This window comes from Scyliorhinus torazame, chromosome 1 (assembly GCF_047496885.1).
Source record: "Scyliorhinus torazame isolate Kashiwa2021f chromosome 1, sScyTor2.1, whole genome shotgun sequence".
Classification (NCBI taxonomy): Eukaryota; Metazoa; Chordata; class Chondrichthyes; order Carcharhiniformes; family Scyliorhinidae; genus Scyliorhinus; species Scyliorhinus torazame.
This window is the reverse complement of record NC_092707.1, coordinates 375,908,532-376,150,244: the sequence shown is the minus strand read 5'-3', so window position 1 is coordinate 376,150,244 and position 241,713 is coordinate 375,908,532. Positions and strand designations below refer to the sequence as shown.

Below are 241,713 nucleotides of genomic sequence, written 5' to 3'. Positions count from 1 at the left end.
GACTTAACTATCCTGGAAGAAGTCACTGAATGGTTTCCATCTCCAGGCAAACCCCTCCACAGTCCCTCTCAAGGTGAACTTGATTTTTTCCAACCTATGGAATTCCGCGAGATCACTCACCCACACCCCCGGGTTCGGTGCCCTAAGTCCATCCCAACAAGATCCATCTCCGGGCTACCAAAGAGGCAAAGGCCAAAATGTTACCCTCTCTCACCTCCTGGACTACCGGGTCTTCCGACAATCTAGAAATTGCCACTTCTGGACTCGGGACCACCTTCACCCTCAGCACCTCAGACATCACGTCAGCGAACCCCTGCCAAATCCTCCAGCTTCGGACAGACCCAAAACATGTGGGTCTGATCAGGGACCTGGCACCAGCTGGTTCCACACATGCACACCCCTCCGACCCATCGCCACCCTCCCCTTCCCCGGCGCACCCCACCGCAGCCCCCGCCCCAGGACAGTCCGTCCTCCCCCTGCCCACGCCCGAGGATGACGAGGATTTCGGCATGCTCCCGGAGTCACCGAGGACCAGACCGACACCGGAATCGCCACCACCACTGCGGCGCTCCCAAAGGCAGATCAAGACTCTGGACTGACTGAATCTGTAACTTGATCGGGACTCCATTTTTTCTCTGTAGTTAAAACATGTACATAGAACATAGAACATAGAACATTACAGCACAGTACAGGCCCTTCGGCCCTCGATATTGCGCCGACCTGAGAAACCACTCTAAAGCCCATCTACACTATTCCCTTATCGTCCATATGTCTATCCAATGACCATTTGAATGCCCTTAGTGTTGGCGAGTCCACTACTGTTGCAGGCAGGGCATTCCACACCCTTACTACTCTCGGAGTAAAGAACCTACCTCTCACATCTGTACTTGTATATAGTTCTCCACCATCCCCGCCGGACTCAATTTTAACAGGGGGTGAATGTGGTCGTCACCACTGATGTATATATTAGGTGATTTATCGTAAGGCCCTGTACTACAGGTATGGGGGTAGTTCCCTGCCTGCTGGCTCCGCCCAGTAGGCAGAGTATAAATATGTGTGCTCCCCATACAGCAGCCATTTCACCAGCTGCTGTAGGAGGCCACACATGTTAGTGTAATAAAGCCTCAGTTGCATTCAACTCTCATCTTTGTGTAATTGATCATGCATCAGAGGACAGAACGGAAGGAATTACATTTGTGATATGCTGGGCGACATAGTGGTTAGCACCGCTGCTTCACAGCAACAGGGACCCCGGGTTCAATTGCAACCTTGGGTGACTGTGGAGTTTGCACTTTCTCCCTGTGTCTGCATGGGTTTCCTCTGGGTGCTCTGGTTTCCTCCCACAGTCCAAAGAGGTTCAGGTTTGGCCATTCTTTTGAGGTCAACCAAATAAAAGAAAGGAAACAAATTGAGGGGCAAAGCAAAAAGGGGCCACTCCTGTTAGGGGCACTGACCGAACGCAAGAAAGATCAACGGAAACTTAAAAACATCAAATGAGAGTGCAAATAAAGGGTTGATGAAACATCCCAACTCCTGCGGTGTACATTGAGCACGGAAGGCCTCAAGCGTGCCCATTGACACCGCATGCCCCTTTTCGAAGGACACCTGCCCGTGACTGTAGTTGCGGAAGAGGGGCAAACAGTCTGGTCAGACGACCACCTCGGTCGCCCGCTGCCTGGACCTTTCAAAAGCACACTTCTCCAGGCCCAGGAGCAGGCTCACAAAGAGGTCCTCTGCCTTCCTCGCCCTTCTCCCCACCGGGTGCCCAGAGATCTGGAGTGTGGGGTGAAGTTCAACAAAAGGACTTCCGGTGGCGGCCATGGCGGAGTAGGTCGCACATATCAGGGCATGGGATGGTGAAGGGGAATCTGGAGTACTCATCGACCACACTGAGGAAGTACGTGTTACGGTCGGTGGAGGTGAGGGGCCCTTTGAAGTCCACGCTGAGGCGTTCAAAGGGGCGGGAGGCCTTCACCAGGCGCGCACGGTCTGGTTGGTAGAAGTACGGTTTGCACTCCGCACAGACCTGGCACAGACCTCTGCACAGACCTCTGGTGATTGCCCTGACTTCCTCGACGGAGTAGGGCAGATTGGGGGCCTTGATGAAGTGGTACAAACGTGTGACTCCCGGGTGACAAAGGTTGTCGTGCAGAGTCCAGAGTCGGTCCACCTGTGTGCTGGCACATGTACCTCGGGATAGGGCATCGGGGGGCTCGTTGAGCTTACCGGGGCGATACAAAATCTCGTAGTTGTAGGTGGAGAGTTCGATCCTCCACCTCAAGATCTTATCGTTTTTGAACTTGCCCCGCTGTGTGTTGTTAAACATGAAAGCGACCGACCATTGGTCAGTGAGGAGAGTGAATCTCCTGCCGGCCAGGTAATGCCTCCAATGCCGCACAGCTTCAACGATGGCTTGGGCCTCTTTTTCGACAGAGGAGAGCCGAATTTCAGAGGCATGAAGGTTCGTGAAAAGAATGCCACGGGCCTGCCTGCCTGGTTGAGGGTGGCGGCCAGAGCAACGTCTGATGCAGCGCTCTCGACTTGGAAGGGGGGCGTCTCGTCGACTGCGTGCATCGCGGCCTTGGCGATGTCGGCCTTAATACGGTTGAAGGCCTGGTGAACCCCGGCCATTAGAGGAAAAAGAGTGGATTGGATGAGTGGGCCTTGTCCGCATAATTTGGGACCCACTGGGCAAAGTAAGAAAAGAGCCCCAGGCAACGTTTGAGGGCCTTGGGGCAGTGGGAGCTCCATGAGGGGGCGCATGCGGTCGGGATCGGGCCCCTGAACTCCGTTCTGGACCACATAGCCGAGGATGGCTAAGCTGTTCGTGCTGAACACACACTTCTCCTGGTTGTAAGTGAGGTTGAGGAGAGTGGCGGTGCGGAGAAATTTGGCAAGGTTGGCGTCATGGTCCTGCTGATCGTGGTCGCAGATGGTGACATTGTCTGTTAGACATTTTAGTTGCTGTGATATGAAGAATCTAAAGTTCTGTTCCTTTTTCACCAACACACATTTATTTCATTCCAACAGACTTTGCACAAAATTCTAACTACACATCACCTGCCAGAAGCCCCTTTACATATCAGTGTCAATTAATGGATACTTAACAGAAATGAGACAACTATTTGCAATGTCTCTTAACCCATTACTTAACAGTCTCCCCTTCCTTGGAGAAAAAAAAATAACGAGGTGAAAACAGAATTTCAAGAAACTCAAAAACACACTCATGATCTCCCCCCCCCCCCCCCACTTTTTTCCAGTTTTTTTTGTTTGGACGAGAAAGAAAAACAAAAGTCACAGAAACAAGCGCTCTTCATTAACAATATCCAAACGTTTCTGTGAACTCGCCCCTTTTTGTAAAACAGTCTGACAGTTGATAGCTACTGTCGACCCATTTAATTTTTGTTATTTCCCCTCTGTCCAACATCTGCTTCAGACTTGCGATGTCTATCCGTAACCTCTTTTCATTGACACTTTTTGTAGAGTGCACATTTTCCCACAGGGATTTATTGTCAATGTGACAGTCAATAGGTATATTACCCAAATCCCCTAATCCCAAAATTCCTGTCAATATCTGACTTATATAAAAGGCCATATCCACCGCCTCTACAAGGCTTAATGTCTCAGCAGCCAACGTGCTTTTTACCACTGTCCTTATTTTCTTTGTTTCCCACACAAGCGGGCAACATTTCCCCTCTGTTATTTCCCCTCTTAGGGCAGCATGGTAGCATTGTGGATAGCACAATTGCTTCACAGCTCCAGGGTCCCAGGTTCGATTCCGGCTTGGGTCACTGTCTGTGCGGAGTCTGCACATCCTCCCCGTGTGTGTGTGGGTTTCCTCCGGGTGCTCCGGTTTCCTCCCACAGTCCAAAGATGTGCAGGTTAGGTGGATTGGCCATGATAAATTGCCCTTAGTGTCCAAAATTGACCTTAGTGTTGGGTGGGGTTACTGGGTTATGGGGATAGGGTGGAGGTGTTGACCTTGGGTAGGGTGCTCTTTCCAAGAGCCGGTAGCAGACTTGATGGGCCGAGTGGCCTCCTTCTGCACTGTAAATTCTATGATTCTATGATTTACCATTGTTCCCCAAAAGGAAAATTATAAAACGTCCTGCACTTGAAACCCCATCACATAAATTTGCGTAGGATGCATCACTATAAACTATAATTCACCTAAGGTCACCTAAGTGCTTAAGGTCACCTAAAACCGGGAACTTCAAAACACACTCCTGCATTTTTAGTTTGGCCAACACTTTATTTGCTCTTATTATGTCTTCCACTTTGGGATCATTCATTTTTGTACTCAACTCTAAGACATCAAAACTCACGTCCGGTCTAGTCTGTCTACCTAACCAGTTCAGTTGCCCAATTAAACTTCGCAGTTGCTCTTTTTCTATCTTTGAAACCAATGCGTCTTTTTGTGAAACTCGGCAACGACTAATTGTTATTGGGCTGATACTTTCCAAATAAGATTGCTGACGTAAAGTTGCCGCTAACTTAGTCTGTCCAATTTCCAGTCCAATATATTTAACTGCACCGGAAGCCTGACTTCCAACCCTGAATTCTATCCTCAAACCAGAGGTTACAATAGCTTCAAAATCACTAGTCCCACCCCACAAAAAATCATCAACATGCATCATAAAAATGCCAGAAAGATTTCCTTTATAGTGCCAGTAAAACATTGCAGGATCTGCTTTCAACTGGCAACAGCCTAACTTTAACAAAATTGACCTTACCGAAAAATACCAGACTCTAGATGCATCATTTAATCCATATACACATTTGTTCAACTTCCAGAGTACCCCTTCTGTGTTAGCTGCTTCTTTAGGAGGACGGAGAAAAATGTCTCTCTGGAGCTGATGCCCCTGCAAAAAGGCAGCATTTATATCTATAGATTTGCATTCCCATGCCTTTGTGGCTAATAGAGCCAAGATCTTTAAAATAACCTTTCTTGCTGTAGGTGAATCTACCCTTAAATCCTGATCTTCTAGGTTTTCTTCAAATCCCCTTGCCACAAGCCTGGCCTTTGCCTTATAAGTTCCATCCGGAAGAACCTTTTCCGTGCAAATCCATCTGTGGGATAGAGCTGTTTGTCCCCTACCCGGTACTTCCGTGTATACCCCAAATTCACTCCAACTATGCAATTCTTGCGGTTTAGCTTCTTTTAAAAAATATATATATATTTTTATTCTCCTCTTTTTTCACATTTTCTCCCACATTTACACCCATCAACAATAAACAATAATCAGCAAGATATGTCAATCCCCATAATAACAACGATCCCATCCGCCCACCAAACCCCAAACCTCAGCCCACATGTTTACATAAACAAATGACAAAAAGGAATCAGGGATTACCCATAGTCACCCTTAATCTACACAGCCCCCCCCCCCAACTAATGTTCGATGTTATCCAGTTCTTGAAAGTGCATAATAAATAGTGCCCATGACTTGTAGAACCCCTCCGAGCTTCCCCTCAGTTCGAACTTAACCTTCTCAAGGGTCAAGTATTCCAACAGGTCCCCCCTCCACGCCAGGGCACTGGGTGGAGAGGCTGCTCTCCATCCCAGCAGGATCCGCCTTCGGGCGATCAACGAGGCGAAGGCTATGATATCTGCCTCCGCTCCCGGTTCCAACCCTGGCTGGTCCGACACCCCGAATATGGCCTCCTGGGGACCGGGGTCCAGTTTCACACGCACCACCTTGGAAATTACCCGAAACACCTCCTTCCAGTACTCCCCTGGCTTTGGACAGGACCAAAACATATGAACATGATTCGCAGGCCCCCCCCCCCCACAACGCTCACACACATCCTCTACTTCAAAAAATCGGCTCATCCTCGTCCTCGTGAGGTGCGCTCTATATACCACCTTCAGCTGCATCAGCCCCAACCTCGCACGAGGTGGAGGCATTCACTCTCCGGAGCACCTCACACCAGACCCCCTCCTCTATAACCTCTCCCAGCTCTTCCTCCCATTTTGCTTTGATCCCTTCCAGTGGTGCCTTATCCTCTTCCAGAATAGCTCCGTACACCGCTGACACTGCACCCTTCTCCAGTCCCCTTGTCGTCAACACCTCCTCCAGCATTGTGGAGGCCGGTTCCTCTGGGAAGCTCTGTATCTCCTTCCTGGCAAAATCCCGAACCTGCATGTACCTGAACCCTTTTCCCTGCTCTAGCCCATACTTCGCTTCCAGCTCCCTCAATCCTGCAAACCGACCCCGAAGAAACAAATCTTTTAGCGTCTTAATCCCCTTCTCTTCCCATTTCTGAAAACTTCCATCTCACCTCCCTGGCTCAAATCTGTGGTTCCCCCGAATCGGCATTTCCCTTGACCCTAAACCCAACCCGAAGTGTTGGCGAAACTGCCTCCAGATTTTCAATGAAGCTATTATTACCGGACTCCCTGAATATTTCCCCGGAGCTATCGGGAGCGGCGCTGTTGCAAGTGCGTTCAGCCCCGACCCCCTGCACAAACTCTCCTCCATTCTGACCCACTGAGAATCCACCCCTCTGACCCAGCTCCGTACTTTCTCCACATTCGCCGCCCAGTAGTAGTACAACAAGTTCGGGAGACCCAAACCCCCTGCCTGCCTTCCCCTCTGTAGCAGCACCTTTCTCACTCTGGCCACCTTCCCTCCCCATATGAATGAGGTAATCCTTCCCTCAATCTCCCTGAAAAAAGTCTTTGGCGGGAAAATCGGTAGGAATCGCGGCAACACATTCATTTTAACCGCCTGTACCCGACCTGCCAGTGACAGAGGAAGGCCGTCCCACCTTGCCAGATCGGCTTTCACTCTCCCCACAAAACTAGTGATGTTGTACCTACGAAGCCTCCCCATTCCCGGGCAACCTGCACCCCCAGATACCTAAAATGAGTCCCTGCTCTACGGAATGGCAGCCCCCCCACCCCTGCCCCACCCCCGGCCGAGACACCACAAAGAGACACTCACTCTTGTCCAGGTTCAACTTGTACCCCGAGAAAGACCCAAATACCCGCAGTAGCTCCAATATTCCTCCGATCGACGCACTCGGCTCCGACACATACAGCAGCAAGTCGTCGGCATATAAGGACACCCTATGCTCTATCCCCCCCCCCGCACTATTCCTTTCCATGCTCCCGAACTTCTCAATGCGATGGCCAACGGCTCAATCGCAAGTGCGAACAGCAGGGGGAGACATAGGACATCCCTGTCTAATCCCACGGTGGAGAGAGAAATATCTCGAACTGATATTATTTGTGAGGACACTCGCCTTCGGTTCCTTATATAATAGCTTTACCCAGTTCACAAACCTTGGTCCAATCCCAAAACGCTCCAGCACTGCCATCAGGTACCCCCATTCTACCCGATCAAACGCCTTCTCGGCGTCAAATGCCACAACTACCTCTGTTTCCTTTCTTTCCGCCGGTGCCATAACAACGTTCAAAACCCTCCTAATGTTCGAAAACAGCTGCCTCCCTTTCACGAACCCCGTCTGATCCTCCCCTATTACCTTCGGAAGGCACTCCTCCAGCCTACCCACCAGTACCTTCGCCAACACTTTTACGTCCACATTCAGAAGTGATATGGGCCGATACGACCCACACTCCGTCGGATCCTTATCTTTTTTTAGTAACAGGAAAATCGATGCCTGCCCCAAGGTTTGCGGCAACACTCCCTTCCCTATCGCCTCCTCAAACATCCCCACCGTCAGGGGTGCCAACCTATCCTTAAATTTTTTATAATATTCCACCGGAAACCCATCCGGCCCTGCCACCTTCCCCGACTGCATCCTCCCAATCGCATCCTTTATCTCCTGCTCCACTATTGCTCCTTCTAATGTAGCCCTGTCCCCCTCCCCTAGCCTCGGGTACTCCAACCCATCGAGAAATTCCTGCATCTCACGGTCTCCTCCGAGTGGCTCTGACTTGTACAACCTCTCATAAAACTCCTCAAAAACCTTGTTAATCAGCACTGGGGCCACCACCAACTTCCCTGCCCTATCCTTCACCTGAAGAAATGGCTGTTTAGCTTCTTTGATAACTTTTTCATCTAATTTATTTGAAGCCACCAAAATCTCACGTGCATGTGGGCTTCTACTCCTATTAGTATTCGTAGTCTTACTCATGTTCCGAGATCTTGATAAACTACGTCCCCTCTCCCGCCTGGTATATCGTTCTGTACTGCTACTGCTTAATCTTTCCCTTCTGCTGTGGGATGTCCTTTCAATAGTTCTCGACCTTTTCCTGCAGACCTGTTCACTATCTGATGTACTACCTGAACTGGCACTGCGTTTCTGTGCCTTCCTTTTTGAACTTCGTTTTCCCAATCCATTGTCTTGACTCCTTCCCCTGAATGCTGTACATTCAACCAATGTTTATACTTTCCAGTGGCCTTCCCTGCTCTACAAATAACAGTTGCATCCTTCCATTGACTAGACCCTTCAGGCAAGTATGTCACTTTTGTACCAACTTTTGGCAGTTGCCCTTTTGGAAAAATGGCCTGTTCTAATTCATCAGAAGTGTTGTGTTCCTCTGTCTATATCAGTTAACTGGTCCTCATAGTTCCGTAACACATGCGTACCAGATGACTCTGGTTCCTCGTCATGTCTATCTGCTCTGTCTAAATTTGAAAATTTGTAATCTGTACCCATTATCCTTGATGAATGGACCCTAACAGTTTGATTATCATGTTGCAAAATAATTGTTTTGCCATCTATGCCTATGATCTTTCCTGGGCCTTTCCGTTCATTCGAATTGTCTCTCTTATAGTGTACCATGTCTCCTTGCTGAAAAATGGCATCTGATGGCCGTACGTTATGTCTTAAAGCTCTGCGAATTCTTTCAGAGACTTCTGCTTCCAAAAAAGCTTTTCCACTGCTATGTAATGCATTTAAATGTTCAGCAAAACCAGAGCTAATTGTAGTCCCCTCCCAAGCTGGAGGCTGGTCATCCAAAATGGACCGAATTTTAGGATTTCTACCAAACACTAATTGATAAGGACTATAGCCCCCAACCATCTGCAATGAATTCTTTGCATGTACCGCCCATGCTAAAGCTGAATTTAGCCTGCAATTTGGTCGATCTGCCAAAATCTTCCGAAGCATGTCATCGATGACAACATGATTTATTTCACAGACACCATTATTAAATGGCTTCCTGCAGCCGTATTCATAACTCTGATATTCACATTTTCACACATATCCCTAAGCTCATCATCAGCAAATTCTCCGTAAGGAATTTTGCCTATGGACCCATTCCTGTCCCTATCCATTTTTCCATGATTTGGTACAATCGTTGATTGACTAAATCTGGTTGCTAAATCTACAAAATGCAAAATAAATATATTATTTGCTTTATCCCAGATCTTAAGGTCCATGGCCACAATGTCGTTACAATCCCTGGCCAAAGGTAGGGTTACTATCGGTCATGCTGCTGTCCTTCTGTACTTCCTACAAACTTCACAGCGGTCACTAACCTGTTCTATCAGTTTAGATTAGTCGTCATCCCTTACCCCTGCATCCTTCAATACATTTTTCAGCCTCCGAGGAGATGGATGTGCAAATTGCCTATGCAATTTTAATACCACAAGCTTTTTATCAGCTAAAGTCCCATTTTCAACTGCCATTAACACATCCTTAACCACTCTACTTGAAATATTATTTGCCAGTAATGGAATACAATAGTGTCCCGACTGTGTAAATTGTAAGTCCATCGTCTTTCCAAAAACTGTTGCCTTATCCTGTTCCATATCCAGTTTCATGTGTGCTTTCTTCATCGACGGTCTGCTCAGAAGCAAAGGTATCTCACTTGATACAACATCCGTGCTAATGAAATGATTCACTCCGGCAATATTGCAAGGGATCACCACTCTTTTCAGCGACTTCAGAGTATTATCATCCCCAAACCTGAAACTTGTGGGACTTTCAAATTCCTTAACCTTGTTACGATTTTCAGCATTCAAGGAGTCCAGATAACATTTTAACCAGTCAATTCCAAACACAGTAGATGTGCAGCCACTGTCCAATACAGCACAGTTGAAGGATTCTGCAACCAACACCCTCAATACCGGCGCAAAACTGCTTGTCAATAGGACAATGCCTTCTTTCTGGTCACTATCTTTTTCCTCTTCTGACTCTTCCGTGTCATGAGTCGCTTCAAACACGCTATCATAACGAGTTGGACAGTTGAAAGCATAATGGTATTGAGAGTCACATTGAAAACATCGATTTATCATGCCCCGTGCATTTCTGGGGTTCATCTTCCTATTGTAGGTTCTGATTGGGTTTCTGTCTTCATAATTTCCTTGTCTCGGTCTCCTTCTATAGTCTTGAGCCCTGTTCGTAGCCATACGATTTTGCCATCCTGTTAGTAGTGTATCTTCCATATTCTGCCTTATTGCAGGCTGACCTATTTGGGTCATCAGAGCCATCGGAATAGAATGTTTCCCCAGAAACTTTTGTAAAGCTTTCGTCATCTGTTCGAATAAGGTATCCTTATCAGTAAACTGAACTCCTGTCAAAACCAGGAGCCTATCCATGTTGCTCACTCTAGCACAATCAAGTAATTTAAAGGCCAACACAGATTGTGGAAATTCCAGGTTGTGTTTCTGCAGCCTTTTATATAGTCTGCCAAATTCCATTATATAGTCTTCCATGGTGATATCCTCCATTTTCCGGAACTTATCAAAATCCGACCATGCTTCATACGCACTTAACAAGTCATCTTTCTTATAAATCTTATCCATATAATGTAATAAAGTCTCCAGACCTTCTTCTGAGTCTAACTCTTCCAATTCCAGCTCAGAAAGCACTTTGTTTCTGATTTTACTGCCAAATGGTATAGAAAGAGCCAATGCCATACCTTGTTTTCTCTTTCCCAAAGCAGTTACCTTAGTCCACATAACTACTGCACTTCTCTATTGATCGTACTATTCCCTTTCAGAAAATAGTCATATCCAGCCATCTTCATCCTAGGATCAGCCATATATCCTTTTTTTTTCTTTTCTCACTCACTCCTTGGTTTGATCTGGAAAAGTTGTATCTTTCAACCTTTCACATTTACACAGCAACCATCCTCTGCTATCAATTGTTTGACGTTTTAGTTGCTATGATATGAAGAGTCTAAAGTTCTGTTCCTTTTTCACCAACACACATTTATTTCATTCCAACAGATTTTGCACAAAACTCTAACTACACATCACCTGCCAGAGGCCACCTGAAGCCCCTTTACATATCCGTGTCAATTAATGGATACTTAACATTCATGAGACAACTAATTGAAATGTCTCTTAACCCATTAGTTAACATTGTCAAGGTACGGGAAAGTGGCCCGCAGCCGGTACCGGTCGACCATTCGGTCCATTTCCCGTTCGAAAACCGAGACCCGTTGGTGACGCCGAAAGGAACCCTGAGAAAGTGGTAAAGGCAGCCATCTGCCTCGAAGGCAGTGTATGGGCGGTTCTTACGGATGGGGAGCTGGTGGTAGGTGGATTTAAGGTCCACAGTTGAGAAGACCCGGTACTGTGCAATCTGATTGACCATATCAGATATGCGTGGGAGGGGCTACGTGTCGAGCTGTGTGTACCTATTGATGGTCTGGCTGCAGTCCACTACCATTTTGTGTTTCTCCCCAGTTTTCACCACTGCCACTTGGGCTCTCCAGGGGCTGTTGCTGGCTTCGATGACGCCTTCCCGAAGCAGTCACTGGACTTCGGACCTGATGAATGTCCTAAACTGGGCGCTGTACCATCTGCTCCTGGTGGAGACGGGTTTGCAATCTGGGTTTAAGTTTGCAAATAGGGAAGGTGGGTCGACCTTTAGGGTTGCGAGGCCGCACACAGTAAGGGGTGGTAGGGGCCCGCCGAATTTCAATGTTAGGCTCTGGAGGTTGCACTGGAAGTCCAGGCCGAGTAGTAAGGCAGCGCAGAGGTTGGGGAGGACGTAGAGGCGGAAGCCGGTAAACTCCACGTCCTGGACAGTGAGAGTGGCTATGCAGTACCCCAGGATTGCCACGGAGTGGGACCCGGAGGCCAGGGAGATTCTCTGATTGGTGGGGTGTACCGCGAGGGAGCAGCGCCTTACCGTATCGGGATGAATGAAGCTCTCGGTGCTCCCGGAGTCCAACAGGCAGGAGATCTCGTGCCCATCGATTTTCACGTTTGTAGAGGCGGTTGCTAGGTTGTGTGGGCGAGACTGGTCAATCGTGACTGAGGCGAGACGCGGCTGATCGTCGATGGTGGCAGACGATGGGGTGCCCGGGGGTCATGGGTCCTGGTAAGATAGCGGCGCCCACGGGCCGCACGTGTGCTGGGGGAGACAAGATGGCGGCGCTTGATGCTCCTGGGGAGGACAAGATGGCGGTGCCCATGGGCCGCACGTGGTGGGGGTTGAACAAGATGGCGGCGCCCACGGGCCGCAAGTGGTCCGAGGAGGGGAAGATGGCGGCGCCCACTGGCTGTGCGTGGTCCAAGGAGGGGCAGATGGCGGCGCCCACTGGCCGTACGTGGGGGTGGGTCGGAACAATAGCGGCGGCTGAACGGGCCTGGCACACCGCCGCGAAGTGTCTCTCTTTGCCGCAGGCCTTGCAAAGGGCACTCCAGGCCGGTTGGCTGCCGCGCGGCACAGGCGTGGGGTTTGCGGAGTGGGGTCCCCGATGGGGCAGCCGGTTGCGGAGTCCACGATGCGTAGGAGGGGTGGGCCGCGCGGCCAGGGGTGTAGGCCTGGATGTTGCGCGAGGCGACCATCAGCGAAAGCGCAAGCTTTTTGGTTGCCGCGAGGTCAAGCCTTCTAAAGGCGTTGGCGGATGTAATCTGACCCTATCCCCGTAACAAAAGAGTCCCTCATAAGCAAGTTCGAGTGTTCCGAGGCCTTGACGGCCTGACAGTCACAGTCTCTAACTAGGGGAATTAGAGCACGCCAGAAGTCTTCTACTGACTCACCAGGGAGTTGACTGCGCGTGGAGAGGCTGTGTCTGGCGTAAAGCGTGTTAGTCCGCTGAGCGTAGTTTTCTTTCAGTAGCGCCATGGCTTCGTCGTAGTTTGACGCGTCCTGGATAAGCGGAAAGACGTTGGAGCTCAGCCGCGTGTAGAGAATCTGAATCTTCTGGAATTGGGTCTGGTGCAGACCTGATGTATGCTTCGAAACAGGCCAGCCAATGTTCAAAGTCCTTTTTGGCGTTGCCTGATTGCGGATCCAGCTGCAGGCAATCCGGCTTGATGTGGAGGTCAATCTTCTGAAAACTTTAGTGCAATAAATTGATGCACGATCAATTACACAAAGACGAGAGTTGAATACAACTGAGGCTTTATTACACTAAGATGTATGGCCTCCTACAGCAGCTGGCGAAATGGCTGCTGTATGGGGAGCACACATATGTATACTCCGCCTACTGGGCGGAGCCAGCAGGCAGGGAACTACCCCCGTACCTGTAGGACAGGGCCTTACCACAAATCACCTAATATATACATCAGTGGTGATTACCACATCCTCCCATCCCTCCATTCCTCTGGCTCTGCAGGAAAATCGGTGCTTGGCAAGAGGGAGCAACCAGAGATAAAAGCGAGAGTGTTATCAATTGAATGGAGCTGGCAACACATCTCTGAACGCACAGCTGCAGGCAAGTGCTGTCCGGCAAAAAATATTAAGGTGCCTCCAGGGCCCGCGCATTGCAAGGAAGTGCAGCGCCAGTTCTTCAAATGGAAAGTGAACAAACTAAGAACAGTAACCCCTGATAATGCAAACTGTCTCCTCACGGACTGTTCTGTCCAGCAGTGAGAGTCACTGCCATTCACGGAAGTGAGCGTCTGTCAATCAGCCCCTGCTCCGGCCTCCCATTGGAGCCCTGGATAATTGTTACATCCGCGACGTTCTGTTCCTGTTTCCCGCGGCTGCCGAGTGGCTTCGCCGCCGAGTGGCTGAATTTTCTCTCTGGCTGTTGATTATTCCCAGTGGACAAGTTTCCAGATGTCTAATCCCACGATATTTAACCCGGTAAGGGGCTCAGCGTTGGGTGGGCGGGTGCGCGTTTAGCGGGCGGGTTGAGACAGGCAATTTTGTACCGTGTGAATCGCCCCTTGAAGAGGAATGATACACTATCCGTAACCATGTCCTGCACCCCAACCCTCTTGAGGAAGGCTTTTAAGCCCCTTGATAACCCCAGTCTCCCCTTTTACACCAGAATCCTGTCGAATATAACAGCTGTCACTGCGAGGCCTTGTGTGAGACCAGCGAGAGGAACTTTGACTCTTGGAATTTAGCCACCGCTGTGTCAATAGTAAAGTGCAATATACTGTTAACTAACACACAAAAACAGAACAGGCTGGACAATTTCAGCAGGTCTGAGCATCTGTGGAGTGAGAACGAAGCTAACATTTCCATTCTAGATGACTCTTTGTCTATCAAACTACTTACCGAGAAATAATTACTGAAAGAAGAAGTAATGTGACTGCAGTTCACTCTTCCATATAAATCAGTCTCTATTACTTCTGGCTCATCCTTTGAATTTAATTTTGCTCACGTGACATGGATTGGGTGTCTGCACGCAGCATGGGCGGGATTCAGTGATCCTGAGGCTAAGTGTTGACGCCGTCGGAAACGGCTTCGCGTTTCTGTCTGGGCCCTACAGGGGGCCAGCACGGCACTGGAGCGACCCACGCTGCTCCAGCTGCTGATCCTGGCATGAACTGGGCGCCGCAGGGTCCGCGCATGCGCAGTGGCTCCCTTCTCCACGCCGGCCCCGACGCAACATGGCGTAGGGCTACAGGGGCCAGCGCGGAAGAAAGGAGGCCCCCAGCCAGAGAGGCCGGCATGCCGATCGGTGGGCCCTGATCACGGGCCAGGCCACATCGGAGGCCCCCCCTGGGGTTGGACCCCTCTTTCTTCCTCCCCCCCCCCCCCCCCCCCCCGGCCGCCCCCGGACCCTTCAACGCCGAGGTCCCGCCAGCTGAGAGCAGGTGTAAACGGCTCCGGTGGGACTTGGGTTTTACGGGCCGAGAATCAACGGGCGGGGCGGGGGGGGGGGGGGGGGCGCTACCGGCGCGGGGCCAACCATGCCGGCGCCGATTCTCCGCTCTGCAGAGAATCTTGACTAGCATCAAGGCGGTGTGGCGCAATTTGCGCCGGTCGCAGGGATTCTCGGCCCCTTTGGCTGAGGTGGGACAATTTAATGGCCAGTAGTTTGCACTCAGCAGTGAAGCAATGGTACTCGACCAAAACTGCCCACTTGCCTAATAGGTGCAGGAATAGCCTATTAAACCCATAGAGCCTGTTCTCTCATTCAGTTAGATCATGGTTGAGCATCTACCTCAAGGCTACTTTCCTCTGTGCTATCCCCATATCTCTGGATGTCATTAGTATCCATTAATCTTATCAATTTCTCTCGAGCATTCTCAATGATCGAGCTTCCACAGGTAGAGAATCCCAAAGTCTCACCACCCTCTGCGTGAATAATTCCTCCTGATCTCTCTGTTTTAATGGCCTGCTCTGTATTCTGAGACTGTGCCCCCTGCTTGTGGCCTCACCAGCTAGGGGAAGCATCCAGCCTGTCTTGTCACCCCTGTAAGAATGTTATAAGTTTCAATGAGATCACCTTTCATCCTTCAAAGCTTTTGAGAATACAGGCCCAAATGTAATGGCCCAGACGAAAGCCCTCAGAGGAAAGGATCTCACCAACACCCTGTAGAACTGTAGCAAAACATCCTTACTTTTCTGTGCAATCCCTTTGCAATAAACAGCAACATTCCATTTGCCTTGACCGCTTGCTTTGCTTTCGTTATAACATTTTGTGATTCATGTACCAGAACATCCAGATCCCTCTGTACCTGAGGAGTCTGCAGTTGCTCCCCATTTAAACATTATGCTGATTTTTTCATTCTTCCTGCCAAAGTGGACAAGTTCACCTTTTTCTCACATTGCAGTCCATCTGCCAAATCTGTCCACTCACTTAACCTATGGATAATGTTAAAAAGGATTGAAAATTATTTTGGCAAAGTAATATGCATTTGAATGGGATTTTAAAATGTTAACATTTTAAAAAAATCATATAAATTGAATAATTTCATTCCAATGTCTCACAGAGGGTTATTGAAAGTTTTTAAAAATCTGTTCTTTGGGATGGTAGAACAAACATTTAAAACAAAATCATTCAAGGGATGTGGGAATTGCTGGCTAGGCCAGCATTCATTGTCCATCCCTAATTGTCCTTGAGAATGTGGTGGTGAGCTGCCTTCTTGAACCTCTGCAGTCCATGTGGTGTAGGAACACCCACACTGTTGTCAGGGAAGGAGTTCCAGGCTTTTGACTCAGCGACAGCGAAGGAACAGTGTTATATTTAGCAAGGATGGTGAGTGGCTTGGATGGGAGCTTCCAGGTGGTGGTGTTCCCATATATCTGCTACCCTTGTCCTTCTAGATGTAGTGGTTGTGAGTTTGGAAGGTGCTATTGAAGTAGCCTTAATGAGTTACTGCAGTGCACCTTGTAGATGGTACACACTGCTGCGATGGAGGGAGTGGAAGAGATTCCAATAAAGCGCACTGCTTTGTCCTGGATGTTGTCGAGCTTCTTAAGTGTTTTTGGAGCTGCACTCATCCAGGCAAGTGGAGAGTATTCCATCACACTCCTGACTTGTGCCTTTTTAGATTGTGGACAGGCTTTGGGGAATCAAGAGGTGAGTTACTTGCTTCAGGATTCCAAGCCTCTGATCTGCTCTTGTAGCCACAGTATTTTTTTAAATAATAAATTTAGAGTACCCAATTCATTTTTTCCAATTAAAGGGCAATTTAGCGCGGCCAATCCACCTACCCTGCACATCTTTGTGTTGTGGCGGCCCCATGCAAACATGGGGAGAATGTGTAAACTCCACACAGACTTGAACCTGGGACCTCAGCGCCGTGAGACAGCAGTGCTAACCACTCTGCCACCGTGCTGCTTGCAGCCACAGTATTTATATGGCTAGCCCAGTTGACTTTCTGATCAATGGTAACCCCAGGATATTGATAGAGGAGGATTCCGTGATCTCCAATGATGGCGCCGGAGCGAGGCGGCTCTCTGCGAGCTCTCCCCAACAGATCCACTTTTTACTTAACTTATACTCGTTCTAATCTTTTCAAAATTTCATCCGATGCCAGTGCTTATGTAGTTACATTGTATATGTTGTGTTGCCCTATTATGTATTTTCTTTTCTTCCCTTTTCTTCCCATGTACTTAATGATCTGTTGAGCTGCTTGCAGAAAAATACTTTTCACTGTATCTCGGTACATGTGACAATAAACGAATCCAATCCAATCCAATAATGCCATTGAACGTCAAAGGATGATGATTAGATTCTCTCTTGTTGGAGATTGTCATTGCCAGGCACTTGTGTGGTGCAAAATGTGTTACTTACCAATTGTCAACCTAAGTATGGATATTGTGCAGGATTTGCTGCATTTGGACATGGAAAGCTTCAGTATCTGAGGAGTTGCAAATGGTGCTGAACATTTTGCAAACAGTGAATGTCCCAAGTTCTGACCTTATGATGAAAGGAAGGTCATTGATGAAAGACCTGAAGATGTTTGGGCCATGGACACTGCCCTGAGGAACTCTTGCAGTGATGTCCAGGAGTTGAGATAACTGACCTCCAATAACCACAACCATTTTCCTTTGTACTAGGTATGAATCCAACCAGCGGAGAGTTTTCCTCTGATTCCTATTGACTCCAGTTTTGTTAGGGATCCTTGATGTCACACTTGGTCTAATGTGGTTTTGATATCAAGGGCAGGCACTCTCACCTCATCTCTGGAGTTCAGCTCTTTTGTTCAAGGCTGTGGGGAGGTCAGGAGTTGAGTGACCCTGACAGAACCCCAAATTGAGCAGCAGTGAGCAGGTTATTGCTTCGGAAGTGCTACTTGACAGCACTGTTAATGACCCTTTCCATCAATTTATTGACAGTGGAGAGTAGACTGATATGACAGTAATTGGCTGGATTGGATTTGTCCTGCTTTTTATGTTAGGACATACCTGAGCAATTTTCCACATTGCTGGGTAGATGCCAGTGTTGCAGCCGTACTGGATTGGCTTGTCTAGGGGTGTGGGAAATTCTGGAGCACAGGTCTTCAGGACTATTGCTGGAATATTGTCAGGGCCCATTGCCTTTGCAGTATCCAGTGCCTTCAGCCATTTCTTGAAATCAAGCGAGCTGTATTGAATTGGCTGAAGGCTAGCATCTGATGCTGGGGACCTCCACAGGAGGCCGAGATAGATCAACCACTTGACACTTTTGGCTGAAGATTGAAACAGATGCCTCAGCCTTATCTTTTGCAATGATGCGCTGGGCTCCCCCATCACTGATGATGGGTATACATGTGGAGCCCCTTCCTCCAGTGAATTGTTTTATTGTCCACCACCATTCAAGGCTGGATATGGCAAAACTGCAGAACTTAGATCAGATCTGTTGGTTGTGGGATCGCTCAGCTCTGCTTTTGCTGTTTGGCACACAAATAATCCTAGGTTATAGCTTCACCAGGTTGACACCAGGTATCTGTGCTGCTACTCCTGGCAACCCTTCATTCTTAATTGAACTGGGATTGGTGGTAATGGTAAAATGGGGTATATGCCGGGCCATGAGGTTACAGATTCTGGTTGAGTACAATTCTGCTGATGGTGGCCCTCAGCATCTCATGGTTGCCCTGTCCTGCTAGATCTTTCAAAATCTATCCCATTTAGCACCGTGGTGGGTCTTCCCAATGTGAAGACAGCACTTGTCTCCACAAGGACAGTGCGCTGGTTACTCCTACAAATGAAGCATTCGCGACAGGTAGGTTGGTGAAGGTGAGGTCAAGTATGTTTTCCCCAGGGCAGCACGGTGGGGCAGTGGTTAGTACTGCTGCTTAGGGCGCTGAGGACCCGGGTTCGATCCCTGCCCCAGGTCACTGTCCGTGTGGAGTTTGCACCTTCTCCCCGTGTCTGTGTGGGCTTCACCCCCACAACTCAAAGATGTACAGGTTAGGTGGTTTGGCCACGCTAAATTGCCCCTTAATTGGGAAAAGAATAATTAGGTACTCTAACTTTTTTTTTGAAGTGTGTTTTGCCCGCTTGCTGATTCCCTCACCAACTGCCACAGACCAAGTCTAGCAGCTAAGCCCTTTAGGGTGTGACCAGCTCAGTCAGTATTGTTGCTCCTGAGTCACTCTTGGTACTTGAACTGTCCAACCCAGAGTACATTCTGCACCCTTGCCACCCTCCGTGCTTCCTCCGCGTGGTGTTCAACATGAGGAGTACTGATTCATCAGCTGAGCCGGCGGAGCTGTGCAGTATGTGGTAATCAGGACGAGGTTTCCTTACCCATGTTTGACCTGATGCCATAAGGCTTCATGATATCTGGAGTTGATGTCGAGGACTCACAGGGCAACACCTCCCGACTGTGTACGACTGTGCCACCACCCCTGCGGTGTTAGTCCACCTCTGCGGTGCTCGTCCTGTCGGTGGGATAGGGATAGTGATGGTGGTGTGTGAGGCATTGTCTGTATACTCTGTGAGACTGCTCTCCCAATTTTGGCGCAAACCCCCATTAGTAAGGAGGACTTTGCAGGGTCGGCAGAGCTGGCGTTGCCATTTCCGCACCCAGATCAATGCCAGGTGGTGTGCCGGGTTTTATTCCATTTTGTAGGCTTTGGAGTGGTTTGATACATTTTAGTGCCTTGCTGGGCCACTTCAGAGGGCATTTGATACGCTGTTGTGGGCTGGAGTAACATGTAGGCCAGACCAGGTAAGGATGGCAGATTTCTTTCCCTCAAGGGCGTTACTGAACCAGATGGGGTTTTTACGAATATCAAGAAATAGACTTACAATTGAATTAATATTGCACACTTGCTATGTTGGTGTTCAAACCCAACACCCCAGTATGTAACTTTGTCTCTGGATTACTAGTCCAGTGATAATATCATTACACTACCACCTACCCAGCGTTTCGGTGGGTACCCCTTATCCCTATTCATTGTTCAACCTGAACAGCACGGTAGCACAGTGGTTAGCACAGTTGCTTCACGGCTCCAGGGTCCCAGGTTCGATTCCCGGCTTGGGTCACTGTCTGTGCGGAGTCTACGTGTTCTCCCTGTGTCTGCATAGGTTTCCTCCGGGTACTCCGGTTTCCTCTCACAGTCCAAAGATGTGCACGTTAGGTGGATTGGCCATGCTAAATTGCCCTTAGTGTCCCAAATAGGTTAGCTAGGGTTACTGGGATAAAGAACATAAGAACATAAGAACTAGGAACAGGAGTAGGCCATCTGGCCCCTCGAGCCTGCTCCGCCATTCAATGAGATCATGGCTGATCTTTGTGGACTCAGCTCCACTCTCCGGCCCGTACACCATATCCCCGAATCCCTTTATTCTTTAGAAAGGTATCTATCTTTTTCTTAAAAATGTTTCAAGAAGGAGCCTCAACTGCTTCACTGGGCAAGGAATTCCAGAGATTCACAACCCTTTGGGTGAAGAAGTTCCTCCTAAACTCGGTCCTAAATCTACTTCCCCTTATTTTGAGGCTATGCCCCCTAGTTCTGCTTTCCCCGACCAGTGGAAACAACCTGCCCGCATCTATCCTATCTATTCCCTTCATAATTTTATATGTTTCAATAAGATCCCCCCGCATCCTTCTAAACTCCAATGAGTACAGTCCCAGTCTACTCGACCTCTCATCATAATCTAATCCCCTCAACTCTGGGATCAACCTAGTGAATCTTCTCTGCACTCCCTCCAGTGCCAATATGTCCTTTCTCAGGTAAGGAGCCCAAAACTGAACACAATACTCCAGATGTGGCCTCACCAACACCTTATACAATTGCAGCATAACCTCCCTAGTCTTGAACTCCATCCCTCTAGCAATGAAAGACAAAACTCGATTAGCCTTCTTAATCACCTGTTGCACCTGCACACCAACTTTTTGCGACTCGTGCACCAGCACACCTAGGTCCCTCTGCACAGCAGCATGTTTTAACATCTTACCGTTTAAATAATAATCCATTCTGCTGTTATTCCTCCCACAATGGATAGCCTCACACTTGGCAACATTGAATTCCATCTGCCAGACCCTAGCCCATTCACCTAACCTATCCAAATCCTTCTGCAGATTTCCGGTATCCTCTGCACTTTTTGCTTTACCACTCATCTTAGTGTCGCCTGCAAACTTTGCCACATTTCACTTGGTCCCCAACTCCAAATCATCTATGTAAATTGTGAACAACTGCGGGCCCAACGCTGATCCTTGAGGGACCCCACTAGTTACAAGTTGCCAACCAGAGAAACACCCATTGATCCCCACTCTCTGCTTTCTGTTAGTTAACCAATCCTCTACCCATGCTACCACTTTACCGTCAATGCCATGCATCTTTAGTTTATGCAGCAACCTTTTGTGTGGCACCTTGTCAAAAGCTTTCTGGAAATCCAGATATACCACATCCATTGGCTCCCCGTTATCTACTGCACTGGTAACGTCCTCAAAAAATTCTACCAAATTAGTCAGACACGACCTACCCTTTATGAACCCATGCTGCGTCTGCCCAATGGGACAATTTCCCTCCAGGTGCCCCGCTATTTCCTCCTTAATGATAGATTCCAGCATTTTCCCTACAACCGAAGTTAAGATTACCGGCCTATAATTACCCGTTAAGGTGGAAGTATGGGCTTAAGTAGGGTGCTCTTTCCAAGAGCTGGTGCAGACTCGATGGGCTGAATGGCCACCTGCACTGTAAATTCTATGATGTCTATGAAGAAGATACTAGTGAGTTGTCTTCTTGAACCACTGCAGTTCTTGCGGTTCAGTTCATGTGGGTCTGGACACATATAGGCTGACTGTATAAGGATGGCAGATTACCTCGCCCAGAGGGTACTAGTGAATCATGATCATTCATAATAGAGCATTTTATTCCAGCTTTATTCATTGAATTTAAATTCCCCCGGCTACCATGGTGCAATTTAAATTTATTTATTTATTTAAATTTAGAGTACCCAATTATTTTTTCCCAATTAAGGGGTAATTTAGCGTGGCCAATTCACCTACCCTGCACATCTTTAGGTTGTGGGGGTGAAACCAACGCAAACACGGGGAGAATGTGCAAACTCCACACGGACAGTGGCCCAGAGCCGGGATCGAACCTGGGACCTCGGCGGCGTGAGGCAGTAGGGCTAACCCACTGCACCACCGTGCTGCCGCAATTTGAATTTATAGCTGCAGGTTTCTGGATTACCTGTACTACTCCAGTAATATTACCACTATGTCACCCCCCCCACCTCCATGGGGAGAAATCTTTCTTCCTGGTTGCATTAAATATTTGGGAATATCAGGGGAGCCTCCTTGTGCCTCCTCACACAAACCCTAAAAACTTCTGACAAAGAAATTTCACAAGAAATGGTCAGTTAATCCAAATTCACGGCATACAATATCTCCTGAATTAATGTCAATGTCAGGGAATTAAACATAGCCCATGGAGAGGCACAGGAGCCGGAACTTCAGGATTTCTGTGTCACTGTGCGCACTCCCAATGTTCTTGTCAGTTTGAAAGTGTTATGACAGTGAATGCTGACAGCCCTGCCGTCTTTACCATTGCACAATCCAGGCTTAACGTCTCCTGTCTTGGATTACATTCAAATTTATCGATACCTTTCAATTTGTGCCCTCTCCACCCGAGTGACCTTTTGTACTTCATTATGGACGCAAGCCTACTTTTGTGCCAATTCGGTTAACTTTGTGTGAAGCAGTGCGCCAGGGTGAGAAATCAGAGAAAGCTCATCTTTAATGTACCATCTTGTATCGGGTTACCCAGCGATTTGCCAAAGATTCAGTGCTTAAACTTTTGATTTCTCCTTGATATCCTGTTTTGTGTTTTACTTTTTAAAACTTTGTCTCATGTGGTTTGAACTTGACAGCATGGTAAACCAGGAGTATCCTTCAGTGTTCATGAGGTTTAAACCAGTACCTCAGCTGGAAGATATTACTTCCCTATCCATGAAATGTTTTTATCATCAAGAGTATAGCAAAGATTCTCAGAAATTTATAAAGAGTTTATGGAGTGGGAGGGAATCCAGATAGGGGAGGTAAAGCACAAATGGGAAAATTAGCTGGGTAAGGAGCTAGAGGCAGGTCTATTGGTTGATGCTTGAGCAGAGTCAACACGTCCTCATCATGTGCCAGGCTCAGCCTGATTCAATTCAAGGTGGTTCACCGGGCACACATGATGGTGGCCCGGATGAGCAAGTTTTTTGGGGTGGAGGACAGGTGTGCAGGAGGGCCTGCAAATCATGTCCACATGTTTTGGGCGCTTGGGGGATTTTGGCAGGGATTTGCTGATGTCATGTCCACGGTGCTAAAAACGAGGGTGGCGCCAAGTCCAGAGGTGGCGATTTTTGGAGTGTCGGAAGACCCGGGAGTCCAGGGGGCGAGAGAGGCAGATGTTTTGGCTTTTGCCTCCTTGGTAACCCGGAGACGGATCCTATTATCCTGGAGGGACTCGGAGGCCCTGAAATCAGGGGTATGGGTTAGCGACATGGCGGGATTTCTCAGGCTTGAGAAAATTAAGTTTGCCCTGAGAGGATCAATGTTAGGGTTCATCAGAGGTGGCAGCCATTAATCGACTTCTTCGGGGGAAACTAAACTATTAGCAGATACAATAAAGAGGGGGGGATTAGAGAATGAAGGGGGGTAATGGGAGATAGTTTAGTTTAGGCGGGATCAGCGAGAGGAGATGGAGGGACTTGGGAATTGTATGTGTTATTGCTTGAGGGGGGGATTGTCACGTACTGAATTATGTTTACATTTGTATTTGTATCCTTTGTTATGAAACCATAAATGCCTTACTAAAATGTTTAGTATAAAAAAAAAGAGTATAGCAAAGACCTGAGCACAAAATCCAGGCTGACACTTGTTTTTGAAAACTCACCACTATTCTTAGAATTCCCCCTATACTAAAAAGGGTCGACATTCTAATAAATGTTTTATTGAAATTTTTTTTCCCAAACAACAATTTTTCCCCTCCTACAAAGCAAACGCAACAACAACAACACAGAAATTCCAAACAACACACAAGCAACAAAACCCCCCCATCCCCGACCCAAACCAAACCCCCCCTCCCCCCCCCCCCCCCCCCCCCCCCCGCCCCCCCTCCCCCTGGGTTGCTGCTGCTGGTCATCTGTCTTCCCTCTAACGTTCCCCTAGGTAGTCGAGAAATGGCTGCCACCGCCTGGTGAACCCTTGAGCCGATCCTCTCAGGGCAAACTTTATCTGCTCCAGTTTGATGAACCCCGCCATATCATTTACCCAGGCCTCCAGTCCGGGGGGTTTCGCCTCCTTCCACATGAGTAGGATCCTGCGCCGGGCTACTAGGGACGCAAAGGCCACAACGTCGGCCTCTTTCGCCTCCTGCACTCCCGGCTCTTCCGCAACTCCAAATAGAGCTAACCCCCAGCCTGGTTTGACCCGGGCCTTCACCACCCGCGAAATCACTCCCGTCACTCCCTTCCAATACCCTTCCAGTGCCGGGCATGCCCAAAACATATGTGCGTGGTCTGCCGGGCTCCCGCCACACCCCCCACACCCGTCCTCCACCCCAAAGAACCCGCTCAATCCCGCTCCCGCTATGTGCGCTCTATGTAGCACCTTAAATTGAATCAGGCAAAGCCTGGCGCATGAGGAAGAGGAATTTACCCTGCTTAGGGCATCAGCCCACATACCCGCCTCTATCTCCTCCCCTAGTTCTTCTTCCCACTTTCCTTTTAGTTCGCCCACCGACTCCTCCCCCTCTTCCCTCATCTCTCGGTAAATCTCTGACACCTTGCCCTCTCCGACCCACACCCCTGAAAGCACCCTGTCCTGTATCCCCTGTGTCGGGAGCAATGGAAATTCCCTCACCTGTTGTCTAGTAAATGCCCTCACCTGCATATATCCCAAGAAATCTCCCCGGGGCAACCCACACTCCTCCCCCAATGCTCCCAAGCCCGCAAAAGTCCCATCTATAAATAAATCTCCCACCCTCCCAATTCCCAACTGGAACCAGCCCCGAAATCCTCCACCCACTCCCCCCGGGGCGAACCCATGGTTGTTCCTGATTGGGGACCCCACCAGGGCTCCCCGCACCCCTCTCTGTCGCCTCCACCGTCCCCAGACACTCAATGTTGCCGCCACCACCGGGCCCGTGGCAAACCCCTTAGGTGAGATCGGCAGCGGCGCCGTCACCAGCGCCTCTAAACTCGTCCCTTTACAGGACTTTCTCTCCAGTCTTTCCCACGCCGCCCCCTCACCCTCCATCATCCACCCACGCATCATTGCCACACTGGCGGCCCAATAGCAACCGCCCAAGTTCGGTAGTGCCAATCCTCCTCCGCCCCCACCACGCCGAAGGAACCCCCCCCCACCCCCGGAACCCTCCCCGCCCACACGAAGCTCGCGACGCTCCCGTCCACTCTACCAAAAAAGGTCCTAGTGACCAGCATAGGGAGACACCGAAACACAAACAAGAACCTCGGGAGGACCACCATCCCAACCGCTTGCACCCTGCCCGCCAGCGACAGAGGCTGCATGTCCCACCCCTTGAAGTCCTCCTCCATTTGTTCTACCAACCGTGTCAGATTAAGTCTGTGCAAGGTTCCCCAGCTCCTAGCGATCTGAATCCCCAGGTATCGGAAGTTTCTTTCCACTTTCCTTAGAGGCAAGCCTTCTATCTCTCTACTCTGGTCCCCTGGATGTATCACAAATAATTCACTCTTCCCCATGTTTAGCCTATACCCCGAGAAATCCCCGAACCCCCTCAAAATTCGCATAACCTCTATCATTCCCCCCGCTGGGTCCGACACGTATAACAATAGGTCATCCGCATATAACGAGACTCGGTGTTCTTCTCCCCCTCTAATCACCCCTCTCCATTTCCTGGAGTCTCGCAACGCCATGGCCAGAGGTTCAATTGCCAACGCGAACAACAATGGAGACAGCGGGCATCCCTGTCTTGTTCCCCTATATAGTCGGAAATACTCCGATCTATGTCGACCTGTAACTACGCTTGCCGTTGGAGCCCCATAAAGAAGTCTAACCCAGCTAATAAACCCGTTCCCAAACCCAAACCTCCTTAACACTTCCCATAAATACTCCCACTCCACCCTATCAAATGCCTTCTCTGCGTCCATTGCCGCCACTATCTCTGCCTCCCCCTCCACTGGGGGCATCATTATCACCCCTAATAGTCGTCGCACGTTAACATTCAGTTGTCTCCCTTTTACGAACCCTGTCTGGTCTTCGTGCACCACCCCCGGGACACAGTCCTCTATCCTCGATGCCAGTACCTTTGCCAACAATTTGGCGTCCACGTTCAACAATGAAATGGGTCTATAGGACCCGCACTGCAACGGATCTTTATCCCTCTTCAAAATTAACGATATCGTCGCCTCCGACATCGTCGGGGGTAGAGTCCCCCCTTTCCTGGCCTCATTGAACGTCCTCACCATCAACGGGGCCAACAAGTCCACATATTTTCTGTAATACTCCACCGGGAACCCGTCTGGTCCTGGGGCCTTCCCTGCTTGCATGCTTCCCAGTCCCTTAATAACCTCGTCCACCCCAATCGGTGCCCCCAGGCCTACCACCCCCCGCTCCTCCACTTTCGGGAACCTCAATTGGTCCAGGAACTGCCGCATCCCCTCCTCTCCCTCTGGGGGTTGAGACCTATACAGTTCCTCATAGAAGGTCTTGAACACCTCATTTATCTTTCCTGCCCTTCGCACCGTGTCTCCCCTTTCGTCTCTAATTCCTCCTATTTCCCTCGCTGCTGCCCTCTTTCGCAATTGATGAGCCAACAGGCGACTCGCCTTTTCCCCATATTCATACCTCCTCCCCTGTGCCTTCCTCCACAGTACCTCCGCCTTTCTGGTGGTCAGAAGGTCAAATTCCGTCTGGAGTCGTCTCCTCTCCCTGTACAATTCCTCCTCCGGGGTCTCTGCAAATTCCCTATCCACCCTTAAAATCTCCCCCAGTAATCTTTCCCTTTCCTTGGCCTCTGTTTTCCTTTTGTGGGCCCCAATGGAGATCAGCTCTCCTCTGACCACCGCTTTTAGTGCTTCCCATACCACTCCCACAGGGACCTCGCCGTCGTCATTGACCTCCAGGTATCTCTCAATACACCCCCGCACTCTTGCACACACTCCCTCATCCGCCATCAGTCCCACATCTAATCGCCAGAGTGTTCTCTGCTCCCTTTCCTCTCCTAATTCCAGGTCCACCCAATGTGGGGCATGATCCGAAACCGCTATGGCTGAGTACTCAGCTTCTTCCACCCTAGAGATCAACGACCTTCCCAAAACAAAAAAATCTATCCGGGAGTACACTTTATGGACATGGGAGAAGAAGGAATACTCCCTAGCCCTAGGTCTAAGAAATCGCCATGGATCCACTCCCCCCATTTGGTCCATAAACCCCTTAAGTACCTTGGCCGCTGCCGGCCTTCTTCCGGTCCTTGAGCTGGATCTATCTAGCCCCGGGTCCAGCACCGTATTAAAGTCCCCTCCTAAAATCAAGTTTCCTACCTCCAGGTCCGGTATACGCCCCAGCATCCGTCTCATAAATCCCGCATCGTCCCAGTTTGGGGCATACACGTTAACCAACACGACCTCCATTCCCTCCAGCCTGCCACTCACCATTACATATCTACCTCCGCTATCTGCTACGATGTTCTTTGCTTCAAATGCGACCTGTTTCCCCACCAAAATGGCCACCCCTCTATTCTTTGCGTCCAGTCCTGAGTGGAACACCTGTCCCACCCATCCTTTCCTTAGCCTAACTTGGTCCGCCACCTTTAGGTGCGTCTCTTGGAGCATAACCACGTCTGCCCTTAGTCCTTTCAAATGCGCGAGCACTCGGGCCCTTTTTATCGGTCCGTTCAGGCCTCTCACGTTCCACGTGATCAGCCTCACTAGGGGGCTACCTGCCCCCCTCCCGTGTCGACTAGCCATTACCTTCTCTAGGCCAGTCCCATATCCCGCCTCCGCGCTCCCGCTCGCTCCCCCAGCGTCGCACACCATCCCCGCCCACCCACTCTTTAGCCATTTCCTTTTGGATTTCCGCAGCAGCAACCCAGTTGTCCCCCCCCCCCTTCTCCCTCCCTCCTCCCCTCCCCGCTAGATCTCTTTCTAGCTTGATTGCTCCCCCCATATTACTTCCGTAAGTCAGCTAACTTCAACTGACCCCGGCTACTCCTGCTCACTCCTCGACCCCCCCCATGTGGGGAACTCCCATCCGCCTTGCGCCTGTCTTCCCGCCTTATTCTTTCTGGTGCGGGAACATCCCTTTACCTGACCCGCCTCTTATGGCGCAGCTCCCTTTCCCCTCCCCCTCCCCTTCCCCATTCTCCAACTATGTCCCGTCTTTCCCCCCTCACCGGCGCCCACATTTCCCCAATGTCTCCCCCCTTCCCTGTTTACTTCTCAATTAACTTCCACCGTAACATTAACAATAACATTTCCTGCAGCATCAGTCCCTCAGTTCCGATCCAATTTCTCTTGTTTGATGAAGGTCCATGCTTCCTCCGCCGTCTCGAAATAATGGTGTCTCTCCTGATACGTGACCCATAGTCTTGCCGGCTGCAGCATCCCGAACTTCACCTTCCTTTTATGCAACACCTCTTTGGCTTGGTTGAAGCTCGCCCTCCTTCTCGCCACCTCCGCACTCCAATCCTGGTATACCCGTACCACTGCATTCTCCCATCTGCTACTCCGCACCTTTTTAGCCCATCTCAGGACCTCTTCTCTATCCTTAAGGCGGTAAAATCGCACGATTATCGCCCTGGGTGGTTCTCCCGCTTTTGGTCTTCTCGCCGGAATCCGATTTGCCCACTCCACCTCCAAGGGGCCCGTAGGGGCCTCAGCACCCATCAGTGAGCTCAGCATCGTACTTGCGTACGCTCCACAGTCCACTCCTTCCACACCCTCAGGGAGACCCAGTATCCGAAGGTTCTTCCTTCGCGCTCCATTTTCTAGGGCTTCGATCCTTTCAGTACACTTTTTATGAAGTGCCTCGTGCGTCTGTGTCTTAACCGCCAGGCCCAGGATCTCGTCCTCAATATCTGTCACCTTCTGCTCCACCACACGGAGCTCTGTCTCCTGGGTCTTTAATGTCTCCTTGAGCCCCTCAATTGCCTGTAGCAACGGGGTCAGCACCTCCCTCTTCAGCAGCTCCACGCACCGTCTCACAATTTCATGCTCAGGCCCCCATGTCGCCTGCGCTTTCTCCGCCGCCATCTTGTACTTCTCTCTTTCTGACCCTTTGGTCGACGATTCCTCGCGCTGCAGCCGCCGCCGCCGGTTTTTTCCTCCTTCGTTTGGGGGGGACTCCCTTCTCACACGCCCCACACCGGGTTGCGTCGTCGAAAAATTCCCCGTTGGGGCTCTTAAAAGAGCCCGAAGGTCCGTCGGAGCTGGAGCCGCCGAAGCGTGCGGCTAGCTAGGCATCACCGCAACCGGAAGTCAGGGTCGACATTCTAAATGGTGATCAGGGATTCTCACTCCCCGACTCCGATGCAAGCTTCAGTGGGTGCTATTCAGGTCAAACTATGTTTTCAAGTTATCCCCTGGTATAACCCATACCTTCACTGAAGATTTCATCTACTTACCACTTAGCAGCATTGATCCTGGGTCCCGCATTGCTAAGTAAGTAAAGTAGACTTTGGAATAACCACTATTTCAGGTTAAATTAAGTTATTTTATTGTTATATTTTTTACTTTTAAAAGCTGAAAATACTGGCTTTACAGAAAGGTAAAAAGATCTTGCTTCTGGATCCTTCTGGTTGGTTGAAGGGTCCTTCAGGCCCAACTTGACAATCAATCTTCTTTAACGTCTGTTCTTCTTTAGATGTATTAGCTATTTTAGCTCGGCTGCTTTGCACTGTCTCTTTCCCATGGCCGAGCTGACTGTAATCTGACTCTGAACTGCTTCTCCCCTCTCTCTCTCTCTCCCTCTGGTTCTGCTTCTGGTTCTGGTTCTAGCTGTGTCCCCTTTCTTCGGGTTTATATATTTTTCTAACAGTTATTAAGTTTTTATGACTTTATTGTAAAGTAACATTTTTCACTTTGATTGTAAAACGTATCTTTGATCTAAACTTTCTAATCCAACTAAGTATTCATTCTGACATGACTTCATCTCATAGATCTGATTACATTGTTTCCTTTGTGGGGCGGGATTCTCCACTCCCGCTCCGAAGTGCCCACGCCATCGTGAACGCCGTCGAGGTTCACGACGTGCGAAACGGCCCCGATCCCGACCGATTCAGGCCCCGACAATGGGCTAGGATCGGGGCCGCGTCATCTACACGCGCCAGGCCTTGTCGCCGCGTAAAGGTGGCGCCGCATAGATGACGCGGCCGGTGCCGCATAACAGGCGTCGGACCGGCGTCCCGGGAAATTTTGGCAGCCCAGGCGATTCTCCCAACCGGCGCGGGAGTGGAGAATCTCGCCCGTGATGTTCAAAATGCTTTGACTTCAAGAGGTGTTACTTTTAATTCCTATCATTTCTATAGTTTTATTTTCCAATTGTGTCCTCAGCTCAATTTTGACTTTGATTTTGGCTTTGTATTATGTTTCTTGTAGACTGATAGTCTCCGGCTTTCTTTAATTTACCTGGTATTAGCAAATTTTCACACCTAGAATTCTCACCAAATTCAACTGAACCTCATCCTTTTTTTTCCCAGCTGCTAACTAAGATAGTTAATTTCAATGAAGGTGTGAGCCATTGTTTTTGGCTTCATTCAAAATCTTGTTTGTCTTGTTTGCTAAGTCTGCTTGACCAAGAATATCTGCATTTTACAATCCTGCTCTGTCAGCTGCTGTTAACCCTTTGTGGGATCTTTCCCTGTACTCTCTCATGTTTCTCACAGACCAGATATTGCCAGACTTCCACGTTTCAAATGACACATCTTTCCATATTTTCAATAACACACTGCAGTGCTACATGTAGGGAGTGCTGCACTGTCAAAGGTACCACCTTTCAGAAGCAATAATAACTTGAGTTCTGTGTTCCATCTTGGGTGGGTGTAAATGATCCCATGGCACTATTCAAAGATTTTCCCAGTGTCTCGGGCCATATTTATCCCTCAACCAACACGCAAAATAGTTGATGCGCTGTCTTATTGCGTTTTTCTTAAAACCTTTTTCCTGTCTTTAAAAACATACATCACGAGTACTCTGGCTGCAAATTACTTTGAGGCATCTGATATCTTGAAAGGCTTGATATAAATTAAAATTCTTTGTTTCTTTTGTCAATGGGAATGTTTGGAATTATATTTTGGAACCAATTTTCCCTAAAGCCATAACATTGTGACAAGCTTGTGTGTGAATTTACTTGAAGCCTTCTTAATTAGAATTCAATGCTATGTAATTCATCCTAACCCAGATATGTGTCAATTCTAACATTTTTGCAGCTGCAGAACTTCCCATTTTTATACAGAAATGGTGACTTGAGCAGTCTACGCCTCGGTTTTCAGGGATTGTATGTCACTTTGTACAGACTCTTTCACCTAATTTTTATTTCTACATAATTTTCCTGTTGAGTTACTGTTCCGAAGTGCAGGAGGCATATTGCTTTTCTACTGCACTTATTTTTTTTTTGCTTCAGTAGTTTAAACCTTGATTTTAATTCTTGCAGACGGGGGCTGAGGCGGATAACAAAAAGCAGAATTTCAATATTTGTCAAGTTTCTATTGTAACATATAAATAGATGTTCCTCAAATGCATCCTCGTGTCGATGTAATCCATCACTTACTGATGACCCTTTGTAACAAGAAGTACTTTTTTGAAATTGAGCTGCTGGATACTGAATCGTTGCCTCTTTGTTCTTCATCTATTTTGTTTCTCTATCTGTCTAAGAATCTGCCATATACCTCCATAAGGCCTCTTCTGTCTTGCCTCTTTGTCAAGACTGAAGAACTTACAAAAGTTTACATAGGAGATATATACATAGAAACAAACATAGGAAATAGGAGCAGGAGGACACCATCTGGCCCTTCGAGCCTTTTCTGCCATTCATTATGATCATAACTGATCATCAAGTTCAATACCCTGATCTCTTTCCCCCCCCACCCCAACCACCATATCGCTTGATCCCTTTAGCCCCAAGAGCCATAAGGCACATTATTTTCATGTATTAAATGATCTGTTTGAGCTGCTCGCAGAAAAATACTTTTCACTGTACCTCAGTACACATGACAATATACAAATCCAATCCAATCTAACAAAGGCTTTATACTGGCTGAGCATAACTTCCCTACTTTTCCATTTGTGCCTCTAGAGGTAAAACCTAGTTCTTGGCTTGCTTTTCCATGGCCTTGCTCAACAGTGGCACAACTTATTTGTGTATTCCAAGATCCCTTCATTCCTCTACCCCACCTAGACTTGCACCTTCCATGCACTAAGCAATGTCCCTATTCTTCTTTCCAAAATGTACGACTTTACATTTATGTGTTGATATTTGTTTGCCAATTAATTGCTCATTGTGCAAGTTTCTTAATGTCCTGGAATGTGTTGAAGTTCTCCTGTGTATTGACTATCCCCCCAATTTGGAGTAATCTTCAAATTTTGAAATGGTGTTTTTGGTTCCAAAAGCCCAAATCATTAATAAATGTTATGAACAGCTGTGGCCCCAGCACTCATCCTTATGGAACACCGCTTCCCATCTTCCACCACTCTGAATAACTACTTATTCCCACTCTTCGGCTTTCTGTCAGGGAGCCAGATAGCAATCCACACACTACCCTTCTCCATTGACTACTCATTCTTTCCCATGAATGGTTGGTCTATTATGGGACCCCCTTCCAATGGCCTTTTCAAAGTCCAGATAAATTACATCTACTATATTACCAATATCGACTCAATGTTACCTCCTCAAGAATTCAATCAAGCTTTACCAGCAAGACTTTCACCTTTGAAATCCATGCTGACTGTTCATTATTAGATTTTCATTTCTAGATGTAATTCTATTTTCTTCTTTAGTAAGGATTCCAACACTTTTCCCTGCCATCTGCTGTTAAACAGACTGGCCTATAATTCTCTGATCATGTCCTGTCCCTCTTCTTAAATATAGGAATTGCATTAGCTATCTGTTATTCCTCTGGCACTTACCTTTTTCTAAACAATTATTAAATATGAGGCGGTCAGTTGGCTGGACAGCTGGTTCATGATGGGGAGCGAAGCCAACAGTGCAGGGTCACCACACCTCAGATGAGGGGCATAGTTTTTTTTAAAAACAAATATTTTATTAAGGCATTTATGGTTTTATAACAACAAAATATACAAATACAAATGTAAACATAATTCAGTGCGTAACACACCCCTCCATCTCCCACTGTTCCTGCCTAAACTAAACTAAACTAAACTAACCTAACTCCCCCTGCCCCCCTTAATCCCTAATCTCCCCCCCCTTATTGAATCTGCTAACAGTTTAGTTTTCCCCGATGAAGTTGACAAACGGCTGCCACCTCCAGCCGAACCCTAACATTGATCCTCTCAGGGCGATCTTAATTTTCTCAAGCCTCAGAAACCCAGCCATGCCGCTAACCCAAACCCCCGATTTCGGGGGCTCTGAGTCCCTCCACGCTAATAAGATCCGTCTCTGGGCTACCAAGGAGGCAAAGGCCAAAACGTCTGCCCCTCTGGCCCCCTAGACTCCCCGGTCTTCCGACACTCCAAAAATCACCACCTCTGGACTCGGTGCCACCCTAATTTTTAGCACCGTGGACATGGCATCCGCAAATCCCTGCCAGAATCCCCTAAGCTTTGGACATGCCCAAAACATGTCGACATGATTTGCGGGCCCTCCTGCACACCTCAAACACCTGTCCTCCACCCCCAAAAACCTGCTCATCCGGGCCATTGTCAGGTGTGCCCGATGAACCACCTTGAACTGTATCAGGCTGAGCCCGTCACATGATGAGGATGTGTTGACTCTGCTCAGGGCATCCTCCCACAAACCTGCCTCTATTTCCTTACCCAGCTCATCTTCCCACTTGCGTTTTACCTCCCCTATCTGGGTTTCCTCCCACTCCATTAGTTCTTTATAGATTTCTGATACCTTCCCTTCCCTCACTCCCGTTCTAGAAACTACCTTGTCCTGTATCCCCTGTGGCGGTAGAAGCGGAAAGGTCGAAACCAGCCTTCGCACAAAATCCCTCACCTGCGGGGTACAAATTCAACATGGGTAAGAGCGAGCTTTTTGTGATCCAGGCGCGGGGACAGGAGAGGAGACTGGGGGAGTTGCCATTTAAAGTGGTGGGAGGGAATTTTCAATACTTGGATATCCAGGTGGCACGGGGATGGGAGCAGCTACATAAATTCCATTTGGCCCAGTTAGTTGAGCAAATGAAGGACGACTTCCGGAGGTGGGACATGCTCCCTTGTCACTAGCGGGGAGGGTGCAGACTGTAAAGATGACGGTTCTCCCGAGATTTTTGTTTGTTTTCCAGATGAAGGGCATAGTTGAGAAGGATGTGGTGACCCTCAGGCTAAGTCACCAGCAGTCGGCTCTCTCTATGGTCCTCGGGGACTATGGCAACTTTAATTTAACTAAATATGAGCAGTAATGACCCCGCTATCTCTTCTCTAGATCTTTATTAAATATGGGCGGGGGCCATTATTCTCTGAGTTTGGTTAGTTTGTTCAATACACCCCTTCTTAAAATTTTAAATGCACTTTTCTCATTATTGATCTCATCAATCAATGTCTATCTCCATAATAAATATCAAGGTGAAAAAAATATTAAATATTTCTGCCCTCTCTCTATTCAAGTTATCCTCCAGTCGACCCTTTATTGTTCCTATTCCCATCGCAGACTTTTTTAAATTGATGTGCCTGTAAAATATTTTACTGTTTTATTTTGCATTTCCTTGTTAATTTGATTGTAACGGTTCTCTTTAATTTATTTTGTGATTGCTTCTCTCCTAGTTGATGTGTTATCTGAGTTGGTTTAACATTGACTGCAACTGGATGCAGTGAGACTAGAAACAGGCTTCCGACACAGGAGATGGTCCAACACTGTTTTATTGAACCTGCTGGTTGCTGTACATCATCTGCTCTGGGCTGACACTCTATTAATCTAAACTGATAACCTCTGACTGGCTTGACCAGACTAGCTCTCTGTCACATGGAGACGGTGCTCACGCCTTGTGCACTCTAACTATCTCTGTAGCTGTATCCTGTGAGAAGAGGGAGAGCTTTAATGCCTTGTGTCTTTTATCGTGGTAGTGTCCTGTCTGGTGATTGGTTGTTCTATGTCGTGTGTGTGTTCATTGGTTATCCTGTGTGTCAATCACTGCCTGTCTGCATCTCATTATTTACATGAGTGGATATTATGACACTAATCTCTTTGTATTTTCTCTTTATCGGGCCCTCCTGCCCTGTGTACTTAAGGTGTGCCTCTTTCCTAGTCCTCAATTTTTTTGATGCCTTTAATCATCCATGGCAACCCACTCGTATTCTTTCCTTTTAGTGGAGTATATTTTTCCTGCATTTTGTTGAACACTGTTTTGTTTTTTGGTTTTTGAACAATGTTTGAAACATTGTTGTTCAACACCATTGTTTGTCAGTATTGTTGCCCGTTTTATTTTTCCAAGCTCCAATCTCAGCTTCCTCAGAAACAGCTTTTCACCAATCCATAAACCTGATTTTTGTCATACTTGCTTCCATATCCATCTTCACTTTAAAGTGACATATTATGGTCATTATTGCCTTGATGTTACAAGTAGCTACTTAGTTACTTTAAACACATTGTGGTGGTACTGCAAGTTGCACTGAACTAATCCAAATATTATTGTTCTCCAGTGTTTTATTACTTTAATGTTTTAAGTTTGATTTTCATCTTTTCTCGTAGGTAATACCATACACAGGTGCAATCTTTGGTGGCTTACAGCGTGGGCAGATGATAGCAGTCCAGGGAATATTGCCCAAAGAAAGTGAAAGGTAAACCATCATGTTGAAAATCTATTTTATGCAGTGCGCAGCACAGTCCAATCCACTTCTACACTTGCTGAGAATTTTCCCTTGGCAGGAATTTACAATTTTAGAAGTAGCCAGAAAACATTATTTTTTAAAAAGAATCATGCATACATTTGAGTTAAACCATCCTCCTATTCTGGTATGATGCCCTTCCTCTGATTTTACTGACAAATGTCGTTAAAGTCAATCGCCTCTCCTTCATCTTTTGATTGAAATAGTAAATTTGCGTTCTGGGGCACACCAGTCAGATTTGTTGAATATGTCAAGCTAAAGGATGAGATAATAGTGCAGGATTGCGATGCGGGTAATGGTAACCGGAGTGCAATAGGAAGGTACAGAGCGTACAAATATAAGAGTGCACCAGAAAACGTGGTCAGAGTAGGAAAAATGGCTTTAAACTAACCGAAGAGACGATGGTTCTGTTGAAGGGAGATTTAGAAATTCAGGCTGTGATTGAAGTTCAGGCTGTGGTAGCCTTCTGTCTTTTAAGATGATGGTTTGCGCCATGGTCGTCAACTCTGTGTTAAGCAACGTCAGCACGGTGGCACAGTGGTTAGCACTGCTGCCTCACGGCGCCGAGTTCCCAGGTTCGATCCCGACTCTGGGTCACTGTCCGTGAGGAGTTTGCCCATTCTCCCCGTGTTTGTGTGGGTTTCGACCCCACAACCCAAAGATGTGCAGGCGAGGTGGATTGGCCACGCTAAATTGCCCCTTAATTGGAAAAAATGAATTGGACACTCTAAATTTTTTTTAAAACTCTTTGTTAAGCATCGCTGTGTAGTTGACGAGACCCACTCTGGCATGGCCGTCTCTGCCGCATTCTTTGCCAGAAGACAAGTGGGCTGAGAAGTAGCACAATTTGCGCGACTCGGTTTTCTCTCGTCCTCTTCACAGCCAGCGGAGCTTCATTTTTTTAATAAACATTTTATTGAGGTATTTTTGGTATGACTAAAATAAACATTGTACATGAAACTATAAAAATGGTGCAAAAGCCGTCTCCCTCCCTTGTAGGTCCCACCTTTATTAACCCCCGACTCTAAGCTAAACCCCCCCCCTTCTGCCGACGATTAATTTTTCGCAAAGAAGTCGACGAACGGTTGCCACATCCGGGCGAATCCTAACAGTGACCCTCTCAAGGTGAACTTGATTTTCTCCAAACAGAGAAAGCTAGCCATGTCCGATAGCCAGGTCTCCGACTTCGGGGGCTTTGAGTCCCTCCAAGCTAATAGTATCCGTCTCCAGGCTATCAGGTAAGCAAAGGCCAGAACGTCTGCCTCTTTCTCCTCCTGGATTTCAGGGTCTTCCGACACCCCGAAAATCACCACCTCTGGACTCAGCGCCACCTTTGTTTTTAACACCGTGGACATGACATCTGCAAACCCCTGCCAAAATCCCCTAAGCTTCGGACATGTCCAGAACATGTCCTGAATCACCCTTAGTGGTAGGAACAGGAAGGTTGACACCTGTTTACGTAGGAAGTCCCACACTTGCAGATACCTGAATTTGTTTGCCCTCGCCAACCCAAACTTCTCCTCCACTGTCCTCATACTCGGAAAGCTCCCCTCTATAAACATATCCCCCATCCTCTCAATCCCTGCTCTCCGCCATATCCGGAACCCTCCATCTATACTCCAGCTGAGCTTCTTGTTTGGCTTACTTCTTCCAATGTCCTTCCAAAGAGTCAACCTCACAGCCGTCATGACTGACTCCCAGTTTTCTTTTCTTTTTACATTTTTTGTTATTCGTTCATGAGATGTGGGCGGCAATATTTGTTGCCCATCCCTAATTCCCCTTGAACTGAGTGGCTTACTAGGTCATTTCAGGTGGGGCAATTAAGAGTCAACCACGTCTTGAGTCACATGTAGGCCAGACTGGGTAAGGACAGCAGATTTCCTTCCCTGAAGGACAGTAATGAACCAGATGGGTTTTTACGACAATCGGCAACGGTTTCATGGGCATCATTAGACTTTTAATTCCAGATGTTCTTTTTGTCAAATTCAAATTTCACCATCTGCTGTGGTGGGATTCGAACCCAGGACTCCAGAGCTGGGTCTCTGGATTACTAGTCCAGTGACAATAGCACTACACCATTGCCTCCCCAGTTGTCAGTGTCAGTGGTCGACACCTTTGTATCTCGCTTGCAGGTGCCCGTGTAGCAGAGGTATGAACACTCGTTTATGGCCCAGTGGCCAAATAACTATACAGGATGTCTTTAGGTTTCGAGCCACCATCTACCCGTTGAACGTGGCTGAGCCAGCCCAGACATCGTTCATTTAACAGTGAGTGCATGCTGATGCAATTCATAGGCTCCAGGATCTCTGAATTGGTGACCTTGCCCTGCCAAGTGATGTCAAGGATACATCCGCTAGCGGCGAGTGTTGGGAATGCTGTTCATAGAGTCACATCTGGCAATGATCAGATCACGCTGGTGCCAATTCACTTACCTTGGATGTATCCAGGGCACCTTCTGGCTTGGTTTGTTCTGAACGAAGGTATTAGTCATACAAAGCAAGTGAGAGAAGAATCACATAGTCTTTGTCCATCCTCATTTAACTTTCCCAGGCCATGATGTCTGAGGCAGGGAGGGCCATGCCTCGTCTGCACCCACCCTTGTGCTGAAACCCCCCAGTGGGCAAAAATGTCCTGACTTGGGGATTCTGCTGCTAGCAGTGTCAAGCTCCTCCTAGAACAGGTCTTTCGCCTCTGTGGTGGAACACCACATTCAAGCATAGATATTCATGAGGTAAACTGGCGTAGTTTGAGCTGAGAGGTGGGTGGAGTGAGCATGTTCCGGGCCATTTGTGGGAAAGTTCAATCATTTAAATATGGCGTGTTCCTTGCTCATGTGTTTCCTCTGAACTCTTTCCCCTGCCAGATGAACGTGTAATGTTTTTCTTTCACTGATCCGCTTTTGGCCAGCCTGGTCTCTTGGAGAGATGCTATGTAGATGTTCAGCCTATCAAGTCCCATGTTGATAACAACTGTCTTGCGACCAGCTGCAAGATGTCTGTCAATCCCATGCACGTGGTCCTGATGTTCCAGCTTGCCGATTGAAAAGTTGACACCTTCTTTATTTTTGTTTGTTTTGTTTTGTTTTTGTGATGTTTTTGTTCATTTGTTGCGCAGAGACCCTGAGCTCTAAACACCCATTGAAGCAGACGGACTTTGGTGAGTCAGTATCTTACTAATCGGGGGGCCAGCCCAACTTGTGGTGGGCCGTGGCTAACTGATGGATTACAGTGGTGTCCCCTAACATGAGCGACAGCCTGTAGCACTCTCTCTACTCCAAGCAAGTTGGGCTTATCACTTGTAACTGCTGTCTACCGTACTGTGTTAATGCCCTGCATCAAAACTGGAGTCTTCTCACCAGGGTGCAAGCCGGGGCAGAATTTGTGGAGACCTTAGGTAGCCCAAACATCAAAGTTCCCCCCCTCCACCTCTCTTCGTAGGGCTAAATGAATATAAAGCACTATGTTTGGCACTGGCTTGGTTGCAGGAGTTGCTGGAAAAGTGACGTATTTAAACTCAGTCCATCTTTGGGCTCCACTCCAGATTCTTTGTCAGGACTTATTCCCTGAACATTCCACTCTCCCAAGGTATTCGTAAGGCACTGGAGCTACTCGCCCATAGCTGGGAGTTGGGTGGGGGGGGTGGTTACTGGCTGGGACTTAGACTTTCTTTTTTGCACTGCTGCTAGCCAACAACATGGGCTGAAATTGTGAAGCAAACTAGCAAACAAAAGTGACCAGCACGATAACTCTCTTCACCCACAGACTAGAACCATTACATCTATCTGTTGGACATGCAACATTGAGGCAATAGAAAAGCATATCGATGTGAGTGAAGACAAATTAAATGATCAGGAAGGGATGGAGAGTTCAATGGTAATGTTGCTTCAGAGAGTAAGGTCCATGCAGGGGATAATAGTAAAAAAATGTCATTGAGGTGACTATATATGAATGTGCAGAACATCCAAGTAAGATAAATGAATTAGTGGCACAAATGGAGATAAATGATAAATGACCTAATTGCTAATGTAGAGAGAATAACGACAGAATGGAAAAGGAGGAGTGGGCCGGATAATAAAAGATCACAGATGGACATTAGTGAGAAAGGATCTTGGCTCAGAAAATCAGGAAGTAGAATCAGTATGGATAGAGATTAGGAATAACAAGAGTTAGAAAATGTTGGTGCGGGTAATTTATAGGTCGCCTAACAATAGTTCTCCTATTGGACAGCATTAAACGGGAAGTAAGGGCCCTTCCTGTTGATTCCCTTAGCTCCTATTTCTTTTATTTTGTCTTTATTGTTTTTGGTTCATGGATCGTTCATGGAGGCATACCTTTAAGTTGAACAGAGGAAATAAGGAACTTAGTTTCAAAATAGTACACTGTGTTAGAAAGTTTTGTATTTTGGGCAGAGGAACCCAGGCTTTATGGTACCCAAGTAATTAGAGGGGTTATTTTCAATTGTTTGGCTGGTGGCCAATGGATTGGCCAGGGACGGCATTTTGTCCGGCAACAGCAATTAGTTCCTGTCAGGTAGGATTTTTTGCAGAGCACCCAGGGGAAGCCACTCGATCCTCAAGGTGGAATGCAGCTCGCTCTCTTTCTCTTGCTCTCTCCTCTGCTGCCTACTCTCTGAAGGCAAAGGCTCCTAGATCCTGAAAGAAGAAGCTGTGTCTCTCTTTCTCGAATACCTGCTATAAGACTCATCCTCTTAGTTTCAGCATTATTTTACACCCCTCTTTCCCCTCTGTTTGTTTGTGCATGTATGTATGTAGAGGGTGGGGCCAGTTAAAAGGGGGATTAGAGATTAGATGGTAGTTAACCAATTGTATATTTTGCCGATTAAATTCTTCTTCTTTGACAATCATTTGCTAACGAGTATGATTCTCCACCTAAGATACTCTGTGTTACTGGTCATGGGTTCTGTGGGTTCCAGCATGACTGATGAGCCCAGTCTGAGATCCACATCTTCGTCCGCACACTTGGCAGGTGTTTCCGGGAAATGGGATCAGTCCTTTGACTCTAGATCGCTGGTATTCCTTTCTGACGCTCCTTTTCCGGGCCTCCTCTTGCTGTTGAACGTCCTGGAAAAACTGTGCCTTCATTCAGGAGGTTCCTCCAAGTAAGTCTCTTCTGACTAAGGGTCTCCCAGGCATTGACGTCTAGGTTGCATTTCTTGAGGTAAGCCTTCAAGATGTCTTTGAAGTGCTTCCTCTGTCCTGTTGTTCGGAAGTCTTCTTTGAGCTGGGCAAAGAAGATCTGCTTTGGCAGCCTATTTAGTTATAGTTACTGTTAGTGATAAAAAGTTAATTGTGTTTACATTTACAAACCTGGTGACTGTAGTTATCATCAGCCGAAAACCGTGGGTGTTGTAAGAATAGAATTCATTTTAACCATGTCAAGTGGGACTAGGAATTGACTGCGCACTGTCCCAGTGTGATGTAACAGTAACAAAGACATTGTTGAACCTTTGTACAGATTCCAAGTGGATTTACAGTGTGGAAGTAGTGAAAAACCTCGTGCAGACATAGCCTTCCATTTCAATCCACGTTTTCGAAGATCTGGGTGTGTGGTGTGCAACACTCTGGCGCAGGAAAGGTGGGGACGTGAGGAAATAACAAATGCGATGCCGTTCAAGAAAGGAGAGCCATTTGAAGTAATTTTCTGCATAATGGTTGACAAGTTCAAGGTAATGAAAGCTTTTCATAATTATTTTACTCTTTTGACTTTGTGTGACTCATTTAAATGACTTGATATTTTTCCTACATTCTATTTCTGTGTGATCTGTTTTAAGATATTGGGATGTGACAAGGTGCCGATTTACTTTGCAAACTTTTTATGCCATGCTGCATTTTTCAATAACCTGTAACGCCGTTGTAGATGCGACATGATTTGCTCAATTTCTAAACAAACGGCAGCAGATCGGATGCAATAGCCCACTCCTGCAGTTGACCTTAAATTCTTTCTACCCTGTTTTTACGTGGTAAATACATTGACTATCTCTAACTGTTTGGATGTTGTCTGCGGCACTGCTGTGCAGCACTGCAGGCCGAGTATTTATTCAAAATCCTCAGGGGGAGGGAGGGGTCCTTTTGTATTTCAGATAATTTTGATGTTTAGATGCCGCATATAAACTTGCGTAACAGTAGCCTAAGCCTAGGCTAGCTACATTCCAAAGTAAATAAAATGACTAGAAAAGTAACATTTTCACTGAATAATAAACAGGGAATCAGTGATGAGTTTCCTTTTGACATGTTTACCACAAAGAACGCAATTGGTAAATCGTGCAAACGATAGACTCTCCGCGCTAAAGATGAAGAAATAAAGAGCGCTTTCTGGATGTGTTCGGTTTTCACATTCACGGATAAAGGGTACCCGACTTTTAGTTCAGTTTTAAAAAGCGGCATTGAGGAACCAGCAATGAATATTGCAGAAATATGAATGACGAGTAAAGCATCAAGTGTGGAAGGAGGGATAGTTGCCGTGAACAGGTGGGATCCCTTCAGGGAAGGTGGGATGTTCTTGTGCGAGTGGTGGATAGACTTTGGGGTGGGGGTGTTGGGACTTCTATTTTATTTCTGGTTTGCAAAAGCTGTAAAGAAACACCTTGGCCAGTTGGGATGTGAAACAGGGCTGCAGTCAGCTGTTGCTACAACACTGCAGCAGAATTTCTGAACAAGCTGTTCAATAGACTTTGCAGTAAAAAAAAATAAAAAATTGATATATTAATTGAATCTAACCTTGGCTGTTGAACTGGGTATTACTCATGGTGAGCTCCAACTCTGGGGCGGCACAGTGGTTAGCATTACTGCCTCACAGCGTCAGGGACCCGGATTCAATGCCAGCCTTGGGTGACTGTGTGGAGTTTGCACTTCTCTGTGTGGGTTTCCTCCGGGTGCTCTGCTTTCCTCCCACAGTCCAAAGATGCACAGCTTAGGTGGGTTTCCAGGGATAGGGTGGGGGAGTGGGCCTAGGGTTGGTGCAGACCTCAATGGGCTGAAAGGCCCCCTTCTGCACTGTGGGAATTCTGTGGTTCTTAACGTAACTTTCTCTGTGCAATGCTTGATAGTTGAACTGAAACAAGATTATCTAGTGTTTCGGTCCACTATCTAGTGTTTCGGTCCACCCAAAGGCAATTCTTTGGAATGTTACATAATGAAATGCTTCTTTAAAATAAAAAAGTTAGCCAGCTAACACCTTCTGTGATTTTCCTGGGGTTCCCTTGTCAATATGGAACTATGAAATTCCTTCAGTTATTCCAGTCACATCCGTATCTTCAGCAATCCTAATGCCTTTTTCCTATTATTGATGCTTGCAGATAGGTTAGTCAGAGTGTATCATCAGAGCGCAAGATGTCATATTGGTGTAATTATATCAATAATGTAGAGCCCTGCATGTGCTGACACAAAGGGAAAAGTGTGGAATCTCACTTTCTACCTTTATTGTGTTCTTGGGTTGGTGCAAAAAAATTGGGCAAAAATAAAATTAACTGCAATCTTTTATTAGCGAGGAAATGGGAATGAGTCAGTAACAGCGAGTTGTATCAAATGCCCTTGTCTCAGTTGTGTCAGCACAATTAAATTTGTTAGAGGTATTATTCAGTTTAGATTCATTGCATTGTGCTAATGAGTTGGTATTGGGGGCATGGGTGAAACAAATTGAATTTATGGATTGTTAAGTAGCTTGGCAATGTGAGATGGTTGTTATACTTGAGGTGGTGTAGTGCTATTCAGTCAACAGACCCCTTATTTAAGTGGATCTTAGTGTCGGACTATTTAATAAAAATAGTGGTTAGCACTGTGGCTTCACAGCGCCAGGGTCGCAGGTTCGATTCCCGGCTTGGGTCCCTGTCTGTGCGCAGTCTGCACGTTCTCCCTGTGTCTGTGTGGGTTTCCTCAGGGTGCTCCAGTTTCCTCCCACAAATCCCGAAAGACGTGCTTGTTAGGTGGATTGGCCATGCTAAATTGCCCTTCGTGTCTAAAATTGCCCTTAGTGTTGGGTTGGGTTTTGGGGATAGGGTGGATGTGTGGGCTTGGGTATGGTGCTCTTTCAAAGAGCCGGTGCAGACTCGATGGGCAGTTTGGACATTAAGGGCAATTTATCATTGGCCAATTCACCTAACCCGCACATCTTTGGACTGTGGGAGGAAACTGGAGCACCCGGAGGAAACCCACGCAGACATGGGGAGAACGTGCAAACTCCACCCAAGGTCAGAATCAAACCTGGGTTCATGGCACTGTTTTGGCAGCAGTGCTAACCACTGTGCCACCCTATTATTGGGTTACCTCAGTTGTAATTTTGGTTAAAAATAAATTAACTGTTAATTCTATTCTGGAAGCAGGTTCTATGTTGTGGAAGATCTGTAAGATTTGGGACATTAAAGGCAGCACTTCACATTGATAATGTTATATTAAAAGCCCACATTTGTTCTGTCATAAGGTATACTGTATGTGGTAATACCAGGTAGTGCGGTACCTGAGAGGTGGATGACCATTAGCTAGACCCAGGAGTCTACCATTGGCTGATGTACATAGCTCCGCCCTGAGAGGCGGAGTATAATAACCAGTGCCGTCCCAGCAGCCTTCACTTTCTGTATCGAAGCTGCTGGGGAACAGTTCTAGCAGATTAAAGCCTATTAGTTATGACTCCCCTTGTCTCAAGAGTAATTGATTGAGCATCAATTTAATCTGCTACAACTTCAGTTGAAAGGATGGATCTCCGTATCAAACCGGAGTACCTTCAGCTCAGCCCCCACGCGGACAACTCTGCTGCTATCTTCAAACATTGGCTGGCGTGCTTTAAGGGCTACCTCGACACGGCCGCCGGCACCCCCACGGAAAGACAAAAGATGCACCTTCTACGCTCGCGGGTCAGCCCTGGGATCTACCTTCTGATCGAGGAGGCGGAGAATTATGCTGCAGCGATTGAGCTGCTAGAAGGACATTATATCCGCCCTGAACCAGGTCTACGCTCGTCACCTGCTGGTGACTAGGAGGCAAAGCCCCGAGGAAACGTTGGAAGACTTCGACCGGGCGCTGCTGTGCTGGGCCGAAACAGTTTCGGGGAACGAGCACACGGAACTTTTGATCAGGGATGCTTTTGTGGCAGGTATGACCTCCCCTGATATCCGCCGAAGGCTCCTAGAAATGGACAGTCTGCGACTTACTGAGGCACGGGCCCTGGCGGGGTCCATGGACGTTGCCTATAAAAACGCGCTGGCCTTTGCTCCCGGACGCGCGGAGGCCCCCTGGGCTGTGTGGCACCCCGTTGCGGCAGCCCCTCAGACTTTTCCCCTGACCCCGCAAGCCTGCGCGGCGAGATGGCCCGCTACCGCCGCCGGACAATGCTGTTTCTTCTGCGGGCAGGCGAATCATCCCCGCCCGCGCTGCCCGGCCCCCACCGCCACCTGCAAAGGGTGCGGCAAGAAGGGCCACTATGTTGGGGTCTGCCGGGCCTGCGCCGTGGCCGCGGTCTCCAGCGACTATCGGCAACCCCCCTTTCAGGCCCCGGCCGCCCACCGCCACCCCCCCCTATCCTCAGGCCACGTGCGACCCGCGGACGCGGCCATTTTGCCCCTCGGCCACCCCGCTGGACGGGTGGGCGCCGCCATTTTGTCCCTCGCCGCCGCCATCTTCTTCATCCCCGGACTCCATGTGCGACCCATGGCTGACGCCATCTTGGATGGGGCCCCAGGCCCCCAGCACAGCCGACTACACGCTGCCCGACCAGAACTCTCCATTACTGCAGCTGGCCTCGGTGACTCTGGACCAGAGTCGGCCCCGGACGCTTGCGAAAGCTACAACGACGATCTCCATCAACGGCCACGTGACGTCGTGCTTGATCGACTTGGGGAGCACGGAAAGCTTTGTTCACCCCGACACGGTAAGGCGCTGTTCTCTTGTCACCCATCCCGTAAACCAAAGGATCTCCCTGGCTTCCGGGACACACGCGGTGGAGATAAAGGGGTTCTGCCTAGCAAACCTCACTGTCTAAGGCAGGGAATTCCACAATTTCCGTCTGTACGTCCTGCCGCACCTCTGCGCAGCTACCCTCCTTGGGCTGGATTTCCAGTGCCATCTGCAAAGCCTGACCTTTAAATTCGGCGGCCCTATTCCCCCCTTACTGTCTGCAGCCTCGCGACCCTTAAGGTCGACCTGCCTTCCCTGTTTGCGAACCTCACCCCGGATTGCAAACCCGTCGCCACCAGGAGCAGACGGTACAGTGCCCAGGACAGGACCTTTATCAGGTCGGAGGTCCAAAGGCTGCTGAGGGAAGGGGCCATCGAAGCGAGCAACAGTCCCTGGAGGGCTCAAGTAGTGGTGGTAAAGACCGGGGAGAAACATAGGATGGTCATTGACTACAGCCAGACCATCAACAGGTTTACGCAGCTGGATGCGTACCCTCTTTCCCCCGTATAGCCGACCTGGTGAACAGGATTGCGCAATACAAGGTTTTCTCCACGGTGGATTTCAAGTCTGCCTACCACCAGCTACCCCTCCGTAATGGTGACCGCCAGTACACTGCCTTCGAAGCAGACGGGCGGCTCTATCACTTTTTAAGGGTTCCCTTCGGTGTCACGAACGGGGTCTCGGTCTTCTAACGCGAGATGGACCAAATGGTTGAACGGTACGGCTTACGCGCAACGTTCCCGTATCTTGATAACGTCACCATCTGCGGCCATGACCAGCAGGACCATGACACTAACCTCCGAAAATTTCTCCAGACCGCGAATATCCTTAATCTGACTTACAATAAGGATAAATGCGTGTTTAGCACCGACCGTCTAGCCATTCTCGGCTACGTAGTGCGAAGTGGAGTCATAGGCCCCGACCCTGAGCGCATGCGCCCCCTCATGGAGTTCCCCCTCCCTCACTGCCCCAAGGCCCTGAAACGCTGCCTCGGGTTCTTCAGCTATTATGCACAGTGGGTCCCCAATTACGCAGACAAGACTCGACCCCTGATCCAGTCCACAACCTTCCCCCTGTCGACGGAGGCCCGCCAGGCCTTCAGCCGCATCAAAGCAGACATTGCTAAAGCCACGATGCGCGCCATCGACGAATCCCTCCCCTTCCAGGTCGAGAGCGATGCGTCCGACGTAGCTCTGGCGGCCACCCTCAACCAAGCGGGCAGGCCCGTGGCTTTCTTCTCCTGTACCCTCCATGCTTCTGAAATTCGCAACTCCTCGGTCGAAAAGGAGGCCCAGGCCATAGTAGAAGCTGTGCGACACTGGAGGCATTACCTGGCCAGCAGGAGATTCACTCTCCTCACGGACCAATGGTCGGTTGCCTTCATGTTCGATAATGCGCAGTGGGGCAAGATTAAGAACGACAAGATCTTGCGGTGGAGGATCGAACTCTCCACCTACAATTACGAGATCTTGTACCGTCCGGGGAAGCTGAAAGAGCCTCCTGATGCCCTGTCCCGCGGCACATGTGCCAACGCACAAGTGGACCGCCTCCGATCTCTCCACGAGGACCTCTGCCACCCGGGGGGTCACTCGTTTCTTTCATTTTATCAAGACCCGCAACCTGCCCTACTCCATCGAGGATGTCAGGACCGTCACCAGGAATTGCCAAATCTGCACGGAGTGCAAACCGCACTTCTACCGGCCAGAGAGGGCGCACCTGATAAAGGCTTCCCGTCCCTTTGAACGCCTCAGTCTGGACTTCAAAGGCCCCCTCCCCTCCACCGACAGCAACACTTACTTCCTGAACGTGATTGACGAGTACTCCCGGTTCCCATTCGCCATCCCCTGCCCATACTTGACCACAACCACCGTCATCAAGGCCCTCCAGGGTATCTTTACACCGTTCGGTTTCCCCGCATACATTCACAGGGGGTCCTCCTTTATGAGTGACGAACTGCGTCAATTCCTAATCAGCAAAGGCATCGCCTCAAGCAAGACGACCAGTTACAACCCCCGGGAAAACGGGCAGGTTGAGAGGGAGAACGGAACGGTCTGGAAAAACCGTCCTGCTGGCCCTACGGTCCAGGAATCTCCCAGTCTCCCGCTGGCAGGAAGTCCTCCCAGTGGCCCTTCACTCCATCCGGTCGCTGCTCTGTACTACCACAAATCAGACACCTCATGAACGTCTCCTTGTTTTCCCCAGGAAGTCCGGGACCTCGCTCCCAACCTGGCTAGCGATACCCGGACCCATCCTGCTTCGGAAACATGTGAGGGCGCACAAGTCGGACCCGTTGGTCGAAAGGGTCCACCTGCTGCACGCCAACCCCCAGTACGCCTATGTAGCGTTCCCTGATGGCCGCCAAGACACGGTCTCCCTTTCGGACCTGGTGCCCACTGGAGCCCCACGCGCACCCGCACCAGTGCCCCCACCCTCCCCGCAGCACCTGACCGGAGGGTCAGTACTCCCGCCGCCACTGCCTAGGCCCGAACAAGCACCGACGCCCACTTTTCGCCCCAACAGCGCCGCCTAGGGGTGACAAAGCTGCCGGCGAGGACGACACCACGTCCCCGGAGTCTCAACCGCCGGGACTCCCATCAGGATCACCGCCGAAGCCCAGACGCTCCGGAAGGACGACCAGGCCACCCGATCGACTGATTGCTGCACCATGAACACTTTGCTATTCCCCTTGACATCACGGCACCTCCATACCTGGTCCTACCATGCGAAAGGCGACATTAACGCTGGCAATCACCACGCCGGGCTTTTTTTTAACGGGGTGAATGTGGTAATGCCAGGTATTGCGGTACCTGAGAGGTGGATGATCATTGGCTAGACCCAGGAGTCTACCATTGGCTGATGTACATAGCTCTGCCCTGAGAGGCGGAGTATAAGAACCAATGCCATCCCAGCAGCCTTCACTTTCTGTATCGAAGCTGCTGGGGAACAGTTCCAGCTGATTAAAGCCTATTCGTTATGACTCACCTTGTCTCGAGAGTAATTGATTGCGCATCACTGTATAAAAGACACAAAGTAATGATGAGCCTCCATGAACTCTTAAGACCTCAGTTTGTGCAGATATTGGGACTTCAGAGAGGGGGATGCAACACAAATTTAGTTGGTAGTTGCCTGGTGTATAATAGAAGATGAAAAACTTGGGTCTTTAACAATGCTGGTAATGGATAAAAATGATGGAAGTTAATGAAACAATGAGAAAGCAAAACTAGAACAGATTGTTTCTTGTGGCAGAAGAATCTAGAACGTAGGGCTTTAGGTGGAGGTTAATTACAGAGAGGATTTTTAAAATTAGGTGATAAGAGGTAGATTTCTCTTCCAGCACTTATTGTGCCTTTGTTCACTTTGTTTAAAGTTCGAGGTTAATTTGGATGAAGGATCGAAGGGAATGGGGCAAGTAAATGTGATCAGACCTATTTGCTCATGTAGAGAGTTATGCTGACACTAAATGGGCTGATTGGCGTGATTTCTGTGTTTCTGGCTGTTGCATGTCACTATCCTTGACCTATACTAATCTGCTCTGTCGATATTTATTTATTTATCCACTAGGTTGCAGTTAATGGAAAACATTTCCTGGACTACCAGCATAGAATAAGTGTGGATAGAGTTGACACACTTGGAATTTTTGGTGGAGTCCAAATTCAAACAATTTGCTTCTTGAGCAGCTCTGTAAGTAAGGAGTAAATATGCAATTTGTATTGACGTATTCTGAGTGATTTTAAGGAGTTTAGAATTGTCTTTTGAAACAAATGTAATGCTGAGTGAAAGCAGAAGGAAAGCAAGCATGGTCTGATGCTAGTAGGAGATTATAATTTGTAAGTAGGTGTGGTATTATAAGTATTACGGTACCTGATAGGCTAAAGCACCATTGGTGGAAACTGTATGCTTTCTATTGGCTAGAGTGTATAATAGCTCCGCCCTGATAGGCAGGGTATAAGAACCCGTGCCGCCCCAGCAGCCCTCATTCTGTACCTGAGCTGCTGGGGGAAACATCTAGCTTATTAAAGCCTTCAGTTGGACTACAACCTCGCTTTAGTGGTCATTGATCGTGCATCAGTAGGTGAAAATAAATGTTGCCTGTTTGTAGCTGGTGGTCTTTGAAACCACACCAACCCAACAACAAATAATGTACATACTAGTGCTGAGGTCATACCCATTATATTACTGTTTATTCCTAATCATTGGGATCTAGGATAGTGGATTTCACTGTTGAAGATGCTCAATGCTCTAACTGTTCCAAAAACCATGCCACATTTTCTGTCCTAACTGTGTCTTTAGGAGCAGGAGAATCCATATTCGAACCTACCAATAAAGAAGATTGATGCAATTGGGACTGTAAGTCTGAGCAATTATCCTTTCAAAGTCTCTTTCTTCTGCCGTAAAAGTTATTACAACTTGACTGATTGATGTTTGTTGGAATTTCAGCACACAAAGCAGAGCAAGACTCAACTGGTAAGTGCATAATCATTTGTTTGGACCATTTTTAGAAAATGATGCTTCAATTCATCAGCTCTGAAACTTTGTAAGAGCATGTTCCCATCCCACTCCTTTCTCAGTTGCTAAGAAAACAAATGGTATGCCTCTAGTTATAAATTGATAAAGCAGTAGAATAAAAACATATAATACCGCAATATCCAAACACAATAAAGCATCTCCAAAGGTTACATTTCTCAGTAGCAGATCTCGTTTGCAGCCCCCCCCCCCCCACCTCCGCCTTACCTGTCCCCACTTTTTCCTTTCATTTCTTGCTGTTTACTTTTTCCCACCTGTACGATATTTAACTTCTTTTAGGCAGCAGATTTAAAACTGCATGGGATATTCGCGAAGAATATGATTGAAATCTCTCCTGAGCCAATGCAAACTCCAAAAGAATATTTTCAATTTCACTTTCAAAAGTCGTTTTGTCAAACTATCGAGCAAAAATTATGATTTCGGAGGACGGTGGATGTTGGCGTCGTTGCGGGGGTGGGTGGTTGCTGGTCAAGGCGTATCAAGGTATTCCCCCTCGCTCCCTTCAATCTGTTTTTGCCTGACTGTTCATTGTTTCTCCTTTTTATTTCCCCTCTTTTTCTTCCCCTCAACCCTCCTTCATTTCTCTTCTGTTTCTCATAGCATGAAAGTTGCTGTATGGGGAGACTACTGAGGGGGGTGAGGAGCGAAGGGAAGACCAGTTAAGAAGGAGCAGATTGCCAGTCAGGAACGATCAGTGATTGAACGGGAGAGACTTGAAGCAAGTTATAACACCAGTTGCACTCAAAATAAATATTCTCAAGTGTTACACAGCTCTCAAAATGCAGGCAAAGTGTTTTTAATATGGATGGTCCCATATCAATTACTCCATCTTTTTCTATGATTGGAGAGTCCTACATTCTGATCTCCGCTCTGACTTGTAAGTGGCTTTGTTTCAGTAATATAGTCAAATGCTGTGGTGTTTTGTGTTGAAACAAGAACCGATTGGCTTATCAGTTGCGGTCAGCCTGACCAGTGTTTCCAACATCTCTGGAATGCCTCCTAGCACTTGCTGTGTTTCTTGCACCAGGGATTGTTTGCATGTAGCAGCTAGGGAGCCTTGGATGGAGGTTGTGGGGAGGGAGGGTTGCACTTGGCTGCACTTTTGGGGCACGACCTCGGGTACCTTTTCCATCCAGTTACTAACATCCTTCCTCCTGCCTGCCAACAGTGGATTGCAAGACTTGGAATTAAGCCTGTACCCAGTATTCAGTTAAGAAACTGTTGGAGAACACAATAAAAGTCACGTGGGTAGGCATTGCTACTGGTGAATGTGTGAAAATCTGCCTCAAGTGACTTGGCTAGGTTTTGACGAAAAATAGGCAATCTCCTGGTGGAGCGCGCTGTTAGAACACATTACAGGCCAGAATGGGCAGGAAACTTATAGAATGGGACTGGAAATCCTAGTCTGGAATCTATATGGTAATTGCTCCAGGTTTTTAACAATTGGAAGATCTTTTACTTTTCAGGCCACCCCTTATATGGGTAAAATTAAGGATGGATTGAGCCCTGGTCGGATAATCACTGTTCAAGGCAGAGTCAATAAGAATCCAGACAGGTAATTTAATATTAGATTTCTGAAACGATCTATGCATTTTATCTCTTGGAGTGCACTGTGGAACTCATTAAATTTTGAGTCGCGGTCCAACAATTGTCTTCCATGACACGCAAGAAATGTGATAAGCAATCCTCTGTCAAAGCAGTGCATCTCCATTAGATAGCACATGTGTGTGCATGTAATAAATAATATGAAAAAGAGCTGAGTCAGAAATTGATGTTCGACTTTAGTTATGTTCGAAAGTTTGTAAAACGTCAAATAAAGTTGCAAAAGAAAATGCAGTTGTGACATTTGGTGGGACATTGTGCAACTGTAATGAAAGCAGACTGTCACCGGCACAGTACCTTCGTTACAATAATTTACGCACCTTCTGGCACCATTAACCAACTTGACATTTAAATTTTAAGTAATGATATTTGTACGAAACCGTCAGTTGCTTCGTATCTTTAAGGTTCTGAAACTATATTTCCAATATTAAGGGAGATCCATTTGACTCTTGCAGAACTGTAAGATGATTAAATATTGGCTGGGTTTCTGCGATCCAGGTTCGTCCCACCACCGCTGCCAGTGAGGATGGAGAATTTGGTGCTCAGCCAAAACTCCATTCACTGCAGCCGGACCGGAGAACAGATGGAGAATTGCGTCCCTTGTCTTTCCTTCCATTCAATATTTCGGATAGATCCTTTGTCATACGGTCTTGATCTTGGGTTCTGCGATAAATATAAAAAGAATTCATGTCCATTGTTTAATTTAATGATATCTGAACCCAAGGTACTGGCAATAGAGGTAAATACTGAAGAGAAAAAAAATCTGTATTGTAAATGTAAATCTCTTTCAGGTTTTCTATTAATCTCCGTGTGAGTGATTCTACTGACGTTCCATTGCATTTGTCATCTCGTTTCAAAGAGAGAGTTTTTATTCGAAACACATTCCTCTATCAAAGCTGGGGTGAAGAGGAGAAGAAAATAGAATATTTTCCTTTTAACGCAGAGGCATACTTTGAGGTACATTGTGTAGTCGGAATATGAATCGTAGATCTCCACGTCAACATTACTCAAATTTAATATTTAAATCAAAGATTTAATTTTTAATCCTTTGATCACCGCATCGCCAAGGGTAAAGAACAACTGTTTATGCTGAAGCCTTTGAAAAGTTAATGTCAATCTATCTAATACTTTTGTTTGAGCTCCGTGTCCTGACCTGGACAAAAAGCATTTTACATACGGTGCTTAAATTTAAAGCCAAACTAGATCCACAGTTAAATGGCGTTGACCATACATTTTACATGATAACCAAATTGTCTTTGGGCTTTCTGATGATTTAAGTAATTCTAAGAGAGGAAAACGTGAGGGGGAAAAACATTTTTTAAATAGCACCTTGATTACAGTGTGTTAGTGGTAACTTGTCCACGAAAAAGTAGATAAACACTTTGTGAAAATTCAATGTTTTTTACTTATAAAAATATTGAAATAACAGTACAGCATGGATTCCGAAACTAGCAGTAGTTATACACAACTATACACAAGCTTCTTGTGGCAATGCTGAAAACCGGCGCTACCAATGACTTAGTTGCATATGCTCACACTTGCTGAAGACGTCATACATTTTTTTTTTAATTAAATATTTTATTGAAAATTTTTGGTCAACCAACACAGTACATTGTGCATCCTTTACACAATATTATAACAACACAAATAACAATGACCTATTTTATAAACAAAAAATGAATAAATAATAAATAACAAAAATGAAAACTAGCCCTAATTGGCAACTGCCTTGTCACAAGTAACACTCTCCAAAAATATAATTTAACAGTCCAATATATAATTATCTGTAGCAACGACCTATACATACTATACAGTATATATTAACAACCCTGAGAGTCCTTCTGGTTCCTCCTCTTCCCCCCCCCCCCCCCCCCCCCCCCCCCCCCCCCCCCCCCCCCCCGATCCTGGGCTGCTGCTGCTGCCTTCTTTTTCCCATTCCGTCTTTCTGCGAGGTATTTGACGAACGGTTGCCACCGCCTGGTGAACCCTTGAGCCGACCCCCTTAGGACGAACTTAATCCGCTCTAGCTTTATAAATCCCGCCATGTCATTTATCCAGGTCTCCACCCCCGGGGGCTTGGCTTCTTTCCACATTAGCAATATCCTGCGCCGGGCTACTAGGGACGCAAAGGCCAAAACATCGGCCTCTCTCGCCTCCTGCACTCCCGGCTCTTGTGCAACCCCAAATATAGCCAACCCCCAGCTTGGTTCGACCCAGACTCCTACTACTTTTGAAAGCACCTTTGTCACCCCCATCCAAAACCCCTGTAGTGCCGGGCATGACCAAAACATATGGGTATGATTCGCTGGGCTTCTCGAGCACCTCGCACACCTATCCTCCACCCCAAAAAATTTACTGAGCCGTGCTCCAGTCATATGTGCCCTGTGTAATACCTTAAACTGAATCAGGCTTAGCCTGGCACACGAGGACGACGAGTTTACCCTGCTTAGGGCATCTGCCCACAGCCCCTCCTCGATCTCCTCCCCCAGCTCTTCTTCCCATTTCCCTTTCAGTTCATCTACCATAGTCTCCCCTTCGTCCCTCATTTCCCTATATATATCTGACACCTTACCATCCCCCACCCATGTCTTTGAGATCACTCTGTCCTGCACCTCTTGTGTCGGGAGCTGCGGGAATTCCCTCACCTGTTGCCTCGCAAAAGCCCTCAGTTGCATATACCTGAATGCATTCCCTTGGGGCAACCCATATTTCTCGGTCAGCGCTCCCAGACTCGCGAACTTCCCATCCACAAACAGATCTTTCAGTTGCGTTATTCCTGCTCTTTGCCACATTCCATATCCCCCATCCATTCCCCCCGGGGCAAACCTATGGTTGTTTCTTATCGGGGACCCCCCCAAGGCTCCAGTCTTTCCCCTATGCCGTCTCCACTGTCCCCAAATCTTCAGTGTAGCCACCACCACCGGGCTTGTGGTGTAGTTCCTCGGTGAGAACGGCAATGGGGCTGTCACCATAGCCTGTAGGCTAGTCCCCCTACAGGACGCCCTCTCTAATCTCTTCCACGCCGCTCCCTCCTCCTCTCCCATCCACTTACTCACCATTGAAATATTAGCTGCCCAATAATACTCACTTAGGCTCGGTAGTGCCAGCCCCCCCCCTATCCCTGCTACGCTGTAAGAATCCCTTCCTCACTCTCGGGGTCTTCCCGGCCCACACAAAACCCATGATGCTCTTTTCAATCCTTTTAAAAAAAGCCTTCGTGATCACCACCGGGAGGCACTGAAACACAAAGAGGAATCTCGGGAAGACCACCATCTTAACCGCCTGCACCCTCCCTGCCATTGACAGGGATACCATATCCCATCTCTTGAAATCCTCCTCCATCTGTTCCACCAACCGCGTTAAATTTAACCTATGCAATGTGCCCCAATTCTTAGCTATCTGGATCCCCAGTTAACGAAAGTCCCTTGTTACCTTCCTCAACGGTAGGTCCTCTATTTCTCTACTCTGCTCCCCTGGATGCACCACAAACAACTCACTTTTCCCCATGTTCAATTTATACCCTGAAAAATCCCCAAACTCCCCAAGTATCCGCATTATTTCTGGCATCTCCTCCGCCGGGTCCGCCACGTATAGTAGCAAATCGTCCGCATACAAAGATACCCGGTGCTCTTCTCCTCCCCTAAGTACTCCCCTCCACTTCTTGGAACCCCTCAACGCTATCGCCAGGGGCTCAATCGCCAGTGCAAACAATAATGGGGACAGAGGGCATCCCTGCCTTGTCCCTCTATGGAGCCGAAAATATGCAGATCCCCGTCCATTCGTGACCACGCTCGCCACTGGGGCCCTATACAACAGCTGCACCCATCTAACATACCCCTCTCCAAAACCAAATCTCCTCAACACCTCCCACAAATAATCCCACTCCACTCTATCAAATGCTTTCTCGGCATCCATCGCCACTACTATCTCCGTTTCTCCCTCTGGTGGGGCCATCATCATTACCCCTAACAACCTCCGTATATTCGTGTTCAGCTGTCTCCCCTTCACAAACCCAGTTTGGTCCTCGTGGACCACCCCCGGGACACATTCCTCTATTCTCATTGCCATTACCTTGGCCAGGACCTTGGCATCTACATTTAGGAGGGAAATAGGTCTATAGGACCCGCATTGTAGCGGGTCCTTTTCCTTCTTTAAGAGAAGCGATATCGTTGCTTCAGACATAGTCGGGGGCAGTTGTCCCCTTTCCTTTGCCTCATTAAAGGTCCTCGTCAGTACCGGGGCGAGCAAGTCCACATATTTTCTATAGAATTCGACTGGGAATCCATCCGGTCCCGGGGCCTTTCCCGCCTGCATGCTCCTAATTCCTTTCACCACTTCTTCTACCTCGATCTGTGCTCCCAGTCCCACCCTTTCCTACTCTTCCACCTTGGGAAATTCTAGCCAATCCAAGAAGCCCATCATTCTCTCCCTCCCATCCGGGGGTTGAGCTTCATATAATTTTTTATAAAATGTCTTGAACACTCCATTCACTCTCTCCGCTCCCCGCTCCATCTCTCCTTCCTCATCCCTCACTCCCCCTATTTCCCTCGCTGCTCCCCTTTTCCTCAATTGGTGTGCCAGCAACCTGCTCGCCTTCTCCCCATATTCGTACTGTACACCCTGTGCCTTCCTCCATTGTGCCTCTGCAGTGCCTGTAGTCAGCAAGTCAAATTCTACATGTAGCCTTTGCCTTTCCCTGTACAGTCCCTCCTCCGGTGCTACCGCATATTGTCTGTCCACCCTCAAAAGTTCTTGCAGCAACCGCTCCCGTTCCTTACTCTCCTGCTTCCCTTTATGTGCCCTTATTGATATCAGCTCCCCTCTAACCACCGCCTTCAACGCCTCCCAGACCACTCCCACCTGGACCTCCCCATTATCATTGAGTTCCAAGTACTTTTCAATGCACCCCCTCACCCTTAGACACACCCCCTCATCTGCCATTAGTCCCATGTCCATTCTCCAGCGTGGGCGCCCTCCTGTTTCCTCCCCTATCTCCAAGTCCACCCAGTGTGGAGCGTGATCCGAAATGGCTATAGCCGTATACTCCGTTCCCCTCACCTTCGGGATCAATGCCCTACCCAGCACAAAAAAGTCTATTCGCGAGTAGACTTTATGGACATAGGAGAAAAACGAGAACTCCTTACTCCTAGGTCTGCTAAATCTCCACGGGTCTACACCTCCCATCTGCTCCATAAAATCTTTAAGTACCTTGGCTGCTGCCGGCCTCCTTCCAGTCCTGGACTTCGACCTATCCAGCCCTGGTTCCAACACCGTATTAAAATCTCCCCCCATTATCAGCTTTCCCATCTCTAGGTCCGGAATGCGTCCTAGCATCCGCCTCATAAAATTGGCATCATCCCAGTTCGGGGCATATACGTTTACCAAAACCACCGTCTCCCCCTGTAGTTTGCCACTCACCATCACGTATCTGCCCCCGTTATCCGCCACTATAGTCTTTGCCTCGAACATTACCCGCTTCCCCACTAATATAGCCACCCCCCTGTTTTCGCATCTAGCCCCGAATGGAACACCTGCCCCACCCATCCTTTGCGTAGCCTAACCTGGTCTATCAGTTTCAGGTGCGTTTCCTGTAACATAACCACATCTGCCTTAAGTTTCTTAAGGTGTGCGAGTACCCGTGCCCTCTTTATCGGCCCGTTCAGCCCTCTCACGTTCCACGTGATCAGCCGAGTTGGGGGGCTTCCTACCCCCCCCCCTTGTCGATTAGCCATCACCTTTTTCCAGCTCCTCACCCGGTTCCCACGCAGCTGTATCTCCCCCAGGCGGTGCCCCCCCGCCCATCCTCTCCCATACCAGCTCCCCCCTCTCCCCAGCAGCAGCAACCCAGTAATTCCCCCCTCCCACCCCCCCCCGCTAGATCCCCCGCTAGCGTAATTACTCCCCCCATGTTGCTCCCAGAAGCCAGCAAACTCTGGCTGACCTCGGCTTCCCCCCGTGACCTCGGCTTGCACCGTGCGACGCCCCCTCCTTCCTGCTTCTCTATTCCCGTCATGATTATCATAGCGCGGGAACCAAGCCCGCGCTTCTCCCTTGGCCCCGCCCCCAATGGCCAACGCCCCATCTCCTCCACCTCCCCTCCTCCCCCCATCACCACCTGTGGGAGAGAGAAAAGTTACCACATCGCAGGATTAGTACATAAAACCCCTCTTTGCCCCCCACATTCGCCCCACCACTTTGTTCGAACGTTCTTTTTAATAACCCGCTCATTCCAGTTTTTCTTCCACAATAAAAGTCCACGCTTCATCCGCCGTCTCAAAGTAGTGGTGCCTCCCTCGATATGTGACCCACAGTCTTGCCGGTTGCAGCATTCCAAATTTTATCTTCTTTTTATGAAGCACCGCCTTGGCCCGATTAAAGCTCGCCCTCCTTCTCGCCACCTCCGCACTCCAGTCTTGATAAACGCGGATCACCGCGTTCTCCCATTTACTGCTCCGAGTTTTCTTCGCCCATCTAAGGACCATTTCTCTATCCTTAAAACGGAGGAATCTCACCACTATGGCTCTGGGAATTTCTCCTGCTCTCGGTCCTCGCGCCATCACTCGGTATGCTCCCTCCACCTCCAACGGACCCGCCGGGGCCTCCGCTCCCATTAACGAGTGCAGCATCGTGCTCACATATGCCCCGACGTCCGCTCCCTCCACACCTTCAGGAAGACCAAGAATCCTCAGGTTGTTCCTCCTTGCGTTGTTTTCCAGTGCCTCCAACCTTTCCACACATCGTTTCTGATGTGCCTCCTGCGTCTCCGTCTTCACCACCAGGCCCTGTATATCGTCCTCATTCTCGGCTGCCTTTGCCTTCACGACCCGAAGCTCCCACTCCTGGGTCTTTTGTTCCTCCTTTAGCCCTTCGATCGCCTGTAGTATCGGGGCCAACAGCTCTTTCTTCATTTCCTTTTTGATCTCTTCCACACAGCATTTCAAGAACTCTTGTTGTTCAGGGCCCCATGTTAAACTGCCACCTTCCGACGCCATCTTGGTTTTTGCTTGCCTTCCTTGCCGCTGTTCTAAAGGATCCACTGCAATCTGGCCACTCTCTCCTCCTTTTTCCATCCGTATCCAGGGGGGATTCCCTTCTGGTTTACCGCACAGTGTTTTTAGCCGTCAAAATTGCCGTTGGGGCTCCTATCAAGAGCCCAAAAGTCCGTTTCACAGGGAGCTGCCGAAACGTGCGACTCAGCTGGTCATCGCTGCACCCGGAAGTCTGAAGACGTCATACATATAATCAAATAGGAAGATGCTTGCTATAACCCTCCCCCCCCCCCCCCCCCCCCCCCCCCCGGCTCAATTATACGTCAGTCTTTCAGGAACTTTGCCACTCTGCTGTGATCTATGTAGAACCATTGGTGACTTAATAGACTGTGGTGACGTTTGGCTCAGTTGAGCTGGACTTGTGGGAGTAGATTGGCTGTTTGTGAATGACTGGCGTAGAGTCCACTGGATGACCCAGAATGACAGGAATCACTTCCTGTCAAATTTACACAGCAACATTTCCCACTGCCATGTGATCCGGAAACTTAGTTGTTAGCGTAGATGAGCGTGATCGTTGTGTCTGCAAGTTACTCTGCTATTAGTTTGTTTTACGACTACAGATACTGGACCACATTGGTTCAGAATAACTCCAGGCAGCCATCGTTGGTTACTGTTAAAATTCTTTGCATAAACATAGTCAACTGGATTGAAATGCCTCACTTTAACATGGCAGTCATGCCTCTCCTTTTCCTGTCTCCTTCCCTCTCTCGCTTTGACCTCTAGATGTAGCAGATCCAGGTGAGACTTCGACTTCCTACCCATCACTATATGACAGTCCTGTTGTCGTTTGTGGTGTGATACAATACCGGAACAAGGACCGCCAGAGCTTAATTCCCAAAGTACTACCCGCCATTCTCTTCCGTCCTTCTTGCAGTGTCTGTACAGCTTGCTCTGTTAAACCATTCAACACTGGATGTAAAGGAGCAGTGCACACATGACGCATTCCATTTCTTTGCACAAACTTGTTGTAACACATCACTCGTAAACGTTGTCTCATGATCAGAAACCAGAGAATCTGGTAAGCTATGAGTTGCAAAAACTTGGCGTAGCTTCGCTATTGTAATGGAAGCTGTAATGTTGCTCATAATGTGTACTTCTAACCACTTAGAATGAACATCCATGATGACTAAAAACATATGACCCATAAAAGACTCCTCAAAGTCTACATGGAGTCTAGACCTAGGATGGTCAGGCACTCCCACGGTTGGAGTGGTGCTGGTGGTGCCATATTTTGGTTTATCTGACACGCAGAACAGGATTTTAGGACTTCCGGGTGCGGCTATGCAGAGCTAGGTCGCATATTCGGCAGCTCCTGCTTGGAACGGACTTTTGGGCTCTTTTACAGGGCCCCCACGGCATTTGTTTGACATTTCCCGGTGTGGGAAGAAGGCGGCAATATTCCCCCGACAGTGTCCCCCAGGAAGGGTATGTCTCTTGGTTGCCAGACACACGCAGAAACAGTAAAAGATTTGGCTGCAACTGCAGGATAAACAGGGCCTCTTCCAGCATGCAGGCGGGGGAAGGGCAAGCTTAAAGCTGCAAGCTGACCTGAGGGCCTGTATCAAAAGTGAATTCTAGCAGCAGAGGGAACAACTGTGAAAAGACCTCATCAAGGCCACTGAAGGGACTTCCGGTTGCGGTGATGCCTAGCTAGCCGCACGCTTCGGCGGCTCCAGCTCCGACGGACCTTCGGGCTCTTTTAAGAGCCCCAACGGGGAATTTTGACGACGCAACCCGGTGTGGGGCGTGTGAGAAGGGAGTCCCCCCCAAACGAAGGAGGAAAAAACCGGCGGCGGAGGCTGCAGCGCGAGGAATCGTCGACCAAAGGGTCAGAAAGAGAGAAGTACAAGATGGCGGCGGAGAAAGCGCAGGCGACATGGGGGCCTGAGCATGAAATTGTGAGACGGTGCGTGGAGCTGCTGAAGAGGGAGGTGCTGACCCCGTTGCTACAGGCAATTGAGGGGCTCAAGGAGACATTAAAGACCCAGGAGACAGAGCTCCGTGTGGTGGAGCAGAAGGTGACAGATATTGAGGACGAGATCCTGGGCCTGGCGGTTAAGACACAGACGCACGAGGCACTTCATAAAAAGTGTACTGAAAGGATCGAAGCCCTAGAAAACGGAGCGCGAAGGAAGAACCTTCGGATACTGGGTCTCCCTGAGGGTGTGGAAGGAGTGGACTGTGGAGCGTACGCAAGTACGATGCTGAGCTCACTGATGGGTGCTGAGGCCCCTACGGGCCCCTTGGAGGTGGAGTGGGCAAATCGGATTCCGGCGAGAAGACCAAAAGCGGGAGAACCACCCAGGGCGATAATCGTGCGATTTTACCGCCTTAAGGATAGAGAAGAGGTCCTGAGATGGGCTAAAAAGGTGCGGAGTAGCAGATGGGAGAATGCAGTGGTACGGGTATACCAGGATTGGAGTGCGGAGGTGGCGAGAAGGAGGGCGAGCTTCAACCGAGCCAAAGAGGTGTTGCATAAAAGGAAGGTGAAGTTCGGGATGCTGCAGCCGGCAAGACTATGGGTCACGTATCAGGAGAGACACCATTATTTCGAGACGGCGGAGGAAGTATGGACCTTCATCAAAGAAGAGAAATTGGATCGGAACTGAGGGACTGATGCTGCAGGAAATGTTATTGTTAATGTTACGGTGGAAGTTAATTGAGAAGTAAACAGGGAAGGGGGGAGACATTGGGGAAATGTGGGCGCCGGTGAGGGGGGAAAGACGGGACATAGTTGGAGAATGGGGAGGGGGAGGGGAAAGGGAGCTGTGCCATAAGAGGCGGGTCAGGTAAAGGGATGTTCCCGCACCAGAAAGAATAAGGCGGGAAGACAGGCGCAAGGCGGATGGGAGTTCCCCACATGGGGGGGGGTCGAGGAGTGAGCAGGAGTAGCCGGGGTCAGTTGAAGTCAGCTGACTTACGGAAGTAATATGGGGGGAGCAATCCTGCTAGAAAGAGATCTAGCGGGGAGGGGAGGAGGGAGGGGGAAGGGGGGGGGGACAACTGGGTTGCTGCTGCGGAAATCCAAAAGGAAATGGCTAAAGAGTGGGTGGGCGGGGATGGTGTGCGACGCTGGGGGAGCGAGCGGGAGCGCGGAGGCGGGATATGGGACTGGCCTAGAGAAGGTAATGGCTAGTCGACACGGGAGGGGGGCAGGTAGCCCCCTAGTGACGCTGATCACGTGGAACGTGAGAGGCCTGAACGGACCGATAAAAAGGGCCAGAGTGCTCGCGCATTTGAAAGGACTAAGGGCAGACGTGGTTATGCTCCAAGAGACGCACCTAAAGGTGGCGGACCAAGTTAGGCTAAGGAAAGGATGGGTGGGACAGGTGTTCCACTCAGGACTGGACGCAAAGAATAGAGGGGTGGCCATTTTGGTGGGGAAACAGGTCGCATTTGAAGCAAAGAACACCGTAGCAGATAGCGGAGGTAGATATGTAATGGTGAGTGGCAGGCTGGAGGGAATGGAGGTCGTGTTGGTTAACGTGTATGTCCCAAACTGGGACGATGCGGGATTTATGAGACGGATGCTGGGGCGTATACCGGACCTGGAGGTAGGAAACTTGATTTTAGGAGGGGACTTTAATACGGTGCTGGACCCGGGGCTAGATAGATCCAGCTCAAGGACCGGAAGAAGGCCGGCAGCGGCCAAGGTACTTAAGGGGTTTATGGACCAAATGGGGGGAGTGGATCCATGGCGATTTCTTAGACCTAGGGCTAGGGAGTTTTCCTTCTTCTCCCATGTCCATAAAGTGTACTCCCGGATAGATTTTTTTGTTTTGGGAAGGTCGTTGATCTCTAGGGTGGAAGAAGCTGAGTACTCAGCCATAGCGGTTTCGGATCATGCCCCACATTGGGTGGACCTGGAATTAGGAGAGGAAAGGGAGCAGAGAACACTCTGGCGATTAGATGTGGGACTGATGGCGGATGAGGGAGTGTGTGCAAGAGTGCGGGGGTGTATTGAGAGATATCTGGAGGTCAATGACGACGGCGAGGTCCCTGTGGGAGTGGTCTGGGAAGCACTAAAAGCGGTGGTCAGAGGAGAGCTGATCTCCATTGGGGCCCACAAAAGGAAAACAGAGGCCAAGGAAAGGGAAAGATTACTGGGGGAGATTTTAAGGGTGGATAGGGAATTTGCAGAGACCCCGGAGGAGGAATTGTACAGGGAGAGGAGACGACTCCAGACGGAATTTGACCTTCTGACCACCAGAAAGGCGGAGGTACTGTGGAGGAAGGCACAGGGGAGGAGGTATGAATATGGGGAAAAGGCGAGTCGCCTGTTGGCTCATCAATTGCGAAAGAGGGCAGCAGCGAGGGAGATAGGAGGAATTAGAGACGAAAGGGGAGACACGGTGCGAAGGGCAGGAAAGATAAATGAGGTGTTCAAGACCTTCTATGAGGAACTGTATAGGTCTCAACCCCCAGAGGGAGAGGAGGGGATGCGGCAGTTCCTGGACCAATTGAGGTTCCCGAAAGTGGAGGAGCGGGGGGTGGTAGGCCTGGGGGCACCGATTGGGGTGGACGAGGTTATTAAGGGACTGGGAAGCATGCAAGCAGGGAAGGCCCCAGGACCAGACGGGTTCCCGGTGGAGTATTACAGAAAATATGTGGACTTGTTGGCCCCGTTGATGGTGAGGACGTTCAATGAGGCCAGGAAAGGGGGGACTCTACCCCCGACGATGTCGGAGGCGACAATATCGTTAATTTTGAAGAGGGATAAAGATCCGTTGCAGTGCGGGTCCTACAGACCCATTTCATTGTTGAACGTGGACGCCAAATTGTTGGCAAAGGTACTGGCATCGAGGATAGAGGACTGTGTCCCGGGGGTGGTGCACGAAGACCAGACAGGGTTCGTAAAAGGGAGACAACTGAATGTTAACGTGCGACGACTATTAGGGGTGATAATGATGCCCCCAGTGGAGGGGGAGGCAGAGATAGTGGCGGCAATGGACGCAGAGAAGGCATTTGATAGGGTGGAGTGGGAGTATTTATGGGAAGTGTTAAGGAGGTTTGGGTTTGGGAACGGGTTTATTAGCTGGGTTAGACTTCTTTATGGGGCTCCAACGGCAAGCGTAGTTACAGGTCGACATAGATCGGAGTATTTCCGACTATATAGGGGAACAAGACAGGGATGCCCGCTGTCTCCATTGTTGTTCGCGTTGGCAATTGAACCTCTGGCCATGGCGTTGAGAGACTCCAGGAAATGGAGAGGGGTGATTAGAGGGGGAGAAGAACACCGAGTCTCGTTATATGCGGATGACCTATTGTTATACGTGTCGGACCCAGCGGGGGGAATGATAGAGGTTATGCGAATTTTGAGGGGGTTCGGGGATTTCTCGGGGTATAGGCTAAACATGGGGAAGAGTGAATTATTTGTGATACATCCAGGGGACCAGAGTAGAGAGATAGAAGGCTTGCCTCTAAGGAAAGTGGAAAGAAACTTCCGATACCTGGGGATTCAGATCGCTAGGAGCTGGGGAACCTTGCACAGACTTAATCTGACACGGTTGGTAGAACAAATGGAGGAGGACTTCAAGAGGTGGGACATGCAGCCTCTATCGCTGGCGGGCAGGGTGCAAGCAATTAAGATGATGGTCCTCCCGAGGTTCTTATTTGTATTTCAATGTCTCCCTATACTAATCACTAAGACCTTTTTTAATAAAATAGACAGGAGCATCACGAGCTTCGTGTGGGCAGGGAAAGTTCCGAGAGTAAGGAGGGGGTTCCTTCAGCGTAGTAGGGACAGAGGAGGATTGGCACTACCGAACTTGGGCGATTACTATTGGGCCGCCAATGTGGCAATGATACGTAAATGGATGATGGAGGGTGAGGGAGCGGCGTGGGAAAGACTGGAGAGAAAGTCCTGTAAAGGGACGAGTTTAGAGGCGCTGGTGACGGCGCCGCTACCGATCTCACCTAAAAAGTTTACCACGAACCCGGTGGTGGCGGCAACATTGAATATCTGGGGACAGTGGAGGCGACAGAGAGGGGTGCGGGGAGCCCTGGTGGGGTCCCCAATCAGGAACAACCATAGGTTCGCCCCAGGAAGAATGGATGGAGGATTTCAGAGCTGGTTCCAGTTGGGAATTAGGAGGGTGGGAGATTTATTTATAGATGGGACTTTTGCGAGCTTGGGAGCATTGGAGGAAAAGTATAAGTTGCCCCGGGGAAATTTCTTGAGATATATGCAGGTGAGGGCATTTACTAGACAACAGGTGAGGGAATTTCCATTGCTCCCTACACAGGGGATACAGGACAGGGTGCTTTCAGGGGTGTGGGTCGGAGAGGGCAAGGTGTCAGAGATTTACCGAGAGATGAGGGAAGAGGGGGAGGAGTCGGTGGGCGAACTAAAAGGAAAGTGGGAAGAAGAACTAGGGGAGGAGATAGAGGAGGGTATGTGGGCTGATGCCCTAAGCAGGGTAAATTCCTCTTCCTCATGCGCCAGGCTTAGCCTGATTCAATTTAAGGTGCTACATAGAGCACACATAACAGGAGCAAGATTGAGCAGGTTCTTTGGAGTGGAGGACAAATGTGGGAGGTGTGGCGGGAGCCCGGCAAACCATGCACATATGTTTTGGGCGTGCCCGGCACTGGAAGGGTATTGGAAGGGAGTGACGGGAGTGATTTCGCGGGTGGTGAAGGCCCGGGTCAAACCAGGCTGGGGGTTAGCTCTATTTGGAGTTGCGGAAGAGCCGGGAGTGCAGGAGGCGAAAGAGGCCGACGTTGTGGCCTTTGCGTCCCTAGTAGCCCGGCGCAGGATCCTACTCATGTGGAAGGAGGCGAAACCCCCCGGACTGGAGGCCTGGGTAAATGATATGGCGGGGTTCATTAAACTGGAGCAGATAAAGTTTGCCCTGAGAGGATCGGCTCAAGGGTTCACCAGGCGGTGGCAGCCATTTCTCGACTACCTAGGGGAACGTTAGAGGGAAGACAGATGACCAGCAGCAGCAACCCAGGGGGAGGGGGGGGGGGAGGGGGGGGTTTAGTTTAGGTCAAAGATAAAGGGGTTTTGTTACTTGTGTATTGTTTAAAATTTCTGTATTGTTATTGTTGCGTTTGCTTTGTAAGAGGGGAAAAATTGTTGTTTGGGAAAAAATTTTCAATAAAACATTTATAAAAAAAAAAGAACAGGATTTTAGCTATTTCTCCAAGTCCTGATCAATATTAGGCCACTAAACACGACCTTGCTAAACTCTTCATTCGGGAGGCATCCGGATGAGCCTCATTAGCTTCATCCATGTCTTACGAATGACCAGAAGGTGGAAAAACCACTCTAGACCCCCAAAGAATGCAACCACCCTGCACACTCAGCTCATTACTACATTTTACAAATGGTCTCAGTTCATCATCCTCTATAGCAAGAGGCCATTCCTGCATAAGGAATCTTCTCACCCAGGACAGGATAGGATCCCTGTCCGCCCATGGTTTAATCTGTTTTGCACTTCGAGGAGACTTTGAAAGTCTTGCAAGCAAGAAAATTGTCTTTGGAGGAAATACTGTCTTGGATGGAATGTCTGGTAAGGGAAGATGACTCAGTGCGTCTGCATTCACATTGTGCACAGGGCAGGGAAGGACAATGTTGTACTGGTCAGCTGAAGATGTGAGAGTCCAGCACTGCAACCTCGCCGAGGCCTTGGGAGGAATGCATCTGCATTCACTAAAAAGACTCATCAACGAATGAGTTCCCATAAAGATATTGATTAAACAGTTTCACTGCGAAAACGCTGGCTAGACCTTCCTTGTCTAGTTGTGAATATCCTTTCTTTGCTGTGGTCAATGTGCATGCATGATGCAAATCCAGTGGATCTTTCTGACCCATCCTTCACCAGATGTGAGAGCACTGCCCTGACGCCATAAAGGTGAGTCTTCACATGACGGAGTGAGCTCTCTGTCCTGATCAGAGTGAATCAGCTGATTGTAGTAGTACATACACATCCTTGAGAGCTTTCTCTTGTGCTGGCCTCCACTTCCGTTTGGTCTTTTGTGAAGCAGATATGGTGGCACCAACACTGTTGAAAGATCTGGTAGAAATTTCCCGTAGTAGTTCACTAAACACAGAAATGATCTGAACTCAGACACATCCCTAGGATTTGATGCTTTTTTCAGAGCTCAAAATCTTTCCTCCACGGGACAGACTCTGCACTGTGAATTCATGACCCAAATGTTCCACATACTATCTGGAAGATGCATTTGCTACACTTCAGACACACATCTGCCTCTGAAAATCTCACTCTATTTATTTAAAAATAAATTTAGAGTACCCAATTCATTTTTTCCAATTATGGGGTAATTTAGCGTGGCCAATCCTCCTACCCTGCACATCTTTTTGGGTTGTGTGGGCGAAACCCACGCAAACACTGGGAGAATGTGCAAAGTCCACACAGATCCCAGAGCCGGGATCGAACCTGGGACCTCGGCGCCGTGAGGCAGCAATGCTACCCACTGCGCCACCATGCTGCCCTGAAAATCTCTTTAACACTTGATCCAGGTTGTTGAGGGGCTCCTCCTCCGTTTTCCCTGTGATCAGGATATCGTCCAAATAAATTCTCACACGGGGAATCCCCTGCAACAGATTGTCCATTGTCCTTTGAAAAATCACAGGACTAGAAGACAGCCCAAAAAACAGATGATCATATTTGAACAAATTCTTGTGGGTGTAGATTGTGACCTACTGCTTTGAGTCCTCTTCTAACAAGAGCTGCTGGTGGGCCTGACTCATGTCAAATATCTTGCCTCCTGGCAAAGTTGAAAATAGATCTTCCATCCTCAGCAACAGGTAAGTTCTGTAATCCCTACATGTGTGCAGAGTGCCATTACTTTTAAGAACTGGAACAATTAGAGCTGCAGTGTGTGAAAACTGAATGGGCTCAATGATTCCTAGCCTTTGCCGCTGCTCCAGCTCCTCCTCCACTTGCATTTCACAGTATAAGGCACTGTCCTGGGCTTGAAAAAGCAAGGAGTGACCCAATGATCCACAAACAACTTAACTGTAGTGCCCTGGAATGTACCCAGTTCATCTATGAAGACCTCAGGATATTTCTGAATGACATCTTCTGTCACTTTTGTGTGCTTTATCTCACTCCAGTTCAACTGAATTTTCTTGAGCCAGTTACACCCAAGTAGACTAAGGCCAGGCCATTTTACTCCCAGAAGCAGTGTTCTTTCTTGGCTGTTATAAGCAATGTCCACCTCTAATGCTCCCAAGTAACAGTATAGTCTCGCCATTGTAAGTCGGAAGGTTGATCCCTGCCTTAGTAAGGGCTAGCACCTGCTTAAAGCCCCAAATCCTCCTAAAGGTCTCCTCACTAATAAAAGATGCAGAGGCTCCTATGTCCACCTACATCTTAATTTTCTGTCCATCGCACTGCACTGTAGCATAGTTAGGCTTCGGGCATGCCTCACTCACATTAGAAATGTTGTAGGAGGGCTCCTCTTCCTGCTCTGAGCTTTCCAGCTGATGCATAGCAGACTGAGGTTTCTTTGAATTTCCATGCCCAGCCTTTGACTCAGCACTCATGCATCTTTTAGTCAAGTGTCCCTTTTTGTTGCAATTGTGACGGGCAGCGTACATGAACTTGCCATGATTTGCATAGTGTGTGCCTTCACACCTGAGGCATTCAACTGCTTTAGCCTTTTTATTTGCTGGCTCTTTTGATGCAGTGCACCGGGATGTGCCCCACCATTGGCATTTTGAATATCTTTTGCATTATTGGCAGCCATTTCCATGCCCTGAGAAAAAGACTTGAAGGTCACTGTGGCGTCTCTCAAGAAACGATGCTGCATGTTGTCTTTATTAATGCCACAGACTAATCTGTCCCAGAGTATGTCCTCTAAAACTGCCCCAAATTCTCAATGCACAGAGAGTTGACGCAATTCAGCCACAATTATAGCTACTGACTGTCCTGCCGTACAAAAATGACTATGGAACTTAAAATGTTGGACAATCACCTAGGACTTAGGATGGTGGTGATTCTGAACGAGTGCAACTAAATCTGCAAATGAAATGTTCCCCCGGCATCTGTGATGTTGCTAAATTCCTCATCAGCTTACAAGTCTTTGCCTCTCCCACACACTCAGGAGAATTGATCGCTCTTTAGCCTCATCTGTAATTCCATTCACCAGGAAAGTGTCCTAATCTTTCCTTCTATTCCGTCCAGCCCTCGTGCCCCTCCACAAACTCACTGATAGTCCCAAACCTAGTCATGGCCACTGACTCAGGGTTTTTTTGTCAGTGAACTCATGAAAGCCCTGCTGGTTAGAGCTCTTGACCGCCATTCACCTTGCAAACTAGCTACTCACTGTACAAGACTTTGTGTCGCCATGCCGCACCTTGAATTATTCTTGTCCTGTTTAATTCTCATCACCAAAGAAATGTGGTAACTTGGTCACTAAGAGTTAGCCGAAAGCATTGTGAAAATTCAATCTTTACTTCTAAAAATATTGAAATAACAGCACAGCATGGATTCAGAAACTAGCTGCAGTTACACACAACTATACAGAAGCTCGTCATGGCGATACCGAAAACCTGCGCAAGCCCGTGCGATTGATGACATCACTCGCACATGCTAAGACGTCCATACATATAGTAATCATCTTCCTATTTGAATATAACACTATAGCAGTGTTGGAGGGCTCTTATGTCTGTAGAAGGGGTGACACTGATCTAATTGAAGAATGTAAAAGGTGTTCAATGGAGAGGTGTCCTAACATTGTGTTTGAATCTCTGGCCTCCCAGCCGCATGTTTCTCAGCGGCGGAAGGCAGCATGCCGTTTGCTGATGGCGGGATTCTCTGCTCCTGCCACTGTGTATGGGAATTCCCATTGAAGCCTCCTCATGCTGCCGGGAATCCCGTGGGAGGGTGCGCGGGACCAGAGAATCACGCCGCCAGTGAACAGCAGGAGCATTTTGGCCTTGAAGACTGTGTTGCTTTGCCTTTTATAGTGGCACATGGAAGGAACTGAATGCTGCCTTGTTTTATACTCTTCTGTTCTGTGTTTGTGTTCCAGGTTGTAATTTACTGTGATTCTGACTGCTTCAAGATTGCTGTTAATGGAGAGCATTTATTGGAATATAAACACCGGTTTACTGACTTGAGCAAAATTGATATGTTGGAAATGGATGGAAATATCCAGTTGCTCCATGTACAGACTTGGTAGGTGGAGAGAAGCTGCCGACCAAAATTAGCATTTCTGTTACGCCAATAACTAGGTGTGTAACCTATCGAATTCTGTTTCTGATTATAGAGAGAGTACGTGATCAAATCAAGAAGAAAAATAATTTCTTGGGGACTATTGCATCATGCTTGAAGTTCTGGCTTTTGTTTTGCAATTGCCTTATTGAGTTCACTTAAACCACACAGTACTCGAGAAAATGGGATTTTGTGGATTGCACCATTTTCATAGAACCCCCCCCCCTCCAATATCGTTCAATTATTTAAGTGTTGAAGGAGTTTCAAGTAATTGTGTAGGAAATTTTACTTTGAGATTCAAGTTGCCCACAAACTGGTCTTTAAATATGTATTTTTAATGGCTGAAATGCATTGAGATATTTTGCTACTGTCCTGACCTACAAAAGTAACTCGGACAGTTAATTAAACTTTTCACTTATGTTGATTAAATAATGTTGGTTATTCACTTGTTAAAAATCCTGAACAGATCTTGGCAAAGCTTGTAAGTTTTAATGACCGACATATGCTTACATGAATAGTCAATTAAAGCTTTACTTTTCCACATGGTAGTACTATTATTTGCAAACTCTCGGCCTGATTTATCAATCTATTTTGCATTACTCTAACATTCGGCTCACAAGAGCCATTCAGTCACATCTTATTCATTATGCTGAAAGTATTTTAAGTGTGTCTTACTTGTGTCTTAAACAATTCCAGGATTTCTAATTCTTCTGGTTTATCAAGGAGTCTTCGCTTTTTATTTTGGAGGTATTAAGAACGTCCTGTTATGAACCTTAAATTTACCAGCTTTTGAGAATTAACCTGCTTTCCTTGTGTTTCTGTCTAGAGCCCAACACAATTTAGAAATGCAGCTGGTACTTTGTGGCATTTGCGCTTGGCTCTGCAAATGATGCAAAATAGATCTCACCATGAGTATGAGCAACTTTGCTGGGTGACAAACTGCATCACAAATGTACGGTTCTAAAAGTCGATACTGACTGAGTGTCCATTTGCTAAACAGTGAACTGCAAAAGCTTGATGGACTCCTGGAAATTACGACTATAAGCAGCTTCTGTACCACTTTATTTTGTCAGGTCATATACAGTGATCGAAAAGAAAGTAATCAAATTGCTAATACTGACTAAAGGGATTAATTTAGCACCTCGGATTGACATTTTTAAGCACTCTTTCCTCCCCCCATCTCTCTGCGGACTGGATAATTTGGCCCACCAGTGCTTTTGTTCAGAGTTTTTCTTAAATTACTCCTAATTAAAACTTTAAATATTGCCCATTGGGACCTCGAACTAAAAGTGTTGTTGACTCGGAAGTAGACTTGTACTGCTCAACATGCTTGTAATGACGTACAAAATTGTAGTTTGCATTCTGAATCTGGATTGTGAAGGAAAACTTATACGGTACTTAAATTGGGGTAACATTGGTAGACACACCATTTGTACCCGACAGGTGTACTGACCAAAACCTGCAACTGGCTGCTATTGTTGTTGTTGAACATGGATTTCTATGAAGTTTATTCTGTTTCTTACGGGCTAAATGATCAGTGTATTTGGCAATCGAGTGGGAAGAACTTCAATACCAACAGCATTGACGGTCTAATTGGGTACCAAGTACATTGCAATGTCTCTGTGGATTCAATGTTGTTTTGTGTTTACATACTGAAAACATGTCAATTTTAATTTTGTGGGTAGGCTATTAATCTAACTTGAAACTTAATTTTTGGGCCCTTTTGAGTTATTTGCATAAATTTGGAAAAGCCCATGTCGGCATGTGTTCCTACATACTGTAAATGAATATGTGAAACTCTGTTTTTCTACATAATTTATATGAAGACAAAGCTTTGGAATGATTTGATATTTACTGATTCTGTAATGCATTAAAAAAGAAATAAAGTTCTTAATTCAGACATTTTGTTGAAATTTGTGTTGCTGCAAGTAATATAGAACAAGTAGTTTCCAGTCTAAATTGATGCAACAGGAAGTTCTGATGTGAACGATCGGGTTACCTTCATAAGAATACAGTACAATAGGAGTCAATTGCTTCTAAGAGCTAGCCAAATACTTCCACTGCCAGTATTTATCCAATTCGCTTTGATATGGACTCTGTTTGAATAAACACTGATCAACTGAAAAAACAAAACCACCAAGATTTCACTTTTTAAAAAAAAGTATTACTAATATTACAGTTTGTTCGGATTTACAGTATAAATCCAGTTCCTTTTCTACTTTCTTAATCCACCCGAGAGTTCCCTTCGGCGTCTCATCTCCGGCCATTAGACCATGATGGGCAGTTCCAGGGGACACTGGCTCGGCAGGGAGAAACTCCCCACCAAATGAGCCCGAAAGTGGAATTTGCTTAATGTCTGCTGAATCTTTTGATTGTGGATATAGCAACAGCTGTGATTGCACGCCTCTCCAATATAAATATCAGTCAGCTATATTTTAGTAATGAGTCTTCCCTTTGATCCTTCCTAAGCTTCTAGTCAGGTCGACTGCAGCACAGATCACATGATCCAAATTTAAAGATACAGTTTCAAACTATAACCACCTTTGAAATCAATACATATTGCCTCAAAATCTAATATAAACTTCACCTTCCCGTACCAGCCTCCCTGAACAGGCGCCGGAATGTGGCGACTAGGGGCTTTTCACAGTAACTTCATTTGAAGCCTACTTGTGACAGTAAGCGATTTTCATTATCTGTGTGTGTGAAGTTTGCACTATCTTTGCACATCTGCTCCAGTTTCCTCCCACAGTCCAAAGTGTGTCCAGGGATGTGTAGGTTAGGTGAGGTTGCAGCGAGTGGGCTTGGGTGGAGTGTTCTTTCAGAGGGTTAGTGCAGACTCGATGGATCAAATGGCCTCCTCTTCTGCACTTGGTTCTATAATAACATTTGAAGCAACATATTCCAGATCATAACTGTCTGCCCTGTCTCTTAATGTGTCCTCTGGTTACTCTCTTCCTCCCCCCCCCCACACCGCTGCCGGAAACTTTCTCCTTTACTCTATCAAAACCTTTAGTGATTTTGAATACCTACTAAACCTCTTCTTTATTCTCTGCTCTAGTTCTCTCTTTCCCCCCCCAAACACCTAAATGAAATGTTTGGTATCTTGGTGTTTAAAGTGTAGAAATCTGGGGCAAAATTCTCCGGTATCGGCGCGATGTCCGCCGACCGGCGCCAAAAATGGCGCAAATCAGTCGGGCATCGCGCTGCCCCAAAGGTGCGGAATCCTCCGCATCTTGGGGGGCCCAGCCCTAACCTTGAGGGGCTAGGCCCGCGCCGGACTGACTTCCGCCCCGCCAGCTGACGCGGAAATGACATTTCAGGGTGGCGCACGCGCGGGAGCGTTAGCGGCCGCTCACGGCATCCCCGCGCATGCGCTGTGGAGAGAGTCTCTTCCGCCTCCGCCATGGTGGAGACCGTGGCGAAGGCGGAAAGAAAAGAGTGCCCCCACAGCACAGGCCCGCCCGCGGATCGGTGGGCCAGGCCACCGTGGGGGCACCCCCCGGGGCCAGATCGCCCCGTGCCCCCCCCCCCCCCAGGACCCCGGTGCCCGCCCGCGCCGCCTTGTCCCACCGGTAAGAGAGGTGGTTTAATCCACGCCGACGGGACAGGCATTCTAGCAGCGGGAATTCGGCCCATCCGGGCTGGAGAATCGCGTGGGGGGGCCCGCCAACCCCGCCAAATCTCTGGTGCCGGAGAATTCTGCAACCGGCGGGGACGGGATTCACGCCAGCCCCCAGCGATTCTCTGACCCGGCAGGGGGTCGGAGAATCTCGCCCCAGTTATCCAAAGCACAATGATCCTTGGCCTTTTAATTCACAACTGGCATTTACAAAACACCTTTAACTAATTGAAATGTTCCAAGGTGACACAGCAAAGCAATCAAGATGCAAATTAATACCCAACCGAAGTTAGGAGAAACATTTTCTTTCTTTTTAAAATAAATTTCGAGTACCCAATTATTATTTTTTCAATGAAGGGGCAATTTAGCGTGGCCAATCCACCTACCCTGAACATCTTTGGGTTGTGGGGGTGAAACCCACGCAGACACGAGGAGAATGTGCAAACTCCACAGTGACCCGGAACCTCTGCACTGTGAAGCAGCAGTGTTAGCCACTGTGCCACCTTAAGGAGAAGTGTTAAATAGATATTTAAAAATTCTATAGTAACAGCACGAGAGGAGGTTGTCTGATTCCCCCTACCCTTTGTATGAAGTGCTTTATGATTTCACTTCCAAATGGCCTGGCTCTAATTCGCAGGACATCCGTGAATCAACTGAATTCTTACAACAATCTGGTGCTAGACCACAAATTGCCCGATTTATTGAATTCACTTTTACAACTTGCCCTGGTGAAGCCATTGCTAGTTTACCATAGCTAACGGCTATTATACCCACTTGAATGTAAAGTATATTATTTTATTGTTGGGTTCGAGTCGTTTCAATAACTTCCAACTACAAACACTAGCATTTACAGTTATGAGAACACTTCCTGCGGTACGTTGGCACAGTGGTTAACATTGTTGCTTCACAGCTCCAGGAACCCAGGTTCAATTCCAACCTTGGGTGACTTTATGAACTTTGCACTTCTCCCCGTGTCTGCGTGAGTTTTCTCCGGGTGCTCCGGTTCCCTCCCACAGTCCAAAGATGTGCAGGTTATGTGGATTGGCCATCTAAATTGTCCCTTAATGTCCAAAAGGTTAGAAGGGGGTTACTAGGATAAGGTGGAGGCGTGGACTTAAGTAGGGTGCTCTTTCTAAGGGCCGAATGGCCTCCTGCGCCGTAACTTCTATGATTCTTTCTCCTAGACTCTCAGATCACATAAGTATGTGTCAATTCCTTCCACAACATTACAGACCATTATGATCAACCTTTAAGGTACTTAGTCCAACACATTCCATTATGCTACATAAAGAAAGCAAAATGCATCAATAGTGGTTTATCAATCTATTTATTAAAAGTTGTCGGGGGATATTAGTGATCATTAGCAACATGGGGACTACATAACAAACTAGTTATCCAACTTGAACCAAATCAGGCAGTATATCAGAATTATTGATTTTCATACATATGAAGATAAAATTCAGTACCGGCAGCACACACAAATAGCTGTGCAGATTGCAAAATTAATACTGTAACCTCTACTGTACATATATAAACTTTTATAAAAACTCTGTACAACTTCGTTTTCAGAAATAACTTTGCAGTGGTTCTCCAAGTATGACTTCAAGTTGCTGGACAACTTTCTGACAATTGTGCTCCACCTCTTCACATTCATCTGCAAAACAAAGTAAACAACATTTAATTAAAAAGTCCTTCCGCAAAATTGTGGACGGCGAATGTGGGTCACTGACGTGCTGCTGCGTGTACTTGATGTTCTAGAATCTCCGATGTCTAAGCACTTACGTCTACTTACAAGTTAACTACCTCAAGACACAATGCTGAACCTTTCTTAAGCAGATGTGACAGTTAAAAGTAAGCTGTAGCACACATTAAAACCCAATGTTGTATCTCCTTTCAAAAATACGTAACATTTATCTTTCTTTATTATACTGTGCAGCAGCTGATATTGCCAGGAACTTTGCGAGGTTTGTCATTTTTATAAAGAATTATACAAAGCTGAAAATGAGAATTGAAGTTTTATTTTACCCACTTAGGTGAGTGAATAAGACTGAGGAAATGAAATTATTCCTAGGCTTTTGGACAAAACAGGCAATACTAATTGACACCCCGCTTTACTCTCAGCCCGATTTCCCTTTCTATTGATTTCAATATGGGCGTTGCTGGTTCGGCCAGCATTTATTGCCCATCCCTAGTTGCCCTTCAGAAGGTGGTGGTGAGTTGCCTTCTTTAATTGCTGCAGACCTTTGAGGTGTAGGTACACCCATTGTGTTATTAGGGAGGGAGTTCCAAGATGTTGCCCAAGCGACAGTGAAGGAATGGCGATATATTTCCAGGTCGGGGTGGTGAGTGACTTGGAGGGGAACCTCCAGGTGGTGGGGTTCCCAGATATTTGCTGCTCTTGTCCTTCTAGATGGTTGTGGGTTTGGAAGGTGTTGTCTAAGGAATCTTGGTGAGTTACTGCAGTGCATCTTGTAGATGATGCACACGGTTGCCACTGTTCGTCAGTGGTGGAAGGTTTGAATGTTTGTGGAAGGGGGCGCAATCAAGCGGGCAGCTTTATCCTGGATGGTGTCAAGTTTCTTGAGTGCTGTTGGAGCTGCACTCATCCAGGTAAGTGGAGAGCATGCCATTACACTCCTGACTTGTGCCTTATAGATGTTGAACAAGTTTTGGGGTCAGGAGGAGAGTTACTTGCTGTAGGATTCCTAGCCTTTGACCTGCCCTGGTAGCCACAGTATTAATGTGGCTAGTCCGGTTCAATTTCTGATCAATGGTAACCTTCATGATGTTGATTATGGGGGATTCAGCGATGTCAAGGGGCGGTGGTTAGATCCTGTCTTGTAGGAGATGGTCATTGCCTGTCACTTGTGTGTCACGAATGTAACTTGCCCACTTCTCAGCCCAAGCCTGGATAATGTCCAGGTCTTGCTGCCTTTGGACATGAACTGCTTCATTATCTGAGGAGTCGCGAATGGTGCTGAACATTGTGTAGTCATCCGCAAACATCCCCACTTCTAACCTTATGATGGAAGGGAAGTCATTGAAGAAGCAGCTGAAGATGGTTGGGCTTCGGACACTACCCTGAGCAACTTCTGCAATGATGTCCTGGAGTTGAGATGATTGACCTCCAACCATCAAAACCATCTTCTCTTGTGCCAGGTAAGATTCCAACCAGTGGAGAGATTTTCCCTTCTGATTCCCATTGACTTCAGTTTAGCTAGGCTCCTTGATGCCGTACTCGGTCAAATGCTGCCTTGATGTCAAGGGCAGTCACTCTCACCTCACCTCTGGCATTCAGCTTTTTTGTCCATTCTTGAACCAAGGCTGTAATGAGGTCAGGAGCTGAGTGACCCTGGTGGAACCCAAACTGAGAGTCCGTGAGCAGGTTATTGTTGATGAAGTGCCTCTTGATAGCACAGTTGATGACTCCTTCCATTACTTTGCTAATGATGAACAGTAGACTGATAGGGCAATAGTTGGCTGGGTTGGTTTTGTCCTGTTTCTTGTGTACAGGACACACATGGGCAATTTTCCACATTGCTAGGTAGATGCCACATGTTGTAGATGTACTGGAACAGCTTGGCTAGCGGTGCGGCAAGTACTGGAGCTTCAGTTCTGGTCTTCAGTACTATTGCCAGGATATTATCAGGACACATAGCCTTTGCAGTATCCAGTGCCTGCAGCCGTTTCTTGATATCACGTGGAGTGAATCGTATTGGCTGAAGACTGACATCTGTGATGCTGGGGACCTCTGGAGGAGACCGAGATGGATCATCCACTTGGCACTTCTGGCTGAAGATTGCTGTGAATGTCTCAGCCTCGTCTTTTGCACATATGTGCTGGGCTCCTCCATCATTTAGGATGGGGATATTTGTGGAGCCTCCTCCTCCAGGTGAGTTGTTTAATTGTCCAACACCATTCACGGTTGGATGTAGCAGGACTACAGAGCTTAGATCTGATGCATTGGTTGTGGAATCGCTTAGCTCTGTCTATTACTTGCTGCTTATGCTGTTTGGCCCAAAAGTTAGTCCTGTGTTGCAGCTTCACCAGGTTGACACTTCATTTTTCGGTATGCCTGATGTTGCTTCTGGTGTGCTCTCCTGCACTCTTCATTGAACCAGGGTTGATCCCCTGGCTTGGTGGTAATGGTAGAGTGGGGAATATGCAATCCATGAGGTTGTAGATTGTGGTTGAATACAATTCTGCTGCTGCTGGTGGCCCACAGCGCCTCATGGATGTCCAGTCTGGAGTTGCTCCAAGTCTATCCCATTTAGCACGGTGGTAGTGCCACACAACACGATGGAGGGTATCCTCAATGGGAAGAGGACACTTTCTCTCCACAAGGGCTGAGCAGTGATCACTACTACCGATGCTGTCATGGACAGCTGAGTCTGCAGGAAGACTGCAGGACAGGCTGTTGATTCACTATTGCTCATTGTACGCTACAACCCAAGTTGAATTTCACTTTTTTTTTCTGAATGAAGAACAAATTTAATTAACTATCCTACCAACTCTGGCAAAATGTGCAGATGTCAGCAATCATTTCAAACATCGTAAAGATATTCTGAACAATCCGATTGTCCTTTTCAGGGCAGTATAACTGTTAAAAGCACAAATAATCACTATATTAAAGCTTATTTTTAAAAATATAACACTTCTGGTATTGAAAGAAAATCTTTTAGTCCAATTCAGTTTCTTACCTTCCAGCAGCTCTGCCAAGAAGGGAATGGTTTCTGGCAGTAACACCATGTAGTTCTCCTTAAGTTTACCAGCCAGTTCCAGCAACATAATCAAAGCAGAAAATCTCACCTGCAGATTAAATTCATACATTTGAGCTCGCTCCGTAACAGTGCTGGCAAAAATACATCCACCTTAATTCAAGTTAGTGAAATCTGATGTTAATGGCCAAGCCCTTTAAATGAGGGATTTTTAAAAAAGACTTCTGCTAAACATCTTTCATTAATCACTCTCTATCCTGAATCAAACAAAGATTTCCTCCCCTTTTCCAAAGGCACTAAACTATTTCTCTTGTGAGAGTCTTGGCAGTTCATGCATGGGCCTGTTCTTCATCAGAAAAGGTAGAGTCAGGCTATTTATTTGCATAGAGCATTAAAAAAGGACAATTGTTTCAAACATCAATGTCCTTCCATGTGGGGGTGTCAATTACAAGGGGTCACGATTTCAAGGTGAGAGGGGGAAAGTTTAAGGGAGATGTGCGTGGAAAGTTTTTTACGCAGAGGGTGGTGGGTGCCTGGAACGCTTTGCCAGTGGTGGTGGTAGGGGCGGGCACGATAGCATCATTTAAGATGCATCTAGACAGATATATGAATGGGCGGGGAACAGAGGGAAGTAGATCCTTGGAAAATAGGCGACAGGTTTAAAGGATCTGGATACCGGTGCAGGCTGGGAGAGCCGAAGGGCCAATTCCTGTGCTGCAAATTTTCCAGTGGGACATTATGGACAATGATCAAGAAAGAAAAGTAACTCCGCTTGATTTTTCTCTTTGCATCCAGCACAGGTACTGGTGAGGCTAAATGCCTCGCCCTGTCACAGACAGTTTAAATTGCACCATGTCAAGTTGTGAAATTGAATTGAATAAACCTGGTAATGTGTGCTTCAGCACTAGAAACAATGAATGTAAAAGCTGACGGATTGTCCAAAAAACCCCAAATGGTTCACTAATATCCTTCGGGGAATGTGACTGCCACCTCTAACTGGTCTTAGGCTACAAGTGATGACAGACCCACATTGCATGCTTGACCTCAGAGGGCCTAATTGCTACCAGGAATGGGAAAATAAATATTGCCCATATTCCAAAAACAAGTGGAAAACAAATTCAGCTAAATCCACAAACTGGGGATTGAACCATCGACCTTCGCTTTTATGTTTCAGCATCTAAGTGGGTGTTATCCATATAATCCCTACAGTGCAGAAGGATGCCATTCGGCTCATCGAGTCTGCACCAAACCTCCGAATGGGCACCCTACCTGGGCCCCCGCCCTAACCCCGCAACCCCGTACATTGTAGGAAAATGTGCAAGCTCCATACAATCACACAAGGCCGAAATTGAACTTGGGCACCTGGTACTGTGAGGCAGCCGTGCTAACCACTGTGGCACCGTGAAAACCATTAAGGAAGCGAAATCAAAGCTTTGGCATTTGCAGCCAACCATGATTATCATCAAAGCACCATAAGTGCCTGAAAATGTTAACACTGTTGAATGTGCAGCCAATAAGCTTGATCTCATAACCAAGATAAAACAATAACTAATAAAGCACAAGTGCAAATGCCATTTAAAAAATGGTTTTGTGAGAGGCTGAACTTCATCACACCATCACGGTTACCTACCTTCGATGAGCGGTGTCGCGTCTTAAGCAGGATCTGGTAATTTAGTGGTTTCCAGACAGAATCATCACCAATAGCAACAGAAAACTGAGCTATACATGGAATAAGATGATTGGTCATCCTATCCTTGTACTCCTCCTCACTTCCCACCATGTTTTCCAGCTACAAAAAAAATGAGCATTTCAGATCATATTTACACTTCTTACTCCAAGAACAATGGAAAGACAAGAGTTCAGTGCAGTCATTAATATATATATTGTAATATAATAAATGCATGTCCATATGCCAACTAAAAATGATCACAGCCATGATCAATGATGAATAGATATTGTAAAGCATAAACCAAAAAGCTCAAATGTGTTCAGAAGGATTCCTACTCCACCTCCAAAAATAGTCAACAGGTATAGTTTAAATTTTGGATACGGCTTAAATTCCATTTTTCATGCAAAATAAATGGGACGCAGGATGATATTTACATAATGTGATTAAACAGATGTGATTTGTTGGCCAAATGTTGCCAATCTATGATGAGAAGCACATCTGTGCAGTGAAAATATTAGCTCGAGCAGATCCTGATGACAACAATGCAACAAAGCAGTTGAGATAGCAACATGAACAATTAAGAGTCACATCATCCAAACTTGTATGATGAAATTTGGAATGGGTTATTATTTGTGATGTAAATGTAATATTAGTTTGTGTTGTTTATGGTCTTCAATTTTGATTTTCCAAACTAAAAATTTGTCACAGGTTCTTTGTAGATAGAAAGATCGGCGGTTCCCACACACACACCATGTAATGTGAACACAGTGACGGTATAATGTAAATATTTGAAGCAAAAACACTTGGCGTGTGGGGCTAATTGGATAGCTCCACCAAAAGGTCAGCACAGACACAATGGGCCAAATGTCCTCCATTTGTGCTGCACCATTCTTTTTTACCGGTTGCATCAGGAATGCTGCTTGGCTTGTGTACATTATGCTTCAACAGTAATCTAGGTATAGCACCAAATAAAGACAAGTTGATAGATTTTGAGCAGTGCACTCATGTGAATATATGAATTGTATGTTAGGAGATGGGAGAAGTTTTGACAGTTAGAATGAAACATTCAAGCAGACTTACAAACCTGATCTACTAAGGGCATCATGAGCGTGTCAGCTCTTTCCTTACTGACAAACCGTTGAGTGTCGTAGAGAAAGATTTTGTGCATGCAGTCGCAGACAAATTGAAGCAGTAAGCAAGATTTCTCCATGTTCTTGTCCGAGTCAAAGAAAGCTTCGTCTATTTTCGGGAGAAAACAAAATGATAACCCACTGAATTTAATACTTGAGTAATTCTGCTGATCGCTAAAACAACTGCATTTGTTAATTTAGTCACAGTGCGTTTGATATAAATAAGAAATTTGACATCAATGACTGCTGATTGGGCCTCCTATATTATGTCTCTTAAAACTCTTCATGATTCTGGACATTTTGATCAAATCTTTCCATAAATCTTCTCTACACCAAGGGGAACAAACCCAGTGTCTCGATTCTCTTCGCCCAACCAAAATCTTTTACCTCTGGTACCATTCTCATAAATCTCCTCTGCATCCTGTCTTAAGGCCTTGACATCCTTCCCTGTGTGGTGCACAGAACTGGACACAATACCCCAGCTGAGTCCTAACAAGTGTTTCACAAAGGAAACTTCCCTACTTTGCCTGCCTTTTAACAGCCTTCCCAACTTGTTCTGCTATCTTTAAACATGTCTGTATGTTCATCCCCAGGTCTCTTATGTTCTGGATCCACTTTGATATTGTATCTATAGTAAATTTTATTTATACTCTCCTTATTCTTCCGACCAAAATTGGGGCGGAATGCTGGCACAGTGGTTGGCACTGCTGTCTCACAGGGCCAGGGAGCCAGGTTTGATTCAGACGTCAGAAGACTGTGTGGAGTTTGCGCCTTCTCCCCGTGTCTGCGTGGGTTTCCCCCGGGTGTTCCGGTTTCCTCCCAAAGTCCAAAGATGTGCAGGTTAGGTGGATTGGCCATGCTAAATTGCTCCTTAGGGTGGGGTTGCAGGAATAGGGCGGAGGATTGGGCCTAGGTAGGGTGCTCTTTCGAAGAGTCGGTGCAGACTCAATGGGCCAAATGGTCTCCTTCTGCATTGCAGGGATGTATGGAAATAATCACTTCACGTTTCTGCATTAGATTTCACCTGGCATATGTCTTCCCCTTTCGACCGTTCTATGTCCATCTGACATCTGCTGCTATGCTCCTTACTATTTACTACATTTCTGAGTTTTGCGTCACCTGCAAGCTTTGACAATGTGCACTACATACCGAAGACCATTAATCTATATCAAAAAGCGCACCGGTACTAACACCAATCTTGGAGGAACCTCACATTCTATTAGTCTGAGAAGCAGCCACTAACCACTACTCACTGCTGCCTGTCCATTAGCTAAATTTGTTTCCTTGCAGTTGCTCTCCTGTTAATCCCACTTTTACTAACCAGTACTTTTTGGAAGTTCATGTACATAACATCAACCACATTATCCTCATCTGCCTTTTTCGTTATTTCCATTGAAAAACTCAACCAAATTGGTTTCTGTGCTGGTTACCCACATTTTTCCAAGTGTCAATTAATTTTGTCCCAGATTAATGTCTATAAAAAGTTGCCCCCACCACTGAGGTATATTAATATTTTAACAGTTAATTGATTTAGTCTTACCAGTTTTGACAGTATTTGTCTGGTTCAGAATATCAGCAAAAGGTTTCACTAACTGTCCAGCAAAGAGGGTGAATAACCCTTTCAGCTTATCTGCAATGCAGTCCGCCAATCGATAGAATGTAATCGTCCGATCTTTAGGGAATCCGGCAGATTTACTCCAGTCAAACAGCTGATCAGAAACAAACCGTAGGTCAGGGGTTAAAAACAAAAGTATATTTTACAGAATTCTACAGAAGAATATCAGGGAGATGCTCATTTAATATCAGCAACATACCTTAAAGAACAGAGATCTGAAGGTAACCTCTGAAAGTTTCATTACCATAGCAACCAGGCAGTTAATTACATGTCCCTCAGTTTCACCCACTTGGTCCAAACTAGCCTGTAAGGGGTGGAGGGTGGGGGGAAGAAAAACAAAAGGAAAATTAGTCTCATGTTCATTTGAAGCAGAATATGAAAAACTAATGGAGTAATACTTGACTTTATTATAAACATGAATATACCCTTCATTAATCAAGCACAATATGGGGGTTACCAGGTCTTGAGGCCACCAATGGGGTATGACCAGGTTGAACCTTCATGTCTTTCTGACTATTTAAATAATTTTTATTAAAGGTTTTCATAAAATATCAATAACAAAATGAGAAAGAAAAAAGAACCCAACCTTGTGTTAAGTACAAAACACAATCTAAAAAAGCAACCCCCAAGCCCCTCCCCCCTGTACATAAATAATAAATTAACATTAACACCCCGACTTAACACAACAGGTGTATACACCCCCTCAGACCCTCCAGTGTAAATAATATAAACAAAAATAAAGTAACCCCCCCCCCCCCACCGAGCTGCTGCTGCCATTGACCAATGTCTAGCGTTCTGCCAGAAAGTCTAAGAACCGTTGCCATCGCCTAAAGAACCCTTGTACTGACCCTCTCAAGGCGAATTTCACCCTCTCCTATTGAATGAACCTTGCCATATCGCTGATCCAGGATTCCACGCTTGGGGGCCTCGCATCTTTCCACTGAAGGAGAATCCTTCGCCGGGCTACCAGGGATGCAAAGGCCAGAAATCCAGCCTCTTTCGCCTCCTGCACTCTCGGCTCCTCTGCCACCCCAAATATTGCGAGCCCCCAGCCCGGTCTGACCCTGGATCCTATCACCCTCGACACCGTCTTCGCTACGCCCTTCCAAAATTCCTCCAGCGCTGGGCATGCCCAGAACATATGGGTGTGATTTGCTGGGCTCCCTGAGCACCTAACACACCTGTCCTCACCCCCAAAGAACCGGCTCATCCTCGTCCCAGTCATGTGTGCCCTGTGCAGCACCTTAAACTGTATGAGGCTGAGCCTCGCGCACGAAAAGGAAGAATTCACCCTCCCTAGGGCATCTGCCCACGCCCCCTCTTCGATCTCCTCTCCCAACTCCTCCTCCCACTTACCTTTTAACTCCACCACCGAGGCCTCCTCCTCCTCCTGCATCACCTGGTAGGTTTCCGAGATCTTCCCCCGCCGAGAGCACCTGTCCTGTACTGTGTGTGGCCGTAGCCGCGGGAATTCCACCACCTGCCGTCTGGCAAACGCCCTTACCTGTAAGTACCTGAAGATGTTCCCCGGGGGAGCCCGTACTTCTCCTCCAGCTCACCCAAGCTAGCGAACTTCCCGTCCACAAACAGGTCCCCCAACTTTCGTATCCCTGCCCTGTGCCACCCCGAAAACCCTCCACCTGTTCTTCCTGGGGCGAACCGGTGGTTCCCCCGTAATGGGGTCCACGCCGAGGCCCCAACTTCCCCCCTATGCCGCCTCCACTGCCCCCAAACTTTGAGGGCCGCCACCACCACCGGGCTCGTGGTATACCTCCTTGGAGGGAGCGGCAGCCGCGCCGTTGCCAGCGCCCCCAGACTCGTACCCACACAGGACGCCGTCTCCAGCCTCTTCCATGCAGCCCCCTCCATCACCCACTTGCGCACCATTGTCTCATGGGCAGCCCAGTAGTACCCACAGAGGTTGGGCAGCGCCAGCCTCCCCTATCTCTACTCCGCTCCAGGGACACCCTTCTCACCATCGGAGTCCCTCGCGGCCACACAAACCCCATTATACTCCTGTTAACCCGCCTGAAAAAAGCCTTCGGGATAAACACGGGGAGGCACTGGAACAGGAACAAAATCCTTGGGAGCACCGTCATTTTGATTGACTGCACCCTACCCGCCAAGGACAGCGGCAACGCGTCCCACCTCTTGAACTCCTCCTCCATTTGCTCCACCAGCCTTGTAAAGTTAAGCCTATGCAGGGCCCCCCAGCTTCTGGCCACCTGGACCCCCAAATATCTGAAGCTCCTCTCCACCCTTTTTAGTGGGAGCTCGCCAATCCCCCTCTCCTGGTCCCCTAGCTGAACTACGAACAGCTCGCTCTTCCCCATATTGAGCTTGTACCCCGTAAAGACCCCGAATTCCCTAAGGATCCTCATTACCACTGGCATTCCTCCCACCGGGTCCGCCACATACAGCAGCAGGTCGTCCGCATAAAGCGACACCCTATGCTCCTCCCACCCCGCACCAACCCCCTCCAGTTCCTCGACTCTCTGTGCCATAGCCAGGGGTTCAATCGCCAGTGCGAAGAGCAGGGGGGACAGGGGACACCCCTGTCTCGTCCCTCGGTGCAACCGAAAGTACTCGGACCTCCTCCTATTTGTGGCCACACTCGCCATCGGGACCTCATACAACAGCCTAACCCACCTGACAAACCCTCCCCAAACCCAAACCTCTTCAGCACCTCCCATAGGTACCCCCACTCTACCCTATCGAAGGCTTTCTCAGCGTCCATCGCCACCACTATCTCCGCCTCCCCCTCCCTCGCCGGCATCATGATAACGTTCAAAAGCCTCCGCACATTCGCGTTCAACTGTCTCCCCTTCACAAACCCCGTCTGGTCTTCATGGATGATCTGCGGCACACAATCCTCAAGGCTAAGACCTTCGCCAGCACCTTGGCATCTACATTTAGCAAGGAAATCGGTCTGTAAGACCCACATTGCAGGGGATCCTTGTCCCGCTTCAGGATCAAGGAGATCAGTGCCCGGGACATCGTCTGGGGTAAAGCCCCCCCCCCTCTTGCCTCATTAAAGGTCCTAACTAACAGCAGGCCCAACAGGTCCATATATTTTTTTTAGAACTCGACCGGGAAACCATCCGGCCCCAGTGCCTTCCCCACCTGCATGCTTCCTATCCCTTTGATCAGCTCCTCCAGCCCAATCGGGGCACCCAGTCCCGCCCCCAGTCCCTCATCCACCTTTGGAAACCTCAATTGGTCCAGGAAGCGGCCCATCCCTCCCTCCTCCCGTGGGGGCTCGGATCGGTACAATTCCTCGTAGAAGTCCCTGAAGACCCCATTGATGCCAACCCCACTCCGCACCACGCTCCCTCCCGTCCTCAACTCCCCAGATCTCCCTAACTGCGTCCCGCTTCCGAAGCTGATGCGCCAGCATCCAGCTTGCCTTTTCCCCATACTCGTAGACCGCCCCCTGGGCCTTCCTCCACTGCACCTCCGCCTTACTGGTGGTCACCAGGTCGAATTCGGCCTGGACGCTGCGCCTCTTCCTCAACAATCCTTCCTCAGCCTCTTCCGCATACCTCCTGTCTACCCTCACCATCTCCCCCACCAGCCTCTCCCTCTCCTCCCGCTCCCTCAGCTCCTTGTGGGCCCTGATGGAGATCAGCTCTCCCCTCACCACCGCCTTCAGTGCCTCCCATACCATCCCCACTCGGACCTCCCCGTTGTCGTTGGTCTCCAGGTATCTCTCTATACTTCCTCGGACCCGCTCGCTCACCGCCTCGTCCGCCAACAGCCCCACCTCCAAGCGCCACAGCAGACGCTGGTCCCTCTCCTCCCCCATCTCCAAGTCCACTCAATGCGGGGCGTGGTCCGAAATGGCTATTGCCGAATACTCGGTATCCTCTACTCTCGCTATCAGCGCCCTACTCAAAATGAAAAAGTCGATTCGGGAATAAGCCTTATGGACATGTGAGAAAAATGAAAATTCCCTAGCCCCCGGCCTTGCAAATCTCCAAGGGTCCACCCCTCCCATTTGGTCCATAAACCCCCTCAGCACTCTAGCCGCCGCCGGCTTCCTACCCGTCCTAGACCTGGAGCGATCCAGTGCCGGATCCAACACCATGTTAAAGTCTCCCCCCATTATCAGGCCCCCCACTTCCAAGTCTGGGATCCGACCCCACATACACCACATAAAACCCGCATCGTCGTAGTTCGGGGCATACACATTGACCAGTACCACCCTCTCTCCCTGCAACTTACCACTTACCATTATGTACCTACCGCCATTATCTGCCACAATGCTCGACGCCTCGAATGACACCTTTTTTCCCACCAAGATCGCCGCCCCTCGATTTTTGGCATCTAGCCCCGAGTGAAACACCTGACCTACCCACCCTTTCCTCAGTCTTACCTGGTCTGCCACCTTCAGGTGTGTCTCCTGGAGCATAACCACATCCGCCTTGAGTCCCTTCAGGTGGGCGAACTCGCGGGCCTGCTTAACCGGCCCATTCAGTCCCCTTACATTCCAGATTATCAGCCGGATCAGGGGGCTATCCGCCCCCCTCCCCCGCCGACTAGCCATGACCCCTCCTCGGCCAGCCATGCGCCCGCACCCCACACCAGGCCCGTTCCCCACAGCGGCATACCCCCGTCTCGACACCCCCCCCCCCCCCCACCTCGCTCCAGCTCCTCCTTGACCTTAGCAGCAGCAACTCGATTCCCCCCCCCGGCTAGGACCCATCCTAGCTGGTTCTTTCTGACCATTTAAACTCAGTATTGAACATGACTGGTTTGCAGAGGGCTGACCAGTGTAGAATTTATAGTAAAATATCAGCAAGAGCAGATCATAAACCACAGCTGTGTGTGCAAACTGATGGTCAAGCGAAGGAAGGTTTTATGTCAAACAATTTGGTACATTATACAGTCTGTACAAGTAAATAAATGCTTGCATCGAGATTACATCTTTTGTATATCAAAACATCTCAAAGCACATTATACAACAAATAGATTCTTATGCACAAAAAGCAAATGAAGCACATAATTCTTCACAACATCCCACAAACTGCAATGAGATGTAAATGCTACTTGGTGGTCAGTTGAACAAGGAACATTGGCCAAGATGGCAGGGGGACACCGCGTTCCTCCTTAAATCTCATGGGATCTGCTTTTTCCATCGTGCAGCACTGATGTGTAGCATTTTGCACCACAGAAGGAGGCCAGTTACCCACAGTCTCATCCCTTTTTTAATTTCCCCTTGTAAATATTTGTACATTTTCTTTTAAAAGGGTAGTATGCATTCTGCCTGCACCTTTCTTTCCAGCAGGCTTTCCATGACCTAACAGCCTTCTGGGTAAAAGAAATCTCCAAAATCTCTCCTTCACTATTATGGTGATCATTTTAAAATTCTGCGAACAGGTTCGCAATTTCCCAAGTAGTGGACCAGCACTGACTCAGTTCTGCACTGCGGTGTCAGCCCAGATTATGAACATAAGCATTAGTTGGAGTCTTCAACTCCACTACATTCTGACCCACAAGCTGTGTTACCAAATTGAGCCACCAGATATTCAAAATTCGGTTACGTTTTGTGTTTAAATTCAGAGGGATTCTCCCTCACCCGTCAATTACCTGCAGAAAATTAATTTGTGATTTTCTCTTTCAATGTACTCTTGGAAAATTAATAAATATATTATTCAGCCTGTGTGCAATACCTTCAAATGGTCTGCTCTGAAATCCAGAGCTTTGAGGAAGAACAATGTGAGCTCAGATTGATGGGAGATCAGTTGTTCCTTTTCTACGTTATTAATATGTTCCTTCAGGATATCGAAAAGTGGACCTAACGAACTCTAAGAGAAGATACAAACAAATTAGAAACAAATTCTATTTTCTCATGACTAACATCTTGCATGAGGTGACAAGACAAATCCAGCCAGTGCTACTGTTACTGTCCAAATAACCTTATTTACAATAGAGGATTCAGGAGCTGTCAAGTAGGAATAAACGACAGCCATTACTGCCCGACTCCTGGCTCTCCATAACTCCATACTCACTGTCCGAGTTCAACAATCTGCTGGTTCAGCTGATCGCAATTGAAACTGAATGGCTGAAGAAAAACCTGTGGCGCATGCAAAAGTGTGAACAGGGAGGGTTTAGTGTTTGTCCCTGAGAGTCCAGGACGTTCAAGCCATATTCCATTCTCCCAACAGGATAACAGGCCAATCTGCGGCTCAAGCTTTTTAAAAAATTAATTTACAAGTACCCAATTCAATTTTTTTCCCAATTAAGGGGCAATTTAGCATAGCCAATCCATCTCTTTGGGCTGTGGGGGTGAGACCCATGCAAACACAGGGAGAATGTGCAAACTCCATACGGACAGCGACCCGGGGCCGGGATCGAACCCGGGTCCTCGGTACCCGTGAGGCATCAGTGCTAACCACTGCGCCACCATGCCGCCCCTTATCTGGTTCCGCTCACAAATCCCGAAAGACGTGCTTGTTAGGGGAATTGGACATTCTGAATTCTACCTCTGTGTCTCGAACAGGCACCGGAGTGTGGCGACTAGGGGATTTTCAGAACATCTTCATTGCAGTTTTAATGTAAGCCTACTTGTGACACTAATAAAAATTAGGATAAAAGGGCTTCAGGAAAGCAATAAAATGTAAAACCTTGCACGAGATGGTAAGATAATTAAAATTCAATTACAATAAATGCATGTTTAGGTATTATGCAAAAATCCAAACCTAATACAACAAGCATGTACCATTCACGGGTTTCTAAAAAACCTTAAAAAGGCCAGAAAAGCTGTTCAAATAGCCAACTAAGCTACACAGTGATACGACTAAATCAATAAAATATATCTGAATCCAGATAATTCATTAATCTAGTTAGATGTTGATGACATTTTTATGATGTAAATGCAACTGCATATTTCACAGCTTTGATTTAAAATAAACTCTTGTGTGAAATTATTGTACAATAACAAACCTTTCAGGTTAGCACTGTGCTATAACCCCAGGCTTAATGCCTACAGCAACAGATGCATCGGGCCTTTGGTATATTCCATCACCATCAGCTCAAATAGCAGAGAGAAAGGAAACAGAAATCCCATTGGGAAACAGCACTGACCTGATTGGCTTTGGCAAGTTTATCATAGCATTTGCTAATCGCTGGCAACAGAACTCGAGAAGCTAGCTTTGTGGCCAGCGTTGTTCGGAGCGATGTTAGACGCAGGTCAAGCTGTGAAGAATGGCCTGTCCTTGAAGCAATCTTGGTCAAGTGGGTGACCTATAGGAAAATATCATTCCGTGAGTACTTTAGCTTCATGAAAATAACACACGTGGTTTCTGCTACACAGCAACAGAATTCCGTAAAGCTTACTTGTGCTAGGATGTCCAGCAGATAGGGGCTGATGAAATGTGACAACGTTTCCACAATTCTCTGCAAAGCTGTAACAGCACTTAGTAAATAAATCTCATTGGACAGCAGTGCCTTCTGTTTTTTCAAAGTCTTTAGCAGCCCTGGCATCAGCCTGCACAAAATAAATCCATTCTCATTAAATGTGAGCATTGGTAGATTTTGAAAACAAAATTGCCCATAAACAAGAAAACAAAAAAAGACTCATTACGTAATAATAGGTTTCCTTTTTACTTCCGCCTTTAGTTCCAACTGTGCAGAAATGCACTAGTTGAGCACCATGTACTGCAACTAAACACAGTAAATTTCAGGGTGCTCTGTTCCATTGAGGGACATGGAAAATTGAGAGCAGATGAAATCAGATTTTAAAGTACAAAGTTTTCAACTTTATCTACAGAATCAGAACAAATATAGTTCTCCTTTACTAATTGTAAACCGTAAGAAATCATAGGCTATTTCATTTTTCCTACTCAATACATTAACAATTTAATAGTCTGAAATATTCTTACAAAGGAGTATTTCCATTTTATACAAATAGTCCACCACCTAAAAAAAGATTCTGGTTTGCAATCGGGTCTGTAAATTACCCACCTTGTTCTTATATAACCTGAGCAGTGCCCCAAGAAATGTTGTATAGCAACAAGATTTCTCGGGTTGCTACTCTTTTATCTACTGATACAGATTACAGTTTTGAGGAGTTCTCTTTGTACATTGTGAAGGTCTTTCTCAGACTCTATACCTTGGAAGCTGTGGTATTGCCATTGCTTTGAGTGCAGTGGTAACTTCAGCTATACAAAGCAATGCACTTCCCAGCACATTATGCTCCTCCTCTTCATTGCCTGTGATGAGGTCAACAGCAGATGCCAGCACAGGCACAAATGAATCCTGGTGCTTCATACCAAAGCACCTGCACAGGAGCTTCAGGCTGAAGAGGGCTGTCTGTCGGTTAATGGCTTGCTCCACTTCTTTTTCTTTACAGCAGGCAACCTTCAGAAGTTCCTCAATCAGGTTCAAAAGCAACTTCACCTGGTGAGAAAAAGACCAGGCTGAAACAACCATTTCTCACAAACATACAAAGAATGGGAACAAAAGAAAACCAACGAGACTAGAAATATGAAACTTTTCAAACTCGCATTCAGTGGCACATTAAGTTGTGTAGGTAAGAGCAGGAACTTGTAAAGAGACTTCCCGTACCAGCCTCCCCGAACAGGCTCCGGAATGTGGCGACTAGGGGCTTTTCACAGTAACTTCATTGAAGCCGACTTGTGACAATAAGCGATTATTATTATTATAAAGACCCAACAAGATGGTCTATAAACAAGGACAACGAAAAAAGATTTATTGCACTTCACATGGACTGCAGCAGTTGAAGAAGACCACCTTCTCAAGGGCAATTAGGGATGGGTAATCAATGCTGGTCTAGCTAGCCAGCAACCCCAACACCCCCTGTAGAAACAAATACGTGTGGACAACACAATGGCAGATGACGTTCAACATGAGAAAATGCGAGGTTATCCACTTTGGACCTAAGAAATACAAATTGGACTATTTACTTAAGGTGAGACCAGGAGCTGTGGAAGAATGCAGATCAGGGGCGGGATTCTCCGATATCGGCGCGATGGCCGCCGACCGGTGCCAAAGACGGCGCGAATCAGTCCGGCATCGCGCCGCCCCAAAGGTGCAGAAGTCTCCGCATCTTGAGGGGCCGAGCCCTCACCTTGAAGGACTAGGCCCGCGCCGGACTGATTTCCGCCCCACCAGCTGGCGGGAAAGGCCTATGGTGCCCCGCCAGCTGGCGCGGAAATTACTTTGCCGGGCGCGCATGCGCGGGTGCGTCAGCGGCCGCTCACAGCGTCCCCGCGCATGCATAGTGGAGGGGGTCTCTTCCGCCTCTGCCATGGTGGAGACCATGGCGAAGGCGGAAGGAAAAGAGTGCCCCCACGGCACAGGCCCGCCCGCGGATCGGTGGGCCCCGATCGCGGGCCAGGCCACAGTGGGGACACCCCCCCGGGACCAGATCGCCCCGCGCCCACCCCCCCCAGGACCCCGGAGCCCGCACCGCACCGCCGTCCCAAAGGTGGTTCAATCCACGCCGGCTGGCATGGGTTGACAGCGGTGGGACTTCGGCCCAGCCGGGCCGGAGAATCGCCGGTGGGCGGGGGCCGCCCACCGGCGCGGCATGATTCCCGCCCCCGACGACTATCTGGTGCCGGAGAATTCGGCAACCGGCGGGATTCACACCAGCCCCCGGCGATTCTCCGACCCGGCGGGGGGTCAGAGAATCCCGGCCCAGGTCCCTGCATTTCCTCAAGGTTTTCACATTGCTCAGTCTCTTGAATACCAGACAATTCAAATTATGTCCGAGAAGATTTTAAAAAATAAATTTAACCCATTTCTTTTTTTCCAATTAAAGGGCAATTATGCGTGGCCAATTCACCTACACTGCATATCGTTTTGGGTGGTAGGGGTGAAACCCACGCAGACACGGGGAGAATGTGCAAACTCCACACAGACAGTGACCCGGGGCTGGGGTCATACTCGGGTCCTCGGGGCCGTGTGGCAATAGTGCTAACCACTGCACCACCGTGCTGCCCCTATGACCGAGAAGGTTAATGCCAGTCAAACATAAGCTTGGTAAATGTGAGTCCCTTAAAGAAATAATAATGTATTAAAAAGGAAATTGGGTGGCAGAGTGGCGCAGTGTTTAGAACTGTGGCCTCATGGTGCTGAGGACCCAAGGTCAATCCCAGCCACAGATCACTGTCCGTGTGGAGTTTGCACATTCTCCCCTTGTGTGTGTGGGTCTCACCCCCACAACTCAAAGATGTGCAGGGTAGGCGGACTGGCCACGCTAAATTGCCCCTTAATTGGAAAAACATAATTGGGTGCTCTAAATTAATTTTTTAAAAATTAAGAGTAAATATGAGGGATGAGCAGTTGTTGATATGAGGAGAGACTAGAGAAAATGGAGATTTATTTTCATTCAAACAAAAAAGGTTAATTGGAGTAAAAAGAGCAAATGCTGGAAATTCTACGCATGTCTGACAGTATCTCTGCAGCCAGAAAGAGAGCTGTTGGAGTTTAGATGGAGGGTTATTGAGCGCGGCCATGGACCCGCCAATTCTCCGGCCGTATCCACAGGTAAAGCCGGGGGCTTTACACTGCGCGGCTGCTAGCTCCCCACAAGACGGAGGATCGGTACAGCTTTTGCGCCATTTTTTCGAGAGTAAAACGCCACTTAGTCTTCAAATCGAAGGACCCAGCCCTATAATGTTGGCAGCTCTGTCTTGATCCTTCAACACCTTAAGCTTCAAGGTTATGAACCTCAAACTAAGGCAACATGTACATTGTTCCAGTACCTTTAACTCAATACTGTTCACAAGATAGAAACATTTGCGTTTCATTTTAAAAGAGAATGAAGAACTCACTTGATGTTCCTGGCACACAGTTTTGTGTTGCTGGAGCTTATTGTTGAGGAGATCCATAGCTTTACGTCGAACGGAAGGTAACTGATTACTGAGTAGCCCCTGTATCACTGGAATAAAGGACTCTGTCGGTAGCAAGGCATTCACCTGTACCAGGGATATAAAGTGTGTTTAGACGGATTGCTTTGTAATTACATCCTCGGTAAGTAAGGTTCATTAGCTAATGCCAACCAATTCAAGTCATCCAATAGTAAATACAGTAGCATTATAATACAGATTATGCAGGACTCGACAATCTGTTTTAGTGATGTTGTTTGAGGGGGATACATCAGGGGATGGATTCTCCGAGCCTCCGCGCCGATATCGCGTTCGGAGCGGGGGCGGAGAATGGCTATTTACCTGGAAATCGGGACCGGACCCCGAAGAATCGCTCGGGAGTCTCTCTCTCGCGAACTACGCAGCGTGGGTAGGGGGCCATTAAGAGGCCCCCCTCACGATTCTCCACGCAAAACTGGCTGAGTTCCCGACGGTGCGGTTCTACCCATCTATTGGCTGTCAGGAACGTTGGGTGTCCACGGCCACGCTGGTAGGGGGATCGATCTCCCGGGGGGGGGGGGGGGCTCATGGACGGCCAGGGGAGCAATCGGGCATCATAGACCCGTGCGTGATCTCTGTGGGAGGGGGGGAAGGGTGCTACATGTTTGATGCCCGCGGTACGAGTCCGCCATGTCCCATGGGGCGGCCGCTGCAGACCCGCGGCGCCATGCACATGCGAGGACTCCCGACCGGAAGTGCAGGGCCCCTTATCCGCAGCCAGAGGAAAATCCAGAGTGGAACACCAGCATGGGGGCATAGCCCCATTATTCGAGAATCCAGCCCCAGATCTTCTTCAAATACTGCCCAGAGATTTTTTTAAGTCCACCTGAGGGGCAGAAGGGATTTCTCAGTTTAATGTTTCATCTTAAATGCAGCATTGTTACACTCAAGTGTCAGTGTGGATCATGTCCTGAGCCAGGGAGTGGGGGCCAAATGGAACCAAAGATGAAGCCAAAATGAATATTCCTTTCTCGTATGAATCTCTTATAACAATGTTGGAGAAAATGTCTGCTTGTCAGTTTGCATGGGCAGCAAATTTAAATTTTTGAAAAGCAAGTCACCAACTAGGACCAGCGAGGTTGCAAACCTACTTTATCCAAGACATCATATGACCGGTTGAGTAGAGCTCTCCAGAATTTGGCTGTTGGTTTCTCTGCATTCTCCTCCACACTGTGAGCAACCGCGTTGATGTAGCACAGAATTTCCTCCAATAAACTAGAGAAACAGAAGAGGATCGCTCAGAAAAATGATCCAGGTTTAAATGCAATCTGATGATCAACAGATTACCCAAAAAATTGAAAACCTTAATTGTCTCTGAGCCTCGAGTGAACATAGACCACACAGTGCAGAAGGCCATTCGGCCCATCGAGTCAGCACCGACCCACTTAAGCCCTCACTTCCACCCTATCCCCGTAACCCAGTAACCCCATCTAACCTTTTTGGTCACTAAGGGCAATTTATCATGGCTAGTCCACCTAACCTGCACGTCTTTGGACTGGGAGAGGAAACTGGAGCACCTGGAGGATATCCACATAGACACGGGTAGAACGTGCAGACTCCGCACAGACAGTGACCCAGTGAGGAATCGAACCTGGGACCCTGGCGCTGTGAAGCCACAGTGCTATCCACTTGTGCTACCGTGCTGCCCTGAATTTGTGGTTTACATATCCACTTATACAATGTGTGGGTGGGTGGGGGGGGGGGGGGCATGGGGGCCAGTACTTTAGTTACTTAGAAGTGGTTTTAATTCTTCTAACTTTTCCCCAGCATATCATTGGAGTAACCCCATTATAATATTATGTGGCCACTTTATTCAGTTTTGTGTTCATTTCTGTGCTGGTGACAGTTGACTGTAAACATTAGGTATTGATGTACAGAACTCATTTAGAATCCCTACAGTGCAGGAGGCCTTTTGGCCCATTGAGTCTGCACCGACCCTCTGAAGGTGCACCCTACCCAGACCCCCACCTTATCCCCTGCAACCACGTAACCCCACCTAACCCGCAGATTCCTGAACACTAAGGGGCAATTTGGCATGGCCAATCCATCTAACATAATGTAATTGAGCGTGTTGAGAAATTACTTGTAGTTGGGCATCAGTGAACACCACAAGCTGTCAGCTTTTGTATTTGTTTTTTTGGACTATTTATTCCCCCCTCACAGAAAATTGGAAATTACTTGCATTCGAGAAACATGTTTTCAATTAAAATGGGTTTATGCAAGTTTAGTGTTCTGCTTATCGTAATCGTTAAGACAAAGAGTTTATATATTAATCTACTATCTTGTTTCAGGTTTTCTACAAACATCTATGCCTATTACTGTCGGGATGACTTAATAATTTCAATCCAACAGAGTGAGTCTGCTCAACAGTGTGTCTCTATGTGTAGCCAATGATTGACCTACTGGTAAATTATTGAATGGGGAAGTTGGAGAGACAGCCCACTCACTTCCGGTGGAGGGATGTAACAAAATGGAGGAGAAGAGAATCTATTACTCTGGTCAGCCAGTCAGCATGACCTGCTAAGGGAAATACCGAGGTGGCTTATTGAAAAATCAATGTTGACCATGTCCCATGTAAGCCATAATCTGTTTTAAAATTTGACCATCCCAAAGCAACACTAATCAGACTGCTTATCCAGGGTAAGATTGCATGGCATATAATTTTCATAATAAGGAAGAAATGGAACTGAAACCAAGTGGTGGGCTTTGACCATAACCTAGCCTGTATATTCACTTGTTGTCTGTAAGATAATGGAGGCGAACAATTCACATCAGACCTGGTCTCATCGAAAATGCTTCCAGTCTGCCTATAAAAGATTTGAGAAGTACACAAGAGGGCACATATGAAAGGATTGAAAAGGCTACAACCCCTCAGATGGAGGACAAATCGGTTCCTGAATGCGTTTGAACCCTTTTCTACAAGAACTTTTAAAAGGAGTTTGGTGCATGGACAAGGAAACGTACTCAGGGTGCGACACACGGACTGATCATTTGAATGCAATGGAATAGATTTTTTGAATACATATTTAATTAAAGCTAGATTTCTGTGATAGGGTAATTTTCTTTCTTTTATTGTTGTTGTTCATTCATATCTAATTTCTTTTAATGAATGAACTATTTTACAGGAGACAAATTTCCACCTGGATAACAGTGATATCGAAATTGAATTTACACAACATCCAGTTCAGATTACAAGTGAACCCTTCTGTAACCACACCTGGCTTATGCTTATGCATGATTAGATATTGGACAGTACCACAGAATCATAAAATCCCTACAGTGCAGAAGGAGGCCATTCGGCCCATCGAGTCTGCACCGACCCTCTGAAAGAGCACCCCACCTTAGCCCAAACCCCACCTAGGGCCAATTTAGCATAGCCAATCCAGCTAACCTGCACATCTTTGGATTGTGGGAGGAAACCGGAGCACCCGGAGGAAGCCCAGGCAGACACAGAGGGAATGTGCAAACTTGACACGATCACCCAAGGTCAGAATCGAACTCGGGTCCCTGCTGCTGTGAGGCAGCAGTGCTAACCACTGTGCCATCGCACCGCCCTGGTAGGATCCTGAATTTAAGATAGGGACTGTTTATAGGAGGAACAGCACTGATGGACCCAACTTCTTCCATCGGGCAGGAGATACAGAAGTCTGAGAACACGCACGAACAGACTCAAAAACAGCTTCTTCCCCGCTGTTACCAAACTCCTATATGACCCTCTTAGGGACTGACCTCATTAATACTACACCCTGTATGCTTCATCCGATGCCGGTGCTTACGTAGTTACATTGTGTACCTTGTGTTGCCCTATTATGTATTTTCTTTTCTTCCCTTTTCTTCCCATGTACTTAATGATCTGTTGAGCTGCTCGCAGAAAAATACTTTTCATTGTACCTCGGTACACGTGACAATAGACAAATCCAATCCAATCCAAATGAATACCTAAGCTAGCCAAATATTTGGAACAATCACAATAAACTGCAAACAGACAATTGGTCACCTTTGTTCAAACTTCTGCAAAAGTCCTTCTTCAGAACGATCACACTCCGCAACCTAATGTAAAACGCAAAGAAATTCAGTGATCGCAGTTAACGTTTAACAGGAGCTATTTTATAAAACCAAGTGCCTTCCAGCACAGTATAAAGAATCCTCAGCATGGCGAGAAGTCAACTTTTCTACGTTAGTGCTTATATTCCACACAAGCTTCCTCCTAGCCTAATTACCACTTCACATGCCACCCACATATCCCTCTATTCCCTTCAGGAAGCAACGGGCCTCCTTTTAATACCCATAAATATTACTGCGATTAGCAAGTTCTAATGGAAAGAATGTGGCTTGATTTAATTTGACAGCACAACTGATTTCCCCAAGTAATACACCACACTGATAGCAATGTCTGCAGAAGGAGATCAGCAAATTAATCCATAGTCTTGTCCATGGGGCCCCCTTATTTTGAAATAAGAACAAAGGCGGCGAGAAATGCTCAGCCAGTCAGGTAGCAAACATGGAGAGGCAAACAGAACTAACCTTGCATGCCGATGACCATTCATGAGAGTGTTACTTTAGTTTGAACCGACGTGTACTTAAAAAAAATAAAAATTCTGACTTCTTCCAACCAGCCTTTGCCCCATGACAGTTAACATGCCTGTCCAAAATTGTTTTTATTTTCAAATTACTCGACACAATTCCCAAATCAGTTATGGGCAGCCTCATGAGTGACGCTTTTCAAAATTTTCAACTATCACAAATGTGAAGTAATTTTAGCTTTGACTCTGTACAAATAAAACGTGTTGCGAACTAGGCACTTGAGACTCCCAAATGAATTGTTCATTAAAGCAGTTGGCTTGAAAATATACTCCAGTAAGCAATAAAATCAAAGCATTATTTTGCAGTTTTCAAAAAAATAAATGGTGAACTGAAACATCACAATAGAACTGGGAATGGGTCAGATGCTGTGAAGCTGCATTGAGGAATAAATAATTGATAACTGTGTATAAAAAACATAGGATAGACAGCAGGAAAGTAGGACACTCAGCTCAACCATTCCATGCTAGTATTTATGCTCTACTCAAGCCTCCTCCCATTTTTTCTCATCTAAATTTATCATTGTAACCCTTTATTCCCTTCTCGTTCACCATGCTTGTCTAGCTTCACCTTAAATGCACCTATACCATTCACTCCCTGTGGTAGCAAGTTCCACATCCCTTTGGGTAAAAAGGTTTACTCTGAATTTCCCACTGGATTTCTTGGTGACCATCTTGTATTGATGGCCTCTAGTTAATCTCTTCCTCACAGGAAACCCTATCTGTATCCCCTCTATCAAAACCTTTCATAATTTTAAAGACTTCTATCAGGTCACCCCTTGCCTTCTTTTTCAAGGGATAGGGACCCAGATTGACAATGTTTTCTTGATATGTATCCCTACGCATTTCTGGTATCATCCTTGTAAATGTGAAGTCCTTGTAGCTTCTCACTCTGTACAAATAAGCCTTGTTGCTAACTAGGCATTTTGAGACTCCTAAATAAACTGCTCATTAAATTTTATCTGCCCTCTCTCCAGCACTTCAATATCCTTTTTTTTTAATTCAGAACTATTTTTGGCAATGGGGATGTGGCAATATATGATGGAGAGTTCTGTACAAGCAAACTTTGGTTTGGATCTGTAGTTTGTCTGGCATCTATGGAGTTAAGTGGATCTGCACAATAAACTGCATTAATTCTGCTCATTCCGCTGAAAAAATAGCACTCAGAGAACAACATCTTCAATATCAAGCAACAAAATACTCAAGATATTAAAAACATTACAACTAATTATTTATATTAGAAGCAAAACAAAATTACCTTCCCAACAAAGCTGTTGGAGGCGAGAATCTGAGCCATAAATGAGACAGAAAGAAATTTGAAATGCCGTAGCTGTTTAGCGGTGAGAGTTTCCAGGTTGAACAGTTGTTCCACTTCGCTTGGCTTCCTTGCTTTGCTCATGGTTGTCCTCATTTTCCCCTGTGCGTCGGCTGCTATTCAATAAAACAGGTTCAAGAAATCAAGTTGGCAAAAATATTTTCTCCAAAAGGAATTCCGTATGTGTGAAGGAATTTTGAGGGAGTCTAGATGTTAGGACAATTTAGCAACAAAGCAAGAGTGCAGGGCAGCATGGGGGCACAGTGGTTAGCACTGCTGCCTCACGGCGCCAAGGTCCCGGGTTCAATCCCACCCCAGGTCACTGTCCATGTGGAGTTTGCACTTTCTTCCCACAACCCAAAAATGTGCAGGGTAGATGGATTGGCCACGTTAAATTGCCCCTTAATTGGAATTTTTAAAAAAACAAAGCAAGCATGCAACAGGAGAATGGCTCCGTGAATATTAGGCAGACAGAGAAGTTTTTGGGAAGCATTTCAGAACATGCTTAAATGGTGAAAAACGGAAAACGTAAATGTTGATGGGTAAAATAACTATGAAAGAAACAAAAACACATTTGTGCAATAAACCCACTTCATCAGTCGCCTCCACCTAGGATAGAGAATGTGTGTGTGGAAGCAACACAGTTTAAAAGTACACGAACCACAAAAGAACTGAATTAACTCTACCCTAAGTAAAATGATTCACATTGCATTCTTAACCAGTGAAGCAATCCAACATATCAATGATATCATGCTTAGGAAAAAGACTGGGATGAATTTCTGCTGATGTCTTTCCATTTGGCAGTTATAACATCAATGGAAGAGCCATGGAAATGGTGGTAAAAATGGTGCAAACAGTCTTTTCCCAGGAGTTCTGTAGTGCTTCTAACTGAAGTTATAATGACTAACCCCTAGATTTTTAGTTACTGAATTTGCTTCACTCATAAAGCAGAATCCTCTTGGTGGATATTTTGCTGATTAGTAATTTAGTACTAATATTGAAATGTTTTTTAATTGTCCATATATTTAAGAGATTTGCAGAATTTTCAAGTTGCAATGTTAAAAATCAACCTGACAAAGAACAAAGTGACTATTCACTGCTAATAATATAGGAACAGCTTTAAAGTTTGTGCAATCAGAACAGCCAAGAAGCTAAATAAATCAGGCTTCACAGTCATTTATTAGTTTGAAAATCAAAATGAGGACTACTTTACAAAGGGCTTATATAATGAGCAGTGCTGGGGTGACAGAATAATGTTTTCAGGTGACCCATCAGGCTAACCAAACATTAGCTTTTTGAATGCTCTGCCCTGGGGCACACCTGTTTCCCTGTTTAAATGACACCACCATTATTTAAACAGACTGAATTAGGCTTTGCTGAAATGTTTCACTGAAGTTAACAGCATGTCACTTTGCACTTACTTTCTTCCTTATCTTCTGGGAGCTTGGGTAAGTAACGCAAGATATTGATGAAGCTCTGGAGCTGCTCCTGAACACCGAACTCACAGCAAACAGCAATCCAGAACTCAATGTCTCTTTCCAAAACAGCCTCCTGTTACATATAAAAAAATATACTGAGCTTCATTGGAGGGGGGAAATAAAATCCAATTTGTAAATTATTGCTTTCGATAACAGAAGTTCAGTAAGGCAAGGCAAACTGTCAAGAGGTGGGGAGTGGGAGAAAGAGAGGTAGATGACTTGCTTTGAAATCACTGTTTCCACTTGGGAGCAAGCAATGGCTTTATTTTCCTTCAACAAGGCCTAATTCTCATGCATCATTCTCTAACATCTGACATTATGACTGTTAAAATCTATTAATAATAATCTTTATGTCACAAGTAGGCTTACATTAACACTGCAATAAAGTTACTGTGAAAAGCCTCTAGTCGCTACATTCCGGCACCTGTTCGGTTACACTCAGGGAGAATTCAAATTGCCTAACAGCACGTCTTTGGGGTCTGGTGGGAGGAAACCAGAGCACACGGCGGAAACCCACTCAGACAAGGGGAGAACATGCAGACTCCACACAGACTCCAAGCCGGGAATCGAATCCGGGTCCTTGGCGCTGTGAAGCAACAGTGCTAACCACTGTGCTCCCGTAGGATACGACTTGAGTACCACTACATTCTTGTGTCAAGTTGCAGCTGTTTCTCTATTTTGTAAGTATGAAGTACAAGTAAACAAATATTTCTTCGTGACTAAATTCTGTAGGTTCCCAAACAAAATGGTAAATAGTATACCACTCGTAGGAGAGAGCCTCCAAATTCCAGGCTTTACGAGGAGAGTTTGAATTACCAGAAGACTAAAGGTTTCAGCCCCATATTTAATTTAGCTTGCTCTATAATTGTAGCTTGCTCTCTAGTTGAACATTGCAAATTTTCAGTGGCAGATGGGAAGGAGCGCAGAACAGAATCATGACATAAAAACGGCGATCATAGTCGGCAATCCTTTGGACTTCTCAAAGAATCTGATAAAATGTCACCACCTAATAAAAATTTCCTTAACTGAAAGAGAAAATGAACTACTCTCAGCCACCACTAAAACACAACTGTCTTATGCAATTCCCCCCGACTTTATTCTCCACTCAACCTATTTAAGTATTTTCATTTGGCATCTCCCTGGATTTCATACAGTCCCCCAGCACAGAACTGTTCTGCAGCCTTTATGATGCTATCTACCATCAACTGCAAAGTGGTGCATAATAATAGCCATGACCAGACCACCATTACTAAGTGACTTTTCTGCCAAGTATTCATCTTTAATTGAAGAAAAGTCTGAAGCAGTAAGTAAATTTGCAATAAATCGGTCCATCATGTCAGATGTAAGCTCCACAATACTTCAATAGTTCAGTAAGTAATAAGAGAATCGTATTTTAATATGCAAGGATTTTTAGGTACATCAAAAAGACAATTGGTCCAAAAACCCTGGGCTGAATTCTCCGCCGTCGAGATGCTCCATTTTGCCAGCAGCCCGGGGGTTTTCTGACGGTGTGTGGCTGCTCCACAATGGGAAACCACATTGAACAGCCGGTGAAACGGAGAATCCCGACGGCGTGCTGAACCAGGGGCGAAATTCTCCGTTATCGGCGGAAACTCCGCCGCAAATCCCACTTGCGTCACGTCATAAAAATGGGCCGATAGTCTGCGGCCCGAAATGGGCTAGCAGCGACGTAACGGGATCCGCGCTTGCGCAGTGGTTCACGCCGTGCAGCGTCATACGCGCTGCACGGCGTGACGGCTCATAAGGCCGCGCAGCTCCCCCCCACCCGACCGGAACAGCCGACCGCAACACCCGACTTGATGGCTGGCCGTCGCTCAGCCCCGAGGTTCGAGTCACGCGATGTGGAGGCGCTCCTGGATGCGGTGGAGCAGAGGAGGGACGCCCTGTATCCCGGGCACGGCCGCAGAGTTGCCCCACGCCACAGCCGGCGTCTGTGGAGGGAGGTGGCAGAGGCCGTCACCGCTGTGGCCCTAACACCACGGACAGGCACCCATTGCCACAAGAAGGTGAACGACCTCGTCAGAGCAGGCAGGGTGAGCGTCCCCCATACCCCCCATATCCCCCCCTCCCCCATATCCCCCATCCCCCATATCCCCCCTCCCCCATATTCCCCATATCCCCCCTCCCCATATCCCCCCTCCCCCATATCCCCCATATTCCCCCCTCCCCCATATTCCCCCCTCCCCCATATTCCCCCCTCCCCCATATTCCCCCCTCCCCCATATTCCCCCCTCCCCCATACTCCCCCCTCCCCCATACTCCCCCCTCCCCCATATCCCCTATATCCCCCCTCCCCATATCCCCCCTCCCCCATATCCCCCCTCCCCCATATCCCCCCTCCCCCATATCCCCCCTCCCCCATATCCCCCCTCCCCCATATTCCCCCTCCACCATATCCCCCATAATACCCCCTCCCCCATATGCCCCATATCCCCCCTCCCCCATATCCCCCCTCCCCCATATCCCCAAGTGAATCCAGCCCTAACCTTAACCTCTGCAATGCACGCGCAACCGATGGCGTGCATTCATATACCTGCCTAACACTGTTGCCTTTTACCCCTGCCACCCCCCCCCCAGGAGAAGCGCGCACACAACAATAGGGAGCATGTGAGGACTGGAGGAGGGCCCGCTGATGAGAGGCCACTGACCGTACACAAGGAAAGGGCCCTGGAACTGGCTGGCGGACCTGAGGACGGGGAGGTTGCTGATGCAGAGGTCGGGGCCCCACGAGCAAGTGAGCCACCAACAGCCCGTCCCCATATCCCCCCTCCCCTATATCCCCCTCTCCCGTATCACCTGATCACTGCCTGATGTCTAACCATGCATGCTTCATTGTGTATCGCAGGACCAAACGTCCAGGCACCCATCCCCGCAGATGCAGACCGCCCGCAGAATGCCCCTCGGAGACCACGGGAGACGGAGAGACCCGCACCCTCCAGCATGCGACGCCCGCAGGATGCCCCTCGGAGACCACGGGAGACGGAGAGACCCGAACCCTCCAGCATGCGACGCCCGCAGGATGCCCCTCGGAGACCACGGGAGACGGAGAGACCCGAACCCTCCAGCATGCGACGCCCGCAGGATGTCCCTCGGAGACCACGGGAGACGGAGAGACCCGAACCCTCCAGCATGCGACGCCCGCAGGATGTCCCTCGGAGACCACGGGAGACGGAGAGACCCGAACCCACCAGCATGCGACGCCCGCAGGATGTCCCTCGGAGACCACGGGAGACGGAGAGACCTGGAGCAACAGGGAGACGACACCCCCGTCACGTGCGGGAGCGACCACCCAGCGATGAGGGGGGCAGCCACAGGCCCCCGTCACATCCGAGCCAGGACACCACTACCCAGGACACCACTATCCGGGACACCCCTACCCGGGACACCCCTACCCGGGACACCCCTACCCGGGACACCACTACCCGGGACACCACTACCCGGGACAGCACTACCCGGGACAGCACTACCCGGGACAGCACTACCCGGGACAGCACTACCCGGGACAGCACTACCCAGGACAGCACTACCCAGGACACCCCTACCCGGGAAGACGAAATACCGGACAGTGACTCAGAGTGGATGGGTGGAGACGAACCCCCACCCCAAAGTGCCATGGACTCAGAGTGGGACGAAGAGCACGACACAACGCCACTGCTGTCACCAACACCCTCCACCATCGCAGAAACACTCACCACGGTTGGGCACTTTAGTGATGAGGCGTCTGGTACACTCACTGGTGCGCACAACACAGCCGTCCCGGTACAGCAGGTGGAGGTAGGAGCAGCAGAGGGACCGGGCGGTCGGAGGGCAGCCCAGGCCAAGCGAACATCTGCCGCCCAGATGGATCCCGGGTTCCTGCAGTTACCACACCCACACATAGATCCGATGCAACCACCGACACGGAGACGAGCGAATAGGGTGACGGGTGGCTTGCGGCGGCTGCGGTCGCAGGTGGAGGAGTCCACCCGCGTCCAGGAGCTGGGAGTGGTCCCGGTCATGCGTGCCACCCAGGCTGACACCGCACGGGTGGCGTCCGCGGTGGAGGCAATGGGTGCGACGGTGTCAGACATGGGGAACGGTTTGCGAGGCCTGGGGCCTTCCGTGCAGGCGGCGTCTGTGGCCCAGGAAATGGCTGCCCTCTCACAGGAGGCCATGAGCCAGTGCCAGCGCCAGATGGCAGAGGCGCACAACGCCATAGCCCAGTCTCAGCAGGCCATGGCCCAGTCTCAGCAGGCCATAGCCCAGTCTCTGCAGGCCATGGCCCAGTCTCTGCAGGCCATGGCCCAGTCTCTGCAGGCCATGGCTGAGGGCATCGGCGCCAGTGGCCATGTGCGAGCTGGCGTCGCACTGTCGCAGACAGGGTTCGACAACCCCCTGGGCTCCATGGCTGCAAACCTGCAGACCCCTGTCGATACCAGCACGGGCCTCCAGGACTGGCAGCGCCAGATGTCGGGGGCGCGTCGGATGGCCAGTCCGTTCGCATCCCCCACCCATGTAGAGGCCTGGGGGCCATCGGGCACCCCGAGGGAGGAGGAGGTGGTGTGGTCCGTCCCGGCTCCCTCTGTAGGGGAGGTCCCGGTACACCGCGACACCTCGGACTCCCCCCCTTCCGTCCCAGGTGCATCGGGTGGGCAACGGGCAGGACAGGCTGGCAGCTCGCCATCCCAGTCGCCCGGGCCGCAGCCTGGCCCATCTAGGCCAGGACGCCCCAGGAAACGGCCGCCAAAGGGATCCAGTGTCAGAGGGCAGGAATCACAGGAGTCCACCTCCAGTTCTGCTGTACCGTCTGGGGAACCACGTAGACGTAGTCAAAGGGCCCGTAAGGCCAAACAATTAGACACTGAGTAAGTTGGCACGGGTGCAGGGCACAGATGAGTTTTAGGCGCTAGGGCACGTGCATGAACTCCTTTGGTTATTAAAGTCAATGTTACACCTACCGAAGCTGCCTTTGTGCTCTGTCCAAAGTGTGCGGGGGTGTCATGTACGTTGAGCACAAGTGTGTGTGTGAGGGGTGGTCTTACCTCAGCCCCAGGTGAGTCTGCCCCCTTCCCCCTGGGCCGCCATCAACATCCCCCGGGCAGAGGACGGGACCGTGCGCTGCAGTGTCACAGCCGCATGCAGGGATGGTCCGGGTGGATGGTGGTACTGTGGCCATGGGTCAGACATAGTCCAACGATGTAGAGCCAGGAGCTCATCGGAGGCGGGTTGTCATCATTCTCCATGGCCTGCGATAGACACGCGTCCACCCGCAACTGGGTGAGCCCGGCCCGTTGTGCCGCCGGTGGATCGGCAATTGGGACTGGGGGGGTGGTGTGCATGCGGGTGGGGTGTGTGGGGTTGGGGAGGGGGGTGAGGGTGCTGGGTGGGTGGATGGGTGGGGGGTGTGGGTGGTCGGCTGTTGTCATGGTGTGCGGTCTGTGGCCATACTACCCGATTCCCACGCCCATCTAGTCAGTGAAGCGGGCGTCTATCAGTCTGTCCCGTGCCCGCTGGGCCAGCCGGTAACGGTGGACAGCCACCCGTCTGTGTCTACCCCGTCTGCCCTGACCATTGCCCCCATCCCCCTCATCTGGGGAGGACTGGGCCTCTTCCTGCTGCTCCTCCACTCCGCCCTCCCTTGCCTGCGGCACATCGCCCCTCTGCTGGGCTATGTTGTGCAGGACGCAGCACACCACAATGATGCGGCCGACCCTATCTGACCGATACTGGAGGGCGCCCCCAGAGAGGTCCAGGCACCTGAAACGCATCTTCAGCACGCCAAAGCACCTCTCGATCACTCCCCTTGTCGCTACATGGGCATCATTGTAGCGGTTCTCCGCCTCATTGCGTGGCCTCCGTATAGGCGTCATCAGCCACGATCGCAATGGGTAGCCCCTGTCGCCCAGCAACCAGCCCGTCAGCCGGGGATGGCGTCCCTCGTACATGCCGGGGATGGATGACCGCGACAACACGAATGAGTCGTGTACACTGCCTGGGTGACGGGCGCAGACGTGCAGGATCATCATGCGGTGGTCGCAGACCACCTGTACGTTCATCGAATAGGTCCCCTTCCTATTAGTGAACACGGCCCTGTTATCTGCAGGTGGCCGCACGGCAACGTGCATCCCATCGATCGCGCCCTGGACCATGGGGAACCCGGCAACGGCAGAGAAGCCCACGGCCCGGGCATCTTGGCTGGCCCGGTCCACGGGGAAGCGGATGTAGCGGTGCGCTATGGCATAAAGGGCATCTGTCACTGCCCGGATGCACCGATGTCTGCGATATGCCGGACAGGTCCCCACTCGGTGCCTGGAATGACCCCGTTGCATAAATGTTCAGGGCCACCGTAACCTTGACGGACACGGGGAGAGGGTGTCCCCCGCCAGTGCCACGCGGTGACAGGTGTGCCAGCAGGTGGCAGATGTGTGCCACGGTTTCCCGGCTCATCCGGAGTCTCCTCCTGCATTCCCGGAGCGTGAGGTCCTGGTATGACTGCCGGGGCCGGTACACACGGGGCGCCCTCGGGTGCCTCCGTTGCCGTGGGGCCGCGACGTCCTCCTCCCCCTCCTCGTCCTGTCGGTCAGGTGTCCCTCCAGCCTGGGCGGCTGCCGCCTGCCCCTCTGCGGCAGCCTGCGCCGCCTCTCTGGCACACTCCTCCTCCTCCTCCTCCTCATCCAAGGCAACATAGACATGAGCAGCTGCCACCACGGCGGCCAACATCGCTGGATGGTCTGAAAACATGACGGCCTGGTGGGGGGGGGGGGGGGGGGGGAGGGGAACGACGACATGTCATCATTGCCCATATCCCCTCCTCCCCCCAGCCAGGTGGCATGGACCGCATGGGTCCAACTGTTGGAGGCTGGCACCTGGCCAGGTGGACCAACTCATTTGCCCTCCCATCACCCACCCCGGCATGGACCCCCCCCCCCCCCAACCTCCACCCCGGCACGGACCCCCCCCCCAACCTCCACCCCGGCACGGACCCCCCCCCAACCTCCACCCCAGCACGGACCCCCCCCCCCAACCTCCACCCCGGCACGGACCCCCTCCCCAACCCCCAACCTCCACCCCAGCACGGACCCCCCCCCAACCTCCACCCCAGCACGGACCCCCCCCCCCCCAACCTCCACCCCGGCACGGACCCCCTCCCCAACCTCCACCCCGGCACGGACCCCCTCCCCAACCCCCAACCTCCACCCCAGCACGGACCCCCCCCCCCCCCCCCAACCTCCACCCCAGCACGGACCCCTCCCCCAACCTCCACCCCGGCACGGACCCTCTCCCCAACCCCCAACCTCCACCCCGGCACGGACCCCCTCCCCAACCTCCACCCCGGCACGGACCCCCTCCCCAACCCCCACCCCGGCACGGACCCTCTCCCCAACCCCCAACCTCCACCCCGGCACGGACCCCCTCCCCAACCTCCACCCCGGCACGGACCCCCTCCCCAACCCCCAACCTCCACCCCAGCACGGACCCCCCCCCCAACCTCCACCCCGGCACGGACCCCCTCCACAACCCCCAACCTCCACCCCGGCACGGACCCCCCCCCCCCCCAACCTCCACCCCAGCACGGACCCCCCCCCCCAACCTCCACCCCGGCACGGACCCCCTCCCCAACCCCCAACCTCCACCCCGGCACGGACCCCCTCCCCAACCCCCAACCTCCACCCCAGCACGGACCCCCCCCCCAACCTCCACCCCGGCACGGACCCCCTCCACAACCCCCAACCTCCACCCCGGCACGGACCCCCTCCCCAACCTCCACCCCGGCACGGACCCCCTCCCCAACCTCCACCCCGGCACGGACCCCCTCCCCAACCTCCACCCCGGCACGGACCCCCTCCCCAACCCCCAACCTCCACCCCAGCACGGACCCCCCCCCCCAACCTCCACCGCGGCACGGACCCCCTCCACAACCCCCAACCTCCACCCCGGCACGGACCCCCTCCCGGCACTCCCCCGGAGCCCAGCCTACTCTAACCACCCCCCCCCCCCCGCCGCACACACACACAAGCCGAGACACACCTCTCCTCAGGCAATCAGTCTGCGGCCACGCCATTTCCTGCCCAGAGCCAACCCCCCAGGCCGTCACTCACCTCCTCGCTGGTCGGCGTGAGCCTGGAGCACCGGGTCACGCCGATGAAAAGGAGGTTTGATTCACGTCGACGTGAACGGTCATCACGTCGACGGGACTTCGGCCCATCCGGAAGGGAGAATATCGGCAGGCCGAAAATCGGCTGCCTTGCGCAGACCCGTGACATTCTCCGCGGCAGCGGTGCCATTAACGCCCCGCCGACTTTTCTCCCTTCGGAGACTTCGGCGGGGGCGGGGGCGGGATTCACGGCGGCCAACGGCCATTCTCCGACCCGGCGGGGGGTCGGAGAATGACGCCCCAGAAATCTGGCGCGGCGTGACAGAGAAACACGCCCCTTTATGTTTTGTCTCAATCCTTTGTCGTCTTTTTTCACCCAATCATTCATGTTTCAGGACTACTGAATAAGCTATTTGTTCCTTAGTACTCAAGTGCAGAATGATTCCTGCCTTTAGCTGTCCATTCTAAAACACACAGGTCTTTACCTTTTCACCATTGGCTGCTGTAGAAGTGGTCTTGGTCACGTGTTGCTCAAAAAGCAGCAACAGGAGGGTCCAGAGGAAGCGCTCTGCACTGACTGTGTTAATGAGCTGTGCAAGGATGGGTACTCGCCTATGCTCAGGCACATGTGGCATGGCATCCACAAACACGTGGATAATTTTTGTAACAACATTTTCCACATTCTGTTTGGTTTCTGCAGAACCTTCATCATCAGCCTGCAAAAGACCAACATGGGTAAGAGGTAAAGTGGACAAAATTAACAAGAAGGAGGAACAATCATATTTACGAGCAATTCTTCATTTGCAACTTATCCTTTTGTTTTTAAAATAGTGCCTTCCCACCCATTCCCCCATGGATCCAAGTCTTAAGTAAAGCTTTGCACAAAATTTTAACATCCTTCTCTGCAAATCACAGTAAAGTGGGAGTCTCAGTTGTAAAATTTCTTATATTAAATAGATTTGATTGGGACTTTTCATAGAATCTCTACAGTGCAGGAGGCCATTCAGCCCATCGAGTCTGCACCAACCCTTGCTCTGACCCTCCCAAGGAACACCCTACCTGGACCCAATCCCCGCTCCTATCCTCGCAACCCCAGCTAACCTTTTGGGCAATATTAGCATGGCCAATCCACCTAACCAACGTCTTTGGACTATGGGAGGAAACCAGAGCACCCAAAGGGAACCCACGCAGACACATGGAGAACGTGCAAACTCCATTCAGTCACCCAACGCCGGAATTGAACCTGGGTCCCCGGCAATGTGAGGCAGCAAAATGATCCACCTTGAGCTGTAAAGATAGTTTTTGCGAGACGTAAAATAGTTTCAAGGAGCTGCTTCCAACCACTTCCAGTTTGAAATAGCTCCTGGACAAGGTGACCCCTGAGCTGCAAATTTCAGAAGTACTTAAACTCGAGAAGTAATAACTATGCAACAGCCGAAGCAAATGTAACACAATGCATGTTACTTCAAAATTATTTTACAACTTTTACTACTCAACAAAAATAATTTGTGCCAGTGAAACCCAAGAGTGTAAAGAATAATAATCATTGCCACCAGAGGTCACTATATGCTGGAAAGTAGTTATAATGCACCTATGGTGGCTTTGATGAAGTTTCTGCATAGAAATAGGGCTCTGTCATCCCCACGATGTGTTTATGTATGGCACTGGTTGACAGAAAGCTTATTATTTAAATTTCTTCCCAGAAGACACCGGCTTTCTTATGGGAAAACAGCCCTACAGGTTAATGCTTACTTACTGCCTCTCCTTCCATATGAACATTATTTATGCGCAAGCCTAAAATAGCGTGACATCCAACCGCATGCGGTAAGACACCGCAGCTGAGTTCAGTCCTGTCCTTACCCAGTAACCTTATGCACGCATTTTCATTGCATACTTCAATCAAGGCAAATTCTTCTCTACCCTAATCTTGGGATGCGGTGGTCACTGCTGTGGGTACTAAACAGAGACCAGAAATTGGACTATAAAATACCCATTGAGCTCAATGCACACTGATTTGCTACTATCCATTTAACAACTGGTTTCTTCTGAACAGAACTCTTTCCTTTAAGTTGTTCTCACTATTTTTATTGCACTTCAATATACATTTTCACAACTCTGCAGATGGTATCCAGTGACAACCGCCCAATGCTGGAGACATACACAATTCTGACTTCCAAAAACCGCTTACTGAAAGGGAAGAATCCTATTGGAAACATGAAACTCAAAAGATAATAGCCAAACTAACTAGAGGGGAAATGAGAATTCTTTCAAATTGAATTTAGCAAGCACTGTTTTATAGAATGGTGGAAGCAGATTCAATATACATTCTCAAAAGGCAATTGAAATATACTCAAAAGGGAAAAATGTGCAGGACTGTAGGGAGAGAGCAGGGTGACAGTATTAATTGGACAGCTCTTTCAGAGCTAGCACAGGCGTGAATGGCTTCCTTCTGTGCTGTATGATTGTAGGTAAAAGCGAATACATATTTAGCACGTGTCAGCCATGGCTCAGTTGGAAGCACTCTCGCCTCAAGAGTCAGAAGGTTGTGGATTTGAATCCCATCCCAGGACTTGATCAGGAAAGAAAATCAAGGCTGAAACTCCAATGCAGTTCTGAGCAGTTCTGCAGTCGGGGGTGGTGTTTTTTGGAATGATTTGTTGGCCCATCTGCCCTCTCAGATGAGTTGAAAAGATCCAATGTCACAATTTGAGGAAGAGCAGATAAGTAACTTTCAGTGTCCTGACCAATAATTATCCCCCCATCAATATCATTACAAAAAATGTATCTGGCTACTATCACATGGATGTTTGTGGGAGTTTGCTGGACTCACATTAACTGCTGTGTTTCCTACATTAAAAATGTGACAATACTTCTAAACATACTTCATTGTCTGTAAAATGCCTTGGTCATGAAAGCTGACATGTGTCTATCTTTTAATACACACACCACTTTATAAATTAATATGCTTGCCCAACTTGGAAGCTAATATATCAGAAAAGTTGCTTTGATTTATGTAGGAGATAATAATTTAATGGTGCAGCTGACCCCTCTGTAGCATCCTCCCAACTCCTTAGCAGCTAGAGAATAGTCTGCCCCCACTCCCCAACCCAGAGTTTTGTCAGAAGCGGATACCTGCTTTTCTGTAAGTTCTGCTTATGCTATGCCAAGCTGCTTTACACCATCTTATTTAATAAGACTTGATAATTCAGTGGTGCTCCTATCCAGCTATTTATTCTTTTTTAAAAAATGGGATGTGGGTGTCGCTGGCTAGGCCAACATTCATTGTCCATCCCTAATTGCCCTCATGAAGGTGGTGGTGAGCTGCCTTCTTAAACTGCTGCAGACAATATGGTGTAGGTACACCCATTATGTTGTTAGGGTGTTCCGGATTTTGACTTATTGGTAGTGAAGGAATGGGGATAAAATTCCAAGTCAGGATGGTGTGTGACATGGAGGAACTTACAAGTGGTGGCATTCCCATGCATTTGCTGCTCTTATTCTTCTAGAGTTAGAGGACCTGCATTTGGAAGATGCTGTTGAAGGAGCCTGGGTGAGTTTCTGCAGTGCATCTTGCACATGGCACACACTGCTGCCACATGATTGATTAAGGTGGTGGATATGTGCCAATCAAGCAGGCTGCTTTGTCCTGGATGGCGTTAAGTTTCCTGCGTGTTGTTGGAGCTGCATTCATCCAGTTAAGTGGAGAGTATTTCATCACTCTCCTGACTTGTAACTTGCAGATTGTGGACAGGTTTCGGTAAGTCAAGAGGTGAGGTACTCGCCACAGAATTCCCAGCCTCTGACCTCCTCTTTTAGTCAGAGTATTTATATGGCCAGTCCACTTCTGTTTCTGTTCAATAGTAACCCCCAGGATATTGATAAAGGAAGATTCAATAATGACAATGGCATTGAATGTCATGGGGAGTTGGCTAGATTCTCTCTTGTTGGAAATGGTTATTGCATGCCACAAATGTTACTAATCAGCCCAAGCCTGGATATTGTCCAGGTCTAGCTGCATATGGACACACACTCTTTCAGTACCTGAGGAGTTGCAAGAGGTGCTCAACACTGCACAATCATCAGTGGACATTTCCACTTCTAACTTTATGACGGAGGGAAGGGTAATTGATGAAGCAGCTGAAGATGGTTGGGTCTAGGACACTACCCTGAGGAACTCCTGCATCGATGCCCCCGGACTGAGGGGATTGACCTCCAACAACTAGCCTCAACTGTGCAAGCTATAACTCCAGCCAAATCAAATTAAATCTTTATTATAAATTTCTCATTGCTCTTCTAATGATTATACTTGGAGCTAGGGGTTCACTCATCAACAACACTCTTGTATCTTGCACAAGTGAGCTTGGACAATGAACATTAACTTCACTATGACAATGTCTGCCATGGCTAGTCCCATTCTCACTCCCAAACGCATCAGGAGATTTTTTGCCATCAATATAAAATAGAAAACAAAAAGTTTTACCATGACCTACCTGAATAAGTGCTGGGATTACGGTCTGTACTGTCTTGTTTATCACCTGGAAACTGTAGCTGTCGTCTAGTCGCATCACATTGGCACCCATGAAGGTAAAAATGGGCATGATATTATGAAGAACCTTGTCCTACAACAGAAACACAAACAAAAATAAATTTAAAAAACATAACACGGGTAACACTACATTAATAATAGAGATCGGTGCACTTAGAAACAAGACAGAAAATGTCAAGGAAGATCACAAACATGGAGTAATGAATGCATTAATGCGCTTGTATACAACAGTGGTGCTAAGAGTTATAATTGGAAAGTGGAGTACCCAAGTAGAGAGGAAAAGACAGTTTACAAAGTGCAACTAAAATAACAGGAGAGTCTAATGATAGACATTTGCACTTTAAAATCCATACAGGTTGGATTGAGAAGCAGGTGCACAGGAGAAAGTACAGCCATATAGCTTTCCCCTCTGGCATTCACCAAACCCTGTGACTCCTCCCCCCGTGCTGCCAGCCTATATCACAACGCTGGTAAAGCGTCATCCCAGTACTCCAGAGCCTAGGTCTGTCTTGAAGGTTGCTAAATCAGTATCTATAACAAGAACACTACAGTTGTTTAACAAAATACAAGGACCTTGATCTAATGAAATCTTTAACTCACCACAAGCCCGATTACAGGAGATATTCTCGAGGCACAATTATTCACAATGCTTCAAAAAGCCTTTGAAAATATATGTGCCCCACCCACCCACCCACAGTTGGAACAGATTGCACTTACAGGGAACATTCCAGCAGCAGCACCCAAGAGCAGTAAAGCATGATGATGGGTCTGAGGCATATTAGAACTTCTGACACATTGAACAATTAACTCCACGTTAAACTTTTCTTCATCAAGGACATCTGTGAAATCAATGTTGAAAATGAAGCCACCTGCTCAGCTTTTTGTGCAAGGCAATAATGTCAAATTATCAATAGCACTTCACATTTACAAAGCAATGTGAAATGTCTGCAAAACAAAGACGTATGATGTTTATTTCCCCAAGTCTGAAAAATCATAAAATTAATTTTCATTATGAATTTTCTCCCTCATTCTGCTCTAATACCATCATGGCCGAGGCCACTCGTCAAAAGTGGAAGCAAACTCTGAACATCCAAAGACTATTCTAACAGAAAGGATATCGCAATCTTCTGATATGCATACATACAATGCAGCTGGTTAGTGATCAGGAGCCTGGCATAATGCCACTCCCCCTAGCCCATGGATACTGCAAAAACCTGGAGACACCACTGCCTCCCCAAGGGTCTCTGCTCGGCCACTTCAGTTTTCATGAATGAAAGAGAAATTGTTCTATGCATCCCAGACTGACCCCCATTTCTTATACAATTAACTCTCCCATTCCTGTGACTTGTTCTCCCTTATTATATCAAGAAAACTGTGCTATGGGACAGGATGACACATCTCACCGTTGGTCATACTTAATAACATTCCACTGGAAGTGGTTAGCTAATACTGCTAAGGGGTCCACGGTGACAATCTCTCTTGACGCACGCAGAACTGGGTACATGTATTGGGAAAGCAGCTACCACCTTATGCCGACTCCCAAAACGTGTGAATAGCATCAAGTTGATTCGTAGGACCGGGATGCTGGTTTACGAGGCCTGTGCTCTAAGACCTTGTGGTGACATTACCTGTGGGCTGGCCTGCGACACTATGATGATCAGCAGTTTGGTAACAGGCACCAACACCAAAAATAAGACTTCACAACACCTGACAACTACTCCCTATGTGACATTTGTGGTAGTAGCTCCCCGCCCATCCCCATTAGATCTGATTGGCTGCATGTCCACCATCTTGCCTGGATGAAAGGATGCCAATGACAATATCCTCATGTGAAAATAGACAGTACATGGTACATTGCACCTCTGCACATCATTCCTCTTTAAAGTTTTATTCTTAATCTTTAGAGAACACCAGTTCATACTGCTTGCCACCCTGTGCAGAATAGATTCTTGATGTTTGGTGCCCACATAAATCATTCAAAGTTACGCTCAGGTTGTGCCTAAGTATCCTCACAGGAGCAGATAAGTAGGGTCTCACCAGGGCTGAGCGAGCTCTGGCAAAGGGAGACTGGAATACAGCCAATCCTTTGCGGAAGGCCACGTAAGTGATACCTGTACAAGCCTGGTCCTCTCAATACTCTATCGTGCTGTTGAAAATTTACCAACCAGATTGAGCTGACCTGGTTCTAGGTGCTGTGATTCTCCCAAGGCCTCCAGATAACCTTGGAAGACAATAGCCTAACATGTTGGGTGGTCCGAGCTGGAAAAGAACGGGAAGGTTAACAAGCGTCCTGCACTGATAAGCCATGCTGTTTCAGCTGGTTAAGCCCCAGCAGCACCTTACAGCATTTGCACACCTCTGGGTCTCTCCCCCACTGAAAGAGTATGCTTTCCAGTTTGCGGGCAAGCAGAAACTATACTCAGGTCGATTTTTCAACATGTCAGTTTGAAGACCATATTCATGGTGATGGGTTTTCAGCTGACGAAATGTAACCAGTGACCAATACTTGTTTTTATTCAGGTTAGTTAAAATTCCCCACATACTCTGCGTTCATCTACCCCAGCACATCGTAAATTTGCATGCAGAAATTTGCATGGTTTTAGGTAAAGGCAAAGATTATTTTGATTCCATATCGTATCTACTTAAAAATACCAGGATTGTTTTAACCTGCAACAAATACTAGAATAAAAATGCAGTGCAGAGAAACTGTTTCATCCTCACACCTTTGCTGATCTTGGTGCCGTCCGGTGATAGCTTTTGACAGAGGTTCAGTAAACAGTTGAGGACCAGCTGCTTTGTGTACTCCAGGCTGCCCTCTTCAGACAGTGATGGATCCAGGCACCTGAGTCATGACAATGATTAACTGTTATTTCTCCTGTAGAATTCTCTTAATTGTAGCCACAAAATAAAACTGACATTCCGGATTCAAGCAAAAAAATAATAGAAGCATTGAATACAATCCCAAGCCATGATAACAGCCCCGGAATCCAACGTAAAATTAAATTTGACTTATGCAGTCGCTGTAAAATTATAACAAAAGCAAAGTACTGCCAGAGCTTGAGATTTAAAATTGATGCAGAAAATATAGAAAATGTTGATCAGGTCAGACAGCATCTGTGGACAGAGAAACATAATTAGGTTCTGATGAAAGGTCACCGAATGAAACATTACCTCTGTTCCCTTTCTATAAACGCTGCCTGACCTGACGATCATTCGCAGAATTTTCTCTTTTTTTTTAAATATAGATTTAGAGTACCCAATTCATTTTTTCCAATTAAGGGGCAATTTGGCGTGGCCAATCCACCTACCCTGCACGACTTTGGGTTGTGGGGGCGAAACCCACGCAAACACAGGGAGAATGTGCAAACTCCACACGGACAGTGACTCAGAGCCAGGATCGAACCTGGGATCTCGGCGCCGTGAGACTGCAGTGCTAACCACTGCACCACCCTGCTGCCCTTTGAATTTTCTCTTTTTATTCCCTTAATCTATGGGTATGACTAGTCAATCTTTTAAAATGTTGGATCCGTGTGTTTCTATGCTGCGGTGGTGCCCTATTCTTGGGGAATGGATAACATGCAAATTAAAATTGATTAAACTGTTGCAGCACCTAATTCTTACCTCTGGGCGGCAGTGTGAAGCTAGACTTTGCCATCTATATTCTGCTCATTGGAGCACTCAAGCAGTTGTAATCAGGAATGACAGTGTCTCGCCCACATTGGCATTAAAATAATTTAAATGAAAGCAGGCCAAAAAAAGGAAAGGAGGCAGGAGATCACAAGAAACGAAACCCAGGCTTAGAACATTAAAATCTCAAATCCTGCACAGAAGAAAATCATTCGGTGGCTCGAGAAAACCAGGCAGTGTCCCTAATCCATCTGCTGGCAGTGGGCAGGGAGCCAGCTCCTGAATCACTCTTTTTGCCAATTAAAACTACTCATGCAGGAAGAGGAGATAGAGCCTCATCCTCTCGCCTCATCTCATACCTCTTTAGATTCTATAATCACCAGGAACCCATCACTCTGTCGCAGTATGTCATTAATTTCATTTTCTCCTCCTCTTAATTTTTGTACACTCTGAAATATCTGACCATAGCTAGAAAGTGAGCTTATCCCTTGTAGATGGTTTAAACTTTCCCTTTTCAAAATTGCCCACCTACCATTTCCTGAAGATCACAAAAATAAGTGAGGCTATTCAAATCAATTTAATCTCGGAAAGCTCTTGATTTTCCGGAGACTCTGCCTCGACCACTGCACCCAGAGGACCATGACTTTAACTTGTCTTTTACTAACTTGTGTCGATTCCCACTCTTTAACTATTGTGCAAAACCTGAAATAGCACTCTGCGATTAGCCTATCCAGCAATGATCTGCTCGTGTGCAGTCATTGAGCTGCAATCTGGTGCAGGGACCCTGGTGAATCCCCTCCCCATGTCTGTCCAGGAGAACCGAAGCACCTCAAACTGATACCACAGCTGAAGGTTGCCAACTGAGCACTTGGGGTCCATCAGGTATCTTCCAGTTCCATTAACAAGGCAGAAATCACCGATACGCTCAGTCCTAGTACCTGGACAGAAGGCTGAAGAGGGTAGAGACCAGAATCTGGGGACTTCGGAGTTTCTTCTTATGCTGCAATAACTCCAAGATGAGTGTAACTCTCTGCCAGTTAATACTGTCGGTTAAAGAATCGGGTTCTGTATTCTGCAAATCTTGGGTTTTCCTTAAAAAAAAAGAACCATGGTAGAACGCGAAAAACAATGACAATTATATTTAAAGAGTAACTCTGGAAAAAACCTCAGAAACCAAATGTATGACGGTCAAATCTGACAAACCCCATTATGTTAACAGCTAGGGCCATATTTAACAAACAGACCTCAAAAAGTAATTTGCTCTTCCGTTGAGAGGTCAGCTCAATGATCATTGTTCTTGCTTGTACCTTTCAAACAAAAGGTTCCTGATCAACACAAAATCGAGCTACTCCTGCAGAAATATTTAACACTATCGTGATAGCAGAGGGCTGTACTACATGCAGAGAGAGAATGAGTGGAATGGGCCTCTCTCCTCTGGAGTTTAGAAGAACGAGAAGTGATCTCACTAACTCAGAGAGATTGCAGGGTAGATGCTGGGAGCAGTTCCCCCAAGAACTGAGTTTTGACAGGGGAGGGTTTCGAATCTTTGGAGCTCTGTACCCCAAGAGTTAAATCATTAAGAATATTCAAGGCTGAGACTGATAGATTTTTGGGCCTTAAGGGGATGGGTTCAGAAAACAGACGTTCAGCCATCATCTTATTGAGTGGCACAGTAGGCCGAATGGTCCATAAAGCCTCCTTCCGCTCACATTTCATGCATTCTGTTCTCAATGTTAAATATCATAAAGAACTAGAGTAGAAATTAAAACAAAGCAATTCCAGTTAAACAATAGTACTAGCGAAATGTTTCCCCAAAGAATAATTTCAATAGAGTGTATAGTGGGAAATGCTGACCCAGTTCAGTGATGCCAACAATCCCCCTGGGTCTGGAAACAACATACCTCTGCTGCTGCATTTTCTGCCTCCTGGTCTGTTGAATGGTTGCACGGCTTTGAGATTTTTCCAAAAGTCCTAGTTCCTGGGCAATTTGTTCAGCATCAACCACAATCTGAACCAGACAAATAAATAAAAATTACAAATCCCTGAAGGATATCTTTAACCAGGTCAAAATGTGTTTGTTTTTAAATTTGCAAATTAAAAGGTATCAAAACTCATTCAGGTGATCCATGACATGACTGCTAAGAGTCAAAATCTAGATCACCGCAGATCAAAGTACTTTACCCTGTATAGAAGATACATTCTTTAACCAGCCAACAATATCCAATGCCTGCAGACATTAAACCAAGGGCTTAATTTACCCTCTAAGGTGGTCATAGAAAATCCAAAGACACTGCTCACAGTGTAGGGCAGTTTCCCCACTGTCCTGACCAACAATTATACCTCAACCAGCACCAGTAAATCAATTTGTTTAAGGCGTTGCTTCATTGCAGATTGACAGCTTTAACAGCCAAATGACAACGGTGACCACACTTCCAAAGCACTTAATTAGCTGTGAAGTGGATTGGGACATCCTGAGCATAGACACCCAAATCCTCCTCAACGATAGTTCAGTTAAGAATATCCAAGTGTAATGTGATTGAACGTTAAACCATTATTACTTGTGTCAAGGATCCACGTGGATGCCAACAGCAGAGTATCCAAGTCGGGAAAACATCAGCAGAGCAGTAGGCTGATGACACTTGTACGCTGATGGAATTGTTGCTTGTGGTCAAACAAGAGGGAGGTTTACAAACATGCCAGCCAAAGCTACAGTCAGCATGTGAAAATTAGTGCTGAGAAATTGAAGTATGCACTTGTTTCAAACTGCAATGTCCAAACAAGATTAAAATTTGAAGATATAAGTTTGGATAAAATAGCACATCCAGCCTGTGCAAACAAAATCATTGCAGGCACTTTGGCTAATCTAAAAATAGATACTTTGGACACTGCTACAAACCAATAACATCATGCACAGATTTGCTACACAAATTGTACTCTATTCCAGTATTTTGGAGATGGTCATTTGGCCATTAGATAAAGCAAGAACAAATCAAACAATTAAAATCTTTTCACTATTTGATGGTTACAGAATGAGTAACTACTGCAAGAAAATTTTGGTAATCAACATATCTATCCTCAATTATTGAAGCATCATAATAGTGGCAGTTCAGATGTCTAGTAAATGTCTCAAACATTATCCCGATCAGAGGGTTAACACAGAATTTAATGAGCCACGGGTCAGTGTGCGTGCTGAAAAAAAGCAACACAGCAATTTGAATAGGAGCTGTCTTTCCCACCCCGTTTATTTCCGTGGTCGAACAGGCTCATTGCTTCTTTGGCAGAGATTTCACACCCACGCAGAATTTATATTACTGTGCCGCCACGGGCGAAGCAGCATAGTAATCCTGCCTTAGCCTAAAAGATAACAGGTCTTATCTGCACTAATATGAGGGTCATGAATTGGGATTCCACAGCTTTGAGCACAAGAGGTATGGTTCCATTGCGACTACATCTCCAGAATATGAAATTCGACAAAGCTTGGACTATCAACTTGAGTCTATACTCTCTGGTTATATAAGCATACTTTAAAAAATAAATGAAGCTTCGCACTCATCATCGGTGCCATGTTTAATCCTGAGCAAAGGATTTAAATTGCAGCTTTCAAATCAGAAATACGCTTGATTAATGACCTTCTCAAACACATTTTAGTTTCCTGATGTGAAGAGCATCTCGAGCAATATATGAATTACTGATTTTCTAAAGAAGTAATATTCACAAAATAAAATTATGACAAAAATATACCAGCGTGGGCAGACGAATAAGTCTCGAACCATTGAGAAATGCCATTCAGCAGAAGCTCAGCATCAACATTACAGATGAAAACTTAAGATTTACAGTATCATAATACATGCAGCCAAATAGGCACCCCTGCCCTTTCCCTTCATTGCGTTGCCAATCAAACCTGAAGAGAAATTAGTCACAGGAGTCTTAATTTGTTAAAACCCAAGCTACAAACACCCCATATGTCAAAGCTATTACTCACTCCCTTGAAAATACTGCTTATCGTCTGAGCACAGGCAGGGTTTTTGCAATGCATGAACAAGTCGAATAGTACTCCCAGCAACCTCTGCTGAATCTTCCCATCAGGCAGCGCTGCAAAGAACCGTTTTGTGATCTGGGGGGAAAAAACAAGACAGTTTCTTCAAACATAGGAAAGTACATAAGTTTCTTCAAACGAAGGAAAGTACATAAGAACATAAGAAATAGGAGGAGTGGGTCATTCGGCCCTTCGAGCACGTTCTGTCATCCAATGAGATTGTGGCTGATCTTCTTTTTCAACATTTTCTTGCACTATTCCCCATGATGTTTTAATATGCCAAAATCTATCAATCCCAGTCTTGAACATACTCTGCTTTTAAATTAAATAATATTTTATTAAAGATTTCATAGATAACACATACGATCTAAACTACAACATAACTCTGAAAATGGTTCACACATGGTACACTTGTCTTGCTAGTAACCCAAAAGATCAGAGAAAAAGGAAACAGCCAACTTCAGCTGCATTCAAATCCCCCAGTCCCATAACCCTACCCCTAACTCCCCCAACAGATAATAGTAATTCACTCTTTGAAGTATGAGATAAATAGCTGCCACCTCAAGTAGAAGTCCTCCTCCAATCCCCAAGGGTGCACTTGACTGTTTCCAGGTATAAAAAGTCCATAAGCATGGGCAGCACAGTAGCATAGTGGTTAGCACAGTTGCTTCACAAATCCAAGGTCCCAGGTTTGATTCCCGGCTGGGTCACTGTCTGTGCGGAGTCTGCACGTTCTCCCCGTGTCTGCGTGGGTTTCCTCCGGGTGCTCCGGTTTCCTCCCACAGTCCAAAGGTGTGCGGGTTAGGTGGATTGGCCATGCTAAATTGCCCTTAGTGTCCACAAAAGGTTAAGTGGGGGTTACTGGGTTACTGTGATAGGGTAGATACGTGGGCTTGAGTAGGGTGCTCTTTGGAAGGGCTGGTGCAGACTCGATGGGCCGAATGGCCTCCTTCTGCACTGTAAATTCTATGATTCTATGATAAGGTCACCCAACCAGGCCGAGGCACTAGGTGGAGCGAAAGCTTTCCATCCCAGCAGAACGTGCCCTGGGTTATTCCCCCACTCTATTTTGGGGAAGGGCAACCTGCCTAGAAATTCTGCCATGCCTGACACCCCTCTGGAGGCTCTGACCTATAAAGATCCCTATAGAAAGCCTCAAATGCGGCATTGACTTGCCCCGGCGCAGTCACTAATCTGCCCCTCGGGTCCTTGACCTGTACAATCGCCCAGGAGGCTGACAGTCGCCTCAGCTGGTGTGCCAACAGGCGGCCTGCCTTCGCTCCATGCTCATACACCACACCCCTCGCGTGTCGCAGCTGTCTCACAACCTTCCTGGTGGATACCTGCAAGTCAAACTGCATTTTTAACTGCTTCCCAGTTGTAAGCAGCTCCGGGTTGGATTCTCCGATAGCGACGATCTGATTCCAGGATCACCCCGGTCAAATGCCACTGTTCCACCCTCACTGCCCTGTGCGCTTTATACAAGATTGTCTCTCCTCTTATCACCAACTTGTGTCTCCCATAACGTGGAGGGAGAGATCGATCCATTCCTGTTAAAACCCAATGTACTCTTCAATGGCCATGGCTGTGCGTTCACAGATGGCTGTGTTGCCAGCAAGATCTGTTCTGCAACCGCCTGTTGCATTTTTTATTTCAATTTTTAAAATATATTTTGCATTTTAGATTCTAAAACCTGCCTCAATACTGGAAATCTCTTCCAGAATATGCAGCACTATCCCTCATTAGGTATAATTCACATGGGCAACACTCTTCATTGAATGCATTTAAGCATGAAAACCCCTCTCAGGGAGCCACACATACACAATCACTGCACCACATCTCACTGACTGTACAATGCACACCACTGAAAATACTCTCATGCACACACATAACTTGCGCCATTATTCCCCACTGAATACACCGAAGTATCACATATCCTTCACAAAACACACTCGCATACTCAAAAGCATTGCACTACTCCTAACAAATGCAGACAAGACAAGCATGTCAAGTTCTCACTGAATGCATGCATAAGCCTAATATTACTTCCTCCTTCGTGTATAGGCACACATATATATACCCCTCACTGAATGCGTATGCAGTTACCTATTCTTACTCATTCCAAATGTGCATTTACATAAATATTGGCAAAATAACAATGAGCCAGGATTAACAGTAAGAAAATTATTGGAAAGGATGATCGTTTTCCAGAAAACACAGCACTAATGGAAATATCAAACTAGAGTTCTGTATGTATTCGCTGAACTGTACATTTGCAGCACAAAGTACCTGTCCAAGTGCTGTGATCTGGAGTGCTGGTAACCCTTTGTACACCTCAGTGGAATTATTTAAGGCATTGATGAAAACATTCAGACTATGTGGATCCTTTGCCAGTAATGCTGCAGAACATTCGTTGTACTTTGAGAGGATCAGGTGAAGCATAAGGGCTTCATCTTTGAGAAGAGCATCAGATTCTTTCTTTAGCAGTCTCTCCATTAGGGGCAACAACTTGGACAGTACAATCTGAAATGTAAAATATCGAATGGCAAACATGTTAAACCTTTATACAATGAAGTGAGCCCAGTATCCAGTATTACACAATGTCAAATGAAAGGGTACCTTCATAACTCTGGAAGCAATTTAATAATTATTCCAAAACTAATTTAAGCTGATTGGTCCTACCACATCTTGATATAGTGGAATGACAGGATGCAAAATAGCCATTTTAACATTCAGTGCCAGCCAAGTTGGAGAACCCCACACTTGGCTACAAAATGCTACTTGAGTGGTTTGTTGTTAATTATATTTTGTTCATCATACTCCACCCCATTTATCGAGTTGGAGCATTTGATTCCACAATCACTGGGCACTTCTACAGAATTGTGCAATTATTCATCAATTAAGGTCACTTATCTGTGAGGACATATTCATACAAATGGAACATTCCAGCAAGGGAAAGGTCCACCACTGGACAGTGATTAGAAAATGTGACTGGCACTAAATTCTGCACCAACCTCTCAAAGTCACCTGCAGCACTGATCATTATCCTGGGTAATTTGGCAGAGACCAAGATTAACTCAAGTGACTTGCATAGCTTTTATGGGTCAAAGTCTCACTATTCAATGCATTTGCCCAATGATTTTTGGGTGGAAAGGAGCAGCATCATTTTATGGCAAGCAATATCAACAATTGTGTACCCAAACTTCCAATTAGGGCAGACCAATTCTTTAACAGCACTGGGTCCTGATACAAGATTAACTCAAGTGACTTGCATAGCTTTTATGGGTCAAAGTCTCACTATTCAATGCATTTGCCCAATGATTTTTGGGTGGAAAGGAGCAGCATCATTTTATGGCAAGCAATATCAACAATTGTGTACCCAAACTTCCAATTAGGGCAGACCAATTCTTTAACAGCACTGGGTCCTGATACTTCAAAAAAAGGTTAATGCCAATGCCACACTAGATGGCACACATCGTGTGCATGCGCAGATGCAATCACCTAAAGGAAAGCTACAAAGTTTATTCAACAACATATGAATTTACATAGAGCCTCCTATGATGGAAAGATTTAAATCTGGGCTCTGCAAGAGGCCAGAGTTTGAGGTGGACAGAAATCTCAAAGATTTGCAGGTTACAGAAATGGGTACAGTTGAAGCCATGGAAGGGTTTACAAAAGAGGGTGAGAAGTTTAAAATTGAGGTTCTGATGGACTGGAAGCCAATGTGGGTCAATAAGCATAGTGGTGATGGGTGAATTGGACTTGAGGGGCCACCCAGTAGAGTATTGGAAGAATTGATTTGGAGGTAACAAAGGCATGGGCGAGAGTTTCAGCAGACTCATAGAGACATAGGTCTCCGATGTTATGGTAATGAAAGTCTTGGCGAGGGATTGGATATGGGTCTGGCAGTCACCTTGGTGTCAAAGAGGACAAGCCTCAAAGACGAGGGAGGTGGTTGGAGTTGGTGCATGTCAAACAAAATTTGTGGTGGGGACCAGAGGAAATGGCTTTGGTCTTCCCAACATTCACTCATCATCTGGTTAGCACAGTTGCTTCTCAACTCCAGGGTTCGATTCCCGGCTTGGGTCACAGTCTGTGCGGAGTCTGCACATTCTCCGTGTCTGCGAGAATTTCCTCCAGGTGCTCCGCTTTCCTCCCACAGTCCAAAGATGTGCAAATTAGGTGGATTGACCATGATAAATTGCCATTCGTGTCCAAAAAGGTTAGGTGGTGTTGCTGGGTTACGGGGATAGGATGGAGGTGTGGGCTTATGGAGATGTGGGCTTAAGTGGGGTGCTCTTTCCAAGGGCTGGTGCAGACTCGGTGGGCCGAATGGCCTCCTTCTGCACTTTAAATACTTTGATATCTAGTCATATAGACAACTGCCTCAATGCCATTACCTTAAACGCTGTAACTAAAAAGTGCTCAGAGTTCAATTAACATGGTTTAAGTGGACAATCATTCAACCGCGTGCCAGCTTCAGAGGAGCTCTTCACAGTCAATGAGTGTTATTAGCAATTTTAAGATGAATGACTTATTAGACAGTTTTCATTATACTTTTATGTTTCTTTTTCATTTATTATTTAATTACCCTTCTAGCTCCAATTGTCATCAATCTGCTTGAAATTATAATCTGACTGGGTAAAACAATGTTCTAAATTACATGGACCTTTAATAATTGTCTCTATTGCAACATACTGTGCTTTAAAAAAACTCACTCACCTCGCCATTCACCTCCTCAAATGCTTTCAGCAAGTTATGTGCTACATAAGATGGCCTTCCAGCATCTCCTATGCATTGCAGAAAATTCTCCAGAGTTTCTCTTAGCTTTGCATGCCGTAAGCTTGGTTTACTGGGTGTTAAAAGCTCCTCATATAAGCTACTGAGAGCCTGGGCAAATAAAACAATTGAGCAATAAACAGTGGTAGCTGCCTTAAATGTAGCTATGCTGAAAAAGTATGCCTTGAAACTTAGATTCCCCAAAGTTTAGCTACTTTCCTCACATCTAGGCAGGATTTCCCTGTCTCCTTCAAAGGGGAACAGAAAGATAAATAATTTTGAAGAAAGAATAGGGTACTCAAATACAATTTATATGTTAAGATTTCAAATGGGAAGGAACACCCTAATCTTCTAATGAGTGGTCATCAAAACCCGAAATGTTAACTCTATTTTGCTCTCTTCGTAGATGCTGCCAGGCTTGCTGAGCATTTCCAGCATTTTGTGTTTTTATAATAAAATGATCTTTGGGGTGCAGTTGCACAGAAAATTGGAAGGCATCAAAAAACATTGGCAAAACCGTTAAAGAACAAACAAAATCCTTATTTTCCTGCCTAAAGCCGGAGAAGAGGGGGTTTGGGGCATGGGGAAGGGAGTGTGCCGAGAAAGGGAAAGAGACAAGACCTCTTTTCCTGAAATCCAGAGCCTGCTGAGGATAATCTTATTAGGGATACATTTGAATCAACTTTCAACTTCAAACTCCCCGAAGGGAGCCTCATCCGACAAGGTGAACATCTGGATGCTTGGTTACATTACGCTTAATTCTATAACTATTACTGAAGGAAAATCATGGAAAGTACATAACAATGTCCAATTTGCACTTCTTGTCACAACATAAAATCAGAAAAATGGCTCTTAGGATGCACAGAATGATTGAAAAATAAGGTGGAAAAGGCATATTGAGTTCAGCAACCGCGTGGCAGAGTCTGCAAGCTTTAAAAACTCTTAGCAACATCTCATACTGTTAGGTTTAATTTTACAAAGAATAAGCACAGTATAGGAATGGATGAAGGGCAGGTAATCTAACTGGCAGGTGGCGGCCAGTGGTGCCCCTCAGGGATCTGTATTAGGAGCCTCAATTATTCACTATATTGATGATGCCTGGGTTCCAAGAGTTTCCCTGAGAGGGAAGATTACACAAACTAAGGTCGTATTCCTTGTAATTTAAACGGTTAGGGTGATTTGATTGACATTTTCAAGATATCAAGGGGCGATAACAGGATAGAAACTATTTTTGTTGACTAGGTAATCCAGGACTAAGGGACATAGCCTACACATCATCCTCACCATGTGTGCGTGGGTTTCCTCCAGGTGCTCCGGTTTCCTCCCACAGTCCAAAGATGTGCAGGTTAGGTGTATTAGCCATGATAAATTGCCCTTAGTGCCCAAAATTTCCCTTAGTGCTGGGTAGGGTTACTGGGTTATGGAGATAGGGTAGAGGTGTTGACCTTGGGTAGGGTGCTCTTTCCAAGAGCCGGTGCAGACTCGATGGGCCGAATGGCCTACTTTTGCACTGTAAACTCTATGAAATGCAAGTCACATCTTTCCGAACATAGTCGGTCACTCAAGCCTGTTCTACCTTAAAATAAGATCATGGTTGATCTGATTGTAACATCAATTCCACATTTCCAGCTACCCCATAACCTTTCAACCCCATGCTTATCAAGAATCTGTCTATTTCTGCCTTAAACATATTCAAAGACTCTGCTTCCTTTCCGCCACCTTTTGAGGAAGAGTTCCAAAGACGCATGACCCTCTGAGAGAAAAGATTCTCCTAATCTCTGCCTTAAATGGGCAAGCTCTTTTTTTTTTAAACAGTCACCCTAGTTCTAGATTCTGCAACAAGAGGAACCATCCTCTTCACATCCACCTTGTCAAGACCCCTCAAGATCTTTTATGCTTCAATCAAATCAACCCTTACTCTTCTAAACTCTAGCGGATACAATCTGTTTAACCTTTCCTCATAAAACTCAATTCTCATAATGAATAATAACATTCTATTAGCTTTTCTAATTACTTGCTGTACTAACCTTTTCAGACTCATGCACTAGGGCACAGAGACCCCTCTGCATCTCAGAGTTCTGCAATCCCTCACCAAGTAGATCATGTTCTTCTTTTGTATTTGTCCTGCCAAAATGGACAGTTTGACTTTTTTCCACGTTATACCACATTTGCCAGATTTTGCCCACTTACTTAACCCATCTGTACCTTTGTAGCCTCCTTATTTCCTCTTTTCATCTTACTTGCCTACCTATCTTTGTGTCACCAACAAATTTAGTAAGCATATTTCAGTCCCTTCATCCAAGTCATTGATATAAATTGTAAAAGATTGAGGCCCCACCAATGATCCTTGTAACACACCGCTCATTACATCTTTTCAACTAGAAAATTACCTATTTGTGCCTACCCTCTGTTTCCCAATCTTCAATCCATGCCAATATATTACCCGTTACACCACGAGATTCTATTCTTCACAATAAACTTTGGTGTAGCACATTCTCAAATGCCTTCTGGAAATCCAAGTACAGTACATCCACTGACACCGTCTACCAGGGCAGCACGGTAGCACAGTTGCGTCACAGCTCCAGGATCCCAGGTTCGATTCTCGGGTCACTGTCTGTGCGGAGTCTGCACGTTCTCCCCGTGTGTGCGTGGGTTTCCTCCGGGTGCTCCAGTTTCGTCCCACAGTCCAAAGATGTGCAGGTTAGGTGGATTGGCCTTGCTAAATTGCTATTAGTGTCCAGAAAGGTGGGGTGGGGTTACTGGGATATGGTGGGCTTGGGTAGGATGCGCTTTCCAAGGGCCGGTGCAGACTTGATGGGCCGAATGGCCTCCTTCTGCACCGTAAATTCTATGATCATGTCAATTCTTCAAAGAACTCCAAAAAATTGGTTAAAGATGATTTCCCTTTCACAAAGCTTGGTTGACGCTGTCCGATTACCTTGAATTTTTCCAAGTGCTATATCATCTTTATTAATACAGTCTAAAATTTTCCCTCTGTTAAGATAACTGACTTGCAGTTTCCTGCTTTCTGTCTCTCTCCCTCTTTGATTGAAGTCAAGAAACACTTCTACAAGGAAATGGCACTCGATGCTATTTTATTTTAAATTTGTTCGTGTTTTGCTAACCAAAGTATTATAGGATATGGGGCTACGGTGGGTATATGGAATTAGGTCACAGATCAGCCTAAATCTCAATGAAAGAGCAGAATAGGCTCATGAGGCAAAATGGTTTATTCTTATTCATTTGTTCTCCATGGATCCCTCTTAAAGGCCAGTAGAATACAGCAAATGAAAACTAAATGAGGAAATTTGGTGACATTTATGAAAACTACAATAACCAAATGAAATTTCAAAACAAGTGAATTAAAATTCAGCACAGTTTAGCACAGTGGGCTAAACAGCTGGCTTGTAATGCGGAACAATGCCAGCAGCGCGGGTTCAATTCCCGTACCGGCCTCCCCAAACAGGCACCGGAATGTGACGACTAGGGCTTATCACAGTAACTTCATTGAAGCCTACTTGTGACAATAAGCGATTATTAAAAAATTACACAAATATACGAAGGGAAAATTAGAATAGTCCTTGTCTCCTTTCTTACCTGGTTTAAATAAGTGGGATCTGCAATAACCTCTTCTGCCACATGGACAAGCTTATCAATCACCACTTGATAGACGGACCCTTTCACCTTGGTTAACTTTTGCAGGCATGCAATAGCTCCCCGGCGCACCTCTCTCACGGGATTTCCTAAACTGATGACTAAGGATATCACCACTGAAAGCCAATCACAATTTGGAAATAAAGTGACATCAGTTTTAAAATTATGGAAAATAATGAACATATCAATTTAGCCATTGAATATAATCAAGGAAGCAATTTTAGATGAACCATACCTGGGGACGATGGAGATGCAACCAGATTTCTATTCTCTGCAGACAGCGATGCAAGTAGTGTGTGCCCCAAGTAAAGGGCTCGAGTCTGTAATACAGCACTTACTGTACGGTTTAACTGGTTGCTAAGGTTACAGTTGTAGCTCCATAGAAGCGACAAGAACTTGAAGAGGTGACTGGGATTGTTCAGGTGGGTCTGCAATACCAATAAGCATTGAAAAGCAAAAGGATAAGAGTTTAAAAAAAAAAAAACATCAATTTACCTTAAATTAATTTCACTCCTCCTGATGATGGTCAGTTTTATGACCCACCAGAAAAACCTCAAGCACCAAGAGTGGCCTAATTCAGGAAGTGGTTACATACATTCAAACATTCAAATATAATTGTTCCCCCTTTGGATGGGGAAAACAATCCCAAACTTGTTGGCACAAAATGATCACATGGAGATCTGAAAATTCTAGTCTCCCGAGGCAAATTATTCAATATCTCTGATTATTGCTTTATTGTAATTAGTTGCAGTGGGATAATTGAAAATGCATCGGCCCTACAAACAAGCAAATGCACTTAGTCCCCAACTCCATTTAGTGCATGGCAGTTTGCGCACACTACTTAAAATATATGTTCCGTTAAGACAAATACTGAATCCAAAGTTCGTACCTGAATTGGCTCTGAAACTCGTGGAAACGAAAATGAGTGCGCGTAGTTAGTGGAGTGAGAATGAGGTAAATTGTAGAAAAAGGAAACCAGAAAGAAGCAGCTATATAAATTTGAATTGGAAGGCTTGAATTGGAACCACAAAAGTAATGGCATCAGTTCAATCCCATTGCTAAACATTGAATGAACAATCCGGATTGTTTTTTTCCTTTTCTAATATTTCTTTCTCCTTGCCCTAAATCATGGATTAAATTTTAACTCACCTGAAACAGAAAATGCACAAGTGTCCTGAAACTCTTTGCAAGGCTTCCTTCACTAGCACCACAAACAGTCAAGTCAAACACATCAATGAGAAGATGTAGATAATCACAGCTTCGCCCATCCAAAGTTTCAGGGTTCCACCAAGTCTGACCTAAAACTTTGCAATAAGAAAATACAAGTTTGGTGTGGTAGCCGAGTGGTCATGACAATGAACTGGTTAGAACGAGTTGTGAAATTTTAATCAACTAAATCTGCCAATTTGTCATTCAGCAACGGAAAATGACAATGAGACGAAGTGAGAGTCACTTCCCTTGACATCAATGCAATACTGTACTGAAATTTGCCACCAAGGAGCCTGAACAAAACTAATGGCTGGAATCGCAAGGAAGACAGCACAGGTTCTCAAAAGCCCCAAATCCCTGTCCGTCAGGTAGTCCTTGACCCAACCAGCTTCAGGTGCTTCATCAAAGACCATCTTCTGTCATAAAGTAAGCAGTGGGTGTTTACTGTCCATTCCATGTTAGCTCCATTTGTGACTCTTCTGCTAGCAAAGCAGCTCATGCCTGCCTGCAGCAAGGTCTGCACAATGTTAAGACCTTTGCTGACAACACTCAATGTTGCTTCTGAAATCTTACTTTAGAATACAATGTTCGGATAAGGTGCAACATGCAACCTCTGTATAGACTTGCAACTTATTCTATCTGCTAATGCAGTCCTGAACCATAACTTCACTCAGTGGATTATCCCACAAGTTAAAAGAGTTTTGTGGCATACACCCTTATGAACTAAAATCAACTTAGATCACCAACCAGTGAAAGTGTGCTCTGAAACAGAAGGCATGCTTCTCTTTCTTGCATTTAAAACATAAATGCATAAACAGCCCTTGAAAAGAAATTAAGAGTTGGCAGCATATTCTGCTGATGGAGTTAGTTTTTAAATGTCAGCCATGCTCAAGAACAACTGGCTAAAAATCCCCCCCCCCCCCCCCCCCAATCCAATATTATCTCCAAGCAACCTAACACTCATTATTCAATTCTGGTTTCATTACTTCCATATGAGACCTTCTATTCTTCAGCTCAAATAATAAATCAGTGGAAGTGAATCATCACTGATACAAACTGTGGACGTATATACATCAAGCTATTTATGCTCAAGTTGCTAATAGCCAATACCCCATTTTAAATAACTCACCTTTCAACAGTGATTCAGGAGGTTTGAAAGCAACAATAAATTTCTTCAGCAACAAAGTATGTATTAATCCAGTTTCTGAACTTATAGCATTGCCATGCTTCATACTTTCCACATATTCAGTAAGCAGGCCTGCTGGTACCACGTTCCCTTGAACAGAATCAAGATGCCACTTTTGACAAATGGTCTGCAATATTGAATGGGGAGAGTGATTAGATTAATTTTGAAACATTCAGCAAGCTAAGGGAATGTTTTTATTGTGAAGTGTACCAGCCCGTACACTGGTAGGCTGGTGTTCCTGGGCCTAGGGAAGGCCAGCAACACGGTTCAATTCCCGTACGAGTCTCCCCGAACAGGCGCCAGAATGTGGTGACTAGGGGCTTTTCACAGTAACTTCATTTGAAGCCTACTTGTGACAATAAGCGATTTTCATTTCATTTCATTTTTCAAGTACATTTGGGACTAAGAGGGAGGTTGGGGTTTTGAAATATTCAATTTAGCCTCTGGGATCCCAGTGTTTCATCCTGAAGGGAAAAAATATCTCAATTTTAAAACAGTGCACTCAAGTTCTTAGACTATTTTCCAGTGTGGCACGGTGGCTAGCACTGCTGCCTCACAGCACCAGGGACCCAGATTCAATTCCTGCCTTGGGTGATTATCTGCGTGGAGTTTGCACATTCTCCCTGTGTCTGCGTGGGTTTTCTCCCACAGTCCAAAGATGTGCAGGTTAGGTGGATTGGCTATGCAAAAATTGCCCCTTAGTGTCCAAAAGACGAGTGGTTTGAGTGGGTTTGCAGAGGTGGGGCGGGGAGTGGATGGGCCTGGGTAGGGTGTTCTTTCAGGGGGTCAGTGCAGACTCGATTGGTCAAATGGCCTCCGTCTGCACTGTAGGGATTCTATGATTCCATGAAAGAGGTGCACAAGTCTTGTTCAATATCCTGTTTAACCTTGTCCCCATCTGACATTCCCTGGAAGTTTTATATTATACTATTACAATAGAAATAATTGTACGGTGTGGTTTACATTCACAACTGTTCAACATTTACACTTCGGATGACTTGGAGTAGATGACAAGCCAGTGTACATGTTGTAGAGTAAATAGAGAATGATGTAGCATTAAGGGGATACTAAATAGGTCAGTACAAGTTTGCTAATGAGATTGAAGGCAATTAGCTTTTAGTCTGAATAATTTTGTTGAAATTTATGATGGCAAAACCCATTGTATGAACTAAGTGCAGACATATTAACTCAAAAATGGTGTAACATGTGTGCTCCAACATTTGACAGCTGAACACAGTGAACACAGATTACAGAAGAGCCCTGTATACATGGACTTAAAAACAGTATAGGTGCTGGAGGTGTTATGAAAACAAAGGTAGTTTTAAGGGATTTATATTTGTAAATATTATTGGTAAACATTAGAAAAAAGGTAGGTGGGTTTAATTTAAGGTTTCTGGGCCTGGAAATGACCTATAGCTATATTCATGCTGGACAAAGGTGTTTGCATGTGTGGGTGTTGGTTTCAATTCCAGCTGATATTCTATGAGATACCAGAGTGCTAAGGTGTGAAAACTCAATTGGCCAGCCAAAGTAGGCAAGCGTTGTTTCACGACTAAGATCCTTGTAAGGTAAAACAATAGGCTTTCCTTTGTTCTTAGTTTTTATTAACTGAAAGCTAGGGCAGTTTCAGATAGACAGCTGGAGGGCTCAAGGAGTAATGTGCAAGAAAGCAAGCTCCAGAGAAGCTACAAGAAACCTGGAAAGAGAACAGGATACTGTTCATGGTCACCACAGACAAAGTTGAGGATAAATCAGCTGGTGAGAAGCTAGGTTTTTTTTTCTTTTCTTTAATATAAATTTAGAGTACCCAATTATTTTATTTCCAATTAAGGGGCAATTTAGCATGGCCAATCCACCTAACCTGCACATCTTTGGGTTGTGGGGTGAAACCCACGCAGACACGGGGCGAATGTGCAAACTCCACACGGACAGTGACCCAGGGCCAGGATTCGAACCAGGGTCCTCAGCGCCACAGTCCCAGTGCTAACCACTGCGCCCCGTGCCGCCCAAGAAGCTAAAGTAATCCTAAAAGTTTCTAAAGTAATCCTAAACTTTGGAATGTCTTACTCCAGTCTGTGAAACGAATTTTAAAGTAATTGGGAAGACAGTATTGGCTAGATATCAGAGTGTACGTAACTGTGGAAGTCAGTCGAAACAAAATCTTGAAACGGATTGGTGTAAAATCCTGGAGTGGATTAACTGATAAAAGGGGAGAGGAAGCTCTGTTCACAATCTTTTGGAAAATGTGAACTGGGTTTTGGAATGCAAACTGCTAATAGAAAACATGACTACAAGAGAAGATTTTAAAGGGTATTTTGTGGATTAGAATTGGAAACTCTTACATGACAATCCTCTGGGGGGATTCTGAGGAGGCATCCGCAGATATTAACTGGAGTTTGAGTGTGTATTTGACCACAGGCATCTTGTGTGCATCAAAGGGACTTTTGTATGTTGATGTCCCACGTAGCAATGTCAGGCTCACAAATGGAGAATACAAACTCAGGTGACTACTAGAGGGTATATATCCTACATCAGACTCCCATTTATTGACTACAGCTCCACCTTCAATACCATAATCCCAGCCAAGCTCATATCAAAGCTCCAAAACCTAAGACTTGGCTCCTCACTCTGCAACTGGATCCTCGAGTTTCTGACCCACAGACCACAGTCAGTAGGAATAAACAACACCTCCTCCTCCATAATCGTCCTCCATACCGGGGCCCCTCAAGGTTGCGTACTTAGCCCCTACTATACTCCCTGTACGCACACGACTGCATGGCAAAATTTGGTTCCAACTCCATCTACAAGTTTGCTGACGATATGACCATAGTGGGCCGGATGTCGAATAACGACGAGTCAGAATACAGGAGGGAGATAGAGAACCTAGTGGAGTGGTGCAGCGACACCAATCTCGCCCTCAATGCCAGCAAAACTAAAGAGCTGGTCATTGACTGAAGGAAGCAAAGTGCTGTACACACCCCTATCAGCATCAACAGGGCCGAGGTGGAGATGGTTAGCAGCTTCAAATTCCTTGGGGTACACATCTCCAAAAATCTGTCCTGGTTCACCCACATCGACGCCACTACCAAGAAAGCACAACAGCGCCCAAGCCGCCTCAGAAAACTAAGGAAATTCGGCATGTCCACATTAACTCATAAAACATACATCGAACATAGAGTGCAGAAGGAGCCCATTCAACCCATTGAGTCTGCACCAACCCCTTAAGCCCTCACTTCCACCCTATCCCTGTCTTACCAACTTTTATTGATGCACCATAGAAAGCATCCTATCTGGCTGCATCAAGAACCTGCCTCCCATTCATTGACTCCATCTACATCTCCCGCTGCCTGGGGAAAGCGGGCAGCATAATCAAAGACCCCTCCCACCCGGCTTACTCATTCTTCCAACTTCTTACACCAGGCAGGAGATACAAAAGTCAGAAAACACACACCAACAGATTCAAAAACAGCTTCTTTCCCACTGTTATCAGACTCCTAAACGACCCTCTTATGGACTGACCTGATTAACACTACACCCCTGTATACTTCACCCGATGCCGGTGTTATGTAAGTTACATTGTGTACCTTGTGTTGCCCTATTATGGATTTTCTTTCCTTTTTATGTACTTAACGATCTGTTGAGCTGCTCGCAGAAAAATACCTTTCACTGTACCTCAGTACACGTGACAATAAATAAAATGCAATCCAATGTGTACGATATTGGAGTGGGAATTTCGTCAGGAATACCCCCAATAGTTATAGTTGTGTCATCAATTCCACATAAATAGCAAGAATGGGGTTTCACTGACGTCCTGCCCAAGTTATGGCGGGTAATGGGAAAATTCCCAAAGAAATCTCTGGCAAATATCTTCAGGAGGGAAGATAAAGAGTGGAAAAAATAACGCTTCGTTGTTTGGTAAATTCTCAGAACAATCAACAAATACCGCAATTATTTGCTTTTAATTCTGAAAAGCTGCTACATTCCCCAAAGAAGTTAAGGCTTCTTACCATATCTGAAGTTTTTGAAATTAGTTTCTTTAGCTTTTTCTCCATAACATCATACAGTTGCAAAGCAATGGGCAAACTATCGAGGTCGGACTGTTTCTCCATGGTCTGAACTAAAGCAAAACTCAGCACACTGGAGATCAGCTTCTGCTTCACGCTTGAGGACTCGATTCCAATGATTTGGATGAGATTTCCCATCTGCAAACAAAACAATAAATATAATCACAATTCTTAGCAACATCAATGCATTTCATGCTGCACACTAGGAGAGCCCCCTTTCCTGTTCCCATGCACAATATCATGATATTGTACCATAGCCATCACGGGATGGGCAGCAAATGCTGGCCCTGTCAGTGCTGCTCACATCTCAAACAAATTTTTTAAAATTTTTATAAATCGCCTTTCCCCCTTCTTCTAAGCAGCTCTTTATGAATTGTTATATTTAAACATTTTCTAAAAGTGAAACTCCACCTGTTATCAATCATCCAACATCCCAGGATTACATTTTACGATGAACTTCTATTTTAATGTAATCTTATTACTGGAGTTGTAATTTCCCCCTTGCAATAGTTTTAATGGGTCTCTCGTTCCTAGGGTCTATCTCACAAGCATCTCTGCTAAACATGTTTCCACTTCAATTCAGTACATTTCAACCTTCAGTTTCCATTGGATATAAACATTTCCAAGTTCAGCCACTTAGTGTATTTAGTTTTTTGTGATTTCTCTTTAATTCAATCCTTAATGTTATTTATTTCTCTTTGTAGGCTCAGCCACTGAAATAAAGAGGGTCGCTCTTTACTTACTTTATTTTCCATTAAATTCAGCCGTCACACTTGCTCACACCTGACCTCCCAATTTACTCCCTTCCAACTCGGGCCCACCTCCCCATCCAGGCCCATCAGTTTGTTCCCTGAGGCCTACATGAAATCAGGATGGGTTTAGAAGGCTAGGGTTGTATTTTGGGCACTTGCATTAACTCAACAAGATGACACATGCCCATCTGGCCTGCCAGGGAGAGGCCTAATCATTGGTATAGGTACTGTTATTAACCCACATCAACTACAGGTTTCAACTGGAGAGGAAAGATTAAAGGAGGCTGAGGGAGAAGTAGAAAGAGGAGTACAGAATGATAAATGTTGAGTAAAAGATATGGAGAGATGAGATGATATTCAGAGAAAATGTGAGAACAAGATATATAGACTGAGAAAGTCCGTGAGAGTAAGTGAGAAACTATGCAAATTGCAATAAGAGCGAGAGAAAAGAAAAACAAGGAGAGATGAAAGTGAAACATAAGGCATGAGTAATGCTATAGACCTAACTAGTCTAATAACCATTGTTTTAGACAAAAGTTCCATTACAGTAGATGAACCAAACAGATAGCATGATTCCAGGTTTGCTTCCTGGCCCCTTTGAACTTGCAATGACCAAATTGCCTTCCAATGCGCCCGGTCAAAGCTCACTTAGTTCAGAGCACCTGGCAGCAAGGAAACATAAGCGAGTACATGACCAGGAAAGATTCCATAGTTCGTCTGGCCAAACTTAAAAACTGTCCCTTCCTCAAATATTTATGCCAATTCCCTTTTAAGTTTCCCCAAGAAGATTTGGGGGGAGGGGGGAGGAGGAGAGAGAGATTGATTAGAGTTACGGTTTCAACAATAACATTTCACATGGTGCATCGCAAGTTTAATTTCCATTTAATTTACACTTACTGTTTGAGCCCTAGAAGTAGGTTCCATCAAACACAAGTTATTCGTCAGAAGCTGGATGAATTTCTGATTTGCTTCACCCACAACTTCTTTTGAAGTACAGCTGTCAATAACGTTTTTGAGTTCTGTACAGGAAACAAGATAGGTGAAGCTAGCTTCAAGCAGAGAACACATTTGAAATAAAACAAGGAATCAGAGCATTTTGCTCCTCATTGAATGAGCACTTTGCAGCCCAGTGATTCCTCTTGTGTATAATCAGCATGTGTACTGTGCTCTACGAGTGCTGCAGAAATACAAATACACCACATGGCGATCTTAAAAAATAATCTATTCCTCAGAATAGGTCTATTTCCTCATCTATGCCCCTTTTATTCCAGGCCGGTTGAACGGAAAGCAAATAATTGATAATTAGGCATCTCACTAAAGTGCACATCGTAGCTCAGGATTCTTTGGTCATTGTTCCCATAAAAGATGGTTTGGGAAGACTTCCGGTGGCGCCCTCGAGGAAGCAGGTCGTAGGTCGGATTGCTCCCGCCCGCGATGGGCAAACGGACCTTTTCCAACGGACTTTTTCGGGACCTGGTGGCCTGAATTGGTGGAGGGGACGATAGGGAAGAGGCTTTCCCCCCGGGGTATGGACAGCTGGACCAGAAGTGGTCGAGTGGAGCGGCAAGGATCAAAGCAGGATCAGCGGGGCCCCCATCCGGGCGGCGAAGCATGGCGGACGGCAGGGACCAGGGAGCGGAGGCTCACTGGCCAAGGGAGCAACAGGTGGAGTTCTTCAGGAATTGCTTCGCCGAACTGAAGAGGGACACGTTGGACCCGATGAGAGCGGTAATGGAACGAATGGTCTAGCCACAGGCGGTCCAAGAGAAGGCGCTCAGGGAGGTCGAGGTGAAGCTCTCCAGCCAGGCAGACACGGAGCTGGAGCACGAGGTGGAGGAGCTGAATGCCCGCCAGAGGAGGATGCAGGAGCACCTTGAAGAGCTGGGGAACAGAGCCAGGAGGCAGAATTTGAGGATCGTTGGCCTCACCGAGGGCTGCGAGGGATCGGATGTGGGTGCATATGTGACAGGTATGTTCGAGGCACTGATGGGACCGGAGGCCTTCCCTCGACCCCTGGAGTTGGATGGGGCGCATAGAGCCCCCACAAGGAAGCCCAGGACGGGCGACCGACCTAGGGCCTTGGTGGTCTGCTTTCACCGACTTGCTGACAGGAACGTGTGTTGCGATGGGCCAAGGCGGAGAGGAGCAGCAGATGGGAGAACTGCGAGCTGCGCATTTACTAGGACTTGGGAACGGAGCTGGCCAAGAGGCGTGCAGGATTCGTCAAGGTAAAGGCAGCCCTCTACAAAAAGCTGAAGTTTGGAATGCTGTATCCTGCGAAGCTTTGAGTTATGTTTGGGGAACTCCACTACTACTTTGAGACACCAGAACAGGTTTGAGCTTTTATTAAAGATAAGCTGGACTTAAGCTAATGGGCACTTAGATTTTTCAGTGCTGTACAGTGGTGGTGGTCTGTTAACCTAACTTGCTCTGACTAGGAGAGGACTTTTATTAAAAGAAGCTGGACTTGAACTAAAGGACTCTGGGCTCTCAGAGCTTTTGTGTGGCGGCGGTTTGTTAAATTATCCTGTACTGTACTGTTTTACCCAAGATTGTTTTCAGCCTGGACAGAGAGAGGGGGCTGGAGGGCGCACTGCTTAGGGTGCTTTTGGGAGATTGCAATGAGGGGGGGGGGGGGGCCTGCACTTGGTACCTTTTGGCAGGAGATCAGGGCCTCTGATAGGGGGATGGGCTAGGGGCTGGTTAAGGGACTTGGAAGGGCACGGGGAGATGTAATCAGGTTACTGAGTCCTTGGTATGTGGTGGGAGGGCCCGAGCGCTCGGGCGGGAGACAGTCAGGCGCTAAGGGCAGGGGTCAGCGTAGCTAGCGTAGGTCAGGGGGCACCAGGGAGAGTAGGAGGGGCAGGCTAGGGCCAAGTACAGGGCTGACGTGGCAGATCAGGCCTCGGGGGGGGGGGGGGGTTTAGATCAACGTTAGTTTAGTTGAACACGTGTGGCATGGGCAAACAGAGCTGATAGCGGAAGTGCCTTATTAACATGTTTATTCTTTCCCACTGTTCGTTTTCACTATGTTAAGGCTCTTTGCATAGGGCCTTTTTTTTTCTCTGTAAATGTTACAAATTTGTTTTAAATAGAAAATTTCAACAAAAAAAAAAAATGGTTTGAACAGTGTGGCTTTCAATGTATACACTGAGCAAAATTTTAAAATGTAGATGCAAGGGCTTGCAAGGCAGTGCAAGTCAACGTCCATAAAAAGCAGACAGTCAAGCAACTTAAGGAGGCAACTTGTACCCAAGCCGATTACTACGGTTATCTCAAATTTGTAAATGTGCACAAGGAAAAATGCAATTCTACCACGCATATATTTAGGAAAATGATCTTTCCACTCACATTTTGGCTACTTTTCTCCTTTAGCCCAATCCCTCTCTCTTGCACCACCCCCCAAATGAATACACGATATCCATAGAATCCCTACAGTGCAGGAGGGAGCCATTCGGCCTATCGAGTCTTCAGCACCCCCCCCCCCCCCCCCCCCCCCACCCCACCCCCAAAAGAGAACTCTACCTAGGCCCACTCCCCCACACTATCCCTACATATCGATCATGGCCAATCCACCTCATCTGCACATTTTTGGACTGTGGGAGGAAACCGGAGTACCCGGGGGAAACCTACACAGAAACAGGGAGAACATGAAAACTCCACACAATTACCCAAGGCCGGAATTGAACTCTGGTCCACGGCGCTGTGAGGCAGCAGTGCTAACCGTTCCTTTCAATTCTACAACAGTATAGTGTTCCAACATGGTGGATTAATTGCACTGGGCGACTGAGTTGCTTAGGCTCATAGAAATTCTTTGTAATTAAAAAGTGAGGGAATAAAAAGGACCTTTATTTATATGGTATCTTTCATGACCTCATGAGGTACTTTACAGCCAGTGAAGTAGTTCAAATTGTAAATACTTTAGCAATACAGGAAGACCAAGGATTGGCCATGGAAAATTGTCCCTTAGTGTCAAAAAGGTTCAATGGGGTTACTGGGATAGGGGGGGGGGGGGAAAGAGTGTGGGTTTAAGTAGGGTGCTCTTTCAACGGGCCGAATGGCCTTCTTCTGTACTGTAAATTCTATGGTTCTATGTCACAGGGCGCTGATGCTATGCGATGTCTATTTTGGCATCATGGTAATCGAACAAGGGGAGTCATGAGAACACAATGCAGCCTGGATTTATTGACATTGTGCTGGAAAGGTCACTCTATTTTTTTGCACATGATTCCTGACAACTGCAGAGTTGGTATGCCCATGAGCGAAGCCAGGGCCGTCACTATTTTTTTGCACATGATTCCTGACAACTGCAGAGTTGGTATGCCCATGAGCGAAGCCAGGGCCGTCAACAACCATATAATGGGCATACCCAACAAAGATCGATGTTCAGTTCCAGCAATTCTGTTCCTAAAACTTTCAAAAGAAACAAAAAAAAAAATCGCAGCCTCTCAAGAGCATTGGAATTCTGTTCGCTGAATGACACGATTGAGTGGAAACGCTCAGGTTCTCAACCTTACTCCCATCACAGATCAAAATATATTAAGTTTTAGAGATGAAAATTTCATATTTTCAAATTGTACACTGAACTAAACGCTTGAGATAAGCAGTATTTTGTCATAAGCAAACACCTTTTACCTGTTGACCAGCCGTGGAATAGAGGTGCCTTGGAGCAAAGGCCCGAATCAGCAATAAAGATTGTTATGTTCTGCTCAGCCGATGCTTTGGCTGGACTAGTCAAGACCATGTAACGCAGGAGTGCCATCCATATTTGATTAGCCAGTGTTTCATTCCCATTGTGCAATTTTCCTGAGCTTAAAAACGTAACTGCCTCTTCAAGAACAATATGCCTAGGAGAAATGACATATTGGAAAGCATAACATGCTGCAAATATTTAATAAAAGCAATCACACACAAAAGTGTGGAGGAGACACAGATTTTTTTAAATGCACGGGCATTAGAGAATTACAATAAAACAGTTTTGTCACTCCTCCCCCCACCCCCAACCTTTTTATAGCAAACAATCGTTATTGATGCAATGTTTTCTTCTTCCAGTGAGTGGTGATATTGAACATATATCATGCTTTGTGAAATAATCCTGTTCATCCAATGCAGGCAAATCCTTTTTCACTGTTTATGCCCCAAATTGAATAACTCAACATTTGTTTGTATCTCTGACATAAGCTTGTAAAGTTTGTTTTGTACAAGCATAGCACACAGCATCAACGAATATGGATTAGAAAAGCTTTAAAAATGCTGGAAACATTTACCCGGTCAGGCAGCATCTGTGGGGAAAGAGAAAGAGTTAACATTCTAGACTGAGGACTTCTGAAAGGTCACTGACCTGTAATGTTTTTTTAAAAATAAATTTAGAATACCCAATTCTTTTTTTCCCAATTGAGGGGCAATTTAGCGTGGCCAATCTACCTACCCTGCACATCTTTGGGTTGTGGGGGTGATACCCACGTGGACATGGGAGAGTGTGCAAACTCCACACGGACAGTGACCTGGGGCCGGGATCGAACCCAGGTTCTCGGCGCCGTGAGCCAGCAGTTCTAACCACCATGCCACCGTCTGACCTGGAATGATAACTCTCTTTCTCTTGCCATCAGATGTTGACTGACCTGCTGAGTATTTCCAGTATTTTCTGTTTTTATCCACATATCCAGCATCTGCTTTTGCTTTAAAAATGCCTGGTTTGCTTGCTGGCTGCGTCAATTAGTGCAACAGAAGACTTGTTATTCAGATATATTGTCACATGTACAGGGGTAGTGAAAAGTATTGTTCTGTGTACAGTCCAGGCAGATCATTCCATACATGAACAACATAGGACATACAATAAATACACAATGTAAATACATAGACATCAGGGGAAGCATACGGAGTGTAGTGCTACTCAGCAGAGAAGATGCGTGGAGAGATCAGTTCATACCATAAGAGGGTCAGTAAGGGGCCTGGTAACAGTGGGGAAGAAGCTGTTTTTGAATCGGTTAGTGTGTGGTCCCAGACCGTGGTATCTCCTTGTATCTATTGTTGACCAGTCAGTGATATGGAAGGATGAGACACGGCTAATGTTTCAGCTCATAGCCAATATACTGTGACTTGTTGGTGGCACAGTGGCGCACTGGTTAGCACTGCTGCTTCACAGCGCCAGGGACCCGGGTTCAATTCTGGCCTCGGGTAACTGTCTGTGTGGAGTCAGCACGTTCTTCCCGTGCCTCCGTGGGTTTCCTCCCACAGTCCAAAGATGTGCAGGTTAGGTGGATTGGCCATGATCAATTGTCCCTTAGTGACCAAAAAGGGTTACTGCGATAGGGTGGAGGGGAGGGCTTGGGTGGGGTGCTCTTTCCAGGGGCCGGTGCGGACTCGACTGGCTGAATGACCTCCTTCTGCACTGTAGGGATTCTATGACTTGTGTTGTTGGACCTTATGTAGCAATTGCGAGGACAGGATCAGGTAGGGTTTGAATCTTCTTGGTCAAAGCTACTGTTTGAGAATTGTGATTTGATGGTAGCCAGCGCCTGTTGAAATGTAATAATTTAGAAAAGGGACAACGGGCGGTTGAAGGGTAATGTGTGGTGAAAGCAGAGAAAATGTCTGCCAAAATCCTTTGTGACTCTGCTTTTATTATCTACATTATATTTATACAGCGCAGTCCTGCTGTTAAAGTTATACCCACCAATGCTCATCCTCAGAAAGGTCCGCTCTTTGAAACAGCGGCAAAAGACAAGACACAGTCTCTTCTTGACCAATGCATCCAGAGAAGGCCTATAAAAGGAACAGGACGAAATTGAAAATTAAGCATGAATATTTAGCCCTCTTTCAGCAACAGGTTAGCACCATTAGATAGACAGGACAGCATCTTCCTATAGCTGCCACTGTGCAAAATGTTTTGACTCAGAGGGTTAGGAGTCTTGGAACTCTCTTCCTGAAAAGGTGGTGGAACCAGAATCTTTGAATATTTTTACGGCAGAGGTGGATAGATTCTTGGTAAGCAAGGGAGTGATAGGTTATCGGGGTAACGGGATGCAGATTTAAGGTTACTATTAGATCAACCATGATCTTATTAAATTGTGCAGCAGACTCGAGGGGCTGAATGGCCTCCTCCTGCTCCTTGTTCATATGTATTTTTGGATGTGCAATGCTCATCAATGTATCATCACATGAGAACTAGTGGGCCTCCCATAGCGTTGATTGTGGAAAGCCTCTGGTTTGGAACATGACTTGTGATGTCCAGCTGCTAAGAATAACTGTGTTTCCCTTTAAGACCACTGCCCCAGGACTCCTTCCTGACGGAAGTAGTCTATAAAGGCAAACTGGAGGGGTTTATAAATTGTTGGGCTGGAGAACAATTGTTGCTGTTTTCAAATTTTAAGATTCTGCATCAAAAGATCGATGAACTCTGAAACCTCCAATACGAAATGTTCACACTAGCTGCAAGATTTTTGTCCGATAAGGTTGCTTGTCAAATGCTTTGAAGAATGCTGACATTGTGACACACGAGTTCTTTAAATTGAAAGGCAGACCAAAAATGGTGACATAAAACTGAATTATTTGGTTGTGAAGTTTTTTTCCATTCCAGGTAAAAATGAAATACAAATATATATTTTGATTTCATAAGTAAAGTAAAATGAAATAACTTCTACAGATTAAATGAGATAATTCAAAAACAAGATGAGGCTCTTTTCTTCATTGTATATAGGGGAATGAGCATAATATTTTAAATAAAAATATACTCAACTCACCTCCAGAGCTTGCATAGCAACCAGGACTACCTCTAGACTGTCATCTTTTAACCGTTCCAAAATAGCTTCCTTCAGAAAAAGATGATCACATCCCTCCTTTGAAACAAAAGTTGTATAAATAAACTGCAGCCCATACCTAATTGTGTGATCATATAAATGATCATTTTTCACTGACCATGATATTACATGTTTCATTGTGTTACATACGATCCTAGTAGGGACTGGTAACGTCTAAAGAAAAATCCAAACACCCCATTAACTGACACAGCCATGCCACAATATGTCTTTGTTATTAAAAAAAAGCAAACGTTTGCTGGATATTTATTATGTTGTACAATTTTGCTTCCGCTCTTATTTGTTGTTTATATAAATGGCTTACTAAAAATTTTTTTTATTTTTTTATTTTTTTAAAAGCAAACATTATTGTATATGAAAATGAAATGAAAATCGCTTATTGTCACAAGTAGGCTTCAAATGAAGTTACTGTGAAAAGCCCTTGGTCGCCACATTCCGGCGCCTGTTCTGGGAGAATGGTACGGGAATTGAACCCACGCTGCTGGCCTGCCTTGGTCTGCTTTAAAAGCCAGCAATTTAGCCCTGTGCTAAACCAGCCTCTAAATGCATGTATACATATATATGACAAAAATGAAACAAGAGATGTGCTACTAATTTACTTATGTTAAACTTCTGGGACCAACCCAACGGAATGCTACAGCTCTTCGGAGTCCACTTTGATTTTTCCTCAATTCCTCAGTCTTTCAGAGTTCTTTCCCTCTGGTTTCCACTGATGATTTCTTCCACCATTTTTACTCGGCAGATCTGACAATTTTTAATTCCTCATGAATTTGGACTTCTCGTTCTGAGCATGGGTCTCAACTCAAAATTTCCACTTTGTGATTCTACAGGAGGAACACCCCCGATTCCTATTGGCCTCTATGCTCCTTGTTCTGACCACCAGCAGATTTACAACTGGCTTCTCACACCATTCCAAGCTGACCCTGCTGGCAGCTTGTTCTTCTAAGTGAGCCGCAAACTTCATCGGAACAAAACTCCAACTGTCTTCTATGAGAAACAGCCAGATAAACAAAGCAAACAAGCTTTCTAGCCCACAGAAGCCCATCTCCATGGCAACATGGCATACTTTTGGATGTTCCCAAACAGAAATGTAATTAACCACCTTTACCATCAGAACCTTTGCGGTGCAGTGGGTAGCAACACTGCCTCTGAGCCAGAAGCTCTGGGTTCAAGTACCATCCCAGGACTTGATGGCCAAGGAAGGTGAGTTCATAGCGCAGTCAAATAGGTTGAGTGCGTCAAGCTGCAAATCCTGCCACATATGCCAATGGCTGATGGTAGTGGGAGAGACTCCTGGTCAGCCGCGCTTGATGTGGAGTGGTGCCCCTTAAACTATATGCCCCTGGTGACAAACTAGCTACCTATAGAATTACCACCTATGGAAACAGACGAAAGTGCCTTAGTACACTACTAGGCGCAGGAAGAGAATAAAAGATGACAACCTTTAGAACCAAAACCTTGATGCTGTGACCCATGTGAATAATTTATATCTCCAAAATAAATGTCCTCTTCTCAGACTCCCTAGTCCCACTAATCAGTCCAGAATGGGTTATTCATTGTTTCACTTAAAGCAGTGACTATGAAAGGCTACCTTTACACTCAAATTAACCCAGGTCTTAATTGATTCACATTCACTTTAGAGTTGGTTCACTAGGTTCCTAATCAGGTTTTCCATTTAATTTAATTTTTTTGGGGAGAAAAATATTTTATTGAGGCATTTATATTATTATTTTTTTAACAGAATAAGCTTCCATTTAACTTAATTTAACACTTTAATCTCCAAACTAAAAGTTATACCTTTAAAATGCATGAATTATGGATATTTGCAGTAACTTCAACAACTCAATCACCCTGTACTACAATTAAGGCTGCTGTCTTAAAAGGTCACAGCCAATCATAAAATCTAACATTAGGTTCCATTATTTTTTTTTTTAAGAAATCACAATATGCAGCAGAATTTTCACTAAGTTCACCGCTTGGCTTTTGTGTCTTTTCGAAAAGAAATTGAATAATTTAAAGTTACATTTGGATATTAACGTTCTTTTACCTGGACAAATCTATGGTAATGATCTGCAACTGCAAGTAGCAGTTATATTCAAAGAAGACCTCATTTCATGCATAAAAACATACGTAGAAAATAGAAGCAGGGGGCCATTCGGCCCTTTGAGCCTGCTCTGCCATTCATTATGATCATGGCGGATCATCAAGTTGAATACCCTGGACTTCCGGTTGCGGCTATGCCTAGGTAGGTCGCACGTTCGGCTGCTCCCGCCGGGAACGGATTTTTGGGCTCTTCAGAGGGGCCCCAACGATAATTGTTCGACGGCTCCCAGTGTGGGAAGGTGACAGCAAGGTTCCCCCGACACTATATGGATTGGACCAGGAGTGGAGCGGTTAAAAAAGTGATCCTGGTGCAGTGGAAAGTGCAAGGAAGGAAAAGGAAGATGGCAGCGGGTGGAGACCAAGCAGCGTGGGCGCAGTGGTCGCAGGAGCAGGAGTTCCTTAAACGCTGCTTTGCGGAGCTGAGGACAGAAATGCTGGCGCCAATGAAGGCGGCGATTGAGAAGCTTGTGGAGACCCAGAAGGCCCAAGGGGCGGCAATCTGGGAGGTGCGGCAAAAAGCCTCGGAGAACGAGGACGAGATCTTGGGCCTGGCGGTGGGCCAGATACTTGGGCCTCGCACGAGGCGCTGCACACGAGGTGGCAGGAAAAATTTGAGGACCTGGAGAATTGGTCGAGGAGGAAGAATCTTCGGATTCTGGGTCTCCCTGAAGGAGTGGAGGGGCCCGATGCCGGGGCATATACGAGCACGATGCTCAATTCGCTGATGGGCGCAGGAGCTTTCCCGAGGCCCCTGGAGCTAGATGGGGCTCATCGGGTCCTGGCAAGGAGACCCAAAGCCAACGAGCCGCCAAGGGCTGTAGTGGTGATGTTCCACCGCTTTATGGACAGAGAGTGTGTCCTGAGATGGGCCAAAAAAGAACGGAGCAGCAGGTGGGAGAACACCGAGATGCGAATTTACCAGGACTGGAGTGCAGAGGTGGCTAAGAAGAGGGCTGGTTTTAACCGGGCTAAGGCGGTTCTCCATCGGAAGGGGGTGAAGTTCGGGATGCTGCAGCCAGCACGATTGTGGGTCACGTTCCAAGATCGGCACCACTATTTTGAAACGCCCGATGAGGCATGGAACTTTATCCAGCCTGAAAAGTTGGACTCAAACTGAGCGTTTGTCTTGGGGGAACGTTTACTGTGTTTATTGCGGTTGGGGAGTGTTCTTTTTGTTTTGGTGCTGGGTGGGGATGGGCGAATGGATTTGATGTGGGGGCTGTAGGAGAGTGTGGGCATCGGTGTTGGAGGGGCAGGGCCCCACAGAGGAAGAGGGGGGGGGGGGGGGGGTGGAGGCCCGGGGATGGGGAGTTGGGGTAAGGCCGCAAAAAGGAGCTGCACCAGAGGGGGCGGGGCCAGCCCAGATGGAAAGCACGGGCTTTTTCCCGCGTTAGGGAAGGATGGGGGCGGGGCCGGGGGGGGGGGGGGGGGAAGGGCGGTGCTGGAGAGGAGCTCCCACTGACTACCAAGGGGTGGGGGGATTCTAACACTGGGGGGGGTCGATGGAATGGCCGGAGAGGCCGGGGTCAGCAGGAGTCAGCTGACTTACGGGAGTGTCATGGGGGGAGCAAAATGGCGGAGAGAGAACTGGGTTGCTGCTGCATTGGCCAAAGGGGAGCTGGAGGTAGGAGAGGTAGTCGGGGCGGAGGTCCGCCGCCTGGGGGACTGGAATGTGAGGGACCTGAAAGGGCTGGTCAAGAGGGCCCGGGTGTTCGCGCACTTAAATGGACTGAAGGCAGACGTGGTGTTCCTCCAGGAGACACATCTGAAGGTGGCAGATCAGGTTAGGCTGAGAAAGGGATGGGTAGGACAGGTCTTTCATTCAGGGCTGGATGCGAAGAACAGAGGGGTTGCAATACTGATGGGGAAGCGGGTGTCGTTCGAGGCACTGAATATTGTAGCGGATAATGGAGGTCGATATGTGATGGTGAGTGGTAGGTTGCAGGGGGTGCGGGTGGTACTGGTGAACGTATATGTCCCGAATTGGGAAGATGCCGGATTTATGAAACGCATGCTGGGTCGGATTCCGGACCTGGAGGTAGGAAGCGTGATAATGGGAGGGGACTTCAACACGGTGCTGGACCCAGCACTGGACCGTTTTAGGTCCAGGACGAGTAAGAGGCCGGCAGCGGGAATTTTCCTTCTTTTCCCATGTCCATAGAGCCTACCCCCGGATAGATTTTTTTCATTTTGAGGAGGGCACTAATCCCGAAAGTGGAGGGAACGGAATTTTCGGCCATAGCCATCTCGGACCACGCCCCGCATTGGGTGGAGCTGGAGTTGGGGGAGGAGAGGGTCCAGCACCCGCTCCCTCGATGTGGGACTGTTGGCGGATGAGGGGGTGTGCGGGCGGGTGCGGGGTGTATTGAAAGATACTTGGGGGGCCAACAACAATGGGGCGGTGCAGGTGGGGGTAGTCTGGGAGGTGTTGAGGGGAGAGCTAATCTCCATTAGGGCCCACAGGAAGAAGAGAGAGGGGAGGGAGAGGGAGAGGTTGGTGGGGGATTTTAAGGGTGGACAGGAGTTATGCAGAGGCCCCCAAGGAGGGGCTACTTAGGGAGCGATGGAACCTCCAGACGGAATTCGACCTGATGACCACGGGGAAAGCAGAGGCACAGTGGAGGAAAGCGCAAGGGGCGGTGTATGAGTATGGGGAGAAGGCGAGTCGGATGCTGGCACATCAGCTTCGTAAGAGGGAGGCAGCGAGGGAGATTGGTGGGGTTAGGGATAGAGGGGGGGGAATACGGTACGGAGTGTGGTGAGAATAAACAAGGTATTTAGGGACTTCTATGGGGATCTGTATAGGGGGGGGGGGGGGGGGGATGGATACGACGATTCCTAGATCAACTGAGGTTCCCAAGGGTGGAAGAGGAGAATGTGGCTGGTTTGGGGGCGCCGATTGGGCTGGAGGAGCTGGTTAAAGGATTGGGAACATGCAGGCAGGGAAGGCCCCGGGGCCGGATGGGTTCCCGGTTGAATTTCACAGGAAATACGTGGACCTGCTGGGCCCGTTGCTAGTGAGGACTTTTAATAAGGTGAGGGAGGAGGGGACCTTGCTCCCGACAATGTCCAGGGCACTGATTTCTTTGATCTTGAAGTGGGACAAGGATCCACTGCAGTGTGGGTCGTACAGACCGATCTCGCTCCTCAATGTTGACGCTAAGTTGCTGGCGAAGGTGCTGGCTACGAGAATTGAGGACTGTGTCCCGGGGGTGATTCATGAGGACCAGAGGCAATTTGTGAAGGGTAGGCAGCTAAATACAAATGTGCGGAGGCTCCTCAATGTGATTATGATGCCCTCGGTGGAGGGGGAAGCGGAGGTAGTGGCAGCTATGGACGCGGAGAAGGCCTTTGATCGGGTGGAGTGGGAGTATCTTTGGGAAGTGTTGCAGGGGGAGGGGTTCATCAGTTGGGTCAGGCTGCTATATAGAGCCCCGGTGGCGAGTGTGGCTACGAATCGGCGGAGGTCGGAGTACTTTCGGCTGTACCGGGAGACGAGGCAGGGGTGTCCCTTATCCCCCTTGTTGTTTGCACTGGCAATTGAGCCGCTGGCCATGGCACTGAGGGAGTCCAGGAAATGGAGGGGATTGTTTTTTTTGGGGGGAGGGGGGGGGGGGGGGGGGGGGGGGAGAGAGAGAGGAACACCGGGTGTCGTTGTATGCCGATGACCTGTTATTGTATGTTGCGGATCCAGTCGAGGGGATGGCGGAGGTCATGCGGATCCTTAGGGAGTTTGGGGACTTTTCGGGGTATAAACTCAACGTAGGGAGTCTTTGTGGTGCATTCAGGGGACCAGGGAAGGGGGATAGACGAGCTGCCGCTGAAGAGGGCGGAAAGGAGTTTTCGGTACCTGGGGATCCAAGTAGCTAGGAGTTGGGGGGCCCTGCACAAGCTCAATTTGACGCGGTTGGTGGAGCAGATATGGAGGAGGATTTTAAAAGATGGGATATGCTGCCACTCTCACTAGCGGGTAGGGTGCAGTCGGTCAAAATGACGGTCCTTCCGAGGTTTCTCTTTGTGTTCCAGTGCCTTCCCATTTTGATCCCCAAGGCCTTTTTCAAATGGGTAAGCAGGAGCATCATGGGATTTGCGTGGGCGAATAAGACCCCGAGGGTGAAGAGGGTGTTTCTGGAGCGTAGCAGGGACAGGGGGGGGCTGGCCCTGTCGAATGTGTGTGGCTATTATTGGGCAGACAATGTGGCAATGATCCGTAAGTGGGTAATGGAGGGAGAGGGGGCGGCGTGGAAGATGCTAGAGATGGCATCCTGTGTGGGCACGAGACTGAGGGCGCTGGTGACGGCACTGCTGCTGCTCTCGCCGACAAGGTACACCACGTGTCCGGTGGTGGCAGCGACGCTGAAGATCTGGGGGCAGTGGAGGCGACACGAGGGCGTGGTGGGAGCCTCGGTTTGGTCCCCGATTCGGGAGAACCATCAGTTTGTCCCAGGAAGGATGGATGGGGGGTTTCGGAGCTGGCATCGTGCAGGGAGTAGAAGAATGGGGGACCTGTTCATCAATGGGACGTTTGCGAGCCTAGGGGGGCTTTCAGGTACATGCAAGTGAGGGCGTTTGTGAGGCGGCAGGTGAGGGAATTCCCGCTGCTTCCGGCACATGGGATTCAGGACAGGGTGATTTCGGGTGTATGGGTTGGGGAAGGCAGGGTTTCAGCGATTTACCAGGAGCTGCAGGAAGAGGAGGAGGCCCCGGTGGAGGAGTTAAAGAGCAAGTGGGAGGAGGAGCTTGGGGAGGAGATAGATGAGGGTCTGTGGGCTGATGCCCTGAGTAGAGTTAATTCTTCCTCCTCTTGCGCCAGGCTCAGCCTAATACAGTTTAAAGTTACTCACAGAGCGCATATGACAGGGGCGAGGTTGAGTAGGTTCTTTGGGGTGGAGGACAGATGTGGGATGATCCCGCCTCCCCCCTATATTCCTTGAGCCCCAGGAGCAATATCTAATTTTTCTTGAAATTACACAATGTTCTCACCTCAACTATTTTTTGAGGTAGTGATACCACAGGTTCACCACTCTCTGGTTGAAGAAATTTCTCCTCACCTCAGCCCTAAATGATTTATCCCTTATCCTCAAACTATGACCGCTAGCTCTGGACTCCCCATCAGGAACATTCTTTCCGAATCTACCCTGTCTAATCCTGTTAAAAGTTTATAAAGTTTCTATGAGATCCCCCCCCTCAATCTTCTAAACTCCAATGAATATAATCCTAACCGATTTAGTCTCTCCTCATTTGACAGTCCCACCATCCTAGGAATCAGCCTGGTAAACCTTTGCTGCATTCCCTCCATAGTTAGAACATCGTTCCTCAGATAAGGACACCAAACCTGCACACAATACTCCAAGAGTGGCCTCACCAATGCCCCATACATTTGTAGCAAAACATTCATATACCTATACTCTAATCTTCTCGCTATGAAGGTCAACATTCCATTTGTCTTTTTTACTTCACGCTTGCTTTACGCTGCTTTACAGCTTCACGCTGTACCTGCACGCTTACTTTCAGCGATTGTTGCACAAGGATACCAAGGTCTTGTTGTGTATTCACCTCTCTCAATTTACATCCATTTAAATAATAATCTGCATTCTGATTTTTGCTACCCAAGTGGATAACCTCACATTTATCCACGTTATACTGCATCTGCCATGCATGTGCCCACTCACTCAGTCTGTCCAAATCCCGCTGAAGCATCTCTGCACCCTCCCAGCCAACTTTGTATCATCTGCAAATTTAGAAGTATTACATTTAGTTCCCCCTTACCCAAATCATTAATATATAATGTGAACAGTTGGGGTCCTAGCACAAATCCCTATGATGCCCCACTAGTCACTGCCTGCCAATCAGAAAAAGACCCACTTATTCCAACTTTTTGCTTCCTGTCTGCTAACCAGCTTTCTATCCATCTTAAGACACCACCCGCAATCCCATGCACTTTAACGAACGTCTTTTGTGGGTGAACTCGCACATCAAGACTGTTGAAACTGAAGAGAACTGAGGGATTTCGCGAGCTTCTTCAATGGGTCTGGACTCAGCCCAGGCACAATCACCAACAATTACCAGCTTTACTAACCTGTATCTAGCAGTCCCTTCAGATAGTTATAATTTCTGAGTAAGATCCTGTTTATTTAATTACATTGTAAACCCCCAACATTAAAATAACTTCAAGGTCTCATGGCATTCATTGGAACTACTCAAGTTACTTTGCATAGCCTTTATGCCAACGGAAATACAGAAAATCCTGCGGGTTTAAGATGAATTATGGAATTTTAAAAATCAATTGATTACTAAACCTTGCAATACCTGTGAGGTGTTAATGATTTCCTTCAAGCATTCAACAGCAGATATTCGGATCGTAGACTGCGTGTGATTTAGACTCAGCAACAACGATGTGTTAGAATCTGCCAATACCTAAAATAAAAATTAAATTTAGTTCAGAATTAACAAAGTCCTTTATAATTTCCCCCACCCCCTTTCTCCTTAAGACATTGGGTGTTTTCTGGGACAAGCTTCCACCAATCCCATGGTCAAATTACATTATTCATGTGAGTGCAAACACCGAGTGTCAATAGGTTACTCAGACATAGGAGTGCACCACACTATATCTGATTCTGTCCTTGCCCAATGATAGCAGTTTGGAGTTCTTTGAGCAACAGTCATTCATAACAATCTGGAAGAACCTTTGGGAATTTTCCTAACGATGTGTAGGTTAGTTGGACTGGCCATGCTAAATTGTCCCTTAGTGTCCAAAAACGGTTAGGTAGGGTTACTGGGTTATGGGGATAAGTTGGAGGCATGGGCTTAAGTAGGGTGCTCTTTCCAAGGGCCGGTGCAGACTCGATGGGTCAAATGGCCTCCTTCTGCACTGTAGGGATTCTATGATTTTCCCCCTCCCAGGCCACTGCTGTAAATGCCAATTATGAGTTGCTCGGCTATTTAACTTGTGGCCAAGCTCAACGAAACATACAAATGCCACAATTAAGCCTCGGTCCCTCCTGTTCTCTCTTGCCAAAGACGAGAAAGAACTAGGCCAGGAAACTGTACAAGTTCTATTTATATTTTTGAATGAAAGAAGAAGCAGCCATTTAAGCAGGTCTGCACTGTAGTAACAGTTAAAATGTAGGGAATGACGTTAGCTAACTTGTGCTAAGCATAGTATGACAAGCAACAATTAGATAAACGGCTAAGAGTTAAATGCTGAGTAGGTCTCTCGGAGGATCCCTTTCCCTTCCTGGAATATTGCTTGGGATCTTTTATATCCCCCTGAAAAGGCAGACAGTAGCCAGTAGCTGTGAGAGTGTAGTACGCTGTGTCAACCTAACATTACCGCTCAACTGTCTGTCTGGAAGTGTGGATTCAACACACAGCCTTCTAACTCAGAAATTAGGTTGATACGCAAAGATGAAGAACTAGAATGCAGGGCGTCAATTATATTGAGAAGAAAGCTATTAAAAGCAAGTAGCAGTGGTTAGGTGATCCCAAAATTGGAACAGTAAGACAAAGGAGATTTATAAAAGAGCATAATGAATTCCTTAAATTTGTAGTCCTAGGAAAAATGAGCCACAATAAAACAGTGAGCACATGAGCAGGAGGCAGGATATGCAAGCTGGAGTTGAAGTGTCACCCGGTTGCAACACCAATCAATCCCAGATCAGGTGCAAGGTGGGCTACCTGAAGGATGAAGCTCTCTCCTTCTCTGTTCCAACAATGTAAATCTACTCCAACCTAACCACACGCTCCCAACTACATTAGTTTAAACTCAAATTTCCCACATCTAATTGCCTAACAAGGTATTTTGAGGAAAAATGATCAATTTAATGCCAATTTGCACTGGAGTATTGAGAGATTGCGCAAAATGTACTCTGCATGGATGACGGCAGAGTGAGAGAAATAGATGGATAAGAAATATTTCCCTCTGTCAGAGATGGACTGGGACCCATGAACCAAAAGTAAAATAACTGCTAATACCCACAGTGCCTTTCAACTGCAATTTTCTTAGTTTCGTACTTTAAATAATAAAATTTGTATTTTATTAATACAATTAATAATTGTTATTATTAACTTCAAACATATTTTTATTAAAAAGGATGATGCTACTGTTTCTATGACGCAAGAGGTGGAACTTAAATTCTCATCATGTAACTTGAATGTAATAGTTATAGTTTTAGAGAACAGCAGCACTTTAAATTTATCTGATAGACCAAATACCATTTTATTTTTAAAAAAGCTTCCCAGGAAAGACACTTTTTAGAAAAATATGAACCCCACTGTTGTATATTTAATTGTACAGCAGGCGGCTGAATGGTTAGGCACTTTTTCTTTTAAAAAATACTTGCCTGAGCTTTAAAGTCCACATTACCTGATGCTTGGCACTGTTCAAGGACAGATAAATAAATTGGTGAAAGACATCTTGTTCTCTCTTGCTTTTAATCTTCTTCAATTGTTCTTCCAAAACTGAATCATAAGCATTAGGATACCTGCAGAAAAATAGAACGGCAAGTTTTTAAATATGGGTATTAAAAAAAAGACAACTATATACCAGGAAAAGTGCATGAAAAGATTGAATTTGTTTTCAGCTCAACATACTTAATCGCTCTCACAAATGTCTTCAAATAGCATAACGCAAAAAACGCTTTTGTTTTGCAGGAAATGAACCCTTCCTTTCCGCCACAAAATTTTTCCTCCGTTAGCAGGAGGGCAAGCAGGCAATCTGCTGCCATATACCAATGCAACAACAAGATGGCTATGAAGTGATACTCCATTTAGCTTCTGTCACTGCCCTCTGTTAATTTCCCTTCCAATGAAGCTAGATTCAATTCAGTGTCCTCCTGAAGCAAAATGACCAAGAACCGGACCAACTCACTCGGTCACCATGCTACATTCACAACAGGTATCTTTTTGCTTACTTTGTTTCCAGACGTCTGACCACGGGCATAATTTTCTGATTTAAAGCGGAGAGACTGTCAGAGTTGGCACTCTTTGTCGAATGGGAAATGTACTCCTCAAGAAGCACACTAGAATAGAGGGAGAGAAAAAATGAGATGTAGCATGACTGAATACAAGAATAAAGATAAATGAAGCACAGTAGCAAATCCCTACTAAACTACAGCCAGATATTTATCAATATAAATCCCACCAAAAGATTCCAGGTGGCAGGGACCTTGTAGAAGACGATGTGTGATTAACAACTGCAGTAACACATTATTCATCAAATGACAATCTGCCCCTAACATTTTGCCAGATGTAATCTATCACTTACTAACTCAGGACAAGAACATTAGTTTTATTCCATGATGTTGCACAAATTTTATTAATTAAAGTACGAAACAGAATAATTCATGAATTGTCGAATTAGTTTACCATATCAGTTTCAAACATTTCTCTCCAAGATTCAGCCTGCAATCTTCAGTTTACATTTATGCTCAAGTGTAATTATTTTGCTTTTGTAGATTTATGTTCTGGCTTTAGAATAGCTCTATATGGGCAAAATTAGTTTTGTCTTTGGATTTAACAGCGTACACGTTTTCGAATTACAGGCAACTCTCAAAGCAGAAGTAATGACATCTAGATTTTCTTTTAAATTAAAATCATCAACGTGTTCAGTGGTTGCTGTAATAGTGTCGGGAATGAGTAGCATGGGTCAGGTGTGCATCAGGGTGGAATGGAGGAAAGTGAGCAGTTGAGGCACTAGGTACAATGTTGGAGTGGAAAGTGATACTGAGGAATGGAGCAAAGGAGCCCTTGTGTAAAGTGAATAGGGGTGGAAGGAAAGCTTGGTGTAAAGGGCAAAGGACAGTTTCCAAAGTGGGAAGTGCACCCATCTCCAGCTCCTCAGAAACCGCGTTAGGGAACTGGAGCTGGAGCTGGATGAACGTCGGATCATTCGGGAGGCAGAGGTGGTCATAGATAGAAGCATCAGGGATGTAGTTACTCCGAAGAGTAAAGATACATGGGTGACGGTGAGAGGGGCTGGGAGGAAGCAGTCAGTACAGGGATCCCCTGGGGTCATTCCCCTTAGTAACAAGTATACCGCTTTGGATACTGTTTGGGGGGGGGGGGGGGGGGGGGGAGAGAGAGAGAGAGAGAGAGAGAGAGAGAGAGAGAGAGAGAGAGAGAGAGAGAGAGAGAGAGAACTTACCAGGGGTAAGCCATGGGGTACAGGTCTCTGGCACAGAGTCTGTCCCTGCTGCTCAGAAGGGAAGGGGGGAGAGGAGTTGAGCATTAGTCATTGGAGACTCCATAGTTAGGGGGATAGATAGGAGATTCTGTGGGGACGAGACAGACTCGCGGTTGGTGTGTTACCTCCCAGGTGCCAGGGTGCGTGATGTCTCGGATCGTGTTTTCGGAATACTTAAGGGGGAGGGGGAGCAGCCCCAAGTCGTGGTCCACATTGGTACCAACAATATAGGTCGGAAAAGGGATAGGGATGTATGGCAGGAATTCAGGGAGCTAGCATGGAAACGTAGATCTAGGACAGAGTTATTATCTCTGGGTTGTTACCCGTGCCACGTGATAGCGAGACGAGGAATAGGGAGAGAGAGGAGTTGAACACATGGCTACAGGGATGGTGCAGGAGGGAGGGTTTCAGATTTCTGGATAATTGAGGCTCATTCTGGGGTCGGTGGGGCCTCTACAAATGGGATGGTCTACACCTGGACCAGAGGAGTACCAATATCTTGGGGGGGAAATTTGCGAATGCTCTTCGGGAGGGTTTAAACTAGTTCAGCAGGGGCTCGGCAACCTGAATTGTAGCTCCAGTATACAGGAGGTTGAGAGTGGTGAGGTCATGAGTAAGGTTTCAAAGTTGCAGGAGTGTACCGGCAAGCAGGAAGGTGGTTTAAAGTGTGTCTTCTACAATGCCAGGAGCATCCGGAATAAGGTGGGTGAACTTGCGGCATGGGTTGATACCTGGGACTTCGATGTTGTGGCCATTTCGGAGACATGGATAGAGCAGGGACAGGAATGGTTGTTGCAGGTGCCGGGGTTTAGATATTTCAGTAAGCTCAGGGAAGGTGGTAAAAGAGGGGGAGGGGTGGCATTGTTAGTCAAGGACAGTAGTACGGTGGCAGAAAGGACGTTTGATGAGGACTCGTCTACTGAGGTAGTATGGGCTGAGGTTAGAAACAGGAAAGGAGAGGTCACCCTGTTAGGGGTTTTCTATAGGCCTCCGAAAAGTTCCAGAGATGTAGAGGGAAGGATTGCAAAGATGATTCTGGATAGGAGCGAAAGCAACAGGATAGTTGTTATGGGGGACTTTAACTTTCCAAATATTGACTGGAAACGCTATAGTTAGAGTACTTTAGATGGGTCCGTTTTTGTCCAATGTGTGCAGGAGGGTTTCCTGACACGGTATGTAAATAGGCCAACAAGAGGCAAGGCCATATTGGATTTGGTACTGGGTAATGAACCAGGACAGGTGTTAGATTTGGAGGTAGGTGAGCACTTTGGTGATAGTGACCACAATTCGATTACGTTTACTTTAGTGATGGAAAGGGATAGGTATACACCGCAGGGCAAGACTTAGGATGCATCGGATGGAGAGGAATACTGCAGGGGTTGGGCACAATGGAAATGTGGAGTTTGTTCAAGGAACAGCTACTGCGTGTCCTTGATAAGTATGTACCTGTCAGGCAGGGAGGAAGTGGTCGAGCAAGGGAACCGTGGTTTACTAAAGCAGTCGAAACACTTGTCAAGAGGAAGAAGGAGGCTTATCATAGATTATCATAGAATTTACAGTGCAGAAGCAGGCCATTTGGCCCATCGAGTCTGCACCGGCTCTTGGAAAGAGCACCCTACCCAAGGTCAACACCGCCACCCTATCCCCATAACCCAGTAACCCCACCCAACACTAAGGGCAATTTTGGACACTAAGGGCAATTTATCATGGCCAATCCACCTAACCCGCACATCTTTGGACTGTGGGAGGAAACCGGAGCACCCGGAGGAAACCCACGCACACACGGGGAGGATGTGCAGACTCCGCACAGACAGTGACCCAAGCTGGAATCAAACCTGGGACCCTGGAGCTGTGAAGCAATTGTGCTATCCACAAGGCTACCGTGCTGCCCCTGTAAGATGAGACATGGATGCTCAGTTAGGGCGCTTGCGAGTTACAAGTTAGCTAGGAAGGGCCTAAAGAGAGAGCCAAGAAGAGCCAGGAGGGGACATGAGAAGTCTTTGGCAGGTAGTATCAAGGATAACCCTAAAGCTTTCTAAAGATATGTCAGGAATAAAAGAATGACTAGGGTAAGAGTAGTGCCAGTCAAAGACAGTAGTGGGAAGTTGTGCTTGGAGTCTGAGGAGATAGGAGAGGTGCTAAATGAATATTTTCCGTCAGTATTCACACAGGAAAAAGACAATGTTGTCGAGGAGGATACTGAGATTCAGGCTACTAGACTAGAAGTCATTGGATAGACATATGGACGATAAGGGAATAGTGTAGATGGGCTTTAGAGTGGTTTCACAGGTCGGCACAACATCGAGGGCTGAAGGGCCTGTACTGCGCTGTAATGTTCTATGTTCTAAAGTCAGCACTGAAGTCAGTGGAAAGAGCCAGTGAGCGACTAGAAGATGGAACGTGGAGTTTGGGAGATAACGTTTTTGGAATTGTCGCATGCATCAATTTTATTTTTCTGTATATCATGAGACACGGCCGGAACGGTAAAAAGTGGCAGTGTCTCAGACAATTTTCAGAAGGAACAACATTTTGCAGAAAAGTCTTGGCTAACAGGACTGATGATTTAATTGGCAGTCACAAGAAATGGCATTGTAGATACAGAAGCACACTGCAAATGATCTTTACTTGGCTACAGTTTGGTCCAAGTTGCTCTCCAGTGTAATGTTCTGAAGTATGGCTTCCAGCAGTTGGATGTGGGTTTGGCAAACGGAAGTTTCTTCCTGCTCTTCAGCCATTTCATCTGGGGAGATAAAGAAATATAGATGAGTCACACAACAAACGGTTACGCAAGAAAACAGAGCTGATAAAGCAAATTGGTAAAATTAGTTAACCACACTATCCTTTCACCTCCATTAGCAGGAAAAAATTCAGGTCAGATTATAAAGGCATTAAATTAAATCAGTTTGGCATTCTTAATTTAATTTTTAAAACTAGTGCACAATAAAAAGCTTCACAATTCAGAATAAGAAGTATCGGCCGGATCTTTCAATCCTGTCTGCCAGCGGGATTTATTGGTGCCACTGGAGTTAGTGAACTTTTGATTGGTTTTCTGTGGCAAGCCAGAAAATCGTGGCCTTTGACTCAGAAAAGTCACAGGATAGCGAATGTAGATGTTAGAAATGGCAGCACAAGGGGTGTTCTTCACTACTTGAAGTCAAGACACATTAGTTGCAGCAGAGCAGAAAGTTTTATTAGATTTTACCCGAGCATATCGGAGAGCCGGTGCAGACTCGATGGGCCGAATAGTCTCCATCTGCACTGTAGGGATTCTATGGAGACCTACTCTGGGGCAAAGAAAATGGTTGGTTTTATGCACGCAATAGACCCTTCCCCAAATGTTGGGAGGCTGCCCTACTCATGAACCTCATGTGCCTCCCAGAGTGGTGTCAATCCATGCAGGGTTAAGTTTGACATCTGCTGAATTGAATGATCTTTAACAGTGCAGTGCAAATTGAGAAGGTGGAACATAGCGACCCCTAGCCAGGGGTTTGAGAAGTGTTTGTGCATGGATGTCAAACGAGAGCCGACTAATTCAGCTGAGATGTTGGTCTTGGAGGAACAGCCTGCTGACATTCGTCGTTGGGGCTTATATATGAAGAAAGATCTCTTAATGGGGATACTGGAGGATTAAAACTATCTGCAGAATTGTATGCGTGTGTCAACATGAGCAACAGACTTCAGGGAAAGCAGAGGAGCTTTAAAAATTATTTTATTCAGAAGCTAAATAAAACTCAGATCTTTGGCTTTAAAAATGTAAAACAATTATTTTAGAGTATATGGCCCATATTTCTGAAGTGCAGGTAACTAGGTTTGGTTCAGCGTCTTCAACAAAGCAATCTTTCAATTATAAAATAACTATTATAACTGTCCCATTCTGGGTTTTGTAATTATCGCCAGATCTGAGGTTAATTTGGTCATTTTATTACGTTATTACAAAGCTGAGCCACATGAAAGGCAAGATTGCAGGTTCAAATCTAGCCATTACGAAAGTAGCTGTTCTCAGGAAGAGCAGCAATTGTTCTCCTGAGTCAGGAAGAAGATCAAGGGTTCCAACCTCTCAAAGTGCCCAGCAACCTCTGCAGGATGTGGATCCACCAAGAATTGAATCAGTACCAGATTGAGCTGGCTTGCTGCATTGTCAAAAACGTAAATAATAGCCACTTGGAAATGATGCCAGAAAGGAGCAGCAACTATGGAGCCAGACTCTGGGGAGACGTGGATGCATTTCGGGGAGACGTGGATGCATGAGTGTGTGCATCCTAAATCTACACATAGCCATAAGCAACGCATAAAGAACCTACTCTTTTGTTTTATTCATTTACGGGATGTGGGTGTCGCTGGTTAGGTCAGCAGTCACTGCCCATCTCCAGTTGCCCTTCAGAAGGTGATGGTGAGTTGCCTTCTTGAACTGCATCAAATAGTTCACTGCATAACATAGTTAACTAGCTATGCAGCTGGCCAACTCACATCGACTAAATCATGACGCAAAAAAACTACATTTTATTAATTATATCAGAAATGTAAATCATAGATGTTGTATCCTCGTGGTAGAATTGCTTCCACATCGAAGGAAGATTTTTTTGAAACCAAAGTGATTTGACTATTTCTTTTGGCCTCGTAAGAAACAGATTCTAGAAGAATTACTCTTAGGCACGATAATGATAGCATCAACATGTATTTATCATAATGCCTTTCATGTAATAAAACATCAAAGGTCCTTCAAAGGAGAGGTATAGAATAAAATATTCTTAAAAAAGAGACATGTTGCCAAAGCTTTCCACCTTGCACTCATCAGGACAAATGCAAGAATGTCTCACTTGAATCAATCAACAATTTATACTACAGGAGAAAGGATGCTGAATTGTTGGCAAGTCAATTCTGATTGATTGGATTGGATTGGATTTGTTTATTGTCACGTGTACCGAGGTACAGTGAAAAGTATTTTTCTGCGAGCAGCTCAACAGATCATTAAGTACATGGGAAGAAAAGAAAATACATAATAGGGCAACACAACATATACAATGTAATTACATAAGCACTGGCATCGGATGAAGCACACAGGGTGTAGTGTAAATGAGGTCAGTCCATAAGAGGGTCATTTAGGAGTCTGGTGACAGTGGGGAAGAAGCTGTTTTTGAGTCTGTTTGTGCGTGTTCTCAGACTTCTGTATCTCCTGCCCGATGGAAGAAGTTGGAAGAGTGAGTAAGCCGGGTGGGAGGGATCTTTGATTATGCTGCCCGCTTTCCCCAGGCAGCGGGAGGTGTAGATGGAGTCAATGGATGGGAGGCAGGTCCGTGTGATTGACTGGGCGGTGTTCACGACTCTCTGATGTTTCTTGCGGTCCTGGGCCGAGCAGTTGTCATACCAGGCTGTGATGCAGCCCGATAGGATGCTTTCTGTGGTGCATCTGTAAAAGTTGGTAAGGGTTAATGTGGACATGCCGAATATCCTTAGTTTCCTGAGGAAGTATAGGCGCTGTTGCGCTTTTTTGGTGGTAGCGTCGACGTGGGTGGACCAGGACAGATTTTTGGAGATGTGCACCCCTAGGAATTTGAAACTGAGGCATGCAATGGAGAAAGCAATGGGGAAAGCTCAGCTTCCAGTTTCCAGGGGCAGGATTCTCCGATAATGGGGCTAAGTGTTGACGCCGTAGTAAACGCCAAAGCGTTTTACGACGGCGTCATCTGGCCCCTAGGAGCACCGAACCTGCGCTGAACAGGGGGCCAGCACGGCACCGGAGCGCCTCATGCAGCTCCAGCTGCCGATATGGGCACCAGCACGGGCGTCGAGGGTCCGCGCATACTCACCACAGCTGGCCACGCATGCGCGTGGGTTGCAGTCTCCGCGCCGGCCCCCGGGCAATATGGCAGAGCCCTACAGGGGCCTGGTGCAGGGAAACAAAGGCCCCCCCGCAATTAGCCCACCCATCGATCGTTTGGCCTGGCCACCGTGGAGGCCCCACCCGGAGTCATATCTCCCCCCCCCCCCCCCCAACTAGGATGCACCCCGCAGCCAGAACGCCGAGGTCCCGCCAGGTAGGACCACACACGAACGACGCCAGCAGGACTCGGGCGAAGAGTTGCCGGGTGGGATGCGTTGATCGCCATTGCCGGTGATTCTCTGGTCGCCGGAGAAGTGGCGGCCCAGCGCGCGGGATTCGCGCTCCCCCGCCCGCCGATTCTCCGACCCGGCGCGGGATCAGAGAATCCCGCCCCAGGTATCTAGGCCTTACGTCTCAACGATTGGCCAATCAAATTAAACATGTTCCTCCAGCTGGTCGTGATAGGCCGTGCAGTGACTGTACTCAAACATCCTGCACTTACAAAACCCTCATTTCCAATTTGCCATGGAGAAAGCAATGGAAAATTCTAGGTTCCGGGGTAATTCAAAAAAGATGCAAGGCTTGAACGTATGCCTTTTATTTGCAGAGAATGGATCGCTTATTTTGAAGATTTGTCACTTCTAGCAAGCATAAATGAGCCATGTTACAAACTCAACTGATTATCTTAAATTGCTTGTTATTGCTATTAGCGCATTCAGGATTGTTCATCAAGTGCTGCCCAATCACGTTAAACAGAAGACATTTTGTTTTGGTTTTGCAAGTACAAGTTGGTCTCCACTCTGCATATTATGAACAGCTGGAGCAACATCTTGTTTGACTCCATCAGCTAATTTGTCAGGACAAAGGGCCCAGTTGCCTGGCAACCGTGTGCATGGGGAAAATATCGTTCCCCGCTTTCTCCATGGCAACACCTGAACCAGAATCGACTTGTCAACCAATCAGCATTCTTTCCTCCTGGAGCATAAATTGTTGCGATTGTTTGAAGCTTGGCATGCATGCGTTTGTGTTGATGAATGTGAGAGGAAAAGCTTCAGCAGTATTCCAAGTTCTGTATGACCAAGCCACTATTTCTAAAACAAAATATGACACTGAGCAACCGGAGGTGAAATTAGGATCTTTGATCAATGAGGTAAGTTTTAAGGAATGTCTTGATAGCGAAGCAGAGATTTTTAGGGAGGGATTTCCAGAGCTTGGGCTGCGGCAGCTAAAGGCATGGCGACCAATTTTAGAAGGGTTACAATCGTGGATGCTCAAGAGACCAGACAAAATTAGAGGAGCGCAGATGAGCAGCATTTTCAGAATTAAGTCAGGAGGCTATGGTTTCAAATCCCACACAAGGGTGTAAGCTGACATCTACTGCAGTACATTGACGTCTGCTGCATGGCCAAAGTATTGTCATCCAGATGAAGTGTTATATGGAGGCTGTTTGCCTGTGTCGGTTCATATTATTCCTCAGACACTACTTAAAGGTCAGTGAATTCTTTCTGCATTCTTCCCTCAGCCACCACTCCAAAAACAGATTAACAAGCTAATTTGTTACATTCCTGCCTGCAGTACCTCACTATGCACAAAACGACTGTCACATCGGCTTGCATAACGACCATTGCACTTCTGAAGTAACTCAAAACATGAAATGCTTTGAGATATCTGATTGTCATGCTAAGATGTTGTATGAAGCCTTTGATTTAATTAAAGGGTAAACAAATTTGCAGCCAGAGCCACAAAGTAATTCAATAGATTTAGCGAAAACAATTGGTTAAGTGTATTAATATCTCACGGGCAGGCAGAAAAGGATATAGTTGTCCACTCAGAGGCATAGAGATTTACAGCACAGAAAGAGGCCCTTGGGTCCATCATGTCTGTGCCAGCCATCAAACACCTATCTATTCTAATCACGCTTTCCAGCACTTTGTCCGTAGCCATGTATACAATGGCGTTTCAAGTGCTCATCTAAATGCTTTTAAACATTGTTGTGCCCAGAAAGATATGCATACAGGCATGCAAAAGCAAATGCATTAAAAAGAAAACGATCCGAACAATACCTGTGATAATGGAACGGATCAGAGTGGGTAGAAAGTAGTGAAGCAAAGGAGAAACTTGATACCGAGTATCAATTTCTTGGAGAATTGTAACAAGGCCAGGGATATTACAGAGATGATTGAAGGTTCTGGAAAATAAAGAAAACAATGATGAGACAATGAAGCAGGAAGCTAAAATCATTCCTATTGCTGTGTCTTCCCTTTCTAATCAATTAAGGGAGATAGGAGACAAACATCACTTCAGCCTGAAGATAAACGTTATTGGAAATATGGAATAAAAATAAAAATTACAAAGCAGTCGAGTGATCACCTGAAAGGGCAACAGGAATGGATGGGACTCGACTTTACTGTGATAGCTGCCCAAATAACCATCAGTAAACTGGGCAGCACGGTAGCATACTGGTTAGCACAATTGCTTCACACCTCCAGGGTCACAGGTTCGATTCCCGGCTTGAGTCACTGTCTGTGCGGAGCCTGCACGTTCTCCCAGTGTGTGCGTGGGTTTCCTCCGGGTGCTCCGGTTTCCCCCCACAGTCCAAAGATGTGCAGGTTAGGTGGATTGGCCATGCTAAATTTCCCTTAGTGCCCAAAATTGCCCTTAGTGTTGGGTGGGGTTACTGGGTTATGGGGATAGGGCGGAGGTGTGGGCTTGGATAGGGTGCTCTTTCCAAGTGTCGGTGCAGACTCTATGGGCCGAATGGCCTCCTTCTGCACTGTAAATTCCATGAAATCTATGAAATAAACTGAATTTTTCTATGGAAACCTGTTGTGCATTAGGACTCTTTTTCAATCAACTGCTAATTTCTGCAGCTTACTATCTGCAGTGGTGAAGAATGTAAATGGGGCGACACGGTAGCACAGTGGGTAGCACTGTTGCTTCACAGCTCCAGGGTCCCAAGTTTGATTCCCGGCCTGGGTCACTGTCTGTGCAGAGTCTGCACGTTCTCCCTGTGTCTGTGTGGGTTTCCTCCGGCTGCTCCGGTTTCCTCCCACAAGTCCCGAAAGACGTGCTGTTAGGTGAATTGGACATTCTGAATTCTCCCTCTATTTACTGTTATGGGCGAGGCGTTTTCAAAACCCCAAAATGTATCATGGAGTTCAACCAACCTCTCCCTTTAATGGATGTGTGCTTTTCCTAGCACATGGCTTTTTCCCTAGGTGTGGGATTACAATTAAGGACACATGGGTTTTTAAACACAAAACACTGTTTATTCCATGAACTCAACATCTTAAATAAACATTGGATCTCTTAACACCCCTTACTTCCAAGATAACTCAGAAAATATTGCAACAGTAAATAACTCCTTAAAATGTTCCTTCAAACTTCCAAGAGATTTAACACCTTTAAACAGTATCGCATCAGGTTAAAGCATATATATATATATTCTGTCGAATGGCAGAGATATATTAGCTTGGGTGACTTCAGCTCCAGCACCTTGCTTTCTTCCTGCAGCTCTCTGGACACACACAAACTGCTTTTTCCAACTGGCTTTCTCCCTTCAAGCAACTCACAGCAAACCAGAACTTCTCAAGCTGCTGTCTCAAACTGGCTTTCTCCTTTTAATCAGCTCACAGCAAAACAGCCAGGCACTTTTAAACTGCTCTCAGCAAAACCAGCCAGGCACTTTTCAAACTGCAAAATGGCTGACCTGACTTCAGTTCCTCCCACTCTCTGACATCATTGTTTTCTTAAAGGTACATTGCTTAAACATCCATGTCTTAAAGGTACCCTCACATGACATTACCCAAACAGGCGCCGGAATGTGGCGACTAGGGGCTTTTCACAGTATCTTCATTGCAGTGTTAATGTAAGCCTACTTGTGACAATAAAGATTAAAGATGACAAACTGTTTTTAATGAACATGGAAACACTCAGAAAAAGGCAAGTCTCTAGACAGTCCAAACACATCGCTATCCAAAATGTCCATTTAAAAAGTATGTAGGCTTAGTGATTGCACTGTCTTTTACTGTGATAATAAAAACCAAAAAAAGCTAGAAAAACCCATCAGGTCAGGCAGCATCAGTGAGAGAAACAGAGTTGACATTTCAGATCGAGATGATCTTTCATCAGAACTAAGAAAGATTAGAAAATAAATAGATTTGAGCCAGTGCAAAGGGGCAGGAAGAACAAAAGGGATGATCTCTTACAGGATGGAAGCCAGGTGAAATTAAGTTACAAAATACTTAATTGTTCAAAAGCCAGAGCAGTAGTGGGTATATTCCACACAGTGCTGTTCAGAAGGGAGTGCCTGGATTTTGACCCAGCAAAAGTGAAGGAATAGCAATATAGTTCAAGGCCAGGGTTGTTACAAAAACAAAGGTAGTCTTAAAGGATTTGTATTGGTAAACATTCACAATATGGTATAGTTAGTTATAAGTGGGTTTACTTTAATGTGCCTGGGAGGGTAAAACTTGTGGTTAGATTTGTGCTGGACAAAGGTGTATGTGTGGGGGTTGGCTAAATTCGAGCTGTGTTTCTATTGTGCTGAGAGAGGGCTGCAGCGTGAATAGTAAATAGTAGAGGCCACCTTCCTTTGTTCTTAGTTTTTAACTGGAATCCACAGTAGTTGGAGACAGGATCTCTGGGAGTCAACATTTCTCAACTCTGCCAGAAGGAAGACTGGCCAGGACGGGAGCTGCAAAGAGCCAGGCTTTCTAAGGTCCAAGTTACAGTCCAGATAACCATGAAGAAAGTTTAAGACAGCTGAAGTTAAGGGAAGAGACTAAGGTATTATTCAGAAGAATTCAAGGACGAGTAAACAAAGTGTTCTGAGTTAAAGAGACAATTACAGTAACTACATTGAAAGTGGGACACCAGACCTCAGAGGTAGATAAAATGTTTGATGCTATTTTTATAGTCTGGGAATTGAGTGCTAAAGCAATTGTGAACAGTTTGTACGACCATCAAGACAAGGAAATCCTAGATGGCCTGCACTCTAGGGTCTTAAAGGAGATGGCAGCAGACATAGTGGATGCATTGGTTATAATATTTCAGAATTCTCTGGATTCTGGAAAGGTCCAGGTGAATTGTAAACACGTTAATGTGACCCGCCTATTCAAAAAGGGAGAGGGGCAAAAATTAGGAAACAATGGACTGGTTAGCTTGAACTCTGTGGTGGGGAAGTTGCTGGAATCAATCATTAAGGAGGAGATGACTGAACATTTGGAAAGACAAAGCTCAATCCACCATTGTCAGCATGGTTTTATGAGGGGTAAGTCATACTTGACAAACTTGCTCGAGTTCTTTGAGAACATAACTAGCAAGGCAGATAATGCAGAACCTACAGATGTGGTATATCTAGACTTCCAGAAGACATTTGAAAAGGTGTTGCACAAAAGACTGACCCAGAAGTTGAGATTGCAGGGGATTGGAGGTAGAATACTAGACTGGATTGAAGATTGACTGACTGACAGAAAGCAGAGCATCAGAATAAATGGGTCCTTCTCTGGTTGGCGGACTGTAACTAGCGGGGTGCTGCAGGGGCCAGTCCTCGGAGTTCAACAATTTACAATGTATATAAATGATCTGCAAGCAGGGACAGAGTGTAACATGGCAAAATATGCGGATGATATTAAAATAGGTGGGAAAGCAGGCAGTGAAGAGAACATAAAATGTTCACAGATGGATATAGAGAGGCTCGGAGAATAGGCCAAAATTTGGCAGATGGAGTTTAATGTGGATAAATGCGAGGTTATCCATTTTGGTCAAAAAAATAGAAAATCAATTTATTACCTAAATGATGGGATCTGGGTGTTTTTGTTCATGAATCGCAGAAAGTCGGCATGCAGGTACAGCATGTAATAAAAAAGGCAAATGGAATTTTAGTGTTTATTGAAAAAGAACTGGAGTATGAAAGTAGGGAAGTGTTGGTGAGACCACATCTGGAGTATGGTGTTCAGTTTTGGTCGCCTTATTCAAGGAAGGATATAGTGGCATTGGAGGTAGTTCAGGTGGCTCACCAATTGATTCCGGGGATGAAAGGATTGATGTATGAGGAGAGATTAAACAGTTTGGGCTTATACTCGCTGGAGTTTAGAAGAATGAGAGGGGATCTTATCAAGGTATATGAAATACTAAAGTAAACACAGACCAAATGTACCCTCTTGTGGGGCAATCTAGAACAAGAGGTCACAGATATAGTTTGAGAGGCGGTAGATTTAGAACTGAGGAGGCACTACTTCTCGCAGAGGGTGGTGAATTTGTGGAACTCGCTGCCCCATAGTGCAGTGGAGTCTGAATCATTCAATGGTTTCAAGAAGGAGACAGATATATTTCTAATTTTAAAAAACGGGTTAAAGGGATATGAGGAACAGGTAGCAAGATGGATTTGAGACCTGGACGAGATCAGCCATGACCTGATTGAATGGCAGAGCAGATTTGAAGGGCTGAATTGCCTACTTCTCCTGCTCCTAATTCCTATGTTCCTGGACTGGATTCGCCATTAAAAGTGGACCAGAAGCTTTGTTTGAAAGTGCCCACCTGGGCTGAATTTTCGAATGAAACTGCTATGGGAAAACATTGTTATGAGAGAAGAATTTAAAGCGTGTTTTTGGGAGTGACGTTTGGAAACTCTCTTGTGACAATCATCTTGGGGGCGGGGGTCTGAGGACACATCCACAAACACTAACCAGGGGTCAGAGCAGAGTGTGTGCTTACCAGTCATCTTGTCTGCCTAAAGGGACATTTTCTGTTAATTCCACTATTATAACTGAAGACATACTTTGAAATCCATATTAATTGTTAAATCTGTGTGTATTTGTTAAGGTAAGGGGGGGTAAAGGAGTATTATAAAATAATCCAGTTTTTCATGTTTAATAAATGTTTTTTCTTGTTAAAACCTAATTAGCAGTCCTGGGACTCTTTTCCTCCACGTTTTTTTTTAAGTGAAAGTTATGGTCTTCTCGAGCTCTTGAGTATCGTTGGAGCTACACTCATCCAAGCAAATGGAGAATATTCTATTACACTCCTGACTTGTGCCTTGGCGATGATGGACAGGCTTTGGGGAGTAAGTTACTCTTCACAGAATTCCCCGTCTTTGACTTGCTCTTGAAGCCACAGTATTTATATGGCTGGTCCAGTTCAGTTTCTGATCAATGGTAACCCCCAGGATGTTGAAAGTAATGCCAATTGTATGTCATGGGGAGACGGTTGGATTCTCGCTTATTTGGTATGGCCGTTGCTTGGCCATACCAAGGGACGGTCATCGATGAAGCATCTGAAGATAGTCGGGTATAGGACATGACTCTGAGGAACTCCACCAGTGATGTTCTGGAACTGAAATGATTGGCCTCCAACAACCACAACCATTTTCCTTTATGCCAGGTGTGACCCCGACCAGCGGAGAGTTTCCCCCCGACTCCAGCTTGGATCGATGCCACACACTTGCATGAAAAGATGTTGGACAGGGAAGGGGTGTTGGAGGTGACCGAGGAGTAAACCAGGGTAGAAAGAACAGCGTTCAAAATGCTAAAAGGGAAAGTCAGGCAGAGAATCTGTTTGATAGTGGCACCATATTGGAGCTGGCGAAAATGGCAGTGGATTATCCACTGAATACAAAGGTTGGTGAAAGGGGAGGACAAGGGACACCCTATTTTGATTAGAATCATAGAATTTACAGTGCAGGAGGCCATTCGGGCCATCGGGTCTGCATCAGCCCTTGGAAAGAGCACCCTACAGCCCACACCTCCATCCTATCCCCATAACGCCACCTAACCATTCTGACACACTAAGGGGAAATTTAGCATGGCCAATCCACCTAACCTGCGCATCTTTGGACTATGGAAGGAAACCGGAGCACCCGGAAGAAACCCATGCAGACACGGGGATACCGTACAAACTCCACATAGACAGTCATCCAAGGCAGGAATGGAACCCGGGTCCCTGGAGCTGTGAGGCAGCAGTACTAACCACTGTGCCACTGCACCGCCCATGAAGGTTCTGGAAAGGAGATGAAGAGTTGAGAGCAGAATCACATGAAATACATTGGGCATGACGGAGGGCTATGTCAACCACAGTGAGGAGAATCCTCAGCTGAAGAAAAAGGAAGACATATCGGGATTTCCAGTCTCTGCAGGATTTTGCTTTTGTAACTTTACTGTGAAACAGCCTGAAGAGTGTTGCCTTTCTCATGGATTTTTGCAATTTGCATTGTTCTAACACGTGGGTTATTTTCACTTAAATTATACTTCAGGACAAAAGTTTTGAAATAAAGGTATTCTCAGAAAGAACTGCCCCTAAACTATCTCAACCGCTTCCTATCCAGCTGACTAAAGAGAGATTACAAAGTCACAGGATGGTGGTCAGCACCATACAAAAGATTATCCACAACTGAGAAATCGAATTACAGAAATATTCCAACGTCACATCAAACCTGCTAACATTATTCTTACTTCATTGCAGGCAAAGTCACCCGGATCATAGATTAAATGTGAAACATTAAATAAATGTTTTCAAAAGTGTCTGCTTCTCAAATTCCTATATCTAACAACAAAGTTGCTTGCGGCCTCAGCAAGAAAGCCCCATTCACTCCAGCAGATCCTGGTGCAAAGGAGTGTCTTTGACTTTCAATTTATTCCAGGATAGATTTTTTAAGTAAAATTGCAAGAAGATTTACATTTTTTCAAATGAATACCCATCTACCTGTTACAGAAGTGAGATACTACTCAGCGAAGAAAATGAAAACAACAATGGGAACATGGGTATACAGTAAAACAAAAGGTGTGTTGTGCTTTTTCTTTTCATTCCAAACCATTACCACCTAGAAAGACAAGGACAGCAGACATATGGGAACACCACTACCTGCAAGTTCCACTTCAAGCCACACCGGATCCTGATTTGGAACTATATCGCCGTTCCTTCAGTCGCTGGGTCAAAATCCTGGTGCTCCCTTCCCAACAGCACAGTGCGTGAACCTACACTACATGGACTGCAGTGGTTCAAGAAAGCAGTCTTTCACCTCCACCTTCTCAAGGGCAACTAGGGATGGGCAACAAAAGCTGGCTTTGCCAGTGATGCCCACGTCCCAGAAATGAATAAAGAAAACCTTGCTGTCTTACGTTTTTCAACAGCCAAAGGTGATTAAACAAACATACGATCGTAACTCTACAATAAAAACAAAATACCATGGAAGCTGGAGATCAGAAAGGAAAACAGATGTGCTGGAAAAACGCAGCAGGTCTGGCAGCATCTGTGGAGATAGAAACAGAGCTAATGTTTCAAGTCCAATATGAAACCTCTCTTGGAATTCCAAAGGTGAGAAGAGAAGACCTGCTGAGTTTATCCAGCATTTTCTGTTTTATACGAATGTAACACTGCAGTATGGTATGATCCCAAAACACTGTGCCTTGCACTTTTACAACTGGTCACAGCATGCAGATCCATGACATATATTTCACCTGTGGGTGTTAATGTTAGCAAAGATGGAGTGGACAATTTGGATTTTGGCTCCTTTCATTTCTTAAGTGATAAAGTCACATTCTTTGCCGAGTCCAGTCGTGTCTATGCAAACTTTACCCCTACTTTTGACTGTGGGTGTGACAGGTTACTTCAGCTCTGCAATGCAGCCTGGTTCCTACGAGTACGTTTGTTCGGCATAAGTGGGAAGAGAAGATGACAGGTTAGAAAGTGAGAACAGGCTCTAAATGTCCACCTGAGAAATGAAAATAATTCCACAGAATCAATATAGCATCTCAAAGACTGAATCACTTTAGAAATTTCTGTTATCATGGACGACCAGAATATTTCCATGCTTGCATTATCATTAGATGGGGAACTGGCAAAAGAATATGCTTTTTATTGCACGGCCAAATATATCTTCTACTTCTAAAATTATCATTCCATGTGCAGTATATATATATGTTCTGACCTCCCCAACCAAACAATCTAAAGCAAATGCAAACCAATAGATCCCAGCTAGGCTCCATGTCTTCACGATATTTCTCATTCTTAACATTAAAAGATTAGAGCCATATCAGTCAGAAACTTCACGCGAACAAAGGGCAGCACAGTAGCACAAGTGGCTAGCACTGTGGCTTCACAGCACCAGGGTCCCAGGTTCGATTCCCCGCTGGGTCACTGTCTGTGCGGAGTCTGCACGGTCTCCCCGTGTCTGCGTGGGTATCCACCGGGTGCTCCGGTTTCCTCCCACAGTACAAAGACGTGCAGGTTAGGTGGATTGGCCATGATAAATTGCCCTTAGTGGCCAAAAAGGTTGGGAGGGGTTATTGGGTTACGGGGATAGGGTGGAAGTGAGGGCTTAAGTAGGTTGGTGCAGACTCGATGGGCCGAATGGCCTCCTTCTGCACTGCATGTTCTATGTTCTAAAGGTTTGACCTAGATGTTGCCTCAAATGACAGCTTTCGTTTTTCATCTTTTCGGAGTGACTGAAACTCTTATTGAACTATTCTTCAGTCCCATACCTCGGGTATTGATGCAGTATAGATCATGGGCTCGGCTACCCTCCAAATTCCATTACCTGCTGGTGGCGTGCATTATAGTGGATAATGGAGGTGCCATTGTTTAGTAAGGAACTTGTATTGATATGCTGACTATAACATAGCAAAACTCCCCTACTGCACCTCCTGTTGACAATGAAGCCACGGAGCACAAAAGAGAATATTGTACTTACTTTTTACTAATATTTTCTCTCTTCTGATGCTGCAGTAAAATAATCAGGCAACTCAGTCCCTCGCGTATCAGAGTTGGAATCTTCACAAGAGTTTTGCTGATCTGCTGGGCCAGAGTGTTTGCCAGCGAGGTTTCCATGACAACTTTAACAGCAAGCTGGCAGATTATCATATAGGTAGCAGCTCTATAATCTGCCAACGAAGACTTCAGTCCCTACAAATAACAAGAAAAGCATGTATTACGATAATGCCCCACAATAGCAGCACGGTAGCATTGTGGTTAGCACAATTGCATCACAGCTCCAGGGTCCCAGGTTCGATTCCGGCTTGGGTCACTGTCTGTGCGGAGGCTGCACATCCTCCCCGTGTGTGCGTGGGTTTCCTCCGGGTGCTCCGGTTTCCTCCCACAGTCCAAAGATGTGCAGGTTAGGTGGATTGGCCATGATAAATTGCCCTTAGTGTTCAAAATTGCCCTTGGTGCTGGGTGGGGTTACTGGGTTATGGGGATGGGGTGGAAGTGTGGGCTTGGGTGGGGTGCTCTTTCCAAGAGACGGTGCAGACTCGATGGGCCGAATGGCCTCCTTCTGCAATGTAAATTCTCTGACAATACAGATGACAAGCTCAGTATAATTCAAATGGGAGCATCAACTGTCATTTAAAGAATATTATTGAGTGACAACGGTGAGCATACAATCCGAGATCACTGCAGCAAAGGATATTGTTTTCTATGCTTGACCCTGATAGCTGGAGCTAAGAAGACATCAAGAATTATACTGGAATACTTAGAAGGAACAGTGAACCCATCTCCCCACCCAGCAGCATCATCTATTCTTTAGCAAATTAATGGTGAACTTTGTTTAAGAGCTTCTGTACACAATGGACAGACGTAACAAGCGAGTGAACTGATTTTAGATACTTATGATAAAATAAAAACAGCAAGTGCTGGGAGTACTCAGCAGGTCTGGCAGTATCTTTGGAGAGAGAAACAATGTTAATGTTTGGGTCAAATATGACTCCTCTTCAGAACATTCCGGCACTTTGTCCACCCTCCCCCCCCCCTTATTTCGATGCGCTCCACAGGATGTAACCCCCCCCCCACACACACACACAAACAACATGTTACCTTCTGGATATATGGAAGCAGTTTGGCTATCATGGCGTCTGTTATCTTTTCCACAGCATTTAACGCTGGCACAATGGTGGACGCATAAAAAGAAAAAAGAACCCTCAACTGTGCTGTGTTGCCAGGATAATCTGAAAATGCCTAAAAAATGGAAATTGATAGATAGAATTACTTCATATTAGAATTTTGATGACCAGATTTGCAGCATTTCCTCCCGATAGCTGTGTCCACTAGTGCTGGGTAGATTCCTGAATGTCCGTGTGGCTAACCTTCATGTGTGAGCTCAGGCAGTAAATCGCCAGTAAATCATTTAACTGTGGAGAACATCATATGTGAGACTGATTCTACGCCTCCTGACCTGAATCTGCATGGCTTTTCCCACGCTAATCATAGAGCGCATTCAGGAGTGACAACCAGCAATATTGTCTTGATTATCACCAAATGAGATTAGCAGGACAGACATTAAACTGTGGTGTTTCCTGATCTGCATGATTCAGTCTTGAAGTGTCTTTTAGGGATATTTTGTACCACATCAACAGTTTACAATACACTTTCAAATAAACTTAAGATTTTTTTTAAACACACATGTTATACAGAAACATACATAGAAAATTAAAGCAGTAGGCCATTCGGCCCTTTCAGCCTGCTCCGCCATTCATTTTGATCATGGTTGATCATCAAGTTCAATACCCTGATCCTGCCTTCCCCCCATATCACTTGATTTCCACCCCCTCCCCATGTCCCTTGATCCCTATAGCCCTGAGAGCTTTATTTAATTCCTTCTTGAAATTACACAATGTTTTGGCCTCAACTTATTCCTGTTGTAGTGAATCCCACACATTCACCATTCTCTGGGTGGGTGAAGAAATTTCTCACCTCAGTCCTAAAAGGTTTGCCCCTCATCCGCAATCTATTACCCCTAGTTCTGGACTCCCCCCACCATTGGGAATATTCTTTCTGAACCTACCCTGTCTAAGCCTATTACAGGTTTCTATGAGATCTCCTCTCACTCTTCCAAACGCCAATTAAAATAATCCTAACTGACTTAGTCTCTCCTCATATCACAGTTCCACCTTCCCAGCAATCAGCCTGGTAATCCTTCGCTGCAGTCCCTCCATAGCAAGAACAGCTTTCTTCAAATAAGGACACCAAAACTGCACACAATACTCCAGATGTTAAAATGGTTGTGGCAAAAGATTAAATCAGCTAACAGGTGAAGCTTTAAGTTTTAAACCTGAAGTTGTTGTGAACGTACAAACCTTGATAGATTTGGTTACCAAGTTGCAGATAAAATCCATAAAGTTCAGATCTTTGTAACAATGTGTGATTAACGTACTTCTTGCCAGAGGTATGCCTGGTTTCTGTATAGACAATGGAAAAATGTGACAATTTATTGGAGTAGAAGCTGCAGCTACGTTAACCAAGTAAAGAATGAGTGATTCAGGTCGTAGCACACTGTATCTCCTGGTGAACTCCTCCTTTTCTCATTCAGATATCACCTTGTAACTTGTCCTAACCTTTCAAATGACATCTTATCCCATAAAGTGCTGTGTGTCCAAAAATAATTAATTCCTTCTTTTACCTCCTTGAATTATTCCTGCTACATCAACTGACTCTTAGATGTCACTTGCACGTCTTCTGGAACCTGGATCAGAGTGGCTGAGATGGAGTCTAGAGGTTTACATTGATCTCAGTGCAGTAATGACAGCTGTGAGCAGCACGGTCACACAGTGGTTAGCACTGTTGCTTCACAGTGATGGGGTCCCAGGTTCGATTCCTGGCTTAGGTCACTGTCTGTGCGGAGTCTGCACGTTGTCTCCGTGCCTGCGTGGATTTCCTCCGGTGCTCCGGTTCCCTCCCACAAGTCCTGAAAGATGTGCTTGTTAGGTAATTTGAACATTCTGAATTCTCCCCGTGTACCCGAGCAGGCGCCGGAGTGTGGCGACTCGGGCATTTTGACAGTAACTTTGTTGCAGTGTAAATGTAAGACTACTTGTGACAATAATAAAGATTATTATTTTTAACAGTTGCCAAAGGGGATGTGTGATAAAGAGACTTTTCCACAACAATTTCAATGCTAACCATTTATTGGATCATCGCTAATAACAGACACACACAAAGAGAATTATTCCCTGTCACAGAAAAATAACCCCATTAACCCATGTCAGCAGCACAGATGAAATATTTTGCTCTGGAATTCTGCCAAGAAAGTCGAAAAATGGTCAATTGCCATTAGCCAAGCTCTTGTAGAATTTACAAACTGGATTTATGGGAATAGTCAGTCAATTAAAAAGCAATTTTGACAGGTAAAAAAATTACAGTCCAGTCCCAACTGCACTCAGCTATTTTCACCACTGACGAATGTGATATAAAATAGTTACTTTAGAGATATTAGTTAATGTAATGTAGAAATAAGCCACTTTGATTCTGGCAGATAGAGACAAAGGGATTTGAGACCGCATGGGGAAAGCAGGAAGAGGTGTGTCTACGAGAGTGATGCTGCATTGATAGGGGCCAGAGAAACGGATTGGAAGTGAGCCAATCAGAATAGATCAAACAGGTCAGGAGGGATATAGGCTGACCTATGGGCGTCGAGTATGTGAAACTTGATACCATTTCAATTGATTTGCAGAGATCCCTTTGTCTCTTTGTTCATTCGCTTTCTGGGATGTAGGAGACTGGATGTCTCTTATGTTTCTGTGAAATGAATCAAGCTTGCAAGCTGAATAAAATAACTTCTTTTTACGTGCGAATCCATCTCGACTTTTATTGAGGCCAGACTGACGGAGAAAGAAATTTGGGAATCAACATTTGGTGCCGAAAACCGGGATTTCTCAGGGCGATCCTAATCCAACTGCGAAATCAGAATTAGAGTGATTATGAACAGGAGGATGGGGAACAAAGGGCCCTCAATGTAGAACTGGAAAACGACCGCGCATTGATTGTTCCCCTCTTCTTATCGTCTGATTAGTCTGGTCACTCGCGGTTGGCACAGAAAGACCGCCTCGACGAAATCACAGGTCAGTCTGGGGATTAGCAATTTAATTGATGGGATTTCATATTGTTGTTTTGGCTTGGGTTAGGGTTTTGGGTTGATGTGACATCTCAAATGATGATTCAATTCCAAGTATAAGGGTTCAGAGGCTGATGTGACTTCAGTAGATGGCGGTTCAGTCAAGTATAAGTGTTTTTATGGCTGATGTGACTTCAGTAGATGGAGGTTCAGTCAAGTATAAGTGTTTTTATGGCTGATGTGACTTCAGTAGATGGAGGTTCAGTCAAGTATAAGTGTTTTTATGGCTGATGTGACTTCAGTAGATGAAGGTTCAGTCCAGTATAACTGTTTTTAAATCTGAAGATGGTTCAACTCTATGTGTGAGTGTTTTAAATATATAGTTGATTAAGCTAAAATTGTCTCCTTGGACTGTATTGGCGAAAAACGCAGTTCCGAGGACTAGTTGAGATTGTGGGGAATGCTGCATATTGGTTGAAGCAGAAGTCTCTCAAAGGGTTAACAGCAGCAGGCAAAGTTAAAGACAGACAGTGCTTCTCACTCAGGCCTTGAGATAACAGCACCAGTCTGTAGTGTAATCGGATACCTTTCCTTTGAGTCAGTGAACACCAGCAAAGTTACGTTTTGAATTAATTAAAGGAAACCAGTGGGTTTCTCCACCTCTTTGATAAAAATTATTATTTTCGAAAGCAATTGATTGAAATTGCCAGAATCTTAAGTTTTACTCACTTGAAATAAGGTTTATCTCATTTTATCTGGAGATTAATAGAAACTTAAAGAAGATCATGGACACCATTTTAAAAAGTGTAAATCCGGAGATGATAGTTGATTTTGCTAATACTTGTGTGTATGTAAAAGAAAAAAAACTTGTTAAAAGAAAAATTGTTAAGATAAAAAAATAATTAAGTTGTAAATGTTATACAAGTTTGTGTTAAGCAAATTGTAAATTTAATTCTGAGTTGAGATCAGAGCTAAGCTTGCAAGTTGAAGTAATTCAATTTGAATTTTCAAACATTTTTAAGTTTAAAAAAAAAAGCGCAAGTAGAGGAAAGGCGCGGGTTACACAAGAGACGAGCTACGTAGTTCAATGGCTGGCCTTGAATTGACAGAAGAAGAAAAATTCAATAATTTGGAAAAGTCAGTAAAAGTTCCGTCTGCACCCATAGTATGGTCTGCGCTCATTCCAGAACCACCAGAGTACAATAATATATACCCCGCCATTGCTCCCCAGATTTCAAATATGCCAGAAACTCAAGCCCTTTTGGGTGATAGTGTGGGTCCTGATTTACCAACTTCACAACCGGAAGAGAAAAAGGAACTCTGTCCCACAAGCCCAGTTAGCTCTAGGACAAGATCTCAGACAGCGAGAGAGGGGCTTGACGCTCACCAGAAACAATTAAGCATATCACCTAAGTCTCCCCAAACTAAGGAGAAATCACAAGATTTGGGAACAAAGGAAGCTGAAACAACTTCGTTTGAAGAGAAAGAACTCCCCCTAGTGACAGGGAGAGACGTTGAAGTCTTGGAATAACCAGGGGAAATAGCTAGAGTGCTCCCTGGTGACATTCGGAGACAGTTACCGATTAGGAAGATGCGAAACCCCGACGCAGTGACTGTGGGAGCGAACCCCACGATAGACGTTTACTTCCCATGGACACCCAGTGAGATGAGGGCTATTATGTCTACAATCCCAGATAGAAAAAATCTCCTGCTGCCTTCATGGATTCCTTGAGAACTACCATCTCAATTTATCAAGCTGATTTAAGGGACCTCTGGGCCCTAGTCCAGCAGATTTTAACCCCAGCAGAGTACCGCAATTATCTTAACCACCTGAATTATGCTAGTCATGCCGCACTTCAGCAGGCCTATGCGTTAGACGACGATAGAAAGACACAGATCTTGAATGCGTTGAATAGCACATTTCAAAGGCCCATAAATCTTTCTGTTATCTTAGACCTAAAACCTAAGAAGACTGAAGAGCCAGAGGAATTTCTGGAGCGTTTTAATGAAATCTACCGGGGGCAGTCAGGCGATTTGCTGTATCAAAATGGTCAGAATTCCCCTCAATATTGTGCTATGTTAATGCATTGCCTACCACCTTCTGTGGTTACTGCTGTGAAATGTAATAATATGAATTGGACAGAGAACGACCCTTCCCAGATGGCAAGGGCAGTCAGATTTTACTGGAAGGAGGGTGTAGGCCAAGAAGGAGGCTCAGTTACAAAGGTTAAGACTGAGTATGTAATGAAAAAGGATGATCTGCGATCCCAACAAGCGGCAGAAATGGTAGTTTACCAGCAGGAGCCCCAATATAGTGACTTTGGGTGGGTGGATCAGCGAAGAGGAGGATACCAAACTCACCCAAAGGGACCCTCACCCCCTTTTTATGGCCCACCAAACGAAGCAACAGCTCTACAACCGCAGCCCCCTCTGAGGGGCCATTGGTCTACTGGAAGAAGAGGACGGGGCAGCCATGTCTTCTGTGCAATCAGCACTTAAATTACCATTATCCGACCACACGCAGCAATTGTCAGGGTTCCAAGGACAGGTGTGTGAGTATCCTATTTCTGAACCTGTGACAGTCACTTACGAGAATAAGTCTGCAGAGCATCAGTTTGTAGTGACTACTGGATTGGACTGTAACTTGTTGGCCCGAGATTTACTGTGTATCTTCCAGCTACAGCTAGAATGCGGAGATGAGGGGGTAACGGTTACATCATGGAGGATGAGACAACAGTGCTATATTTCTATCACCCCCCAGTGGTGGACGTTAGACGTTGAACAGTCACTGCATCACGTTACCCTGGCCTATGACAGAACTGGACGAAACAGGGAGTTGGAGGACAAATACTGGCCATTACTTGAGACCGAATGGCCAGTCAAGGTTACAGCCACAGTCACGGGAAAAGAAGGTACAGCCGATTTTGTTACAATATCACCACATTTATGGCCACAGTCAGCTTCGGTAAGCCCTCATATTACACGTCAGGTCCATGACCAGTACCATGCCAGGGATATGGGGCGAATGGTCAGGAGGGCAGTGGATCATTCAGATCCAACAGACTACGCACTTCAAGTCATGCCGGACGGCACTACCATAAAATATTTTGAGGTCCCTGAAACGATTAAAACTCGACTGCAGCATCACAGGGGACATGATGAGTTGGAATATGTCAATCCACAGGTCTGGGCGGAATACCCATCACAAGTGGGAAAGACAATTGTTACACCTATTAAGGTGATGATTAAGGATCATGTAAAGCTACCTTCCATTCGACAATACCCCCTGAAATCTCAAGCTGCTCCATCAATAGATAAATTAATTAAAGAGCTGTTGAAACAGGGTATTTTGATCCCTTGCCAATCAGAATGTAACACCCCCATACTTGCTGTGCCTAAACCAGCCAAACCAGACCAGTACCGATTAGTACAGGATTTACGTTCAATCAATGCCATCGCATAGCCATTACATGCTCTCACCCTCCAACAGGATATTACGGTGTATAGCTCCCACTCGGTCATCGCACTACTGAGGCAACTGCAGACTCAGCATCATACCGCAGCTCGTCAGAATAGGTATGAGATATACCTTTTGAACAATCCACGTCTGACATTTAAATACTGTACCACTATCAATCCAGCCTGTTTTCTTAGTGGTCCCCCTGTCCATGAAGACGCACCTGGCCACGACTGTTTAGCCTTGATTCAGGAAACTACCGCAATAAGGGGCGATTTGAGTGACATTTCGTCAGAACAACCTGACATGATTATGTGTGGTCAAATATCCCACCGGGGTTTAGTTAATGACCTACTGCAGGCCCTCCTTATGCCCGCGCAGATTTCCGTTATTAAATGCACTGCCCACACGAATGGTACAACCCCAGTTGACGTTGGTAATGAACGAGCAGATTGTGCAGCGCGAACAGCCGCACAAATTCAGCAAGTGATGGTGCCTAAGATGTTAAGTCAGACTAAACGATCTACTATAAATATGTCTGCTTCTGACAAGCCAATGCCAACCATCCAAGACGTCATAAGGTTACAGGAGGACGCTCCTGAGAGTGATAAACAAATGTGGAAACGGTTAGGTTGTACATATGATTCTGTTTCCTCTTTATGGACCACGCCTGCACATCAGACTTGTATGTCTGATGTGCTGGCTTTATGGGTCATTGAATGTGTACACTTTGCAACACATTGTGGGGCTCGAGGGACTAGTGATTTGTTGCTGGACACTTGGTGGCACCCTAAAATGCAGGGGTTGGCCCAAAGTATCAGTAATCGGTGTTTGATTTGTCAGCAATATAACACCGGAAAAGGTATTCCTTGTGGGAAGGGGCAAACCCCGTTGCCCAGTGGTCCCTTTGAGACGCTCCAAATGGATTACATTGAGTTGGAAAGGTGTCAATGTTATAAATATGTTTTGATCATTGTGGATGTGTTCAGCAGATGGGTCGAGGCGTATCCGACTATCGATAATAAAGCTGCTACTGTGGTTAAAGTCTTGATGAGGGAAATCATTCCCCGGTACGGTATACCAGATCAGTTAAGTTCTGATAATGGGCCTCATTTTATTGGACAAATTAACAAGGAGTTTTGCTCCCAGTTGGGCATACGCCAGCAGTTACACTGTGCTTATGGACCGCAGGCGGCCGGGTTGGTTGAGAGACACAATCAGACCCTCAAAACTAAATTGGCTAAATTAAGAGCAGACACGGGACTGACATGGCTTAAGTTGCTCCCCGTTGCCCTCTTCCAGCTGCGGGTTACACCTGCGGGACCGGCCCGGCTCTCTCCCGCCGAGATTCTTTATGGCAGGCCCCTTAGAACTCCTTGGAGCCTGCAGGTTCCCAGACGGGTTCAGTTTCATCAGATGACTGAAGAAATGACCACCTATGTTCTAGCCCGTACGCAAGTGCTCAAGGAACTCCATGGCCAGGTCCGCGCGGCTCACCAGCCATTGCCCCCAGTACCTAGCTCACTTTCAGTCCAGCCCGGTAGTTATTTCATGGTCAAAAATTGGACTAGGAAGGGGTCGGAGCCGCGATGGGACGGGCCCTTCCAAGTTCTCCTTACCACCCCCACAGCAGTTAAAGTGGAGGGGCGAAGTGCTTGGGTCCACCTACATCACTGTAAATTGAGTCCATCTCCACTACTGTAAAAGGTCGGATACTAACCTGCCTCCCTTCTCCAGTGCTATTTTACAGGTGTGGAGCATGATGGAGTGGCTACGCATCGTCTGTCTGATATTTGGCCTCACTTCGCTTGGCGTGTTATTGGCGATGGACATGGAAAAGGGAAATATTATGTATCTGTGTAGCCCCAACCAATCTACAAGGATACATCACCTCTGCAAAGGTGATGTTCTTCGCTGCCCCCATATACGAGGACATGGTATCGACTCATGGAACGTCATCAAAGTTAAGGAGAATGCAGGAGTCATGAAGCAGTTGCACCGGTCCCGGCAATGGGAAGGGAACATTATATGGACATTGCCTTGTTTTTGGAATACATGTAAATTTGATTTTGGATGTGTTAAGAGTGGTACAATAAAGGTAAAATCAGGCTGTCAGAAGAGTGTAGGAAGAGGCTATGAGAAAGAGAAAGGGACTAGAGAGAGGACGGGGCGTATGAGAAGGGAAGTACAGCTAGAACATAGGTTACCGGGAGATACACTTAAGTTAATCAAAGGCCAAACTGAGGAAAACCCGGGTAGTATGAATCTCTTCTACCAGATTTACCACCGCCTGTATGGCCAGGGACGGGTTGTCTGCTACCCAAACCCTGCAGCGGTGTCTAGGTTATTTTCTGTTTCACCGCTTTGGGGCACTCCCCAAACGGTGGTTCATTGTCAGCATTCCGAATCACTGCCCGATCAGGTCACTCTTCCTTACGATCCGGGTTCAGCACCACCGGCTATTTGCCTTCCCCTTCCTCGGGATAATTCCCATTCACAGTACGATAGGCTGCGACGGTGGAGGGCATACATACCTAGCCACTTCACTCCCAATAGGGATTCCCGGTCGTACGAGAATAACTTCAGCAGTGAAGGATATGGCTGTTTGCTGGTAGAGGTGGACACAAATATAACATGTCTGTTTCCCACCTGTACGGACAGGAGGTGCCATATCACCCAGGCGTCTGGCCAATGCGTTTGTTACAACACCACTTGCGTTCCATTGAACGCCGGCCTCCAGCTCCTCTGTGGCTGGGCGAATGTCTCTCATATCACTGTTGGGACTAGGGCTTTCCGCATTGCTGGGCGGCCCGAATGGGCATTTCAAAGTTGGATAAACTGGGCTACTGGGAGGTCCTTACGCAACCGATATGCTGATTGTGATGCTAGCCTGCACACGGAACAAGGATACTACTTTTTATTTAATGGTACAGCGACCAATGTTTTGTCACCCCCATTTCCCCGCCGAATTGCTATAGGGACTCTAGTCCCTACCACAGTCCCCTGCCCTTCGGCGTGGAACCTGCATAATCAGTTAGCACGCCGGGCAGTCTCTGCTGAATTTTGCGAGAACTGGAAAAATACCTCAGGTTCTTGCACCCAACCGGGGCCACTCAGCCGGGTGGGGCATTCTGAGCGTATTGACACTGGGAGGTGTGGGGGGTTCCTTGGCTGTCAGTGATCGGAATTATTTTATTTGCAGCCTTACCATCTTGGGAAATGAAACTTTGGGAGCCCTCGGGGCAATAACTAAGGAGTTGTCTCAGCTACGGTTGTTTGCAATGCAGAACCGGTATGCTCTTGACTATCTTCTGGCCCGTGAGGGTGGGGTATGCGCCATAGTACAGGGCAAGTGTATCATGGGAGTTCAGGACTTGACCGCTAACATCACTAAATTTATGGATCGCATACGGGATCACTTGGACGGGATGCAGGATCCTGGCTCTTGGGGTAACTGGGGATTTGGAGGATGGAAGGACTGGTTGATAAATATGGCCATGTATCTAGTGGTAGCTATCGGCTGCATCTTTGTGGGCCTGGACATCCTTAAATGTGTGATGGGTAGAATGCGGGGTGCACTGGATCAGATCAACGCCCCTAAAAACTTAACTGTTAAAATCCATGAGGGTGAGGCAGATGAAGGGGGGCTAAGACAGGAATTGGAAATGCAGCGACGGATCTTTTTAGATGGGGAACCGTAGCTATGGATTGGATAGTCCGGTTATCATGGAATGATAAAATGAGGGAATTACGAATGTGATATAAAATAGTTACTTTAGAGATATTAGTTAATGTAATGTAGAAATAAGCCACTTTGATTCTGGCAGATAGAGACAAAGGGATTTGAGACCGCATGGGGAAAGCAGGAAGAGGTGTGTCTACGAGAGTGATGCTGCATTGATAGGGGCCAGAGAAACGGATTGGAAGTGAGCCAATCAGAATAGATCAAACAGGTCAGGAGGGATATAGGCTGACCTACGGGCGTCGAGTATGTGAAACTTGATACCATTTCAATTGATTTGCAGAGATCCCTTTGTCTCTTTGTTCATTCGCTTTCTGGGATGTAGGAGACTGGATGTCTCTTATGTTTCTGTGAAATGAATCAAGCTTGCAAGCTGAATAAAATAACTTCTTTTTACGTGCAAATCCATCTCGACTTTTATTGAGGCCAGACTGACGGAGAAAGAAATTTGGGAATCAACACCACAAAGGCACCCAAGTTAAATTCTGATCTGGCTGGATTCTTGAAAAACAAATTCGAAATACATTCTAAAATAAAATTACTACAAAATCCACAAGGAATATCAAGTACTCCTACCCACTAAGGCAGCATAAGGCGCAGTGGATAGCACAGGGACTGCGGCGCTGAGGACCCGGGTTTGAATCCTGGCCCTGGGTCACTGTCCGTGTGGAGTTTGCACATTCTCCCCATGTCTGCGTGGGTTTCACCCCACAACGCAAAGATGTGCAGGTTAGGTGGACTGGCCACACTAAATTACCCCTTAATTGGAAAAAAAAAAAATTGGGTATTCTAAATTTAGAAAAAAAAAGTATTCCTACCCACTGGATGTCAGAATAATAATAATAATCTTTATTGGTGTCATAAGTAGGATTACATTAACACTGCAATGAAGTTACGATGAAAATCCCCTAGTTGCCACACTCCAACGCCTGTTCGGGTACACTGAAGGAGAATGCAGAATGTCCAATTCACCTAATAAGTATGTCTTTCGGGACTTGTGGGAGGAGATTGGAGCATCCGGAGGAAATCCACAGACATGGGGAGAACATGCAGAATCCACATAGACAGGGACCCAAGCGGGGAACCGAACCCGGGTCCCTGGCGCTGTGAAGCAACACTGCTAACCACTGCGCTACCATATGATAACAGCAGAATAAAAACATTATTTACCCAGGTTTTAATTACATTGTTTGAACAATATCTACCTGTATGGGCTCCAGCCAGTGCCAGCGATGAGTTGGATCACTGATTTGAAGAAGCTGAATGGCTCTCACGAACACTTTGGTCTCATGATATGGAAGAACGCAGCCAATCAAACTGTCCTGATTATAGAGGTGAATGTGGAACCTAGTGAAACAAATACGGAGAAGTTAAAACCCTGAAGATCACATTGTTCTAATTATTTATTTCAACGTTAAGTAACCAGTCCACCTCTTCAGTACAACATGTGTTACGAGCACAAGTTGTATCGTAGAATTTACAGTGCACTAGGCCATTTGGCCCATCGAGTCTGCATCGGCTCTTGGAAAGAGCACCCCACTTAAGCCCACACCTCCACCCTATCCCCGTAAACCAGTAACCCCACCTTAGCTGAGGGCAATTTAGCGTGGCCAATCCACCTAATCTGCACATCTTTAGACTGTGGAAGGAAACCTGAGCACCCGGAGGAAACCCACGTAGACACGGGGAGAACATGCAGACTCCGCATACACAGTGACCAAGCCGGGAATCGAACCCAGGACACTGGAGCTGTGAAGCAACTGTGCTAACCACTATGCTACCATGCTGCCACTCATTCAGCAAAATGTTTTTTCTGCTTTTTAAAAAATATCTTGCTTAATTGTTACTGTGAAAAGAAATTAAAACATTGTAATTAGCTTGGTTTGATCAGCAAGTGAGGTCACTCTGATTTCGAACATAGACATTAAAAGTTTTAAGCTTCAAATCTGTTTGTCTAAAAAAAAACTATTATTTTCTAAATTCTAAATCACTAGCACATCTTGATTGTCACGTTACCTGTGAATAAGCCATTCAATGCATTTCTGGGCCGGTTTTAGCATGAAGTATGGAGACAAACGTGTTAGAAAAACCAATATATTCTTGTTGAGCTGGGCATTCACTTCTTTAGTCTGAACACTGCGCTCAAGATCTTTGGAAGCTTGGCTGAAGAGTGTTGACTGAAATTCCTCAAAAGATGGATCAATTCCAATAAGTTCCTCTAGACCCGTACATCCTGTGTGATAGCAGAAACCGTGTTAGAACAAATGAATGCACTTGGAAGGAGCATATTATGTCATTACAACATCCCATTCTGCAAAAGGGTATTAGTAATTTGAGATAAAGCTTAGACTACAAGCCATACAACTTTAAGGAACGGTTTGAGCTAATCCATCATAAATTCTAAAAGGTTATTTTGAAGGTCCAGTATATGTCACCTTTACATTGTAAACATAATTAAAGAAAATAGCACTTATGCAGTCCACATACATGCGTGATTCCCTTCATAATACTACAAAACCAATCTAACAGGTGGCAAGTGTTTAATTATTAGGAGATTTACACATTTACAGGAAGGGAGGTGTACAGGTGCGGGTAGGAAAAGGAGCCCAAAAATACATTAGACCCCGGTCCCGCTTTTGAATTCAAACAAAAAAGTTTTTTTTACGCCAAGAAAAAAAATTAGAGGATTATTTCAAATTGTAGCAAACAAGAGATTCTCTGGAAGAAATTCTAAATTATATGTTTTATTTAATGACAGAAATAGATACTGGACATTCCATGGATATAATAAATTGGGGCCTCAATTGCACAAGCAGGTGAAAGGTGAAATATAAGCAATAGCTAGTGTGTGATGTGATATTTTTATGGTTGCTGGGACTGTGGATTTCAGATGGGGCTATCAATATGAATATTGCTGTCAAGGAAGGGTGAATGGAATTGGAGAATGGTGGTAATGGCACATGGAGACCAGCGAGTGTGAAAGGATCAAGATGATAAATGAATCAGTAGAAGAAATAGCTGTGCATGGGGATCAGCTGGAAAAAGTGTATAAAGAGCCGGTTAGGGAAGCAATCGTGAAGCCAGAGGCTGCACAATGAGCAGGAAGAACATAAGAACACCAGAAGAAATCATTTTGGTACCAGTGACTGGGTTATGTGTGGAGTACATTTACGAAGAGGAAGGACAAATTGAGAAAATGGCATGGCAATTGTCGTGACAAAAGCTGTTCGCAAAAAGGCAGGTGGTTTACTGCAGAGTACGGTGGTGGATATTGAATAAAGGGCATTGCAGAGCAGCAGAGTGGTTTCCCACATGTAAATTAGCAACACTGGAAAGAAGCACTCAGATATCCGAAGCGCAAATGTAAGAACAGTGCCGAGAAAGTGAGAGAGGAGCTGCACTCTCTGGGTAATTACTGCTCTTCTGGAAAATTACAGCAGGCAAAACCTCGGAGGTCCCAATGCTATTGGTTGGGCCTTAACCATAATGGGTGAACTTACTGAATATTTACAGCTGCGTGCCTTTGATAAGTTGGGAATTGTACGAGTCACCGACACTGGGAGAAAACTCTTGCTGGGGCTACAAATAGAAATATTGAAACAACGAATGGCTACCTAGTTGGTGCTGGTTGAGGGTCCCAGACTTTTAGATAACAGATTGCTTTAGGGAAAATGGATTGATACTTCAAACTGAAGGGATCAGAAAGGGTAGCTGTAGTACAGAGATGCAAACTGGGATTCATTTAAACTATGAGGGGGTATAAACTAAGGTGTTGAACTAGAACTTGGATGGTAGACTCTGAATAAAAAGGAATTCCAGACAAACTAATCAAACACAAAGGGCTGCACAGGGTGGAAGTGAATTCAATATGTAGCCATATAGGCTGTTCCAAAAAGACTAAAAAGATATCATAGTCGGAGTAATTTTACTTATGTTCAGGAGAATTTGGAAGCACATGTACGCACGAACACACTGAAACTTCCAGTGAGTAATGACAACAGCAATTCGTATCAGCAAGGAAAGCTGAAATTCAGCTGAGTGGGGCAACCAAAATGGCAATGGAATAAGATAAATAACATACCCGAAGGTACACAATGTAGTAACATTGTAGATGCTGGCACCAATCTGTGGCAGCTATAGCAATCTTGACACGTCAGAAGCAACAACTCCCAAGTACAACTTGCTGAGGTATGGAAATGCAGGGTGGCATCATCACTTACCTATGGCAAAGAAAGTGTCTCTGTCTATAGCAGCAGCTTCCTTACAATCAAACAACAATGATGGTGCTTCTTTGCGAGACAACAGACTTAGATCATTCTGTGGCAGAGCCAAGCGTTTCAGCTGAAAGGCTAAAGAGGTCATTTTGCTTTCCTGCAAAGAGGGGAGGGGGGAATGGAAGCAATGATGAGTAATGATGAACATTTTCAAGGTCAAGTTCTCACGATGGCAACTTAACTTTTAATAAAACACATTAAAATGCTGGCAAGAAACTTACTTTCAAATAACCATTTTTATTATAAATTGTACCACATAAGGTAACGGCTCTATTTTGAAGTATTTTTGTCAGATTTAACTGGCATTCTTGAAGTTTCCCAGCACCACACTTTTCCAGAAGTTTTTCATTAAAAAGTTAATTGATGACTCTGTACGGGTTTGAAGAATCAGCACAGATAACAAATAAACCATCCAGAAGAAAGTCTAAAATTATATTATTCTAAAACACCTATATCTTTTTTTGCAAATATTTACAATTATTGGGGAATACAAAAGAAAACTATACAGAAACATTTTAATGCCTATATTTTATTAAACGCAAATTGCTGAAAACTCTCATTCACATCGGTCAGCATCTGCAAACAAACACTGGTCACTACTTCACTAAACATTCAAGACATTTATTCCACATCTGTTCCTTTTGATGAAAGCTACTTTTCGGGTTTTTTTCCGGTACTGACATGTAACCGCTTCAGCAGAGAATGCGACCTGGTCTCAGAGCTTTGCCAGACACATTGATCCAACTGCGGCTACTGGATAAACGCGGATTAGGCCCCCTCTCACTGATCAGTTCAGAAAGGAACACCCACCACCACCACCACACACATACACCTAACAGAATATCTGTGATCTGCTGTTAAGAAAACACTAGTCAGGGACTTCCGGTTGCGGCGATGACCAGCTAAGCCGCACGTTTCGGCACCTCCTGTTTCAACGGACTTTTGGGCTCTTATCGGGAGCCCCAACGGAAATTTTTGACGGCCAAACCCAGTGTGAGGCGACAAAGGAAGGAGTCCCCCCGGGTGTGGATGGAAAGAAGCGATAGTAGTGGCCAGATTGCGGCGGATCCTCTGGAGCAGCGGCAGAGAAGAGAAGGGAGAAGCAAGATGGCGGCTGAGGGAGCCCAGATGGTATGGGGCCCGGAACAGCAGGAGTTCCTCCGACGACGTGTGAAGGAGCTCAAGAAGGAGGCGCTGGCGCCGATGTTGCTGGCGATTGAGGGATTGAAGGAGACGCAAAAGACCCAGGCGATGGAGCTCCGTGGAGTGAAGGCAAAGGCAGCCGAAAATGAAGACGAGATACAGGGCTTGGTGGTGAAGACGGAGACGCACGAGGCACTGCATAAGAGGTGCATGGAAAGGCTGGAAGCCCTGGAGAATAGCTCGAGGAGGAAGAATCCAAGGATTTTGGGTCTTCCCGAAGGGACAGAGGGAGCTGATGTTGGGGCTTATGTGAGTACGATGCTCCATACTTTAATGGGAGCTGAGGCCTCGACGGGCCCCCTGGAAGTGGAGGGAGCATACCGGGTCCTCGTGAGAAGACCAAAGACAGGGGAAACACCGCGAGCAATAGTGGTGAGGTTCCACCGCTACAAGGACAGGGAGATGGTCCTGAGATGGGCTAAGAAGACACGGAGCAGCAGGTGGGAGAACGCGGTGATCCGCGTGTATCAAGATTGGAGTGCGGAGGTGGCGAGAAGGGGGGCGAGTTTCAATCGGGCCAAGGCGATGCTCCACAATAAGAAAGTAAAATTTGGAATGCTGCAGCCGGCAAGACTGTGGGTTACACACCAGGGCAAACACCACTACTTCGAGATGGCAGAGGAGGCGTGGACATTTATTCAAGAAGAGAAGTTGGACTAGATTTGAGGAATTGATGTTTGGAAAGAAGTAGCGAGGTGGTGGCAAAGAAATGCAAAGGGAGGGGGAGGGTTTATCTGTAAAAATGTTAGACGGGAGAATTTTTCTCCCCCCCCCCCTCAGGGGGCGCATCCCGGACCTAGAGATGGGAAATTTGGTAATGGGGGGGGACTTCAACACGGTGCTGGACCCAGGGCTGGATCGGTCCAGATCTAGGACCGGGAGGAGGCCGGCAGCGGCCAAGGTGCTTAAGGGGTTTATGGAGCAGATGGGAGGAGTAGATCCCTGGAGATTTGCTAGACCGAGGAGTAAAGAGTTTTCCTTCTTCTCCCACGTCCATAAAGTATACTCCCGGATAGACTTTATTGTCCTAGGATGAGCGCTGATCCCGAAAGTGGTAGGAACGGAATATTCGGCTATAGCCGTTTCAGATCACGCCCCACATTGGGTGGATCTGGATCTAGGAGAGGGGAAGGAGCAGCACCCACTTAGGAGATTAGACATGGGACTGTTGGCGGACGAGGGGGTATGTGGAAGGGTGAGGGGATGTACTGAAAGATACCTAGAGGTCAATGATGATGGAGCGGTCCAGGTGGGAGTAGTATGGGAGGCGCTGAAAGCGGTGGTTAGGGGGGAGCTGATTTCCATAAGAGCCCACAGGGGGAAACAAGAGGGTAAAGAAAGGGAGAGACTGATTGGGGAGATTCTGAGGGTGGATAAGCAATATGCGGAGGCCCCGGATGAAGGGCTATACAGGGAAAGACAGAGATTACTGACGGAGTTTGACCTGCTGACCACGGGTAAGGCGGAGACGCAGTGGAGGAAGGCACAGGGAATACAATACGATTATGGGGAAAAGGCGAGCCGCTTGCTGGCCCAACAACTTAGGAAGAGGGGGGCAGCGAGAGAGATCGGAGGAGTTAGGGACGGGGAGGGAAGAATGGAGCAGAGAGCGGGGAGGGTGAACGGGGTGTTTAAGTCATTTCATGGGAGGCTGAATAAGTCCCAACCCCCGGAGGGGAAAGAGGGAATGATACACTTCCTGGACCAGCTGGAGTTCCCGAGGGTTGAGGAGCAGGAGGTGGCAGGTTTGGGAGTGCAGATTGAGGTGGAGGAGGTGATTAAAGGAATTGGGAACATGCAGGCAGGAAAGGCCCCGGGACCAGATGGGTTCCCGGTGGAACTTTACAGGAAATATGTGGACCTACTGGCCCCACTCCTGACGAGAACCTTCAATGAGGCTAAGTAAAGGGGGACACTACCCCCGACAATGTCGGAGGCGACGATATCGTTGATCCTGAAACGAGACAAAGACCCGCTGCAGTGCGGGTCATACAGGCCCATCTCCCTCCTAAATGTAGATGCCAAGTTACTGGCCAAAGCGATGGCGACAAGGATAGAGGACTGTGTCCCAGGGGTGGTACATGACGACCAGACAGGGTTTGTTAAAGGGAGGCAATTGAATGCCAATATACGAAGGTTGCTGGGGGTGATGATGATGCCCCCACCAGAGGGGGAGGCGGAGATAGTGGTGGCGATGGATGCAGAGAAGGCATTTGATAGAGTGGAGTGGGACTCCTGTGGGAGGTACTGAAGAGATTTGGATTTGGAGAGGGGTTCATCAGATGGGTTCAGCTCCTGTACGGGGCCCCGGTGGCAAGCGTGATTACAAACAGGCAACGATCCGACTATTTTCAATTACATAGGGGCACAAGACAGGGGTGCCCCCTGTCCCTGTTCGCGTTGGCAATCGAGCCATTGGCCATAGCACTGAGGGGCTCTAAGAAGTGGAGGGGGGTGCTCAGAGGAGGAGAGGAACATCGGGTGTCATTATATGCGGTTGATTTGCTGCTATATGTGCGGACCCAGTGGAGGGGATGCCAGAGATAATGCAGACACTCAGGGAGTTTGGAGAGTTCTCGGGATATAAATTGAATATGGGAAAGAGTGAACTTTTTGTGATGCACCCCGGGGAACAGGGCACGGGGATAGACGATCTGCCGCTGAGGAGAGTAGCAAGGGATTTTCGATATCTAGGGATCCAGGTGGCCAGGAACTGGGGAACCTTGCATAAACTTAACTTGACGCGACTGGTAGAGCAGATGGAGGAGGACTTTAAGAGGTGGGACATGGTGCCCCTGTCATTGGCGGGCAGAGTACAGGCGGTTAAAATGGTGGTCCTCCCGAGGTTTCTTTTCGTGTTTCAGTGCCTCCCCATACTGATTACAAAGGCCTTTTTCAAGAAAGTGGACAGGAGTATTATGAGCTTTGTGTGGGGGGAAAAGACCCCGAGGGTAAAGAGTGGGTTCCTGCAGCGCAGTAGGGACAGAGGGGGATTGGCACTGCCGAGTCTGAGTGACTATTATTGGGCCGCCAACGTGTCTATGATATGTAAGTGGATGAGGGAAGAAGAAGGGGCGGCGTGGAAAAGGCTGGAGATGGCATCCTGTAAGGGAACAAGTTTAAAAGCACTGACGACGGCGCCGTTACCGTTCCCCCCGAAAAAATACACCACAAACCCAGTAGTGGTGGTGACTTTGAAGATTTGGGGGCAGTGGAGACGACATAGGGGAGTGACGGGTGCCTCGGTGTGGTCCCCGATAAGGAACAATCACAGGTTCGTCCCGGGGAGGATAGATGGGGGATTCCAATCTTGGCAGCGAGCAGGAATTGGGAAGTTGAAGGACTTGTTCTTGGACGGGACGTTCGCGGGTTTGGGAGCATTGGTAAAAAAATACGGGTTGCCACCTGGGAATGCCTTCCGATATATGCAAGTGAGGGCATTTGCGAGGCAACAAGTGAGGGAATTTCCGCAGCTCCCGGCGCAAGGGATCCAGGACAGAGTGATTTCGGGGGCATGGGTTGGTGAAGGTAAAGTGTCCGATATATACAGGGAAATGAGAGACGAGGGGGAGATGATGGTAGAGGAGCTGAAGGGTAAATGGGAGGAGAAGCTGGGGGAAGAGATTGAGAAGGAGCTGTGGGCAGATGCCCTAAGTAGGGTAAATTCCTCGTCCTCGTGTGCCAGGCTTAGCCTGATCCAATTCAAGGTTCTACACAGGGCGCATATGACGGGAGCAAGGCTGAGCAGATTTTTTGGAGTGGAGGATAGGTGCGGGAGGTGCGCGGGAAGCCCGGCGAACCACACCCACATGTTTTGGTCATGTCCGGTATTGCATGGGTTCTGGGTGGGTGTGGCAAGAGTGATCTCAAAGGTGGTGGAGGTCCGGGTCGAACCGAGCTGGGGGTTAGCTATATTTGGGGTTGCAGAAGAGCCGGGAGTGCAGGAGGCGAGAGAGGCCGACGTTTTGGCCTTTGCGTCCCTAGTAGCCCGGCGAAGGATTCTACTTATGTGGAAAGAAGCCAAACCCCCGGGCGTGGAGGCCTGGATAAACGACATGGCAGGGTTTATAAAATTGGAGCGAATAAAATACGCACTAAGAGGTTCGGCTCAAGGGTTCACCAGGCGGTGGCAACCGTTCCTTGACTATCTCGCAGAGCGATAAGGGAAAACAGGAAAGACAGCAGCAGCAACCCAGGGGGGAGGGGGGGGGGTGTATTCGGTGTTTGGGGTTTGTTTGTTTTTTCTTTCTCTCCATGTTAGTTGTTTATATTTATTTTTTCAGTATTATTATTTCTTTTTTCTTGTTCTTTTTCTGCACTTGTTGTTAGTTTAATATATTGTTTAAATAACGGGCAATGTACATTTTGTTACAAAGTTGTAAAAATAGAAAATTCTTTTTGATCAAAAATCTTTAATAAAATGTATTTTAAAAAAAGAAAACACTAGTCATAAAACTGGCTTTACATGCTTCTCTCGACACATCTATCCTTCACCTGCATGGTCTCTTGACCCTCAATTTCATCTTTGAACTGTGGTTTCAACAGTCCTCATTCCACCACCTCCACCTGGCTGAACATGTTTACTATTGGATTTTTGCCCCAACTCCACTCACTCACTCCTAGCAAAAGTCATTATTATAGATCCTAGATTTGTTGTAAGATATGTGGATCTTGTCCCACCCAGTCAGCTCCTCTCTGACCACTTTGTTGCCACTGATTACCATGTTAGTAAAGCGTCCTGCTTTTTTTATTCTGATCTTAGAAAGCAATTATGCTTTCAACCTCCACCCAATGCTCATCATCACTTTGTCCATTTTTGATTATTCTCTTCACTTCCTGGATCTCTGTCTCCATCACAAACCCTGGAATGAGTATCTTTTCCTTCTCACTTTGAGCAAAGGTTCTATCTCAGTTTGCCAAATTTCTTTGCTGCATTTGGCAACCAGCTAGAATTTTACCAGTCCTTTGGAGATTTGGGAGGGGCGGTGGCGGGCACCCACAGTCACGCGGGAAGACTGCCAACTAAATCGAGGTGACTTCCAGGAGTGGGGTCTCCTTTACCTTGGGTCCATGTGAAGACAGCAATAGACAACCCCCATTGGAAGGTTTGCCTTTCCAATCGTCAGGGTCAGCCTGCATAGCCCTGGCAATATTTTCCCATGGCCCTTCCAGGACTCCTCAATTCCGAATGTGGCCACTTCGACCTGGCAGCCTCAACAGCAGATATCTCTATTGGTAATACTCCAGTGGCTGCAAATTTGCCATCCTTAATGGGATGGTGATGCTGGGGGCAGCCGTTTAACTGGTCCCTGTTGACTGTTGATAATTTACTAACACGGTCTCACTATTTGCCCACGTGGGCTTGGGACCCAGATTTGGTTTTGATGTCTGAAATCACACACAATGTGCCAATAAAATCCCAGTCCAGATGCCCTTCTTCACAAACTAAATATTTGACAGCTTCCTTGACTGTGCTTTTGTACTATTTCTCAGGTCCAGTTTTTAGCCCTTATGACAAACTTCACTTGGTCATCTATTACTATTTTCATCCTATCTTTTCCTCTCCACTTTCTGGAGGGACTATTCCCTCACAGACAGCCTTGTTCATTCTTTTATTCTCCTCGGATCCTGCCAGTCTTTCCTGACACCTTCCTGTGCAAGCATTGTAGATGCTCTTACCATGCAGTCTCCTCGACATGGAAACTAAATGTAGATCAGCAACTGTTTTGGAAAATAATTCCATGCTGTCTACAAATACAATCTGATGTCTCAGCGAACTGGCATTTTAACTTCACTTTATCTTGTCAACTTGCCCTTTCTGTCTCTGGTCTCCTCCAATATCCTAATGAAGTTCAATGCCTGTATGTTATCTCCCTCCTTGACACTCTGCAACATTTCTATTGGAACATTTACTTGATTACCTTCTGATCTAAGATATTTCTCCTCAATCTCCTTACAGGCCCATACAACAAGCTGCAATTATATGGCGCTGTTAAGGGGCAAAAACATCCTGAGGTTCTTCACAGAAGAGTTACCAACCAAAATATGACGGAGTGGAATAAGGAGATATTAAGCCATGTGGTCAACAGCTTGGTCAAAGTAGGTTTTATGGAATATCTTAGAGGAGAGGGGCTGATGGAGGGGATTCCAGAGCCTAGGCTCATGGGAGCTGAAAACATGGCAGCTAATGGTGAAATTATTAAAATAATGTTGCATAGGAGCCCAGGAGTGGAGGAGCACAGATATCTCAGTGTGTTGTAGGGATGGAGGAAGTTATAAAGATAGGAATAGGCAAGTCGGGGGGGGGGGGAAGGAAGATAATAAACAGCTTTGGTCTTCCCAATATTTAGTTGGAAGAAATCTCTGCTAATCATAGAATTTACAGTGCAGAAGGAGGTAATTTGGCCCATCGAGTCTGCGCCGGCCTTGGAAGGATCACCCTACTTAAGACCACAACTCCACCTTATCCTCGTAATCATGTAACCCAGAAACATCACCTAACCTTTTTGGCCAGTAAGGGCAATTTAGCACAGCCAATCCACCTAACAAGCAAATCTTTCGACTGTGGGAGGAAACCGGAGCACCGGGTGGAAACCCACGCAGACACAGGGAGAACATGCAGTCTCCACACAGAGAGGCACCCAAGCTGGGAATCGAACCTGGGACCCTGGAGCTGTGCAGCAACAGTGCTAACCACTGTGCTCCAGAACTGAATGCCTGACAAATTAGACAGTTGAGGAGAGGTGACAGATGTCATCAGCACACAGGTAAAACCTGATTAAGCCACCTGATAAGAGTACACACCTTAGGGCAGCACAGTGGTTAGCAGAGTTGCTTCACAGCTCCAGGGTTCCTGATACAACTCCCGGCTTGGGTCACTGTCTGTGCGGAATTTGCACATTCTCCCCGTGTATGTGTGGGTTTCAACCAGGTGCTCCGGTTTCCTCCCACAGTCCAAAGATGTGCAGATTAGGAGGATTGGCCATGCTAAATTGCCCTTAGTGTCCAAAAAGGTTGGGTTACTGGGTTACGGGGATGGGTAGAAGTGTGGGCCTAAATGGGATGCTCTTGCAAAGGGCCGGTGCAGACTCAATGGGCCGAATTGCCTCCTTCTGCACTCTAAATTCTACGATTCTATGAAATTCTGGTTGAGTTAAGTAATTCCATCATACAGTGGGCGAAACAGCTGGCTTGTAATGCAGAAGAAGGCCAGCAGCGCGGGTTCAATTCCCGTACCGGCCTCCCCGAACAGGCACCGGAATGTGGCGACTAGGGGCTTTTCACAGTAACTTCATTGAAGCCTACTTGTGACAATAAGCGATTATTATTATTAATTTGACTAAACCATCACCCCTTCACTTTAAATAACAAGGAACTCAAAAATATCACTTATTTTGATCTGTTGCACTTAGAGAAAACACCAAGTCTAAATATGTGCACAACAGTGCGGATCATTTAGTCTTCACAGTTAACATTTCCTAAATGCTGACAGCCAGAATGCGATGAGTCCACTGCCTGTTTTTTATATAAAGCCACTGTTAAAAGAACTAAGTGTTTTTTCAACCAACAGAAGTTCAGTTGAGAAATTATTGACACCATTGCTTAAATATTAACATGGTAACTGTCTGCCTGCAGGGAACTTGCTCCATCCTAACACTAATAAAACGCCAACATCTCCACATCTGTATTAAAACAGCAGCGACATGAACTGCTCAGTTCAATAAAACTTGAAAACTTAAAACACATTTTGTCGTGGCAACACATGCACTTTAAAATGCGACTTGATATTCCTGAGCCGCTTCCTCAGGAAGTTTATGAAACTCACCTTTTTTTTTTAAAGATACAATTCCTTACTTTCCAATCTCACACTCTTCCCCACATGGCAACTGAGCACTTCACCCTCGAACCGGAACCGGAATCTCACAGCCCGTCTCTGCCGCCCACAGCACCCCCTCTGGCTTGGAGGAGCACTGGGGGAAGCTCCTGTCGCCCACAGCGGCCCCGCTGGCTGGGACAGGCGCTGGGGGAAGCTCCTGCCGCCCACAGCGCCCCCTCTGGCTGGGAGGAGTGTGTGGGCGGTGCCGACCGACGGTCCCAGCTGACAGAGTGACAATGTTGCCAGCTGTGGTCCCACTTGTTGCCATTGCTCAGCCCTTTGACTGCGCTTGAAAGCTTTTCTTTTGACTTTTAATACTTTATCTCCTGTGCATGAGGAGCATTTGCGAATTGGCTTAAATCAAGAGTAGGATCAAACCCAAGATCAGGTGTAATGCCAGATTGGATCCAGGATGTCTCTACCGGGGACCATAAATTGGATTCAATTTGATTTTGAATTGGGTTTTGGAGCAAGCAAGAAGGTGGATCAGGGGCTTGCCCCATCCACCCTGCGCATTGGCTTTGTAGCTCCGAAAGGAATACAATTGATGGATGGTAAAGTTTTGTCAATGGGCTGATATTTTTGATGTGTTTTGTGGTTTGTATCTACTTTGTTCCCCCAAACCTCGCTGATTAATTGGGCCAAATCTTCCAAGGAACTTTGACACAATTCGTACTGAGGCTCCGCATTTTTGGCCCAGACTTCCGAACCCATCCTCTTTAGAAATGAAGAGCGTACCTGTCCTGGGAGGGTCTCCTTCCTCATGCAGGATCGTCAGGGGAAGCCAAACAATGCCCACTTTAGTTTTAATTAGTCTTCATCCACTAACTTTGTGAAAAGCTTTGGGTTATTTAAATAGTTTTTCAGTGGGGTAGCCAATTAGTGGGAGTGGGTCTGGTAGGTTAGGTGGCAAGGTGGGAAAGATGGGGGTGTCAGAGGGTCAGGGTTGGGGGAGCTGGAGTGTTGGATGGGGAGACAGAGGGGGAGTTAGGGGGAGTCGGAAAGCCAATTGTAAAGTTGGAGGGACTCAGGGGTGTCAGTGGGGAGTTGGGGGGGGGGGGGGGTTGCAGTTGTACAGTTACCCTGGAGATAGCCATGATTTTTTTCTGTCTAATATTTCCTATGTACCTATCCAAGTAAGTAGGTCAGAACCCTCCAAATCTCTGGCATTAGCTCAGAGCTGGAGACTTTTTCGGAGAGTTCCGGATGCAGGGGAATTGCCCATCGGAAATTCAAACTTCCCAGGGATGTCCCACAAAGACTTCGGAGGGGTCTCATATTGCATTCTCCGGGGAATGCACAGTCTCCGAGCAGAAGATGTGTTAATATAGTTACCACATCTGTTACTGCACTTTGTGGGAGTATTCCTTTGTTAAAATGCTCAGAATTTCAGAATTTCTTTTAAAACTACTATTGTGTCCTTTTAATAATGGTTTTCGATTTGTTACTCCTTGAATAAATTCTGGATGAAATTAGTTTTATACAGGAGCTACCACAGTTGGTTTGTGTGTAGATTTATTTAGTCATCTTTAAGTCTGCTAACAGGCTCTAAACTGAGTTATTGATAAATCTAACTGGAGTGGCGATCAGGAGGAACAATAACCAGAGGCCAGAAAGATAGAAACATAGAAAATAGGAGCAGGAGTAGGCAATTTGGCCCTTCTAGCCTACTCCACCATTCAATATTACCATGACTGATCATCAAACTCAGTGACCTGTTGCTGTTTCCCCTCATCTCCTATGGTCCCTCTAGCCTCAAGAGTTATATCAAACTCCTTCTTGAAAACATACAATACTTTGGCCTCAAGTGCTTCCTGTGGTAGCTAATTCCACATCTTTATCTCTGGGTGAAGCCGTTTCTCCTCATCTCAATCCTAAAAGGTTTACCCCGTAATCTTAAACTGTGACCCCTCATTCTGGACACCCCCAGCATCAGGAACATCTGTCCTGCATCTACTCTGTCTAGTCCCTCCAGAATTTTATAAGTTTCTATGAGATACTGAGAGTGTGGCTCAAGATAGAATAGAGCTCTATGGGAAAATGGAATGTCAAATAGAGCTTTGTGTAAACTGGAATGTCAAGACTTTGTAATCGCTTCTGCTTTTGCACCAGACAGTTTACAGTAACAAGATACAGCCTTGGGAATGGTTCCTAATTTTAAAGATAACCATAACTAAGCTGAAAGCAACAGAATGCCGTAATGTAGGCCTCCTCTAAGGGGGCCGTCCTCAGAAAAGAAACAGTGTCATATATTGTATATAAGCTACTGTCGGATGTATTAACTTTGGCTTGCTGCTGTACCTCCCGAGATACAGTGGTGCAGCTCCGGCCATGAATAAACGTATGTTAAAGAGACTTGGTGTTCGATTGATCATTCCATCCGGACTGAAGGGAAACAAATTCTCATTTGGTGGCAGCGGTGGGTTCTCAAGGAGCCTCGCCAGGAGCAGACGATGTAACTGACTGATCGTGTCCGGAGGCGAAGGAGGGATCGGGCCCCCGAATATGAGTACCCTTGTTACCACTTTGGTTTCCCCCTCCGCTGTACCGAGCGCGATCTAGTCCTACTGTCTGTTTCTGAAAAGACTCTTACGAGATCAGGTCAGTCCGGCGAACCCGTTACAGTCCGGGTTAGAGGCCCGAGACAGGGTTAGAGGCCGGTAAGAGGTTTGAGACCTCTTCGAGACAGGGTTAGAGGCCCGTAAGGGGTTAGAGTCCTCTTCAAATTAGGGTTAAAGGCCCGTGTGCGAGGGTTAGAGGCCCTCGGCTGAAGAAAGGTGCTTGGCTGATGATGATCCTTCTGGTTGCTTGATACCTTCACGATAAAGGGTTGCCCTTAGAACAAGTGATTGGCTCAACCAGTGTCTTGACTTGTTCGACACTCCGGGTTGACTATTGGCTACAGCGGAGCCCGATAACTCCGTCCAAAATATAGTACTTCCCATCAGGTGCGGATGACGCCTTAAACTCCACAATAAACAGGGTTTCACCGTCGCGTACCCTGTCGGAACACTCGAACAATTGCCTAAGCCTCCTGATTGGGTAACGGAGCAGGATAACCCCGTTTAAATTCTTGATTGAATAAGCGATTTAGGATCGACATCAAAATTAAGTAGGTAACCACAAGGATCATCCGAGGATAGGAGACAATGGGTAATACTCTGGATAGCACCTCTGATAGTGGAAGCGCGCTTCAGACTCTTTGCGAACAGTATCCGGAACATTCTAAGCAGCTGCGGCAGTTGTCGGGGGAATTGCATAAGATTTTGGGAAAGGGAAAATGGCCCCTGGGAGGATCAAAAGATTTGCCCACGGTTATGGAGGCACAACAGATTATTTGGCGACATAACCGTAGTTCCACGGCTAAGAAATTGATCGAGTTATGGCGGGAGTACTGCCAAAAATTAAAAGATACATCTTTATTGGCTAGTTGGCAGGCTAACGCTTTAAAGTTGGGTATTGAATTAACAGAAGGGGGAATTGTTAAGACTGCGGAGGTTTTGAGAAAGGAATGTGCCCACCATAAAAGGCCTAAGTCTGTAAAAAACCCCATTTCTAAATCGGGACCGTGCGGACAAATGGCCGGCCTTGCCTTGACCAAGGGAGACAATGAGGATGACCCTGAAAATTGGCAATATAGGGGACGACTGACCGTTCCCCCGCCACTACCACCGCCTCCACCTTACATTCAAGCCCTTTATCCACCGCTCCCACCGCCACTACCACCACCTCCGCCGTCGCAAGGAGGTCCGGCGACTCGCACTCGTTCTAAAACCCGTGCTAATCAATTCCCACAGATGAATCAAGGGTTAGTCCCGGGAAAAGAGGGGGCACTAGAGGTGGATTTCCCTGATTACCCAGACGATTATCAGCCACGGTGCCAGTTCCCCGTCCGGCAAGTTCCCAATATAGCATACAACCCTGCCAATCCCCGGGGCCCAACAACCAGGCATTTCAAAATAATTATTATAATTAATAAATTAATCAAATTTGATACTATTGATTCAGTATTAACAAATTATACAATATGTTAATAATACAGTCAAACAGTTGATTGATCAGTAACATTTCAATAATAGTATTTCAGCTCAAATTCATCGATTGGGGGTACAGTTGGGTTAGTTTGAATCATTCTAATAGTTGGTCCCCTGCGTTTAGCGAATAGTCTTTTTATGCACTTAGCACATTGGTGTGTTATGTAAATGATGAATGCAGCTACATAGGAGAATAAAATTATTCTTATTGTGGACATTCCAGTGTGTCCAAGCCACCCACAAATTTTATCCCAGAGAGAGATAAATTGGGGTGGATCAAGTTTTTTGATTTCTTTTTGGATATGTAATGCCAAATTTTTAACTTCTTTAGAGTTATTGGGAATGAAAGTGCAACATTCTGCACCAATCAGGGCGCAGGTGCCACCTTTTTCAGCTAGGACATAGTCAAGTGCCATTCGATTTTGTCAAGTCTTTGACATCTTCTGGATTATACACAAAAGCTTGTTGAAAGGGTTAATTTTCTTGCAGAGACAAAAAGAGGCGTATAGCTTGGAATGATGCCATTCGCATCTCTAAACTTTTTTTTTTAAATTTGTCACTCAAATGGACTGGGAGTAAAAGTTGTATTGCTGCCAAATTCCCGTTATCAAATGTCTTTGAACGATCTGTTCTTTTGGAATATAGATTTGCTTTTAATCAGAGTTGTTTTGGGTTTTTTTAAAAACCAGCTTCCACATTGTTTGAAGTTTTAATTTCCAGGCTAATTCTAAACATTTATTTTAAAATATCAAACACAATAACTTATTAAACATATAACTGAACCAATCTCATGCTGTCTCTTGGTTTTCTGTAGATGAATTCGTCGATTCTATTAAAGAAAGCACAACTAACAAGATATGTTAATTTCTTAAAATTAATAAAGCAATATTCAGAATAATGACAGTTTTCTTAAGTTGACAGTTCTTGACTATCCCGCCTGCACTCAGATCCTTGCTTCTATTTACAACAGCCTCCAGTCGGCGGCTAACCTTACCCTCCAGCAGGACATTGTGGTTTACAGTTCCCACTCTGTCACGGCACTGCTCGGCCAGCTCCAAACCCAACATTTAACCATGGCTCGGCAGAACAAATACGAGATTTATCTCCTGAATAATCCCAAGCTCCAATTTCGCCATTGCACCACCATCAATCCAACAACTTTTCTCTCCGAACCACCCTCAGAATGCTCACAGCCGGGCCACGATTGCCGGACGCTCCTCAGAGAGGAAGCCTCCGTGCGCGATGATCTCACTGATACTCCCCTGCCCGATGCAGACTTAACTGTTTTCACCGACGGCAGTGCTTCCGTCAGCGAAAGGGGGGATAGATTATCAGGGTATGCTATAGTTAATCAGCAGGGCGAAACCCTGGAAGCAGCAGCATTTGAAACGCCATTCTCCGCCCAACAAGCCGAGCTATTTGCACTTATCCGAGCGTGCGTGTTAGGAGAGAATAAGAAAATAAACATTTACACAGACTCCAGATACGCATTTGGAGTCACACACGACTTCGGTCAATTATGGAAGAACAGGGGATTTCTTACATCTGCAGGCACTCAGATATCCCACAAACAGTTAGTTACACAATTACTACAGGCTTTAATGCTCTCTAAACAAATAGCCGTAATAAAGTGCGCTGCCCATACGACTGGCAAAACCCCAGTGGACGCGGGTAATCGGCAGGCGGACCACCAAGCCAAAGAGACTTCTCGCTTAAATTACATGGTGGTACCAAAAATGATGAGTCAGACTAAAAGCTCTAAGGGTCAGTCTCCCTCTGAAAAGCCAATGCCGACCATCACTGACGTCATTCAGTTACAGGAGGACGCTCCTGCCTGTGTAAAAAGACTATGGGAAGAATTAGGATGTTGTTATGATCCTGTAAACAAATTGTGGGTCACCCCAGCAGGGCAAACTTGTATGCCCGATGCATTAGCAGCCTGGGTCACCGAATGTGTTCACTTTGCAACTCATTGTGGTGCGCGAGCTACGGGTGATGTATTGCTCAAGACTTGGTGGCATCCAAGACTGCAGGACATAGCGCAAAACATTAGCAGTCGTTGCCTAGTAGGTCAGCAGTATTATCCTGGAAAAGCAATACCCTGTGAAATGGGTAAAACCCCGCTACCGGAGGGTCCTTTTGAAACCCTCCAAATGGACTACATTGAGCTGGAAAGATGTCAATGTTATAAACATGTATTAGTTATTGTTGATGTATTTAGTAAATGGATAGAAGCTTACCCCACTGTAGATAACAAAGCTTCCACGGTAGTAAAAGTTTTGATGCGAGAAATTGTTCCTAGATTTGGGATTCCATATCGATTAAGTTCTGATAATGGTCCTCATTTTGTGGGACAGATCAATAAGAAATTTTGTACTCAGCTGGGAATAAAACAACAATTACATTGCGCATACCGACCCCAAGCAGCGGAAATGGTAGAAAGGGCTAATCAGACATTATAAACAAAACTGGCAAAACTACAGGCAGAGACTGGAGCCACTTGGCTCAAATTATTGCCTATTGCCCTCTTCCAAATACGTGCAACCCCAGCTGGAAAGACACGACTGAGTCTCGCTGAAATTTTATACGGAAGACCCTTGCGTATTCCTTGGGATCAAGGGAAACCTAAGGAAGTACAGTTTCACCATATGACCACTGAAATGGCCAACTATGTGATAGCCTTGACTAAAGTACTAAAAGGCCTCCATTCAAGGGGACGAGCTGCTTATGAGGAGATACCTCCCTTGTCCAGTTCTGTCACTATTAATCCGGGGGAGTATGTTCTGATTCGTAATTGGGTTAGGAAAGGATTAGAACCCCAATGGGAAGGACCACACCAGGTCCTACTCACTACTCCCACTGCTGTAAAAGTGTAAGGCAGAAATGCCTGGATCCACATCCACCATTGTAAGGTTGTGAAAATGCAATAGAAAATAACCCTCTGTTTCGAGCCCTAGGTAATAACTCCGGCATCACTTAAAGGATGAAGGCCACACTTATTATCGTAACCCTGTTGGGACTTTTGGAAACGGGAGGAGAGGCCAAGCGAAGAACCTGTGGCCCCAAGGGAAGACGGACTCATCACCTCTGTCGAGGAGACACCTTACAATGCACCAGTCAAGGCTCAGGAGAAGGACCTTGGAACGCGACCCCTGCGGACAGATGTTCGGCCTCCGTACAACGATGCAAACGGACCATACTCATCAGTGGAGTGACTAAGGGCAACCTATCCTGTCATCGGGTCAACTGTAAATGGGACTATAGCTGCTGAAACAAAAATAAGACTTTACCCTTGGGATGCGTTGACCAAGGGAGGGCAAGGCTGTGAAAAAAAAAGAAGGGAATTACATGTAAACACGTATCTGTATATGTCATATGTGTACGCAAAGGATATGAATGTTTCTGATTGCTGGGTATGCACACATATTCCGACCCATGCTCAGGGAGGGATCCCCCTCAGACCTGTTCCGCTTAGCCTGTCAGAAACAGTAGAATGGTATATTTACCAGAATGGTACTCGTCAATCCCCCAGGACTATAAGAATTGCATCTATGGTAAGATACCCAGACAGCGGGGCAGCTTCTAGTTTATCGTTTCTCCCCATATCCCCAAGACCTTGGCAAGGGGGGGCTATCCAATGAACACCTTTGAGATGTGGTACCAACCAAGTTATAACAGATCCCACCAGCCTCCGTTTCTTACCCTCACTAGTACCACCAACATGGGAAGACCACTGGGAATAATATGTTTAGTAAGGAATGTGGTTAAAGGGATATTCGTAGGTGCTAGTCGATGCAAGCGCAAATTTGTAGTGGCCAACATATCTAAGGTCTATCCCTTATATACGTCTCCTCAGTTTTGTGGATGTACACTGGACGTCCCATACGCTAACGGGACAGGTACCTTCAAGTACTCCCTGATGGCTGAAGGGTTTGATGTGGACAAACTCACTTCATACAATGGGACGTACTTTATTTGTGGCCACAAGGCATATCCCTGGCTGCCAAAGAATTGGACGGGATCCTGTTATCTGGGGTATGTAGTCTCCTTTATACACCACCTCACCAATTTAGGCGACCATTACCAAATGATGAAGCGACAAAAGAGAGCAATAACCGAAATGCAACGCTACTTTGGGACCCTGCTTCTCCTTATCGGGGTAGGTCTTGGAATAAAGGAAATAAGGAAGGTAGCAAAAATCCTGGAAGAGGTAGCAAACGACACCACTGAAGCATTGACTGAGATAAATAATGAAATGGTGGCAATAAGAACCGTAGCCCGACAAATCCGAATGGCCCTCGATTACCTCCTTGCAAACAAAGGTGGGACTTGTGCCGTGATCGGTTCGGAATGTTGCACCTACATCCCCGATAGTTCGGAGAACATCACCCACCTCGTGGATCATATCCGCAAAGAGGTTAAGAAACTGCATGAAACATCAAGAGATGGGTGGTTAGATTGGTTGTTTGCCGGATCATGGGGGTCTCCTAGTGCATGGATTAATAATCCTGGTAGTTGTAATACTTGTAATAATTATGCTTAGCTTCCTAATGAAATGCTTGTGTAAAAGCGTTGGTGCAGCAGTAATTTCCCAACAGTTAATACAGCAACATGAAGTGAGCCTTGAAGAGTTAATGGATGTGAAAGAAGGTGCTGAGGAACATAAGAAATTATAGAAGTGCAGATAGAATGGGAGAGACTGAGACGAGTGGCTATGGATTAGAAGTTATCATGAAATGATAACAGGGGGGAATGAGAGTTTGGCTCTAGATAGAATAGAGCTCTATGGGAAAATGGAATGTCAAATAGAGCTTAGTGTAAACTGGAATGTCAAGGCTTTGTAATCGCTTCTGCTTTTGCAACAGACAGTTTACAGTAACAAGATACAGCCTTAGGAATGGTTCCTAATTTTAAAGATAATTATAACTAAGCTGAAAGCAACAAAATGCCGTAATGTAGGCCTCCTCTAAGGGGGCCGTCCTCAGAAACAAAACAGTGTCATATATTGTATATAAGCTACTGTCGGATGTATTAACTTTGGCTTGCTGCTGTACCTCCCGAGATACAGTGGTGCAGCTCTGGCCGTGAATAAACGTATGTTCAAGAGACTTGGTGTTCGATTGATCATTCCATCCGGACTGAAGGGAAACAAATTCTCAATCCCCGCTCATTCTTTTGAACTCCAATGAATATAACCCTAACTGACTCAATCTCTCGACATACATCAAGCGTGCCATCCTAGGAATCAGTCTGGTAAACTTTCTCTGCAAGAATATTCTTTGTCAGATAAGGAGACCAAACCTTTACACCATGGGCGGGATTCTCTCACCCCGGGGCCGGGCTGGAGAATCGCGGGGACCAGCGCGAATTGTGCCCCGCTGCTCCAACGCCGGTCCGCCGATTCCTTGGAGAGCGAAGAATCAGCGCCATTGGCGCTGGCGCGGTCGGCACGGCGCCGGTCGGGGCCACTCTACAGAGCCCCCCGACGATTCTCGGCCTGGGATGGGCTGAGCGGCCACGCCAAATAAGCCTAGTCCTGCCGGCGCCATTCACACCTGCTCTTAGCCGGCGAGACCTCGGCGTGGATGCATCCGGGGGCAGCCTGGTAGGGGGGGGGGCGAAATCAGGGGGGGGGGCCTCCGCTCTGGCCTGCGATCGAGGCCTACCGACTGGCGGGCCAGCCTCTCGGACTGGGGGCTTCATTTGTTCCGCGCTGGCCCCTGTAGTCCTACGTCATTGTTGCGTCGGGGCCGGCGCGGAGAAGGGAGCCACTGCACATGTGCGGCAATCGCGCCAGTCCCACTGCGCATGCGCAGACCCCACGGCGCCCATCTGACACCGGGATCGGCAGCTGGAGTGGCGTGGGTCGCTCCAGTGCCATGCTGGCCCCCTGTAGGAGTCTGAATTTCTGCTCCTGAGGGCATATTTACTACGGCGTCAAGACTTAGCCTCAGGATCACAGAATCCTGCCCAATATTCCAGATGTGACCTCACCAAGGTCCTGTATAATTTCAGCAAGACATCCGTGCTCCTGTACTTACACCCTCTCGGTATGAAGACCACCATACCAAATACTTATCAGTAACTGGTGTATGAGGACTCCTAAGTCTCATTGTACATTTTCCTTTCAATCTATTGCCATTCAGATAAGAGTCTGTCTTCCTGTTTTTGCGACCAAAGTGGGTCCACATTATACTGCATCTGCTCACTCACTTAGCTTGTCCAAATCACACTGAAGCATCTCTGCATCCTCCTCACAGCTCACTCACCCACCCAGCTTTTTGTCAACTGCAAATTTGGAGATATTACATTTAATTCCCTCATCTAAATCATTAATACATATTGTGAATAGCTTCAGCCCCAGCACCAATCCCTGTGGTACCCCGCTGCCTACCATTTGGATAAAGACCCGTTTATTCCTACTCTTTGCTTCCTGTCTGGCAACTAGTTTTCAATCTATCTCAGCACACTACAAAGCATGCTTTAATTTTACACTTTAATCTCTTTAAAAAAAAATTTTTTTTTATTCTCCTCCTTTTTCGCATTTTCTCCCAAATTTACATCCAACAATAAACAATAATCAGTAACGAATGTGATGTCACTCCCCATATCAATAACAACGATCCCCTCTTCCCACCAAACCCCATTGGCCCTCATGTTAACATAAACAAATGACAAAAAGGAATCAGGAATCACCCATAGTCACCATTAACACATACAGTCCCCCTCCCCCAACCCTCCCAGCCCCCAACCCCCCTAATGCTCGATGTGATCCAATTCTCGAAAGTGCATAATGAATAACGCCCATGAATTGTAGAAACCCTCCATCCTTCCCCTCAGTTCAAATTTGACCTTTTCAAGCGTTAAGAATTCCAGCAGGTTCCCCGCCATGCCAGGGCACAGGGTGGAGAGGTTGCTCTCCACCCTAACAGGATCCACCTTCGGGCGATCAACCCCGGCTGGTCCGACACCCCGAATATGGCCTCCCGAGGGCCCGGGTCCAGTTTCACGTGCACCACTTTAGAGATTACCCTAAACACCTCCTTCCAGTTGTTAGACGTTTTATTTGCTGTGATATGAAGAGTCTATAGTTCTGTTCCTTTTTCAGAAACACCCATTTATTTCATTCCAACAGCCTTTGCACAAAACTCTCACTATACACCACCTGACAGAGGCCACCTGAAGCCCCTTTACATATCAGTGTCAATTAATGGATACTTAACATAAATAAGACAACTAATGGCAATGTCTCTTAACCCATTAATTAACAGTCTCCCCTTCCTTGTAGAAAAAAATAATAATTAGGTGAAAACAAAATTTCAAGAAACTCAAAAACACGCACATGATTTCCTCCCCCCCTTTTTTTTGTTTGGACGAGAAAGAAAAATAAAACAGTCACAGAAACAAGCGCCCTTCATTAACAATATCCAAAAGTTTCTGTGAACTCGCCCCTCTTTTCGTAAAACAGTCTGACAGTTGATAGCTCCTGTCGACCCATTAAATTTTTGTTATTTCCCCTCTGTCCAACATCTGCTTCAGACTTGCGATGTCTATCCGTAACCTCTTTTCATTGACACTTTTTGTAGAGTGCACATTTTCCCACAGGGATTTATTGTCAATGTGACAGTCAATAGGTATATTACCCAAATCCCCTAATCCCAAAATTTCTGTCAATATCATACTTATATAAAAGGCCATATCCACCGCCTCTACAAGGCTTAACGTCTCAGCAGCCAAAGTGCTTTTTACCACTCTCCTTATTTTCTTTGTTCCCCACACAAGCGGGCAACATTTACCATTGTTCCCCAAAAGGAAAATTATAAAACCTCCTGCACTTGAAACCCCATCACATAAATTTGCGTAGGACGCATCACAATAAACTATGAGTTTCAAGTGCCTAAGGTCACCTAAAACCGGGAACTTCAAAACATACTCCTGCATTTTTAGTTTGGCCAACGCTTTATTTGCTCTTATTATGTCTTCCACTTTGGGATCATTCATTTTTGTACTCAACTCTAAGACATCAAAACTCACATTCGGTCTAGTCTGTCTACCTAGTCAGTTCAGTTGCCCAATTAAACTCCGCAGTTGCTCTTTTTCTATCTTTGAAACCATTGCGTCTTTTTGTGAAACTCAACCACGGCTAATTGCTATTGGGCTGATGCTTTCCAAATAAGATTGCTGACGTAAAGTTGCCCCTAACTTAGTCCGTCCAATTTCCAGTCCAATATATTTAAATGCAACGGTAGCCTGACTTCAAACCCTGAATTCTTTCCTCAAACCAGAGATTACAATAGCTTCAAGATCACTAGTCCCACCCCACAAAAAATCATCGACATGCATCATAAAAATTCCAGAAAGATTTCCTTTATAGTGCCAGTAAAACATTGCAGGATCTGCTTTCAACTGGCAACAGCCTAACTTTAACAAAACTGACCTTACCGAAAAATACCAGACTTTAGATGCATCATTTAATCCATATACACATTTGTTCAACTTCCAGAGTACCCCTTCTGTGTTAGCTGTTTCTTTAGGAGGACAGAGAAAAATGTCGCTCTGGAGCTGATGCCCCTGCAAAAAGGCAGCTTTTATATCTGTTCGAATAAGGTATCCTTATCAGTAAACTGAACTCCTGTCAAAACCAGGAGCCTATCCATGTTGCTCACTCTAGCACAGTCAAGTAATTTAAAGGCCAACACAGACTGTGGAAATTCCAGGTTGTGTTTCTGTAGCCTTTTATATAGTCTGCCAAATTCCATTATATAGTCTTCCATGGAGATATCCTCCATTTTCCGGAACTTATCAAAATCCGACCATGCTTCATACGCACTTAACAAGTCATCTTTCTTATAAATCTTATCTATATAATGTAATAAAGTCCCCAGTCATTCTTCTGACTCTAACTCTTCCAATTCCAGCTCAGAAAGCACTTTGTTTTGGATTTTACTGCCATATGGTAGAGAAAGAGCCAATGCCATACCTTGTTTTCTCTTTCCCAAAGCAGTTACCTTAGTCTACATAACTACTGCACTTCTCCATTGGTCGTACGATTCCCTTTCAGAAAATAAGGGAGGATAGTCATATCCAGCCATCTTTATCCTCGGTTCAGCCATATATCCCTTTTTTTTTTTCTTTTCTCACTCACTCCTTGGTTTGATCTGGAAAAGTTGTACCTTTCAACCCTTCACATTTACACAGCAACCATCCTCTGCTACCAATTGTTAGACATTTTATTTGCTGTGATATGAAGAGTCTAACGTTCTGTTCCTTTTTCACAAACACCCATTTATTTCATTCCAACAGCCTTTGCACAAAACTCTAACCATCCATCACCTGACAGAGGCCACCTGAAGCCCCTTTACATATCAGTGTCAATTAATGGCTACGTAACATAAATGAGACAACTAATTGCAATGTCTCTTAACCCATTACTTAACACCAGTAATCCTCCAGCTATGGACAGGACCAAAACATATGAACGTGGTATGCGGAACCTCCCCCGCAACGTTCACACACGTCTTCTACCCCCTCAAAGAGCTGGCTCATCCTTGCCCTTGTATGGTGCGCTCTATACCTTCAGCTATATCAGCCCCAACCTCGCACACAAAGTGAAGGCGTTTACCCTCCGGAGCACCTCACACCAGAACCCCTCCTCCATACCCTCTCCCAACTCTTCCTCCCACTTCGCCTTGATCACTCTAATCACTTATGTGGGATTTTGATGAAAGCCTTCTGAAAGTCCAAATAAACCAATTGGATTGGATTGGATTTGTTTATTGTCACGTGTAGCGAGGTACAGTGAAAAGTATTTTTCTGCGAGCAGCTCAACGGATCATTAAGTACATGAGAAGAAAAGGGAATAAAAGAAAATACATAATAGGGAGAGAGGTTAGTAATGTTAGTTTTAGAGTTAATTTTTAAAAGATTAGAACGAGTATAGGTTAAGTAAAAAGTTGATCTGTTTGGGAGAGCTCGCAGAGAGTCGCCTCGCTCCGGCGCCATCTTGGAAACTGACTCCCACTGAATTCCACTGACTCCCCCTCATCAACTCTATTAGTTACATCCTTGAAGAATTCCAGTAGATTTGTCAATCATGATTTCCCCTTCATAAATCCATGCTGACTCTGTCTGACACTGCCACTATTTTCCAAGTGCTCTGCGATAAAATCTTTGAAAATGGACTCTAGAATTTTCCCCACTACCAATGTCACGCTGCCTAGTCTTTAATTTTCTGTTTTCTCTTTATCTCCCCTTTTTAAACAGTGGGATTACATCACAAAGAACAAAGAAAAATACAGCACAGGAACAGACCCTCCGGCCCTCCAAGCCTGCACCAATCACGTGTCCTATCTAAACCAACCGCCTGTCTCCTTCTATACCCCGTCTGTTCATGTGCCTATCCAGGTAAGCCTTAAAGGTCACTAACGTAACTACGTCAACCACTTCACTTGGCAGTGTATTCCAGGCCACCACCACCCTCTGTAAAAAACTTCCCCCACACATCTCCACTGAACCTTTCCCCCCCTCACCTTGAACCTGTGCCCCCTTGTAATTGTCATTTCTGCCCTGGGAAATAGCCTCCAACTGTTCACCCTATCTATACCCCTAATAATGTTATAAACTTCTTTCAGGTCGCCCCTCAGCGTCCGTCGCTTTAGAGAGCACAATCCCAGTTTACTCAATCACTCCACATAGCTAATACCCTCCATACCAGGCAACATCCTGGTAAACCTTTTCTGTACTCTCTCCAAAGCCTCCACATCCTTCTGGTGGTGCGGTGACCAGAATTGGACACAGTATTCCAAATGTGGCCTAACCAACATTCTATCTAATTGTAACAAAGTTTTTGAGCTTTTATACTCGATACCCTGTCCTATGAAGGCAAGAACGCCATATGCCTTACTTACCACCATTTCCACCTGTGCTACCGCTTTTAAGGATCTGTGAATCTGCACGCCTAAATCTCTGTGTCGCTATGCTCCTGATAGTTCTGCCATTTATTTTATAGCTCCCACCTGAATTGGATCGACCAAAATGCATCACCTCGCATTTGCCCGGGTTGAACTCCATCTGCTATTTCTCTGCCCAACTTTGCAGCCTATCTATATCCTGTTGTACTCTCTGACAATCTTCATCACTATTCGCAACTCCTGCAATCTTAGTATCATCCGCAAACTTGCTCATCAGACCTGCTACATTTTCTTCCAAGTCATTTATATATTACAAAGAGCAGAGGTCCCAGAACTGATCCCTGCAGGGCGGCATGTGGCGCAGTGATTAGCACTGGGACTGCGATGCTGAGGGCCCAGGTTCGAATTCTGGCCCTGGGTCACTGTCCGTGTGGAGTTTGCACATTCTCCCCACGTCTGCGTGGGTTTCACCCCCACAACCCAAAGATGTGCAGGTTAGGTGAATTGGCCACACTAAATGCCCCTTAATTGGAGAAAAAAATAATAGGGTACTCTAAATTTATATTAAAAAAAAGAACTGATCCCTGCGGAACACCACCTCCATTCCGACAGACACCCTTCCACTGCTACCCTCTGTCTTCTGTGGCCAAGCCAGTTCTGGATCCATCCAGCTAGTTCATCCCTGACCCCATGTGATCTAATCTTTTGCACCAGCCTGCCATGAGGGCCCTTATCAAATGCTTTGGGCTGCTTTAGCACAGAGCTAAAGAGCTGGCTTTTAAAGCAGACCAAGGCAGGCCAGCAGCACGGTTCAATTCCCATACCAGCCTCCCCGAACAGGCGGCGGAAAGTGGCGACGAGGGGCTTTTAGCAGTAACTTCATTTGAAGCCTACTTGTGACAATAAGCGATTTTCATTTCATTTTGTTACTAAACTCCATGGAGACAACATCCACAGCCCTTCCCTCGTCAATCATTTTTGTCACCTCCTCATAAAATTCAATCAGATTAGTGAGACACGACCTCCCTCGTACAAAACCATGCTGCCTGTCGCTAATAGGACCATTCACTTCCAAATGTGCATAGATACTATCTCTGTCTCTATCTCTGTCCTATCTCTGAGAATCTTTTCCAACAATTTCATTATCACTGACATTAGCTACCCTCCAATCTGTAGTAGTTGTTTGAAAGTTTACAGAATCTTGGAAGGTGACCAACAATGCATCCACTATTTCTGAGGATCTACTGGCCTTCAATCCCATCAATACCCCCAACACCATTTCCCTCTGATTCCCTTCAGTTCCTCCCTCTCACTAAAGCCTGTGTTCCCCAGCATTTCTGGTATATTGTTTGTGCCCTCCTTTGTGAAGAAAGAACCAAAGTATGTATAAGTGTCCTCCCTCCTTACGCTTGTGCTCTATGCTCCAGCTAATAAAGCCTTGGATACCGTCTGTTTTATTAACTGCCCTCTCAACCAAAATACACAAATTATACAAAATATTTAAAAGTTGGAGCAGAACTGCTTTAATTTTAAGCATTATTCTTTAACCTGTTAGCAAATCACTGTGCTACCGTGCTGCCCAACAGCACTGTACTACCGTGCTGTTGGGCAGCACGGTAGCACAGTGGTTAGCACAGTTGATTCACAGATGATTCCAGGGTCCCAGGTTCGATTCCCGGCTTGGGTCACTGTCTGTGCGAAGTCTGCATGTTCTCCCCGTGTGTGCGTGGGTTTTCTCTGTGTGCTCTGGTTTCCTCCCACAGTCCAAAGATGTGCAGGTCAGGTGCATTGGCCATGATAACTTGTGTCTAAAAGGAAAAAGGCTAGGTGGGGTTACTGGGTTACAGGAATAGGGTGGAGGTGTGGGCTTAAGTGGGTTGCTCTTTCCAAGGTCAGGTGCAGACTCAATGGGCTGAATGACCTCCTTCTGCACTGTAAATTCTATGATTCTATGAAATCAAGCAGCGACTGAAAAAAAAGGATTGCATTACACCAATGAAAACTTAAGTCCGGAGGTGTTTCAACCAGATATCAATGGAAAAGACAATCAGGCAGAGTGAATATCGGTCAGCTACTTCACCATCACTCGTTTTGCGCCTCTGTCGAGCATGACGTTTACTCCTCCTGGGTCGACAATCTCAACCACACCGACTTGGAATGAATAAACAGCAGTATTAGCCAGTTTTCCATCCAGATATATGCCATCAAGACAACAGATGATTTATCCAGCAGAGCCAACTGGTTATTCAATACTGATTAGCAACAGCGGGATGAAAGAGCAACACCAATCCATCTTATGGCTTTCCTGAAATGAACAATATTCACATTGCCTTTCAAGCCTCTGGACACAACTAGGTGCCCTTGATGTGAGATTTTTTATCCTCTCAGTCTGCAGCTGGTGTGCCAAATTGTAGAAAAAAATTAAAATGCTGGAAATACTCTGCAGGTCAAGCAGCATCTGTGGAGAAAAACAGAGTTAACGTTTCGGGTCTATGACCTTTCAATAGAACCGACAGATCACTGCCTGCTTTGTGGGATGCTTAATTTTAAGGCAGTCATCTGGGCTAATCTTCTTTGAAAGAAAAAAATATAAAATATAACAATAATCTTTATTATTGTTACAAGTAGGCTTACATTAACCCTGCAATGAAGTTACTGTGAAAAGCCCCTAGTCGCCACATTCCGGCACCTGTTCAGATACACAGAGGGAGAATTCAGAATGTCCAATTCACCCAACAGCACGTTTTTCGGGACATGTGGGAGGAAACCAGAGCTCTCAGAGGAAACCCACGTAGACACAGGTAGAACGTGCAGGCTCCGCACAGACAGTGACCCAAGACAGGAATCGAACCTGGGACCCTGGCGCTGTGAAGCAACAATGCTAATCACTGTGCTACAGTGTCGCCCACGAAAAGAACACTTCTGAGAAACCATCCGCTACCAAGGCTTGTGACATATTTTGGCCAACCATGGTCAGAAGCATGTTCAGTTAAAAGATCACGAGTGAAATGATAACTCTGTTCCTTTCTTCGCAGGTGCTTGTTAGATCTGCTGAGTATTTCCAGCATTTTTTGTTTTTTATTTCAGACTTCCAGTATTCGCAGTATCTTGCTTTCGGACAGGTACATTGAAGTTCTTCCTACAATCAAATTGACTTTTGGATATACCACAGGGACCCACAATGTCACCCTGACATGATACTTCTGAATGGCAGCACAGGAACAGATGGTAAAGCCATGGGGGAGGTGGAGGGCAAAAATGAACATCGGAAACATCAGTGCAGGAAGTAAGAATGGTCCCCAGCCACTCAGGGTTTTGGGGGTGAGATCCACACACTCACGGGGACAATGTGCAAACTCCACAGGGACAGTGACCCAGGACTGGGATCGAACCCGAGTCCTTGGTGCCATAAGGCAGCAGTGCTAACCACTACGCCACCATGCTGCCCCCTCCCAGAGCATTTAGTTAACCCATTGTGTTTCATAGAACAATTATTTGGTTGATTACGCGTTAATAATTTTTTTTTTTCTGTGTTAAAAGTGCTTTTTAAATAGCACTTCTCCCTGATTTGTAATGGTGCTTTGCATTGTGGGTGGTTTGACATATATGTCACTTAATGTCTTGCTTCGACTAAAAGAATCTGCTTTGAAAGCAGTATGTGTGCGACGTCACTGGAAGGTTTTATTGTCCGCCTGTTGAGGTTCTGGTTAGTCTAATAGTGATCCTTTATCTGAGTCACTCACACCTAATGTTGCTGTGACTTCCTGCTCCCTGTCTGCTTTCAAGCACTTTGACAGGAGTGATGTGTGGTCACGAAAATCAATGGGGTGTAGCGAGGGTGAGTACGAATGATATGAGCTCACGAAGCTTTGACTCACACAGGGGTACGAGGCAGGGGTGCCCGCTGTCGCCACTGCTATTTGCTCTGGCCATAGAGCCGTTGGCGATGGATCTCAGGGGGTAGGCAGAGTGACAGGGGATAATGAGGGGACAGAGGGAGCATCGGGTGTCGCTTTATGCCGATGAGCTCTTGCTGTATGTTTCGGAACCGTTGGAGAGTATGGGAAGGATTATGGGTCTTGGTTGGGGAGGTTTGGAGGGTTCTCGGGATACAAGCTGAATGTGGGGAAAAGCGAGGTATTCCCAGTGAATGAGCTGGCAGAGTGGGCTAATTTAGGGGGGATGCCATTTACGGTAGCGAGGGATAGGTTTAGGTATTTGGGGATTCAGGTAGCGAGGGAATGGATGGGGCTCCATAAGTGGAACTTAACGAAGCTGGTGGAGGAGGCCAGGGAGGATCTTAAGAGGTGGGATACACTGCACTTAACATTGGCAGGGAGGGTCCAAGTGGTGAAAATGAATATTCTACCGAGGTTCTTGTTTATCTTTCAGGCTCTCCCGATATTTATACCAAAGGCCTTTTTTCAGAAAGTGGACACAATCATCTCTGACTTTGTATGGGCGGGGAAGGTGCCGAGGTTGGGGAGGACCCTGCTACAGAGGCAGAGGCAGCAGGAGGGGTTGACATTGCCAAACTTGCTTCATTATTATTGGGCGGCTGATGCGACCAACAATTCACTGAGAGACACGTTGAGAAGTAAACCGTGGTTTTAATCAGCTTACAACTGAGCCTGCCTGTGACCGGTACAACAATGAATGCGGCCTGCAGGTCAGCTGCCTTTATACTTCCTGTAAAGGGTGGAGCCATGGGCGAGCCCGTACATGCCCCGACATATCCCCCTGTGGGTGAAGCCGTACAATGGCCCATAGGTGGAGCCCACAGGGTTAAACTCATAACGTAACACGATACAGCAGTAACATGATATCACAGTGCACTGGTGAATTAACAGTAGTTCCATTCACCACAGCGGAAAATGTGGACAAGGTGCGGCGGTGGTGGGAAGGAGAAGTGGCAGAGTGGGTTAGGATAGAGGAGGAATCTTGTAAGGGGTCTAGTTTGAGGGTTATGGTGACGGCAGCATTGCCAATGGCTCCGAGTAGGTATTCAGGGAGCCCAGTGGTGCAGTACACGGTGAAGATATGGAATCAGCTGAGGAGGCATTTTAGGATGGAAGGGATGTCGGTGCTAACGCCGCTGTGCGAGAATCATGGGTTTGAGCCGGGGGGAATTAAATGAAATGAAATGAAAATCGTTAATTGTCACAAGTAGGCTTCAAATGAAGTTACTGTGAAAAGCCCCTAGTCGCCACATTCCGGCGCCTGTTCGGGGATAGTGTATACAGGACGTGGAGGGAAGTGGGGCTGGTCAAGGTGAGGGATTTATATTTGGAGGAAGGTTTTGCCAGTCTGGAGGAGCTAAGGGAGAGGGTAGAACTGCCGAGGGGTAGTGAGTTCAGGTATCTCCAGGTTAGGGACTTTGCACAAAAAGTCTGGAAGGGGTTCCCTAGATTGCCGGGATACACCCTGCTGGAGCTACTGCTGCTTCTGGATGTGGAAGGGGAGGGAAGAATTGGGGATATATATAAGTGGCTGGGGGAGCAGGGAGGCGAGCGGGTGATGAAGATCAAGGAGAAATGGGAAGCGGAGTTGGGAATGGGGATCTGTTATAACCTGCCTACTTACCATTGGCTGGGAACTAATGACTATCCCACAATCCTGTGGGAGTATGAGCTTCCCCAATGAGGGGGGCAGAGAAACCACTAGTAAACTCCTAGTATAAATAAGCTGGCCAGGTCAGGAACCAGCAGGAAGGAGTAAGTAGCAAGGGAAGTTACTGCCACTGTTATGTATATATGTTATAGTAAATAAATGTTATTACTTTGTATCCTTAAAACTCGTGCTGGATTCTTTGTGGCCCTTACAAAACTGGCGACGAAGGTTAAAGTGAATAGCTGTCTACACTGCTGAAGCCACCTCCCTGGATTTTTGTTGGATACAGGTTGGAAGTTGTTTTCTATTATACCATGCCTCTGTACGGACGTTTGGATGTTTTTGATGCTGCGCTGGAAAGCTGGAACCAGTACACACAACGGATGCGTTACTATTTCCGGGCAAACAATATCACCAAAAACGAGCGCCAGGTGGTCATATTGCTCACCGCCTGCGGCCCGCATACGTTTGTGGTGATTAGGAGCCTTACGTACCCAGCTGCGCCGGACACCAAAACGTTTGATGAACTTGTGAATATAGTGGGGCAACATTTTAACCCAACCCCGTCCATGATAGTCCAGCGTTACCGGTTTAATACCGCTGAGAGGACCCCTGGAGAATCCCTTGCCGATTTTCTATCCAGGCTACGCAGGATTGCGGAGTACTGTGACTATGGTGAGACCTTGTCAGAAATGTTACGCGACCGTTTGGTTTGCGGTATTAACAATGCGGCCACCCAGAGAAAGTTGTTAGCGGAGCCAACATTGACTTTTCAACAGGCCATTCAAATAGTATTGTCCTGAGAGAGCGCAGAGCGAGGAGTACAGGAGCTACAGGGAATGGAAGTGCATGCCTTGGGGCGCAACCCCTTCCGTCCGAAAACGTCCCCCCGCACTCCTGCGGTATCTTGGGCGAGGCAACGTCCGGACCGACGCCAGTGGCCGTCGGACATTCCTCCCCGAAGGGAGCCTTCTCCAGAGCCAATGGATGAGGAGCCATGTCCGTGTCAGACTTGTAGGCGCCGACCCCGTTGCGGATGGCGGTCCTGGGGGCGTCGTCGTTCTGACCGAAACTGGGACCAGCCCAGGGGCCGTAACTGGGACCAGCCCAGAGGCCGTACCTTCCATGTGGATGAATCTGCGGTGACTACCCCTGAGGACTTGGAGACGGAGGACGACTGCCTGCAGCTGCATTGTGTGGCAGCTCCCCGTGTAGCCCCCATTAAGGTGACAGTACGGGTCAATGGCCACCCGCTTGAGATGGAGTTGGATACTGGCGCAGCGGTCTCCGTGATCGCCCAGAGGACATTCAACCGCATCAAGCAGGGTATACAGACCCTTACATTAACTGACTCAAAGGCCAGGTTGGCCACCTACACGGGGAACCACTGGACATTGCAGGAACTACAATGACCCCTGTTGTCTATGGACGCCAGGAGGGGCGTTTCCCACTTATCGTGGTGCACGGCCATGGGCCCAGCCTGTTGGGTCGGGACTGGTTGCGCCATTTGTGGTTGCAATGGCAGCACATCCTCCAAACAGTTTCTGAAGGGTTGACTGAGGTGCTAGGACGATACCCAGATGTATTCCAGCCTGGTTTGGGGAAAATAAAAGGGGCCGTAGCCCGTATCCAAGTTGAACCAGAAGCCACGCCGCGCTATTTCCGGGCGCGCCCAGTGCCTTACGCCTTGCTCGAGAAGGTAGAAGGGGAGCTCACTCGTTTGGAGAGTTTGGGTATTATCAGGCCCGTCCGTTTTGCTGACTGGGCAGCACCAATTGTACCTGTAATGAAGCCAGATGCCACAGTTCGCTTGTGTGGCGACTATAAACTTACAGTGAATACGGTTTCCCAACTTGACCGATATCCAATGCCTCGCATAGAGGATCTCTACGCAAAACTTGCAGGTGGACTCTCGTTCACAAAATTAGATATGAGTCACGCCTACCTGCAGTTGGAGCTGGACCCTGCCTCCCGACCATATGTAATGATTAATACACACCGGGGCCTGTATGAATATACACGGTTGCCCTTTGGAGTATCCTCTGCCTGCGCAATTTTTCAACGTGTTATGGAGGGCATTTTGAGAGGTTTACCACGTGTGGCTGTCTACCTAGATGACGTTTTGATTTCAGGGACGTCGGAGCAGGAACATTTGGAAAATCTGGAGGCTGTCCTTAGACGCCTTTCGGAGGCTGGAGTCCGTTTACGTCGCACAAAGTGCCTATTTCAGGCAAAGGAAGTAGTCTACCTAGGTTATCGGGTGGACCGCGAAGGTCTGCACCCCGTCGCAGAGAAGGTGCGTGCAATTCAACATGCCCCCGCCCCGACTGACACTTCGCATCTTTGTTCTTTTCTTGGTCTCGTAAACTATTACGGGAAGTTCCACCCCCATCTGGCAACTACGTTGGCTCCTTTGCACCTTCTGCTAAAGAAAAATCACACCTGGGTTTGGGGTCAGCCGCAAGAAACCGCTTTCCGGCGGGTAAAGCAACAATTGTCGTCGTCTGGGTTACTAACCCACTATGATCCTGGAAAGCCTTTGCTCGTCACATGTGATGCATCCCCGTATGGTATTGGGGCCGTCCTGTCCCACAAGATGGAGAACGGGGCCGAACGACCGATAGCTTTTGCCTCCCGCACATTGACTGCAGTGGAGAAAAAGTACGCGCAGATCGAGAAGGAGGGCCTGGCAGTGGTTTTTGCGGTGAAACGCTTCTACCAGTATGTGTACGGCCGCCATTTCACTATCGTGACTGATCATAAGCCCCTGCTGGGACTTTTCAGAGAGGATAAGCCAATACCGCCCATTGCTTCTGCACGGATCCAGCGCTGGGCTTTGTTGCTTGCTGCATACGAGTATTCTCTGGAGCACAAACCAGGTACGCAGATAGCAAATGCCGACGCACTGAGCCGATTGCCTTTATCGACCGGCCCCATGTCGACCCCCACAGATCCGTGAGTGGACCCAGACGGAGCCAGTCCTGTCAAAGGTTCGGCACATAGTCCTGTATGGTGGGCAGCATAGACAGCTCCCAGGCGAGTTGCGGGCATTTTCCTCCAAGTTGTCAGAATTCAGCGTGGAAGACGGCATCCTCTTGTGGGGGACGCGTGTGATTGTCCCGGAAAAAGGCCAGGAGCTGATACTAACAGACTTGCACAATGGGCATCCAGGCGTGACCAAAATGAAAATGTTGGCCCGGAGTTATGTCTGGTGGCCAGGCCTCGACACCGACATTGAGAAGGTGGCCCAAAACTGCTCCATTTGCCAGGAGCATCAGAAGCTTCCACCGGCCGCGCCCCTACATCACTGGGAATGGCCAGGGCGGCCTTGGGCACGCTTGCATGCAGATTTCGCAGGCCCTTTCATGGATCCATGTTCCTTCTACTAATTGACGCCCAGTCCAAATGGCTAGAGGTGCATAAGATGCAGGGGACAACATCCTGCGCAACAATTGAAAAGATGCGTTAATCGTTTAGTACGCATGGCCTCCCCGAGGTGCTGGTCACAGATAACGGCACTCCATTCAAAAGTGAGGAGTTTGCGAGGTTCACGAAGATGAACGGCATCCGCCATATCCGCACTGCCCCTTACCACCCGGCTTCAAATGGGTTGGCAGAGCGCGCAGTGCAGACATTCAAAAGAGGACTAAAGAAGCAGTCTTCCGGATCAATGGACACGAGACTGGCTCGCTTTTTGTTTACGTACAGGACCACCCCCCATGCAGTGACTGGGGTAGCTCCTGCAGAACTCCTAATGGGCCGGAGACTTCGCACCCACCTTAGTATGGTTTTCCCGGACATTGGCGCAAAAGTACGCCGCACACAAGAACGGCAGGGACAGGGATTTCCTCGGCATCGGCCGATTCGGCAGTTTGCGCCCGGTTACCCAGTGTTCGTTCGGAATTTTGCTGGTGGTGCCCAATGGGTTCCTGGTGTAATCTTTCGCCAAACGGGCCCTATATCTTACCAAGTGCAAGCCCAGGGTCGTCTCCAGCAAAAACATGTAGACCACGTTCGGTCCAGAAGACCATCCCCTCAAAAGATTCCCCGCCCCCGGAGCTCATTTCAACAGCCGCAGAGACCAGAGACAAGGGAAGGTAGTCCTCACAATCTTCCACTGGTGCCTCACTCGAAGCCTGCGCAGGTCGTTACGGGACCGAATGGAGATAGAGACGCTGACATGATGGAGGCAGCAGACTCTGACTCCGAGATGGAGACACAGGATGCATCAGAGGGGGAATCCTCGGGTCCACGGGCCGTGGATGTACAACCGCGCCGTTCATCATGGAAGCGCCGGTCTCCGTCTCGTTACACGCCGCCTGATCCAGCGCCGCGTGCAAATGGCGTCCGGCCTGCGGCCAAACAAGTCCGACGCCCTCCTTCGCCAGGGTCTTCGGTGGATTCCTTGGACTTTGGGGGGGAGGGATGTTATAACCTGCCTACTTACCATTGGCTGGGGACTAATGACTATCCCACAATCCTGTGGGAGTATGAGCTTCCCCAATGAGGGGGGCGGAGAAACCACTCGTCAACTCCTAGTATAAATAAGCTGGCCAGTTCAGGAGCCAGCAGGAATGGGTAAGTAGCAAGGGAAGTTACTGCTACTGTTATGTATATATGTTATAGTAAATAAATGTTATTACTTTGTATCCTTAAAACTCGTGCTGGATTCTTCGTGGCCCTTACAAAAGGATCAATTGGGGAGTATGGAGTGAGGCACTGCGAAGTGTAAACAGGACCTCCTCTTGTGCAAGGATGAGCATGATACAGTTTAAGGTGGTGCACAGGGTGCATATGACTCTGGCGAGAATGAGTGGGTTCTTTCAGGGGGTAGCAGATAAGTGTGAGAGGTGTGGGCGGGGACCAGCGAATCATGCGCACATGTTTTGGGGTTGTGAAAAATTGGGAAGACTCTGGGCGGTTTGAGGACAAACCTCCTGTTTTTTTTCAATGGATGCCGTGAGAATTTAAATAGTCAGCCAAAGTTCTTAGCAGAATTGTAACATTGAATGACAAAGCAAGTGAGATTGTGAGGACCAAGCTTGCTTGTCACACTAAAGGTAAAAATGGTGGAATGTGAAGTTCGGGCGGCGTGGGTCACGAAGGTTGGCTGGCGTGAGTCACGAAGGACGGTCAGTGTGGGTCACGAAGGTCTGCTGGCTTGGGTCGCGAAGGTCAGCTAGCGTGGGTCCCAAAGTATGGTCTGTTGGTAAAAATGGGTCCTGGGCTGAAACGTTTGAAAAACACTGATTTAGATGATAAATTTGAGCTGAGAGCAACTGAAGGCACGACCACCAATGGTGGAGCAATTATAATTGGGGATGAACAAGAGGCCTGAACCTGAAGGGTTGTGGGGCTGGAAGAGATTACAGAGAGAGGAGCAAGGCCATGGAGGGATTTGAAAACAAAGATGGGAATTTCAAATTCCACCTGTTGCTTGACTAGGAACCTGTGTTGAACGGTTATTGTACTGCTGTACCCTTATCATCTTGTAAGGTGATATCCCCTTTAAGACTGGGCTTGGAACCCTGGGGGACTCCGCCTCCAGCTCCGCCCACCTGGGAGCCGTATATAAGCGGCCACCTTGTGGGCGGCACTCAGTAAGCACCCGTCTCGGCACCAGGCTAATTCTTAGCTTATTAAAGCCTTCTTTACCGTTTTACTCTCTAAGCGTTGTTATTGAGGGTACAACAATTTAATAAGCTAAGCTACATCAGGATGGACGCAGGCCTAAAATGAGAGAAGCTCAATCTGGAAGCAAGGACACCGGAGGCAAAGGAAATTTTTTAATACTGTCTCCGATGCTTCGAGGCCTACCTGGACTCCTCAGAGACTCCCATCCTGGGGCCACGCAAGCTGCGCCTACTCCACGCCCGGGTGAGTCACAGAATCTCCGCCACGCTTGAAAGTCGGCTACCTACGAAGAGGCGGTCAAGTTACTATGCAAGTGGTTTGTCAAACCCATCAATGAGGTACATGCCCGGCATCTGCTCTCGACCTGCCGGCAGCACTCGGGGGAATCGCCTGACGAATTTCTAGAAAAACTCACCGCGCTCGCCAGGAACTGTGACCATCAGGATGTGACGGGGGAAATCCATATGAACCTGCACATCAGAGACGCTTTCGTGTCCGGCATTCGCTTGACCTACATCCGGCAGCGGCTACTCGAAAACGGGGCAAAAGACCTCCAGGACAGGCTAACGCTCGCCTCCTCGCTGGAAGTGGCCCAACATAATTTGGGCACGTACCCCAAGGACCCTGCGAGCCCCCCTCGGACTTCCCCAGTCTCGGCCACGTTACGGGCCTGCGCCACGCGGCGATCCGCCCAGACCGGGGGCACACCATGCTACTTCTGTGAGCAGGGCCAGCATCCACGCCCACGCTCCGCCATCTTCAGCGACTGTGGGAAAAAGGGGCATTTTGCGAGGGTCTGCCTGGCCAGGCCCAAGGGCCAGAAACACAAAGAACAGCAGGCCCGAAAATCAGGCTCACAGGCCCGTAGGCCTCGCAATGCAGCTGCGCATTGACCCGACACGCCCCCTTCTGACGCATCATCCGCCTCTTGCGAATCATGGGGGCGGCCACCTTGGCGGCGGCCATCTTCTCGACCCGACATGTGCGACCGACGGCGGCGGCCATTTTACGAATCCAACTCGGCTGAGGACTCGGACTACCCGCAACTGGGAGTGATCACCCTTGACCAAACGCGACCAAAACATCTGCAGAACTCTGTGATGAAAGTCCAGGTCAACGGGCGCGACACTCCATGCCTTTACGACTCCGGGAGCACGGAGAGCTTTATTCATCCTGAGACGGTAAGGCGCTGCTCGTTGCTCACCCATCCCGGGTCCCACACCAGAGCCCTCACATCCAGGTCCCACTACAAATTAAGGGGTATTGTATTGCGGATCTCTCGATCCAGGGTGCCGAATACACCCGTTTCAAACTGTATATCCTCCCTCACCTCTCCGCCCCACTGCTGCTCGGACTGGATTTCCAGTGCAGCCACCGAAGCCTGACACTGAACTTCAGCAGACCCTTGCCCCCCCCCTCACGGTATGCAGACTTGCAACACTGAAAGTCGCACCCCCCTCTCTATTCGCGAACCTCACTCCCGACTGTAAGCCCGTCGCCACCAGGAGCTGGCGGTACAGTGCCCAAGACATGACTTTTAGCAAGACAACAGCTCCTGGAAAGCCCAAGTGGTGGTGGTCCGGGGATAAGAAACGGATTGTCATGGATTATAGCTTCACGCAGCTCGATGCGTACCCCCTTCCTCGCATAGCAGAAATAATAAATCGGATCGCCCAATATCGGATATTTTCCACGGTCAATCTCAAATCCGCCTACCACCAGCTCCCCATCCGACCGAAAGACCGCTCCTGACTGCCTTCGAAGCAGCCGGCCAGCTCTTCCAATTCGTCAGGGTCTCCTTCGGCGTCATAAATGGGGTCTCCGTCTTCCAAAGGGCGATGGACCAAATGGTGGACCAGCACAGTTTGCGGGCGACATACCCGTACTTGGACAATGTCACCATCTGCGGCCATGATCAGCAGGATCATGATGCGAATCTCAAAAAGTTCCTCCAGACCGCCCGAGCCCTCAACCTGACCTATAATAAGGAAAATTGCGTTTTCCACACAACCCGGCGAGCCATCCTCGGCTATATCATGGAAAACGGGGTCCTAGGTCCCGACCCCGACCACATGCACCCCCTTAAGGAACTTCCCCTCCGCCGCAGCCTCGAGGCCCTCAAACGGTGCTTGGGGCTTTTCTCCTATTACGCCCAGTGGGTCCCCAAATATGCGGACAGAGCCTGCCCACTCATAAAGACCACGGTATTTCCCCTGTCGGCTGAGGCCCGATCGGCCTTCAGCCGCATCAAGGCTGACATCATCAAGGCTGCTATGCACACGGTGGACGAAACTATCCCCTTCCAGGTAGAGAGCGATGCATCAGACATCGCCCTGGCTGCTACCCTCAACCAGGCAGGCAGACCAGTAGCGTTCTTCTCCTGGACCCTCACCGCCTCCGAGATTCGGCACTCTGCAGTCGAGAAGGAGGCACAAGCCATTGTGGAGGCTGTGAGGCACTGGAGGCACTACCTAGCCAGTAGGAGGTTCACCCTCGGCATCGACCAACAGTCGGTAGCCTTTATGTTCGATAACGCAGAACGGGGCAAAATAAAAAACTATAACATTTTGAGGTGGAGGATTGAACTCTCCACCTACACGTACGATATCAAGTATCGTCCAGGGGAGCTCAACGAGCCCCCAGATGCCCTGTCCCGCGGCACGTGCGCCAACACGCAGGAGGACTGCCTGCAAGCCATCCACAATGACCTCTGTCACCCAGGGGTTACCCGGCTCGTCCACTTTATCAAGTCCCGCAACCTACCTTACTCAACCAAGGAGGTCAAGGCCATGACCAGGGCTTGCCAGATCTCTGCGGAGTGCAAACCGCACTTCTACCGGCCAGACAAGGCTCGTCTCGTGAAGGCCTTGGGGCCCTTTAAGTGACTAAGTGTGGACCTCAAGGGCCCCTCCCATCCACCAACCCCGTCCACCATCCGCAATGCATATTTTCTCATCATTATCGCCGAGTTCTCCCACTTCCCATTCGCCATCCCCTGCCCCGACATGACCTCAGCCACCGTGATAAAGGCACTGCACAGCATCTTCACCCTGTTTGGTTTCCCCGCTTATATCCACAGCGACCGGGGTACATCATTCATGAGCGATGAACTGCGTCAGTATCTGCTCAGCAAAGGCTTTGCCTCGAGCAGAACGACCAGTTATAATCTGCGGGGAAACGGGCAGGTGGAGAGGGAGAATGCAACAGTTTGGAAGGCTGTCCTTCTGGCCCTACAGTCGAGAAGTCTCCCAACCACCCGCTGGCAGGAGGTCCTACCCGACGCCCTACACTCCATTAGATCGCTCCTCTGCACGGCCACGAATGAGACCCCTCACAACCGATTGTTTGTCTTCCCCAGGAAGTCCACCTCCGGGGTCTCGCTTCCACCTTGGCTGACGGCTCCAGGACCCGTTCTCCTCCGGAGACACGCGAGGAGCCATAAAACGGACTCCCTGGTCGAGAGGGTCCGATTACTACACGCGAACCTCAGACACACCTACATCGAGTACCCCGACAGCAGGCAAGATACGGTTTCCCTCCGGAATCTGGCACCCGCTGGTTCCCCCACTACAGACGCCCCCTCCCTCAGAGCTCCCCTGCGGGATCCGGCACCCACAATACCCCCCCCCCCCCCCCGGCCCACTCCCCGTTGGTGGACACCGACCGCGCCCGTCCCCTAGCGCCCCCCCCTCTACACACCCCACCGGCACCGCTACCCCCAGCCCCAGCTATTTTCCCTGCGCCCCGATCCCCTACCCCGACCCGGACCAAGGCTCTGACCACCGTGCTCCAGGATGTACCCTCAACTAAGACGTCCGTGTCCGCCGCACCACCGCCCGAGCAGAGGAGGTCGCTGAGGACGATCAGGCTGCTAAAATGAATGGACTTATGATGGCACTTCACCCCCGCCGGACTTCTGTTTAAACAGGGGGTGAATGGTGATGAACGGTTACTGTATTGCTGTACCCTTATCATCACGTAAGGTGATGTCCTCTTTAAGACTGGGCTTGGAACCCTGGGGGACTCCGCCTCCGGCTCCGCCTACCTGGGAGCCGTATATAAGGGGCCGCCTTGTGGGAGGCACCAGTAAGCACCTGTCTTGGCCTTAGCTTATTAAAGCCGTCTTTACCCTCTAAGCGTTGTTTATGAGGGTACAACAGAACCATCAGTGAGCACAGGGCTGAAAGGAGAACGGGACTTGAACAAATAATTGGGAGCAGAAGAAGGCCATGAGGCCTCTTGAACCTGCTCTGCCATTCAATAAGATCCACAAACAGTTCCAGGCAGAATGCATCTCTCCTTTAAGAGTTGCAGGCTGGTTTTAAGTAGTGTGGGCTGGCTTTAAGTGGTGCTCGCCTCACATAAACCTGGGCCCTCTGCTGAGGCACTCAGCCACTCAAAAGTGCATTTCATGCTGGCTGCAAGCAAGTTAAGAGGCAACATGAGGTTGGCATGCTGCCTGAATTGGAAGTAATAGTGGCGTCTTAATTGTCCTATCCCCACACCCATTCTGGGGACTGCCCAATTTAGCCCTCATTACCTTAGTGCTGTCAACAAGAGGCTGTTTAGGCCTGAACAGAATGCTGCTTTCTTTCATATGCTTCAGAAAATATGATTCTCTAATTCTGTGACTGTGTTGCACCTCAGCTGAAACTGTTTGAAATCCATTAGATATTTGGCAAATTGTCAAGGTGCCAAGCCAATTAAGATGACACTATAACCTGGCACTTGTAACAGCCTTTACATCAAATTCCTCAGCCCATTGTAACTTCAAATCCTCTGGCTTTACTTGTTGCAAGCTCTCCTTTCCATTCTTTATCAGTCACTTCTGATTTCCCTTTGAAATATTTTGCTCACCTCGATATGTAGATATACAAAATGCAGATACATGTCTTCAAAAGGATGCATGGGGTGTGGCTACGATGTGAGCAGTATAATGAGGGGTAGCCTTAATTAAATCATCCTTGCAGTTGAGAAAAAGACAAAACCCAGAATACTTTCTCAGTCTCAGTATAACATGACACTGATAACAGGAGCTGCTACATGCTGTTTTTGCAACATGTGCGTAAAAGGTATCTGCACAATTTTGTAGCAATCATGATGATTGCCTCTCTGTCCTTTGCTCACTCCTTGCTCACTGACAGCGTAATTGGTTACCATAAGGAATATGTCACGACGGTCCTGCTTTCAAGGCAGGTTTGTTTTGGAATTCTCTGAAATTATGACTTAATGCAACTTTCTGATGGAGAAATATTAGCATGATTACCTTTGGGTAAAGTCATAGAATTTACAGTACAGAAGGAGGCCATCGAGTCTGCACCGGCTCGTGGAAAGAGCACCCTACTTAGCCCACACCTCCACCCTATCCCCGTAACCCTGCAACCCATCTAACCTAAGGGCAATTTAGTATGGCCAATCTACCTAACCTGCATATCTTTGGACAGTGGGAGGAAACCGGAGCCCCCGGAGGAAACCCACACAGACATGGGGAGAACGTGCAGACACCGCACAGACAGTGACCGCACAGAAAGTTGCTACTCATTAGATGAAAAGAGAAGCTTCACTGTCGGGAGAACTCTTGTTTTTCCAAGACACTAGCAATGCAAATCCTTTGGCGATCCCAGTAAAGGTATTGTGTAGCCTCCAGACAGCTTCAGTGGATGGGGTATGAGCTGATAATTGTTAGAACGCATCCAAAAAGATAAATGTGTGGCCTGATCGTGCAGTAAGTTAGCGTATCAATACATAACACTTTGATTAGATAAAGTACGAGATGGTATTTGAGATTACTCAAGTGAATTTTCAACTTTAGCTGGCTTCTTAAAGGTACAGGATTCTTATGAACAGGGAAAGAGGAAAAATAGATTTGTCCCAGTGGCCAGGCACAGACTACTAGTTGCAAAAGATTGGATATTGGTCACTCATCTATCTTTTTGATTGAACATCTGTCGTGTTGGGTGTTCCGATACACAAATGATCCAACACGGTTGTAGATGGTACAACTCTGTTTTATTGTCTTAAACAATAACAACTAATAACTGCTGGCTGAGGTTCGTGCTTCACCAGCTAACCTGTGGACCCAGCCCTTTCACCATCTTGGTGAGGCACTCAGCACATGGTGTATGTCTGACTGGCACGCTGTGAGCTCTGTGCTCTCAGCTATCTCCTGGTAGAATGAGCGGGAACTGTGGTGTTCCCTGTTTTATAGTGCGTGTGCTCTCACTGGTGATTGGCTGCGATGTTGTGTGTGTGTTGGGTGGTCCAACTACCTGTCTATCAGTGTGTGTGTGATTGCACCATGATATGCTAATGTGGATATCATGACATCCCCCCTTTTCACAAGGATATGTGCCTTCATGTTAATAAATATTAGTGTGTACTGAGTGCATCTGAGTATAGAACATAGAACATAGAACAATACAGCGCAGTACAGGCCCTTCGGCCCACGATGTTGCACCGAAACAAAAGCCATCTAACCTACACTATGCCATTATCATCCATATGTTTATCCAATAAACTTTTAAATGCCCTCAATGTTGGCGAGTTCACTACTGTAGCAGGTAGGGCATTCCACGGCCTCACTACTCTTTGCGTAAAGAACCTACCTCTGACCTCTGTCCTATATCTATTACCCCTCAGTTTAAAGTTATGTCCCCTCGTGCCAGCCATATCCATCCGCGGGAGAAGGCTCTCACTGTCCACCCTATCCAACCCCCTGATCATTTTGTATGCCTCTATTAAGTCTCCTCTTAACCTTCTTCTCTCCAACGAAAACAACCTCAAGTCCGTCAGCCTTTCCTCATAAGATTTTCCCTCCATACCAGGCAACATCCTGGTAAATCTCCTCTGCACCCGCTCCAAAGCCTCCACGTCCTTCCTATAATGCGGTGACCAGAACTGTACGCAATACTCCAAATGCAGCCGGACCAGAGTTCTGTACAGCTGCAACATGACCTCCCGACTCCGGAACTCAATCCCTCTACCAATAAAGGCCAACACTCCATAGGCCTTCTTCACAACCCTATCAACCTGGGTGGCAACTTTCAGGGATCTATGTACATGGACACCTAGATCCCTCTGCTCAGCCACACTTTCAAGAACTTTACCATTAGCCAAATATTCCGCATTCCTGTTATTCCTTCCAAAGTGAATCACCTCACACTTCTCTACATTAAACTCCATTTGCCACCTCTCAGCCCAGCTCTGCAGCTTACCTATATCCCTCTGTAACCTGCTACATCCTTCCACACTATCGACAACACCACCGACTTTAGTATCGTCTGCAAATTTACTCACCCACCCTTCTGTGCCTTCCTCTAGGTCATTGATAAAAATGACAAACAGCAACGGCCCCAGAACAGATCCTTGTGGTACTCCACTTGTGACTGTACTCCATTCTGAACATTTCCCATCAACCACCACCCTCTGTCTTCTTTCAGCTAGCCAATTTCTGATCCACATCTCTAAATCACCCTCAATCCCCAGCCTCCGTATTTTTTGCAATAGCCTACCGTGGGGAACCTTATCAAACGCTTTGCTGAAATCCATATACACCACATCAACTGCCCTACCCTCGTCTACCTGTTCAGTCACCTTCTCAAAGAACTCAATAAGGTTTGTGAGGCATGACCTACCCTTCACAAAGCCATGCTGACTATCCCTGATCATATCATTCCTATCTAGATGATTATAAATCTTGTCCCTTATAATCCCCTCCAAGACTTTACCCACTACAGACGTGAGGCTCACCGGTCTATAGTTGCCGGGGTTGTCTCTGCTCCCCTTTTTGAACAAAGGGACCACATTTGCTGTCCTCCAGTCCTCTGGCACTATTCCTGTAGCCAATGATGACATAAAAATCAAAGCCAAAGGTCCAGCAATCTCTTCCCTGGCCTCCCATAGAATCCTAGGATAAATCCCATCAGGTCCCGGGGACTTATCTATTTTCAGCCTGTCCAGAATTGCCAACACCTCTTCCCTACGTACCTCAATGCCATCTATTCTATTAGCCTGGGGCTCAGCATTCTCCTCCACAACATTATCTTTTTCCTGAGTGAATACTGACGAAAAATATTCATTTAGTATCTCGCCTATCTCTTCAGACTCCACACACAATTTCCCATCCCTGTCCTTGACTGGTCCTACTCTTTCCCTAGTCATTCGCTTATTCCTGACATACCTATAGAAAGCTTTTGGGTTTTCCTTGATCCTTCCTGCCAAATACTTCTCATGTCCCCTCCTTGCTCGTCTTAGCTCTCTCTTTAGATCCTTCCTCGCTACCTTGTAACTATCCATCGCCCCAACCGAAACTTCACACTTCATCTTCACATAGGCCTCCTTCTTCCTCTTAACAAGAGATTCCACTTCCCTGGTAAACCACGGTTCCCTCGCTCGACGCCTTCCTCCCTGTCTGACCGGTACATACTTATCAAGAACACGCAGTAGCTGATCCTTGAACAAGCCCCACTTATCCAGTGTGCCCAACACTTGCAGCCTACTTCTCCACCTTATCCCCCCCAAGTCACGTCTAATGGCATCATAATTGCCCTTCCCCCAGCTATAACTCTTGCCCTGCGGTGTATACTTATCCCTTTCCATCATTAACGTAAACGTCACCGAATTGTGGTCACTGTCCCCAAAGTGCTCTCCTACCTCCAAATCCAACACCTGGCCTGGTTCATTACCCAAAACCAAATCCAACGTGGCCTCGCCTATTGTTGGCCTGTCAACATATTGTTTCAGGAAACCCTCCTGCACACACTGTACAAAAAACGACCCATCTATTGTACTCAAACTATATCTTTTCCAGTCAATATTTGGAAAGTTAAAGTCTCCCATAATAACTACCCTGTTACTTTCGCTCATATCCAGAATCATCTTCGCCATCCTTTCCTCTACATCCCTAGAACTATTAGGAGGCCTATAAAAAACTCCCAACAGGGTGACCTCTCCTTTCCTGTTTCTAACTTCAGCCAATACTACCTCGGAAGAAGAGTCCCCATCTAGCATCCTCTCCGCCACCGTAATACTGCTCTTGACTAGCAGCGCCACACCTCCCCCTCTTTTGCCTCCTTCTCTGAGCTTACTAAAACACCTAAACCCCGGAACCTGCAACATCCATTCCTGTCCCTGCTCTATCCATGTCTCCGAAATGGCCACAACATCGAAGTCCCAGGTACCAACCCACGCTGCCAGTTCCCCTACCTTGTTTTGTATACTCCTGGCATTGAAGTAGACACACTTCAAACCACCTACCTGAACGCTGGCCCCCTCCTGCGACGTCAAATCTGTGCTCCTGACCTCTATACTCTCATTCTCCCTTACCCTAAAACTACAATCCAGGTTCCCATGCCCCTGCTGCATTAGTTTAAACCCCCCCAAAGAGCACTAACAAATCTCCCCCCCAGGATATTTGTGCCCCTCAGGTTCAGATGTAGACCATCCTGTCTGTAGAGGTCCCAACTTCCCCAGAAAGAGCCCCAGTTATCCAAAAATCTGAAACCCTCCCGCCTGCACCATCCCTGTAGCCACGTGTTTAAATGCTCTCTCTCCCTATTCCTCATCTCACTATCACGTGGCACGGGCAACAACCCAGAGATAACAACTCTGTTTGTTCTAGTTCTGAGCTTCCATCCTAGCTCCCTGAAAGCCTGCCTGACATCCTTGTCCCCTTTCCTACCTATGTCGTTGGTGCCAATGTGGACCACGACTTGGGGCTGCTCCCCCTCCCCCCTAAGGACCCGGAAAACACGATCCGAGACATCACGTACCCTTGCACCTGGGAGGCAACATACCAAACGTGAGTCTCTCACGCTCCCACAAAATCTCCTATCTGTGCCCCTGACTATAGAGTCCCCAATTACTAATGCTCTGTTCCTCTCCCCCCTTCCCTTCTGAGCAACAGGGACAGACTCCGTGCCAGAGGCCCGTACCCCATGGCTTACCCCTGGTAAGTCGTCCCCCCCACAAGTATCCAAAGCGGTATACTTGTTTCTCAGGGGAACGACCGCAGGGGATCCCTGCACTGACTGTTTTTTCCCAGTCCCTCTTACAGTTACCCACCTATCTCCAATCTTTGGTGTAACTAATTCCCTGAAGCTGCTATCTATGACCCCTTCTGCCTCCCGAATGATCCGAAGTTCTTCCAACTCCAGCTCCAGTTCCCTAACTCGGTCTTGGAGGAGCTGGAGATGGCAGCACTTCCTGCAGGTAAAATCAGCAGGGACACTAACTGCATCCCTCACCTCAAACATCCTGCAGGAGGAACATTGCACTCCCTTCCCTGCCATTCCTCTAACTTTCTACCAAGATCTGGCTAACAACTAAATTAAATTTTTATAAAAAATAATAATAATATAATAAAAATATGGTACTTACCTCAGACCAATGGGTTTTATTATTAGGTTAGAGGAGGAGGGCGGGTGGGAGACACTACACGTGTAGTGTCTCGGGTTTCCTCTCCACCAGAATTTATTGGTGAGGGTCTTCCCAGACGTCCGCGGGTCGACTTCCTGATCCCGCCTAAAAAACTAATTTAAAAAAAAAAAAAGAGAAAAAGTCTCAGCTCCTGCTGAAACTGACTCACCACTCACCAGCTGTTCTCCCGCCGAAATCGACTGGCCTGCCCCTACAAAGAGAAGTGCTTTTAAAGGTTGACTTACCTCCCAGCACCCTCCTTCCGCAATGCTCCCGCTGAAACTGACTAACCAGCTGCTCTCACGCCGCCGAAATCGACATATGTGTGTGCAATATTTACAACATGTACATGAGGCTAAACTATATACAGAGGAAGGTGTCAGGTGCAACAGAGCAACGAGGTTGTACCAATAACAAAACAAGTACAATCAGCAAATGATGAGAGAGAACTTCTGGAACGACAAGAAAGAAACACGTTAACAGTATTGCAAAACAATTCAGCGAGTCCAATGTGCTAACAGGCTCATAAGTCAAGTCTCTCAGGTGGGCGACAAATTTGGGTTGACCGCCTCAAGGGTGGCTCAGGATCCACCGGCTGAGGAATGGGCCTGGCCACGGGTGAGAGAGGACTAGGCAGAGTGGCAGGAAGCTCAACAAAGTCGAAATCAGGGACAACAAGAGGGCGTGGCACCGGTGCATGATCTCGTAGCGAGCGCGGAACCAGACGAAGGGCCCGCCGATTATGTCGGCGAATGGAGCCATCAGGCATGCGAACCAGGAACGAGCGGGGAGCCACGCGGCGGAGAACCTCGGCGGTTGCCGACCAGCCACCCTCTGGTAGGTGTATGCGGACGTTGTCTACAGGCTCCAGGGCAGGAAGATCAGTTGCCCGAGCGTCATGTGCCACCTTCTGCTGAGCACGCTGTTGTTGCATCCTTCACAATACTGGAGCATGGTCGGGTTCAGGAACATGAATGGACGGCACTGTGGTCCTGAGGGTGCGACCCATCAACAGCTGGGCTGGCGAGAGGCCCATGGACAGTGGGGCCGAGCGATAGGCCAGCAGGGCTAAACAGAAGTCAGATTCGGCATCAGCAGCCATGCAGAGGAGCCGCTTCACGATGTGGACGCCTTTTTCCGCCTTGCCATTCGACTGGGGATGCAAAGGACTGGACGTTACGTGCGTGAAGTTGTATGAAGTGGCAAAGGAAGACCATTCTTGACTCGCAAAACAAGGCCCGTTGTCAGACATGACGGTGAGTGGAATTCCATGGCGAGCGAAGGTTTCTTTGCAAGCCCGGATGACAGCTGATGATGTTGTGTCGTACAGGCGTATGACCTCCGGATAACTTGAAAAATAGTCAATCAGAATGATGTAGTCCCTGCCGAGCGCATGAAAGAGGTCCACGCCCACCTTCGCACAGGGGGACGTGACCAACTCATGGGGCTGAAGTGTCTCAGGGGGTTGTGCCGGCTGAAACCTTTGGCAGGTGGGCAGTTGAGCACCATGTTGGCGATGTCATCGCTGATGCCCGGCCAGTACACAGCTTCTCGGGCCCTCTTCCTGCACTTTTCAACCCCGAGATGGCCTTCGGCAGTTGTTCGAGGACAAGCTGGTGCATGCTGTGGGATCACAATCCGGTCTAACTTCAAGAGGACACCATCAATGACGGCCAAGTCATCCCGGACATTGTAGAATTGTGGGCACTGCCCCTTGAGCCACCCTTCCGTCATGTGGCGCATTACACGCTGTAGAAGGGGGTTAGCCACAGTCTCACGGCGAATATGGGCGAGACATGCGTCAGTGGTCGGCAGATTGGCCGATGTGAAGGCTACCTGTGCGTCGACCTGACAAACGAACCCCTCCGATTCGGGCGGTGTGTTCACCGCCCTGGACAGAGCATCTGCGATGATGAGGTCCTTCCCCGGGGTGTAGACAAGTTGGAAGTCGTACTTCCGGAGCTTGAGCAGAGTGCGCTGGAGGCGAGGGGTCATATCGTTGAGGTCCTTCTGAATGATGCTGACCAGGGGGCGATCGTCGGTCTCCGCAGTAAACTGCGGAAGACCATACCCATAATCGTGGAATTTGTCATTGCTGGTCAACAAGCCTAGGCACTCCTTTTCAATCTGCGCATAGCGCTGTTCCGTGGGGGGTCATGGCCTGCGAGGCATAGGCAACTGGGGCCCATGATGCAGTGTCGTCCCGTTGCAGGAGTACTGCCCCAATGCCGGACTGGCTGGCATCAGTCGAGATCTTTGTATCCCGAGTGGTATCGAAAAACGCCAATACCGGGGCGGTGGTGAGCTTGATCTTGAGCTCCTCCCATTCACTCTGGTGTGCAGGCAGCCACTGGAATTTTGTTGTCTTTTGGACCAGGTGGCGAAGAGCCGTTGTGTGCGAGGCAAGGTTAGGAATAAACTTCCCCAGGAAGTTGACCATCCCGAGAAAGCGCAGCACTGCCTTCTTGTCTGCCGGCTGCTGCATGGCTGCGATGGCTGCCACTTTGTCGGCATCCGGCCGCACCCCTGACCGGGATATGTGGTCCCCCAAAATCTTTAGCTCAGTCTGGCCAAAAGAGCACTTGGCTCGGTTGAGGCGCAGGCCCTGATCTCATATCCGTGCAAAGACACGCTGGAGACGACTGATGTGCTCGTGTGGTGGACCAGATGATAACGTCATCGACATAGACGCGTACCCCTTCGATGCCCTCCATCATCTGCTCCATGATGCGATGGAACACCTCGGAGGCCGAGATAATGCCGAACGGCATCCTATTGTAGCAGTATCTGCCAAATGGAGTGTTGAAAGTGCACAGCTTCCTGCTGCACTGATCCAGTTGAATCTGCTAAAACCCCTTTGAGGCATCAAGCTTGGTGAATATTTTTGTCCGAGCCATTTCGCTCGTGATTTCTTCTCGTTTGGGTATGGGCTAGTGTTCCCTCATAATGTTGTTGTTCAGATCTTTTGGGTCGATGCAGATCCGGAGCTCGCCGGAGGGCTTCTTGACGCACACCATGGAGCTGACCCATGGCGTTGGCTCCGTGACCCGGGAAAGCACTCCTTGGTCCTGCAGGTCCTGCAGCTGCTGCTTGAGGCGGACCTTGAGTGGTGCTGGGGCTCTAGGAGGTGCGTGAATGACCGGGGTGGCGTCCGGTTTGAGCCGTATTCTGTGCGTGTAGGGCAGTGTGCCCATGCCCTCGAAAAACCCCTGGTTGTGCGCGAGGAGTGAGTGGAGCTGCACCCTAAAGTCTGCATCTGGGAAATCGGACGTGCCTTCTGGAGACAGAGTGTGTACCCGCTGAATGAGGTGGAGGATCTTGCACGCCTGTGCGCCTAACAGAGAGTCCTTCGAGGATCCTACGATTTCAAATGATAATGTGGCTTTATGTGAGTTGTGTGTAACCTCGAGCTGGCAGGACCCCGTGGCCGGGATGACGTTTCCATTGTAGTCAACCAGCTGACAGTGGGATGGCAGAATCGGTGGTTTAACCTTCAAGGTCTGGAAGGCTGACCATGCGAGGAGATTGGCGGAGGCACCAGTGTCCAAGCGAAATGTGATCGGTGATCGGTTGACCATTAGGGTGGCACACCACTTATCGCCCGAATCAATGCTGTGCACTGGCAGCGGCCGTTGGTTCCGACTTGGGGACATCCGGTTCTTGTTTATTACCGCAACGCGGAAGGGTTCCCTGTCTTCAGATTCACTGGTCTGCATGTTGTCAGGATATGACTCAGTGTATGGGGGCTGAATGGCCCGCACGTCCCTGCGAGGCTGGTGGAATTGTTGAGAGTTGGCAGGTTGAGCTGCTCGACAGCAGGCAGCGTAGTGGCCCATCCTGCCACAGCGGAGGCATTGTCGCGCTTTGACTGGACATTGCCGCTTTAAATGGGTGGAGCCACAGTTGCCGCACATCGTGACGTCATGGCGTTTGTTGCGCCACCGCGCATGCATAGTGCGGTCATGTGTAGAGCGCGCCTGCGCATCCCGTCCCTCTGCGTCGACGTCCCCTCTTTTGGCGCGTACAAGCGCAGGGGGCCTCGGCAAGCGCGCAAAATGGCCGCCCTCGTCCGGGCCGCGGGCCGGGAGGAACTTGATCGACTGGACCCGCTCCGCCTCGTAGGACCCCTGCCATGCCGATTCGGCCGCCTGGATTTGGGAGTACCGGCTGGTCGCGTTCTCGTGAAGGACGCAGGTCTCGATGGCAGTCGCTAGGGTGAGGCGTTTTATTTTGAGGAGCTGCTGGCGTAGGGTGTCCGAGGTGACCCCAAAAACTATCTGATCCCGAATCATGGAGTCGGAGGTGGCCTCATAGCCACAGGACTGCGCGAGGATACGGGGGTGTGTCAAATAAGATTGAAAAGACTCGTCCTTACCCTGCAGGCGCTGCTGGAAGAGGTACCTCTCGAAGCTCTCATTAACTTCCACGCTGAAGTGTTCCTCGAACTTTAGAAGCACCGTCTTGTATTTTGTCTTATCCTCACCTTCCGCGAATGCCAGGGAGTTATAGATGTGGATGGCGTGTTGCCCCGCCGTGGAGAGGAGGAGGGCGATCTTCCTGGTGTCCGATGCATTCTCCCTGTCTGTGGCTTCGAGGAAGAGCTGAAAGCGCTGTTTAAACAGCTTCCTGTTGACTCCAAGATTTCCAGCGATTCGGAGCGGCTGCGGCGGGTTGATGTTCTCCATGGAGCAGGATGGCGGATTTCTGAAAGGGTGCAGGTAGGTCTCACAGTCGCTGGCTAGCTTCCACTACTGGTATCATGTCGTGTTGGGTGTTCCGATACACAAATGATCCAACACGGTTGTCGATGGTACAACTCTGTTTTATTGTCTTAAACAATAACAACTATAACTGCTGGCTGAGGTTCGTGCTTCACCAGCTAACCTGTGGACCCAGCCCTTTCACCATCTTGGTGAGGCACTCAGCACATGGTGTATGTCTGAGTGGCACGCTGTGAACTCTGTGCTCTGAGCTATCTCCTGGTAGAATGACCGGGAACTGTGGTGTTCCCTGTTTTATAGTGCGTGTGCTCTTACTGGTGATTGGCTGCGATGTTGTATGTGTGTTGATTGGTCCAACTACCTGTCCATCAGTGTGTGTGTGATTGCACCATGATATGCTAATGTGGATATCATGACAGCATCATCGATATTTGAGGTGGGAAAGGGTAAATAAATATTATTTTACCAAGGGTAAATAAATGTTACAAAAAATAGAGAGCATGAAGATTATGGGCAGCAATTTCCTGCCAGCCACTGGAATCATGGTGGGCGGGGCACAGAATTTGGTGGAAGGCAGAAAGTCTGTTTTCCGACGACAGGATGAACTGTGAAATTCGTTCTCCCGGCTTTCAAGCCGTATCGAGCTTCCCAATGAACAAGGTTGGAAACCCCATTTGCAAACATTAGAATATCATGCATGACCATTAAAAGGTCACCTTGCTGGAATTAAGGCTGTCCTCCAAATTAAGTTTTCCACCAGCGGGAATTTAGAACGTTCAGCTTTACGACTGTACAGAAGTGGCGGGCACCTGGCGCGTTTCACCTCTTCCACAACTTTGAGGTCAATAGATGCTGCTGCTTTCGCCTTTTTGGGGAACTCACATAACTTCACTCATATCAGGTGCCAGTAGCGCAAGCTGGACACTGGAGGCAGGCTAAACAGGGAAGGTGGAGGACAGGGGGGGGGAAAGTGTTTGGGGAAGCGGGTGGGAGAGAAAGAGCGTCTGGTGAAGGGGGCAGAAAAGACTATCTGGGGAAGAGGAGAGTAAAAGAGTGCCTGGGGAAGGGGGGAATGTGTCTGAGAAAGAGGTGGGCAGGGAAGACTGTCTTAGAGGATTGAATTGGTTATGCCAACAGTGGAGTCCTGAGGAGTGACGTGAGGCTACCACTGTTAGGTGGTCATAGTCAGAAGTGGCAGGGTGGCAGGTCTAAGGTGAGTGGGTGATAGGTGAAGGTCTCATTCTCTAGGGGTGTTGAGAGGGGGACTAGACAGGTGGCAGGGTCAAAGTATGTTTTGGGTTGGTAATGGGTATCAGCTCTGAGGGGAGGGAAGGTGTGTAGAGGGGTCTAGAGTAATGGGGGAAGCTCAACAATTACAGGGGAAAGAAGAATGGTGATACTGGGGGGGTCCAGGGGGTGATGGGGGAAGTTAGTTGGTGATAGAGGGAGGATATTGACTGAGTCAGGAAGGCCACGCACACCATTTTTCAAATCTGACCTTGCCCGCGCAGTTAATCAGTCAGTGATATCCCTCAAAGTGGTCGAAGGGTTTTTATCAGGTGGGTGGAGTTCAAGGTCAGCACAAGTGTCCGACTAAAGGGACATCCTAAATCTGAGCCAAGATGTCACCTGCAGTTGTGTTCTCCCTATGGTGAAGCCCACATGGCAGCAGGTTTGTTCCCAATTCATAGCTCTCATGAAATTGAAATCCCAGCAAGGTGTGGGGCTGCTGTTCATTCTGTGCCATTTGCCACCTGCTGCAGTCAAAGGGAGGGAGGGAGGCAGGTGGATGCCTCCAAGGCACAGCTGGTGGACGGCAGCCAATAGGCGATTCCAAATCTCCATCCACACGGGTGAATGGCCACGGCTGACAAGGGCTCACCTGGTTA

At 47.1% G+C, this 241,713-nt stretch overlaps 2 protein-coding genes across 6 annotated transcripts; one reads left to right on the top strand and one right to left on the bottom strand.

The window, feature by feature from the left end:
- The first annotated feature begins 13,701 nt into the window (after positions 1-13,701).
- Positions 13,702-72,135, top strand: LOC140426635 (galectin-8-like). Of its 5 annotated transcripts, none has more exons than XM_072511707.1 (11): positions 13,756-13,965; positions 35,831-35,919; positions 40,861-41,085; positions 41,442-41,652; positions 49,433-49,552; positions 50,162-50,218; positions 50,309-50,335; positions 51,862-51,950; positions 52,789-52,954; positions 70,054-70,199; positions 71,062-72,135. In XM_072511707.1, coding segments are annotated over exons 1-11 (1,158 nt in total). In that variant the 5' UTR covers positions 13,756-13,938; the 3' UTR covers positions 71,063-72,135. The 5 variants fall into 5 exon arrangements, with proteins under 5 accessions (XP_072367827.1, XP_072367808.1, XP_072367799.1 ...); XM_072511698.1 differs by having other exon boundaries at positions 13,760-13,965; positions 70,291-72,135; XM_072511688.1 differs by having other exon boundaries at positions 13,760-13,965; positions 70,054-72,135.
- A 3,029-nt stretch (positions 72,136-75,164) lies between these two features.
- Positions 75,165-198,547, bottom strand: heatr1 (HEAT repeat containing 1). The gene is made up of 45 exons (XM_072511675.1): positions 198,449-198,547; positions 189,367-189,517; positions 187,163-187,379; positions 186,352-186,493; positions 176,194-176,295; positions 174,935-175,075; positions 173,814-174,025; positions 165,190-165,314; positions 159,931-160,045; positions 156,035-156,142; positions 155,488-155,605; positions 153,432-153,539; positions 144,945-145,040; positions 143,879-143,967; positions 141,838-142,049; positions 138,100-138,221; positions 136,394-136,588; positions 132,330-132,513; positions 131,141-131,295; positions 130,227-130,419; positions 129,935-130,107; positions 126,281-126,448; positions 123,848-124,081; positions 121,505-121,636; positions 119,424-119,530; positions 118,461-118,613; positions 116,619-116,737; positions 114,613-114,734; positions 113,840-113,968; positions 109,835-110,065; positions 101,198-101,327; positions 99,720-99,892; positions 97,879-97,931; positions 94,973-95,096; positions 93,789-93,932; positions 91,100-91,386; positions 90,325-90,475; positions 90,073-90,231; positions 88,659-88,793; positions 83,186-83,290; positions 82,912-83,080; positions 81,326-81,480; positions 80,203-80,361; positions 78,555-78,663; positions 75,165-75,508 (listed from the first exon to the last, which is right to left on the bottom strand). The coding sequence occupies exons 2-45, from the start codon at positions 189,506-189,508 to the stop codon at positions 75,420-75,422; spliced, it is 6,486 nt and encodes a 2,161-aa protein (XP_072367776.1). The 5' UTR covers positions 189,509-189,517; positions 198,449-198,547; the 3' UTR covers positions 75,165-75,419.
- Between the last annotated feature and the right edge of the window lie 43,166 nt (positions 198,548-241,713).

What these genes read in the sequence shown, in the direction of transcription:
- LOC140426635 (XM_072511688.1), top strand. Translation starts at nt 13,939, where the DNA reads ATGTCTAATCCCACGATATTTAACCCG. An exon ending in TTGCCCAAAGAAAGTGAAAG is followed by an intron (nt 35,920 to 40,860) that starts GTAAACCATCAT and finishes TCTCCACCTAAG; the next exon opens with ATACTCTGTGTTACTGGTCA. An exon ending in TAATGGTTGACAAGTTCAAG is followed by an intron (nt 41,653 to 49,432) that starts GTAATGAAAGCT and finishes TTTATCCACTAG; the next exon opens with GTTGCAGTTAATGGAAAACA.
- heatr1 (XM_072511675.1), bottom strand. Translation starts at nt 189,508, where the DNA reads ATGACCTCTTTAGCCTTTCAGCTGAAACGCTTGGCTCTGCCACAGAAT. An exon ending in TGCTTCCATATATCCAGAAG is followed by an intron (nt 174,026 to 174,934) that starts GTAACATGTTGT and finishes TGTTATTTGTAG; the next exon opens with GGACTGAAGTCTTCGTTGGC. An exon ending in TTGGACCAAACTGTAGCCAA is followed by an intron (nt 156,143 to 159,930) that starts GTAAAGATCATT and finishes CCTCTATTCTAG; the next exon opens with TGTGCTTCTTGAGGAGTACA.